General features: G+C 39.4%; 1 protein-coding gene and 2 long non-coding RNA genes across 3 annotated transcripts; 2 read left to right on the top strand and 1 right to left on the bottom strand.

Annotated features, from left to right (window-relative positions):
* Window positions 1–62,164: 62,164 nt before the first annotated feature.
* LOC306808452 lies at window positions 62,165–85,334 on the bottom strand. The gene is made up of 3 exons (XR_013776044.1): window positions 85,210–85,334; window positions 62,577–62,673; window positions 62,165–62,296 (listed from the first exon to the last, which is right to left on the bottom strand). It is a non-coding gene; the product is annotated as an uncharacterized lncRNA (long non-coding RNA).
* A 45,034-nt stretch (window positions 85,335–130,368) lies between these two features.
* On the top strand, window positions 130,369–288,049 carry DIAPH2 (diaphanous related formin 2). Its single transcript, XM_079319084.1, has 27 exons — window positions 130,369–130,721; window positions 144,934–144,966; window positions 147,177–147,353; window positions 148,164–148,268; window positions 155,571–155,710; window positions 156,071–156,145; window positions 156,228–156,297; window positions 157,141–157,277; window positions 157,995–158,106; window positions 160,344–160,454; window positions 161,204–161,337; window positions 162,261–162,368; window positions 162,861–162,979; window positions 163,219–163,283; window positions 164,052–164,156; window positions 165,735–166,358; window positions 168,700–168,814; window positions 185,739–185,840; window positions 186,236–186,330; window positions 189,268–189,369; window positions 194,227–194,466; window positions 198,799–198,928; window positions 208,471–208,596; window positions 224,864–225,027; window positions 231,667–231,802; window positions 240,400–240,495; window positions 285,759–288,049. The coding sequence occupies exons 1-27, from the start codon at window positions 130,605–130,607 to the stop codon at window positions 285,821–285,823; spliced, it is 3,603 nt and encodes a 1,200-aa protein (XP_079175210.1). The 5' UTR covers window positions 130,369–130,604; the 3' UTR covers window positions 285,824–288,049.
* LOC306808465 lies at window positions 209,432–210,736 on the top strand. The gene is made up of 2 exons (XR_013776046.1): window positions 209,432–209,532; window positions 210,023–210,736. It is a non-coding gene; the product is annotated as an uncharacterized lncRNA (long non-coding RNA).
* Window positions 288,050–288,358: the final 309 nt, after the last annotated feature.

The raw sequence follows: 288,358 nt of genomic DNA, 5'->3' as shown, positions 1-288,358 counted from the left end.
AACTGGATGTACCTCAAACTCAACTTAATGGCAAGCCTTGGTGGGATCTAATAACTTTCATTCCTAGAGAGTTTTCCTACAACTCTGGATGTATTTTATATTATTAGGGAAAATAAAAACAAGAAGTTCAACACTAAAATAATTTTATTTTCATTTATAACTAAATGTAAGATCACTCTTAGATACCTCCCTGTAGTTAAACGCGGGGGGATTCCCGCTGCAAGGATCACTGAGGATTGGAAAGGGCTGGAGGATGGAAGGGGAAGGTTTCTGTCCAGGAGATGGTGCTGCAGCTCCAGGGCTGGGACAGCGGGAGATGCGCCGGGATGGAGAGCGGGAGATGTGTCGGGATAGAAACCGGGATACACAGCCCGGGAGAGAAACCGGGATACACAGCCCGGGAGAGAAACCGGGATACACAGCCCGGGAGAGAAACCGGGATACACAGCCCGGGAGAGAAACCGGGATACACAGCCCGGGAGAGAAACCGGGATACACAGCCCGGGAGAGAAACCGGGATGGAGAGTGGGATAGAAACCGGGATACACAGCCCGGGATAGAGATTGGGATAGAAACCGGGATACACAGCAAGGGATGGAGATGGGGATAGAAACCGGGATACACACCAGGATAGAGCCCAGGATATCCCCTGGGATACATATCCCGGGATAGAGCCTCACACCCAGATATACATCGGGATAGAGCCCGGGATAAACACCAAGACAGAGCCTCACACAGGGATGTACATCGGGATAGAGCCTGGGAAACCCAGCCCCACACTGGGATATACACCAGAACTCACTCTGGGATACCCAGCCCCACACTGGGATATACACCAGAACTCACTCTGGGATACCCAGCCCCACACTGGGATATACACCAGAACTCACTCTGGGATACCCAGCCCCACACTGGGATATACACCAGAACTCACACTGGGATACCCAGCCCCACACTGGGATATACACCAGAACTCACACTGGGATACCCAGCCCCACACTGGGATATACACCAGAACTCACTCTGGGATACCCAGCCCTACACTGGGATATACACCAGAACTCACTCTGGGATACCCAGCCCCACACTGGGAGATACATTGGGATAGAGCCCAGGATACACAGCCCAGGATAGAGTGGAATAAACACCAGGATAGAGCCTCACCCTGGGATATACTGAGATAGATCCTGGGATACACAGCCAAGGATACCCAGCCTCACACTGGGATTCACACTGGGATACACAGGCCAGGAAAGAGTCCCACACTGGGATATACATCAGGATAGAGCCAGGATACACAGTCTCAAACTGGGATATACACTAGAACTCACATTGGGATACAGCCCAGAATACCCAGCCTCACACCAGGATACACATTGGGATTCATTTTGGGATATACATCAGGATAGATCCTGGGATACACAGCCCAGAATACCCAGCCTTACACTAGGATACACAGCCCAGGATAGAGCTCCATACTGGGATATACATCAGGATAGAGCCAGGATACACAGTCTCAAACTGGGATATACACCAGAACTCACACTGGGATACAGCTCAGGATTCCCAGCCTCACACTGGGATTCACACCAGGATTCACACTGGGATCCAGCCTCACACAGGCCAATGCCTCCTGAAACTCTGAAGCAACAGCCCAGGGAAAGGCAGATTTCCCAGTAAAAACCTTTCCTTTGTGTCTTTTCCAATTACCAAAGCATTTAAGAAAATCCAGAAAATCTCACATGTGTCAGGTGAGAGTTAAATCACATGGTGTGGTGCAAGTGATGCTCCTTCCCCACACACCTGCACTCACACATGAACACCTGCTGTAACAGCCCACAAATGGAAAAAATATATATAATAAGAAATTTTAAAAAAAAAATCTAAGTGTTTAATCCAGAGATGTGACATCTCTCATTCAAAAGTCCCTACACTCAATAAAAAAACCCCACAGAAACAAACAAACAAAAAAAACCAACAGAAAACAAACAAAAAAACCTACTAAGCAGATTCTACCATACAAATCAAGACTCCACCTCCATAATTCCACAGCAAACACAAAAGGAGAGCCAGGCAGAGCTTTCCAAACATCCTGTGCAGGTTTAAAGCAGAGCCATGCCCTCACCTATAAGGAATATTTTAATAAAGGCATTGACACATCAACCTGTCAGATGCATTTTTTTCCATCTTTCTTTTAAACAGGATAATTTCCAGGTAGAATGACAAACCTAACCATCAATTTCCTCCCTCCAAACTAAATCTTCTGTTGTTTCTAGACTTTGCCCACCAGAAGCAATTTCATTTGAAAATAGCTGACTCAATTAACTACATCTTCCAGAACATTTACCAGACATAAATAGCAAGAAGCCTCCATGCAAATCTACTGTGAACAGCCATTTTCCTTCCTCAAAACTCACCTTTTGGGTAAGTAAATAGAGACATTTTCCTCTGAAAAGATAAAGTATTTATCTGCCAACCTAGCTCCATGTGAGTGCCAGCCTGCAGAAATGTCCATATTGTAGAGTTGGAGAAATTAAATTACTGCTAACTTTGATTGCAGTAACTACAAAAATTGCTGTACAGATCCAACTATATAAAATAACAGATTTTTAAGAGATAGTTTTCAACGGGGTAATTTTGAGCTGGTTTTTCTCATCTCAGAAACATCAAAGTCACATGTTTTCACAGCCAAATCTTAATTGTTGTGTTTTGCAGACCTGTTGATAAAGCCTACAGGAATTCTAATTAGCTGTGCTGCTGCATTTCAGCTTCTGCTGGATCTGCTGCTGTTCTCAGCATGGGCTCCCCTCTTGCAGCTTGCTCAGCCAAGGATGAATAGAACCACTGGAATCTTGGCTTTGATCCAAGCTACAAAACCTGTGGAATTTATTTATTGTTTTAATTGTCTATTTACTCATTCTCTCTAATTTTCCCGTCTCCAGTTTGCTCTGCTCAGAGAGTAAAAGAAAAATTCTCAGTTCCTAAAAATCAGAGAACTCCTTTGTAAATGTAATTTTGAATAATAAAGTGTAGTAAAGATGAATAATAGTAATAAAGTGACAGCAATAAAGTAACAATAAAATAAAAGGGAATAAAAAGAAAGAGGCATTTAAAGTAATTACTCTGGATAGTCAGACTTAGCATGAATAGGGAGAATTCTAATGAGATGTTAAAGAACTACTTTCATCTGCTTTTTGTAATGAACTATCTCCCAAGGAAAGAAGTTTTATGAGACTGAAATTTGTAATTTTAATATCTCTATTTTTACACTAAAGCACTCAATAGTTCAAGTTTGCTGGGAGTAATTCATGAAATGAACTTTCTTATCCATTTTGTGATCTACAGTAGGAGTTAGTAATGGATGCTGGTCCAGCAGAGGTGAAAGTTCCCCTCCCATTTTTCTCCCAGGAGTTACAAAATTCACTCCCACAATGCTTTTACAGCAAGGACAGGACACCAGCTCTTCCTTTAAACAATAATAACACAATCAGAATGAAAGGAAAATGCTGCTGAACCCCACAGCTTTGCTCAGAATCACACTCACCACAGAGGTGCTGGTCCTCACTTGCTGCCATGAAGAACAGCAGGGCTGCTCCAAATTATTAATATACTCAGATCCTTAATTAAAAAATAAAAAAAATAGAAAAATTGCGGCCTCCAAGTACATTAAAAAGTTCTTTCCACCAGAAAATAAATAAATAAAAATCCAAGATAGTCACTGTAGTAAGCTGTCCCTGTCCCCTGTTGCACACACAGCAGTGAGTTACAGCCCAGCTGAGTGACAGACAGCTCAGGCTCTCCAGGACTCCTTTTTCATAAAAGTGAGGAGTGATTTAGCTGCATGAGTGCCATTAACATTAACGGGTGCCACATGGCCAAATCCCCATGCCCCACTCTAAAATGTTCCATCTCTGTGTAATTAGAAATCATCTTCTCTGAAGTGCCTTCCATTCTGCCTGGGTGCAGCAAGGACAGCTCTGACAGGACACCCAAAAGTGACTTCCCATTATTCCAACCATTTCTCTCTTGCTTTCATCAGTCTTGTTTTCCCCCTCCAAGGTATTTTGATTGCTGAAAATAAATTGCATTTTCCTTTTCTTTTACAAAAGACACAAAATTATTATAATAATAGAAATAGCAATAGAAATAATACTAATAAAATTAATATTAATTTAAAGATTAGCCTTTTTTCTCATAACAACTCAGTCATAAATCAGGTATTTACACTCTTCCATTTCTTTGGAGCTGCTGCATCTCTTTAGCCATATCCTGTGCAATGAGCTAAAAACTCATAAATAAACCTTTTTCCTAGGCCAGAGAACCTGAATTTAACCTTTCACAGCAATTGCTGCAGTCAGCTTTTCTTCACCAGGCCAGAAAAACCCTCTGTGTCTGTTTCCTTGAGTCATGTTCAATAATTCAGTTCCCTGCTATTTCTGCCATGACACAACCCAGTGAAAGGTGATGTGCTGCTTGCTCTCACACCAGTGTGTGCAACGAAGAATGGCCAAAAAAAACTTATTTATCCACACCACACAGAAGAGTTTGTATAGGCCAAAAACACCTTTGGAGACAAAGTTCCAAATAATCTGCTAGAAAGAGATGAGACACCAATTTATCTGTGCACTCCTGTCTCCAGAAAACAGAGCCTCAGGAAAGTCAGGGTGCTGACTAAAATGTTCTCTAGTTAGATATGGAGAAGAAAATAAGTTTAAAAAATTTTAGGAATGAAAGTAAAAATTAAGCAATTGCAAAGTTTGGGGCATTTCAACCTCACGTTTCCAGTTAGTAGTTTGCACTTGTAGACAGTCTAATCTCTGGCAGATAGTTTAAAAAATAAAACAAAACAAAAAAACCAACCAAAAATAGAGGTAAATTTTGCATCCAGGACTATTAATACACTTGATGCTCAAATAACAAAACTTTGTCTCCCTCCATCCTTAGTAGAAACACCTGTTGTGACACTTCCATCACATTTATTTTTAAACTGTGAAAATTCGTGGAGATGCATCTCAGGATATGTTCAATAAGTTGGGGTGGGGGTTTTTTGTTTTGTTTTTTTGCTAATCAGAAGAAAAAAAGTTCAAAAGTGTTTCATTTGGATTTAATGATTAAAGAAGCAGTGGATCACATCTGCTCTGGCTCACCTACACAGTTTCTGCACGTGACACAAGAGAACATTTGGGAAAACAGCACAAACACATTTAGTTCAAAGTAAGTTTGTGCAGGGAGTTGTGAACACATTTTAAGGTCACCCATCTCTCAATCTCCACCAGCTGTTGCCAGCCCTGCTCATCTGCTGCAGGATCCCTGCTCAGGGAGGGCTCAAACTGCTTCCCAAATTCCTGCTAAATTTAACAGCCCCAGGATTTACTTGGAGGCACACTGTGCAAGGAGCTCCTGCAGAGCAAAAGACATTTTTTCTATTAAATAAAAGTTGCCCCTTACCATATTTGTCCTGCAGTTGCACAGTAAATTAGGAGTTCTACAGGTCTGCATCACCAGCTCTAAAAATATTACCTAAGTTATCATCCTCTCCATTCATCAGGGTTAAATAACTGGGGTTTGACAAGCAGGGAAAATGGCACTCATTTTTCATTACCATTAGGTGAAATATCAACAAATAGACTGTCTGGGCAGGTAAATTTCATTATTATTGCACAACACTGTTTGCAATGAAGTCAAGTTAAAAAATACTCCAATTCTGGCACTGCAAGGGTAGACAGAATGTACAAATTTAAGGAAATCTTTACTGTGCACTGCTGCTGCCTGGAAAACTCAGAAGTATTCTGTTTTAAATCTGTAGCTTCAGGATGATGTGGTTTGATGATAATAAATAAATACCTGGAGGTTGTGTGTTATTCCTCTCAGGGGAGTGGCATCACTTGTTATTCTCTGTACATTTAGGGTTTGATGCCTCCCTAAATTGTTTTTAAAAAGCAGAACCTGGTTCTTCCTGCAGCAGGTTTTGCTATTATAAATTATATTTTGATTGGTGTAGTTAAGCATTTTACCCTCTTCCCCTGTCTTCTGTCCCTTATCCCAGCAGCACACAGCTCTGAGCTCTTCTGGGAATGCCAAACTTGCTGGTTTTAAAGCTGCTTTTACTTTGGCTGTTAGAATCAAACTGAACTGCAGCATGTGAAAATCTTCCCTTGATTTACTGAGACTCCTACCAGGACCCGAGGTGTTTACATGATGTGAGTTTACTCAATAATGCAGGAATTTTAACCAAACATGAGGCTGATTTGCAGTGACAATCCAAAAGACAAAACAATCCCTCTGCCCCTGAATCCTGAAATAAACCAACCAGGGAAAAACTCCCTGTTCTATTCCACTCTGCAAAGTTAATTGCACAATTTCTCTGCTGAGACTCCAGAATTTAAGATATCCATGTCAAAGTTGTTGCATCCTGTCCCTGCTCTCTTTGCCACTCCAGTGGTTTCTGACCTACCAGCCCACAAATTACCCCTGTCCCAGGGAATGAGGTGTCTAAGGAATGTAGATATTGATGAATTCAACTGCAGCAAAGGCTGCCATAGCCTGCAGACACAATTATTCTCAGATCAGGATTTTTCATAACAATATCCCAAGTGCTCCATTTTTCAACAAAGAAAAAAAGTGCATTTCCTCAGAAAATTTGATGGCCAATATCAGCAAATCTATCAGCCTGGATAAAGGTAGAAAAATCACAATATTTGGCCATCAAAATATGCAGAAACAGTATTTTAGGAAAATAATCGACTCATATTTTCATTTAAATGGAAGCCCTTCTAGTCATGATTGTGGTGATCTCAATATAAATGTTTGTGTCAATGTGAACTCCCTCCTCTTCACAAACCTGCTCTGTCCTGACTCCTCCTGAGCCAGCCCACAATGCCCAGGAATTTATTGCCATTAGAACTTCACAGGGCAGGAAGGGAGAGTCTCAGGAAGGAAAAAGTCACTTGGGAGAAACCCCCATCAAGATAAATTAAAGAAAAAGCTGATCAGTGAGTGACCTGCAAAGAGGAAAAAAATATGAAGGGTAACTCTGAAATTTGATTTTTATGCTGTTTTTAACAGCTCAAGAAAGTTGCAGCTCTTTCTCCTTGACTTGCACAAAACATTGCCTGCCCAGTGCTCACATAGTTTCCAACATAAGTACTTTTGAGACTGAAAATGGAAGGATGCTCCTCTTGTTTCTTGAAAACACAAAATATTATAGAAGAATTCAAGAGCCTGAGCTGAGTCTAATTGAAACTACTAAACTGGCATTGCTTTATGTTCTGATTTTTTCTGTTAATTATTAATGAATGCCTTGAACTGTGGAAATTTAAGAAATGTTAGTCAGTTAAAGAGATGATCCCAGAAAATTTAACTGCTGTCACACCTTTTTAGAAAGGGGTGATGCACTTCAAGGCAGTTTGTTATTCTTAGCAACAAATTAGAAAGTGTGTAAGAAAGAGTCAAAAGCAGAGTTAAAAGTCAAAAAAAGGATCCTTCTTTGCTAGAGAAGAGGAGAATATCTGAGTGAAAGAGTGTGCTGACAGAAATGTCACAGAAAGTGCACTAATGACAGCAGCACCACTGGCTCACCAGGCAGCAGGCAGGAAAAAATGACAGCAATGAACACCAGGTTCTAACACTACACACACACAAAAAAACCCTAAAAAATCCCTCCAACCTGATGTAAATCAACTATATTTTTAACAGAGATGCTCACAAAAATTGCACTTCAATCCAGCACCTAGAAACTTCTCTTTTTCATGATTTCTGAGGCATTTATGATAACATCTCCCCATGCAGGAAGTGGAAATCAACTCACAAACCTCACCTAGGAACAAAACACTCTGCCACGCTTTAATCTGCATTTTATCAGTGTTGAAACAAATGGAATTAGAAGGGAGTAACCATTAGAAGTGCAAATGAACCACTCAAACTCACAACCAAAACCTTTCTCACCTTAACCTTCAAGCCCAAACTATTTCTGAATCATTTGTTTTGTTTTTCCCCTTGGGTTGAGGTGTTTGGGGTTTTTCAGGGGGAGAGGGGTTTGTTAGTTTTTTAGGTGTTGGTTGTTTGGTTTGGGTTTTTCCTTATTAAAGGGATCTTCACTGGCTTATATTTACCTTGAATATATTGCTTCAATTTAATGCACTTTGTTGTCTCAGAAAAGACAAAAAGCACTGGACATGGAATTATCCTGCAGGAGAGGTTCTGCCCCTCTGGGACCCTGACACCACTTCTGCCAGCAGAGAATCTGTGCTGTGCTTCTACAATTCAATTATTAATTACATCACTGAGTGATCAGCTTACAATTAGTGAATTAACGTTTCATTAATTATGTCCTGGATTACCAGCTTTTAGTCGTGAAAATTAAGGGTGCAATTATTCAGCAGAAAGACATGATCAAGCCAAATCCAGTAAGAGACCAATTTCATTTCCACCTCACTTCAAAGAGCACGTTTGTGAAAGAGAACATGATAAACCAGGAGCATATTTAACAATATCCCATTTCAACTCCAGCTGGTCCAATTATTTTTTTCTTTAGCATCTGGTAATACTGCCAATTTTAGTATTTCAAAATTAACATTATACCCTGACTAGGTACCCCTATTAATTTCTAATTGAACAAATTGATTCCAGTGTATTCAGAGATCTGCTAATTAAAATGACTGATGGTCAATACCTAAGTCATTTATAGTCCTTGTCAACATATTTGTCTTGTTCCTGAATGCATTAGGCACATGATGAGATGTTAAAATGCATCAATGACAAACTTTGAGGAGATCATTGATTAAATCTCACTTTTATTCACTGGTTTTGGAAAGAAAGCAAAGATCCTGCACATGATTGAAGGGAACAGGGTCATCCAAGCACTTCACATGGAATCAACATCATAAACTACCCTGGAATCCCAAAAATCCAAAGCACAAAATCAGCAGCTGAGCCACATGTCCAGAACAGCAAAGCTGGTGGCACAGTTGTACCAAGAAAATTTAGGGATTTATGCTTTCCCATTATAGCACAGAAAACTAAGCTGTGACAACAACACTGCTCTGTGTGAAGTAAATAAAAGGAAAGTGTGCTGCTCTGGGCCTCAAAATCATTCTGAGTGAAGCAGACTTTAATAACTCAGTTTGAGAAATTGCAATTTCATTTTCACAAACAAGAATGACTTGATAGAGACAAGACTGAATTAACTTTATACTTCTGGGAAAATCAGCAAGCCATCTTTTCTGCAGCAGACTGAAACAGGAGCAGCTCTGTGCAGACATTGCCACACCATGCCCATGGTGGGTTCCAGCACCCAGGGTGTCTCCTAGGAATGCTGCAATTTATGTCTCCAGCCCTTATTTGCATTTTTTTTTACCTATTTCTCCCTCAGCTTGCTCTGTGTTATTGAAAATGTGCATTCTAGGACCTTTTCTTTGCCTAAATTGGATAAATGGGCTGATAGATATTAAATGATACTCTCAATGGCAGTACAAAACTTGATTTAAATCAGGAAAAAAAAAGTCAGGAGGGGAGATCACCAATCAGCATTAGTTCAAGTCTTCTCTTTTAATAGAATAAGCAGGCTCTAAATTGAGAAAAATTGCAGTGGAAGTAAAATGTGGTAATTGAGTTCATGTTGTAATCTCCTCCAATGCACTAATATTTCAATGCATTCAAAGGCAGAACACACTAAGGCATGTTTAACTTCTCTTCATATTCATTTTCTTTCACAGCAGGCAATTGAAAATCCCCACAAAAGGGCAAATTCCCCATGTTTGATTTGCTGGATGGTCACTTAGCAGAAAGAAGAAAATAATTAAATCTATTCACTTGCAATTTGTATGTATAATGTATTAATGTGCAAAGCTCAGCCCTGGGTTTGTATTTATCTTTTCCCCATAGCAGAGTACAACCTGATTTTATCACTCTTTCTATAGAAATACAGAAATATCCCATACTCAGAATGGGCACAGACCAAAAATCAAACACATTCAGAGAAACTTCTCACTGTATGATGCCACAAAATACTCAAAATCACTGTGCAGATAAAGACCCCATTCCTGGAGTGTTTTCCTTGAGTGCTGTAATTTCCCTTGTGCAAGACCTGGAAGGGGTTGAGGGCCCAGTCCCCTCTCCTGCCACCTTTCAGAAGAGACTCCTCATTCAGAGAAATTCTGATGGGACAATTATTTATCAATGAGAAATAGCTATTTATAAAATACAGAGTGTACAGGATGAGCACACCTGTGGATGTGACCAAGATTTGTAATTTGGGACAGGGCTGCAGTCAAAACCTGGATCTGGGCACTCTGAAGAGCAGCAAACAGGTTTGGGCAGGGCTGGAGAAGAGAGGGGAATTTGTTTGGTTTTTTTTCCATGGGGGAGTTTGGGATTTTTGGGGTTTTTTTCCATGGGGGTCTGTGCTGGAGTCACCTGTTCTCCAAAGCTGCTCAGGGAGGGAGGGCAGAATTCACCTGCAGTGCTCTGAGCTCCTGAAACACAAATTCATCCCCCATGGACACAGATTAATACCTGTGAGGGAGTCACTGCATTCAGGTGAATTTATCTGCCTTGAAATGTATTCCTTCCACTCCATCAGCATTGGACAATGGGCATTTCATCTCCCTGATCAGAAAAAAAATTACACTTTAAAACCTGAGCTCTAAGGAAAGCTCTGCATGTTCCCACACTTCAAAAGATGTGACCCACATTGATAGGCAAATATTATAAAAAATAATAAAATGAAAATATTTGGTGCTTAAGGATGCTCTTCATTTTAGAACAGTTTGTATTTGTCAGTTGTTCAGGGCATTGAGATTTATTTTCACTAGGGTATGTTTGGGAAAAAAACAAAAACAAAAAGCAACCAACAAATCAAAAGAAATATGGTTTCTGATCTAATGAGTTTTCACATTGTGAGGCAGTAATAGAATTGGGGGAGAAAATTTTAGAGCATAAACTCAAAAATCTCCATTTAGTGATTTATCTTGAAAACTGCTCTTACTTTTATTCACAACATGACAATGTTAAATCATAGTTTCTGAAATAATAAATTACAGTAAATTATTCAAATCCCCAGATAAACATTTCAGATAACGTTTCTGTCCCATTTAAAACAGTAAGTGGAAAAGAAATCTATGGAACAGAGTCACACTTGTGTAAGACCATTCACAAGAACAAAAATAACTGTACAAGAAAAACACACTTTACTCCCAGCCCCCAATTCAGTTGGCTGGAAAATAATTAAATACACAGGAAATCTTATTTCCTAGACAAATTTTCACTGTGTTCCCTGATTAGACATCTTCCTGCATCCCTGTTGATTCCCAACAACTTCCTGAGCAAGGAACTGATATTTTGCCAGGAGAAATTTCACACAGTTTGCCATCAGATGCTTCTCACACTCATTAAACCAACTCTACTGCACTTGCTTATTTCAGGAAAAAAAAAATAAAATCTTTTTGGGTTTTCTGGGCTAAAAAACCCACTGCTTATTTTCCATGTCCAGTTAAAGGGCTCAGAAAGAGCTGCCAAAGCACAGCTGGATTTTGGGAAACATTTAACATTTCATTTTCCCTTTTCTTCTCAACTTTGACAAAGGGCTCTGAGAAGTTCAATATTACAGGAAGAGATACATTAGAACTTGTTGAGCCTACCAGCCATTCTGCATTTTTGCATTTGATCCCACACAATTAAAACATCAAGGTGACATTAAATTTTTATGGAGATTGATTCCCACAGATACTTCAAAGACTTTTTCCCATTTATAAAGATATAATTACACAAAAAAAACTGTTATTTTCTAAGAAAGTCAAGCATTCTACATAGAAGCTGCTGCTTGACTGGATAAAAATATAATTATAAGAGTTTATCCTCAAAAAAAAAAGCTCATTTTTATAAAACAAAGAATATTATGTCATTTTAATGATAATATTAGAAAGACTTCTTATAGAATAACCTATAGAATCCCTGTAGCCAAACTTGTAGATTTGGACAAGGTAAATGAACCATGAGCTCCTATAAATGGGCTGAAAATTGTCCAAATGAAAAAGTTTTAATTAATATCCTAAATCCAGCTGCCCATCAGTACCAGTGGCATGGGTGGGAGTATTTTCATACAGACAAAGCATATACATCATTTACTTCCTATTTATCATTAACAAGTGCCAGGCAGCAGGAAAAATTGTACTCAGCTAAAGCATGGCTTAAATATTAGCTATTAAAAGAAAAATAATTAAAATAAATACTTTAACTGCCTGTGTAAAGCCCAATTACAGCTGTAGAACCACAAAAAGTGAGTGCTAAAGCTATTAAGTACTAATACACCATTGTACTTACTACAAACAACAGAGCAGCTCAATTAATTCAGTTTAATTACTGCAAACCAGTAGAAAATGTATCAATTTATTATCTATTAAGTCAACAGTTTAAAGCACAGCCAAACATTGATGCACAAAAACCCACAAGAGATGAACAAGTGATAAAATTCCACTCTGAACAAATGAGCAAACAGTAAATGCAGCAACATTTCCAAATTCACAAAGCTCAGTCGGGTAAAGGCAATGAGATGAAATGGATTAAGCTGAATTTTTGTTAAAGAAAGGGGGACTTTGGTTTGGTTTTTATAAATGTTTCTGTAAAATACAAATACAGAAGACTGATCTGGGTATAATCTTCAAGCCAAAAATCACTAATTCTTAAAACTTTTAGCTGTCACTTGATTCATTAAGATTGATGAACAGTTGTTATTGATTTTGTGCAGTAAAATCTTCTCAAACAACAGTACAGAAAAAAAAAAAAAAATCAATATATTTTGGACTGCTTTTCCCACAGCACCTCTGTCCACCAACACCTCCTGTTCCTCCTCCTTCTTTAGGACAGTTCCATTTTCAGTCTGGCACATGAAAAGTTTGAATTTTATTTCCTCCACCTTTGTCATGGAAAGTAAAGTGTTGAATTTAAGTTAGTTCAAGATTTTCTCGAGGCAAATATCTTTTCTTTTTAAGAGAACTATTTAAAAAGAGAAAATATTGATGTAAAATTTGCATGCCAGCTGTAATTGGCAAAAAACAAAGAAAAAACTACTTCAGCAAACTCAGTTGTTCAGTGAAATAAAGAGCTCAGACTAAAAATCACAAATCAAAATAAAAAGAACAAGAGGGGAAAAAAGATAATACTTTTTAGGATGGATGATGTCACACATGGCAAGAATATCCCATTTGCAGATTTTCTAACATTCTGCTCACTAATAGCTAAGATTATAACTCCGATAATAATCATCAAAATAACCAAATAATCAATAATCATTCAAAAGATGCTGTACCTCTGAAGGTGGAAATGAAAATAAAGAGTTTGCACACAAAATAAAAGGAGAGGAAAAAGGATTTACTTGCAGGTAGAGACTTGTCCAGGCTACAGCTGTACAAGGGAGAGAGAAAATGTTTCACTATTCCTTCACCAACAGGATGAATTTTATGTGTTCATTAATAAGATTTGATTCTGGCTGATCTATTCTCCTCATCTGTTATCCCCCTCCAGAACACTTAAAATTCTACATAAAATTCTGCTGCCTCAGCTGGAATATTGATGGAAATGTGTGCTTTCTTTTTTCTGTACTGTCACTAACCTATTTTTCACTGCTTGCTAAAGCAGGCAACCCAGAAGTTTTGTTATGCAAATTCCACAAGCAATGTCACACCACTGGTATGTCAAAATGGAATTGTCAGAAATAAATACCTCCAAATCAGCAATGATCCCAAAGTCATTCTTCAAGATTATTCCACTAATCATTTACAATACATTAGAGGTAAGTCTAACGTGCCATTAAACATTTGCAAGGAAAAAAATTGCTTTCACTGAACACATTGAAATATTAATTCAGAATGATCCAGAAAATTCCAACACTTTTTTTCCTACCACATTTCCAAAGCTGATTATGGCCAGTGGGAACCAAGGTAAATAATATTTCCAGAATCCCTAAAGGACATCCACTCTTTTTCTGTTTCTCCTCCCAGTAATCACTGCTACTGTCAGAATTTGGTTTATTGGCTCACTTGAGCCTGTTTTCATCTCCTAACTGCCATGCTAAGATTTATTTTGATTCTTTCAAACCTTATCTTAGAGGTCAAAAGAAGACCCAAAGATCTGACACACAGCATTTTGTTAGCAAATTACCTTGCTGAAGGCAAACTGTGCACTCCTGTCAACCTTGCAACTCCCTTGAAGCATATCCACCAAAATTTTTTTTTTAATTACTTGCCTAGTGGCAGAACCATGGAGGGCTACAATAATTGTACACCTTCACAGCTTTTTTATTTTCTTTTTTTTTTTCAAGTGTTAAAGCTTGAATTCACACTAGCTCACATTTATTATTAAAAGTTCCACAGATATATTGCCTTGGAATTATTACAACCTCAGGGATTTAGAAAATGTCACCAAAACATTCAAGTGCTTCTGTGTTTAATTTCTCCAATAACCACAAGAAGAATATATTAAAAGAAAATTAGCAAGGAGACTTAATCAAGAATATACATATCATAAACCATCACCTGCCTCTGTAAGTCTTCCTTAAAAATCAACAACATTCTACTCATGTTTTTTAAATATCATTCATTTTCTCAGCACAAAGATTTATTCCATGCTCTGCTAGCAATGAATTTGCACTCTGTGATTCTCATTTTTAACTTCTCCTTGCTACTACACAGACAGAACTTCCAAAAAATTTCTAGTAAAATGTCATTTTGTGTCTCTTTTGATAGTGTTGAGCACTAACAGCTTCAGAAAACCCTTGGGGATATCAGCAAGTGTTTCATAAGTTTAGCAGCTGAGTCTTCACACCAGGCTGCAATTTTTTGTCATGTAATCTGAAAATTCTACACCTGCACAAGATGATCAGTTTCTGCTTTCCACTGAGCTACCAGATGAAAATCCTCATTCCCCAGCAAGCAGTGGTGACACTCTGGCCTTGCTGCAGCCTCCCCTGGAGGAGCAGAATGACAACTGGGATGTCTCAAACTTGTGCAAACCCTTTCAGAAATTGTTGCCAGTGCAGGAAGGACAAAAGAACAAAATCTCTGCCACAAGCAATCTTCAAGTTTGAAGGTTGAAATAAGATTTTTTTTTTCCCCCATGTCTTTTTAAATGGATGAGTATCAGTTGGAAAAGCTGGTAGCAGCTGCTTTTCATACTGAAGCAAATAAAAAGCTGATTGGCAAAGGCAACTCCAGAATTGCTTCAGGACACATTCAGGAATGGAATTTCCATTTTGTGAATGGAATTTACTCTCCATGTTCCCACTGCACAATTGAATTCCATCCTTTTACCATGATGTATTTACAAAATCAGCTCTGGCCCAGGTGTAGGAATTTGGCCCAAATCTTATTTTTCACCTATGGTTTTTAGACAGCAAAGAAGTTAATGAAGTATTATAATACTTCATTAATATTTTACTTGTCAATATCTTTCAGAAGTTGTGCATTTTTTAATATCCAGTGATTGGAAATTACTGTGAAATATCCATCAGGGAAGAGAAAACAAGAATTTGCTCCCAAAACAGAGCTCACGATATTGACACAGGTTCTGCTAGAGAGGAATTTTCACTGGGATTTAAAAATTCCAAACAGCAAATGTTTGAGTTTAACCTCTACTTTAACTTTGAGACTAATGAAGGATATTCAAGATCTTAAATCAGACAAAGTGTGGCCATAAATAAACGTAGGTGAGAAATCAGAAAGAGGTTTTTAACCATTGGAAACAAAGCTTTGCAACTGGAAGACAACAATGAAGCTACTTTTAATCAGCACATCTGATTTATTTTCATCCAGACAGAGCTCTTGTGCACACAGCTGACTAATAGCTAGGGAGAGGCAAGCTAGAAATGGAAAGAAATTTTTCAGCCAATGTTTCCAAATTTTTCTACCCATTCATTTTGGAACAAAGGGATATGTGTGTATGTGCTCCATAAACAATTCATCAATTCCCAACAAATAAATGCAGTGTGTATATTTCAAGCATGGGGTAATTTTGAAGTAATTTATATCATTTTAATTTAAAAATATCTTCTTAGAGATATTTATGATTAAGTATCAGCTGCAGTTACTTTGTGCAGAAGTGAAAAAAAAACATCTGTTACTGAAAAACAGACCTTGAGCATGCTGACACAGTTGGAATCACAGGGGACACAGGAGAGAAACCACAAATCCTGCCTGGGACAGTACAATGAAGTTCCTTGAGCAGTCTCCAAAACAGAAATTATTCCTCAAAATACCAATTTAATACTTCTGTCCTTTATTACATTCAAAACTTCCTCATGTAAACTGCAAAAGCTTTACAGGAGATTCACACATGTGTTTCTTTTTGTTCTTAAACCTGGCCAGATGTTGATTTGGCAAAACCTGGTGAGTCCTTAAATCATCATATATTTACTATTTCTGGGTGGCCTTGCAGGCTGTGCCTCCCTCTGGCTGCAAAGTTTGTGGGAGAGGAGGCAGAAAATTCACCCAGGACTGAGAGGATGGAGAAATTTATCCAGGGTATAGAAGAGATTTTTGTCCCAGGTGAGGAAGTTCCTCACCTTCAAAGCCTAACTGAAATCAGATATCATTACAGCATCTTTAAATTCAACTACCAGATTGCATGTTCTATATTTTTAATTATTTTTCTCTAATAATTGTAAAAAAATCCACCATGGCATCTTGAGATATGTACATGTGGCTGCTTAAAAATCACTCCTGAATAAATGAGAAAAATTGTTCCTGAATTCTAAGTGTTTCACAAGTGATTCCTCACCATCACCCAACAAAGTTTACCATGTTCAACTTCCAAAATGCAAAAACATTCATAAAAAAAATCAAAACAAACAAAAACTAAACAGAAAACACAACAAAAAACACAGTTTTGAAACAGCGTTAAAGCAAATGGCAGTTTCTCAGTGAAAATGAATTTATCAGATATTCCATTCTTAAAAATTTCAGATTTGTAGGGTTTTTTAAAGCAGATTAACAAAATCCCTCAATGCAAATCAAGGTCATTTGAGAATGAAATTATTTTATTATATGACCCTTTAAGGCAAGAGTTGAGGAATATCTCAAAAGCACAAAAACTTCAGGATGTGAATAAATACCATATCTTAGAAGTTGTAAAATAATTCAGTAGGACTAGAGCCTCTTTTTTTTCATGAAAGATGCTTATTTAATAAAATGCACACTGAACACAAAATTCTTCTTTCCCTTCACTCACAATTTCTATTCCAATGTATCTCACAGGATTTGATCATAAAAGTCCTGGGGATCCCCTCTGGAGGAACTGATGGCACAAGGTCTGGCTTTGCAATAAATCTGCACATGAATTGAACAATGGCAAACTCATTTTACAGCCACTGTTCCCATTACTATCCAATGTGAGGTGTAATTGAATATGCAAAGTGGGGGAGGTTTTAAAGCAGGGGCTGATCTGTCCTGCTGTTCAAGCACAGGAGATTGCAGCCCTGAATTTAAACAGTGCCTGGGACCAGCAGAAGCTGTTTGTCATTCCTGACTCTAACAGGTATTCCTGGACTTGAGTCAACAATTATTTTATTCAGGTTATATATTTACTTCAGGTAACTTTTGTTTTTGAAAATTTCCTAATGTTCACTGGCCCTTTTTCAGTGTAATAACACACACTGTTGATCTAATTTAAAAGAATAATCCAGTTTTTTTTTTTCTAATTTGCTTCCACTTTCCTGGTTCTCGAGGTCACCCATGGCACAGAGAGCTCTGAAATTACTGCAAAAATCAGAATTTCAGAGCACAGCCAGCTCTCTGCCCTCCTGGCAGCTTTAGGAGCACATCACAGCTACAAACCCACTCCCCTCCCTCTCACCTGGCAAGTATAAATTAGCTATTCACATCAACTATATTTAATTAATTCTCCAAGCTACCTGAGAGAGAAAAGGACAAAATCAGTGCCTCGGTCATGGCAGAGGTTTGTGATTCCAATCCCACTGAGCTGATGCACTAGAGGGCATGATTTAGCCAAAAATGTGCTTTAGTAGGCAGGGAGAGGGGTGGGGGGATGGAGGAACACAAAACACAAAAAGCTCTTCTCTTATAATGCACTGAAAATGGCCAGTAAAATGCTCAAGCTCGTTTCATCAGAATTATCCTTTTCATCATGCCTAAAACAAGATTAGAGCCAGGCTTTTTAGAGAGATGTCCCTCCCTGTCTGCAAGAGGATGCATGAGGAAAGGTACTTGGTAAAGTGATGTTTAATGAAGGTGTGGCTCAGGAAAACCTCCCCTGGTGCACACAAGTGTTCAGGGAAAAGAACAGACTGGACAGAAAGAATTCCTTGAAAAAGCCAGGAGAAATTATTTGGGGTTTGCATTTGCAAGCTGCAGTGTGTAATTTCCATCCTGACACTTTAGAGCCAGCAGCCTAAAAGGTGCCACTCACTTTTCAAACAGAAGGAGCCTCAAAGGTGCCTAAAATCAGAAGGATATTTGAACACAGCCTTTGTCCTGCACAGAGCTGGAAATGAGACCATTACAACCTGGGGGAACACATCACCTCCCTCCCTGGAGCACAGGAAAAAATCCTGCAGCATCCCTGCAATTCCACTCCAGCCCATATCAAGCAAACATCCCAGAGATTTGATGGCTCATCCCATCACAACTGCCCCAGCACCAGCAATATTCCCTCTGCTGCAAACTCTGTGCTGGGCACAGACTGAGCTGCTCACAGGGCTCAGTTTATCTCAAAGGGATGTTGGTATTTTTTAAAGCATTTCTGGTTTTCACATATTAACAACAGCCAGGGAAATAATTCAGTTTGTGCAAATGGTGTTCAGCAGTGCTCAGTGGTGGGGATGTTACCAGGAGAGCAGATCATATTTTCTCTATAAAGCAGTTTAACCTCTGACTCCCCAGCTTTAAGGCAATTGTGTTGCCTAATCAGGCACTGCATCTCTGGGTCATCTTCCTGCAGCTGCTGAAATCATTAGGCAGGGAATTGGTGAGGAAGCCGTGGAAACTCTCACTAACAGCAGGGAATAAAAGTCTTTAATGGTGATAGCTCACATTGAAAATGACAATTTATGGCTTTTTACAGCATGTACCATAATTTATGGCGTGTTGCACGCTGATGTAGATGTCTAATGAGTGTTGTAGGAAGCCATAAATCATCAGTGTTCCCAACTTCCCATTAAAACCTCATTTATTACTCTGCTCCAGAAGTAAATCCTGACAATAACCCCACCCTTGCCTTGCTTTATTAAAAGATGGATAAAAGATAGAAAAGGCAAGTCTGTGACCTCGTGCAGGATTAAAAACAAAACCACTCTCCAACAATAGAACAGAATAAAAAACCAGATGAGCTTTGCTAAGAAATGCATTGACTTGCCTGATCTTATTTATTTTATTAACAACTGGGGGAATGCACAAAGAAAGATTTTCCCACATTTATCCTGTGGAATGTAACATCTCATTTAAAAAGAGGCAATATAAAAGGGAAAACAAGACAGGAAGTTTGTCTCCAGAGCAGCACAATTCTCCCCACTGGTGACTATCTCCAAACTTAATCTACTATTATGGGGTAGTGAAGTTTAGGATTCATAAAAGTACAACTCAGAGCTGAAGGCCCAATACTGAAAAAGTACACATTACCCTAAAAAAAGGTCTTAACATTGAGGGGAAAAAACAGAAGGAAAAAAAAAAAAAGAGAGCATTATGATGAAGTAAAATATGGAGTATTGAAAATAAAAATTAAAGAAAATAAAACTAGGACAAGTATGCTATGTCTAAATATTGTTTTGGGGTTTGCTTGAGCTTTTTGCTTTGGGGCATTATTTTCTAAGTCTCTGGTAATTATCTTTCTATTTCAGACCAAAATCAAGTGAATTTTCCTGTTTCAGATGAGGTGTTATAAGTTTCACATGGTATTTTACCAAGGAATGTTCTTTCAATAGAAATCCTCAAGGACAGGACAACTTCTGGTCAAACTCTCAGAGCTGATAACAACCTGTAGATTAGTCTGACTTGACAGCAAAACAGAGATATTTATAATTTCTTTTTAAACACAGTTCTGATGGCTCATACACACAAAAAAGCATTTATCCATAAACTCAAGTGCAATTAAAACCGTTGAGATTATGTCAACCATAAAACAAATACATCTGCTTTATGTTTTAGCCTTAAATATGTAATTTAGCAGCACAAGAGCTCCATAAAAGCAGGGCTGTCTTTCAAAAGTATTCATTTTATTTGTGGCAGTCTTGAGGAACATTCCCAGAACTCCCTGCTGAAGTCACCCATCTGCCCACGTGCACAAGGGATAAATGTCTGCAACACCAAAAGGCAAAATCTTTTTGGAAACAGAAGAACTGTAGAATTGGAAACAAGGCCCATGGATTTTCTGTTAAGAGGGAAAACTAAACTTGCAGGTTCCTGTTGCTGTAATTACATCACACCCACATCCCAGACAGACAAATATAACAAAAATCATGAAGCAATTTGGGTTGGAAAGACCCTTTTGGGTTCAGCTGGTCCCATCCCAACCTCAGAGTAGAAACAGTCTCCAAAAGGGTCACTCAAATTCTCACTAAATTTCCCAGAATTTCTTCTAAAGTAGAGACAGGACAACAAAAAACATTATCCATGAAATAACCCCTGTGCTGGAGCACTTTATATGACAAAAGACTGCATTATTCTCTCAGAGCTCTAGCAGAAATATGTAATTCTTGGAGACAGAATGAAAAGCACCCTGCTAGAGCCAGGCAGATTTTAATTTATCCAGATCAGAGTCCCCAGATTTGCATCATGCCAAAAACCTTCAGGTTATCCCCTGACTGAAGAACAAGCAATGCAGCAGTTTCCAGATGATTTTTTTTTTGTTGGGAATTTTTTAGTGCATCTCCTGAGGCAAATTAAACACGTTTGTGTTGGGAACACAGAGAAAAGGAAAAGCAAATAAATAAAAGAGCAATGCTTTGGGTGACCAAAAATTCTACAAGGAGGCATCACAAGAAGGTTCCTTCACAGCCTCACCCCAAAATCACTCCTGTGAGCAGCACTTGGATCCATTCTGCTGCCCAAAAGCAGCCCCTGAGCCCTGGAAATCCATAAAAAGCACAAGGCAGTGATGGGATTGTTCCAAACTCACCAGCCCAGGCAGCTCCAAGCTGTTCCACTGCCATTCCTGCTCCCAGGCAGGTGAATCCCCTCTGCATCCATCCCTTAAAAACAATCAGAGCTGCTGAGCAGCTGCAAACCAAATTTCCCCTTCAATCCACCCCAGGAGCAATGAAACCCCAGCACAGTGAAAATTGGCAGCAGCCACAGCCCAGTTTTCACCCAGGTGAAAGGAATTGTCCTGAAATTCAGCTCACAATGATTTCTTTTACACGTGCAGCAATTATCTCACATTTTCTTATGCCAGCAAGGTCTGGAAATGTGAATTTCCAGCTTGCAGGGGGAAAGGGCAGACATGGTTGGAGCAGAACAAGTTCTCCATCCCAGCACAGGCTCAGCAGAGAGACCCTCAGCAATCTGCAATCTCCACAGCACACTGCTCAAGCTCTTGAGCAATAAATAATAAAGATTTGAGCTTCTGCTGACACCTTAAAAACAATTATCACAAAATTCCCATCCTGTGACAAGGCACAGGTGGGACTGATCCCACACTCTGCAAATTCCTTCTTGCACAAGGGTCACTTCAATGCTGCCACATCTGCTGAGCTGCAATCCTCCCCACCACTTCTGATGCTTTAATGATTTTATTTGGGTTTTTGTCTATCAAAAGTTCAGCCTCTGCCACTTGCAAGTACAAAAGAGCAGTAGCTGCTCTCAGTGAGAGCTGTTTAAATACCAGCAGCTCTTGGATGGGAGGAGAAAGCAAAAGCAGGAACAGCCAGCCCTCCAGCAAGGAAATTTAAAATTAATATATTTTTATTGTATAAGGCAACCCCTGCCTGAAGCAACACTTGAAAATTATGGAGAAACTTGTGGAAATTACCAATAAAGCATCTATTTAAGATCAGCTCTCTAGGTCTGAAACAGAACAAGAACTCCCAGGAAGAAGTTCAGAGTCCAATTTATTAGACTGAAGTAGATTAATAATAAAATCTTGGGAGAGCAAAGGAATCTGGAAGTGTCACTTACTTGCTCTTTATTCTTCTTTTACTAATAGAGGTGAAATTTCCACTTGCACAGAGTTTCTTCCATATCCTAGATTTTGGCCATTAAAAGTAGAGATTGCATTGATAAATGTTCACTTTTAAAGGTATTAACCACATTAGGGATAGGTGCAATTTACTGCAAATTGCAGCAAATTTAATTTGTGGCCAAAGCCCTTTTTTTCTAATAAGGTTGGGAGATTTACACCAAGTAAGAGCAAACTAATGAACAATTCAGAAAATGCTTTAACTCATCCAGCTTTACCTCAGTCAGTGACTCCATGTGCAAGTCCTCAAAAGACAAAGGGAAAAATTTACATTTGGACTTCTCAGCTCCAAGTATTTATAGTGTTAGATCTGAATGAAAAAAGCTGGAGGAATATTTATGATTTGTACTTAAAACCTGCATTTTAGGCACTGGGAATGAGTCAGCACTCAGTGGGAAGATTTTAGGGTGCCAGACCAATCTCAAGATCTCTGTGTATTTATTTTCCCATTTATAATCAAAGGACTGAGAGAATGGATGCTCTTGGTGATGTTTGAGCTGTGTGAGATTGAATGAATGGAAATCCAAGAAGCAACAAGTAATGCACTGCCTGCAACACCCAAATCTATCTGCAGAAAAAAAAAAAAAAAAAAAAAGTGGTGGTGAAAATTAGCAGAATTCTTAAAATTACAATTACATTTTCCCAAAGGGAATAAAAAAAATTATTTTTATTTATTTTAAATCTCACTCTCTTTAAAATTACTAGTTCTGAAGGAAAAAAATAAGTTTTGACTTATGCAAAAGTCATTAAAATTAATGAGAATATTTGATATTTATTTCCAAGAAAAAAGAAAAAGTGTAATTTTTTTCTGCATGAGAAAAATCTCCAGCCTCTCAGGAACAGGGTTAAGAAATAAACTATCAGGTATTGGAAGTCTCTGAATCAAATTCCAGCTTCAAATCCTCACTGAATTTTCCCCAGCTCTTTTTATGAGTTACCTATTTACATTGTATAATAAAAGTTGTTTTTCAGCACAATAAACTTTATTTACCCTGTTCTTTCTTTCTAAGAAAATAAACTTCAGCCCCACACTGCAGCACTCAGTTTCAATATAAAGGATGGAGGACTGGTAAAGCTAGAAATTGATTTTTACTTCTCTGGGAGCAGTGGACATTTCAAGGGGCACCCTGCAATATTCAGAATTCTGTCTGAAGGAGCTTTGGAGGTTAAGCTGTGCACTAAACTTTGGAACTGAAGCTTTTGCCTTTTTAGACTGGACCAGGTTGGACTGGGAATGTCTGTGTTGGTCTAACTGGGTTTAATGAAACTGGAGCTGGTTCTTCACATCCACTGCTGGTGGGGGACACAGACATTCTGTGTGATCACAATTTGTCACTCAGCATTTCTTCCAAGGGTCCTGTGTTCAAACAAAATAAACAAAATAATCAAAATAAAAAAAAAATAAACAAAATAAACAAAACCCCACCACCACTGCACACTGCTCTTTATTCTCCAAACTCCCTGAGAAACTCAGTCTGCAGTGCAGGGAGATTTTGGCTTTACTGAGCCTTAGAAAAGGCAAAGCCAGGCAGAGGAAGAGCTGGTGACAATCAGCATTTCCCTGTACTGGGCAATTCCTGGAACCTGCCCCATCTACACACCCCAAACACCAGCACCAAATCAATTCCTCTCTGGGCTGTCACTGCTCCAGGCTCAGTGCTATCTGTACTTTTTACAGTCTCAGCAAAAAGCACTGCTGGTGTTCCAGTTCTCTTTCTCTACAGCAAAGTTTGGAGCCACTGCAGAGCATCTGCCCCTAATTCAGGTGTAAATCTTCCCAAAACTGTGCACAGCACTGATTTGTGCTGATCAATCCCTCAGTTCAGGGCAGAGATCCAGGGGGATGCTGGGGGGGGGCAGGATCCTGCATCAGGAGCATTCCCTGTGTCAGAGAGGATCCAAATTCTCTGTACAGGCAGCAAGACAGGAGCTGCATTATTAATTGATAGGAGCAATTACACACCCTGCTTATCAACTGATACTGGCTCTGATAAAATAAAAGGGAGTGAACTGATGAAAGGGAATGAGCTGCAGTGTTTGAGTGGGGATCTGCAGGTTGCATCCCTTGGGTTCTGATCCTGGTCCTGACCTTAGCACAGCTCCAGGTGACTCCAGCTCCCCTCCCTGCACTCTTACAAAGTGATAATTCCACTGGATCAGCCTGCTAAATGTAAAACAAGAGGACAAAGGGAGCAGCTGGTCTTTGGGGAAAGCCTCAACACACCCATGGTCTGTACTTCACAACAGGGTAGTGCTGTGCAGGAAAAGAATTAACAGAAATGAAATTTAAATATACAATTAGACTGGTGAGCTGGTGTGTTGGTTGAAGTTTCTGGGTTTTTTATTTTTTTGTCCTAACAAGTTCTCAAAGCCAGAATTAGGTGTGATGTTCTACCCAGTTCTTTTCAAGCACCTTTCACTATCTTGACTAATAATTATCAAATGTAAAAACTGCAAGGGACAGAAAATCCTGCTCTGAAACCTTGCCATTTCTTTCCCAGCTAGCCAGCAGAGATCAAATACCCTCACAACATCTAATGCAAAGGTACTTTTCAACTCTTCTTGAAAGTTAACTGACAGTTGCCTGTCCTATGTTCAATTCCTAAAAATCTGGGCCATGATTAAAGCTGCTCCACATGCAGCTGAATGCACAGTGAAACACACCTTGAACTAAAACTGCTGCTAAAATCCTGTTACCTGATCAGGTAAATGAGCCAAGAGGAAAAGAATTATAACATGATTTGGCTGTAACCCAACAAGAGGCCAGATATTCTCCTGGTTCTCAACAGACTGCATGGAGAGCAGCTCTCACCTCTCAGCTTGTCCAAAAATATGTTGACCCTGCCAAAAAAAATGTGTGTTGGTCTCTCTGAGCACAGCAGCTACTTGGATTTGGGCTTTGTTAAAAACAAAAGCAGCAAATTGCTCTGAAAGAATTAATTTTGTTACAAAAAAAAAAAAAAAAGAGGAATGTTTCTTATGGTGTTCAGAGCTCCTCCTGCTTTCACACCTGCAGGGTGACAGAACCACCTCAAAATATCAGAGTGAAATAACATCACAAAAACAGCAGCCAGGTTCTCAGAGCTCAGCAGAAATAAAGGGAGTAGCAAAGGTCAGTGAGGTTTGTAAAACAGGACAGCATCCAAGCAGACTGCATGTCTTAGGTGTTATTTTCGTGACCAAACATTCCCAGCCTCTCACAGGAAAGAAATGCTATTTATGATCCCAATCAGAAAAGAGGCTGCCAGCCAAACTCAGCAATTAAAGTTGTTTTGTTTTTTTTTTTCCCTTGGTGAATATTTACATCCCATCACTTTACCTCATCCCCTTTATTCCTGCACTGCTCCTCTCAAAGTCAGTGGTTTATTTCTGGCTGTTTGGGATGCTGCATTTCCAAGGGGTGTGTGAATTAAAGCCCAGTCCCTCTCCAGAGTGGAGGCAGATCTGTAGTTAAGAGCACCCTCTAACAGATGGAGTTTGGCTGCATCTTCCCAAGGCTGCCCACAGGAATCATCACTGTGAGATCCTCGTGGAGAGAGAGAGGATCCTGCTGAGAAACACAGAGCAGAAATAATTACCAACACTCTGAGCAGCAACAGGGACTTGGCTTAATGGTGCTTGGAGAGGCAGATGAGTGTGCTGTGGATGCTTTGGGCACCAGGAAAAGAATAATCAGCATTTAACTCAGCTCATAAAATTCTGAGCTAGGACTTTTCTGTTCCAGGATGGAACACAGACAGATTTAATAATATTAATTAATGTTTGTCTTTCCATCCTTCATACACTATGTAATATATATATTTATCTTTGTGCTCTCTGACACAGATTTTAATAACTGGGGAATCTGCCTTCAGATCTTGCAGTAAGGAGGATATAACAGAACTAAGTCTAAAGAGGTTTTCAGAGTTAATGAGTATGTTTGAGAGGGCCACAAGTATAATTCACCTTGATAAAACCAAGACTTCTCTGCTGTTAAAAATATAACTCTAAAACCAAAGAATATGCAGTGATAATGACAAAAACTTTGTATTTTTGGGATTCTTGCTGCAAAGTCACTTTGAAGAAAGAAGAAGAATTTCTTAAAACCAAAGGCAAGAATATTATCATCATAATTAATGGGTCCTACAACAGGAATCTTCATCCCATAGTCACATTTATTTGGCAGCAAAGCCCCACAACCTCAATGAACCTCAATGATTGTGCAATTAAAACCTCATACTTTTAATTGTGTTAATTAAATGCAATCCTGAATAACCAATGGCAGAAAAAGAGGTGCAAGGGAGGTGCAGGGTGTTTGCTATTTTCCTATTAAAAGTCTCAGTAAATTAACAAACTGGTTTTGTGTGCTGTGTACTCCAGACACTATTTAGTTTGTTTACAAGAAAATAAATTTATGCAGGACAGGACAGGTTTTACTGCACATGTGGAATGTTCTCCTGGCAGCATCACCCTTAGACAGGACACTCCTGTGTCATTCCATCCTTTAGAAATGAAACACATTTTCTCTAAAACCCAGCAAATAATTTACATGGAATCATTGAACTTCAAAATCCCAGCATGAACAAAAAATTACACATAAAATGGGAGTCTGTAATAGCATTTACCTGCTGAATGCCTTCAACACACACAGTTGGAGAACTGGTGACCAGAAAAGCTCCTTGGGAAGCTCAATTTTTATTCTCTTTAAGCTGAAGGAGCTCTTTTTGTTTAAAAAAAAAATAAAATAAAAGTGTTTAAAACACTCAGAACATGCCAATGAGCACAGAGTGAAGTGTAAAGTTCATGTTAGGGGTAGAGTATGTGTGATCTTGGCTCTTGGAAGAGACAAAATCCAATCCAGATCTACATTTCAGCAGAGATATAGCACACTAATAACTTCTACAAATTGCAGGGACATTCTTTAACCAGGAGTATTTACTGAAGGTTTTCTTGCAAATTTGCCTGTCAATAAAATGTTGGTTAGAAGATTCTTATTGAACACTGCATCAACAGAAGATAAATACTGAGTCAGAGGAGAGCTTGTTTATGATTTTATGATGAGTTTTGAGAGGGAAAGTAGTAGACAGAAGACTTAGGCATTTAAAACAAACTAAGATAGGAAATGTGTCAGTTTAATTACTCTGGAAAAAGAGAATTTTAATTTAAAAGCATTGCTCAGTGGAGAGTCTAACTCTTCTCCCATTTATTATAAGATGCACAGAAGTGGTTTTTATAGCATTGACTGGTGTATTGATTAATTTCCAAAATTCATGTTCCAGACCTGACAAATTGCCTCAGCCTGTGGCATCCCAAAAACACAAGTTTTCTCCAGCAGTTCATCACATACATTCTATCAAGAGAATTCCAGGTTCCTTTTATTTGTACTCAGGTTTTTCACTGGGGTGCCCAGAATAACAATGATGTTGATTAGGCAAAACCACTCCAAGGCAAACCTGGAGAGCTGCAACTTAACTGAATGTTAATTGAGCATCTGGAATGTAAAACAAGAGGTAGATTAAAAAAACCAAGCAAAATATTTTTATCTTGCATAGGAATAGCTGGAAACTCACTGGGGGCAGAGAGCTGCCTTCCCTTCTGGATCTGGAGTGAAGGTGACACCATTTCCATTTGCACAGTATTTCCATCACAGGGTGTGACAAGGCACAGAGGAATCTCTGTGGCAAAATGCTCACATCCATTTTCTCTGCTGGGAGAAGGAACTGAAATGCAGAGGTGTCAGGTCATGTAAAAACAACCTCTGAGTGCTGTTTAACAGTGCTCAGATGGAGTACACTGCATTCAAATGAGTCAGCTGGAGCTGTGTTCTCACAAAGGTGCATTTTCAAACACAAACCCACTGCAGAGCAAAGTGCCCCCTCACTCCAAGTTATTCCAAATCCACACAAGTTCCAGGTGGAAAAGCAGCAGCAGGAGCTGGGGTTAATGCCAGCCAGCAGAGAGGAGATGAAGCACACCCAGAATAACTTTTGAGCAGATTTTGGCATGTCTGGTTTTGAGAAACACAACAGGAATATCAATAGGCCAACAGAAATTTTGTCTCGGTTATTGATAACAGTTTAAAATCCCATGACAAACCCGGTGCTTGCAGCACGAGCTTGATGAAGTTTTGATTTCAAATTAAAGTCAAAACGTGATAATTTTCAAGCAAGTCTGGCCTGTAATGATGCTTTTCCCTCAGGGAAATGACCCAGACAATTACTGGCAAGAGCAAAGGGAATTGGAGATGTGCAGGCGAGTGGAATGTAAAACTGAAGGGATTTTCTTGTCCTACAAAACCTCACCAGTCATGCACAGAGTTCACTGGAGTGAATTGCTTGTCAGGAGCCAGGCAGGGATCAAAGTGTCAGAAATCAGATGACAAGCACAGGTGATTGAAAGGTGTGAAGGAGATGGAACAAAATCACAGGGAGAAATGTGTGGAAAAGTCATGTGCTCCTACATTTTGTTAGGAAGCTTATTGAGAATATGCACTTTCTCCCTTCTCCCTGTTCTCTTTCTACATCAGAGCAGCTGAAAAATCCAACAGTCATTAAAAACTCTCCATTCCATTCTATACAAAAAAAAGGAAATTCATGTCAGGATAAGATGTGCCTTGTACAATTTAAAGCTTAAAAAAGCCAAGGGTGAGCAGAGCAGACTGCCTTTAGAAAGTCATAGGAAAGCAATTTCTTATAGTTCAGACTCTGGTTTAGGCATTTAATGAGGTGGGGAGGCTGAGCACTCACTCTGAGGATGCTTTAGGCGTGATACTGCAAGGGCACTAAAATGTTTATGCTACACATGTATAAAATTGTTACATAACTCCCTGGATCATAACTAATAATATCCACTAACACCATTAAGGCAGGTGGACTTATTGCTGCTCTGCTTTGGCAATAAATCCTATTTTAGTTCTCTTGAATAAAGACAGACAAACCCAACTGCAGCTTTCACCAAGTTGGGGTGATTCTTTATTTTTCTGTCCAATTCACTGTCAGTCAGGACTTGCAGGGTCCTTTCTCTTGCCAGCTGCAGTCCTTGGCAGGAATGATGCTTTAGTCTTAATTTCAAATGCCACAGGAATTTTGGGAAGGGGAACTCAGGTAGTTCTTTAATACCAGCAATGAAAGTTAATATAAATATACATAAACAGAACTAATTTTACTTGGGCTGAAATGAACTGGGGGGAAGGAAAGTGATTTCTCAGCTGCTCTTCAGTCTGCTGCTGAATTCCTTTTCTCTGAGTTGGTCAATTCAAGGCTGGTTTTCCTGAATGTTCAGTAATTACTGTGAGCATGGATTTGGAAGTTTGGGGTGTTAAAAGAAGGAGGATTTGGATTAGTCCCACCTGTGATTGATGGAAGACTTACAGAAATAGGAATTTAATCGAGATTTGTCATCTCAGTGCACATGACTGAATGCAATTTTACTGCTGTCATCTGAAAAGTTATGTAATGTTTCAACCTCAGTAGAAAATGACAGTATTTATAAAATACAATGGTATTTTATACTAGCCACAACTTTCTGAGAATATAATGCTAAAAATAAAGATTCACCAAGCATTTTCTTACAAAAATCTGGTATTTGCATATTTAGAATAAAGTTACTTCATTAGAAGTAAGAATCAAAACAATTCTGTACACATTTATTTATTTTTAAAACCTTAAAAAGTCTCTTTAAAAGAAACTTTTCCCTAAAGAAGGGGAGGTAACTGATAAGGAAATGGACAGCATTTGCTTTCTGTTATTATTATGCACAAGCTCTTTAAGATCAATAATTTCAGATATTGTGAAATACAAAGGGCTCTTCTCAAGCACTTTATTCTGTGCAGATTATGGCTCCAGTACAATGGAGTTAAAGAACCTGTGTAAAACATCAGCTAATTGAAAATCACTCCATTTTATCTTTGTTAAAGCGTGGGGAGAAAAAACTAGATTATTCCAAATATTTTTTTAAAGCTGAACACGTTCCGAAAAGCTGAAAAATATTCAGGATGGGTCTCACACCAAGTATTGCACCTTTTGAAATAATGATTCTGTTGAACAGTCACAAGGCAGAGGAAATGGGAACATGGGTGCAGATTTAAACTCAGTGGCTGCAGTAAAAATGATCCCCTAAGTAAAGTTGTCTGATAAAGCTGTCAAGAAAAGCCTGTGAGCAACAGTTCTGCTGATACCACTGAAGAATAATGAAAATAAAAATAAATTGGAAATAAATATTTTCCTTCTCATTCTACCAAAATGATGCAGAAGTGAAAAGGCTTTAAAAAAGAATCTTTAATGCAAACACTCCAAGAAATGATATTCTGAGGGCCTGACTCCATGTGTTTGTTAGATACAGGTATAGAAACTTCAATAGATTGGAATTATTTAAAAATAAAGTTCATACTATTCATAGGATCTCCTTTCCATGCTGTGCTTTATCTCTGGCTCCTTTTGTTGCTTTCAGTGACTAAAGGAAATGCTGCTGGTGCTGAACCACAATTACATTTTTCATACAGGCACTGCAGACACACTTTGAAAGGTAAAATGTGTAACTAAAGAATTGGTGTTTGGCACTTCTTGTTTGTTCTTCTCCCCCATTATATCATGTCTGACTCCACCTGAATGTGATCATTGTGGGGAACTTCAAAGCCAGACTAAAAGGCCAGCAATAATTACTTATTTTAATTATTATTTTTTTCAAGCTGAACGAGGTGTTGGCTCTGCCATCCAAATAAGTGCTCTGCTGTCAAAGAAAATCCAGCCTGTGCATTCCCTGCTGGGGGAGTTGGTCTGGCACAAGCCCCATTAACTCATCCCATGCCTTGCTGCCTTTGTCAAAAGAGCTCAGGATCAGATGAGTGAAAATGTCCAAACTCAGCAGCTGCAAACTTCTCCTAATCCCTGCAGACATTTTTAGCTGTGAAGAATGACTCCCATCTTTTCCCAATCTATTTCTGTGATCCTTTCCAAGAACCACTTGATCATGTAATGTTGGGGATGTCTGACCTGTTTTACTGGAGTATTTCTGTGACTTTTTTTGTGGCCCTGATTGTATTTTTGTACTGTTTGCTTGTCTTGTAATATACTTAGAATTAAAGTGGCTTTTTAAAAAAGCAACAACCTTAATTCCTGTGAGTGGCCTGAACAGGCACCATTTAGTTTCTCAATTCATATTTAGGCTTTTTACTAACAAAACCAAACTGGCCAAAACTCTGATATGAAATATCAGGAAGAGGATCTGATCTGCTGATAAACCATCACAGATCCCACTTCTCTTTGGATTTTTTTTTTTTCATAATATTGTCAAAAATCCCCTAAGTTTATTGAAATGAGATTTCCTTGCCTTATCCACATTTCAAATGCCCAGAAGTTATTTTGGTGTGTTAGGAGGTCACTCATGGAACTCCTCAGGATGGAAATCTCTGCAATCTCTTCCCCAGGGAAGGCTCAGCTCAGGCAGGGTGACCAGAGAGGAACCAGGGCTGGTTCCAGCCTGGCTTCAAGCACCTGCAGATCCATAAACACTTCAATTAGAGACTGCTCTTCTTTTCAATTACTCCTTCATGGCCAGGAAATATTTTCTTTGTTGCCATTTCTGTCTTCTTCTTGACTCTTGACCTGTTATTATCTCCTTTCTCCTCAGAGAGAAGTTGGTCTCTGGCATTTCTGTGACTGCCATTCCCATTTTTCTGTGACTCCAGAGATGAAAAGGTTGAAATCAGCTCCTTTTCCCAGCTTTTCTCTCCATGCTGAGCACATCCAATCCCTTCCTCCTCTCTTCACACCTCATGTGCTCAGAAGAAAATGAGCAGTATTTATAACATACTATGGTAATAGCCACAACTTCCTGAGAATATAATTCTAAAAATAAAGTTTCATCAAGCATTTTCTTGCAAAAATGGGTTATTAGCAGATTTAGAGTAAAATTATTTTGTTGGAAGTAAGAATCAAAACAATGCTATACACATTTATTTCTTTTAAAGACTTCTAAAAGTCTCTTTAAAATATTTTTTTCCCTAAAGGAGGGGAGGTAACTGATAAGGAAATGGATGGTATCATGTTTTTTGTGGCTTTCTGCTGAACTCACTCTCTCTTGTCATGAGGGGATCTAAACCTGTCCTGCCCACTCTGAATGAATAAGGAGGAAAGAAACTCAGTTCTTGTACAAAGAGTTTGAAATCTTTTAACACAATTTTGACCTTATTTTCTTTCATTTCTGTGTCAGCAGTGCTTTTGTTCACATACCAAAGGATCTAGAACTTTCATTTGTCATTGCAAGGTGTTAAGGGGTAGAAATTTTGCTATTTAGCTATGCAGATTTCTGAGATGCAGTCCAAGTTTTGGTGAGCACTGAATAAAAGCAAATAGTAAGTGATAGGATTAACTTTTTTTGGCAGGGAACTTTTTGAAAGAGGGAAAAGAAGATCCTAGATGAAGTGTGAATATAAAAAATTGATGTCCTTTGTACTCTGCATTAAGAATTCACAGAGAAAGTTCAGAACTCCAGAATAAAGATTTTTGCCATTTAACTTGTCAAGTGTCACCATAAACAGAGTGATTTGGCTTTGATGATGCAATTACCACTTGCATGCAATAAGAGCTGCTTTGGTCATCTCTGGAAAGCTTGGCAAGGCTGAGAGCCATAAATCTTTCAGTGTCTGTGTCCAGCCCTGCCCTGATGACAGTGGCTGGAGGCTCTGAGGGGAGATGAAGAGCAGCAGAGATTTTTTGGAATTACTCTGCTCTCTGTGCCACGGGACCCAGGCCTGGCAGGAGGATGCATAAATCAGGAACTAACCTGGATGTGTCCTGATTTGGGATGCTGGAATCCAGCTGTCTCTGTGGTAATATGTTCTTTAATGCTTCATTGAGCCTCTATTCCCAGAAATGAAAATGCATGTGTTTGACACGCTGCTGGGCTCGGCTGGTTGATCAAAATAGATTTTTCTCAGCCTTTTTTTTCTCACTCATCTTTTCATGGGCATCATTATCCATTACTTAAAGTTATTCTGAAGCTTCGTTCCCAAACTTATTTGAATATGCCTGTATAATCCACACAAAGCAGTGTCCTTTTGGACATGTGATAAAAAATTAATAGGGGCTTCAAATTTTTTAACAGTTGGCTCCAGCTGCTGGATTTCTTCCTGTATTAAAATCACTTAAAATCTCTTTTCAGTTCTGTTCAGAAGGCAAATTATCTAGGAAGGGTAGATAAAGCAAAACTGGCAGATGGAGTATTTCCTGGTGAGATGTGTGCATTTTAAAATATGCAGTTCTGGGAGGCAACATATAAAACATGCATAATCTATTCTAATGAGATTCCATAAAATATCATTCCCAGGGCTGAAATGTTCAGAAGTGATAGGAGGGATGTGCAGCTTCAGGTGGGAGCCTGACTCCTGAGAAATTAGAGGGGAGTGAACAAAATGAAGCTTTTAGTATCCATACTACCTGTACTGCAGCATAAGGAAAATGTCCTTTTTAAAATTAAAGCTAAAAAACCAAGAAGTTGAGCCATGTTTTACTAAATATCCTGTTCTGCACTGTAAAATCACCAGGGTGGAGAGTTCCTCTTCCTCTGCTTTCCTTTCCAACTCAATGTGATGGGAGGTAGGAGAGGGAAGAGTAATTCTCTCCAAAAACCAGTGTTTTGGAGGCTGAAAGATGTTAATGGATTTTTTCTGGCATTAGACAAATAGCCTGACAGGACAATTAATCATTTTTAAAAACTCTGCTCCCATAGCATAAGACACATTTTAAAATTTTCAGTAAGATAAATGATGTTCTAAGAGGGATGATTATTTGGCTCAGAATTGCACTCGTTTTCAGTAATAATTTATTCTTAAAATATTTGAATATTTCACACAATAATACGTAGTTTTGCCTCATATTTACTAATGTATTTCTGGTATTCTATTAATTAATCCATCTTTTCTAGTTGTCTGAATCTAAGAAAAACTTTTGAATATTACTTAGAATGACTTTGGAAATTACTTAGAATGAATATTACTCATTACATGCTGTGAGCACAGAATTTCACAGGCAAATTAAAGAGGAACCAGATTTATTTATGTCAGACAGTCCAGCAGAAAGAACTGAATAAACCTGAATTTGGAGAATGCAAATGTCAGATTTCCTAAATGAGACACCTGGGGCAGCTGATGATGGGTATTGAAATGTGAGCTGTATCTTGAGTTTTTGGGCTATTTTATTTTTGTTTTGTTTTGTTTTGTTTAGGTTTTCTTTTTTTTTTTTTTTTGGGGGGGGGGGGGTTGCATGAGGTCATTTCTAGCATTGTTAAAGGAAATGTGAGAAAACAACCAAGATTCTGCCAAAAAAAAAAGAGCAAAACATATTACATCTTGTCAAACTTTTATCTGTGCTTTGGCAAAAAGTGGGTTCATGGGATGTCAGACACATAAGTGAATTTGATTTTCTGAATTCCTGTGCCAGTAAAGCAGGAGCAGCCATCCCTGTCCCTGTCCCTGAGTGTTTAAGTGATGAGCGTTCAGTGGATACCCTGTGAAGGATCCAAACTCACATCAATTCTTGTCCCACTTGAGGAAAACATTGCTGGCAATTTCCAGGAAGACTCTTGAAGTCACCTTGTGATTTGAAATGCTGGATAACTTTTAAATCACAGCATATAATTAATATTAAACCAAAAATATCTGAAGCAATATCAGCATTACAGCCAGCAGGAAAATCCCTCCTTTCCTAGCTTGCCCATCATCCTCTCTTTCCTCTTTTTTTTTTTGTTCCTGCTTGTGAGGTGCTGCTGGGGCAAAAATTAGCCCTCATTTATTTATCTTAAAAGATAACTGCAAGCTGTAAAGGAATAAGAGCAGCAATTACTGTGGAAGCTGAGTAAGAAGCAGCACTTAAAGCAAATATATCAAAACAAAAAAACACCTTTTTTTTGTTGCAGGAAGCTCGAGGTGTCTGTGGGCACAGTTTGCAGGGACTGAAGTGCCTTTTGTGATGCTCCAACATCATCCTACTGTAAGCAATCAATACCTGGGCTGGGGGAAGGTTGTCAGGTTGTCCCTTTGACCAAACCTGTAAGACTGATCCCCTGCATCACTGCTATTTTTAGGAATGATTCATCAAGGCTGCACAGACACCTTGGTGCCTACAATAACACAAACACCTTTGAAGCCTCCCCTCTCCACCCCATCCCAGTCAATCTTGCTTCAGCCTTTTACAGCTTGGGAAGAATTCATCTCTGGAGGCAAACAAGGCAAGGACAGGGTGTGTTGACAAGCCTCAAACTCTCAAAAGCCATTTAGCATCTCCTAATAACGAGCAGAAAGTGGGTGAGGCAGGTTTCTGCAGGGGCAGCTGGAAAGATTTATTTATTTTTTATTTGCTGGAGCTCCATGAGGAAGCACCTGGCTGCAGAGCAGCTGCTGTCCCCAGGAAAAAGCAGAAGCAGAGTGATTATTGTCCAGAATCCCTCCTGACCCTCAGGGTAGAACTTCCCCATCCTATTCTTTCACTTAGTTGCCAGAAGCTGGAGAAAGGAAAACTGGGGTTTATGGGCTGGAGGGCAGCAGGAAAGGGGGATGTGGATCCCAGAAAAATGATGGAAACAACACGGGGGAGATCCTGCAAGGTCCAGGAGGGGGGTAAAAGAATTCCTTTCATTGAAATGTGGGAAAGGAGAGAGATCTTAGAAAATTCCTAAGATAGGCTGGGGAAGAGAGAAATGCAGAGCTGTAAACCACCCAAAATCCTGTGAAGTTTCTGAGTCCCTTGAGCCTGACTGACCCTTATTTAACAGAAGCTCATTGTAATTCCTTTGTGCTCTGTCTCCTCTTTCATCCACGAGACTGCCTGAAATTCCATGGCTGCCTGATTCTCCCCATGCAGGGAATGTCATTGTTCCACTCCCTCCTGGAGGAGCTGCTGGTGTCCTCAGCTGCCTTTGAATTTTGCATAATTGCAGCCCTTACTGCACACCTGGGAGCTCCCTCATTGTGACAGGAGCATCCTGCCATTCATTCCCAACCTCTGCTTCCTCTGCACCCTAGAAGGAATAAATAAATCAACTACTAGTCAAAACTAACCAAGTCATGTGGGCTTTCCTGTTTTCCTAAAAGCATTTTTCATGGGCTCACAAAACTCATTGAGAAATGGGAGCAAAAAATGTTTGTTAGCTGCAAACCAGGGCAGAAGCCCCCTGCTCTACCACAGTGCAGCTGACTGTGCTGCACCTTTTTCAGAAAGAAAAAATATAATCCATATTCTTGTTTACCAGATTTCTTTCTGAGCCATGGAAATTACTGTGAATGAGCATGAAAATGTCAACAGAGAAATTGGATGTTCTGAGATGGGAGTTCAGAGGTAATTCCAGCTGCTCTCTTAACAAGAAAAGAATGCCAGATTTCTCACTGTGTGATTATACAGGCATTCTAGACAATTCTTATTTGTTCTTGGTTTAGAATTGTGTTTCTAAAGTTGATTTATGTCTGAAACTGGCTGCTGATGTTAACATGACCAACTCAAAAGAATAAATTCTTGTAGCTTGGGAAGCATCAGTGCAGAATGTTTAACAGATGATTATTGTGGAGCATTAAACTCCATTCTGGAATCGTGTTAAATTGGTATATGGGGGGGTGTTATTGGTCTAAATTAATTTAATGTGTACTGGAACCAGAGGGGATGATTTCATAAGGGATGTATTGATTACTTCTATCTTTCTGTGATACTTTAAAAATTTTGGTTTTAAAAGTGTTCACAAGCAAAGCTTTTTGTACTGATCCTGTTCTACAGATAGGAAAGGCATTAAAATTACTCCTTTAACCACAGCAGAATATTTCTTTGTCTTTATGGACATTTTGTATTATTGGCAGTTCTCTGTTGACTTCCCTTTCAACTCTGAAACTTTGGTTTTACTGTGGAACTTAAAGAGATTATGGTTTAATTATAACCTGTGAGACAACATGGATTCTTTTGGAACTGCATGACAATGCAACAATGATAATTACAGAGTGATTTTTGTTACAAACCTGCTGTGCCCACAGGGTGTCAGGTCTTGCCATGTGCATCTGAACATCACTGCTGCTCAATATAACCCAGGCTGGTGAGTGAGAGAAAATGGGAAAACATGGAAATAACACATTGAAAATAAAGCATTAAATAACATCCATGGGAATACATGGAAATAACAGAGGGGAATGCGTTGAACATAATATATAAACAGGGGAATACATGGAAAATAAAGCATGGAATAACATACATGGGAATGCATTGAAATAGCACAGGGGAATACATTGAAAATAATACATTAAATAACAGACATGGGAATACACTGAAAATAATACATGAAATAGCATACATGGGAACACATTGAAAATAATACATAAAATAACACAGGGGAATGCATGGAAAATAGAAGATGAAATAGCATGCATGGAAATGCACTGAAAATAAAACATGGAAATAACACAGGGGAATACACTGAAATAACACAGGGAAGAGCTGTGTTCATGTAACAGCCAGACAATTCATGCCTTGAGGCTTTGCAGTTGCTCTGAGAAATTAATTATCAGTAATTAATTGTAATTTAGTGAGGGCTATGAAGGAAGAGGGAATGCAGGGTTCTCTTCAGGCAGGGCTGCAGACCCAGGGCTTGGGTTGGTGTTGAGCTGCTGCTAACAGAGCAGGTTCATACTGGAGGGAAGAAGCTAAATTCTATTTGGATGAGGGGATTAGTAATTGAGAATATTCCCCTACCCATTTTACTCTTTCTTACACTCCAACCTGAAAATCTTAGGAGGGCAAACCATTGCTAACACTGTGTTTTTATTTTTGATTTCTGCAGCAAGCAGCAAAGAAAATTATGTCAGCTTAATCAGCCAGTATTATGTAAATGTGGGGGAAATTACAGTAGTTGGTGTTTGAAGAGGGTTGTCAGCAGTGAAAGTGTTTATAATGTTTGATAAAGTTATGCTTTTTTTGTTTGTTTTTTTTTTTTTTTGCAAGCAAGTAAAAATAAAGAATGCATCACCACAATCATCCATCCATTTAAGTTTTAGATTCCCAGTGAAACAAAAATTCAAGTGTGTCAAGTTTTGTCTGATCAGTGCAAGGACCTGACCAATGTTTAATGCTAGTGTAATAATTTTTTGTATTGATTTTATTCACTCTTTGCAACTGTTGAAAAAATAATGAACAAAATTAAGGATAAAAATAAATCTGGAACTGCTTTAGCTGTGATGGGATCATTTTGTGCCCAAGGAATGGTGTGTTCACATAGAAGAAGACAGAAAATATGGGGCTCCCTATCTGCCTCCAGAGAGGAATATTTGGTGGTGATGGGTTTTTGAGACATGTCCCTACATGTGAGATGTATCAGAGATTTAGGAATAAATAGGAATAAAAACCCTGCTGGCTTTAACTATTACAAATGAAATGCATGAGAGTAAGCTGGAGTTACCTAAGGCTTGCAGAATTCAAGGCAAAACCTGGAAATTAAGAACCAGGCAGTGGGAAAAGCTGCAGTGTTTCCATCACTGGATGCAAAAATGAAGAATCACAGAAGAGTTTTGCTTGGAAGGGACCTTAAAGCTCCTCCAGTGTCACCCTGCCATGGCAGGGACACCTTCCCCTGTCCCAGGGGCTCCCAGTTCCCAAGCTGGTCTGGAACATTCCAGGGATGCAGGGGCAGCCAGAGCTGCTCTGGGCTGCCCACAGGCAGGATCTCTCTGTGCTGATGGGTACAGCAGAATTTCTGCTGATTCCACAGTGAGAAATTGAATAATATGAAGTTATTTCCACTGAAGGACATTTGCACTGCTCTCTGGAATACACAGAAATCCCAGTTTAACTAGGATCCTGTCCTGGAATTCAGAACTGGTGACTTTCCCTATTTCCCTATTTCCCACACCCTGCTGATTACACTTCTGTTTAAGCAGCTCTGAAAAAAAAAAAAAAAAATTACCTCGTGGATCATTCAATTGAATTTCAACCTAGAAGTCTTTTTAGTATAATTCAGTGAACTTTGATTTTTCATTACTCTAAAATTGGAAGCTGAGAAGTATGTATAATTGCATGTCACAGTGCCTACAAAACACCTCACCTGCAGGTGTTATTTCCTTGGTTTGCTTTTTTTTGTTCTACCTGCATTGTTTTGAAATAGAAAATAGAAAATAAAACTTCTGAGGCAGCGTGCATAAAAAGAATTATTTCATGGACTGTGCTGCTCTGGATATAATTCTTTTGGTGCTGTGCAATTGCTTTAGCTAACTTACATCTCTGTTGGTTGACATATATCAACAAAAATGGATGCAGACAGTCAATTATTTGCATTATTTTCAAAGGTATTCTCATCTGTTTTATAAGAAAAGAAACTTGAGTGCAGTAGAGCTTTGCCTGGCCAATGGCTGCTGTGGAAGGGGCCATTCAAGTCAAGGTTTGGGGGTTTTGGGGTTTGGTTGGTTGTGGTTTTTTGGTTTTTTACATTGCAGATGTGTGAGAACATCGGATTATTTTAGGGGTGAAAAGTGCACTGACTTCAGCTCTTTCATTTGAACAGAATCCTGCAGAAAACAGAGTATAAAATACACTAAGTGGGGAAGCCACTTCTAAGAGAGGGAAGAAAAATTCTGGGTAGAGATCTTAAAGGGTTTTTTTGTGGTTCCTATTAAAAATTTCAATTAAAAATTTTCCTTAAATCCAGTACATTGGACAGCAACCACTGCAGAGTGCAAGTTTTATTTGCTGGGGTAAGCAGTGTGTGCTCACCCCCATGGCTCAGCATCTTCTGCTGTCCCCAGATAAACAGATTTGGGATTGAGATTGCCTGTCCTGTTTGGGAATGGGGGAATTGTTGTCCTGTAAGGATTTTGCTTTGACAGAGAACTTACAGACATCCATGATGTGATTTCCATGTTGAGAACACATCCCCCTCTCTTATATAATTGATAATTGTAATAATCCATAAAACAATTTTGCACTTAAAAGTTTTCTTCCCTTACAAGCTTCTTTTAATGTATCCACAAGCTTGATTTACTGTAAGGTGATGGGACTTCTTCTTCTAAATCACCAAGATATTTCTGTCTGTTCATAATTAAAGCAGTTGGATTTTTTCAATCTTTTGTGGTTGGTGGCTGGAAATTAACCTGACTATCTGTGTTTGGGAGAAAAAGGAAAAATCTCTGCACACAGTGGTATCAAATGTAATTGCAATAATTCATTGTTAAGATAAAGAAATGAGGGGAGAATAAAGAATCCTTAATAAAATTAAGGGTTTATCAAACCTTGTTCTTGGGCTGAAAATTATGTTTCTTATATGTAGTTTGCATGATATGAAGTGCTATCAATTATTGAAAATAAATCCTGGCTCTACAGTTACCTACTTCTGCTCAAATTGACTTGTCAAATATTTGACATTCAGATTATTCTCTCTGTTTGAGTGCAACTGCAGAGACTGTTATGGAATAATACAAGCATTCAGAAATTCAGGCTTTTCACTGGAATTTCATATTAACATTTTAATATGGATTTCTTAATGTCTTCAAAGCACAGAGTAAAGAAAAATAAAGGTAAACTACCATAGCTTCTGCTGGTGACCAACTGGTTTAGATGCTGCAAATTGGTTTTCCAGATTATCAAAGGACAAAGTTGCAAAGCACCAGGTGTTCTTTAGTTTATTGCAAAATGGAGTTGATTGCTGCTCTGGCTGCTTTCCTGATTTTCATAGTCTTCATTAGAATCAACTAATAAATATCAAGCTGAATCAGCATTTTGATTAAGGAGATTGTTCTAATAATAAATTAATAGACTTTTCACTTTGGAGCAAAATAGCAGCCAGAGAATTCCTGAAGTTGTTGTTTCTTTGAGCATCATTTTCCCAGGCAAGTTCTGGAGCTCCCAAATTTCCTTCATTTGACTGCAGCATGTATAAACTGCATTCCATGGCAGCTCTGCAATTTAATATTGCCCTTAGGAACAGAGAGATCCAGCTGGAAGCTTCTAGAAAAACTTCTGTAATGAGCAGAACAGTGTAGGTTGATAAAAAAAGACCATTTATTTAAACCACAAAATCAAAACCAGCAGCTAAGTCCCAATTAAGTCTCTGATTGAAATGAGCAGAGGTGCTCACTAGGACAGGGTGAGAGTTTTGATGTTACTCCTTTGTTATTTCTATTCCTCACCTCCTGGGATTTAAATAACATCTTAATAAAGCAGACTTTAAGCATGAATATGAAGGATTTGGGGGAGTGCTGTTAATGATCATTTCCACTCATTCTGGCATCATCAAGAACCTTTAAGACATTTCCCACAGTCCAGAGCTAAGATGTTTTTCTGGTTTACAGTTTCTTGTGCAGTAGTGCTCCCAAATCTTTCCTTCTAATTCTCTTTCCCCTGGGAAATAATGAAGGCTGTTTTGTTATCCTAACTTAAAAACAATCAATGAAATTAAAATGAACTGTCACCTAACAGAAATGCAAATGTAATCTGCCTTAGTCATTTCCTTGCCCTTGCTCATCAACAGACACCCTTAAAGAGCTCTCTGCATACAAGATTGCTTCTATTTATCTCTGTTTATCTCTCTATTTCATCTCCCCAGAGCAGTGATGCCTCCTGATTCTTTCCAGACCCTACCAGATTTACCTCAGTAATTTAAGATGATGCTCGATGACTTTCCACCCAAAAAAATGCATTAAATATTTTTGACAGTCAGAGCAACGAGATGTTGGGGGAAAAAAAAGAACCCAACAAATTAGTCCTTGGAAAAATAGACTCTAAAGATAGAATATAGAGATAATCTTATTTCAGCTTATTAATTATGCCCTGTAAGCAATGAATCAAATCACTTTGCTGTATAATACAATTACTGCTGTAATTTGTAGTCATTACAGTTTGCACTGAGGTATAATTGTGTAATTCATTTTCTGCAGGTTATTGACAGAGAAGGTCTTAACAACTCCAGCATGGAGGCTCTGGGTTTGCTACAGTTTAATTTGCAGATCATTAGCACAATAGGCCTAATAGCTTGCTGTGTCTACCCATCAAGGAGTTATTTATGTTGGATCAGGCACAAAAGGGAAAGATTAAGGAGAGATTTGAGGTACAGACATTATTTCCTGGTGCTTTGCTCCCTTTGCAGGATTTGGGTTCTGCTGCATCAGTCCTTCATTCTCTGCTCAGCTGGGTTGAAGATGAGGTGGTTTTCTTACCTGCAGTGAATTATTCCAATTAGCAAGTTAATATTTTGGCAGAGTCATCTGCATCTGATTAGTGTTCATTAAATCAATCGAGATTTGATTGAAATAGATTTTTAAGTGTCAACTTTCCCATTTCAGTGGGGCACAAAGTGCTGGTCCTGCTGACATCTGCCATGGAATAAAATGTAACAAATAAGTCATGATCCAATTGTGGTTTTTCTTCTGGTTCTGCTAAATATATATATCCTGATCCTTATTCATGGTGGGTTTGGGTTTTTTGGTTTTTGCTCTTTTTTATTTTTTTTTCCTTTGATGTGTCTCTATAGTATTTCAAGAGTGATTACTTTCACACCTATTCCAGCTCCTTCTCAAATAACTGGCTGTGCTTCTAAATTATTGTGAGTATAATTATTCATAATAAATGTAAAACGAGATTAAATGTGCCCACTGAGGTGAAGGGGACAGAAAGAAAGAATCTTGTATTTGACCCAAGCAACAGCACCCAGGAAATTTGTATTCTTGATTATGAAAAATATCATGTTCTGTATGGAAAACATAATTATTGTTCCACACTTCCTGCCACCATTGAAAATTTCTTTTAATTGACCATTCTCAATTAGCATGTTTTCACACAGTCATAATTTCCATGCCCTTTCTCCTGAGAGTTACATACATCTTACACTGTATTTAAGAAAATTATAAGCAATTATGTTCCTTACTGTTTGCATGTGACTTCTTTTTTAAATTCCTCTTTAGGAAAAAAAAAAATCTTTTAAAAATTTACCATTTGGACCTGCAATAAAATAAAGTTTTTCCATTCTTTTCCTTGATACAAACTTTATCCCCAGAATGCAGAATTCAAATTGTAGAGCCTCAGAAATTCTTTGAAAAAAATAATAATGGCAAATGTTGCTATGGTTACAGAGCCATTCCCATTTGCTTTGCTTTTCTGCCTCAGTAATGAAAGTGGAATGAGGGATTTTTATTCCAACTGTCTGTATGATGCTTTGTGGGGGAAATGCATATCCCACTTCATATTCTCCATTAATTTTTGAAACCAGAATGTTTTGGGGCTTGGTGTTTCTGAAGCTGTTTTCCCCTGTTTTCTTATTAAAGTTGATTAAAGACAAATATAATCTCAAAAGCTGCAGTAAAAGGGTGTGAGTTTCACTCACAATTCCACTTGGATAAAGGACAGACTCAATTTCTCTCCTTCCTCAGTCTAACCCCCCTTGGGTATAAAATACTGAGCCAGAGTTGCTTTAATTTATTGAGTTACCTTATTCTCAGGAGTGACTGGCACTGAGATTTTTTTATTCTAAGACTGAAGCACAGGATATCCTTAAGATTTCTCCAGCTCATGTGGAACAGATAAAGCAGTGCTTTGGGATGTCCAATTTTATCCCTCTGGGTTGCTGGGTTTTTTTTTTTTTTAGTTGTACTTTAGTGATCAACTTGCATTTCCTTGTCCTTCCAACAGCACAAACCTCTGCAACCCCAGGAAAAAAAAAAACTCCTGATGTTTCACCTCCCAAAGAACCCTCCCCACTGACAAATCACTTTACTATGGCAGAACTTGAATGCTGGGGGGAAATATTTTGATTTTCTTATCAATAAAAGCATCATCATCAGCTTTTCCTGAGGATGAAAATGCACCTGGAAGCAGCCAGGGCAGGGGGATGCAGCTGAGGACAAGGAGCAGCCTCTGGTGGGGTGGCAGTGATGGGGCATCAAAGGGACCCAAACCACCAGAGCCTCTCCCTGGGGTGTCACAGACAGATTCTGGGCCAAGACAATGCAAATAAAGGCTGCTGGGCACAGAGACACACAGAGATTGTGCAGGGGGTTGGGGGTTTTTCCCAAAAAATCCCATTTGGGATGAAGCAGGGTTTCATTTTCCAGAGGCTGCACAGAGCCCCAGCAGGATGAGGCTCTTTGCTGGTGCCTCAGCAGCACAAATATTCAGAGTGGGGATGGCAGCAGGGCCATCATTAGGGTTTTTCTGGTACTTTTTTTTAGTAACAAGCAGCTCTGACAAGCTCCCAGTTTTGCCAAGCAGCTATGTGAGTTTTTCCATTCTGGATGGAATGGAAATTCTAGATTCTCAGACACACACCCACACACACAGAGCCATATTCCCTGTGATGCTTTGTTCCAGCTCTTTTTATTATTTCAGCCAAAGCAGCTGAGGAATATCTAAGGAATCAGTATATTGTTTTTATATTGTTATATATATTGCTTTTTTTTTTTATTTTGGGGGAAAATTTTAGGTTGGATTTTAGTTATTCTCTCAACCCTTTGATTTTTGGAAAAATTAGACTTTGCTGCAGATGCTGCACTTGATGGAATTTAGCACTTACCTGCCTTTGCTGCCCCATGAAAACCTCTCCACATTTTCTAAACCACAAGACTAAGAACTCCAGCCAATTCTTGGGCAGGCACTGTTAATGAAGCCGAGCCCTTCACGAGTTATTTTTTGGGTTTTTTTTGCCTGAGCAGGCTGGATATTGTCTGTTCTCACACAGCAGCTGCATGTGCAGACTCTTAATGAAGCTGCTCAGACTGAGCAGGAAAAGGGAAATGTTGGGAATTTGCCATCCTGGGGTGCAACAGCTGCTCCAGGCTGGAAGGAAGGTGCAGAAAAAAGGAGTTGGAGTTCCTCTGAATCCTGCTGATGTGTGGGGAAAATCAGGCAGGGTCTGAACTTGGGCACTCTGTGTAATATCACAACCTGAGAGTGTTTGAAAGCTTCCAAGTGACTTGGTGCCTAAAGGTTCTTTGACAGAAAAAGCAGCTTGTTGAAGGGACAGAAGGCTGAAAGTGCAAGAGCTGCTGTGCCCTTGGGCTGGGAACTTCAGCTGGAGAGCCAAAGAGCAGCAAAGCACAGGAGCAGCTTGTGATGGAGATCTGAAGCTTGCTCAGATGGCTCAGATGTCCTGGTTGGTGCTGACAGCACAGAACTGGGGAGATGAGAGGAGCTTTGTGATGTGCAGGCAGAGCTGAGACTTTTCAGAGCTGTAAAGAAAGAAATAAGTGGTTTTTTTTATTTCCTTTTTGCGCTGGAGGTTGACTGGGCTCTTGAGAAATGGGGTGGAATGGAGGAGAGGAATTGCAGAAATTTGAGAAATGGAAGTTAAAGGCTGAGAATTCAAGAGGACTGCAGATAGGAAGGTGAGTGAAAAGGGGCTGAGAGGAGTCTGAAATTTCAGCAGGGAGAGGTGGGGGACACATGAGATTCTCTGCAGTTGACAGAATAAACATTAGGGAGGGCAGAATAAAGCTCAGGAAAGAACTCAGAATGAATTTTTTAAAACTTCAGAAAGAGAGTTTATCCACCTAATCTTTCAGAGTAGGATTTAGAGTTGGACAAGAGCAGACAAATTACCCACTAAATTAGTGTTATTAATGTCACACCCAAAGTCATCCGAGCCAGGGAAGGGGATTCATTTGCTGCTCCTCCTACAGAATGAGATTATTATTACTATTATTATTATTGTTGTCATTATTATTAGCATCCAATATTTAGTTGTGTTACATCAGTGAAATTAAATTATAAATTCCTTGAATTTTTCAAATTATGAAGTAACCAGAAGTGGATTTATGTGCAGTAGAGATGATGTTCACTGCTCAGAGTTTATTCTGACTGATGCCTCAAAAGCACAGAAATAGACACTGGAGCCTTGAGAGACAACTGCAGACATAAAAACTTAACTGAAAAACCCTTGTAATATGATTGGGGAAAAAAAATAAATCAATTTTTGTCCAAACTTATTATGGAGGCTGCCTTAAACAATGAATGTTTCTGATTCTTACTTGCTAGCACTGTCAAAGAAATTGGACACTCTGCAACATCGTAATCTAAGAATATTTTAAAGTTTCTAAGTAACTTGGTGCCTAAAGCTTCTTTGACAGAAAAAAATAACTTATTCAAGTTTTAGTTTTGTATTTCTGTGAAATTTATCTTCAAATATTTGACTGAAGTTTTGAGACGTCTCTCTTGATTTCGTGAGATGTGAAACATTTAATTAAAATTGACTTAAAATCTAAAGAAATACATGGAGAACTGGTTGAGATAACTTAAACATGGGGTAGGGAAAGACTTTATATATTTGCATATTTTATTACTGGATATAAAAAGCAATTTTTCAAATAAATGCCAGTTCTTCTGAGCCTTCTACATTTATCTGTAGAAAGATCAAACAGAGTAGGAAATTTCAGAATGCTCTGACTTCCTAAGCTGCACTAAAAATATTTTAGTTCTGGCTATCCAATGTAAGTTACTGGAGGATGTTCTGTGATTTAATTGGTCTCTACTGGTTTTAAGCTCAAAGGACAGTTTCTTTGAGATAGCTGGCAAAACTCTTGCAAAAAAAAGCAGCAATCAATATCTGAGATGGGGTTGTTAAAGGAAAATCTTCTCTTCTTTGTCTAACTCCCTTTAAATTTTTATACATTTTTTTCAATTTTACTCACTGAAATATTTTTTAAATTATTAATGCTGCTCTGTCTGTAATTTTATGCCCTTTGTTGTTTGCTATAACTGCCTTCAATATCAGATGAGAGCTGCTGAAGTGTAGATTGAAATCCTTTGGCAATTCCCAGGCAGAATTCCCACCTACCCCAGTGTCTGAACCTCTGAGCACTGGGTGCATCTGCAGAGAGCTAAAAAAGAAGATTTTAATGCCTTAAATGATCTCCCATTTAAACCTTCACAGCTGCTAAGAGATGTGTCCTACTAAAACCTCTCTACACTGTCCAAATATGCCGTTTTATTAAGTATAAATCATTTTCCAAGTGATTCTTTATCAGGTTTTTATTGTTTACACCTGCAGATATCTAAACTTTGCCATGAGTTTGTGCATTTTGGGCTGGAGTTGTCTTTGTGTCACACCCCACACATTCCCTGCTCTGCCAGATTCACAGACACAAATTGTTTTAGATGTCCACACCCTAGAAATAAAGAGTGATTACAGATATTGATTCTTGCTGAATACAAGAATTCTTTCAGAGGATGAGAAGATCATTAAGGTTGGAAAATATCTCCAAGAACACCAAATCTCTGGGAGAGTTGAGTGGCACAATGATTTTGGGACAAAGTACCAAAGCTCCTCGTTTATTGAATATTATTAACTCATTTATTGAATATTATTATCCAGGGTTTGGGACCCCTCCCCTTCCCTGGCAGCTCATTCCAATGCCAGACCACTCTTGCAATTAAGGATTTTTTCCTTATATCCAACCTGATTATTGATTTTTACTTTAAAAAAAAAAAAAACTAAAGAGAGAAGGTGATTATTGAGTGATTCTTTATCTAGTGAATTCAGCCCACTACTTACAGTGAATGCTTGAATAATCAGTTTTTAACAAGTGGAAATAAAGGTGTAGCAGGAGGGCAAAGGAATCTGCAGAACTCCAGATTTTTCTGGCAGGTGGAAACTCATTAAAACTGCACATGCTTGAGGAGGTGGCAGAAATATTCTGTACTGCTCTTGAGACAATGCTCACAGAAATATTCCTGTTTCATCTGCCTGATAAATGGTGATCTTGGAAGAGAAAGTGGTTCTTCTGCAGGCAGCTGTGCAATTCAGAGCCTCACTCTTCCTTTCTCTGAGCACCATAAAGATGAAGTCTATTGCCTTAGACATTTACAAATCAAATCTTTTCATGCCACTAACTGCTTTTAGAGAAAAGCACAGATGTAAAATCCCTGCCTGGCTCTGAAGGGAGACCAGCAAATCAGCTCCTCCAGGGCTCAGCACTGCTCAGCACAGCCTCCACCCCAGAACAACCTTCCAGGGAAAGGCTGAGAAGTTCTTTGCATCCTGGAACAGCACTTAAAAGAATGGAAAAGGGACAAAACTCTAATTTAAAGTCCAACACTTCAAAACAAAAAAAAAATCTGTCCATCCCCTGGTACAGCTTTCTGCAGGTGGGCTGTGGGGTTTGAGCCGTGCTGCAGAAATGGATGAATTTTCTAAATTTTTTTTTTTTTTTTTTAATTTATGGAAGCACAGACATTTATTCTTTCTGTGTGCAGACACAGCTGCCAGCCACAGATTTGGGGAATGGGTGAAGGTTGGAGGCTCTGGAAGGGGAAAGGCAAAGTCCTTGCCTGGACTGGAGCTGTGTTTCACCAGGGGCACTGGACATGCACTTGCATAAAGCTTCCACACAATTTAATAATTTGGAGGGTTTTCATTAAAAGGAAATTTTAGTCATTCTGTCGCTCTGCCTCTCTTTGTGGAAGTAGAATATCTGATTGAACACTGTTTTCATTTCTGGTCTTAAATTGTAATGCTTCATAATATCAAACCACCAACAAAGCACTCAAAACTAAAACAACAATGTCAATTTGACTTTAGTTTAATCTAATTTGGGATAGACTTAAATCTTGCATAACACATATGGCAAACTTTATTTTTATCTTCTGGGAAACTTCTACCAAGAGTTTGAAGCAATTTAAACCTTTAAACTGAGAATGATGTCAACCCAAAGATTGGTCAATATTGGGACAAAAGCTGATTTTTGAGCCTCCAGCAGATCTGGAATTGCTTTCATGAGCTGACCTCTAGTTTTTTATTTTTGAGATAGAAAGATGTGAGTGGTACTGAAATGTCAGTGTATAAAGTTCTTTCCTCCACAAAAGCACAGCATGTTAAAATTGCAAGTGATAGAGGAGGCTTTTTTGTCATGTAGCAGGAAACATTCTGAGTGACTCCAGCATGGTTTTCCTCTTGTCAACAAGTTAATTTGAAGAAAAATAGCTGTGCTTCCAAAATAATAGTGTTTCCTGTCATAGAATTGCTGAACACTTGGTTCTGCTACAAGGATTTTTATTAGAGAGAAGCAAGACTAATTTACAAACATCAAGAAGCAGAATGTGATAAACCTGGCTGTGCTTGGATGTTTAGAGAATCTGCACTGTCAGTTTAGCTACAAATGTGCTGTGGCAGTCAGGAACACTTGCCAAACTCCACTGCAGCCAAAGCCCACTTTATATTCTAAAAGGATTTCTTGGTTTGTTGAGACAGACAAAGGTTATAAAGTCTGGTTTGATGTAGTGTGTGTGTCTCCATCATCTGGGTATTCAAAAAATGGAAGTTGAGGTTCTTAAAGTCCTTTGCAGCTGTTTAGTTAAATGGATTAGAAATATACACTTGAATTTCTTTCATGGGGTATTTTCATTTGAGGCAAGCAAGAGAGGTGGAGGGAAAGAATGAAGCAGAGTAAGGGATTTAAAAAGCCTTTAAGCTCATCCTAAAAAGAAATATATTGCATCTATCCATCAGTCACATTGCCCATGAGCATTTTGAAAATTCTGGAAGTCCAACACCTTTTTGACAGGGATTGCCTATAAATGTGCATTGCAATTCTCTGCTTCTTTCACTATTTTGCACTGATGCAAAATATTCTGAATTCATAATTGTCCACAGCATGGCTGGAGACTTACCTGAGTTTTGATAATGCCAATTCCATAAACTTTTGTAACTCTGCCAGCATTGCCTTCAGTAATTTGCCTGGTTTAATATTCTGGTGATGTGTGGAAATACAAAAACTGATGCTGTGTGCTCCTGGGTCTGGTTTTGTATGGCCTTAATTTCTCCTTTCTCCTAAAAAGAAACACATCATTATGGCCTCCCTGCCACCTTTGTGAACACAAGCTGTTACATCTCTCTTTCTTTCTCAGTCCTGGATATTTTTCTGAATCTCCACATGGATTTCTTCCTCATTGTTCAACCCTAATATCCTAAGACACCTGCTAAGGTATTCCCTGTGAACTCCCTGTGATGCAAACACTAAATGGCATTTACAGTGCAAAGCTGGTTTAATTTGTTTCTTCAGCAGCAAATCAGAGGATGGATTTTGAAATCTAAGGACACCTTCTTGTCTCTAGAAAGAGATGGAGCTCTGGTACCTGTGCTGCATGCAAATGAGAGCCAGCTCTGCAATTGGGAGGCTGAGCACAGGGTAATTATGACCTCTGAATTGGATGCTATGTTTATTTGAACACATGTGTATCCCAGCTACAAATCAGCACTAAATTATACAAGCCGAGGCCCCTTTGACTTGAAACAGCTGCTAAAGGCAGAAATCAAACACACAGAGACACCTGACAGAAGCTCAGTCCTGGCAAGCTGTACTGGGAGCTTTCAAACACCACAGAGTGCTTTTACCAATATTTTTGCTTTGACTTTTATCAGTGTAAAGGCATTACTTGATTCCCTCTGAAAATAAAGATATCCAAGGAAGATGAAATAAGAGAAAAATCTATATGTGAATGTATTATTTGCCTGTTGCCTGAGAGAACAGTTGATTGCTGCAGTGCTCTAACGAGGCACTCTGTGCTGGCACTGCATCCCTAATGAAACAGCTCTGCTCTCTCCAGCCTCAAACAGCATTTCTGCAGCACACACAGGCACAGCATTTCACTTTGGACTCCACAGGAAAAGTTGGAGAGTGTTCAGAACTCCCAACTTCAGCATGTCCAGAGCAAATCTGCTTGGACAGGATGGGAAAGGGAAAGGGAAAGGATTTTCCAGTGGGCACAGAAGGAGCTCCCAGGAGACTGGCACATGGGGCTGTTTCAGGGTCAGGGATCTTTGTCCTTGCTGGTATTTCCCATTCAGTGGGAAAGAGGTAACATTGCAAAAAAACCCAAACTGTGCATGGCTGAGGTGGTGAGAGAACCAGGCTGAGGTGAAACCTTCAATGAGACAATCACAGAATGGTTTGGGCTGGGAGGGACCCTAAAGCTCATCCCATTCCACACCTTCCATGAGCCCAGGCTGCTCCAGCCTGGCCTTGGACACTTCCCAGCTCTTAGGGCAACCTGTGCCAGGGCATCCCCACCCTCACAGGGGAGAGTTTTTCCCCAATATTTGCTTCAAACTTCCTCCCTGTCAGTTTGGAGCCATTCCCCTTCTCCTGGCCTTTGTAAAAAGTTTCTTGATGAAAGGTATCTATGCAAAAATAATTTATTTTTTCTCCCTGCTTTCTGAGTTTCTGCTAACCTGAGGTTTTCTGAGGAGAAGACTGGAATAGAGATTAAATCAGACCCAAGGTCTTCCTTCTCTCAGCCCTTAATGAATGCCATAAAGCCCAGCCTGCTGGGGCTCTCATTATCAGGTAATCATGCTGGACCTAAAATAACTTTGCTTCTGAGGCTTTATCAGAACCTGACCTTTTCTTACAACCTGTTAATAAATTGTCACTTTCTTATGAAACTGATCTTGGGAAAGGATCTGGTCAAGGGTTTGCCTATGGACTTTTACTTTAGACATCAGCATGATTGTGCATCTGTGGTTGTCCTTACAGCACTATTGACCAACCAGCATTTTTGTCAACCCTTAGTTTTATTTCCAGCCACAGGCTTTTTTCTGATCTTTTTGTGCAATTTACAAGCTTTGGGAGCTATTGATGCAGGCATAATTAATTAAAACCCCATATATTTATGGCAACATTTTAAAATTCTCAGAGGACCACTTGGATTTTGAAAGCAAATGTGTAATAATCTCCATCTTTTTTCATGTCAGTCTAATAACAGAGGAGCAGTTTCAGAGCTCTGTCATCCTTTCACATTCTGTTTACAATTCTGTTTACTTTTTTACAGTTATCTGACAAACCTGGGGACTGGTTTGTGCTTTTCTCACATGGCAGGAAAAAGAACCAAGCCATGATTGTAATACAAATAAATACCTGAGAGACTCAACCTCTGGCCAAGTGCAGTCTCAGGATAGATGTCATTGCCTGTGCCTATAAGCATCACCAAAATAAACCAAGTCTGAATATTGTAAATTCACAGCTGAGGAGGAATTTCTGCATAATCCTCACCAGGAATCACTGACAGGATTCCCTGCACCACCCAACACTGCCCTTCACTGCTGGACACCACTGTCCATATAAACTCCATTCAGTGATGCATCTTATTCTGAATTAAGGAATTTTGTCTGGCTCCTTTTCCTCAGAGCTAACACTGCTTCCTCACTGTCAGGCAGCTGCAGAAAGCAGTTTGCAGTGTAAATTCCTTCCAGAACATGTAATTTATACCTGTCCTTTGCTAAAAACCAAACAACTAACCAATGAAACAAACAAACAAAAAAATAAATCCATTTTTTCTAGAAGGGAAGGTCTCATTTTCGGGCATTTATCTCTTCATTCCCTTCAGAGATGAGTTTGGTCTGCAGGTTTGGCACAGAATTGTCTGTAACTGTGCTGGGTCAGCCTTGGCTGGTGACCAAAGTCCCACCAGCTCCTGCCTCTCCTTCCCCAGCTGGACCAGGGGTGGATGAATGGGAAAGACACAAAAAAGAAAGTTCAGGGGGTCAAGACAAAGATCAGGGAGTTGCACCCAGTGCACCAGCTCAGCCTTGGTGTGCACAGTTTATAGAGAATTGTTGTTTTAACTGGCAAACCCACCTAATAAACACATTCCATCATCTCTGGGGGGGTTTAGTCATTCAGATGGTAATTCCTGCTCCATAGGTGTGTTCTACACCAGCTGCCAAATCCAATCATCTATAACATTACTGCTGATGTGTTTTAACACTTCTCATGTCCCTGCACTTGTGTGTGGTTTCATTATGTAGGAAATATCTGAATTTAAATTTGTGTCTCATCTATGCAGGATGAAAACTTGAAAACATTGCTGTACCTCTGAAATGTGACAGCAAGAAAAAAATAACAAAAAATTATCTCAAATCAAATGTAAAAGTTTTTGAGCAGTCTAAGCTACCATTGAGTAGTTTTTCATTAAAAATAAATGGTGTTAGCAGAATCTGCCACAGTTACCAAAATTTTCAACTGCCAAATCCACAATACTTCAGGTCTGAAGTTTTCTGAAGGACAAAGCACAGCCCTTAATAATTTCCATCTTAAAAGTTCCATCTCCAGAGTGTCTTATTCTTTGATGTGTAAAAACTGAAGTGCATCCAGAATGAGGACTTACCTGTGAAAACATGGCAATTAGTTCTGCATGAAAGCAATCAAGTCAAATCCAAGAAGAGGAAAAAGCTCTTCTGGCTCAGACACTGTCCCAGAAGACCCTTCTTCCAAAAGGATGATCAAGAATATTGGGAAATATTTAACAGCAAAGAAATATTTTATTTGAAAAATGAAAGAGTGTTCCTCAAAACCCTCAATTTTTGGTCTAAAGGGTTAAAAACAAAACAGTACAACAAAAACTTTAAAGTGTTTGGTCTGGGAAAAATGGAAATGAGCTCGAATTTGTATTCTGAAGAAGAGCTAAAGTAGAGCAAGAGAAGAAAGCAGCTGCTTCAGGGATACAAACACTAAATTTATGAATGTGAGAGGAGAGTGTGACTGAGCTGTTCATGTCTGTGTAAAGCACCAGAGCTGGTGTCTTAGGATATTTAACCAGAAAAGCCAAAAAAACCACACAGGTCCAGGCTGGACTAAGTCCATCAGTGGGTTACCTCCTCTTCCTTTTTGATCATTTTTGAATTATTTCTTTTCCTGCTCCTGCTTTTCCTCAGTTTCTCATGGAAATACTGCATTGCAATAGAGAAGGGCTCAGAATTAGCACTGGCAGTCCCAGGTGACACTGAGGTGACACCTGGCCCAAGCCAAACCTACAACAGCTACCACAGCATTTAATTATTTTATTTTATTCTTACACAGTTCATATCTTCGCTGGCTCCTTCAGAAAGCAACGAAGAGCAGAAGCACTAAAACTTCATTCAGATGAGAAAACACAGATTTAATTCCCAGAGTCAATCCTTCCATCCTCAGCAGAGATTCTCCAATACAAACCATCTTCTTTCTATAGACAAAAATCTAAAATTAAAACCATTTTTTTGTGACTGTTTGCTGAAATAATCAGTTTTATTCTTGTTTACAATTACTCCAGAACATAAAAGAAACTGCTGGATACATTATCAGTCACATTCTGCTTGCCAGTCTCAGCTATTTATGATGCTAAATTACACAGCCCAAGTACAAAACCAAAAGTTGCCAAAAATCAGGGAATTTTTAAATTGGGAAAGCAGAAGAGATAGGAGGGATAAGCTCCTGCCATTAGAAGCAATGGTCAGCCTCCTTCAAGAGGATAATTCCATGTGCTTTTCAACAGGTCAATAATCAATATATTTCACCCATTTTAATATAACTTAGCAGGCACTATCTTGTGACAGCAACTGTCAAGCACAATTATTTTTTTGGTCCTCTTGCAATGATTTTTGATTGTAGGATGAGTCCTAATTTTTAAGAGCACCATACATTGCAAAAAAAACCATTTTGCATGTTTTCATTTGGATTGCAAATGAAGCAAGGTGCTTTTATACCATGTCCTACTTCTCCCTCTATAACTACTTATCTAAAGATTGTAATTTAAAAGCTAATCTTCTAAAATTAATATTAATTAATGTGGCATTTTTTCTATTTCCCTGCCACCTTCCCTGCTCTCAGTTCCAGGTTTTCAGCTGGCATGGCCCCAGCCCCACAATAACAAATTTGTGCCAGCTTGCAGAGTAACCCCAGTGCTGCTCATCCACTCAGAACTCCTCCATCTGTGTGTCCATCCATCCAGAGAGCCAGATGCTCTCAGAGTGCCTCACCCCCCTCTCCTGACACACCCAGACCCCAAAAATGTTCCTACAAAAGGGCCCTGCAGGCAGAGGCAGCCCAGCCCTGCTGCAGAGTTTGTGTTTCACCTGCTCAGGTGCACTGCAGAGAGAAAGGGGGGTGGGGATGAGAAAAGGAAATCACTCACTGGGAGAATCTGACAGAAATTAATGGAAAGCAAACATTTCAGGCAGGAGGGAGAGTGGTTCAGAGATCAGGCAGATTCCATCAGGCTGATGAGCTGAGGCTTCTGTTCACATCCACAGAGCTGCCACCTCCACTGGTTTGCCACTGATAGGCACTTAGGCAACTCAATTATTTTATTATTGGAATTAGATAATGAGATAATTATATAAACTTCCTTTCTAAGCTCCTACATGCTCCACTGACACAGGTTGCAGAAATATTCCTGCCAAGAATTTGATTATTAAATGTGAACTTGGTTCAGCAGAGATGCAGAGATGCCCTTGGTTCTTTGTCACACATCTGTGCAGTTCATTTTTTCAGCACAAAGTTCAACACATGGGATGTGAATCAGCAGCTAATCATTTTCCAAAATATTTGGCTTATAAATATTTCCTTAGAAGAAATATTCTCTTTTAACAAGGGGTTTTGTTGAAAAAGCTTTACTTTTATTTCCATTGTCATGCTTTACTATGCAAAACAAATCAGTTTTTAATGAAAATCTAGCAATAATATACTTACAAGTCGCATAAAACAGTGGACTATGTTTAATGAATAACACTTGGACAAAGTACCAATGTTTAAATTTCCAGTGAGATAAACATTCCAGCACTTAAATATCAAAGTGGGTGCCTTGAGGAGCTATTCACTATTTGTGGGAACTGAAGTTGCTGCCTCCCAAGTGTTTGTTGCCATTTTTCTTTTGCCAGAAACTGCCAGTCCCACAGAAGAGGAGGCAGCCCAGCAGAATGCACAGCACCAGGATTTCCCCTCCTGTCTCAGTGGAACATCAGCCAAGGAAACTCCAGTCTTGCTGGTCCTGCAGTGGGTGAATCAAAAGAAACAGATGCATTTCTTCTAAAGATGAAATGTCCAGTGTCACATTTTGTAACACGGTAAAAGCAAATTTAATTATCAAAAGCTCTGCTGCAACCCTGAGCCCTTTCCATGGGCTGCAGCTGCTCACAAGCTGCTCCCTGTCCATGGGCTCAGTCCTTCAGGGGCAGGTTGCTGCACTGGGGGTACCAAGGACCCCAGACCCTTCCAGCACCCCTGCTCCAGGGGGGATTCCCTTGGGGACACAGATTTTGTCAGGAACCCCCAGAGGAACCTCAGCTCTGGAGCCTGGAGCAGCTCCTGCCCCTCCTTCTGCACCACCCTGGCTCTGCAGGGCTGTTCCTCCCAAATTCTCACCCCTCTCTTTTCCAGCTGCAGCTGCTCCTGTGCAGAAACTTTGTCCCACATCAGCCCAGATGTGCTGCCACTGTCCCTGCCAGGCTGAGCCATGCCCAGAGCAGCAGGGGGAACCTTCCAGCAGCTTCTCACAGATCCCAAACCTGGCCCTGCACACAGGACAGAGGAGCCTGAACAGCCACATCAGCAGCACTCCAGGAGCCAGGCAGAGCTGCCAGGACCAGGAGTCAGAGCTGTGCCACACTCAGTCCTCACCATCTGGAAGCCTCTGGCCAGAGGCACAACATTTGTCCCTAAGCAGCAGCAGCCTGCAGAAGGTTTAGATGCCTTTGCATCATGCAAATGCACTCTCTTTCTGACACAGCAATAATCCCCAGTTACAGTCCTGACTGCAGGAATGTGCTGTTAAAATCATGAGAAAGGAAAAAAGCCCCTATTGAGAGAATATCCTTGATAAAGCAGCAGTGTCCTGAGTTCCAGCAGGCCTAGGGACATACAAGTTTTTTTATGTAAGACAGAACTGCTGCTTTTAGTCATACAGGTGGATTCATTTCTAAATGCTGACCCTGACATATAATTTTCAATAAAAGCTGTGCTTTTCTATCTAATTTCCATCTTTCAGCTGAGACATTAGCATTTCTTATTCAATGTTCTTCCCTCTCAAGCATTACCTCAGATTAATTGGCACTGTATAAAATAAGTTCCTGGGTGCACAATGGTAACCATGGTAGCCTCCATCCTATCTTCACAATGCACATGCAGTTCAGTTCTCAGGAAAACATAATTAGTAGGTGGCAGAATATATTCTCTCTAAAGGCATCACCGTGCTATGAGATCCACTAAATCAAAGCAAATGGTGCCCACAGCCTCCACCCAGCTGGGCTCCCACTGCTGAGCACTTACCTCACAAATGGATTTACTCTCACACAGTTTTGCTGCAGCATCCCCAACTTGCATAATGTGCTTTTCTGCCTGTGTGCCTTTGCTGTCTGGCCAAAGGGTGGCAATGTTCTCCTGGCTATCAGTGGCCAGGCATGGAGCTGTGTTCCTGCAGGAATGGGAGCATCTCTCTGCAGCCAAGCCAGAGCTCTGCATCATTAACTGCAGTGCTAACTGGTCCCAGCACATCAGCCATGACCCCTCCAGCTACAGGGGCAGAAACATTAACTCACAGTTTGGGCTGTGTGAAAGGGCATCCACGTGGCTCTGCTTATGGGGGGAAATCAAAAAGCACAAGCAGCTAAAAATCCAAGTGTGTTCTGCTCCTTATCACACATCAGAGGCCCTGCTGGGGCTCCTGTGTGTTTGTGCAGGACAATCAGGGAGAGGTTCCACAAGCCTGGCTGCCCAGAAAGTGCCACCCAAACTCTGGAGGGTTCTAGAGAATCTGATTGAACTCATCTGAGAAGTTTTACACAATTCCTCTGGGGATCTGCCAGCTGTGAAACCTGTGAAACCATAATGTGAAACCACCACCTGCATGATTACCAAACACAGTGTGTCCCACTCCCAGACATCCAGACAGATTCCACAGGACACTAAAACAGAAATTATGTTTTTCCTGGTGTTTCACAGGGGGAAAGTTACAGTAAGAGACCTAGAGGAAAAAAATCAATTTTCAAATGCCACCTACTATTATCTGTTAAATTACTATTAGCTACAAAAAGCAAAATAAGAAACAGTTGTGCACAAAAAGGAGCAACAAGAGTAAGGAGCTGTCCAAACCTGTCCAGGATAGTTGGTACTTAGTAAACATGAAAATAATTTAATTCTTTATCTGAATACGTCTTGGTTTGTTTACTGAAGTGTTAAAAAGGCTGTTTCATTCAGTCTGGGATATCACACACTACATCTGTGGTAAAACTTTAGACAACTGGTTTTGGACCCCAAATCAACCCAGCAAATATGGTATGGAGTAGTTACCTAGCAGTTAACTCATCCCAGAATTCTTAGCAATTTTCATATTTACAATACATATCTTCACTTTATCTCCTGTCCATGTGAGGAAATACTTTCCAATTCATACTAAAACATTCTGAAAGGGCTCTACTGTTTTTAAATGCTTTTGATAATCCTATTTAACCTTTCTTTTATACCAAAGATTTGCCCTGGACACTTTTCTCCTGGCAAATTCCAGCCACCCACATGCTAATTATGCATGTGCATCTGATTCCACACATTTTGACTTTTAGATAGATCAGGGAATGGAAATAAACATTTCTGTCAAGTAACAGTGCTGCAAAACTATTTTTCAGGTAACAATGTCATTGATTTCAATTATACAGAACCACAGAACTGCCCTCTGTTAACACCAACATGTAAGTAGACATAGCACACTTTGCTTTTATGGCCATTATAAAATTTATTTCCAAAAAAAAAAATGGAGACAACTGGTAAAATGGCAGCACTTTATGTGCAAAAACATGCTAGTGCAGGAAAAGCTATTTATCTTCATACAGGTGATGGCATTTATCAGTGCAATTACACTGGCTTATCTATCATCAGAGAAGTGTTACATGACACCAACTTCACATTTTTCTGGAGATACTGCACCTCCTTACATGTTTTCTCTCATCATGGCAGATTCTAAGAGATGCTTTCATTTTTTTCTAATGATTGCTGGAGTCACTGCAACAATCCCAGCTGTCCTGGGACAGGGGAGAAATGTTTATTCTGAGCACAAAAAGGAGCCAAACTAAACGAAGCAAGTCCCAGGATCAGAGTTTGGGAGCAGGATGATCACAATTACCATTTGCCACACGTTTCATGTTCTCTTTCTGTTACATAAACTTGGCTTTGCTTTCTGTAAAACGCCCAGGCAAGACTGTGACTGCAGAACATTTTGAACCCAGCCTGCTAAAACATGGATTACTGAGCCCTCAGAATAAGAGTTTTTATCACCCATCACATGAAAGGTAAATATAGCATGGGGGTGGGGGAAAAATGAGTTCCTGGATCTTGAGAATGATAATTAGCTGCACTCATGCCAAATGGCTGAGGGGAAATCTTATAAACATGTAAGTAACAGAAATACAAGTTAAATGTCCTATTATTATCCTAAGTAATATAATTTAAGCATTAACACTGTAAAATACTGAAATATTTTAAATGCTTTTAAACTGCTGAAAACAAATTTTCTTGGTCATTAACTGCTGAACATTAAATTTTTTCCCATTCACTAAGATTATTTAATGTTTGCGAAATTATTTGAACACCATTTAATTACTTGAAATTCAAAATCATGGCTGGTTTCAGTCATCCTTTCCAGAGAAAACTTCAACTGCCAACACACCAAATATTTACCAACCATGAATGTCAATGTATAGTGAATAAAATGTATAGATGCATGCACTAGTGCTCCTTTCAGAGCCTCTGGGTTTTGGCACCCAAAAGTTATGGCATGATTCATTAGAGAAAAATCTCTGAAGGAAAGCTGAAAGTGAAGAGTCTAAAAAAGACAAAACCAGCAGCATTTTTTAAACAAAGGAGAAGCTGCTGAAGTTACCACGAGCAGAATTTCACACCACAGAGGCTGCACAGAAGCTGCTCTTTTTCCCCAAGCTGAAATCCCAAGTTTCTGGATCAATATTGCACATCCACAACTTGTAGATGCAATTCCAAGGGATAATAGAATGCAAGATGCCTCCAGACACTAACTCAGAACCAGGCAATGCAGTTAACATTTCAGAGTGATTTGCAAACCAGCATGGTTTTATGAACCTCTTCAGATCACCTCCAATATTTTTCAAGTACTGTGTGTATATTTATACAACAAAGGGAAAATGAAATCAGCATGACACCAGCATTAGTCTTTTTGATGTCTGCAGCAGGCTTGTGTCAAGATTTCTGCCATAACACACCTTAAAACTTTCTGACAAGTTGCAGACTTTCTGAACATTTTGGAAGTGTTCAGGAACACTTAAGGTCTCATTTGGGAGGAGGGGTGACATTATTCCTAGAATTAGAGATCTATTTTGCAGTAATTCTCTGGTCTGCAGTACAAATCCAAACATTACTGAGTTGATCCCTGATCCCAAGATCTGAAAGGAAATACAGTCCATGTATTGCACAGATACAAACTGGGGTTCCAAAATTGGTGTTTGAAATACTTACCAAACCTTACAGTGATTTACCTTCAGATTTCTGGCTACATTCATGAGCATGAAAATCATGTGAGAGCTTCCCTTTCAGTCCAAGACTCCTTTCCTATGCTCTCAAATGTAAAATACTCATTTCTCCTTTTCTTTAAGCCAGACACCATTAAGGGCAAATGGCATAACAATTATATATAATTATTATATATAACTATATATAATAGTGCTGCATGAAAATGCATGTTCAGGGAGACAAGGGGTGGCTTCTGCTACATAAAAAATTGAGGTTTCCATTAGGAAGAGGCTGGTGACAGCAACTGCCCAAGTGACAACAAAAAGCATGAGAGGAATTTGCCACCAAGGTGAGCATTACAAACTCTGACACTCATCACTACTGATTTTTTTACTAGATCACATTTCACAGTGTGTCTGAGAATCCTCTAATTGCCATCAACAACATTCTGTTAGTAGGAGATGAAATAGAATATTCTGCTATGGACCACTGAAGTCCCTTTCAGCAGACCAGTCAGATCAGTTTTGGAATAGGTGTGTTCAAGGTTTATTGTAAAATGCAGCAATGATTAACTGTGAAACAGTCACTCCAGAACTGAGCCTTTTCTTTAAACATCCCTGGTTTACAAATCCTGTCATTTCTCACTGCAGAGAGGAGCTGTCACTGTAGTGACACATTGCAACGTGAGCTCCGGGGCACTTGTGCTGATTAGGAAACAAAATATTCATGTCCCATTTGAATGAATGGGGAAATTGTAAGGCAAATTTGTGCTTGGTTAAGTTAATAACATACCTTGTCTTCTGAGGTGTTCCTGTGGGAAGTGGGAACCCAAAAGTGTGCATCACATGAAATTACTTCAATGCCTTTTCCATGGAACTCACTCCTCTCTCCAGCAGAATCACTTCAAGGTTATTTCAAGTTCATGCATCCAGTTTCTGGAAACGAGAGAGGGCAATGGATCAAGAGCAACAGGGCAGTAGCTAAATATTTGAAACATAGAGCTGTTGATTAAAAAGCAGTAAAAATTACAAACCAACCTGGGGGCCCTTTTCCCTCCAGTTTTCTGGAGGTTCCAAAGCACTGGGCAAAACCAACATTTCCATCAAGAGCAAATACTAAACAAATCTGCCATAAGTACTAGTTTATTTGCCATAAACACAGTGCACAGAATCTTGAGTAAAAACAAACTTAACAAAAAGCTGCCACCTGACTTTTCCTGCCAAGCTAGCAATCTCTGTGTAAGAGTTTCTGGAGGAGCAGCAAGGAGGAGGAAAGCAGCTTACCCTGCTATGCTAAAAGCCACCAGCAAGAGATAATTCCCTCTCTCCTCTCTCATTCCCAATGCTGCTCTTGGAAGCAGATTTATTTTGCACTTCCAGTGTCTAATAACAGCTGTTATGCATTTATTGTCCCACTATCCTGACACAGTAATGTTATCCCACTTAACTCCCTGACTCTTTCTGACATGAAAGCTCACCCACCATGGCATTGTCTGATGCTGTGACAAACTGGCAGTGACCTGGGGCTCTTCCAGAGCTCACTGCACTCCATTTAACCCCAGTGCTAATGGGGACGAGTCATTACAGGCTAATTGCTGGCAATCACAGAAAATGCCCCGTTTGAACGCCTGGATTGGCAGAGGCTTTGCTTTCAGACAAGTGTTTAAAGCAGCATTGCTCTGCTGGTTTATTCCTCACCTTAGGGGTGGTTTTTGGACACTCCCAGAGTCCATTTCACAACATTCTCAGTCTCATTCTCACAGATCTGTGCTCACCTTCTGCTCATCTCTCCTGTGGCTTTGTTAGAATTTCTGATTCACCCATCACATGGCTCTTCATGCAGACCCCAAATGGTGGGCACAGACAAATCTTCAGCATTATCAAGCTCCACCAATTTCACCATTTTTCCAAATTAATTTGACTGGGAAGCGTGGAAATGAGGAGGGATACTGAAAGCATAATGGGCTTGTCCACAATTCCTATTTCTTTCCAAAATCAAAGACTCATTTTATAAAACTTTTTCAGTGTCTGGTCTTTTTCAAAGACAAATGATACACACAGCTAAAAATCTTCATTTGTTTGTAGCAAATGATTTTTAAGAATAAAAAATTAGATATTTCTAGCAGTCATTTCTTCATGTCCCCAAATACCCCTCACAACAGAGTTTAAAAAGTCAAACTCATACTAGATACATGACTTACCTTGCAAAATTCCCTAAGGTTCTCATGAATTTCCCTTTTTATGTCCTGGTCACCAGGTGTTTGTACTCTGGTACAGTGAACTGGTTTAGAGTTTAATCTAAAAGTGGAAAAAAAATTGGGGACAGAAACAGAGGGTGATGAAGGTAAAAAAGGATATTTAGAAAAAAGAGTAAATATTAATCACAAACAGTTAGTTCATCTTTTCTTATGGGTGAGCAATAAATTTAAAAAAATAAAGTGGAAAAGCTTTTTGAGCCATATTTTTCTAAGATCTGCAGTTGTTATGTCACACAAAGTGGTATTTGAAAGGAATTCTGCTTGGATGAGGAATGACAAGCTGAGGTCTCTCTTATTTAGGCAAACACCCCCACGGTCCAGCAGGCATAAAAGTATTTGTTTATTCCATCTTGTTACCTATTCTGTATTACCTATTCTCCTAAAACATGAAGTAGCACACTGTGTAATAGCTTCTGCAGCTTTCTCTGAAAATCCTCCCCAAACAGCAGCTTAATCTCTTTAAACACTTGTCCAACATTCTCTGCATGCATTGACACCATGGAATGTCTTCCAATAATAAAGAAAAATAGCAGCATGGCATTTATTTTATTTTTCATTTCCCCTGAGCTCTAAGTCATATTTGCAAGATAATGATGACTTCATGAGTGATTAACCCATCATGTGCCTAAGACAGATAGAAGTTGTTTATTCTGCATTTTAACAGCCAAACCAGAGAGGGTGGGCTTGTTTTGGCCATTTCATGCTGATTATTTTTGGTATTAATATGAAAATCTCAAATCAGTGGGGCTGCCTTGAATACTCCTAAAGACATCAGCCACAGAGAAATATATCAGCCTTTCCTTTCAATAACAAAATGAGATAAAACAAGGAAACAAGCTGGAATGAGCATGCCATAAATATTTTTCAGAGCAGACACTCTTCACACATTACTCCTGACACAAAGTGACAGATAGGCACAGTGTGGGTGAGCAGTGGGTGCCTGCTCTGATTCCTCCTTCATTCTCTGGGATTATTTTGCTCTTGCAGGAGCAGCTGAGATGAACACAGAGGATTTTCTGTTTGCTTCTCAAATGAGAGTTTGTCTTTCCCTGAGCTCTGAGCAGTCAGGCTCTGGCACAGCAGCACAGCCCCTGCTCCATCCCAGCTCCATCAGTTTGGGACAGATATAAACCAGCCTTAAAAGGCCATCTTTAAAAATAAATCAATTGGAGGAGTTCCTCATCCACCTGTAAAACAGCAGATAGAAGCCCAAGAGACCATTTAAAATAAGACAGGGGTATCCAAATTGGGAATGTCTCAATATTGGGAAGAGCCACAATTCATTTTTCAAGCAAAAATACCAAACTAAAGGCACCAGTTATTTCTGAAAAATAGCTGTGTCTCAGGGTCACATAAAACTTTGGAATTTGGGGTTTTTACAGCTAATCATAGCTCCAAGTCAAATTAAAGAGCACGAGCTAATTGAGCTCAGAAGGAAATATATTCAGCTCAATCCCTGCTGAAGCACTGCCACCTTCTTCATGCTGGCTTCTATTTAAACATGGAGAAATGACTCTTTAAAAAAATAAAAAATGTGAATTTGAAACCACTTGGGAATCAGCAGGATCAGAAAACAGCCACTACTTCTTAAAAGGAATTGGTCAGAGGAGTACTGAATCAGCAGGGGTAAGACCTGGGTGAAAAATAAGAATACTGATCAAATTTGTAGCATTGCTTTAGTCACTGCTCAGACACTTGAGGCAAGAGAGAGATTTGGGAGGTAGATTGTCAGCCAATATCACCTCAAACAGCTCCAGTGCAGCTGACTTAGCCAGGTTTACAGAAGCTTTTGATCTCAGGGAATGGAGGATTTTCAGAAATCCTTTAAATTGCAGAAGTCAGAGGGAAGTGATGCAGCTCAGGCTGAGATGGAGCAGAAACATCCCCAGCTCAGGGAGAAACACAAGCACAGATCAGAGCACCCCAAAAACTCCAACAACTGCAAAAACAAACCATTAACCACCAAATTCAAGCCAGAAGAGTTTCCTCCAGCCTCCCAACTCTCTGGTACCAGTTTTGGTCCAGTCCCTCTCCAGGCTGCACCTTCCCCTGCAGGATTTATAAACCTGCAAAACTGGAACCACAGAGTTCATCTTAGTGCTGCTGAACACCTCCTCAAATCTCTCTGGCAGACCATTTCAAACAAAAAAATCATCATTCTTTCACAAGGAAATCAAACTAACATGCAACCCTTGTTCTCACACAGCCTTTCTTGTCTCCACTCTCTCAGAAAACTTTCCAATCTGAAAAGCAAGTTGTAAGGATAGTTCTAAAAAGAGACCAACATAAACTCAGAAATGAAAATAAAAAGCTCATTTCCACTGTCCTTGAAAAGAACAGAGAATACAGAACTATTTTTGCCCACAGTCTAAAAAAAGGAAAAAGTTTTTAAAAAAAGGATCAAATCATTTAAAATCAAATAGATATTTCTATATAGAAAAAGATACCAAAATAATCCCAAACAGGAACAAAGAAGATGCTCATCTGTTCTTGACTCCTGTAGTTTTCAAATCCTTGTTTTACTCTGACAATCCACATTGACTTCTGGCACAAAGGACTCCAACCAACTGATAAAAAATCTTGGTAAAAAAACCAAAACAACTTAATATTTCAAATTAAAATTAACAAACAGATCACAATTAAGCTTTCTTCAAAGACTATGCAATGGCAGATTATTTAATAAAGGTGTCACTTTTTTCCTTTCCTGAATTCCTCATTCCAAATCTTCTATTTGGTCACTTGGATGTATTATCTATATTCACAATAAGAAGTCTGAAGAGAACACAAGTGGTGAAGGATGCTCCCACTATATTAATTTAAAACCAAAATTCCTGACATGGAAGTTCTTTTTTGTAAAGTTGCAAATCCCAAGGAAAGTTTGGATAAACTCTGCTCCCTAGACAAGTTTACTACCATAAACTATTAATGCATTTATCTGTTGGTTTGTCACACATCTTTTTTTTCCTCGCATTTTTCTACAAAATTAGGGTAAAAAATAAATACTCAGCTGGAGGATCTGAGTCCTTCAACAACATTCTGCATTACAGCTCCGTTTTAAGGTTGGTTTTATGCACTGTAAATATAATTTCTGCTAGTACTTAAAACATTAATCCAAATCAACAAGACTTAAGGGCACCTGCCAGTTCAGATTTCAGAGCAGCATTTTAGCTGACAGCAACTTAAAAGTCAGTTTAATGTGTACAGAGTGGGGAATAATTCTTAAGAAACCCACTGAAATCCTGTTCTATTGGAGCCCCAGCCAAGGCATTAATTAGAGGAACTGGAGGTAACAATTTAATCAGATGCTGGTCCAGCTTCTAGTGAGGGGTTTGTGAATGTCAGGTTTGCTCTGCCCAGCAATTCCAGCAATCCCAGCAATTCCAGCAATTCCAGCAATTCCAGCAATCCCAGCAACTCCAGCAATCCCAGCAATCCCAGCAACTCCAGCAATTCCAGCAATCCCAGCAATCCCAGCAACTCCAGCAATTCCAGCAATTCCAGCAATCCCAGCAATCCCAGCAATCCCAGCAATTCCAGCAATTCCAGCAATCCCAGCAATCCCAGCAATCCCAGCAATTCCAGCAATCCCAGCAATCCCAGCAATCCCAGCAATTCCAGCAATCCCAGCAATTCCAGCAATCCCAGCAATCCCAGCAATTCCAGCAATTCCAGCAATTCCAGCAATCCCAGCAACTCCAGCAATCCCAGCAATCCCAGCAATCCCAGCAATTCCAGCAATCCCAGCAATCCCAGCAATTCCAGCAATCCCAGCAATCCCAGCAATTCCAGCAATCCCAGCAATTCCAGCAATTCCAGCAATTCCAGCAATTCCAGCAATTCCAGCAACTCCAGCAATCCCAGCAATCCCAGCAATTCCAGCAATTCCAGCAATCCCAGCAATTCCAGCAATCCCAGCAACTCCAGCAATTCCAGCAATTCCAGCAATCCCAGCAATTCCAGCAATCCCAGCAATCCCAGCAATTCCAGCAATTCCAGCAATTCCAGCAATTCCAGCCCCCTCACTCCTGCAGAGAGGGCTCAGCACAAAACCTGCACCTGCCACACCTGGGAGTGCACAGGGAGAGGGGAGAGAAAGGAAAAGGGAATTTGGTGCTGCTGCTGCAGCTGCAGGTCAAGGGGAGCAGCACAGCCTGGTGTCCCCACCCCAAGGAATTGTCACCCCTGAAATGTGTCTCCATTCCAAGGAATTGTCACCCCTGGTGTCCCCATCCCAAGGAATTGTCACCCTGCTGTGTCCCCACCCCAAGGAATTATCACCCTGCTGTGTCCCCATCCCAAGGAATGTCAGCCCTGAAATGTGTCTCCATCCCAAGGAAATGTCACCCCTGAAATGTGTCTCCATTCCAAGGAATTGTCACCCCTGGTGTCCCCATCCCAAGGAATTGTCACCCTGCCAATGTGTCCCCACCCCAAAGAATTGTCACCCTGCTGTGTCCCCACCCCAAGGAATGTCAGCCCTGAAATGTGACCCAATCCCCAGGAATTGTCATTCCTGGTGTCCCCATCCCAAGGAATTGTCACCCCTGCAAGAATTCCACAGCCACTGCCACGTGGGGATTTGGCACCACCTTGGCACAGATCTCACCAGGCAATAAATAATAATAATAATAATAATAATAATAATAATAATAATAATAATAATAATAATAATAATAATAATAATAATAATAATAATAATAATAATAATATTTTTGCTCAGAGAACTCCCCCAGCCTCTGATATCCATTTCTGCCTGACAGATTCAGCAGCACGTGGGAAGTTCAAGGAATCATTTCTCAGGATGGTTTTGCTCTGCTGCTCAGGATCCCTCCCCATCAGCTCTGCCAGCACAAACAAACCAGGCTGAGCTAAAGCAAGACCAGATCTGCAGTGACAGTTAAAAGTCTGCAAGGCAAGAGTTCCATACAATATGTAGCTAAAGGACTGCTGAAGAATGTTAATTAAAACATTTTACCCCATTTATTACTCATGCACTATCCATAATTCATAGATCTTTGAGAAGTCAGACTAATTTTACCATAATGATCTTAAAGATGGCTGATAATTGGCAAATATAATTCTTGCCAGAACTTTGGGGGCTGAAGCTACACGATGAAAAAAAAAAAAAAAAAAAAAAAAAGCAAAGAATTCAGATTTTTAGATACTGAACTAATTTCACAGAAAAGAAAGCTTGCATATTTAGCAGGAAGCCATCAAAATTCAAAATAGGAGCCAGCTTGAAATAAATGATGTCTTATTTTAGTAAGCAAATTTTGTTTAATTGCTCTTCAGAAAGGAATCCAGCTTGTAATGGAAGATAAAGTTTTCAGTGATCAGTGCATAACAACAAGCATAGCACAAACATAGCACAATAAAACCCATTCCCACCATGCAGAAACTCAATCCAGAGCACTGTGGTTCAGAGATATCAGCCATCCTCACCAAACCAGGGCCAGCTCTGCCATGAAATCTGAACTGAGTGTTTCTCTGAAAATCCTCCTGAAATACTTAAACCCAATTCACCACAATGCTGTTCCCACTCCACCCAAATCGAGCAGCTCTTTTAATTATTGCAGCACAAACAAGTGTTCAGGGAGCTGAGCCCTTTGGGGGGATTGTGCCCAGTTAAAGGCAGCCAGAGCAGCTCAATCCTCTCAACTCTCTAGATTGCCACAAAGAGATTTTCACACCTTCTTATGGGAAAACTCTGCCATCCTCCCTGCTAAAAACAATTATCTGTCAGAGCTGCAAGTTGGGCAGGTTGAACAGTGCCAGGATTACATCCCAGCATCTCCAGCCCCCTCCTTCCCATCCCCACTGCCACACAAAATATTTAACATTTTCTCTGCTCTTGTTTGTTTGTTCTGAAGTTTGTCTTTCCTCATTAGGGATATTTGCATTCCTAGGGAAGCGTGCACCTGATTTGCATGTTTGTTAAATCAAATAATATAAATGGTTTTGAGCATTGGTGCACTGACAGAATGTCATGATGTAAATAATGCAAGAGTCTCTCAATGATTTCAGCACGTCTCTCTCTCAGGATAATTTGTACAACTGCTGTATTGTGGCATTATTAAGAAAGTTATTTTCATGCAAGCCAAAAAGAAACAGTTACCAAAAAAAGAAAAAAAAAGTCTTAGCTTAGAATTTTGCCCAACTTCCATAGAAGAAGAGAATTAAACGAGTGAGGGGGAAACATATTAACAAGTCAAGGGAAAAATTTAAAGAAATAGAGTTAGAATTGTGCCATCAGCAGACCTCATGACTTTCCTCCTTTAATTCTGGTTCTGAAATGTTGTTTTGTGGAAGTCAAACCACACCTTGATTTCCATGGGCCCACAAATACCATGCACCTTCAAGGATTTTTTTCTTAATGGAAATAAATTATTTTTTTGTCTTTCCTGCTGCTCCCCTTCGAACACAGGGAGAGCTCTACCAAAGCCCAACACCACCAAATATTTATTTTTAGGTAAATAAGCTAGTAAGAAACACCCATCCAGATCAGGGCAAGATATTCTTACAGGATAAAGGGCAAAAAAATTCATCTACCTTTTCCCCAAAACTGAAGATTTCAGCCTTAGAATGCTCATGGGAGAGATGGGAACCAAACATGTGGCTGTAATTCTGCAAAAACAACATTATTTGACCTTCAGAGGTTAAAATGACACAAGTCACAGCACCAGAGTCCCTGTTTTGAAAACTCCCTCCCATCTTAGCTTTCCTCACCCCTCAAGAAAGGGGCATTAAATAAAGTTGGCTCTGTATCCTCTTACCAAATAAAAAACATACTTGCTTTTCCATAAAGCAATAATAATAACTTTATATAGTATCTATGAATATAAATAAGCACATAATCATTATTCCTAAATATAGAAGAACAAAAAAAAAAAAAAAAGTTCTTTATTTTATATACTTTTTTTCCCCTGCAAAAATAGGGGTAATTTAAAAATCAGATACTGGTATGAACACATTGAAAATATCTTTATGTCATAAACACAGTAATACAAGTCTGGCTTTGAATATTAACATCTCAGATTCAGGACTTTAAATCATGTGTACAGTGTGCACACAGTGAAAAACAGAATATTGTTGCTCAGAAGATTAATCAAAAGCAGGAGCCAACTTGGAAAAACAACCAAAAAAACCAGATATGCCTTAGAAGATATTTTTCCTCCAAAATCTTTAAATCAAGCTAAACATGAAGAATGAAGTGAAATACAAATACATCAAGTTAAATCTGAAATATGACAGATGAAACAACTGAAAAATACCCAGATGTGGTATTTCTTCTGCTCCTAGACTAGGAAACTGTGGAACCTTTGCTGCAGGGGAAAGGGGGACTGGGGCACCAGCAAAGGAAATAGAAATAGAGTTAAAATTATGGAAATCTAAGGTTACAGTGATAGGTTTAGGGCTGTAGGAAATTTTCTTGGATTAACAGAGCTGCAGGCTGCTAAAGGAAACAGCAGAAGCCCAGGACAAACAAAGGAAAACCTTTGCCTTAGAAAAGTCTTGGGAAATGGTTCTGTGGAATTCAAAGTACTGAGAGCAGCAAGGTTCTCTCATCAGGGGATCACACAGTATCCAGGCAAACTGCATTTGTGAGGAAAAGTGAGGGGAGGTGTTATTGTTATCCCAACAGCCATCTCCTCTCAGCTACTACAGAGCAAGGCCATTAACTTCTCCAGATTTTCATTGTTTTACCTCCAAAACCATGGAGTGTGTCAAAGCTCCCATGCCAAGGATAATTGATTTCTTATGTCAGATCCAATTGTAACTAAGGATGTTTGGAATGGGGTTAATGATAGAAATCATTCTCTTCTGCTTCCAAACTCGTGATTTATCCAGACAAAATCTAAATTTCAAATTATTAAACATAACCTGGATATTTACAAGGTTGAAAGAAAGAGCCAATTTCTGGTGGCCAAACTCCATCATTTTGCTTATCTGAGAAAAACAAAAACTCTAAAAAAGACCATCACTTAAATATTATTTATACTGCTTGACAAGCATTGGAAGAACAGCCCACAGCTGGAAGTCAGGCCCTTGATGCACTTGCTTGGTAAAACTGGTTTGCCATTTTGTGCAGATAATGAACAATTTCCATATTGAGAATTTGCCATCTCTAAGAGCACACTTGCCTTTGTGTTCCTATTTCATTTACCAAGTCTCAAAGTAAACAAATGCATCCCATGTTTTCTCCCCAAGCCTTCCTCCCCTCTGCTTCAGCCTTTCCTGCCTTGCAGAAGAATTTGCCCATTTTTCAGTTTGGCTCAGTGTTTTGTAAAGGCAAGAGGCATTTATAAGGCAGATTTACAGAGCCTGCAGCCAGGTGAATTTCTGCTGGTGTGGCAGCTGAACATATTTTCTTCCCCTAATGTCTGAGGAGCTGATAGCTGCAGTCAGATAACAACAGAGCAGCAGCAGCTCTGGGAGGCACAGCAGCAGCCCAGGGAAGCTGTGTCTGTTCAATGGGCACAGGGTGAACACTGTGCCATTCTTGAAGCATAATTCACCAAACAATGAGTCACTGGGTGAGCAGGTTCTGTTCTGCTCTGTTTCAGAAAAGCTGCAATCCCCTCAGTGGAAGAGAAACTGAACATTGACTCAGCAAACCAGTGCAGCAGCACACGGAGGAACACACTGGGAGCTCAGCTATGAAAGGCAGAATTCAGGATTATTTCATCACCTTGCAGGTTACAGAAAGCCAAGGGTAAATTGTTGCTATAAGTAAGTTATAGTGGCTGCAGAGCTGGACTGTACAATGTCCATTTTCATTAATAATCATCCTGCAAGTAATTTGAATGTTAATGAGAAAGCAAAGAAATGAGTTCTCAGAGTGGGCTCAGTGCTGTCCACTTGAAAACATCCATGCTGCAAAAGCCAGTGAGAGTATTCTCTAAGATTTCAAACAATATCAATATTAATATGCTTTATATTACTCACTAAATCACACGTGATTAGGGAAGTCAGCATTCTGTCTGGTAAATATTTGCATTACATACAGAGCTAACAATGTTTTATAGAATTTTCTTTTTAAATGTACAGCTAGATGCTGCTAATATGCCTGTCACAATAAAAAAATACATTCAAATTCATGTTTTACATGAAAATCCTAAATCTTTATATACATTATTATACTGCATGCAGGAGCAAGCATGTTTGATAGAAATATTTTTAAAAATGCAGCCTTATTTCTCCTAAATTCCTGTTTCTTTGTTCTGAATTCCTTCCTTAGGAAGAACTCAAGAAGAAGGAGAAAATGAATTGATTAGGAAAGAGACCAACACAAGCGTGGTGAAAACAGCAAAAGCACTGCAACAGTTCTTTATCATTGCTCACTCTTCCAAAATGACAACTTTATATAACACTAAGAAGAGCTGACTGCTTCCTATCCCATTCTACTGACAGCTTTTGGCATCAGCAATTATGACTCAATTTCAAACACCCCAGAGAGCATCTGAGAGGGGCCAGCTCCTTTCTAATCAGCTATGAAACAAAACAAAATGGCATTTGAGTTCTGCCTGGTCATTCTTCACCTCCTGGATTATCTGAGGGGAAAAAAAACCCAAACAAATAAAAAAAAAAACAAACAAAAGAAGTTGGTAAGCAAATGAGAAAGGCTAAAAATGCAATTAAAGCAGAGAAGAAGCAGAGCAGAAGCACTGGAGAATGGTGACTGCTGTAAATCCTGAAATGACAGGATGTTTATTCCAGATGAAGCAGCACTTACTTCCACTAAAACCAGCCATTTATTTCTCATGTATCTTTCCAAACAGGATAAACTGGAGGAGGGAAGTTGGTAAATTTTATCTGCATAATAATTCAGGCATGGTGTGACAGCATATTTCTCACCAGCTTCCCAAACTATTCCACACCCCACAGAAACCATCCATGTTAATAAAACCAGAAATACCAAGGCTGATCAGCACCAAATCAGATGACTTGTGAGCAAACAAAACAGATTTGTGGCAGTTATTTTTCCCTGTGTGGATAAATTTTCTTTTTTTTTGTCTCCTAAAGCACAATAAGCATCTTCCAGGAGCAATACTGGGCATTCCCTGAGTTTGGTATTGATATGATTGAATTGTTCAGCCCTGGGGTGTGCAGGTAATCTAAGGGACAGCATGTGCTAATTGTCTCCTGACACTTGCACTTTCTGACTTCCTACCAGGCAGTTCTCAGGGCTGCTGATGTCATTTACACTCCTAAAAAATGCTTATTAATAGCAATATTTCAATTATAACTGTGAAAAGCTATTATTTTGCAAACCAGGTTCTGTTAAATGAAACTGCCCTTTTAATTCTGGGCTCTGTGCACCTGTATTCCAGTGGATGTTGGTAACACCATTGTGTGTGATCACTTAAATCAGACTTTTCCCACAGGATAATGGGGTGTAGTGTGTGTGCCCACAGATGATTACACAAATCCAAAATCATTTATCTGGGGGCAGTGAGAGTAAGAAAGGTGCAGCTCATCCACAAGGGGAAATATTGCATCTTTTTATAAGCCTCTGACTAATAATTCTCTTTAAAGTGCTGATCAACTTGAGCCATTGGGACTTCACACAGTGACATCCCCACTGAGCAAAGATTAACAGAATTTTCAAGGAGCAGCTTCTGGCATAGCTCCATGGTGGCCAGGAAATAATGGCACAATTCCTGCTCCAGTTTAAACTGTTTATCTTGCTTACACAAAATAATTCCACGAGGTGCATGGGGCCGTCTTTTCTGATTTAGGGATCCAGCCTGCAGGAGAAGAAAGCTCAGAGAGAAGTGTTTGGAGTCAGACAGCCATTCTCACAACAAATGTTCATGTTATTGTCCTCCAAGGGGTTTCATAAGCTGCTGCCCTACATCCCTGCTTTGAAAGCTCCTTGTCTTGCAGTGGGATTCTCCCATGGCTCCACCAAAGGGGCAGGAAAAATTAAAATATACTGATAGAAAATTGAGCCACACTGAAATATCATGCCAAGGAGGTTTAAGCAAGGGTTCATTGTCTCCTCTTTCTCCCCTAACACATTCAGTGGTTAGAGACTCATTAACAGATGACATCAGAGCCAAAATTCTGCCCTCAGCCATTATCTCAGAGAGAAAATATGTCAAGAAGATTCATCTGGACAGCTTCTCTGCAGGAGCACACAGGGCAGGATAAAGCACAGCCCACAGGAGACATCTTACAGAGCTCCTACAAGTTTTCAGCCTGGCTGAGGGATTCCTGCAAGTGAATGCAGCTCCCACCCCCCTGAAGGTACAGCTTTGCAAACCTCTAACTACAAGGCTGGGAACATAATGAGCTCCCTGCAGACTTCTGCAGAGCACATGCAGAGGGATGTGCAAAATAGAAAGTAATATTGCTAATTAGGCAGGAAAAAAGCCCTGTAATTCTCCTCCCCAAGCAGCTGGGCACTCCCCTTCCATGGAGGGCAGCGGGGTGACCTTGTCCCCAAAAAGCTCAGCCCTGCTGGGGAAGAGCTGCAGCCACAAAAGCTTAAATGGCTTTCTGAAACTCTGCTTTCAGTGCTCCTGGGACACCAATGGCTTCTTTCAGGAACATTCTCTAATGTCTCCACTACAGAACAAGTGGCCAGCTCCTTTATTGACAATTCTATTGATGGCTTAATAGCAGCAAAAGAAAATAAAGATAAACTACAGTCACACACAGAGCTGTTTCCTGCAGCACATTGATTAGGGAGTGGGGAAACCATCAATGGAAGTCAATCCACAAAATCAAGTTACTACCTCAACCCCCAGTGATCATCTCTTTCCTGGAACTCTGCATTTTATAATTTAAAATACCTTGTGCTGTTATCTGTAATAAATGAGGTTCAGTTCAAGCCATCTTAAGTGTCATGCTGAGATTTAAATTCAGAAAGAATTATTAAAACAGAGTGACCATCCATAATTGAATAACCTCTATGATGAAAGACTGGGCAGGAAATAATAACCCCTCACAAATACAATTTAATTGTGGTAAAACATTGGGAGCTTCCTGGAAGTTTTTAGGGAAAAAAAGTTTCTCTGGAAATATCAATGCAGTAAAGCCCAACTTCCCAACAGAAATCTCATAGGATGCATCACACATTAAAATCTTGTCACAACAGCCCCACTAAGTGTTTGAAAAGGCAGAGTTGCAGCACCCTACACCTACTGTGGACCAGGAATCTGCACATCTGTCCTGGCTCAGTCATCTTCACTCATTAACATGGGCTGCAAGCTGGGCATCACATAAAATCTTGGATTTAGCACGACTTGGAATAAGACATTTTTTAAAAGCCAGTTTCTGCAGGCTTGAAGTTAATTTGGAAATCAACACATCTGCCATGGTGGTGCATTTCTCTGAGTGTAGACATTAATACATTTCTGCTAATGAATACTTAACCAGAAAATAAAACATTTATAACTGAAGGGTAATAAAGTTGCATAGCTGAATAATAAGATTAAACTTGATCAGAAATTTGAAAGCTTGTTACTTATTTCTTTGTGTTTCCTTGAGCAGTTAACTCAGAGGTAGGCTGCAAGAGGAAAGAAACACAAAACCAAATCTGACTAACAGAAAAGGGGAAAAAATGAAAAAAAAAAAAAAGAAAAAGAGGGAGAGAAACACTGGGAAAGAAGCAGCAGAAATTCCTTCCCAATGCAAATTCTGGTATCAAAAGTCAGGCAGAGTCTCCCAGCTCCTGAAGCAAAACCAAGAGAACCACAAGACAAACAGCCCTGCTGCAGAAGTTCTAAGCTGGAATGCATCTCCCTGGTAATTCTCCCTGAGAAATTTCTCTGCATGTAACAACTTCTTTCACACATAATTAAGAGCTGTCAGGATTCAGGTAAAGAGTTGCTGGAAGTGGGATACTAATTGCAATCTTCCACTGGGAATAGATGTAATAAATAGTAAAGATCTTTCACCAAACCTGCCTTGAGAACAGAACTGCTGTCGCTGTCACCTTCCAAATCTGCTCTGGTAATTTAACTCAGGAACAAGGAAAAACTTTGCTGGATGCTGTTGTGCATATAAATGTGAGCAAAAAGCTAGAGACTACAGAAGAAATTCAGATTAACTGAGCTTTTGTAGGGCTGGGTGTAGGTGCTGTTAAAAAGGGTGGTATTTCCCAGCAAAAGTTCTCATTTTTCACCAACTTTTTCAAGGAAGAAAACTGGTGAATTCTTTTTAAATAAGCAAGACTGCATTTCCTTAAAGCGAATAAATCTACATGCAGCATTTTTGCTTACTCCCTTTCCTTTGACACCTGGAACACCTGTGTGAATCTGCCTGCCCATGGCTTGGCACCACAAACATGCAGGGTGTCCTCCCTCCCCAAAACCACTCCCAGTGATGGGTAAGAGCACAGAATCCCTCCAAGGGCAGCTGCAGTGTTATTCTGAAGAGATGTGTTTGCAGCCAGGTGTTTCTCCTCTAAGAGCTGCATCTCCAGAGGGATTTCTCTAGAATGGCAATGCAGGTGCTTCACACCCTCCCTGTTCAGAGTGAAATTCCTCACTACTCTCTCCTGAGCACTGCTGGAAGCCTCAGCCATTAAACTGTTGTACAGAACCAGACAAAAGTTAATACAGTTAAGATGTAATGCTTTGAAAGATGACCCATGAACCAAGACTTTAAAGTTGATTTTTGCCTGCTACAGCTAAATGGACGTTTATCAAATGCTATAGAACAGAAAAAGCAAAGTGATGAACACCTCATGCAGAACAATTGCATTTTCTCCTCTCTAACAAAGTAACATTCATCATCTCCTTCCTTCCCTGCCACATCCTCCTATTTTCTTCAAGTGATGCATTTGAAGATGAACATTTTGCTTTGCCATTTTATCTGTCAAGGCACTCAAGAGAAATCAATAATCTAATTCACTAATGTTTCGAGTCAGTGATTTCAACACCTACATTCTCTAAGTGCTGCCTCTTTCCACTTGCACCAGTCCTGAGGTTAATTCTTTCAGCCCTGCCCCACATAACACTCAGAAATTGCTCCAGGTGCCTTTGACTGGCAAAATGCAGGAACCTGGGACAGCCAGGAGATAAAGGTTCACAGAGGTCTCATTCTTCAGGGTGAAATTCCCATGGCTGATGTTCTTACAGTGATCTAGGATAGCCTCCAGTTACAGCCACTTGGTTTTGCTGAGAAGTGGAAATTCTGCTGATCTTCCCCCAAAGATCCAATTAATAGTTGTGTAAAACTTCTTTGAACGTGTCAGATGATGCCAAGAACAGCAGTAAAGAGGTCAGGATGGAGTTTTAGAACAGATTTTTCTTGTATCTTAAAGAACTGTTACTGGAACCAGCCTGAAATGAATCCCAGTCCCAACCAGCTGAAGTTGCTCCTGTTATAAGAACTTTTCCTACCATCTCTGCACTGCTCAAAGTTTTCTGTTCTGCTGAATAAGAATGCACTTTTTTGATGAGTTATCCAATTTTTACCTTCCCCTTATGGTTGTAGGGCACATTCCTCAAATTATCAATAATTATGTTCACATGGAAAGTCTCCATTGACCTCTGGGGATCTTTTCAAAGTTTCTAAGATATAACATCAGGCATATTTTTAAATTTTTGTTTCATAAGTTGAGAATTTAAAAAAGAAAACAAAATTCAATTAAGAGTTAACTCAGTTAAATTCAACTTGAAAGCAAGTCCTATTGGGATCTCTGTAGGGTCTCAATATTTCAATAGCTTTGTCTATAGAGCTTGGTGCATGAATTAAAATAGTTCAAAATATTTAATAGCATTTTTTAAAAGTTCAGCTCTATGTAAAACAGTCTTAGCTGCTCTTTTATGTTGGTGTAGAATTTTTCAATTTACTTAGACTGCAGAATTCCTTTTTCCCCACCCTATAGATCAAAATTACACTTTGTCCAAAGGAAGTTTGATTGGCGATAAGTTCCTGGGAGAAGCCAAAAAATAAGAATATCAAGAGTAGAGAAAGAGTTTAATCCTAAACTACATTTATTGGCAAAGGGAAGAGAAAAGAGGAGGCATCATGTGAGTGACTGGCTGCTTCCCACACACCATGAACAGGTTCTGGATCCTCATTAAAACATCTGGGAGTTGTCTTCAGTTTGTGTCTGCAGCCTGCAGGGATTGTGTTCACCAGCACCTGCCAAAAATCCTGGTGGAGCAGAAGCCACTATTTATTAACAAATAAAAAGGGAAGCAGTGATGTGCAGAGCAGCCCTGCCACAGAAAACACTGGTTAAATGATGCAGGAAATTAAAGGAGGATTAAAGGAGGAAATTAAAGGATCCTGCAATGGATGCTGGCAGATCTCTGAGATGCCAACGTGCTCCACATCCTCTCACCCAGAAATGTGTAAAAACTCTTGGTATCTGTCAGAGTTTGGATGGGTCCTCTCATTCTGGTCACTTAAATCACAGTAGTGGACAGCCAAAATAATCCCTGGGCAAACACACAGGCTGAAAATAAACCCTGGAGTTTACTACTACTCACTTCCAACAGGGAACATATGGAAAGAGATCTGCTTTTCTTTTTCCAGCACTGAAACATTTCTCTGGCTGTGCACTTCAAGTTATGAGCAAAAGGTAACTTGTATAGATTTTCCTCTCCTACAAATCTTAACAGGTTTCTGTGGTTTTGAAAGGGGTGTTGACAGAATTCTCAAATGGGTTACAGTGCCAGAGAACAAAAAGAGAACTGTGATCTTTTATTGAAGAAGTGAAAGCCTAAATTCAAAGACAATTCCAGCCTTAAAGAACCATAATGCAGGAGATGTAATTTTCACTTGTCAAGGTGTATTTCCTTGTTTGAAGCCTTGGTTTATTCTGGCTGGCTGCAGAGCAGAATACAAAGCCTGATGTTCCAATATGTTCCAATGAACCAAAGAATTTGCTAGATCTAGTCAATAAATGTATTTTTGTAGTGTTTGAAATCCTGCCCCACACTTTGGGCTTTTATGATCAAATACCTGACTTGTCCAACTCCACAAGAGCTGTTCAAATTCTCTAAAAGAATTGAGAGAAACAGGAACTTTTAGGATGAAGTCCTGGTTTCAATAACACCAACACCCTTCTCTGGCCTGCCTAACAATGGCAACCATGTTATATTTACAGGACATTTATCAGGTAGGTGCAGCACCACAAATTCACCCCAAACCACCTCCCAAAAGACCCACTTCTGTAACAGCCATTAAGGAAACCCTTCTGTGAAATACCTGTGTGTGCAGGTTGTACACACAGAGCTCTGATGAAGCTTAAAAATGGAGACAATTTGTTTCTAATGGAACACTGGCAGGACTTTCATTACCTTATTTTAAATAAAAAGCTAGACAAGTAAGAAGAAATTAAATATCTGAAGCAATAACAGGAGTGTACAGAGGGGGAAAAGTGACATATTACCACATTACCATTTGGAGAGACATCTGTACTTTGCTGCCAGAACTCCTGAGGATTCTTAATTGATAAATTTCCATTCCACAGTTCACATGTCTAAATCACCAGTTGCAGACTTTAGGACTAAAAGTCATAAATGCTGGCTTGGACATATGTCTCTGTGAGTTATCTTCTTTGGGATTTTGATATTCGGATTTGAATGTTACCACCACCATCCCAAATGCCTCTGATCAGCATAAAGCTAATTATATGCTGCTATTAAAGGAGATTATATTAGACACTGACAGTTGGAAAGGCCTAATGACCAGATGGATAGAAAAATAAGAAATCAAGCCATGTTGTTCTGTAATAAATTTGCCAGAATTTTTATAGGCATTTTTATCATCAGCTTCATTATTTCATCCTGCCATAAAAAAAAAGAACCAAAAAAAAAACCAAACAAACCCACAACAACAACAACAAAAAACCCCAAATCTAAACCTAAAAAAGAGTCAAGATAGAAAATGCAATTAAATTTATCCTGTCAGCATAATCTATCATTAATCAGGCAGGTCAGTGCTGTTCAAAAGGTGAAGGTTCTTCTGAATATCCAGAATGAGCTTGCAAACCACAGACCTGAAATAATGGAACAAAAATGTGCATTTGTGTGCAAATCCTCAGAGAGAGAGTACTGAGAACGGAGAATCATTTATTTCCTCTGGGTTCTGCATGGCTGGGATGACCAGGGTGAATAAGAGAAGCTGAAATGGAGCTCTGGAAGTCATTTAGTCCAACTCTGGACTCAAAGGAGAGACAAATTAAAGGTTACTGCTCAGGGCCTTGAGAGATTTTGCATTTTGTGGAGTGTGAGTCATAAATTTCAGTCAAACAGGTATATTTGAACCTCTTAACAGAAGTCAAAAAAAGAAAAAGAAAGGCAAGCCCAGATTCCCCCTTTCAGACAGCAAAGAGCCATTTAGACAAGTTAAATGTTGATTCTTTGCACTGCCCTTTAACACATCACCAAACCCACCAGCAAAATCAACAAACCACTTGAGCAATAATGTGATCCAGGCATGGGGTGCAGGAGAAATAGGAAGGAGAGTTCTTTTTTTCATATTTTTAAAAGCTCAAAAGCTGAGAGCTTAGGCTAGCCCACAACTCAAAAGAGATTTAGTGTAAGAAAGAAATTAAATAAATGATTAGTGCAAAGAATACAGCAGACAACAGCAGGTAGCTGGTCAGGTTTTTTTCTAGCCAAGCTTAGTTCTCATGTTTTACATTCTGCCTCTGTCTGGCACTTGCTCCATTTGTGAATCAGAGATCAAAATCCCTAAATAAACTTATATAAACTCGACCTTTAGACCCCTTTTAGAATTCTGCAAACCTCTCACATGTATATTAGCAAAAACCCATCCACACAAAGCCTCCACCTCCCCTCAGTTCCATTTTTTTCCCCATCCTCCTGCTCTGATCCCCATCCACAATCTCCAGTACTTTGTATTGGACTCACCCTGGGCTGCTTTGGAGATTGATTAATAATCAAAGCAGAGTTGAGGCATTTAATCAATCTGAACAACAGATTATTGCTCTGTGCACCACAAAGAAAGACAGATTATCCTTTTATTATTGATTCCAGCAGCCATGCTCCTGCCAGCTCCATTGCTTTCATTTATAAATATTTTTGCTCAGCAAGTTTTTGACTTGCACCAGTCTTAAAGACAAAAAAAAAACATTTGTTGGGGTTTTATGCTATTGAGCAGTTTTCTATCATAACCCCCCTGCTTTTCCTGGATGATGGAGTAGCTGCAGCTCACATTAACCTATTTACAGCAGCGAACACCCTGAGCACACTCACACCTCCCACACTCCCTTCCATCTTCCCTTTGTTCAGCTAAAATTGTTTCCATCTTTACTCCTAACAGATCTACAGAGGAGTAGTTATAATTTCCAGGTAAGCACCCCAGTTGTGTCATTTTCCAGAAGGGGAACTTGGCACTGGAATGCCCAAATGGGACAAAAATAATCAAAATAATTAATTCAAAATGAAAACCAGCTTGAGTTGAGCATAGACACAAAATCACCAACACAAATCACTCCAAATGGTCAAATAACAGCAGATATAAAAGTCTTTACAGCCTTTAGATTGAAATTACTGTTAAAAAACTTCAAAATGTAACAAAGACTTTCAGCAAAGTCAAAGAAGAAAAAGGAGAACCTCACTTCTATGCCCACAGAGCAGGAGAAAATTGGTGACTTTTCCCTGCTGCTAGGGAAATGAATTTGAAGTAGGCAACTCCTCACTGTAAGTTAGTGAAGGACTGCATCACACCACTCAAATGAAATAGTTTCTGGTACTGCATTGAGATTTTTAAGCAAAGATAAAGAATTAAGAGAGAGAGTTCAATGAATTAGATGACCTCCTCCTTCTACCCCATTTTTTTTTCTGATTGTATAAATGCTTTCAAATAAATTATTTACAGACATTGTGCTAGAGATAGGATTTGTTTATTCTCAGATTTACCAGAGTAAAATCAATTTCATATGAAACATTTGTGTTAAGAATTTGCTCTTTAACCTTACCTTGAAGGAGAAATCCATTATTCTCTGCTGCAAATCTGTGAATGATGAGCCAAGATGCCAATGCAAAACTGAGACAACAGTGCCAGTGGGATTTTCATTGTTGTGCCTGGAGACCTTGTGCTGTGTTGACACCAGCACACAAACACTCCAGTCTCTAAATCTGCAACACCTCCTTTCCAGCTGAGCCCCCACCTTTTGGAATAAAAACATCATTCTTCATAATTCATGGGGGAGAAAAAGAAATATATTGGTTTAATCCTGCCTGTTTGTGGGGTGTCCATTTGTTTTCAGAGACCTTTTCTCTTTGGGAGTGACCATCACAGAGGTGCAGCTTCAGCCCAAATAACACAGAATCCTCCTCATGGGGTTGACTCTGCCCTGGAATTGCAGCCCCAAGGTGAAATTCAGATAAAAGATCACAATGCAGTACTAAAAACCTGATATTTCTGTAAATAATAAACCCACAGCTAGTATTAATGGAGTATTTTGTCGCTTAGTGCACTGCTACACACAATTATAGATTCATTATGCATCATTCTTACATATCACAAATCATGGAATCAACAAGAGAATTAAAGATCATCTGGTCCAGCCATAACCCAGCACCACAAGTCACCCCTGAACTGCAGCCCCAAGTGCCACATCCAAACTAAAGTGCCACTCCAAACTGAAATAAATCAGTTTTGAACAGAGCAGCATCTTCTAACTCGACAGAAGCTGAAGCACATTCTTTGCCAAGGACAGTGCAGTTAAAGGATTATGTATTGAGTTGGCCAAAAACCCTAAGATTGTTTCAAACCATTTGCAACAGAGAAAAGTATTCCCACCCAGTACATATTTATATTTATTTCATAATTCTGCCAAAGCACACCCTGAGGAGTTCCTCTCTTCTCTCCACTCTGGTTCAAACCCATCCTGCCAGGCTCTCCCTGTGGACAGTGTCTTTTCCCTTAGAAGACAAAATGATTCATCTTAAATTGCTGTTTGTGCAATGCCTGGCTTCTTCCAGATTCCTTTTGTTTCAAATTCACCTCCAATACCTGGATATTTATCCACCCCTTGTTTTTGGGCAGCAGGTGGATCCCTGTCAGAATGGGCTGAGCCAGGAGAGTTTGTCACATTCCAGGAGAATCCTGGAATTGTCACAATCCAGGAGAAGGACACTGGGGCAGCCTCAGGGTTACAGCTGCTCCAGGGGAACAAAGGAAGAACAAAATGCCAGAAACTTTGATTTCTGCTTCCTCCTGCTGGGGAAGAAAGTCACAATGTGGTGCTGAGAATCTGCAGCTCAGGAAGGGATTTTGTGCCTTTGCCTTCCTGGAAAGGTGGGATCACACAGACAGGAACATTCCCTGGGGCTGCACCAGGCTCTGCAGTCTGCTGCTGCTCCTAAAATGAAAAAAGTTGATGAAACCAGGCCTGGAGCAAGCAGCTGTCCTGAAAGGCTGCAGGGGAAGCAGCAGAGGACAGAGAGGAAGATTTGTTGTGCTCCATCTCGTACATTTTGATCTTTCTAGCAGGAAAGAGCTGAACAGACACATCCCAAAGTTCTGGTCACATCAGATTCTGGCTGTGTGGGCATTACCAGGATTAAATGGTGACAGCAGCACTATCTTTGTGCTTCTAATCCAAGGTTACAAATATAGATTGGTTTTTTTCAGCATTATTTCTAAATACAGAGAAATTGATAAAGTGTTCACAGTAAAGGACAGTGTTTTGAACAGTGTCCCCCTGGATTTATTGCAGTGACTCCTACTCAAATGTCATTTGTCACTAATCCAAATGAACAGCCCAATTTATCAATTACTTCTGTAATATCTATTTATTCCCTGTTTTTCAAGGCAGATAGGCTTGACTTGCACGTTTTTCATTGTAAAAGCCACAGTTGTGATCTGTAAAAATCTAGTTTAATCACATGGCTCAAAGCAATCAAAACAGTGGAATAGAAAGTTTTTATATGTGTATTAAGAAACAAGGCCACAAAGACATTTTCAATAAAATAAACAAAATTTTTCCTGTCAGATCTTTATACAAACGATGCTGTTAATTCTGGATATTTTCTGAAATATTATATGAAACTGTGGGTCAGAAGTAGTAAATATTTTCTAGTAATCTCATCCTGTAAAGGAGTTGTCTGGGTCACTAATAACTGCTGGATGGAGCAGGTAAAAGGTTACAGAGGTGGCATCACCAACAAACACCAGAGATTCCTGCTGCAGAAAGGTTTGTGTATGGCCCTGCTTTGGGCACAGCAAATTTGGATTTATTGTCATTTTAATCTGCATTACTGCAGGGACCTCTGCCTAGAGATGGTGGCAGTATCAAAATACTGCTTGTAAAGATTTATTTCATAATTAATGCATGAAGATAATTTTCAGCCTTGTGTAAGGTCAAGAACACTCAATATACAGTTAGTTGGATAACAAACTAATCCTATAAACAATAGACTTTTCTGCCCCAGAACTTTGATTGGCCAAGTCCTCTCAGTGAGTATCTGTAAGGTTATTGGCATCCTTCTGGAAATGGGAATTGGTTATTTTCTCCCAGTGTTGGTCTGAATCTGCTTTTAAACTGTTTTGGTTTTTTGTTCAATCTTTTCTCTGGGGCTGCAACCTCTAAAAATCACTTTTCACCCACTTTTTTCCAGCAGCAGCCCCACTTTTCACCTGTGCTTCTGTTTGTTGGCAGCTTCAGGAGCCTGTTTGGGAAGTATTTTGCAGATAAAAGCTCTCCTGACTCCAGATCAGCTGGAAGTGCAGGATCAGCTCAGCACAGCAGTGAAATGGAGTCAATGAGAGGAATTCCAGCATTAAATGCAGTTCTGTGCCCTGCTGCCCACAGTGCCTGGCTCCCATCCCTTCTCCCTGGGAATCACACTGAGCTGCTCCTCAGGACCTGCAGCACCCACAGAAGCTGCTGGCACCACACTTGCAAGGACAAAAATTCTAAAGCCAGAAAAAGCAAAATTTTTTAAAAGAGTTACTTAAAATACACATTCCTTCATATCAGGGCTGTGCTGTCATGACCATTTCCATTTGTAGGAGCAGTTTTTGGAAGAATTCTCTGCCACAGGCTGCTCTGCTCTGACTCTGTTTGTTAATTCAGGTTGACATTTGTTCTCAGGAGGCTTCAAACTCACCTCCCAGAGCCCCCAGGCAGAAACATCTGCTTTATGGTGTGTTCCATGCTTTGGAAATTTGTTTCCATTATGTATTTGGACAAAGAGCAGCTGTATTGGATGATGTGGGAAGGGGAAAAAAAAATGCTGTTTAAAAAAAAAGGTGGTGCTTCCAGTTGCTACAATCCTTTCAAATGCCTGAATAGTTTGGGGTTTTTCTGTACCTGGGAATATTTTTTTACAAGCTTAATTGAAGAGCTTGAGAGAAAGAAAATGAGCTAATAGTGAAAAATTGCCCACAGCTCATCTGTGGGTTCAAGTCATTGAAATCTAAGGTGAATTTCCAGCCCACCCCAAAACATATTATATATTATTATCATTTCCTTACATTCTGCCAGGGAAACAGGTTCTCAGGTTAAACTATGAGAGCTGCTTAAAAAATTTAAAATATCTTTTAAATTTGGGAGATACAAAGAAAGGTCTTTATAAAAACAGGAGAAACTCTAGAGAAATGTTACTGCAAGCAAGAACAGGTGCTTATTTACCTGAAAGCTTTTGTTATCTTGACCCTTTTTCCCTCTCCATATCAAACCAAGCTTCAGAAAAGTCTCTTGAAGGAACTGCTGGGGGGAAAAAAAAAATCATCATTCTTTATGTGGTCAATAAAGTCACTGCAGAGAGCAGACACACTAATGGAAGTGAAATTCCCACAGAATTTCCCTTTCCACTGAAAGCAAGCTCAGAAAAACAACTCTGTGTGGGCAGGAAAACTGACTTTTGAAGGTCCTTACAGAAAGGGAAGTGTAAAACAAATAATTTGTGATGCCCATGATGTTTAGTGTATTATTTTCAACATTTCTCATTAACCTCCAAGGGGTGTTAGCATCAGGACTTGCATGCCAGGGCTGGTGGCAGAAAAAAGCAGCACAAAACAGAACTGGAGAGCAGATTTTGGCCAAAAAACACCTGCAGGAACATCAGCAAAAACCAGAGGCTGAGTGAGCACTGTGAGTGTTTTATCCTGAAATCCCAGCCCCTTTCCCAGCCCTTTCAGCAGTACAGGGAAGGGCAGTTCTAGAGAAATGTTACTGCAAGCAAGAATTTCTCCTGATTTGCTAAAGACCTAGAGTATTTTTTTTTAATTTGGTTTTTCTCCTGGAATTAATAGATATTTTTAATGAATTTATTAAGCAGCTTTTATAGCTTAAATTGAGAACCTGTTTCCCTGGCAAAGTGTAAGGAAATGAGACACTCAATAATGTTTTGGGGTGAGTTGGAAATTCCCCTTAAAGTTCAGTGACTTGAACCCACAGATGAGCTGTGGGCATTTTTTTTTTTTTTCACTATTAGTTCTCACTCTTCTTTCTCAAGCTCTCTAATTAAGCTTGCAAAAATATATTCCCAGGTACAGAAACAAAAAAAACAAACCACCTCACCTTCTGCTGCATGAGATATTGTGTGTTCACCCAGCTCAGAATGGCACAGCCTGGAGCTGGACACAAAGCCACACACTGATCCTGAACTCCCAGAAAAACTCAGATTTTTTTCATGTTCTCCTTGATAAACCTGCTGTGCACACCTGCACGTTTATGGGAGTTTTATTCCATCTGCTGAACACCTGTACAGTCAGTTCTATTTCTGCCTGTAGTAGCAGGGCCAAGGATATCTTTGAAAAAATTAAATATCACTAAACTAATTTATATTCATGTGAACACTCACTAAGTAGAATTAAATTGATTCCAAGATACACTATTAATAGCTGACAAATCAAATCAAGTATTTGCAACAGGAAAGTTTTCTACATCTGAATTTTAGTTTAGGAAGTACCGTGTCCAAAATAAAAAACCTATCACAATAACCATATTCAAAGGTGTCCAAGAAAAACAAAACCAGAAAAATCTTGGAATTCTGTTTATCATTCTGCTCTTTTGAATATATCTCTTTTACAATTTTATACAACTTGGAAAATATTAGGAGCAATATAAGCTTTAGATTCCAGGTAGCTTTTAAGGGTGTGAAAGCAGCACATTTTCCCATTAATATATATTCTGTTTCCATAAACAAGTATTTCATGATACCCAACAACATCTGGTATAAAACATGTTTCATCATCTGGAGCAAAGTGGGTGTTTTCTTTATTAAACCCCCTAAAACCCTGCTGCCAAATAGGCTTCAGCTTGAGCACAGATGCTGAGCTCATCTTTGTTTGGAGCCAACAGAAAGTTGCACCTTTGACCTCCAACTTCCAGGCACTCCAGACCTCTAAAGTTAATTTCCCACTCCAACAATGCCTGATGCTCATATTCCCAACAGAAAATAACACACAAGGCTTTTTAAGGATACTGCTGGTGTAGTACCACACAGCTCCCAGGTCAGAGGTAACTGCAATTTGAACTGCACTGAGTTAAGCTGCTAAAGGAGACATCAGTAACAGATGGTGATTCCTGAAGGTGAAGGTTTAAATTCCTAAATCATTCATCACCAGCAAGCTGTAAAAAAAATTAAAAAATTAAAAATCATGATCTAGAGCATGTTTTAGCTAAATGTTCCCAGCAGCTGAGAGGCAGAAGTGTGGAAGATTGCTGCTCAGTGATGCACACACACTCACAGCAGGTGGGCAGGGGCTGTAAAATCAATTTTTTTTTTTTTGTTTGTTGCACAGGAATGTGATGAGTCGCTCAATACCTGAACGTGGATCAGATCTCATTGCTTGATCTTGTAAAGATATTTCTTCTCTCCTTTATGTCAGATGGCACTATTGATCCAGTTCACCCTGTTCTTACAGAGCCACTGAAGAAGTGCTCCATCCACCTGTGCCACAGATCTCTAAAAATCCAAATCAATGCTTCTATCTCTGAGATGACTGAAGAGTAAATAACCTGCTCCTCTGCTCTAACCAGATTTAATGGCACAAACTTAACTCCCATGGCTGATTATGGGGAGCTTGAGGGAATAACTGCTTCTCCTTTTTGCCTCTCATGTCTAATCCCTTGGAAAGCTCAGACCCTGAAGGGTTTGCTCACCTGTGTAAGAGATGCTGATGCTGGGTTGAGCCAGGTGTGTCCCACCCTGCAGGGACAGGGCAGGGTGGGACACCCTGCCCAGCACAATCCCCCTCCCACCCTGGCTCTTGATTTCCCAAGCAGATGGCTGCTGCTGGTAGGTGAATAAATTACAGCCAGCAGAGAGCAGGAAGCTTGGCACCACTGCCATGCTGAAAAACTGGATCCTCAGGAAACAACATTATATATAATTTCACACTGCATCTAAAAAAAAATAACCCTAAATTTTGGAGGTTTGCTTTACAAAGCAAGCTAACAGTTTCCTTTCTTGTGCCTGAAGCTTTGCAATCACTCTGTTTCTGAACTGTATTTTTTCATTAGTCTTATGCTTCCAAATATAATCTATTATTTGGCAGCAAAGGCAGCAAAACATTTGTTCCCTCTCAGTACAGCTGCAACCAATTGGATTTTAAAAAATGGCATTGGCTATCCAGCAGTCCTCTATCATGTTGATTTTTCCATGGAAACAGTGTTATATTTTTTCCTTTGGGGGGGTTGGTGGTGCTGGGAACAGGATGCAGAAATGCATTTCCAGTGTTCTCTGCTCTTCCAGTTCTCATCCCTCCACACACCAGTCACAGGGATTAGATCAGACTCACAACTACTGGGAACTTGAAACTTTTTAAAGTATATTTTTGTAAAAAAAAATTGTCTTTTTATTCTCAGGCATAAAAAGAAGCCCAAAAAGATGATACACCTGAAGAGGACACTTGGCACATCTCAGAACTACCCAACCATCAGTTCTGCAGCCTTCAAATTAACTCCAGAACACACTGGAACACCTGCAATGCCAAATGCATGTCTTATTTCAGATTGAGATCTTATTATCAGGTGTTACTGAGTAAAAATGAAAAACTAAAAATGCAGAAGCAGTAGGTAGTATATGAGGGGTCAAATCTGACCCTCCAGTTAAGGTGTCTGCAGGGCAGGGGAGGGAACTCCTCCCTCTCAGAATTGCAGTTTTACCTCTGCAAAACACAAGGAAAATAACACAAAACACAACTGTGGAGAGAATCAAACACAAAGTGTTTCAGAGCATTTAACAAATACAAAAGTTGACTTCTGTTTTAAAGCTACATTAGGAAGGAAAAAAGAAAACCCACACAAACCACAGGAACTGCAGTCACTGCTTGGTAGGAAGTTTGTGTGGGACAAACCAGGAATGCTGCTGTTCTCATGGAATTTTGACTTGATAAACTCACCAGCTTGCTGAGAGTTTTGTGAGGTTTCCCAGACACAAACCAAATATATTGGAATGAGCTCCATGATTCATGCAGGGTGTGGGACAGACTGTGATGCTGAATGAAGTTGAGTTCTGCTCTCCAGAATCCAGCTCAGTAACTGCCATTGATTCTTCTCTTGGACTTCATCAATATTTAAGCTACTCAACTTTGACAAATATTTAATAATGTAATTTCTGGTAATCGTTCTCCTTATTTATAATAATTTTTCCTATTTATTAAGTTTAATGAGCTATCCAAAGTACTCCCAACTGCTCAAAAACACTAACACAAGCAGGATTGGACAACATGATTATTTATCAGTCTGTGGGATAAAGAATTTAGAACGCATGTGGATGAAATATGTGTTATCATTTTGAGGATTTAAAGACAAAAGGAAGATAAAATAAATAATTAGAGTAATACAAAAGAACAGACACAGATCAGAGAAAATACTCTCAGGGCATCAATGAGTAATTTATCAAAATGGCACATAATAAATGAAACTGAAGTCATAAGAGTGCCTCAGCAGTCTCCCTCCTAAATTCATAACCAACACAGCTCTGCAAGGTATCTATGAAAACAAATAAAACAAACCAAAAAAAGCTTTGGGATAAAGAGACAAATTCCCCTGGGCCCTCCCCCTCATCTGCTGTCTCACAAAGTCAAATTAAGTTTTTGCTGCTGTTGTCTCCTGTTAGCACTGCAAGTCATCAAATTTGTTTTCTCATGAAAATAGACAGATTTCCTAAATTTCAACCAGCTGGGTGAGGGCAAGCAGGCTGAAGCCATCAGTTTGGCATTAAGGCAACTAAAATTTATCTTTGCTTGACAAGATTGTGTCTCAGTCATTCTTCAGTGACTTTTCAATCAAGGCAACTGAGGGAGTATTTAAAAAAAAAAAATCACCCAAATTGATGCATCACCCCTGATACAGTTATTTTAGTTATTTTAGTGGCTGACCCTGTGAAAAGCAGCCCATAACATCCTTAAAGTCACTTGGAGGAGCAGGAGCTGATGTCAGATTTCATCTTTGCTGGAGCAAGGGTGACTCACAGCAGGTGCCTCAGGACTTGGCACAGCTCTGCTGGGTCCATGTGTATCCCATGGCTGGATTAAGGGTTGTAAAGTGTGAAAAACCACAAAAGAATTCATCATCACCATCCTAGTTTGGAATGAAATGTCAAGGCTTGAAGGGCTTTCTTTGCCTTGCACTCTCCAGCAGTGTGACAGAACCACAGGACAGGGTTTCATTAAAATTAAGTTACTCTGTTTGACAACTTCATACAGTTAAGAATATACAGTTACAACCTCTTCCCTGGGCTCTTTTATTCAATTGTCATTTTTGATAGCTCTGTGTCATGAGGTATTTCTCAAAAAACCACTCTGCTTTCTGACCTTACTTCACTCTCCACAGTGGAAACACACTTTAATTCCCATAATCATGCTGTGTTTATATTCTGAAGTGACAAAACTCAAATGGCAAACAGACCCTCAGAGTTTTTGGGAAAAATACCTCTATTTTTTAATAGAGTACTTTAATGACTTTCCCTGCTCTGCTTGCAGTCCCCATCCCCAGCACAGGTACCCAGCAAGGTGACAGTGCCCAGGCACTTCTCAAAATAATGTAAATGTTACTGAACAGTCAGCAAACACTTCTTCATTATTCCAAGCCCTCCAAAATAAATCAAATCCATCCCACACTGGATTTCCACAGAAAACCAGCACAGCCCCAGCACTGGAGATGCCTCCAGCTGGATTTGCCCAGCACAGAAATTCCTCCTGGCTCTTGGTTTGCAATCTCAGCTGTGGCTTTTATTGAGGAACAAGCTCCTGTTGTTCACTTGTTTTATTTCACAGCCTCAGGGTTGACTTCATAGAAGCAAATCCAAAGTACCTGTGTTTACCAACTTTACAAATTTGGCATGACAGAATCACAGAAGGGACTTTAAAGATCATCTTGTTACCTACAAAAATCCACATTAAGCAAGGTCCTAAACTCCATGTTTACACAGCCAGCAGTCCTGTGCTCTTTATTAATACAGATTGCCTTGCCACCAAGTTTTCTCCTGCACAAATACTTGTAATGGGGATTAGAATCTGAAATTCAGAAGAAAGAATATCCTAACTCTGACCCCCCTGCAAAGCCCTGGGTCTTCTAGAGAGCTCCACACTGTGCCCAGAAGGATAATTAATTCTCAGACCATTTATACCAAACAAGAGCTGTTTGAAAATAAACAAAGGTAGAAGTGGGTTCTAAGGAAAAGCCTCTCTACTGGTATCTTATTATTGGCACTTCTGCAGAAATGTTCTTTTAGAAACATTGGTTGGCTATAGAAGGATCCATTCAAGTTACAATTAAAATCCTGTCAGAACAGTTCAAGGACCACTGTTTATTCATGTTTCTCTAGATTGTTGCATGAAAGTTCACCTAAGTGTTATTGAACTCGAGTAAAAATAGCAGTAGTTTAATAATTTACCTTATTTCAGTAGGGAAAAAAAATCATTTTTGATAAAGCAGCAACTTACAGAAATTTAAGCTACTCCTAGCTGCAAGCAATCACATGAATATATTCAAGCACATGATCAGTCTTAGTTGTATAACAAGCTCCACAGAGATTGTTATTAGTCACAGATAATAATTCCCACTGTTACAGAAAATCTGTGCTCAAAATAGTACCTTCCCAAGGAAAAAAATTCATTGCAAAGGCAGCAAAGCTTGGTATGACAACCCTCAAGTTGGGGAATTGGGAAGGAAAATTGAGAGCTTGCACAAAATCATCTGTCATTTCAGGAAAAGCAGCAAAGCAATCAGATCTTCTAAATTATGTTGCAGATAACAGACTACAGCAGGGGGAAAATACCTCTTGTGAACACCAGAAAAATGAGTATATTTACCTTTTTAAGTTAGTTCAATTATAAAACTATGGGTTTAAGCTCACTCAGAGTATTAATGGGCTCTAGCAAGTGATAATTTGATTTTGCAGCTTAAATGAAGGAAAATTCTAACGGGATACAGTGGATAGATACAGGAGGAAACTCAACACGTTGGAGAGCAGATTCTTCACCTCCTGGCAACAGGAACAATGTGAAGTGTCTCATCTCAGCTCCTCTTTAATTGTGAAGTCTCATTAGCAGCACAGGAACTTCCCAGGAAGGAGGAGACACCTTTGGTATTTGCTACAGAGGATTAAAAAAATACAAATAACATTGCACTGCTGGTAATTTTAACTAACTGGAGCAAACAGATAGAAAAATGTTTGATGGAGCTGTCATCAGTGGACAGATGTTACTCTGCTTAGAGAAAAGAGTGGAATCTTAACTCAGTTTCCAAGGCAGGTCAAGACCAAATTCCTCAGATTCCCCACACTGAGCAGATCCAGGAAAACAAATACAAGCATTAAAAAAATAGAGGAATTCACTTAGGAAATGGCTGCAAGCCCCAAGTGGTTTGCTTGGTCAAACTGAAGTACAAATGCTGATAATTCACAGTTATCAGCTGACCTGTCACCAAAATACATCAATAATTAAGCAACTCTGACATTGCACAAGAATAAATGCAGAGTCTAAAAGGCTCCTCAATGTATCTTCAATTTGGAAGCATTTTTATCAGTTCAGGTGAACTTCAGATACAGAGATTTTGATTATTTTTAGATCTTTACTTTTTACTGTAACTTCTTTAGCAAAACCTGACTTCTTGGCACTTGGAAAAAAAAATTTAAGTTAGCTAGGTTTTATCAGTAAGGCAGAATTATTCATGCCTTTGGATCCAGTGTATTTGTTATGAGTTTCATCAAATGAACTTTTCTGAGATTGATCATGAGGATTTTTATTATGTTTACAGTTACTGAAATAGTTCAGTTTATTACCAGTGCTTGCTGTTGAAAGGCTGATATTTCAGTTTAACAGGTCTATCAGTTCTCAAGTTTGTAACACAAATATCAGAATATAATTTTAAGATTCATATTTTTGTACTTATTGGCTTTGCGTAGGATTTTACAGCTTAAAACCTGCCTGGTGCTTGAATCATGGGTTGCATATTTAGAATGCACTTATAAAACATGAACATAAAATAAAATAAATGGGACCCTAACACTTGTTTTTTATTAGGAATCTGATAGTCTCTTACCCAAACCTCATTAATTATCTTGGGTAATATTACTTGAATCATGGGTAAAAAGATTTTCCAGTTGACTCTGATCACACAGGAACATTTACTGTCAGTCCTGGTGAGGATTCTTTTAAAGAAGGATTTAATCCCATTTGCTTGGCATCAAAATTAGTGGGGAAATAGAGTATAACTGGAATTGGGAGTGCAGTAATCTAAGAGCATGATTATCATTTATACAACTTCAACTCCTGTGTCCCCTTTTCCCCACTATTCCTTGGCCAGGGCTCTTCTCCACTGGAGTCTCCTTCCCTCCAGGCTCAGCAGCCCCAGCTCCCTCATTTGGCTGATAAACCCAAAGAACAGTGCACAATATTTTTTTTCTATTTTTCTTTTTCTTTCCCATATCTCCACTGCCATTTATTTATTTTTGATCTGATGGTGGCAAAGCCACACCTGTGGCATCCTTATAGAATTATCTAAACACCAACTCTCCTAAGCCCCACTGGGCAGGATTAGACAGAATTAGAAGAAGAAATCCTGCTTCAAAAAAAGCATTTCATCCTGAGGTGCCACCAGCTGTGGAGCTCTGCTGTCCCTGCAGTGACTCTGTGTCCTCCAGCATCTTGTGTCTTAAAAGCCCCAAGATGTTGGAAGAAGCAAATGCTTGAAGTTTCATTCATTTTCTCAGAAGAAAACTTCTACAGGGTAAGGAGAAGAAAAAAAAAAAAAGGCTTGTCACCCAAGTATTAATGACTGCTTATGTATAATTTTGACTCCCCTTGATTTTTTAAGTAAATAATAGCAAGCCCTGAGAAATTCCTACAAACAAATAACAGAAACCATGAGTTTCTAGGAAGAAGCGGAAATATTTCAGTGGAATTCAGTGTTTTCAAGCCCCTGAAGGTAAATTTCAGGAGAAAAAAAAAAAAGTTCTTCCTGGGGCAATCTCTGTACTCTGACAAGAATCCCTTTATATCTCAACAGTCCAATACTTTACTGCCCTTGCCATGAATACTTTTTTACAACATCTCCTCAAACATTGTATTCAAACTGAACCATCTTCCTCTAACGTGCAACATTACCTGCCTGATTATAATTTACAATTTTATATCATTCTGGTTTTACAACTCCACTGCTTAAATGCAAATAGAAGCTAATGGCTTCCATTTTATGCAGCTTTTGAAAGCAACAGCCAATCTCAGGCAATACAGAATTTCTGTATTGCAGTTTTATTTCACTTTCCACTATATGGAGCATCACTTAGTATTTTTCAAGCTACTTTAATATCTTGGCTCTGTAGGCTCCTATTTTGTGGTTGTGGGAGAATTGCAGCAAAAGTTGAGAAATGAGTAGGCTTTGGAAATTATTTAAGCTTTGTGTTTCTGCATTACTGTCTCTTTGCACCAATCTTAAATCCTTTCAGTGCTCTTAATGGGGAGAAACAGAGAACTCATTTCCTCTATTCTGCTCCTTTTCTCTCCATAAAATAAGTATTTTTATTCATGTGCTTAAGATCTCTCTTACACCTCCATTAAATTCAATGAAGTCAATAATATTCATTATTCACACATTATTTTTTATAGTACTTGTAGTATCAGTTCTTTTCCAGTTTCTATTTGTTGAGCTTTTTGAGATATCAGACTGATTCCAAGTGTGATTTTTCCTCTCACACTGGGAAACCCTTTTCAGTTCCAAGGATAATCCACACCCACAGCACCCACAAACATTAAAATTTTCATCAGGGGTTTTCTTAGCCCCTAAAAGGAAAGGTTGACATTTTGGAGATTGTTTATTGAAATTCACTTCTGAATATGTTTAAAGGGGCTTTAGGAATAGCAGCACAAAATTTACCCCCAAATCTACCATAATCAGTAATGGATGTGTCTTGTTAGAGGAATGTGAGACACTGTGAAAAAAAAAAAAAAGAAAAAAAAAAAGAAATCATAATGCTTGAATGCCTCATATCTGTTTAATGATAAAAACAAGTTCACAAATCAACTTTCAGTCCAAGCAGCACTGGCTGTCCACAAGTTCACAAATCAACTTTCAGTCCAAGCAGCACTGGCTGTCCAGTGAGGAGTCCTTTATCATCCAGAAAAACACAGTTTACTGAGCAAACAGCTCCCACACTTTGCAAGGAATGGTTTAATTCTGATATCTTGTCATATCTAGTCTGAAATCACATTAATTATAGCAAACACCACTGGTGACAGTTCTCACTTTACTGAGCTTGCTTCCCAACTCCAGTGCATTTTTCCACCTAAACCACAAAGTGCCACTGAGCAGGAGCAAAGGCACCAATGGAATTTACAGTAAGAACACTCAGGTAAAAATGCCCTTAAAATGGAGTGAAAGCAATTTCCCAAGCTTACTGCAGCAGTCATTAAAAGCCAGAGCTGTATGGATGAGAAATTATTTGAAAAGATTCTTTTTGGTAAATGCATTTTTGAAGAGTATATGCTTTATCATTTGTTGAAAAATCTGGAAAGGGAAGTAATTCTATGGAGCTTATTTATGGGCTACATTCACTGATTTTTAGTTTTTTCTTTAACTGCATGAGTAATTCTTTGGCAATACGCCTTCAAAGTTAAAAGGATGAACATTAAATTATGCACAGAACATTTTAGCAAAGACTGCTCATGCTGCACACAGGAATAGGAATCCACATTTTGAATTTTATTTGGTCTCAGGATTTTAAATTGTGGCAGATAACAATCTATTAGCTCCCAAATTTGTAGGTACTCTGCTGGTAAGTGTTCCATTTAATACTTCTTCCACAGACTCTCCCCATGTTCTGATTTCCATTTAACAGTTTAAAGGAAATTAAGCTCTACAGGTTCTTGTCAGGTGATTTTAAATTCTAGACAGAAGCAGCTTCCCTATCAAACATGTGGTCGTTTATTTTAAGTCCATAGAGGAAAAAAAACAAGTCTCTGTAGCTTTCTACTGCTGCCCTCATTCTATCACTGAAACACAAATCCACTTCAGGGCTTGGACTGAGCAGGAGTGGGGATAATTAAACAGGAAGGAGCAGAACCATTCCAGCCTCAGCAAAAAGAGAGCACTGGGAGGGGGCAAAAACAGTCCTGGGTGCACAGAGCTTTTCTGCTTTTCTGCCTGATGCACCTCAAAAACACTGAGCCAAAGCCACCCCAGCACCAAACACCAACCCAAAGACACCCAGAAACACCAGACACCAACCCAAAGACACCCCAGAAATAAACATGAACCCAGAAGCCCCAAACCACGACCCAAAACCACCCCAGAGACACCAAACACCAACCCAAAGACACCCCAAAATAAATATGAAAACATGAACCCAAAGTCACTCCAGAAACGCCAAACCCCAACCCAAAACCACCCCAGAAAAGCCAAACTCTGACCCAAAGGCCCCCCAGAAATAAACACAAAAACATGAACCCAAAGTCACTCCAGAATTGTCCAACACTGACCCAAAGCCACCCCAGCATCAAACAAGCATGACCCCAAAAATTAACATGAACCCAAAGCCACCCCAGAAACACCCAAACCCGACCCAAAACCACCCCAGAAACACCCAAAACCACCCCCAAAACACCCAAACCAGACCCAAAGCCACCCCAGAAACACCCAAACCCGACCCAAAGCCACCCCAGAAACACCCAAAACCACCCAGAAACACCCAGAAACACCCAAACCAGACCCCAAATCACCCCAGAAACACCCAAACCTGACCCAAAGCCACCCCAGAAACACCCAAACCCGACCCAAAGCCACCCCAGAAACACCCAAACCTGACCCAAAGCCACCCCAGAAACACCCAAAGCCACCCCAGAAACACCCAAAGCCACCCCCACCGTGTGCCCCAGCAAAATCTGAGTCCCAGACATGATCAAGGTCTGGGAAGGGTTTATTGCAGCTGCTGTCAGAAAACCCAGAGCTCTGCTGTGGCTGCAGAGACAGCTCCAGGATGGGTGCACAGAACAGATTTAAACATGGTCTTGCTAAGCCTGGCCTAACTCTGCATCCCTGCAGAGGTGCAGGGGACTCTGGCAGGGATGGCCTCTCAAAGTCATTAAAATGGAGTGAAAAATAACACCAAGCATGGAATCAGGAAAAGATTTTCCATTTGAAATCTTTGCACTTAAGGCTGAAGGAAAATGTGAAATCAAAATGTGAAATTATTTGAAGACTTGTTGAAAGAAAGTGGGAAATTACAGTCCTGCATAGCTAATGGCACATCACTGAACAGCAAACACTGTGACCAGATAGAAATCATCTTAAAGTAAAACTCTTATTCACACTCTGTCAGGGACCATTGTAATAATGTGCTAATGAGAAATCTGAAAACTCTCTCCAATTTTTCCCTTTTAACCCCAAAGAACACAAAGGGGAATTTTCAGGAAGGTACCAGAATCACTGGGCTCCCCTTTTTTATAAAACTCTGAGGAGTCACCATCACCCCAAGTGCCAGGAGGACATTTAAACTCAGGATATTCCACTGATGCACAGGGGTGGCTCTGGCTGGATGCTTGCAGCACTGTTCTGGCAGATCCAAACAAAAAGGATGGAGACTGAACAGCATCTCAGTCATTCTGGACAGAGAACATTTAAGACTTTACAATCAGTTCTGAAAGTTTTTTGCAGCCACCAATTTGAGGAATAAATCCAACAAATGTAAGGTTGATGAATCATCTTGTTAGTTTTTGCCTAAACTGAGAGTCACAGAGAACAAGTTGTACTTTAGGGGGGATTTTTCCTTTAGTTTTATGAGAGAAATGATTTGGAATTCTCCAAGCTGTGCTTGTGCTTGCAGAGCAAGGATGGGGCTGGGTGGTATAAGAGCCAGGAGAGGGTTGGGTTTATTTTAAAAAAATTTATTTGCCACAAAATCCAGTTTTCTACAGAAAATAAAAATCAACTAAAAAAACCACCAAAGACAGACTAAACTTTCTGTCATATTTAGCAGGATAAGAACCATTCTTCCTTAAATTCCTTTTTCTGGTGAACACCTTGCCTGGTAGCTCCAGGACATGATCTGTGACAGAATTACAGAGTCTTCCCATTTAACACAAGTCACTTGCAGAGGCTGAATCCAAAAAAATCCACATGGCTCCCTCCATTCAGGTCAACTGTGAGGAAATATTTGTTTCACCTTAGCCAAAGTGTGCTTTGGAAGCAAAGAGGAGGAAAACAAGAAAGAAATAAAGAAAAGAAATCTGCAGGAGGTACAAGAGGCAAGATTACATTTCCACCTGCACGGGGGTTTGTAGCTAACCCAGCCAGCCCTAAACTCTCCACTCTGTCTGCATTTCCAAGAGGTTCCCACTGTGCAGAATAACAGCTCCCACCTTCTCTAACACCCACTGAAGTCTGAAAATGAAAGAGAAGGAATTTTTCAGAAGGTGCAATTTTGATGGGTCACACTGTGCATCTACCTACTGTAAGAAGCAGGTTGCTTGATCATTGTTGTGGTTCCCTGGGCAGGGAGCTGAAAAACACCCAGCCACTCCCTCACCAGTGAGATGGGGGAGAGAGGAGGGGAAAAACCACAAAATTTGTGCCTTGAGATAAAGGTAATTGAACAGGACAAAACCAAATAATGCCAAAATAATTAGAATATAGAAAAAACTGAAATTGTTCAGCACACACTGAGTGATGCCCAGGCAGTTGTCCCTGTTTATGCACAGGGCAGGATGGAATGGCCCTTGGGCCAGGGCTCTGTCTCTCCTCCCTAAATAAACTGATTTCCACCTGCAGCATTTCTTATGGGGTGCAGGGGCAGCTGCTGGCCCAGGCTTTGGTGCAGCTGCAGGGCAGGGACCAGGGATGGAGCAGCCACTGTCCCTGCTGTGGTTTTGGCACATCCAGGGACATCTCTGCCCTTTGAACAAAAAAGAAAAAAAAATTAAAAAAAAAAAAGAAGGGGAAGGAGAGAGGGGCACTGCAGTGACCCAGCGCGGCCGATAGATGGCAGCCGAGGCACGGCAGCGAGCCTGAGCCGGGCCCGGCACTGGTTAGACCCGGGTTAAACCGAGTTTAACAATAGCCTCGGCCACAGCTCCAGCAATGCCCAAACCCGGGTTAAACCGAGTTTAACAATAGCCTCGGCCACAGCTCCAGCACCGCCCAAACCCGGGTTAAACCGAGTTTAACAATAGCCTCGGCCACAGCTGCAGCACTGCCCAAACCCGGGTTAAACCGAGTTTAACAATAGCCTCGGCCACAGCTCCAGCACCGCCCAAACCCGGGTTAAACCGAGTTTAACAATAGCCTCGGCCACAGCTCCAGCACTGCCCAAACCCGGGTTAAACCGAGTTTAACAATAGCCTCGGCCACAGCTCCAGCACCGCCCAAACCCGGGTTAAACCGAGTTTAACAATAGCCTCGGCCACAGCTCCAGCACTGCCCAAACCCGGGTTAAACCGAGTTTAACAATAGCCTCGGCCACAGCTCCAGCACCGCCCAAACCCGGGTTAAACCGAGTTTAACAATAGCCTCGGCCACAGCTCCAGCACTGCCCAAACCCGGGTTAAACCGAGTTTAACAATAGCCTCGGCCACAGCTCCAGCACTGCCCAAACCCGGGTTAAACCGAGTTTAACAATAGCCTCGGCCACAGCTCCAGCACTGCCCAAACCCGGGTTAAACCGAGTTTAACAATAGCCTCGGCCACAGCTCCAGCACCGCCTAAACCCGGGTTAAACCGAGTTTAACAATAGCCTCAGCCACAGCTCCAGCACTGCCCAAACCCGGGTTAAACCCGAGATTAAAAAATACCTGCTGCAGCTCCATCACTGCCTAAACCTGAGAAGGAACCAAAGTGGAAGCAGAACCACTCACTGCAGCTCCAGCTTTGGAAAGACGAGCTCACATTTCCAAATACAAGGTTTAACACAACTCAGCAATGTATTAATAAGCACAAATACCCTCCCACATGAGAACAACGTGAAAGATTTTAAAAATAGTAAAATGTACAATAATATTAATTTAAAACAATTTCCACATTTGTTGCCCATTAGGAACTCAATTATTTCAGCATACATTCTTAGCCCATCATACAGTGTTCCATCATTGTGAAACCCATTTTAAAATTCTTAATTATTGGGATATTTTTGCAGCCAGTTTGTCTGATGCTGCAGTAATAAGCAAAACACTTCATTGCTGGGCCTTCCTAATTTTTAGAGGAAACCAAGAGGCTGCAAACCCCATCAGATACATTCAAGTGACCAAAGAAAAGCTTACAAAAGAATTATTCTGAGCAAGGAAGAATAGAGAAGAATATGTGAGAATAAGGATTCAATGTAAATTGATGTTACATCATTCATAACCATAATATTGAACAGTTTTACAAAGATTAAGAGCCAACTTTCAAGGAACTTGCTGGAATTGAGAGGCAGAATTAAAAGACAGCCAGGGCTGATAAATCCCAATACAGGATTGAGAGAAAGGAATTGCTGGATTACAGTCTGGCTTTACAAAAAGCAGATTTTTTACATTCCATGCATCAGCCTCTTTAGGCAAAGCTGCTGAAAAGAAGGAATAAGTGAAATTTGCAGTTTTAACTGTTCTGATTATGACAATGCTTATCCCAGAGTAATGCAGTTATTCTCAGTTTTAAACCCATGGGTTTCTTGGGCTCAGCTTTGAAGCTCCATAACATCACCTCTTGTATCAGCTCCACCACTCATTAGCCTACAACAATTAATTTGGAGTTTAAAAAAATCTAAATTGTTATTACCTGGGTAACATCTTGTTTACTGTATAATTTTTTTTTATTAGTTTATTTAGTTCAATTTATGTGAAGCCTTTAACTGATCATTTTAGAGGCATCCCTAACAATATTATTTTCTATTTCACACAGAGGCTGGCTTCCTGTCTTGTTTTGCTTCCCTTATTTCTTTGGATATGATTAAGTACCCACAAATATGGTTAACCCCAGGGTTGAAGTATTTAGTTCTGGGAAACTTTAATTCAATCAATTATGTTTTGAACATAGGGAAGCAGGCAAAGGGGGAAGTTTTAATTACCATTAGTTAGCAAAACAGTCCTGATGCACTGTTTGATTACATTTTGTCTAAAATTCCCTCGATATTTCAAGTTCATTATAAAGATATTTGAGTTGGGTTTTTCTGCATATTAACTATTTCAGTATAGCACTTCAATACAAGCTTTTAAAGCTAATTTTGTTGGGTTTTCCATGGGAAAAATGAGGCACAGAGAGACAGAAGCATCTGCTTTAAAATCAATAGATGCAAAACAATGATATATCCCTAAAAGAAAGCTAAAATTAAAAAGTCTGTATTTGATGGACAAGGCAGTTGTGTTTTTTCTGCAGGAGGAAACACAGTCCTGAAATAAAAGGGATATCAGAAAATCTGTTCTGTTCTGGATTGAACAGAATAAAGAAAACTGTTGCTGTTCATTAGTGTTTAAAACAAAGACTAAAGAAAATCCCCCAAAACCAGAATTTAACAGTAGATCTAAAAATCCTAAAATTCAACACCCACCCAAATAAACTGCCATGGCTAAAGCATTCCTGTGAATTAAAATTGGGTTTCTCACAGCTCAAGAATCGTTCTCAGCACTCAGAAGTTCTCCTGCTCACAAGTTGCCATTGTGATGGAGAAGAAATCCCATCCCACATATAAATATTCAAAACATTTATTTGCAGCAGAGACCAAAGGCTCCCATGACAACAGGGATGCCAAAGAGAGCTGAGCAGGTCAGATCTGCAGTTCCAGACTATTTCAACTTCCATCAGTGACAAATCTGCAACCCAGGGAAAGAGAGACCCTGGCACAGGGATGAGCTGCCCTTTGCTGCACACCAGACCCAGTTATTGGCACACTCTCCATGGCACTGGGTTAATGCTGCCTCCAAATCTCCTGGATTTACAAACCTTATCTTCATTAGCTTGATTCCCAACAGCCCTAAATGCATAACAGTCAAACTCACAGCTTAGGCTTACAGGCAAGATTTGCTTTTACAGATCAAATTTCATCCACATTTATCTTAATTTCTGATCTAATTTGAAGCCAAACCCTCTCCAGTTCTAGCAACTAAACAAAACCCCAACACACTAAAGGGATTAATCCCTTCAACTTTCTCTTTTAAGCTTTTCTTACACCAAATGTTAGATTTAAATACACTTTGCAAAGTAAATCATGAATTTTAACAAGCACAAGTAAACAGCCAGTACCTGCTATTTCAAAACATTAGAAGAATGGGTGGGAAAAAAAAAAATAGTAATTAGGGAAGTTGGAATACCATTCTTTGCCATGACCTGGGGATAGATTTGAGTTAAGAAAAGCAGAACTTGGGGTTCCCAAGCCACCCCCTGGCTGCAGATCAGGCACAGTCCCTCCCCACTGGGAGGTCACTTCCATTATAGAAAATGCAGCTGCACTGGGAAAGTGAGCAAAGCATAAAATAAAGGATTAATAAATATAAAACTGACTCCTAAGTTGTCACCTTGTCCTTTGTGTGTTCCCCACGTTCAGAGCTGCTGGTTTAGGACATCCCTCCTGTGCTCCCTCCTCTCCTCCTGCTCTGGGTTTGATCTCTCAGCTGAAAGCACAGCTGCACACCTGCCATTGACCCTTACAAAACACATTTTTGCACCTCCTTGCCACACTGATCTCCACTAGGTGAGAAAAGCTGGACCCAGGACATTGTGCACTGCACTAAATTTTTATTTTGCTGCTATTGATAAAACAGGGCAACCAATCATCTCCATCCCATTCAGAAGCAGCCACAGATAAGAGCTGAGCTGAGAGTGACTGATGGAGCACCAGGGATGCAGCAGAAGAGTTAAAACCAGAACCCAGCACCCCTGAACTCCACTCCATATGGCTACTCCCACCACAGCAGATGGTGCAACGATTTGTTTTCTGTTTACTCTTGCTGCACTGTTTTCTGTCTTCTGATAGAAATCACTGTGGCTAAACAGCAGAACTGACAGCTGCCCATTGCTGCTGTCCTTTCCTCACAGCTTGCTGTCTGCAAGCTCAAGAGCACTGCTGAAGGAGGAGATTGCTCATATGCTGCAGCCCTTCCAGTTGCTGCTTCCCACTCCTGCACAGAGCAAACTCTGAATATTCTGAATCCCACTGCTTGGGAAAGCAGAGCAGGAGTCCTGCTTACAGCACTGGATTAAAGTTAATTCTTGTGCAACAGCTTCTTACAACCCCCAGTTCAAATTCCCAATGTCCCGATTATTTAGCATGTTTTATCTTAGGTATATTTATAAGAAACAACAGCAAAACTCTTCTAAGATGCTTAAGTTGACCCAGTTCAATTTTATAACTCCAGACAAAGTTATGGCTTTCCAAATAATGTAGTTTCAGCTCAACTGTGCCTCAGGAAAGGCTTTGGATGATTCCAGTTTCCTCCTGACTCCTCCTCCATAAAGATGAGGCTCATATTTAATTCAAGTGTCTCAGTCACTTCCTTCTCCACCTTAGAAATGACATTTTGGCTGCCAAATATCCCAGGAACGTGGCAGTGAGCAAGAGCTGTGCTCAGCTCCCAGACTGTACCCAGATAATGGATACAGGCATTTTTCATGCAGGTCACAGAACAGAGAGGTCTTCACTAAATTTTCCTTATGATTTATTGTATAAAACAGAGATGAGCCTAGAAAGTGCAGCAAAACCCCACCATCATTTATATAAGATAATGACAACAACGTGCATCAATTTGCAATGTAAAAATACATTTCTGGGGATTATTTCAGCCACTATTGAATGAAGTCATTAAGTTTCATTTCTCAGCACGACCAACTGAAAAATGATCCAAATGCCAACGTCAAACTGAAACAAGAATCATGTACTGCTAAATTATAAAACAATCTCCTTAATGTGGAAAAATCAATTCTGTAGGCAAGGTGGAAATTTATGGAAATGCCTATTTGGCAAGAAATAAGTATTATTCAGTATTTTTGATATTTCCCAGGAGTGTTTAAACTGGGATATTTATCTGAATTCATATAATTCAGCCTCCAGACAAGTGACCTCTACAGCAGTGGCTCCACACAGGTTGCTGGTTCTTGCTCAGCTGTGGTTTTTCTCCTAGAAGTAAAACTGAGGTAATTTCTGGGACTCACCCCACAAACCCTGAGACCCTGGGCTGGTTCTCACTCAAGCACTTCAAGCAGAGACTTAGAATCAGAGGGAGATTTCCTATCCTTGGCTGCTTTTAGAGTTTCAGCAGTTTCCTTGGGAAATGCAAGTTCTCCAAGAGAATTGTCCCCAGGTGTAACCTGTGCTCCAGGCTGCTCATTCCCAACATGAGGCTCCTCAAGGATGATTTGAGTGTGCAGCAAAAACACAAAACCTGTGTCAGCTGGAGTCTAAAACAGTCACTTGGCTCACAAATATATTTGCAGATTAGGTCCACTTGAACCATTTCCAGCACTGAGGAAGATGTGCTGTTGGAAATTCAATATTCTCTTATTTTTTAGACCTCACAGAGCCACCTCAAGGACCCAGGTGCTTTATTGTGGTAAAGGTGCTTGGACAACTCTTACAACTCCCCTTGCCCTTGTTATCTCATGCTACAGTTAATAATGTGTGAATTCTTCCTATTCCAAACAGATTGGGGTCAGTCCCCAGGTTGCCACTGTACTTGTGCTATGTCTGAACAGCAAATTCCTTTTTCTCAGCACTTACATTTCACCTAAGAAAGAATAAATGAAGTGGAGCTTTTGCTGCAGGACCTCAGAGAGTTCTGCATGCTGATGGACACTGAGCACTGCAAAACCTGCTGCTGCTCTTTGGGGCAGTTTCTGTATCACACCAATATGGACCATAAGCATAACCCAGTTTTTGGGTCTGTGGTAACATTTCCATCCCTTCCAGACTGGCCAGCAGCACACACTCCCACACCCAGGCAAACCTGACCTCCTGCCCTGGTTCTGTTTGCCACAATGTGGAGTGTTAATGGTCCAGCTGTGTGCAGAATTCTGAATTTCCTGCAGAGGCAGGAGGAGATTTGCTGGAGTGCAGCCACTGCCAGAATACTCCAGTCCCTTATTCTGAGCAATGCACACTCACAGGGAAGGTTGTGTTTCCCTGGCAACTATCAAACACATTGCTAATGTCCCTGGAGGATTTCTAGTCAATAATGATTTCAGTCCTTTCAAGCTCATATTTTACACTAACTTTTTGGTTAGCTTTATCCTCCCTCCTGTTTGTGTGTATTTAATTTATTGCTGTCAGCTGGCTAAACATTTTTGGGAAGCAAAGTTTTTAACCTTGGCTCTCTGTAGACATTCAGAGCAGCCCCTCTGAAGAAATCAGATATCACTGAGACATAAAAATGTGCAAGGGACCTACTCCATCTTCCACAAATCTAAAAACAACTGAATTAAGGTGAATACTGAAATTACATCACAAACACCAACTCCCATTTATGTGGTTTTTCCCGTCAGGTAAGTCCCACATGGAGAACAGCAGCAGCAAATCTGGTTTTATTACTGAGATAAGGACAGCAATTGCAAATACTAAAGTGAGATGATAAAAACCAGCTGCAAATTGAGCTGGCCCCAAGATGATGTTTTGGGGGTTTTGTTGAGTTTTTTGTTTGTTTTGGTTGGTGGTTATTTTTATTTTGCTTTTCTTATCATACTGTCCACAACAAATGTATGTGACTAGAACAATCTGCCTTGTGGTTCTCAAAATGAAACTATCATAAACATGCACATATAATTATTGAATATTAATAAATATTGGGGGGGACACATTAAATTTGGAACAGTATCATTCCCTCCAATGGAATTTCTCTAAGAAGAGGAATTTATGATATATAAATCCACTAGAAGGCAGCCCAGTTATTTTCTCTGCAGCTGGAATTTTCCCTGACAACTAAAGCTTTGCTGTAGAAGAATCTCAGCCAGAAAATAGTTTATGGGAAAAGGAAGTCAATTGGTTTTGTAAGCTAGAAAGGTCAAAATACTTCTGAGAAATATTCCCTTTGGAAAGCTTGGGAGAAACCTTTTCCTCCAAAATTTTATGACAGCTGGCAAAGCAGGAAGACATATGTTTTTTTTTGTATAGCCTAAATAAAGGTGATTGATCTGACTTATTAACACCAATTCCCTCAAGATGCAGGAAAGAGTTCCCAGCAATTTTATGCTGTTCTTAATATTCATTAGCAATATCTGCTTTTAGATGAGCAATATTTATCCTAAACATCTGTTTGCAAGATCAATTTGAGGATTTAGAAGATATGCTTTCAAATTTATTAGCTTTCATGGAAAGTATTTTTCAGTCTATTGAGAATGATTAACTGAAGCTTTTAAGGCTACAAAAATAAAAACAAGCACTAAGGTCTGATAAAAGTCATGCACGTAATTATCTGATTCATAAACAAGAAAAGTTCAGCTACTTATATTTTGAAAAAGCATTTCAGAGTTTTCTTTTCCACACACTTTTGAAGCCAGGGAAGAGACTATCCTATAGTCTGAAAGCAGAATAGTAAATTCATTGTATTAGATAAAGCAGTAAAAACCCTAAATAAATAACACAGACATAAAAACAAGAGCCCAGTAAAAATTCTTCCTAAAAACCCATACAGCTTCCAGAATAGGCAAGCCACCATAATTCTTCAAGCAAAACCAGGCTGAGAGTGGGGAGAAGAAAATGTCAGGGAAACCTTGGAGCCTCTTCCAGTGCCTGAAGAGAGGGACTTGCCACACAGGCACAGTGACAAGGGACAGTGTCTTTAAGCTGAAAAAGGAGAGGTTAAATCAGATTAGAAGGAAATTCACCCTGAGGACAGTGAGACCCTGGCACAGGTAGCCCAGAGAAGTTATGGGTGCCCCATCCCTGGAAGTGTCACAAAGTTATTTTCTCCTGTTATGTCTTCCCTCTCCTCTGAAGGCCTTTATTTAAAAGGACAAAACCAGGTCTTGATATTTAGTACCAAGTGCACTTTGAGAAGTTTTATAACCAAATCTGCCAGGTTGGACAGGGCTTGGAGCAGCCTGGGACAGTGGGAGGTGTCCCTGCCCCTGGCAGAGGAGTGGGACAAGGTAATTTTTAAGGTGCCTTTTAACACAAACCATTCTGTGATTTTATGACAAAAGGAACAAAAAGGAACGCAGCTCCATCACACACCTGTGCTGCAATCACCTCCACTCCTTGCTGAGCACAGCCCAGGCTTGCAGAGCCCCAGGAAAACACTGGGCAGCCAATTTCAGCCAACACTCACAGGCTGCCTGTCAACATGCCCAGAAAACACTGAAATCTTATGCACATGAAGGCTGCCTGGCTTAGAGCACACAGTAAACAGGAGCTGGAGTGTCATTAATGGCTCAAAAATAGAAGCTGTTAGACAGCCATGGTATTTGTGCTCTTCACAGACTGCCCCACTTTCTCCCTGCTCTATATCATCACTAATACACTATTCTCACTTACAGGGTTAAGTACATTTTTTCCCCTCCCAGGGATTTTTTTTCCTACTCCTTTAATACAATCCAGCTGTCTAACACTGCCTAATTCTCCTAATAACACAACAACAAAGACTTCCAAACTTGCACAGCAAACTAACCCTGCCATGCCACACAGGTTTGGTCCAGCTCATCTTAACCAAGGTGCAATCCTCCTTTCCTTGTCAGTCCTGAGCACACACACACTGCAAAGGAAAGGAGAAGATTTCAGTTTTGTTACACTCCAATCCTTAGAAAGACTACAGGCAACCACAAACAAGTCCAGCAGAATTACCACACAAGTTCCATAATAGGAAATAAAAATTCCCCTCCACAATGGAATTCCTGGCTCACCAACAGCCACAGAGGGACACAACAAATAATTCTCTTCTCCTCTTTATCAAACCAGGTTTTCATCAGCATTACAGTGCTCCTAGATAAAACCAAATTGCAGGAGTTGCTAGGTTTTACTTTAACTAATACATCTAAACAATAAATTAACAGATCATGCTATGTTTTTTCACAAATACAAAAATATTGCAGCCCACTGTCCATCACACCAGACACTCCATCCTCCTTTGCTGAGCTCCCAAGATTTGTACAATGAGCTTGGAACTCCCAGGGCAGTGCTGGTCAGCCCAGCATCACACCCTTAGCCCAGGGGCTTCATCTGAGCTCTGGAATCTCCTGCTGTGCTCTCTCTTCTGTACAGATCCTCCAACCAACCAGTTCTGGGCTCTGCCTCTCAAATTACTCCAACAATCACATATGGGAGAATTAAGAGCCAAGCCAAGAGATAGAGAAGGGATAATGAGAGAACAAAAGGATAAAAGGAAAGCATTGAGGAACATCAAGACAAAATGCAGTGATTTAACCCATATTATAATGTGATAGCTGAAGTATAAAATTCTTTAAGAAAAATTCCTCAGGACAGGAAGGCAGTTGAGGCTGCTGGTCTTTGAATTGTAATGTGCCAAGACAGCTCTTTAATCTCTCAGCCTATCTATAGTAACATTCTGCAGTTCTACAGAGCTAAGCTATTTTTTACTTTCCTCTCTCTGTTCTTCCCATGCTATCTGATGCTAATGTGTAAAGTGAGTAATAGACTTTCAGCAAAAATCCACTTTTTCAGTTATTCTGATTCCCTACCTGCCCTTTCTGGGGATCTCAGTCAGGTTTTTTTTTTGTCAGTGCAGGGTCAAACACTCTGCACCATCCTCCCAAAGCAGAGGAAAGCACAAGAAGGGTTTCAGCTCTATCTTCACCAGGCCAACTGCAGCCAATATTTTGTGTCTGAACAGATGCTTCCCCAGCCCCAACAAAAACTGTCCTAGAAAATACAGAGTTATGGAAATGGATGCATTCACTCATTAATCAAATTCTGCATTAAAAGCTATTTAATGCAGGTGACCAGGTAAGAGTTACAGTAAGCTGGAAAAACCTCAGTATATTCACAGGGAAAGGAAACTACTGTACTAATAATTTGCCCAAATAGAAGGAAAAAAAAAATATTGAAATTACCTGACACTACTAAGTTCATACAGCAACTCATTCACTTACCAGCACTGATCTGGACAACACAATTCCTATTTTCTGGCCCTTCCCTGTGAACAGAATGAGGACACAATTCCAGCTCATGTCCCCATGGTCTTGAGTTCTTTTATATAGTTTCACTGTTCTTTGGTATTAAATTCTGAGCATTTCTGTGAAAGCCCAGGAGATGCCCAATCCTGCAGAATTTCAGCAGACTGCTTTTTACACTGGAGATGGGTTTGTTGGTACCAAATACAAGAGTTATAGTCCCTAGAAGGGATGACCCTGCAGGAATCTTCCTTACAGGCACAGCTTATGTTTATTTGGAGCTACAAAGTCTTACTCCAAACCAAATATAAGTAAATAAATAAATAAAAAATTATTTTGTCTTCCCTCTCCTCTGAAGCCTTTATTTTAAAATCAAAGCAAAACCAGCTCTAGACATTTAGTACCAAGTACACTTTGAGAAATTTTAGCAACCAGATCTGTCAGAGAGATGTATCATTATACACAAAATTACACAGCTCATCACTCATTTGTAGACTCTAAATGGAAGGGAGGTGCAGGAATTTCCATCACCTAAGTCACTTCAAAGCAGTCCCCAGCATCATTTTCAAACCCAAACTATTCCATACCTCCAATAATGTTATAACATGACTTATTCTTTTCCTCAGCACTGACACAAACATCAGTTAAAACACATTCCCAGCAGCCAGGGTTTTTTTGTTTTTCAGGTTGGAAGGCATTTAGAATCCACATGTCTGCATTACCCTTTCCTTCTATTCATTGTTGTCCTATTTCCAAGATCTTATTTCCACAAATACCCTCGTGCACCTTGCTGACTTTCCCTCCTTTTCCATCTTCTCTGCTGATGGCACATGGAGAAATTCATGCATAGAGCTTGTCATCCACATGATGACACAATCATTTCTTCCAAAATAAGCATAAGAACTCTGCCTCCTAATGTTATTACTTTTATTGGTTCTTATTTCAAAGAAAATAGGGAGGAAAGGGGAAGGCAAAGAAAATTCACCATTGTGCTGGTGAGAACTGTAGCAGTAAAATGCACTGAGTAAAAAGCAAATGGAAACAGGAAGACATTTAAAAAGAGGTACCTATATAACAAATATTTATTAAAACATTAACCTTTTTTGAGAGGGTCATTGGAGAAGGGAGTATGTTTCCTACATTCCTCTATATGGCCTTAAAGATCAAGCTTAGGAAAAAGAATTTTTATCATGAAAAAAATGCAGGGAGTTTAAAATATATTCACATAGAAGAATTTATAATCAGGTAATTCCTCCATATAAACAGTTCTGATAGAGCAAGTTATCTTCAGTTCATCAGCTGATAATCCTTGTGTCTCATGGGCTGGCTTTCTTAAAATGAAAATTGGATAGAACTCCCTGCTGAGAAATGAATCCATATCCAATGAGCACCATCCTTTTGTAGGAATTTAAATCATCAAGCATACAAATTTCTGAATTTCACGTCCTAACTACAGAAATTATTTGTTTCCTTAGAGAGAACACTTCTATATATTCAGTGTGATGCATTTAATGTTTCTCACACAACACTTATTTACACCCCAGAAGCTGTTTAAATGACTATACTTTTTTCTTCTTTTCCATCTCTGTATCAGCAATGAATACTGAACTGTAAAATCACCTTTTGGGACCTTAATCTGTTGCCAAGGATACTGGGGATATAATTATGATTTTATTGTAGACTAACTGAAAGACTTCTCTTTGTTGCAAGTGCAATTCAGCCTCATCCAGTGTTAATTGCAGCTCCACACCCCCTTTCATCCTGCTATTGTGGAGTGCTAGGAAAATTATACACCAACACTCCTGAGACTCCAGCTCTGGGTCTATTCCCTGGGCTGGGAAGCTGCAGTTGGAGCTCAGAAAGCCTTGAAGGGCAAAATTCCTGCTAGAAATCAAATCAAGGGCTGATAAAATCCACCCACACCTGGCCAAAGGTGCTGCCACTGCTCAGGTTTGGGTGTGCCCAGGAATGCAGTGCAGGATTTGGTTTATCACCAACCCCACCCCAGGCAGGGGCTGCCCCTGCCCATGGGCAGCTCCCAGGACAAGAATCCATGGAGCACCAAGGTCACACTCCAGGGAGCTTGGAGGAAAGCTGAGCCAATCCATTGTTGGAATTGTAATGATTAAAAAAGAAATAAATGGTATGGAGACTCAGTAATGGAGGGAGGGGAGTGTTTCCCCTTTGTTTATTGGGTGGGTTGTCCTTTCTTTATTTACTAATTTCACAATATTTTTATGGAGTAATAGACTGTTCCCCTCCTTACAGCTCTGAAGCTTGGTGCAAGTCCTGTGGGCTCATTCTTCTCCCCACTCTTATCTTTAAAACAAAAGGACTAAAATGAGAATGGGGAGAATTTAAAATAATAATAATAAAAAAACCCCCATACATTTAGCAAAGGATCAATTCAACCCAAACACATCCATCAAAAAGATGAAAATCATCATAAAAGGGGAGGGAAAATATACTAAAGGGCTGAAATATCTTGTGGAATTTCAAATTTCAGACCCTGCATTGACTGCTGCAGGAATTTCCTCACAGGTTCCAGCAGTTCACTGGCACCAGGACATTTCTCTGTCACATTTCAAGCCCTGAGCAATCCCTGCTCCCTGCAGCTGGACATTCCTGCTGCCCCCAATGGTTTGGATCCAAAAACTCTCCTCAGTCAACTCAGCCATGTTTTCCATGTTAAATAAGAGTAATGCAAACCTCAAAAAAAAAAAAAAAATAATCAGTTCTGTCATAACATCTACACAACATCAACCAAGCCTTTACAAACATTTTTAAGCATTTCACTGCTAGAACTGAGCCATTTTCTCTTTCATGACATGAGAAGTTTAAGGTGTCAATGCAGCACCCTCACCTAAGAACAGAAAAATACCAACTAGCCTGCTAAAAAACCAAAATACCCATGATGCACTCTCATTTTGATTTCTGTTTTCAAATACTTAATTGTTTGCTCTTTGTACTGAGAATATTTGGTGTTAGCATCACTAGTAGCCATGAATCAGCTTAAAATATTAGTACATTTCCTTTTACCCCAAAATAAACAGAGGCCAGTCACTTTAACATAAAGCTGTTTTGTGATGCAGGTGAGTGATTTAATTTGCCACTGCAATAACAAACCCCTTTCCTCTCTCCTAAGCACAAGGTACTCTTTTTAAAAAATAAATAAAGAAAAATTCATTGCTTATTTCACAATAAAATTTCCTCCCTGTGTGGCCAGTAGAGGGAAGCATCAGATTCCCAAATGTGCCACAGGATGATGCCAGAGTGCAGCAGCAGAGCCTGAGCTCACTCCAATAAAGAACATTCCCCAAAGCCTCACCCAGGACAGCAGAGATGCCACAAACATCAAATGATGATGGAGATGATGGAAACAGCACAGCAAGTGTGGTTTCCTCACCAGGGGATGCCTGAATTAGAGCAGGTGAGAGAGAATCCACTAATTTTGCCTTTTCCTAGTCAGACCCTGAGTCTGGTTGGTGTTTTCTGTTTTTCCTTCAGATGATATCAAAGATCACAGCAGTAATTATAAGCATTTGATGAAGCAAATCCCTAATTCTTCCATGCTTTCCTGTTTTCATCTTCATTTTATTCCAAGTTGAAGGTATATAAATTCTTTTAAAATTAGTTAAAGCAGGGAATTCTGCTTAGAAACCACACAAAAATAAGAACTGTTAGAATGTGCCCTTAACAAAACACTTCTTTTCTAAAAGAACACCTGGTATTTAACACTGAGAGAAGCCCCATTGTAGTGGTTTACTCAGATTTATGGAAATCCTTTCTGTTGCTAGCACATTGATTTTTGGCTCCTTCACAAGGCCAAACCTTGAACCCTCACACAAAGAATAAAAAAAAACCCAAAAGATTTCAGCAGGAAAACCCTCTTGTAATCCATCATGAGCTGAAATTTTTGGTTTGTATTCACTCCTCTAACATTGAGCACTCTGCAGCATCTTGTTTGGGAGCACTGAAAGGAGCTGTAATAATTCCAGCAAAACTCTTTCTTCCCATCAGCCTGCTCCCATTTCAGTTCTTTTCCTTTCAAATAAAGCAGTGCCAACTCTACCACTTGGAGCAGAAAAAACACTGCAATGCCCTCCTCCAGCAGGGCTGAGAACCAGCAAGGGGACACTGAGTTATCTGCAATTTTCTCTAACCTTATTTCTGCCCATCCTCACCCATCAGACAGGTGACTCTCTCTTTATAACTCCTTTATTACTCTGCTAACAGCCACTCTCCAAACAGCCCCTTTGGGGTCACAGCTTGCTGCAAACCTCCAATAACAGGACCTGAATCACATTTCAGTGACATTACAGGCTCAAATGTAATTCTGTTTGGGGCTGGGACAGGCATTCTCTGCTGAGACAGCCTCTCAAAGCTCAGACTGCTTCTGGCATATCTGGAAGCTTAATTGGTTATTAATTGCTCCCCATATTATTTGGGATTTTGAAGTGCTTTGTCCCAATGACCTCTCCTCCCAGTTATTGCTGCCAGTCCACAGTCACTTGTTAACTCAGAAAGAAAAACTGGGTTTAAGTTAATAAAGCCTGAACCTTCAAGATGAAGAATTTATTACTAGTTTTTAAAATTGTATCTGAGGTAATTTAAGTATTCTTCAGAAAACTTTCATCTGCAGAACTTACAAAAGGCAGTAAGGCAGTGAGAGCCCTGATTAAGGGGGGATTTAATCCTTCCAGTCATTCTCTGACTGCTCAAACAATACTGGACTCTTCCCTCCATAAAAATCAGTCACTGGCTTGCAATATTTCCAACAATTACCATTTCCAGCTGTGCACATAAATATATTTTTATATATTAAATCATAACTATATTTTTATACAGAATATACAGCTTCTAATAGGTTTCATAAATTATTTTTGCAGCTTTTTCCTCTAGTTATATACTCATGGATGTTTTCATACAATGCCTGGTTTCCTGTCCCATCATCACTTCCTATCTGACAAAGCTCCAGAGGGCATAAATCACAATGCAACCCATGAATCAGTGGTAACCCCCCTGCCCTCTGTGCAGAATCAGGAAACACTGGGGTGGTTTGATGTTCCTCATATCCACAACAGAATAGTGAGACTTGCAGAAATACAGGAATTATACACATAAGAATAAACACAATCAAACCATCTCATTTGTTATAGAATTTTAAATTACTGGGAATTTTAGGCATTTCCATCATCTGGATTTTGAAACTGTGGAACACTCAGGGTCAGACATGAAATGATGCTAAAATAATCTATTTTATGCCAAGTTCCCAACTGATGCTGCTCTCCCCCTTCAGAGATCCACAGCCTCTCCAAAATTCAATGTCCTGTCTACAGGTTAATGGTAGATTTTAATTGCTGTGCCTTGGAGCTCCCCAAGTGTCAGAGATCATTTCTAGGAAGATTTTATTGCAGTCTCAGCTCCATCTTCAGGCACCTTGTTGACTTTTCAAATACCTAAAGATGCAATGCTGTCCTGTACCATTAATTTGTGTCTTGTTTCTATTATGGTTTCAGGAAAAAAAACAACAACTTTATCACTTAATTACATTATGCCAGTATTACTGAAAGCATTTGGTGCTTTTCAGCATCATTATGAAAAGGCAACTTAATTTCAAATTGTGTTTCACAGAATTACCAGTGTACAGTGGTGCTGACCCATTTCCCTTTAATGATTATTTCCAGAGCAACAACCAACAACATTAAATACAGCTAAAAAGTCTGGCATGCAACAAAGCTGAGTGGAAATAATTAGCAAAGACTCAGCTATGAATTGGTTTTCTTCTGGATAAAATTAAAATAATAGTGCTGTAGTCTCTAACTCTTGTGAAAAATCTCCAGGTAACTTTAGAGACAGCAGAGCAAGCTGAGCTGGTGGAAAGCTTTGGTTTGCTTTTCAGGAGCCTATTTAAAAATGTTCATGAGAGATAACCAGAGAAAACAGAGCTCCTGGTTTGCTGAGAGGAAAATAATTCTACATAGGAAATGTGCTTCAGCAGCAGGGAGAATGATGAAGATGCAATCACCTTCATCACTCAGAGTGACAGGCTCCCACTGCTTATTTACTGTTCCACAAGTCACTTGGCAGGGAAAACAAAGTTACTTTAATTATTTAGAGAACACCAATATAAGCAGATGACAGAGGACAGTTCAAGCTTTCCCAGCTCATGTTACAAATGTTGTGCTGATTCTGACAAAGAACATTCTGATAGAAGCTTGGGGCTTTTCTTCTCCAAGTTTCTGAACTGTCCATGTCAGACACACTTCATCTCTTCTTTTTCCATCCCCATTTTAACCCAATTTCCCCCAGAGTTGTCAGACAGTTTTTAAAACCTCTTTGAAGATAGGTGGCAATGCAGGGGAGAAATCCATGGTAGATTCTGTATTAAAACAGCAGAAATTTATCCCTTTTACACCAGAGAACCTGTGTGGGAAAGAGACAAGCACCTCATCTTGGAATGATTTCAGAGTTTACACCTCAGATATGAGAGCTTGAGAAAAACACTTAGAAAATTCAAGCTTCATAAACTCCTCAGTTCATCATATTAATTGTCCTTTTACAGCCTCAGTTTTGTTTTTATTTTTATGATCCTTCATAACTCCCAAAGCATGAACTATTTGAATCTCCACTTACTTGTATTTGAATATGTGCAATCCCAGTTTGGAGAAATCAAGGCAAGTTTTGCAATATTTTCTAAGCATCCTAACAACCACCTGCAATGCCACAAATCCAAATAAAATCAGAGTGTGTGCAGACTGGATTGCTACAACCCAACTTGATTTTCACAGACACGTTTGCTTGGAAGCTTTCTGCCCACTCATCTTCCATTCAGGTTTATATTCTTTAAAACAGGGCCCTGATTTTCAGAAAAGGCTAAAATCTGCTCAGATATATGGAATGGAAGATACATGAGTCAAAATAGGAAACAAAACCCCTTATCTAGTGACCCAGATCTACTCTCTTAACAGGTGAGATATCCCATTGCTATCCTGAACCTCAGTTATTTACCTGATGCACTTATTTGTAATATAAATAATCCCATGCAGTTAAGTACTCAGCTTCACAGTATCTCATAATCTTGTTGTACTCACACAGAGTAAGTATCCATTACCACTTGGAACACTCATTTGGCTGCTCAACTGGCTGCTTAATGAGGTCTGGAAAGTGAAAGCCTTATCTGCAAAAAGCCAGTGCAGAAAGGAGCATGTGTGCAGTCCTTCCTCCAAAGCAAAGATCTGTTGAGATTTCATGTGGAAAGGATGAGTCTTCAGAAAAATACAAGTTAAATACATATATGTACTATTTTCTAGTAAAGTAATAAACATTTTTACCTATTAAGGACTCTATTGGTAGAATTTTCTTTATAAATGCCATCAGATTTTCAAAATTTCTCCCAGGAGCTAGGCCTGCTGCCTCACCCCCACCAAATAAATCGTTTAAGAATTCCATGCAGCAACAGGTCTGGTACAACTCCCCTTAACAGCTTTTTTTTGGAGTGCTTAATAATGACAGCCTGGTCTTGTTGCAGCTCCAGAAATACAGTGGGACATCATCAGCTGCACTCACTCAGGTTTTAATGAACATACTATTCACCATTCAATGTTTAAAGGATTCTGCCAGTGGAGTAAATTAGTAAATCCTGTAAGTGCTGAGCACTTTCCTTTCACTCACACTCATTGGAGCTCCATGCAGGAGTCCCAGAGGAAAACCAGAGCTGTGACAGTGACTCCTGGCCCTGCCACTGCTGCCAGCACAGCTCAAAGCAGAACCATCAGCTCAAAAGGGACCAAGCACAACTCAAATTACCACTGAGGTTACACAGATTTTCTCACCACGGATCTGCAGCATGAGTCAAAGCTCCTCAGCCACAGGTATTTGCTGCCACAGAAACTTAAGCTGAAAAAGTGTTCCATGAGCTTTTATTTGTCTGTCAACTGGAAAACAGTTTTAATCAGACTTGGAGTCATTTCAGTGCTTTAAGTTTGTGCTTCTTTGGCTGCTTAAGAGCTCACATTTTTAAAAAGCTGTAATTTGTCTGTATTTACTTTTTCATTAAAACAAAAACATCTTCACTGCTCGTGCAGCAACCAGAGCACTTAATCCTTCCTCATGAGACACATTACTCAAGGATCTGGTATGCAGCAATCCTCACATCTGCAGAAAGATCACTGGCACTACTGAAACCTCCTTTTAGCCCTGGAGATGCACAAGGAGAAGCTGAATAATTCCTGAAATCCCGTTATTTGCCATCCCAGCAGCCCAAACTGAGCAGCTCCCCCTCTGCTCAGGGTGTGTCCCTGGGCTGGCACAGGGGCTCTGCTGCCTGGTGATGCAGCAGCCCCAGAGGAAATGTGACAAAAAGCTGTTTCCTGCTCTCTGGACCACATTACTCATCAGTAACTAACAACAGCTTCAGTTTGTCTGCACTTGGTTACACATGCTGATACATCCCATCAGAAACACCAAACCCAAGTGAAAAAAAAACCCACAACAGGAAAACTAATGTAAAATCCATATGCTTTCTCTTCCTGTAAATATTTATTCACATAGGTCTATCCTGTGCTTGCATCACTTGCCATTCAAGCTATTTTTTCCCCCACATAACTCATTTCTCTGCCATTATTGTGATGTTATCACCATCAAATGAATTGCTGTGACAGTTGTATGAATCTCCAAATTGCTGCTGCCATTTCTCCAGAATTGGTCTCATGGAAGACAGAATACAGTGAATTTCCTGACTAAATGGGGAAAGGTAGGAACAACTAAAAGCTGGAAAATCTGAGGTAGCAGGAGACAACTGCAGCCAGTTTGTAAAAAGGAAAGCCCACATGTTCCCAGGATCCCTGACTCTCCAAAAATGAGTTTTTCCCATTCCCCTGTTATCCCTTCCCTCCTCTTTCACCACAGCTCCCAAAGCTCTGCAGCTGCAGGAGGTGGAACAGATCTCAAGGGCAAACCCCACCAGGACTCAACACAGCCCTGTGCTGCAGGGCAGCAGCTTTTACCCCACTCTGGAGAAAAAAAACAGAAATATAAATAGAAAGAACCAGGTCAGTCATGTCAGACAGGTGCAAACCCAGAGATAAACCCACCTCTGAACAGGGTAACAATGGGAGGTGCAAGATTTTGTGATTTAGTTGTGAATCAGGGTAATTTCAGCTCATTCACTGCTGCTGGCAGGAAAAATGAGCACCAGAACATTCCTGAGGCAGTGCTGCTGCAGGAAGGCAAAATCCAGAACCACAGTTGTTCCTTAAAATTGCTCTGCTCTATAACCTGCTCCCAGCTCCCTAGCTGAGCACATTCCTGCAGTGCCCACTAAAGAACCAGCCCTTCACCAGTACAATGAATAATTCCAACCTTTTTTCAGTGTTTCAGGTTGTTCTCATTTGTACAAAGCATCTATTGACTTGCTGAATAGAAAGTTCAGTGAAGTTTAAGGTACAGACAAGCAGAAATAACACTGTACAGCTGAACACCACCTGTGGTCATCAGTGCAGGACTAATTAATACAAGAACTACTTTGGAATCATGCTTGAACTTCCAACATACAAACTGTTTATGAGGACATTTCTACAGGAAAAAAAAAAAATTAAAAATCCAAAGATATTATGCATGTAACTACCCAGACCACTTATTTCTTCACAATGATTCGACAACCAAAAAGATTTGACATTTTTAATAATTCAAGTCTGTGTTTTAGAAGCAGGTATTTCATTTCAAGCAACAGAAGTTTTTGCATGCATCTTTTTTATGTAAAAAAGGGAGCTGCCATCATAGGAATGTGTTACAAGCAGCTGTTAATGCTCTTGATGCATTTCATTTCAGAGAATCAAACTCCTCTATTCCTTTGTTCAGTTTTCAGAACAGGACACTTGATTTTGAAAAAGCAGCTCTAAAATTCTCATGCTTGTGTCACTAAACCCAGATTAACATAATCCTGGCTGCTGTGCATCACTTTAACACCTCATTACCTTCAGTTCTAACTGTATTAGGACCTAATGTTAAATAACCGAGTTATTTAATAGTTCTGGCAGTTATTTCCTTGTGTTTCCTACACTTAATTAGTAATTAAACACGCAGAAACCAAGAGGCTCTGACTGTCCAGTCTCAGAAGGAGCTGCCCTGAGGTGGCTGGGGCAGCTCTGAGCTGGCAATTTCCCATCCCAGCACTGCAAAATTCAGAAATTTGCTGTCACTAAATGTGCCCCTGCCAGTTCCCCTGTGTTTCTGCAGGGGCCAAACCCCCTCCCAGGGCAGCCAGACAGGGACAGTTCCAGGCAGTTGGACAAGAACAAGCAAAAAGTGTTTCCTCCATCTCAGCCAAGCCCCCAGTGCTGACACAGAGCACTCCTGATCCACTAAGCTGAGATGATAACAAGCTTATTATGCCAGCTGAATATAAAAATATTGATACAGAAATGAGTGTAAGCACTGGACATAATTTAGCAACCACATTTAAGCAAATCTAACAAGCTGCTGCTCCTTTTGTATTTTATAGATCATACAAAAAAAAATTTACTGGGCAGGTGATAGACAACTGGAAGTTTTTCCCCAACTAATTGTTGTTGGGAAGAAATTATGAATATTAATTAATATTATCTATGCCTTTATTTACTAATATGAATTTAAAATACACTTTTCCCACCTAAAAACCTGCAACAACATCCAAACACTTTCAAAACTGCTGCAGAACATACTTCTGGTTTTGAGTGTTACTGTGTTTATCCATAAATTACCCTTTACTGCTGTTGTGTAGGGAAATGATATTTTTGAATACTTGCAAGCCTAATTACTAATCAACAACTTGAGTTTGCTCCAGAATAATGACATGAAGTAGTTGTGGGGTTTTTCAAGTCCCTTGCAAGCATAACCTCACTGCAGTGAGCACTGCAAAATGTTTCCTGGAGTGGGAAGAACATTTGTTCACATAAGGAGCACAACAGAGAGCCAATAAAGTTTGCACTGATATGCAGAATTATCTGCTGGAGTTGTGACTCAGAAGCAGCTTGCTGCTATATTTAGCAGCAGAAGAATGTTTACTTGATTACCTCTCCTGTAACATTAAAGAAGATTTTACCAAAACCTGTGGAATGTACTGTTAAGGATTTCAACATCACAAATGCAAAGCCCAAGACTCCAAATTAACCAAACAACCCATTATGAAACTTAAAATAATATTTCAGTCGTTAGAAACTGGGAGTTGCTCACAATTACATCATCTCCCTTATCTAAATGTTCACAAGGACAAAACATTTTCACCTCGAGTCTGTTCCCCATGAACAAGTGCCCAAGGAATTAAATTAAGGGATTTGGTGACCTCACTTAGGTGAGGCTCCCAAACACCCCTCAAACCCAGGAGCTGAGCTCTGCATTTACAGCATTTTCTATCACAAAGCAAAACTAGATAAGTGTTTATTTTGTTTTTTTTTTTTTTAATGTTCACCAGTCCCAAGCCTGAGCCCTGCAGTGTCACCCTTTGTCCCTTCAGCTCAGACAAAGTGAATTTTGGGCACTGCCTTTCATCACCTCTTATTCTGCCTTCTCCTGTTGGAGCACATTACAGCCAGGGCTGACTTAACCAGCTGCCAATTAAAAATAAATATAATTGTATTGCCAGAAAAAAAAAAAAAACCCTCAAGGAACACAGTGGTTTGCAAAGAAAAATCCATGATGTTCTAGAAGCCACCTACAGAATAAGCTTTAAGGAGATTCTTAGTTTTAGATACTGGCTTAGAACAAGAACCAGGCTATTAAAGAGAGAATAATAAATTGGTTTGTTAAAGCACAGATTGACTCTGGAAAAATAGTTTCAAGAGTTAATTTAAAAGGTTAATCATGGCTACTCAAATTACACTAAGATTAAATTAGTAGAGCATAAAGGATTAAAAAGGAAATTTGAGTCATGCCAACACCAAAGGATGTTATGAACTACTTAGAAACTTCAAAAAATAAACATTTTACAACTACACTAAATTAATTTTAAAAAGGGAAAGGCAATAACTAACATAACCACAAATGCCCTTTGAACTCCTAGGATGACCAAAAGGCATCAGTTGATTTAAAATATTCCATTAAGATGCAAAAAAAACCCCCAGGAATAAACAAAAACATTCCTCTTTATTTCAACTGATTGGTCTAAGAGTAATTAAACCCAGGAAAACTTTTCTGCTGCCACAGAAGTACTGGATGTTGATATTTCCCATATAAGTGAGGCAAAAGCCATCCCTTTGTATAATTACAAATACAGTGCAGCTAAAACAGCCTCCCTCACTGCCTGGGGCACCTTCAGCTCCAAACACACAAATGTGAAATTCCAGCAGCTTCAAAAAATGAGCAGTAACTTGAAAATATGACTTGGGTTTAGCAATTTATTTCATTTCACCAGGCTAATAAAACATCTACAAAATCCTTGCTGGCCACACAAGCAAACTCCCAGGAGACAAAAAAGACAAAAAGGAGTTTTTCTGGTGGGAGCATTGTGATTGCTATGGGGATATCTTTCATTAAACTCCTATTTTCACTCAGGATTTCTTAGGAACATTTTTCCTTTTTGACCCTCAAGCCAGCAGAAAGCCAAGCCCAGGCTGCAATTCTGCCTTTCCCCTCCCCTGGCTGTGGTTTCCAGCCCTGGCTCAGCTGTTCCCCAAAATGGGGCCATTTCCTCCAGCCAAGCTGGGCCAGCTCAGGGCAGCAGCCCCTGGGGTGGGAAGGGACTTTTCACTTCCCTTTCTCACCAGTTTTCCCCTCTTGTACCACTGCAGGTGTTTCTGAGAGTACATGACAGGCAAGCTCAAGGAACTGAGCTAAAATCAGCCATTTTTTCAAATAAGATAAATTTTAACCCAGATCACTTTTGCAATCCACTTAACACCAGTCACATGAGCATTTGGTGTACACAAAAAAGAAAAAGCACCAGAAAACAGGAAAGGGCCAACAGGCAGAAAGAAAAGAACAAACTCCCTTTACAGCAGCCTTAGTTCATTAAAGAGCCACAAAAGTCCAAATGAAATTTGAAGTACCTTGCAGCTAATAACATTATACTGATAGAATTACAAGAACAATACATGGAAAAGGAAAAAATGAATTTTACAGCACAAAATTTAGAACCAAGTGAGCTGTTACCTGCACAGCAGCAGTCCCCAGGGGGAGAATGCTGAGTGCCCTCAGGCTGTTAAAATAGTGTCCTTAATTAGGGGGTGGGAGGTTCAAATCACCTTTGGAAGAATATAAACAGACAAATCCCCAGCTGTCTGTGAAGATTTCAGTGCTCTCTCCTTTGGACTTTAACACTCTCTTCTTGCTGTGTTCCCCTTGGACAATTTTGTGCATGTATTTGCATACCAGTTCTATTCTGAAATTTTAAGACTGTCTGAAACATCAGGTTTTTCCAAAACATGGTCAATAACATTCCTGCAAATGGAACCTACACATGAAACTTTCATTTTTTTTTGTCCCATCCTTATCACTGGGGTGTTGTGCCAGCATTAAGCAATGGAACAAGCACCTGCCACTTGCAGGAGAGAATTTGCACTGAAATCTTTGGATTCAAGCTGAAGATTCAGTAAAGAAGGTGATGACAAAGACCCAGAAATAAACAATAACATGCACTGATTGGGCTGAGGAGCTGAACTTGCCATCAGCCCACAGACTTTGCCCTCTTTGCACAATTTCTATTGATCCTCAAACACAAGGCTGAGGGCTGTGGCAGCCTGGAGCACAGTGCTGCTCCCCAAAAAAATGTGGCAGCAGGAAAGGATAAAAACCTTGCCAATTCTCACGATAGAAACTGTCACATCTCGTGAACTTTAGTGGAGAGTTGAAGGTGAGAGATTACTGCAGCCTGGCAATGTCTCACTACCACATTTGTGTCTTTCCCTATGGCAGAAAGGTGACATGACAGGGGAGGATGAGCTCAGCAGACTAACCTGGTGGATAAATGCTCTTTTTATTCTCTCCCTTATTAATCTTGTATCACAAAAAACTGCTAATCAAATCCACTTGGCATGAGGATAAAGAGAGGGAAACATAAACCACTGCCACCCTGAGTGTCACCTCTTCTTACATTAAATGAAGTTTAATGTGTGTTCTCTTGGGCTGAGCCTCAAACTCATCTTCAGCCACTTGTCTGATTAAAAATAGACAATTGTGCCTGTGCAGGAGAAGATCAGAGTTAATCTTGCTTCTCACTCTCATTATTTTAGCACATGCCATCTCCATTCATTCATTAAAAGGACTAAGTGGACAAGAAGGAATTTTCATTTCAGGTTGCAGAATGTTGCTTTTCACCAGTAAGTTCACTGTGAGCAATATTTAAGGAACAAACAGACACAAAAGGAAGAATAATTCACAACAAACCAAAAATGTAGAAGAAGAGCAGATCCTTGTTTTCTGCAGTATTTTACACAGTCCCATCCTGCTGGATGGCAAAGATACATTATTGACTTCAGAGCCAGGTCTTCCCCTCAGAAAAGATAAACATGCAGTTGATTTCAGTGGAAGTTACCAAAGACTCTTAAGTTAAACCCAAATATTGAGTGAAGCAAAATCAACATAGGGAGTATACCAAACCCATTCCTGCTGAGCATAATTCTCATTCCTCAAAGCTGCAGTACCTGCTTTTCAAGATATTTAACTCAGTTTTTAAATAACATGATGAGATATTATATAATAAAATTAGTTTGCATGCTAAATAACTGCATCACATCCCTGGTTTATCCCCCTTGAAAGAAGCTGCTTAAATAATCCCACTGTTAGCTCCTGTAAAAGGACACCCTTGTAAAATGTGTCACTTTATTCTCCCCAGAAATGGATTTCACTGGAGTTAGCACAGAAAAGGAAAAGGAAAAGGAAAAGGAAAAGGAAAAGGAAAAGGAAAAGGAAAAGGAAAAGGAAAAACCTTTAGCACAGATGTGGTGATGGAAGCCCCACCAATAAATATGTGCTACCCAAAAGGGCAGAACAGTTAAATACAAAATAAAAATCCATCTCTGTCTAGTAACTGAAACTGTTATTAATATGCTGAACAGGCAATGACCATGGGTGAACATTCCACAAGTTTTTATCTTATTCTTCCATTGAACAATTTGAACAAAGATTTCTTAACATGATCTTTAGCTTTAATCAGGCCTATTTTTGTCCCTCTGCCTCAAGCTCTTCATTAGCATGACTAATGCCTTCACCATGTGCATTATTTCCATCCAAATGAACTTTATTTCCACCCAGAAATCTGCTTGTTGAAGTATGGGCTATGGAGAGAGACATTTCAAGCTACTCCACTGATAATTATTCATTCCCTGCACTGTAGAATTCTTATTTGTTAGAGGTTTGTATCATGTACAGAAATTATAAACACTGTGATAGAGTTTTCTTTGTAATCAAAATAAACAAAGTAGGAAAGTTCCCAGCCTGACCATTAAATTCCCAGTTTGGTTCTGCTGTGCTCTGAGCAGCCCTGGGCAGCTGTAGAAATGTGGTTTATCAAGAGAATGGCTGTGGAATTTATTTTTTTGTGAAAAGCTGTGAAAATGTACAAAAGCAGGATAAATAGAAAGGTCTCTGGTGCTGAATGTGATCAAGGGAAGCCTTGTAGGAAATAAAAGGAGTTTCTTTTCAGCTGTTCAGTTATGTTTGAGAAGCAAATTGTGCTGTGAGATACGATATTTTGATACTGTCTCCTGAAATAATTCTGTGCTATTTTTATACATCCCTTGTTTCTAAAAAGCATGAATGGAGAAGGAACTGTGTTTTCTTACTATTCTGTTAAAACCTGAAACAGAAAGTATTTTGGAGAAGATAAACCTCATTGGGCTCTAGAATTATAGACTGAGTGGTCAAAACAGAGAAAAGAGTGACACAAAATTCACCTAAACCAGTTCATTGCTCAAGGAGGGGAAATGCTTGTAACAGAGAAATAACATTTTTAAAACTATAAACCTAAAAACTGTATTGATGTTTTGTTTCCTAAGTATTAGGGGAGCCTGGGCTGGAGTAAATTAAAATCTCTGATGATTTCTTTTTTTGCAAATTAAAACAATTATTCAGTTTAATGAAAAAAGTGCCTTGTCACAAGTAAATCTCATATTTTTATTGTATCATTAATAAAGGTCTAGCTCATCCAGCTTTAGATTTTAAATCAGAGCTGGATTTAGTCAGCCAGGTTGAACTGGAGGTTTGCTGTATGCACAATAACCTCCCCAACATATTCAACATGAAATCTTTCCTAAACAATAGGTGGGAAACTCAACTTCCTCTTCCTACAAGGCAAAATGTGTAAGTTGGCTTGGAAGTGAAAAGTTCCAAGGCCAATAAAAGAACTGTGGTGCAGCCACCTCCCAGCTGGCTAAAAACAAACTTATTAAATTAACCTTGCTCAAGTGTCATCCTGAGCCATTGACAGGAATGCTCAGGATCAGCCGTGGTTTTAATTAATATTTAATTAATATTTGTGATACTGTGCATGTGAAAGGTCAATATAAATGTTTTAATGTACCTTTGAATCACTAATAAATTTTATACTTGTGGTAGGAACTTCTTGTGGCTTCATTTATAGAAACACTATAGAATGTTCAATGATTGCCTCTAGAAACCAGGAAATTCTGGTTTAGATTAAATAAAGCTTTAGCAAACAAATAACTCTTTGAATTATCAGTGAGTGGATTTTCTGTGGGTTTAAGCTTGCAAATAAATAATATTTATTGAGTAGTCTGAGAGAGTACGTTTTAGAAAGTGAGGTCATTTTGTCAATAGAGACTATCTATTCATATGCAATTAATGCTCTTCATTTATTTTAATTGCTTAGCAGTTAATACTTCTAATCCTATTTTCCCACCTGTTAAGATAAGCTATTCAACCTGTGCTTTTCTTGTTGTCATTCTCACACTCTGTAAACAAGCTGAGACAGATTTCCTTCTGAAGACACATCCAGGAATTTTAAAAATTCCTAAATGTAAATCGATTCTAACAAAAACTGCAAAAAGGAGGAAGAGATAGGAAAGTTAAAACTGCCTGCAGGGCTGACACTGATGGAGAAAAGAGAGAAGCTTCCAGCTCAACAGGAGCAGGGAAGGATTGTGGTGTGTTTTGTGTGGTACAGTGGTTGTGCTAATGACACAGAATTTCTGGATGAAAAGCTGGGAATGTACTGCTGGGTGACTTAGCAACATATTTCCTGTTTGTGGTTAAGATAAATACTATGTGTTTTCTCTTCTGGTAGCATACTGAGTAATTACTTTTTTTCCTTCTTTTTTTCTATTTTTTTTTAATTTTTTTTCCCTTCTAGTGCAATTAGGACAAAGACTGTTAACTTTCTTCTTCAGTTCTAGAAACGTGAAGAACAGAAATTTTCCCAGGGACTGAAAATTGACTCCCTGTTCTGGTGATCTGTCAGCTGCACTTTTCAAGCTGCCTGTGCTTTCTCTGGCAAATGGAAATTCTACCAATGAATTATGAATTCTCATAAATCCAGAATAATTTTCCTTTTTGGATATGCTTGGAGTGAGTGCCTTCTGCAGCCTTGCATGGTGGAACTTTTTGGTCTGTTTGGAGGGAGAATGTTAAGAGCTGTAAGGTCCCATATTGCTGGGTCAGCCAGTCACCCTCAAATTCCTATTTCATCAGTTCAGATATAAAATAAAGCACTTTTTGGGGATGTTCAGATAACCTCACATTTATCAGTGTCTGTCACTTTGCTGTAAGGTAATTGTGTGGTCTCTGTCAGCTGCTGTGCTGTGGGACTCAGTGGCACTGAGAATACACGTGAAACCATAAGGAGAAATGTCAGCACCTACAGAGCAGCAGCTTTTTGGAGTTACATGTTTGTAGTGTTGTGAAATAAATAGTTCTGAAATCCATTTGCTTCAGAGATGAAGCCAAGTTAAGAACAGTTTGTACAACTACTCGTTTCCACCCTCAGGCCACACTGTTGCTCTCGGAGTTGAGCCAAAATGCTGCATTGCAGTGTCTGCCAAAATGAGGTTTGTCTGCTTGCCTTCAGCAGTTGTGGCTTTCTGGGGGAGTTTTTTGTTTGTTTCCTTTTGGTGTTGAGGCTTTTCCATGGATTTTTTTTTTTTCTTACTGGGATAGCTACGTTATTTCTCTTCTCTCTTTTTGTTTGGAATTACATGCAGAGTTTATGTGGTCATAAAGGTCCTTAGTTCATACATGGAATATTTGCTTCTCAACCCTGGAAACTGGAGTGGGGTGGGGGAAGAACACTAAACTGCAGCTGTGTGATTAAAAACGTTTTCAAAAAGAAAACATCAGGCTTTAACTTCTGCTGAGGAGGCTGTGAAGTGGATCTGATGACACTTGATCTATAGCAAGCTTTTCAAAAGCAGGTCTCCAGCAAACCCTGCAGCAACGTTTTCTACAACACAAACAATTTTAAACCAAAGCTGAAAACTCCAACTGGAGACTTGCAGAGCATTTGCAAACCAGAGTTAAAAAATGGCATAACTCTGCTAAGCAAGCAGCCATCTGTCCCAGGAGAGCAGGCAAGCCCAGGAAGGGGAACTGAGAGCAGCTGTGGGATGACTTTGTGTCATATGATGCAGCTGCAGCCGGGTGGTTGCACATCTCCTCTCCATCACCCAGACAAGGATGCAGTAATTTCAATGTACCAGCACTAAACCAGCAAATCTCCTGTGTTTTCAGTGATGTCTGCTGTCCCCACACCTGACTTTGGGCTTTTTTTCATGTTTTGCTAAAATCAGGAATGTGTTCTGAGTTTTACTCCATCAAAACTAAATTAACTCAAGGCCTGAATGTACGTTTGCTCCATTTTCTCAGTTTCTCACATGTGCACTTGCTTTCACTCACACCACGAGTTATTTTGGGCACCTTGTGCCAGCTGCTCCTGAATCTTAGAGGTCACTTCAATGTCAAGGTTTTACTGAAGAACACTTGACTAATGCAGCATGAGCAGATTGTGGCAAATTTAGCAAATCTGAGGACAAAAAGTTCTTGAGCACTTAGGAGTTATGCTGGACAAATAGTGCAATAGAATTTGGTTTAAAAACTCTTAAATTTGTGCATAGAGAGGCCAGGCTGTTGGGAATGATTCTCTGTTTTCCCTCAATGTGGAATTGAATTTGTGCTCCAGTTATGGGTGCTGCTTAATACAGAGAAATAGAGACAGCAGAGAAAACCCAAAAAGGTCATTAGAGCTAATTGAAAAGGAAAAAACCAAATAGATTTGAACATTTATTTATAAATAACCACTGTTAAACTGCTGCTGTAGAATGATAATTGTAAACTATAAATGGATGTATTTGGAAATAACATTACATTGCTTGACATTGCAAACAAGTGATTAAATTAATGATTACTTGGTTAACTTCATCATTCCAACTTAGGTATGGTTAAGATGGTATCATAAGCTATGTCCAAATAATTATTGTTAAAATCAGAATGATTTTTCATAACAGAATGAAAAAAAGGAAGATTTATACAGGAAGGGATGAATCTCAAATGAAATTGTAGAACAGCTAGACAGAGCTGGCCTATTTTATAACCTCCCAACTTCTGCTGCTGCCAAAATTCTACTTGGATTTTAGGACGCCTGCCAATGTTAGAGCTGTCATTTAATTTGAAAGCTGGTATTGTCAGATTTCATCAATAGGTTTTCACTGCTGGATTTACAAGATAAATATTTCCCTGGTACTCAGGTAAGCCTCAGAGAATCACAAGAGATGCAGAGAGCCCCTGAATCTCAGGCTTTGCATCACTGTGTGTGTCAGAGATCAGGAATTCCCAATTCTGCCTAGCTTGCCTTTCAGAAATACAATTCCCCTGTGGAAGCAGTGCTGACTTGGGATACTGTCCTGAAGGGCAACAAATCCATATATTTATATATATTGTGAACTCCAAAGTCCCAGCAAAACAACAGATCGTGGGGGTGGTCACGGCTGCTTTCCCAACATCATTTAGCAAACACAGACTAAGCTGTACCAACACAAAATGTGCATTTTTCTTCTAAAAACAGCCATGATATTGACATGAAGACATCTGTCAACACAACACCTTGAATAACCAGAATTTTTCCACTGTCCACAGAGACAGAGAAGATCCTGAGACCTTCAGCTCAAAGGGATTCTGAACCCACAGAAATGCTGCTGTAACCCATTTTTGGTTGCTGTAAGGATGGACTCAGGTGTTGTTCAGCCTGCAGAAAAAAAAGTCAGCTTTGGGGTGGTCCAAGTGGCTTTTCAGAACCTGCCAGGAAATTTCAGCACAGATGAGGCAAGATTTATGAGAGCACAAAGAGACAGGACATGGGGGAATGGGTTCAAAGGGGAAAGGCAAAGCTTTGGATCAGAGAGCAGGAAAAAAATCCTTCCCTGAGAGGATGGGAGCCCCAGCACAGCCTGTCCGTGTCAAAAACAAAGTTCACACTTCAGGATCTTTGAGAGTTTAATGAGGGATAAAAAGGGACAAATATTCAGTGCTGGAGTGTTGGTGGTGATGGGTAGAAAACACACCTGAGTTAAAGCACTGCTCTCTGCTCTGCTACACACATTTCCAGCAGTTTATTCACGATTCAAACACTCCTGGCAGTTTGGATGCTTCAGGGATTTTCCTGCTTGGTTTTAACCTTGGACTTGTCAGATGCCACCCCATTGATTCCATCAATGTATTTTACTTCTTCTCGTGGTTCTGTGCTGTTGTTTTTACACTCCTTCATAACGAGGAGTCAATAAATTCTTCTTCTGTTCTGGTTTTTGTTATCTTGTCCTTCAGATAAGATGGTCCACAAATAATAGGAATCATCGGATTATCTTACACTATTCTGTGAGTTAGTTACATGAAAAAATCATATTACAAAAACATCCCACAGTCTCTATTTTAATATGCTACAGTCTGAGATGCATTTATCACACTACTATTTATATAAGCTGTAGAGTGCATACATAAACGGACAGATTTTATTATACTAAAAGCAGTTAAAAATAATTATTTTAATAATAATTTTATTAATCCTTTATATAATTAATTGCGATTAATAACAACATGCAAAAGCTGATCCATAAATGCGAAAGGCACGCTGCCATTGTCAATCAGCACAGCCCCAGCAGCTGTGGCTCCATCCCCGGCCAGGTGAGGCGGGACTGGCGACACCTGAGCTGAGGGCGGCTCCGGCCCAGGGCCGGGCTGCGAGCACACGGGGCCGGAGCTCGGCCCAGCCGATCCCGTTCCCGTTCCCGATCCCGATCCCGATCCCGATCCCGATCCCGATCCCGATCCCGATCCCGATCCCGATCCCGATCCCGATCCCGATCCCGATCCCCGCTCCTCGCTCCCCGCTCCCCTCACGCTCCGCCATTTCCTGCCGCGGCCGCAGTGCGCAGGCGCGCGCGCTCTGCGCAGGCGCGCTGGCTCGGGCGGGCCGTGCGCGTGCGCGCGGGGCCGGCAGCAGCGGCGGCGGCGGCGGCGGCAGCGGAGCCGCCCCGGGCGGAGCGGGCGCGGCCGCGGGGGGCCCATGGGGCCGGTGCGGCCCTGAGCGCTCGGCTCGGTTCGGCCCGACTCGGCTCGGTTCGGCTCGGCCCGGCCCGGCCATGGACGGACACGCGGGTCCGGGCGCGGGCGGCGAGGAGCCGCTGGGCTCCGGCAGGATGAACGCGAAGCGCGGCGGGCGCGCCGCGGAAGAGGAGAGCCGGAACAAGCCCAAGCTGGTGAGCGGGCGCGGGGAGCGGCAGCAGGCGGGGGAAGGGGCGCGGATGCGGGCGGCGAGGGGCGTGGGAGCCCTTCCGGGGATTAAAGGCTCCGCGGTAAAGCCGCCGGGGCTGGCGGGGATTTTGGGGGCTCCGCGGAGGGACAGCGCCCCGAGGGGCCGGGCCGGGGCAATTCCCAGGCTCGGGCAGGGACACGGACAGAAACACGGACACGGACAGAAACACGGACACGGACAGAAACACGGACAGAAACACGGGCAGGGCCAGCTCTGCCCCGCTGGCCCCGCACGGGGCGCGGCTGCAGCGCCTGAACAATCCAGAACGCCGCTGATCCTGATGCCAGCCACGTGCTTGCCACTGGAACCTCTTCCTTAATGGGGACATGAGTTTAAAATCCGGGTGGTTTCTTCGTTATTTATTTTTTTAATCCTCTTTAGGCCTTCGATTTGTTTCTTGTGGCTGCACTCTTTGGGTTTTTTTTTGCTGACACACCTGATGGGTGGAAATTCAGGTGGAGTTCAGGTTGTATCACCGTTTATCAATGCTGCGGTGGCTGAGGCAGCTGATGGGGCAGCGTTCACCTCTCGCTGTTTACATCTGTTAGTTACACGTGCTGTGTTCGCCGCTGTTCTTGGTTGGATTTCCAAGAGCAACAGTGTAACAGACATTAAATTTCCCGAGTTCTTTCCTTGAGAGAGTAATAGTTACAAACTTTATTCCACCTGTTGCTTCCCCATGCTGGTGAAACAAATTCAGTGTTGAAGTTCTCCCACCTTGTGTTCCATTCATTGAGTCTAGAGCTTTTAGGTAATCAGCCTGACCAGCAGTTTGTTGTTTTTTTTTTCTTGTTTTGTTTGAGTTTTTTTGTCATTGAAAATGAAGTTAGTGTATGGAAAGCTGGTAAATATATAACATTGAGGCATAGAAAGTTAGTGAAGTTATCATGGTTTCAGAGGATGACAGAAACTGGAATGACTTGAGCTGCACGTGTATTAAAAATAACAATGTGTATCTTGGCAAAAGATAACCAAATGTAGTGTCTTGTTTTGTTTCATGGTGTTATTGGAAACAAAGTGTTGTTTCCTTGCTTAGGATAAGCTTTGTATAAACAACTGGTTTGGGTGTATTTATACTGCCTTTACTGTTTCCTGCTAATGAAGCTAAGAAGGCTGCCTGAAGATTCCTGCAGGGAACTGATTAAAAATCACCCAGGGAAGTGCTTCTCTTGGAAACTGTGAACATAAATTTGAGTTTTGCTGTAGCAGAAGAGAACTCTGTTCTGATAGAAATGCATAATTTGAAAAAAAATCAAAGTGAAATGAGCTCAAAATTGGATTGAACAGGATGACTGATCTATTCAGCTATTCTAGAATCACTATAATAAACTTTCATTGTTCCATTGAGTCCATTATGTTAATATTTGACTTTATTCACAGCAATATGCTTTTGTTTCTTGAGGGGGTGGATGATTGCAGTCCAGCAACACCACGGATCAGAGCAGGGATATGTTGCTCAATTTGGAGCCATCCAAAAGATAGCTTTGCCCTGGGATAAGTGACTGGCCTTTGATCATATAATTGAGTGAGTGGGTTGAATAGAAAAGCAGGTTATTTTTCTTTTTACTCTGGACATGATGGTGTATAAACCTGACATGAACAGAGATTTACTTTTGAGGGAGAAAAAGAAGTGGGATTCAGGTGTGCTTTGAATTGAGCTGGGGTGAATGGACAGGCAGATTCATCAGTGATTACCTGGGGTTGTAAGGGAAGAACAAGCCTGTAATCAGGGAAAGGCTTTATTCATTATACAGGAAAGAAAGCCTATAAAATTCTGCTGGCTTTAATTCGGAATGAGGAGTTGGTTCTCTGTCTGGCAATGTGTTCAGACACTGGGAGAACATTCTTACTGCACCTCATCCCTGTTCCCTTGCTGTGCAAGGAAGATAAAGCTGTGTTTGGAACTGTTTGTGCCAGTGCTGAGTTGTCACTGAGCTCATATACAAAGTTCTTCACTGGGTGTGGAGATTTTCTTGCTTCATCTTTGTGACTTACAGTTCATCGAGTTTCAGAGATGAATCAACCTGTGCTGTGTCATGTGCTGGGTGTCATTCAGGAGTTTGCCTCTTCCAGGACTTTTCACACATCCAGGGGGGTGCTGAGCTTGGTGGGAGAGTGTGTGCAGCTACACAGAGAGGAGAAAGTATTCTTGGTTCCTGGCACAGGAGCTGAAATTAGGCAAATCCTTGGGAAGAAGTCCAGGAGAATGATTTTGATATGATAAAAATGGCTCTAGGTGACAGAGGGCTAGGAACTGAAGTCATTATCCTGAGGGAAGGGAAGCTAGAATAGAAAGGTGGAAGGTTTTTATTTCCTTGTTCTCCATTTGAAAGTAGAAGGTGTGCAGTGGTGCTTGGCCTGCAGAAGTTTTGTTTGGGGGGATTAAGGGCTGCAGCCTGAGCAATGAAACTGCTCCTGATTGACAGCAAGCAGGACTGGGCTGGGAAAGAAAATAATGCTTGAAAGTGTTTCTGTGTGAGACAATTGATGACTGTGTACACACACAAGTAATTGAGCTGTATCAGAACTACTGATTCATTTCTTTTCTGCTTTAGGTAGCTGGGAGAGGTGTTCAGGTCCATACAGTGTTAAAGGTGACAACTGCACAATGAGAATTTAGTTTCAGTTTTTATGGTAGTAGTGTAGAAACTGGAGTATTTTACTGAAGTTTATTGTCAGTGTTGTGAGCACCTGGACTCATAATTGCTGCTGAGAGAGCTCTGGGTTGGTGCTTGGGGTTTTTTTTTCCCTAATTTTTTGCTGGCTTAAGGACTAGAGGTTGGAACAAGTGCCCAGTATTTTTGTCGTCATTTTTTGTTTGCAGTGAAATAGGCAGAAAAAAATCTGAATTGTTTTGGCAAACAATCATCTGATCTCACGTCAGCCCTGAGAATAGGCTGGCAGGAGGTGGCAGGGAGCAGTTCCATGGCTTTGGCAATGTGCTTGTTTTGCTTGTTTTAAAGCATGCCTGTTCTGCTAGGGCAAACAGACTAAATTAAGGTTGTCAGGGAGATTGCTGGGATTCCTCTGCTGGTTAAAGCTTAACTCAGATGTTCTTTGCTCTCCTCCACACTTCAGTCACATGGGAAATGGATAATTCTGTCAGGGACCTGGGAAGTGGGAAGTGCTTGTGATGTCAGCTCTGGTTTGGCAGGGCTGGTGTAGCTTAGCAAGGGCTTGGCAAGTTGAGCATCTCCTTGGTTGAGAAGTTGACTTTTGATAGAAGTTGGTGGCAGAAGAAGGGGAGACAGAGGTTGTAAAAATAAGCTGGAGAGGAGACTATAAGGGGAAAATAATTTGAAGGGTGATTGAGTTTGTTGGTCAAAGACACTGAAATCTCTGCTCATGGAGGTTTCCCAAGTTCTGAAGCTGGATGGAATCTTTAGCATGCTGAGAATTTGGTGGGTAACCCTGCTTTTTGGGCAGGAGTTTGGACTGCACTGAGTCAAGAATGATTCTTTCCAACACCTGTGGTTCTGAGCCAGCATGTGAAGAGAGGTGCTGGCACAGGGGTGCTCTGAGTGTTAGAGCTCTGTCTAACTAGAAATTAACCTTGAGATAAAGGTGTTTTAATTCAAGTTCATGTCTCATGCCAGTTGAGGATTAGCAGAAACACGTGGTGCCAGTGCCATGCTGACACTGCTTTACCCCCAGGTTCCCTCCAGGTCTGTGTGAGAGCTGCTCCATGCAGGATTCTGCACTTACAAACCACATTTCTGAAAGGGGCTGCCTTCTAATGTGGCCTTTAAATTAATCAGATTAGGAGAAGGATGTTGTGTAACTTGCAAAACAAATTGCTAGGGGGAAGAGAGAGCTCCTTTAATTGGAGAGCAAGTGGATTCGGTGATTCACCCAAGGAGCATCTCATATTTTGTTTTAAAAGCAGAAATTGTTTGTGCTTAACACTGAAATCTTTTACACCTTATGAGCTTTGAGATGAATCAAAAACTAGGAACTCAACATTGTGACTAATGTGCCATAACCTGGCATCAAACAGTGGGATAAAAGTTTTATGAAGGAGCTTTAAAGCAGAATAAGCTGAGTGTGCTTGGGAGAGGTTTCCCAGCTGTGCTGCACCACCCATATCAGTGCAGTGATTTAAATTGTGCCTATCAATCCCTGTCAGACTGTGTACAGGACCCACCAAAAAATAAAAAAAACTGTATGCTTCTTGCATGACTCCTTTAGATATCTGTGTACTGCATAGGTGAACTATGAGTCAGGTTGAGCAGAGATTTTTGCTATCAAGTCAGATGTCTTCCATTTGAAATCAGTGTCTGAGTGAAATCTGTGCATGCCTGCAGAGAGCTCTTGTTTCAAGTGTGTGCTTGAGGACAAAGTGCATCAAAATGTTTGTGTTCTAAAAGAGTCTTGGTCTTACTAGATCAAAGTCAGGAAATTCAGGGTGAAGTTATCTAGGGTGCAACCATGACTGGAGAGGAAAGTGAATGTCTTATGAAACTTCTATCCTGAGGATTATTCTGGTCAGGCACTGCTGCTGCCATGGGAGGGGAGCACATGCTTGGTGTTGATGTTTAGGTAAATGCTGCAGCTCTTAATGGGAATTGCTATTGACACTGTTTAAGTGATGTGATAGAGACAGTGATAAGCCTGTCTGTGGTAATTAAACTTCCTGAACTACTCCTTGTAAGACAAAACCATGGAACACTTCTGTACACTGCAGGAAACTTTGCAAACAAAGACCATTCCACCAGGCCCAAAAGGCAGTGCTGAGAGCTGAGTGTCACAGAAATGTGAGTGATTTCTGAAACTGCAGAGCTGCAGTGTCACAGAAATGTGAGTGATTTCTGAAACTGCAGGGCTGCAGTGTCACAGAAATGTGAGTGATTTCTGAAACTGCAGGGCTGCAGTGTCACAGAAATGTGAGTGATTTCTGAAACTGCAGGGCTGCAGTGTCACAGAAATGTGAGTGATTTCTGAAACTGCAGGGCTGCAGTGTCACAGAAATGTGAGTGATTTCTGAAACTGCAGGGCTGCAGTGTCACAGAAATGTGAGTGATTTCTGAAACTGCAGGGCTGCAGTGTCACAGAAATGTGAGTGATTTCTGAAACTGCAGGGCTGCAGTGTCACAGAAATGTGAGTGATTTCTGAAACTGCAGGCAGTGTTGGTTGGTGTTGAATGTCCAAGTGCTCATGGCTAAACTTGGTTCTGGTGTCACAAGTAGCCTGTACAGTAACACTTTAGTATTTGTGTAGCAATTGATAAAGTTCCAGAAAGCCAAAGATACTTTGTCTTGAGCTTGTGCATTTGTTTTATACCAAAATGATCTTCAGATCTTATGAATGAAGTGGCTCTTTGCTATGGTAGTGGTGGAGTGAGAACCTCAAGGGTTCCCATTTGCAAGTGTAGCTTCCCAACAAGTAGACAGGTGTGATATTGTGTGCAAGACTGATATATTATACCTGGTACAATTAACTGTATGGGGGAAAGGGGTGCCAGTTAAAGAATTGGCTTTTTTGGGGAGCAGTGGGGTCTTCAGCACTCTCCTTGCTCTCTGCTGACATCAATTTTGTGTGGCAGTGGGACAAACAAAATCCTGAAAATGAACCTGTCAGAACTCCCTTACTATTTGCTCTTCTTTGATTATTTGCTGGAACTAAGAAGACTGGAGTTATGGCACATTATAACTCCCATTGTCAGAATTTGTCTGAAGTTCCTCCACCAGTGCCATGGAACTGTGTCTGCTTCTCAGCCCTCTCCTGCTGGCTGGACATGGTGTGATGGCAGCACAGATCTGCTGTGACATTGAAATGATTTTGTCATGTACATCATGCTCTACACCATGGCCTCTTGTGATTTACAGAATGGAGAAACATCTTGCAAGTTCAATTCTGGAGCAATCCTCACATGAGAATTTTATGGTTTGATACAGCTGCTGAAGGTTTTTGGGTGTGGTAACATTTGGCCTGAAGGTGTAGTGCAGAGTGTAATGTCACCACACCTGGTGTGTTGTGTAAGGCAGAGTGTTCTGAGGAGTTTCTGATGGATACAGGCTCCTCCTGTGTAAACAGCACATCAGCAGGGTGAGGGAAGGGGAATGGCAAGTGCTCCCTTCCTCTGAGTGATCCTCAGAGAGAATCATTGGAGAAAGTAATGAATATAGGGAATGTCTGTGTCTGCCTGCAAGTGTGCTTTGCATGGTGTTACTGAAAAATTCAATTTGTAACAGTTTAAACTTGTTTCAAAGGTGGAAAATGTTACTGTGAAAGTGACTGATTGAAAACAATGTCATTGGAAAAAGTCCTGCCTTGTATTCCTTAGTGATTTTTGTGTGTGTAAATATATATATTAACACACTTACTGCTGCCCTAGTGGAATGATGAACTTTTCTTTTTATAATGAGACCCCATTAACATATTTAATTTGTCCCTTTAAGTGAGAATAAATACAGAAGAACTTGCTTAAGGATTATGGAACTTTGAGCACTGCTGCCTCACAGTTAGGAACAAGTTTCTAAGTAAAAAAAAATTAAAATATTTAGGGAATAGTGCTGTAGAATCCCAACCCCTGTTGTTGCAGGATTGTTGCTCTAGAGCAGCTGGAATTTTACATTCCAAATGCTGAGAGAATTGCAGGATTGGTGGGTGCAGCTTGGTTTGAGGGACACAAGCTGGTTCTTTGTGGTCAAACATTAATAACTTTGTCCTGGCTGGAGTCACATAAACAAACTGCATGGAGATGAGAGCAAATAACCTGAGACCTTAAATGTCCCCATGGCCACCTTTTTGTCACAATTAGTTGGTTATGTGTTCACATGTGGATCTGTATAAATTCACTTTGGGCTCTCAGGGATGGTGGAACAAGACAAAATAAGTACTTTGGTCAGGAAAAATGTTAGTTCTGCACTTGATTACTCCTTAATATGGTAAGAGCTAATGATGGTTGTTATAATGACCTGTAAGGGTGCCTGTGGTTAAGTGTTTTTTAATGAGGGTAGCTTTGTCAGGAACAACATGAGATTCATTAGATTCTAGCCCCTAATAACAGAATACAGGCTGATAATTCTTATGCAGTAGAAAGTTTTCTGCTTTTCTGTATTCTGTATCTGCATTTTGGTTCTTCATGTTCTTTCTCTTGCTGTGAATTATTTTTGTCTATGAAATTTGAGTAACTTCTGAAATACTTTGGTTTCATAATGGATCTGTGCTGGGAGTTTGCATTTGTAATTGTGTGAGTACAGTTATTAAGAGTTGAGGTTGTTTTATGTCCCAGTTGCATTAGAACAAGAATTTCTCTAAAGAAGCAAGAAGGCTGAGAGCAGACACTGGTGCCATGTGTGTTTAACTCTGCTGCCAGCCACATTGAGTGGGGAAATGAAAAACCAAAGGTTTGAGCAGCAAGTTAGTGGCTGAGTTCCAGAGCTGACACAATCCTCCTGCTCCTCTCTGAGCTACACTGTAGCTTTGCTATCTGCTTTGGACACACTGCAGCACTCACAGTAACAAATTCACAGCCCTGGCTCTGCTTTTCATCCTGCAGTTGGTTGTAGCTTGGTGGAAATACTCCCAAACTAGGAAGGTGAAGTGCAGCAGAAGGCTTTGGCAAAATGTAAATCAGAAAGGGCAATTTGTATTTTTAATATGAGTTCATATTTGAACTTTAGACAAAGCTTGGGTGGATAGGACTGGCTTCCTAAATCCATTAAAGTTAGTTTATAGTGTTCTGTGACTCAGACTAATTCCTGAGCAACTTCTAAGATTAGCAGTTATCCCATCAGTTAATGTTTGATATTTCAAAATAATTGCTTTGTGAAAAACTTTTCTAAAATTCATGTGAGTGTTCTGGGGTAGCCAGAGCACATTTAACACTTTATATTAAAGATAAACCATCATTCTTTTTATCACCTTTAGGAGAAAATATCAGATTCTCCATAATCTATGATAAGTTTCTCTAATTGTCCTGATTTCCAGTTTCTTTTTTATAGGGTCTCTCACCTGTACTGAAGTCAAATGATACTCTGGGATTCCTCATTTCCTACTGCCCCAAAGGACAAATCCTCTTCTAAGGATGCTGCTATAAACAGGAAAGAATAGGGAAGAGAACAGAAAGACTTCATGCATGCCACAGCAGCTGTAATTGTTTAACCTGATATTCTTTGCCTGTTGAGTTACTGTGGTCCATGCCTATGGAAATTATTCAACCTTGAATTTCAGTTCTTTGAGGAAAACCCAGAGCTCCCTGCTGTGACAGCAGCACTACTCATTTTTCCAAGTTTTAATATCACATAATTTATTATTAAAGGTGAAAAATGTGACTTTACCATCAACTTATTGTAATGTAGGGAACAAATACTGCTCTGAATAAGGATTTGTTCTTTACTAGTAGGCCTGTCTTGGAAGACAGACAACATTATTGTAAGAACTTGTTGACATGATCCCTGTGACCATGTTCCAAGTCTGCTGAGTACAGACAAAATGAATGTCTTCACAAGGAATTCCAGCTCCTTTGGCTCACTGCATTCCTTCTGCTGCCAGTTTGTTTGTGGGCTGTGTTTTGGTTGGTTGGGTTTTCTTACTACTTACAAAACAACCCAAACAAAGCAGATACACATGTTCTCACTTTCTCCAAGTCCATCAAAGGCAATGTATTCCATTTTCCAGGAACTGCCCAGTGTCCAGTGCAGCTCCTGCAGCTTACAGTGTTCTGCTTTATTTTGAACTTTAACTTCTCAAATGGTTTTGTAGGAAAATCCAAATGGAGTCTGACATTTATTTCAGTGTTTACTGTACCCACAGGAGCAAGAAATGTTCTACACAACCACCAGCATGCAGTAAAAAATCTTTCCAAATCTATCTCTGCATAGAACAGCAGCAGAAGTTCACAGAACCTGAGCCTGTCCCTGGGCAGGGGTATTGGGTTATCCTTGCATACACTGTCATAGAGGAAGCAAGTAAGCAGAAATGAAAAAAAAAAAGAAGTGTTAGAGGTGAAGAAATTTCTCTTCTGCTTTATTTTTAAAGATAATTTCAAACCAACTCAGTCAAGTCAAGTTGCTCCTCTCAAGAGAAAATACTTAGGTTACAACAAAAGATTAATTCCAGGTTCAAAGCATGTGATTGTGGTTAAAAGGGTGAAAAACTAAGATTGCAGTTCAGTCAGAGCAAAGATGAATCTTGTCATGGTGAAAAAGGTGTCACTTGAGGAAGTGAGGCAAGAAAGGCAGCCTGTTCTCACTCCCCTTCACTGACCCAACTGTCAGCTCTCTCTCAGTGCAGAGTGAACAGCTCAGAACCTGCACTCAGGAGTGCCAGGAGCAGGGCAGAGGATGAGCAGCAGCTCAGTGCACATCCAGAATTGTTATCCAGCAGAACTTGTGCTGCCTGTGATGGAAGCAAAGAGCTCAATCCCACTGCTTGTAGCTAAACATAACATTGAGATCAAGTCTGCACTTACTGTGTCAGGAATTGTTTTGACATAGTTTTTCCAGTTTAACTGTTCCAGAATATTTCAGAAGCGCTTCCCAATAATATTATACCAAAAAAGCAAAAGCTGAGTTCCCTAAAAACTCAAAGCTCAAGTCAGCCACATTTTTGAAAAGCAAGCAGCAGAGATGCAGTGCTGAGAATGATTCTGCTGGGCACACTTTACAGGAAAGCAACTTGACTCTTTCCAAAGTCTAATTTTTAGATTAGACTTTTAGATGCAAAAGTTTCAACAGCAAACTGTTGACAATTTCAACTGAGGAATGCAAATCTCAGAGCATTCTGAGGAGAGGCTGTGTTCTTCTGTAATGACAGTGATGCTGTCTCTAATGAAAAACATGCTGCCCTGTCCCAAGGCACTTTTCTGAGATGCTCCAAGCAAAACCTGCCTTACAGGATGCCCAGGTACCAGCAGAGGAGCTGCAGCAGGGGCTGCATGCAGAGCTCTGAGCCCTGGTGTGCTTGGTGTGGAGGTGTTTGGATTTTGGCAAGTGCCAGAGCTTCCTTCATTTGCCTCTGCAGTTGTGTCACCTGAGCTGGCTGTCCTGCTGCCCCCTTGCCCTGTGTCTCAGCCAGGGCACAGCATCTCTGTTGGCTTGGACTGACATGGAGCTGCAGCTTTTGGAAAAGGCTTTGCATGTTCTTCTGTCTTTTGAAGTTAATTATAGTGAGCACCAGGAAACCATTGTCTGAAACTAACTTTCCAAAGCAGTGATAGCACTTTGAGCTTAAATTACATATATATTTATATTTTTAAAGTTAGTTCAGATGTCTTCCTCAACTCCTTTTGCATCTTGAGTTGCAAAGCTGATGAAATGGACTGTTTATTTACGCTGAGTTTTTGGTTATATATATATTTTTTTTTCCAGTTTCTGAATTAATTTGCTCTTTTGCAAAACCCTGGCCCTGTTATTTGTGAAGGGGTGTCTGATATGATTCCTATGCCTGTGGCATGTGCTCCCTCCCCTTCTGTTTGGGAGCAGTGCTGAGGCATCTCCCAGCAGGTGATTAAAGAATTGGTGCCCTCTGCTGTTAATGATTTACCAGCCTGGGTGACCTTGGGGCTTTACTTAGCATGAGGAGCTGTCATATTTATTTCTGGAGCATTGCTCATTTGTGGATGGTCATTCTTCTTGGGGGAAAAGTGGAGAAATTGGGCAAAACTGGTAGTTCCCTCTGCTGCCATCCTGCACTGGGACAGCCCTGCCCCAGGGGTGCCAACAGTTCTCCATCTGCATTTTAGCAGCCCATGTCTTCATGTTCAGGCTCTAATTTAATTTAAAGCATTGAATAATTCATATTCAAGGAGTTTGTGAGGCAAGCAGCTGCAAAGCAAACAAGATTTTTTCCATATGGTGTCATATAGACCAAATGGAAATGTACAACAATTGTAACAAAACTATTGGTATTGCTCAATTCAAGTGTTTTTGAGAAAGCAGATGGATTGCAACAGTCATTTCAAGGTTTTTCTGAAAGCATGGTGAATGCTCCTTGAAGTGTGAAAAATATTATGCTAAAGCAAACATTAGTAATAAAATTAATAAAAATAAAATTCCCAAAATGTCAAGTATACTTCATCGTGGGTAAAGATCTTGAAAGGCCTAAATGAGTGTGTGGTCCTGGTTTCTTCACATCAGCTTTTGTGACTTGGGTTTCTTTTCACAATTTCCTGGGTTCCTTTTCAGATTTAATTGCAAAACTGAATATGTTAACAGATGGTTAAATTGTCTAATGGGAACATTATTCATTCTCCAAGCTGAAGAACAGAGGTTGTAGGAGTGAATTCTATTTTGTGACTAAGACCTAGATTCAAGATGCAGATGACTTTTTGTACTTCAGATTTTAACTTTGGGGGTTTGTCCCTTTAAACTCCCTTGGTTCAGGTGCTCATCTGGGAAGTTTTTCCTTTCCTGCTTGTATGCAAATTAAAAATACTAATTTACAATGCTCTGGTCATTGAGTGGAGCTTCACCATGGCTTCTGCAAGTGTGGAAGTCCAAGTAAATTTTAGGAAACAGCAATATCAGCTCAGTTAACAAACAAGACATGAAAGTGAAGGTTTATAATCAGTCTATGTAAACACACCTCAGTTTGCTTCTCATGACCAGCTTAAGTGATTTGGGAGGTTTTATTACAACACAAGTTAGAAAAAGGTATTAAAAAGAAGACTTGCTGTGAGTTTTGTATTAAAAGTTGATGCAATCACCTGGAGTAATTTAATTCTGTGAATGTGACATTGTTGGTGTTGTGGCCTGCATTGTTTGCATGAGGAAACAGTGATTTCTCCATCAAGAAATATATCTGTGAATATCTTTCTACTGTTTTCATGTGCAAGGTTTCAATTACTCTGAATATTAACTTGGCTGAGACTTTGTGAGATAAAAGAATTGTCTGGTGCAGTTGCATTAGTATATGCAATTATTTTTGTGTGTTTTACTGTCATGATCTCTCTGTACTTATGAAGGTAGCCAGATACACAGAGTAAAATAAAACTGGGAAGAGTAATAGAAAATATTGACTACTGATAGACTGGGAAGCTGTGTTTGGAAGGGAGAAGCTCTATCACTTAAATCTTCTGATTAAAGAACTAAGTCAGTAGGAAATAGTTCTTTGGTATAGATGCTGAAGAAATTCTGTGCTTTGTGTTGATATTAGAACTAGGAGAGAGAGAGAATCTACAGCTGTCTCAAATTGTGTATGTATATATACATATAAATGTTCATTTGATATCCCCTATCTGCAAATGTTTCCTCAGAGATTTTTGTGAAGCCTTTTCCCTTGGGCTGCTCCTGCAAACAGGGACTCAGTGTTTTTAACAAGCTGGGAAATGGTATAGATTTTTCTGTCTTGTGTTGCTCTGGCTGTCTCCTAGATGGTGGAAGAATAATGCTAGAGGACTACAGAATCTGCAATATCTTACATTTCCTTCTAGGGAGGTAAACTACTTTTGGCTTATGTTGTGAAATCAGCCTGGAAGTGCAGTTTCTTTGTTAGTACAAGATATTGTCAGAATTGTGTGAGGATCTGCAGGTACAGAACTGCCTCCAGCTACTTGCAGTGTTTCTCCTACCTGTTCAACGTGCTGCTTATCTCCAGTGGCTGCTGGCAGGATGGAGCTTGTGCAGCAGAAGGATGGCTGGGAAAAGTGCTTGCAGGGCTGAAAAAATGCTCTCTGCTATCTTGTTTTAGTGTTCTGTGTTCTGCCCAGACGAGTTGGAGTGACAAATGCAATATAAGTGTAGAGATGGGGGAGATGATCCTGTTCCAGCTTCTGGCAGAGATTGACAGTCCTTAAATGAGAAGGAGAAAAAAAAGTTCTTGTGCAAGTAGCTCCAAAAATGCATGTGGAGTTTCAGAACTTACTGCTTGCCTGGCTGTCTCTGGGTTAAAAACAGGGTTAGGCTTGGCTTTATTTTTCTCTGAAATCTCAATTAAAATGTTTATTTACTGGAGTGCTAAGTGGACATGTTAGTTTTGATTTCAAGATGATAAATTCCATAGTAAGTCCAGGTGAGAATACAGAAGAGGTGTGAGGAAGGGCCTTGAGATGTGATGGTTTGGAAGATGAAAGGTTGGTGTCAACATCTGGATGTGCAGATGTTTGTACTGGTGGATTTATTCAGAACAGCCCATCTGGTGCTGTGTGCTGGGTTTGTGACCAGAGCAGCATTGACAGGGAGACCCCCTGTGCCTCAGCTTTGCCAGTGTCCAGGGATTCTGCTGCTTGTGACCTGAGTGGGGTGGGGGTCTGGAGGTGGGACACAGCCCAAAATGGATCAGCTGGTGCTGGGCAATGAAGGCAGCCCTGCAGGGTGGGGAGGGGTATTCTCCAAATCAGGTGCTCAGAGCCTGAGGAGGCATTGGCCTGCTGGTGCCAAGGGATGGCTTTTTTATTTGTTTGTTTATTTGCTTTTTTCCCCAGCAGTTATTGCACTGTCTTTATACCTCAACCATCAAGTTTTTTTTTACTTTTGTATTTCTGGTTGGCTCCATGATGCTGCTGGGAGGGAATGAGCAGGTGGCTGTGTGGGGACTGACTGTGAGCTGGGGTCAGTGCTCTCCACTGTCCCATGTACTTCTGAATTCTTCTCAAATTCTGTCCCCCACGAGTTCTAGACCTTAACTCCCGTTCCTGACTGCTCTGTGTCAACTGAGCCAAGTTCATCAACCAAATGTTTCCTTGATATAATGTTTGATACTGCAATATGGGTGGTTATTTTGGCCAGGAATAAAAATGTGAGGTTGGTGCTTGCTGTCAGCAGGACTTTGCTGCTTAGGAAGGAGTGAGGAGGCACAGGGGAGGGGGTGGTTTGTGCATCATGAGCTCAGATTTGAGCCCATGGCCAGTGTCCAGCTGGCAGGGTGCCCAGGCAGAGCTGGCAGTGCCCCCTCTGAGCTCAGAGCCCTGCTGAGGCACTGGCAGTTCCAGGAGCCCCTGTTTGTGTTGGAAACCCTTCTGCCAGACCTGGCTGCTCCTGTGCCTGCAGCACTGCAGCATTCAGGGACACACTGGGATGCAAACTTGCTTTTTCACTGGAAAGCCAGGAGACCCCATGTCCATTTCCTGCAGTTTTTTTTAGAACACTTAGTGAACTTGCAAATGCTTTTTAATGTTCAAATACATGAAAAGGAATTCTTTATTCTGAAGCAGTAGGTAACACTATCTTTTTTTCTTTGATTTGTGTGTGTTGTTTTTTGTTCTTTTTAATAGAATATTCAAATAAAAACTTTGGCAGATGATGTGGTAAGGTCTTTGTAGCATCTTAATTTGCAATGGTAACTCCACGCTGCATGCTCCTTTACTCAGTGTTGTGGACAAAATAACATTCTTATAAGGATACTGAGCATCAGATCCCAGAAAATTGAGTGACTATTCCTTAATTTGTACCTCTAGTTGAAGAAGATTAATCATGATTTCTATTTGGAGAAACTTCCTTAAGCACAGTTTAAATACTTCAGTGATGCTGTGGCTGTGTTGAAACTGTTACTCAACAGTTGAAATGTTATTTCTCTTGACCTTCTCTTTAGCAATAAATGATCTGCAGTGGTTCTTCAAAGCTGGTGCCACGTGATTCAAGTGGAATCCTTTTGGGTAATAAATGTGTACTAAATGCCAAAGAACAAGCTTGTATTCAGCACACTAACTTGATAAAGCTGAATACTTTGAAATTGGTTCCAAAAAACTTCTATCAAAATTGATTTTGTTAAATTTACTGCCTTGTATTATTTGTGTATGAAATAAAGCCAGTCTGGTTCTTCAGTTAATGATTATCTGCACATCTGAAATGAGGAAATGATGCCTGGTAATCACATAGAGGATCCTTTGTGTCTTTCAAGTGATCTCACCAGTGCAATCTCATTTGAACAAATTAGTTGTTAATAAGTTATACTTGAACCAGATGACAGTGTGGTGAAATTGGGTCTAAATGACTTTTGGTGACTGTTGAATGGTCAACATAAAACTGCATTTGTCTAAATTTGGATATTTCCTTTCAGGCATTGTCTTATCCTTGGCCTTTTCACCAGGCTATGCCCTAATTTTAGTTTCTAAAAATGTAGTTTAAACTATTCTAATAAGGTAGAAAATAAAGTAATATTCTTGTTTTGTCAACGACATTAACAGTATCCTTGTAGGTATTGTGCTTCTGTCCACATAAGTAAAAAAAATACCTAAGGAAGAAGAAAATCCCTCTACCACCCCTCCCTTACAAACAAAAAAAAAAAAAGCTCAAAAGAAAGTCAAAGGGAATGCAGCTTATCTGGGGACACCTTCCTTCAGAAATTTAAGATAATCTTGGAGGATCTCAAAAATAATGACAAAAACAATGAACAACAAAGAAGAATAAAAAGAAACAAAACAACAGAAAAATAATCTTTCTTTTCCATATTCCACAGCTCTTGCTCTAGTGTCTCCACTCTGGACTCACTAATCTAAAATGCATCAAAAATTTTGCAAAGTACTCCATCAGCCATTTAATTGTAGGCAATATAAATTTCAGATGACATGTTTTGGTGGAGTGATCCTGGTGACCCTACATAAGCTGCTGTCAGATGAAAGCACATCTTCATAAGGCTGTTGAGTGCCTGAAACAAATACAGGAGTATTTGTGGATGCCAAGAGTTCTTGGAGAAAAATTGCTGTATTCATGTTATTCTCAAAATGAGCATATCTATGTGCCTATAAAAAAATCAAGAATTTAGACTCTATCCAGAATAGAGTTCTGTGGTATAAACACAATAAAATGGCCTTATTAGGAAGGTGCTGGTTCTTTCCAGTATTAAGCCAGTCCCTGAGCATGCTTGCAGCCCAGGTGGGGGTGGTGCAGCCCTAACCAGAGAGTGTCTGATGCTTCCACTTGTGTGGCTGTTTAACCCTGGGGGCTGCTGCTGTGTGAGCCATCCATCACCTGCCTTTCTAAAGCACTAATTCCAGGGCTTCCTACTCAGAAACTCTGCAGGCAGTTATGAGCTATGCTTGGGGCATTGATTCCTTTACCAACTTTATTTTACTTTAGCAGGATTGTTTTATAAGCCTGATGAACTTGTGAGTACCTCCTTCCCCACACTGCCTTTTTCAGTTGTCCTCCAAAGACTTGGAGCTCCTCAAGGAAGGAACATTGGCCATGACCTTTGTGGTACCATATTTATTCACTCTCAGGATAATTAGTGTCATGAGAGAAGATGAGCTGAAGATTTTGGAGTGCTAAGAGTTTAACCTAGCTGGTGCAATTTTGGATCAGTGAGAAATATTTAAATCCCTTTTGCATGTGACCCGAGTTTACCTTATGTGTTATTGTCTTTCTGTGCAAAGTAATCTCTGAATATTAGAGTTTTTTTTTTTTTACTTACAGTTCAGTTTAACTCTGCTGCTTGAATTAACTAAAGCCATGTGCACTGCTGCCATGTAATTGGCTGCTTTTCTCTATTTCTGCTTATTTTTGAATGTCTTTGCAGCGTGACAGAATCACAAGCTTCAGAAAGTCAGCAGTGAAAAAAGAGAAGCCTCTCATTCAGCATCCTATTGACTCTCAGCCTTCCATCAGTGAGATCCCACATGCCCAGGCCCTTGTTGATGAGCGTTGCATGAACTTATCAGAAAAAGAAGTTATGGATCTCTTTGAAAAAATGATGGTAAGATGTGGGTATGGGGAGAGCTGTTCCACTGGGCAGCTCTGCTCTGTTCACTGCAGCTGTTAATGTCTTTTGAGGGATTGGATAAGTGTTAATTAACTCTTGCTTGATTTGCTTGTTAAGGGATTAGTTTGAAACTTTTCAAGTAATGTTAATTGAAGCAGACAATAGGTCTGTCACAGAGCCCAAGAGCTCTGTGGCAAGGCTGTTCTCCAGGAGTTACTGCAGGAACATTGGCTGCTCTTAGGTGCCAGTCTGAAATGACTTTGACTTTTAATGGCAAGCCTAGTCATGACCAGTAATGACTGCATTGTATTTAATCAGTTAAGTTAAAAGAAGTGTCTTAATAGATTTAATCTGGCAGAGCATTTAGACTTTTAGGATTGTTTTAAGTACATCAGTTGGAACAGTTTCACAAGCTGCTGCTCCATGTAATAACAACCTTCTATTAGATACTGTAGGAATGGTGTCCACTCTGATAAGAGTTCACTAAAAACAAGGAACATCAACAAGAGTTGACACTGAAGTATCAACTTGAAATGTAGAATTGTTGTGCTTGTCCTCTAGTTTTACTTCTTGAGCCAAATTTCACAAATCTTAACTACCCTTGATGCAATTTAAATTTTTGGCTAAGTCTCAAAAACAGTTAACACTTGAGATGACAGAATCAAATGAGAATCACATAGGGCAAAATCAAACACACAGGATCACCTGGAAAAAGTCACTTTGAAAATTAACTGTTTAACAAAAATAACTCAAAAAGAACTAATAGAAATGCTGAGATGTGTCCTGGTGTTTGTTTGTGTGCAGGAAGACATGAACCTGAACGAGGAAAGGAAAGCTCCTCTGCGAGACAAGGACCTGAGCACCAAGAGGGAGATGGTTGTGCAGTACATCTCTGCCACTGCCAAATCTGTGAGTGCTGGGCAAGGACAGGGCAGTCTTACACTGCTCAGGCTTGAAACTTGCAATTTTTTGGTCTGGATTTATCTAAGAGTGATAGGAAAAAAAAATGAATGTGTGCGTAGTAACACACTTGTAAATGCTTGCAGCTGTAGTTTGCATTCCTCTTGCTGGGCAGTGTAAAAATTGGTTATTTCTTGGAAACTATAAGAAATTGCAAATCCCATGATGTAGCATATTTGAGCATATTTATGCAATTCCTCTTAAGAATTTTTGGTATCCAAAGTTTCTGACTTAGTGGTTTCAGTATTAGACTCCTTTAGTGAAAAGATGGTGTTAAAACCAGTTTCAAATTACATTTTGCATAGAAAAAATGTTTTGACTTTTCAATTGCAATTTAATCGATTGATTAACCCTTCATGCAGAATTTTTGAAGTATGTCTTCTTTGGGGTGCAAGAAGTGTAAGGAAATGACTGGATACCCCAACATTTTTGGGGTGGAGAAATACAATTTCAATTAATCAAAAGCTGCAGTTTATTTTCTGCAGTTAAGCTGTTTGTACTAATTAGCTATAAAATACACCAGCAATGCTTTGTGTGTTTTAAAAGTTGGCAAATACAGAAATAAGGAAAGATTATGTTGGTGTCTGCCTAAGGAATCTTTAAGCATGGACTGCAAGCAGTACAGTTGACCTGTCCCTTGTTAACCTTGAAAATCATCTCTGCAGAGTTAAATTTCAAAAATTAAGATGACAATGACATGCAATTATTATGCAAATGCCTTGCATGGAACATTATGAAGTTCAGTGAGGAAAAGCTTGTGTTATAATGATGATGAAATGGTAATGAAAATGGTGATTTAAGTTCTGAGAGAAGTGATGTTCCTGCATGAGTTCATCTTAAACAAAATCCACAGTCCTTGAGTGTGTGCTGGAAGGAGTCCAGTGCTTTAGGCATGGTCTAACTAAATGTACAAATTACTGGAGAATTATTCAAGCTTATGCAGTGAATGTTATGAACTATGAAGTCTTTGGGAACTGTTAATTATGATTTGTAAAGTTTTTACCTTCACTTGATGATCAATATGAAATCTGGGTTTTTTCTTAGTATGCAAAACTACTTTATTGAAGCAGTAGAAAGTGGAAGTATTTGCATTTTTCCCCAAAAGTAGTTGAACAATGGTGATGTCTCTAGACTGTGATTGCAATGCAGCTGCCTCAAGCCCCAGAGTTGTGCAGCTGAGTGAGGAAAGCATGGCTCCCACTGCATGGCTGGAATGTGCACACACTGCATTGCTCCCTGTGTGCTGCAGCATCTCAGAACTGGAAACACAACTGTCCACACTTACTAACAACTTCAAACCAAGTCATCCTAAAAGGTCCTGGTACATAAATGGGCACTTTGGGCTCCAGTCAGCACCAGTGTGGATGTTTTACACATTGCAAAGTGTTTTTCCTAGAGGAAAAACAGCTCATATTGAAGTTTGTGTGCTTTAGTGTGTCCTCCTTGCAATTGAATCACAGCATTTGAATGGAATCTTTCAGAAATGTGCATTACCTTTCTGTAGTGTGTAATCCTAATTGAACTTTTAAATAGCTAGTATCTTGATTTGAAAAAAATCAAAAATACAGAGCTTAATTTAAAAAAGTTGATTGGGATCTTACAGTGGTGCCAGATCTCATTTTCACTTGCAATTTCATCTTCTGTTTAGTGCAACTACTATTCTGCTCAATGAATTCAAACCCTAATCAATCTTTACTGCATCATGAATTGTCAAACTTTCTTTTCTTCAGGACAGTCTTCCATGAAAATGCTGGTTGCATTCAAAATGATCTGTCTTTAAATTTTCTACCTTTTTCTTTTGTCACAGATAATTATCTGTCTTCTTTTTTTACACTGAAAATACTTGGACTTTCTGCTTAGAGCTCACAAAACACATTTAACAGTGGATGTACTTTTCTTGCAGTTCATTTCATGTTTGTTTGAATTAGGCTTTTGAGCTCCCTCCCTTCATGTGAAAATATCACTTTCATTTGCTTTTGTCTTAACCAAATTATTTTAAATTTGGTGCTTCATTTTCTCTGCCTGTGTGCTGTCTGCAGCATGTTGGCCATGCTTTTCTGAAAAAACTCATCTTCAGAGATCTGAGAAAGGAACTTTGGGTTTCACTGAGTGAAGGAAGTTTTCCTTGGGGCTGGAGGACATGCAGAAGCTGATGATGCTGGATGCTTTCATGGGAAGTGATTTTCTGTGCTTCTCATTCCTTCTCTCACTTGGAGAGAAAGATTGACCATGGAAATTGTAGCTGAGAACTGGTGAAGGATTTCAGAACTGAACTTGGTAACATTTTGTGCTGTACTGAATAGCTGAACATTGATGAGAGGAGAAGATAAATTGGGAAAAGAGATTGTCTGGTGATGGCAATCTCTTCCAAAGAAAACTTCTTCAGGAAGTCTTGATTGTGAAGGACTGGCAGGGACTTCTATTTCCAAAAGAATTCCTAAAGGAATAAGAAGAGATCAGAGCAGAAAGGAAGCAGGGAGAGGCTGAACAGCTGCAGATTGGGAAGGCAGAAGCACAGCACAGGTAGCAGAGGGTGTTCAGTGAGCTCTGCCAGTGCAGCAGGTGAGCATTGCCTGCTGTCCCAGGAGCAGGGCAGTACTGCAGGGTGCCAGATGTGCTGCCTGCCTGCAGTTTCCTCTGGGGAAAGTCAACTTTTTGCTCATGAATATAGAGGGATGCTGTTCCATGGTAAAGAGGAGATGGCATTCTGAAAATCACTGTTTAATTATCCATGTAATTAAAAGCATCCATACCGAGCAGTTGTATAAAAATGTCACGTGAGATATTCTGAAATGCAAGTTGGAGTTATAACTGTAGGCTATGTTTTTGATTACAAAAACTTAATTAAATTCAGTGGTGACATCATCTAAAAAGATCAAAAGCTCCATAATAAAAGCAGTTGTTACACATACAAGGAAGTCAGTGTGCCATTAGTGTGTTCTCAGTGTCACATATAGAGTATCTGACCTGATAATTTTAACAAATGGCATATTTAATCTTTCAAGATGTAGCTGTCAAGACAGGTATTTAGTTATTTGTTGGTGAATGTGTCAAATACTGGTGATTCAGCAGCAGAACACAAGAATTGAAAACTGTTGCTTCTGCTGTAGAGCTGCTGTTTTCCTTTGAGAAGCTCTAACCCCTGAACAAGTGATAAAGTAATCAAAGAATGTAACTACTACTAATGATTAAACACTGAAAAATGTGTGTGCAACTGCATCCTACTAAGTACTGTGCTGTTGATTTATGTATTATTATTATCTCTTTCACACAATAACCTCTCTTGGCTGGCCACTGCATGCAGATAGTCGGAAGTAAAGTTCCGGTGAGTACGAACACCAGAGTTTTGTTTTCTCTTTTCTTAGAGATTAGGCTGCAATATTTTGGACTTTTATCTGGGTTTTAAAAGGTCAGTGGGCACAACTGAGTCTTTGTTTTATCAAAATAATTGTTAACCACCTCTATCATGTTTATCTTACCAGGATGAGATCATTGCTTACATTTTTGAGGGATCTGTTCAAGTTTTCAGGAGTCTATTTCCAAATACTCAGCTCATCTCTTCATTGTGTATAGTTTAAACCTGTCTTGCTTTTTATTGAAGGCAGGCACTTGAAATTTGAAGTTGACAGTGCTTGGCTTACTTCATTCTGTTTAGATGTGGATTTTTTTAATGTCCTAACTGTTATTATTCATAGTTTGTCATGGAAATGCCAACGTGCACAAATCAATGTGAGAATAAGATTAATTTAGAGGATTCAGGAGGTCAATAAGTTTGAGATCATTGACAGCATATTCTCTCTCATTAAGGACTTATATCTGCATTTTATATTGTCTTGATTGAATTCAAATATTTGGGATTTAATTTTGTGAAGCGAGTTCAGCAAGTTTTTGTTTCCTGGAAACAAGGATTTTTTTGGGGAATTATTACATATAGATTTAAAATAATGGTTGAAAGCAAAGATGTTCTTTTAAATTATGGATGGACTTTATTTTTGATTGCAGCAAAAACTGACTTTTCAGGTACAGCAGGGCTTTCTGCATAGGTCATATTCAGCAATTAAATCCTGTAGTAAAAATAATAGAGAACAATCTATGACTTCAGTGTCTGACCATCACCTCAGATATAGTTAGCTTTATATCCTACACACTATATTCTTTTTCTCTTGGCTTTGTTTTATTCAGAGTGGCCATTAGAGAGACTTTTATGTTCACACTGTTGGTTCTTCCCCTGACAGAGGAAACTACCTTCATTGTGCTTATGCATTTAAAGGGGACAAATTATTAATTTTCCAGTTCAGTGTGTTAAAACCAGTTTCAAATAATCCCTGCTGCTGGCTAATTTCCTTATGGTGTGAATTAGCCTGAGCAGCTGCTTTGTGAAGAGGTTATTTTAGAAAGGAAGCTGATATTTCCACAGTGGGTAGGGAGAAATTCTAGGATGTTTTCTTCCCCATGCCTTGGAGTTCAGAGTGTCATAGAGAGCAAGAACTGCTCTGCATTAAAAGCTTGTTTTTGTGCAAATAACTTACTAAATACTAAAAGAAGAGATGCTGTGCCTGGAGCATGGCTTCTGCATATTATTGTTTAATGAGTTCTTGCACCTCTGTGTGCTTGTGCAGGATCCATCCTTTAGAGCTGTTTCCTTGGAGAGTCACTGGGATCAGGGGCAGAGGAATTTTTCCTGGTTGTGCTGTTGGGCTGTAGAGATTGCAGAGAAGAGTTTTCCCTGTTCATGGGAACTTGGGGGCTTGAGCTGATGTGAATTTGGACTGTAAGGTGCAGCCTCATTGGGGTTGGCATCAGTGAATCATCCTCTGCCTTGATTGTAACAGGTGCCCAGCCATGAAGTAATCTCTAAGATTTTCATTCTTAATCATTGGTTTAATCTCTAAATGTTTTGATGTGGGACCCCACCCTCTTCAGTTTCTTTCTACTTTACTTTTGCTTTCATCTTCATAAGATATTCTCTTGTAAAGCATTTTTCATTGAGACTTTACACCTCAAAGTAAATGAGAATTTTTTTGTAGTAAAATCTGATTCATATAAAGGCATAGCAATACTTAAAAATAGTGTTCCAATCACACTCTCTTTGAGGGAAATGAAAGAAGTAGCAGCTGGTTCAGCACTCCAGTTAGCATGGCTAGAGGTAAGAGTGGATTGAGACTGAGACATTGATTGCAAGGAATAACAGAAAGTAATCCTGGTAAGATGAAAATTGTCTGAAATATTTCAAGAATGGATTTTTCTGAGCTGTCTTAAGTGACCATCCATTGTGAAGAGGGAGGAAAATAAGGAAGAGGAGTTGTTTCCTTATTGCTGTTCAGTTCTTTCTGTGCTTTTTCCAAGGTTCAGTGAGGAGATGTGCCTGTCCATGGGAAGGAGCCTTAGCAGAGCACACTGCCAGCTCTTTGAGCTATTGATCTGGTTTTGAGGGACTCATGGGTCTTATGGATAGAAGGGACCAGGCAGAGCAGAGGTGCTGCACTAATGGTCTGGGTGGGACAGAAAGAGGAGACAGCAAGATCCCACCTTGGTTTAAATATGAAACTAAGAGGAGCAAAAACTTCAGGTTTTTGAAGCTGAATTCTGAGCTGGAGTCTCCTGTGGAGCTTGCAGCAGACTGCAGTGGGAGCACAAACTCATCTCTTGGGGAAATCCACTGTCTTGCAGTCTAGAGTGTATTTCAGGTCTAGGTGAACAGGCAGTGGCATTGACTGAAGTTACCTTTGTCTCATCTCTGTACATTTTGTGGCTCTCAGCAGCATTTCTGTTCTCTTAACATTTGGGGAATGGCTGAAATGACAAAATTGTGCCCAGTTAGGTCCACATTGTATAGATGATGTGCATTAGTTACACACAAAATCTTCTCTGATTCTCATCCATCCAATGGGTGGGATAAAGCTGTTCCTTTTTCCTAGTTCTTTACCTTATGGTCCTTCAGAGTGATGAATTTGCTGAATTTTGATGATTTTTGATATATTAACCTGATTTACAATGAGCTCCTACTTTTAAGCAGATAATCCCCAGTCATTTATTCATTTTTCTTCCAGTGGAAGAGCAACTCTTTGCTTAGGATGTTGGTGACTGATTCCAGTCCCTTTATGTCCTTCTTCCTCATCTTTCCCTTGGTTCCTTGGATGTGTAGAGACATGTGATGCCCAGCTGAAGGTGCTTTGCACAAGGAACATCCTCAAAGCTGACACAGTGCACAGGAGACCCTGCTGTCTCACTGCAGGCACAGTCTGGTTTTGTTCTCAATCTCCCAGTATATTGTGAACTCACTTCTGTTTTGTGCCTAGGTCAAAGTCATTCACTTCAATTTAGCCAAGTCATTTTGTCATCAGCCATACTTAGTGTATTTTTGGAAAATGAATGGTAAGAATTTGAAGACAGCAAACCAGAAACTTTGTAAGAAGTGGAGCTTTGTGAAAGAGAGACAGTTGGAATATTTGTGGTGATGGAATTAAAAGCAAATGCATAAAAATCCTCTTCTAGGACAGGCACTTGATATTGCCTTAACACCCATGACATCTTTATCAGGTTCTCTTCAACAGACCCTTCAGAGCTAAGGAGCTTTAAGAGCTGCAAATGAATCAAACCCACTCTTCTGAGATAAGCCTACTGCAACTTGTCAGAGCTGTACAAAAGATTAGTTGCACCTTTTGGAGAAATGTTTTGTCTTGTTCATGGGGTTGAATACTATAGCTGTAAAACTGATATTCAGGTATTTTAATAGTGAAATACTGTGTGAGTAGTTATTCTTCTGTAGTGGCACTTGATCAGGAGAGGGCTCTTTGTCAAATCTCCTGTGTGATTTTTTTTTTCCCAGCAAACAAGATCCTCTAGAGGTCTCTCTTAGGGACCAAACATGGACTATGGTACAGCAAAAAATAGCTCATGAACTGGGTTTTTTTGTGGTTTTGATTGTTTCCAACAGTGTTGTGAAGTGGATGTTTAACACACTCTTATTAAATATGTTAATACAGCTGAATGATAGAATTAAGATTTTATATTCCATTTGCACTACATGCACTTTCACTCAAAGAAATGGAAAAGATTCCAGCAAGAGTAGTTATCCTTGCCATGTAAAACCAAAAGTATTAAACACTGATGACAAATCCCAGTCAAGTCAGATGTCTTGAATACTGGTACTATGGTTTGAAAATTCATGTGGAAACATGAGTTTTATTTTATCATCTAAACACTGTTTGATCATTAGAACACTCAGCAGCATTCTGCCTTCTGTGATAGGGGGGACTAAAAAACAGCAAGCACGAGTGTACCCTGTCCTCACAAGAATATATCCATGAGCTGAGATCTGGAATTTCAGATGAAAAACTTCTTAATTGCCTGGAGTCTTTGAGAGTGTCTCTAACCAGCAACCCAGTCAGGTAAGCAGAGCAATTTCTGCAGTAGTTTTCATCATGCTGTTTTTGCTAAGCAGGAGAGTTGTGGGCTTTGGGTTTGTTTTATTTTTTTTTGAAAGCAGAGTAATTATGCTGTTGACAGGAGAGCAGTGTTCTCAGCAGCCTGGGTAAGGACAAGTGAAATGTTTGCAGCTCTGTGTTTTTCAGCAATTTGGATTTGTTGGAACTGTTTGCCTTCATGGCTGATCAGATCTTTTGGGAAGTGAGACTAAAAGTGGAACCTGTGAAGGGATGCACAAGCACTAACAGAGAAATAGCTTTGCAGGTTTTGTATTTGATTAAAAAAATAATTTAAAAAAATTTTTATGGCTTTTTATTTTCCAGCTGGGTTAACAATTTTGGACATGAAGGTCTTGGACTTCTGTTGGATGCATTGGAAAAGCTTCTGGACAAGAAACAGTAAGGAGCTGGATCATTTGAAAGGAGGGATGGGGAGGTTGGGAAGATTTTTCCATATGTGATTTTCCTCATTCCTTTCAAGGCAAGAAAGTATTGATAAGAAGAATCAACATAAACTTATCCAGTGCCTCAAAGCATTTATGAACAATAAAGTAAGTGTTGTTTTTTAAATTCATATACTTCTAGTATGATTGGATTTTGTTGAGTTTAAGCTGCACATAACATGTTAAGTATTGGAGAGAGAAGGAGAGTTTGGATATTCAGTGTTTAACTGTTTGGAAATGCAGGTTTTAAACTTAGTGTAACTTCTCTTGAGAGTTTCCTTCATGAACCTTTCTGCATTTTTTGTCTTAATTTTGCTAAACACAATTGATCTCTGAAAGTAAAATATTGGATAAAGAGAGGATGATAGTGTAAATTTAGAAATTAATTACTTGTAAACTGAAGATAAATAGCTTTCCAAATTCAGATTTCAGTACATGATTGATTGTTAATAGAATATACTTTTCAACTGATTCAAATTGAGTAGGATTTCATATCTTTTAACTGCAGTTAGACTTGTGATTTTGCTTCATTCATGGCAAAATCTAAAGTTTTGTATTTATATATCTTACCCAGCAAATAAAACTGCATAAAAGTTATTTATAATTACTTTAACTCAGTTTAGAAAAATCTCACAGAAGAGTTTCTAATGAAATGGGAGAAAAGCACATTTTTCATACTGCTGAGGTGTTTCAGATATAGATAGAAAATAAAATCTGATTTGTCTCTTGGTGGCTACTGATTTTCCTGAGGATCTGAATCTCTCTGTCAGGAGAAAAAAGCCTCAAATGCAAGACTGGGGACACTGACCTGTGTCCCAAAATGCTGAGCAGGGGGTTTGGTGGAGTTTTGTTGCCAAAGCCCCTCTGGGAGGGAGGGTTGGGAGAATCCCTCAGGATCTGGAGCACCCAAGGCAAGCACAACCTTTTCACCATGAGCTTTTCCTCTCCCAGTATGGTTTGCAAAGGATTTTAGGAGATGAAAGGAGTCTCCTGCTGCTGTCAAGAGCAATTGATCCAAGGCAACCACACATGATGACTGAGACAGTGAAAATACTTTCTGCCATCTGCATTGTTGGAGAGGAAAACATGTGAGTGAGATATTGAAGCTTATTTTTTTTTTTTTTTTGTGCTCATCAGTTGTTAATTTGGATCCAAGTGGGAAAAGTTGTCAGTGAAACAAATGTAACCTGTTAAGTCTTTAATAATGTGGTTTAAAATTAGAGACTTCACCTGTTGTGTTGCCTTAATTCAGTTTTAATTTGAGAAAAGCAAACGAGCAGAGACTGTGGCTGAAGTGGGAGGTCTGAAATCACCTCTCTGCCACAGGAACAAGAAGTTTACATTTACAACTGGGCTTTGGAACATTCAACTTAGTTATTTAGCACTTGCCCATGAGATTTTTAAAACAAAGATAATCACTTGGCATAAGTTTGCTGTAAATTCACCACTGTGTTTATTTATTGAAGATTAAAATGGGCAAACTTGGTGTCTTCTATGCAATAAATAGATTAAACTATTTTGATTTCTGAAAGGACAATTTATTGGCATTTCCAAATGTTAAACATGTCTATCAAGTCCACAGTTTTGCAAAGATAGGGATTTTCCCCTCTCATCAATTGTTTCTTAGCTGAAATAATACAGAGATTTTCTCTTATTTTCTAAGTCTTTTCTTATTTCAACATTATCCTTGTAGACATTTTTAACACTTGGTTCTTGGATCGTTTTCAACTTTCTGTAGATAAATTCATTTAAACTCTGTCAGTTTGGCTGTGCTGTGCTCCTGTGACAGTTTGTCTTTCTGTCAGTCTGGACAAGCTTTTAGGTGCTATCACAACTGCTGCTGAGAGGCACAGCAGGGAGGAACGATTCTCTCAGATTGTGGAAGGCCTGGAGAACCACGAGTTCATCCAGCTGCAGGTGAGTTTCCCTCTCTGGGTCTGCCAGCTGAAACACCCTATTGCTTGGTGATCTTTAATCAGCACAAAACATCTTTCTGTGCTGTTCATCCAGTGGTCAGAGAGGAGAATAAATACCAGTACTAATACTGGTACTGGATTTTCTACTTGTTAAGCTGGGAGGCCAAGGAACTCACTTTGTGTGCCAAAAATAGGATTTAGAAATCTTGACCTTAGTGATATTTCTTTCCTTGCATTCCAGGTGTAATGTGCAGGTAATAAATCTATTCTGAGGCACCAGTACCTGTTGGCTCTTAAATATTCAGGTATATGCTAATTATGGCAGGTGGAGCATGGGATGAGCCCATTTTTGGCAGGGTTCCTTTTGGGATGAGTGAAGTGCAGCAGGATATTATTGGTACTTTTGTCAACAAGGACTCTGCTCTCCTTGCTGTGTGTTCAACATGTGCTTTTCTCTGGGCTTCTCTGAGGGTAATCCAGTGAGCTTTCAAAATTATCTTTATAAAATAATAAAATAATCTGTGCTGGTGGTTTTTACTAAGTTATACTTAGATAATGTTCATTGCTGCTTGTGTCCATGGCTCTGTGGGCACCAGAGTTTTAAGATACAAGCTGTTTTTAATTGAGATTAGTTGGGTTTTTTTTGGTACTGCCATTTTTGCATAGAGGCCAATAATATCCTAATAAAGGATGACTTTGAGTTATTACCTTCTCATAATACAGTAGTCATGCACATTTTGTACTCAAATTTATTTTTCAGCCACCTTGGCTGAAAGATATGGTAAAATACAGGCAGGGCAGGGATCCTTGGGATGGTTTTTTTCCAGTCTTGGCTCAAATACACATCAGCTGTAGCTGCCTAAATGCTGTGTTTACCATCAGCACCTCTTGTTTCAGAGCTGATGAGTTAATAATGTCCAATAAGTTCCTATAAATGACATTCTAATCCTAATAGTGCTATCACTGAAGAATTCATCCTGGAGTTGTCTCCTACTCCATGACCTTGTTGATTTAAGGCAAACAACAAGCAGCACCCACCACTGCTGCCAGCCTCCCCCCAGAGCTCACTGAAACTCAGTGAAGGCACAATTGCAGGACTCATTACCTTGTTTCTGCCAAAGTCATTCTTTGCTGGTAATGTATTAGCACAAGCCATTAAGGCAGAGTCTCTGGCAGAAGCAATCAGAGCAGATGGCACCTCTTCTCTCTATTAATTTCAGATTGGACATGTGCTTTGGCTTGTTAAGTCATGTCATAGTAGTAAAATAACAAGAATCATTCAAGCAAGCATGATGATACTGCATTATCTGAAGATGCAGCTCTATCAAGAGAGTGCCTTTGAAAGGGTGTTTTAATAGAAATTTGAGACTCCATAAGGTGTTCTATTAAAGCTAAATAGTGAATGTAATTAAAACAGGAAGGTGCTTTTTATCTGATTTTTTTTCCTCTGCAGCTATTGATTTTTTTTTTTTTTTGTCCTACTCTAAAGCTGCCTCTATTTGCAGTTAACATCTTTTTACCAAACTTGGTATTTCCCTTGAGTCCCATTTTAGTCTTGTAATGTGGATCAGCACTTTTGGCATTGTGCTGTTGTCTACCTGTTTTTAAATAAATCAATTAAAGAGCACAGCTGTTCAATTAAAGCATTAGCCACCATCCTGAGACTTTAGGCATTTTGCAGCATTGCTCTGCAGGAATGGAAAAAACACCTGGTGATGTGACTAATTGGGGTATGGATGTTTATTGGGTGGTTCTGTGTTTTAGTTGTTGTAGGAACAGTTTGTTTTCAAACTGGTGAGCACTGAGGAGAAAGAAGAGGAGGTACAATGATCAACTTCAGTTTGGGAATAATTAGTGCATGATTTAAGGTGGGCAGACCCTGGCACAGGTGCCCAGAGCAGCTGGGGCTGCTCCTGCATCCCTGGCAGTGCCCAGGGCCAGGCTGGACATGGGGGCTGGAGCAGCTGGGACAGTGGAGCTGTCCCTGCCATGGCACTGGATGAGCTCTAAGGTTCCAGCCCAAACCATTCCAGGAGATTATTCTGTGATCATTAATTCATATGGCACTATTCTGACACAGCAGAAGCACCCTGGTATGGAAACAGAGCAGTATGTGATGTTGCTAAAATAAACCCAAGTGTTGCATGTGTGCTGCATAATAACTAATATCATCTCTAGTTTTAGGATTGACCTGCAGCAGGGACTGAAAGATTGATTTTCATGTATTTCTGGTTACAGGTAGCATGTATGCAGCTCATCAATGCCCTGGTTACATCCCCTGAAGACCTGGATTTCAGGATACACTTGAGAAATGAGTTTTTACGTTGTGGCCTGAAGAAAATATTGCCTGTAAGTAGTTTGTACCCAGGAGTTGTTCTCTCCACTGTGAATATTGAGGATAACCAAACTCTTTAATCAGAACTGTAAATGGGAAGGATTGGTGGTACAGAAGATCAGATTATCAATCCAAATCTGCTCTCAGTCTTCAGAGTTCCAAACCCAGGTTCTCATGAGTTGTGTAAACCAGAATAGCAGTTGAAACAAGTCATTATATTAGAAATGGAATGAGGGTAGCCAAATTCTGCACATGCAGTGAATGTGAATCTGGCTGTGGAACCAATCTTAGATTAACTTTCTTTGTAACTGCTGTTCCTGTTTTCTATGAAGTCTGTTTTTCTTTAATGTGCCTGCTGAGAATGCATTGGGACATTCTGAGGAAAAACCAAATCAGAAATGGATTCTGAGGCTGCATGTCTGAATTCATGCAGCTGCAGAGACAGGAATATTTCTGACTTGAGGAGAGATTTGGAACTCTGACATTAACAAGCAGGAACTGCTATGTCCCATTAAGAGAAATGAATTCAACTGTAAATCTTTTTGTTTGTTCTGTAGGCCATACCTGCTCTGTGAGCTAGTATTTTACCTTTAGTTTTTCTCAGTTGAATCATTATAATAAAAAAAATCCCAGGCACTGAGTTAAAACTTGCTTCTGTTCTAAAGGTTAATGTCTTCTATTTCATCATGATACAGTCCTTCAAGGGGGGGAATTCTTGCTTTAAAAAAGGAAAAATTAAGATATACTCTACCTTGAAATACAGGCCTTGAAAGATAAGGAGAATGAAGAGCTTGACATTCAGCTGAGGGTGTTTGATGAGAACAAAGATGAAGATCACTTTGAACTGTCACATCGTCTCAACGATATCAAAGCTGAAATGGAATATCCTTTAAGGAAGTGCTGTTAGAACTTGTGTCATTTCAGAACTTTGTTAAATGGAAATTACAGTGCTCTATGTGCAGGTTATTTGTCTCAGTTGTGTGTCTTACCAGGGGCTTTGTCAAGCAGATTTCTCTCCAGTTGCATTTTTTTGTTAGAAAATATTTAGATAATTAGTGCTTAAATTTGCATGTCAAATGTAAGGCATTGGGAACTGAATTAATTTCTCATAAATAACATTTATTAAGCTAAACTCTGTCTCATAATACATGAAGAGATAAAATTATACCCATGGAAGATCATAAGTTTGAAGAAAAATGAGTTGTGATAATAAAAGGAAGAAAATTTCTCGTAGGTTCTGAAGCATTTCAGATTTGTGCCTTTCCAGCTGTGAAGGAGCAGGAAATTCAGAGTTCCCCAAGTTCAGAATGGCTGCTTGCAGGTTTTGGGAGGAAGCAGAGGGAGGTAGAGGCAATAAGTGGGAGGATTATAAAATCCCCTGAAATGTTGTTGTTTTGCAGCAGGTAATTACAAGTAAAGGTCATCTTTAGGAAATCAAATGAAAAATGCTTGGCCAGTGTGTGTTTGCCAATAGCCTGGCTGAGCTCAGAGTGGAAACAAAGCTTTGTGTCAGATATTTTTACAGGATTCTAAACATCAAGTCTATAGTATGAGTGTTCTGATTGATAATGAAGCATGGTCCTAATTATTAAACAGAAATTCTGTGCACAATCTTAGTAGAAAAGATAATATTTCCTGCTAAGGTCAGGAGCTCCAAGTGTGGAGGGGTTTGATTTCCCAGTGGGAACAATGTCTGGAGCTGTGTTTGGCTGGGGGGGCTGTTCTGTGCTCCAGTGGGGCTTTTTGGTCTTTTGGTTGTTTTTTTTAAGTTGTTGTTTTAAGTACTTGTATTTTCTTAACAATGTTTGCACTGATGTGAGTGAAGTGTTTCACCTGCTGTACAATATGGTGAAAGACACTTCTTCTGAGAATTACTTCTTGTCCATTCTGCAGCATTTCCTCCTGATCAGGAATGATTACTATGTCCGGTGAGTGCCAGCTGCAGCTTTTGGGGGGCTGGGGGCAAGAATTGACACTGAGACCCTGGTGAACTGAGCAGCTCATGCCTGAAAAGTCACTCTGAGCTTGCGTGTTATTTATCTTCTGGCTGCATTTGTAAATATAATAGTGTTTATTTCCAGGACTGAAGCTTGGTCTAACACCCTCATCCCGAAATCCTCAACTCCTTGGGCTCTTTATTTAAATTTGGTGCCTTCATTGCTTCAAAGAACATGACAGTTGTAGAACTGATAATAGAAATACTCCCACCTGCCTTGGATCTGATCTTTTCATTATCAGCTTCCCTAATGTGTCCTAGCAAGGCCAAGGCACCATATCCAAAATATTTACAAATAAGAGTTTGAACTTGCTACTCCTTCTGGCAGTTGTGGAATTCAGATATTAGCAGTTAGTTGTCCCCCCTCCCCAATTGCATAAAGGCTTCATGTTCTAATTGTCTTGTAAATGTTTTCCTGTTTTAGACCTCAGTATTACAAGATCATAGAAGAATGTGTGTCCCAGATAGTGCTGCACTGCAGTGGCACGGACCCAGATTTTAAATACAGAGGAAGGATGGACATTAACTTTACACATCTTGTTGGTTTGTACTCTTTAAGCAGTTTTCCCTTGTTTTTCTTCATGTTCTTGTCTCTAGACTTACACTGAATGTGAATTTTTTCATTGTTCTGGGATAGCCTTTAATGAAATGAGTCAGGGACACAAAATTCAAAGTGCCTGTTGCCTTTGTGTTGTGGGCTCACAGGGTAATTCTGGCTGGAATCACCTCAGAGCTATGATGTGTTTGATTGACTTGTGTGTAATATTTTATTTCAATTCTAGATGCATGTGTGGACAAAGCTAAAGTAGAAGAGAGTGAAAAGAAAGCAGCAGAATTTTCCAGAAAGGTAAGTCCTACTCATGCTTCTTTGAAGGTGTGGAACAGAATCCTGACAGGAGCACAGCTTGTTTCCCAGCTGAAACTGGGAAATAGTGCCTCTCACAGGGAGGATGGGATTTCATATTTCCAGCTCTGTGCTTCTGTGTGTGGGAAAGGCTCAGATGCAGCTGAGTCTGAAATCTGAAGCAGCTGAGTGTGCATCTCTTCTGTTGTGTTCCTCTGCTGTACATGGGAAAATGCAACTTGTTGCTCTTCTGTCTGAAATAGTCTCAAGTAAATAACTTAAAGTGCAGGTACATGCTTAAAAAATGAATTAATATGCTATATTAACTGCAGTAGTAGTGAAGTTTGTGTGTTATGAAGGTGTGTATTGAAATAATTCAAAATTTTCATTTTTTGCTAGTCTGCTCTAAGTTCTGCCATTTCCAGGCCAAATGGCAGAACATGTTCTTGAACATGATGATTGCAGATTTTATTTGTAATGACTTCAAGCTTGATGCAATAGATGTGTGCTTGAGTTTGGTTTGAGAAGTCTGCAGTGTTCTCTTGGAGAGAAAAACCTGTACTGAGTAGCTGGATCTGGATGATTCTGTCATTGACTTATTGATGGAAGAAATTGTGCTACTGAAAATGCACATGTTAGAAAAATGCAGCTGAAAGAGTTAAAAGTGCATCAACTGCTCCAGCTCTGGTGCTGTTCAGAGAATTGCTGCAGTGTGGGCTCTGCTGTGGCCACACCTGAGCAAACTCACCTGTACTGGTTCAATCCCTGCAGTTTGATGAGGAGTTCACAGCTCGACAAGAGGCACAAGCAGAGCTGCAGAAACGAGAGGAGAAAATCAAAGAACTTGAATCTGAAGTCAAGCAGCTGAGGACTCAGGTAATCAAACTGTGTCACATCAAGTTCTATAGCTAGTTGAATTTTTTTTTTGTTTTGTTTTTTTGGGAGGAGGAGGAGTTGAACAGAATTTGCTCCTGGAGTAACTGTGTTTCTCTGCAGTTTGCACAGCCTGCTCTGGGTGTATTGATTTGTTTTGCAGCCAGCATAAGTTACTAAGGGTAGTTAATGGAGGTAACATTTTTCAAATAGTAGTATATTCAACCTGTCACAGGTACCTGCTTTATTGAGAAAAAGTGTTCCTTAGGCTATAAAAATCTTGTATCCAGCCTGATTTTTTTTTATCCCCTGCAGGTGTTTGTTTATGTTTTCACATTTCTGCTCCTGTATGTTTTGCAGAAAGTTTTTGTTTTAGGAGTGTTTATTTTTGAAGGCTTTTGATTTTATATGTAGTTTTTACTCTTACACTTCATGGAAGCCTTTTTTATTTTTTACACCAACTTTGGGTTTTAGACAGGTCATTTATACCTTTTAGGAACTAACAGATATTATGATTTAGTTGGGCTTCTTTTCTACTCCTTCAATGTTTTTTGTCTTTATTTTTGCTGTTTTAATGCTTGGGATCTCACTTCCTATTTGGACTCTAAGGCACAGACACTCCTGTTCTTCCTTCTTGGTGATTTTCATGTTGCACATTCCTACAAGCCAGTGTTACACTGAGATTTGACAGCCTGTTTTAATGAGTTCTCCAGCAATTGTTGCTTTATAACTTGTGGGCCAAGGAAACATGCTTTGTGCAAAGGAAAAAAAAATGTATTTTTAGTCTAATTAATTGTTAATCCTGTTTTATTGGTTCTACCAGTGTTCAGATTATCCAGACAGGATGGGGCATTCACAGTAATGCTGACCATTGGTTAATTAACCATGTAATTCTAGTGTCTGTTCCCTTTTCTAGTGTTATGCTCCCCACAGAATATGATGACACTTATTTTTAGCTGCACTCACCCTTCTGATGGTTTGACCTACTGTTGTTTCTCATCCTTAATAATTAGTAAGAACTTATGGGAATGGATATTGTGATTGCTCTTTCTTCTTCTTACCAAAGAAGATTTAAAAGACAGGTTGTTGCACACCCTTCACCCTTCCAGATGTCAGACTAGTTATGAGCAGCTGTGCTCCTGTGACCTCTTGCACTGCAATAGCAGCTCCTCTGATTGCTGGGGAAAATTTTCCAGCAGCAGATGAGAGTTGTTAAAATTCAGCATGGTTATTCTCATCCCTGCTGCCCCAGCTTGCTGGGGTATCCTAAGTGGAATAAATGGTTTGTGCATTGGTAAGAAATAAAATGCTGTTCTGTTCACTTAAATGTTACTGCTACTATTAAATTTTCTTTTAAATTGAAACAATTTGTTTTTATAAAAATGCTAGGTTATTCAGTTTACTTGGCAGCTTTATGGAACGTGGTATAATCTATTGTTATTGTTTCTCATTTAAATAGGAGAACAATTGCATTTCTCACTTTCTTGAGGTGCAGTTGGCTAAAACCCATCCTGGTTGGTTCAGTTTCATATCAAACTGCCTCCTGTCACTGTTGAAAAGAATTCCTCTTTTCTGTTTCAGGGTCCAAGCCTGACAGAAGTCCCAGCAGTACCTCCAGCCCTCCCGAGTGAGAACGACCCTCCATCTCCAGCACCTTCATTTTCTGGTGGAACCATTCCTCCCCCTCCCCCTCCTCCTCCTCCTCCCCCCCTCCCTGGTGTAACAATTCCTTCTTTTTCTCTTCCTCCATCTGGTGGATTAATTCCTCCACCACCTCCCCTGCCTGGTGAAAGAATTATTCCTCCAGCACCTCCCTTGCCTGGTGCAAATCCTGAAGGTGTAGGAATAATTCCTCCCCCCCCTCCACTCCCTGGTTCATCAATTACTCCTCTGCCTGGTGATGCCATCCCACCTTCCTCTCCTCTGCTCGTGCCCCCACCACCTCCTCTGCCTGGGCAAATAGAATCTCTTCCTCCTCCTCCTCCTCCTCCTCCTCTTCCTGGGCAAATAGGGGTTCTCCCTCCTCCCCCTCTGCCTGGGGGACCCATCCCTCCACCACCACCTTTGGAGGGGCCCCCAATGCCTCCCCCTCTGGGGGGGGTTCCCTTTGCTCCCTTCCCAGTGATCCCAGCATTGCCTCATGGCATGAAGGAAAAGAAGAAGTATAAGCTGGAGGTCTCAATGAAGAGAATCAACTGGTCAAAGGTATGACAGGGGATGATGCTCCTTCCCCTCCTTCACTTCACAGATACTCTTGGTACCATGCAGTGATGGATTTTTAACTAGGATTCATCTTGGCAGAATTTGTTGTACCAATATCCCAGGAAGCCAACTTAATTCCAATGCATTCTATCAGGTGCAGTGAACATGAAGTGCAGCTTTGCATCAAGTTGTATATAAATAAATATTTATCTCCAAACTGTTTTAAAGCAGCTTTCATGTGGACCTAGCAAAACAAACCAACTTAAGCTTCTTAATTTCATATGTTTAACATAGCTGTGAGTGCAGGGATTGGTGATCAGGCCTTAATGTGACTTGCTGATTATTTATCCCAGATATTTATTGGTTGTTCTCAATTAGTGATGTGTGCTGGAGCAGGGCTGTGGCCACTGGGAGGAGCCATGGGACTGCTCAAGGGAAAGCTTTGGGCACCATGAGCTTCCAGAGTCTTAACAAGGTTGTATTTAATCACATTTCATTTTTAAAATCATCTTAAGATATAAACATTAAAGTGCAAGCACAATCTGATTTGCAAGTGAAGCCTTAAAGCAGTTCCCAGTTGTTACTTGCCTCTCAGTAGATGCAGTCCCTCTCTAACAGGAGGAATTATGCAAACATCCAGCTGTGTGCTGGGCTGTGTTTGTTTTAATACCCTTTCTGAGCAGTGTAGCCACTGCTCCTCCTGTATAAAGAGAATAAATGGGGGGTATTAGATAATTGCATCTGTTAGCAAGACTAAATAATTGCATTTGGAAGTTGTGGTTGGCAGCTTTTTAGTGGTATAAAATAAGATATGTGGATGGTTGGTGTAGGAAAAAGTTCCAAAAGTACCAAATCATCAAGGCAAATAAAAGGAGAACTTGTGCATATTCCAGTTGAGGTTCCTCTAAATTCAGAGTGGTCATAAGTCTCTTTCTTTGAGGCAACAGAACAGCAGAATAATCTCACCAGTCTTGGAAGAGGAATGCAGAAGGTTGAGAAGAGAGCCTGTGTGGAAATGCATGGAATGCCTATTTATGGTTTCTTTTGGCAGGAGAATTAATGCTTCAATGATTTCAAATGATTTCAAAATATTTGGAGATGCCCTGAAACAGTCTGAAAGCATATCTGCATGGTAGTTTAAAAACAGGCTTTTAGTATACTTAACTAGAATGATATAAAACAGCCAGCCATGTTTTTAGAGTATTAATTTAAATAAATTTTAAAATCAGGTTGAAAATCTTGACTTTTCTGTAGTATTTATAAAATAATCTGCATCAAAGGATAAATTATAACTTTCCTTCATTGTGGGAGGAGGAGCTAAATATCTAGGGAGAAAGGAGTGAATCAGGATATATTGCTGAAGTTTTCTAACTGTGGGACATAGACTGCTGTCCTGTAAGCACAGAGAAAAACAAGTTTTATTTTATAATACATATTGGTAATTGCAGCCAATTTCATTGTGCTCAGTTCCATTGGGGAGTTTATGGGAACCATTTCTGGAGTCTCTGTGAGCACTGGCTGTGACAATGGGGAGGAACTGCAGATGGACACTTTGCTTAAGTGCTCTGGGAACAGTGCCAGGGATCTCCTGCCTACTGAGAAACTGCAAAGTCTGTTTGATCATCACTTTTAAGGAGCCATCATTTGAGAAATAAAATTCTTACTGTTTAATTTAGTCCCTTTTGCTGTAACTGTCTTCCCCATTAGTGTTGGATTAAGGTAGTTTTTTAAAATGTCTTCCCTGGAGCTGCTGGGAAAGCAAGGCTGAAAGGTGGAGGCTCAGGGTGTAGCAGATAAATTGGAGTGAGGCTGACAAATAGTGTTGCCAAATTTTCTGCTTATCATCTTGAAGTGAAATAGCCCTTGGAAATTACTTGGCATTTAAACAAACTTACAAACAATAATTAATAATGTGTTCAAAGCTGTTAGAGGAATATATTTTGAAAAGAGAATAGCAGTTGTGAGTCATACATGAAGAGTCAAGTTGTTTCAGCTTCTATATTGCAGATTATTTTCTTCCTTTAATCTCATCCTGAGTCTCTGCCAGGGACAGTTCATTTCCTGGGAAGTTGTTCCATCCAGTTCTCAGGGAAGAAGTGCTGAAGAGTTGGGGAACTCTGAGGAAAGTGGTCAAGAGAGATCTAGAGCACTTGAAAAGGCAGCTGCTGTTGGTGGCAGTGCTGGGGGAGTGCAGAGCTCAGCTCCAGGGAGCAGCAGGAGAGAACAGCCCAGAACTGCTCAGCTTCACTCAGCCCAGCTCTCACACACTTCTGTAGCATTTGTTTGAACTTGGCCCTTGAAAACACTCCTTTTTCACTCTGGAGTTGCTGTTTTTTTCTTTCAGATTGAGCCTCAAGAAATAGGAGAAAACAGCTTTTGGGTAAAAGCTGAAGAAGATAAATTCGAAGACCCGGAGCTGTTTGCAAAATTGGCACTTACCTTTGGAACCCAAATGAAAGGTACATTCTTACTTTACTCTTTATTGTGCTTTTATTAAGTTTAAAACTGTGCAATGGCAGTTTCTTTTATGCTTTGTGCAATACCATGGAATTCATGTGATGGTTTTATAGCAGGAAGATGATTTAAAACATATATTAAGCATAACAGTCTATTACAAGAATTGCTTCCCCTTCACTTTACAGCATGAGGGGAGGAACTTTTTTGCAATAATAGCTTTTAAAAGAGCACTGTATGTTGCAGACAGATGTGAGTTTTCTTCTAATGAAATTATAATTAAATTTCAATTCTGATCCTAAAATCATGTTTATTTGCATTATTATTCCTAGCTGAGAATTTCTGGCGTAGGAGCAGCAGTTTTTATTAATACAGTGTTAAAAAAGATTAACTCAGGAAGGGTTCTCAGAGGACTGTAATGAACTATTTCTTGAATAGTTTCCTTGAATTATTTCTGAATGTGTTTTTTTCTGTGTTCTTTTGAAATCTCTTCAAAGAGTTGGTCATGGCTGTGTTTTTCATAAGACAGATTCATGTTCCTTTCAGCAGCCAGTGAATTTAAACCATTAGAGTTCTCTTTTTGCAGCACACCTTGGAACCACTTTCTGGTCTAAATGTTCAGCTGTTCCATGCAGTAATTCAAATGCACCCTTTGCAGTAATTTAACATTTTTCCATGCCCAAGCTGGATTCACTCTTGATTCCTGGCACTTCAGGGAGGGTAAAATGATGTGGAGCTGGTCTCTTCTTTTGGTGTGACAGGAAGACCTTTAAGGGAAAGAAAGCCCAGCAGCAGATGACAGAATGGCATGAGCCCCTCCTTAATGGAAAGGACAAGCTTCTGCCTTGAGCTGAATTCTTTCATCAGAAATCTGAAGAAATGTTTTGGAATTCCTGAAAAGCTGCTTCATTAAAAATGCTGAGAAAACTCTCTTGAAATGTTGACAGAGTTGACAGTTTCCAATGAGAAGAAATTCTTGTTGACATAGTTGCACAGTTGTAAAACTGAGAATAACAGAACCTCCTCAAATAGCTTAATGTACTGATAGCCTTGCAGATATTTTTTGTTATGTAGTTCTCAGTTAATGGTTGTAGAAAATAAGATGCCATAACAAAGAATGCACACTAAAAATGCTGCTGCACAGTACTCAGGATATGAACATCTTACTTGGCTCTGCAGAAAGACAGACTTACCTGAGTTCAAGGGGTTTTTTTTTAAACTTGAAAATCTACTGAAAGTCAAAAAGATTCTTGGAGCATTTAGTTGCAGCACAGACCCCAAGAACTGCATGCTAGGAGCAGCTTTTTTCCTGCAGCTGCCACCTGCAAAGGCAAACATGGAATGATGTTTCACTGTTTTTCCTCCCCTTTTACCTTAAGCAGCTCCATAATGTCCCAAATACTTATTTCAGGCATCATCTGGGATCAGATTTCCCTCTTGCTTTAGTCCCATTTCATGAGGTGGTCTCTAGGTACATTATTGGAGAGGGATAAAAAGCCAAATAGAAATGCTTGTGCTATTCTCTCCAGAGCACAGTCAGCATGTAAAACAAACAAAGGGATGAGTGGAAGCAAACTGACAATTGCCAAAAGCAGTTTGGATGACTTAGTGTTTACTGTCTTGTATTCTGTGGAATTTCAGAATGCCAGTGGGAATGGTAACTGAAGCAAAAGAACTGATAGTGTAGACATTTATTAAAAATCTGTGATTCTCTGTAAGTTGCAGCACTGAAATTTGATTAAACCTCTGAATTCTTTTTGTGGTTCTTTGGTACAATGAGTAAAACACTTGGTGAAGTTTTTTAATTTCCTCATGTTTTAGGATACTGCAAAAATGAGTTAATGTGGTGTCACTAAGCTGTGAGCTGCCTTGCTGTTTGAGTGCTGTTTGTTTTAGAGGAATGCAGCCAGAGCTGAAGGGAGGTGATGCTTTTGGGGGAGAAATATTTTTATGAAGTTGAACAGTAAATTTTTGATTACTGTATTAATCCAGTATGATTATACATCTTAGGAAACCTGGGCTACTGCTTTTTGATGGAGTTGGGGGTATGTATGATTTAATTCTGTAGAATGACCTAAAAACCCCCAACAACTGAAATTAACAGTTGAAAATCTGAGTGTTCTTGTCAAGAACCTACTTGAATCTTAGCAATCATTGAAGCAGGTCACGTTATGTCAGCACTCTTTTACCAAACTTTGCTTTTGTCCCTTAACTGAAATTTTCCCTCTGGCCACCAGTGGAAGGGAGAGCAGCAGCAGCACTGCCATGTCTTCAGTGCTTGGTGGAGTTTGATGTCAGAAAACTCCTGTTTAATTGATGGAATGTTAAATCCATGCAGAGTTGAATACTCCAGTGGCTCCTGCAGGTAAAGGCTGCAGAGCTGTGACTCTGCTCACAGGTTGTGACACATCCCATACCCAGGACTGTGACAATACTCAGTGCTGGACCTGCTATCAAAATCATTTCTCACTGTTTGATTGATGGTCTAATTGCAAAACACTGCAAAGCAAGTTAATGCCTTCTCCCTAAAGGATCATGTTAATTTCTGGCTCTTGTAATTTAGGTTGTGTATTTTGCCAGTCAAGAATGATAGTGCTCTGAAGAAATTAATTATGTGTACAGTAGGTCTGTAAAGGTAGTAATTAGTACATAATAGTCTGTAACTACTGGGATTGTTCCAATACAGAATTCATTATCCATCCAAGTTGCCTCAAGGGAAAACTTCTCCATCAGGGTTCTGTTGCTTTACAATTAGACTTTTAAAGTACAATTCCAACCATCATTTTCATATGTTTTCAAAACTGAAGGTCTTAAGAGCTGAGTTGTATTTTTCACATGGTGGGAATGTGAGTGGGAAGGGACAAGAGAAAAGACAAACTTTCATGTAAACTGTAATTGAACAAAATGTTCAGCTTTTGATTTTTATATGAGTAATGTATATAATGTGTAGAACGTTTATATGAATAATAATGCATATGATGTATATATAATGTATATGAATAATATATAATAGGTCAGTGCACCATTAAACTTGAAGGAAAACTCTTTGCATTCATTTGCAACTTGTAAATACAAACAGCAGCAATTAGCACTTTTTAAAAATGGCTTTGAATTTGCTATGCTGAGAAGCCCAGATCTAATTCATCAGAGAACTTCAACATTTGCAAGCTTTCAGTGGATTGAGCTGTGGCCAGATTTCCTTTAAGGCAGCTGTATTTGGAGGTGTGAGGCAGCAAGACTCAGTTGCAAGCAGAAATCTCTGGTGTTAAGCACAGCTGTGTTGCTCTAGCTCAGCTACCTACACTGCTTTGTCAACAGAAAAGGCAAGAAAATCCTCTGAGCTCATGATGAATTTGCTTCAGGATTGCAAACTGCAGGTGGCTCCCTTGGCCTGTGTTTGTTTGGTTCCTTCCTCCCCTTTGCAGGAGGGACTCCAGAGCAGAGCAGGATCAGCTTTGCAGTGCAGGGTCACCCAGTGCTGTGTGGCACAGCAATTTCATTGCCTTGAATTGCACATGCAGGTCATCAGTCATCATATCTGTTCCACACAGAAGTGCAGCAGATTGGTTTGTTTGCAGCCTTGGATGTATTTGAAATTGTTGTTTTTCAGCAACAGAATAAATTCAAGTACCATAAAGGAGGAGTGAGTTATTAGTTTGCTGTTTTTCACTTCCCTTTTTTTCTCCAGTGGATTTATCCAGTAGGTAAATTCTCAAACTCAAGGGTGAAAAAAAGCTTTGCATGGTTTAAATAAACTGCTGCCTGAAATTATTACCATCTAGCATAGATTTACATGTGTGTATCTCTGTGTTCTGATATATTTTATGTATTTTTAAATTCTGAAATGATCTTGGAGTTATCTTAGAGTCCAAGTCTTATTTTAAGGGCATCAGGACCCATTTCATTCATCATTGGACAAAAGGACTGATATGAGTATAGTGATCAGAAGGGTCTGAAAGAAAGCAAAAGCTCCAATTAGGAGATAAAGATTGTAAATATTAGTTCTTAATATTTTATTTCAAATAGCATTTTAATGCACTCCCCTTTCAATAACTTAATTTCTATGTCCAAGGTAGTTTGTGTATGAGTCACTAAGCAAATATACAAACTATGTAAAATACACTAAAATCTATGTAAAATATTATGTTGGTGTGACCTGCTGACTGGAGTTGTTTTCATCATGTGACACTGAATGAAGAATATCCCAGATGAAAAAATGAAGTCTATTAAGACTTTTTCAGAAGTTAGGCTCAGTGTCAGTTGTGCTATTTTTGTTTATTGTCTTCTTTTCCTGTGGAATCTTATAGAAATAACATTCAGAGTGTTCATGCTTTAGGGTTGGACAGAGGCAGGAATTTCTCTGCAGGTCTCAGGCTGTGGCACATTCTGTGTCTCTTAGGGCTCTGCTTTTCAAAGCTTTGTGCAAGATTCATAAGGGAGAAAAATCAAGAGGGATGGGTCAGATAAATGCAATTTTCTTATCTCCAGTTAGGTATTCCTGGAGCTTGCTTGCTTTACATCTCCAGCAGAGTTTGTTTCAGAGCATTGTTGTTCCATGAGAGGCTCTGGTAGAGAAGTTTGGCCATTATCCTCATCAGCATTAGATGAAGAATTGCAACAACTGCACCTTCAGAAATTCAAACACAAACAGCCTGTGTGCAAATGAAATTGCATTCAGATTGAGACAGGTGGGAACTAGTTGGAGGTCTGGGCTGTTTGAAGGCTGCTGTCATTATTCATGGATTGCTTGGAGGTACAGCATCATGAATTCCACACAATTCCTGTGCAAATGGAGCCCAATTTCAGAATCAGCATTGTCTGCTCTGAATCCAGGTCAGATGCTCCAATGTGGAGGCCACTCCTTCAGTTTTAGTTTAATTGGCTTAACCCTTTTAATTTGCTTAACCCTTTTGGAACATCCCTGGGACAGGTGAGAGTTCCCTGCTGGAGCCTCGAGGAGCAGGGAGCAGAAACAAGGAACCCTGCTGGTTCCTGGGTGACTGGGGGAGCTCTACACTAATTATCTAGTAGATATATTATATAGCTGTAGTATCTATAATATAGATATTATGTGGTATTTCTAAAGTGATTATCCGTTTGCCTTTTCAATGCCACATGGCAAACTGAGATTGGAGATTGGTGTGTGCTCCTTCAAGGCAATCTTTTGATCAAGAAATACTGAAAAAGTGAAAAATACTAATAACAAATTCCCTGCTGCTCAGATTTTCTGCAAGTTTCAATTAGTAATTTTGTCAGAAAGCTTCACCAGAAGAATTTCAGGAGAATTTAAATAGAATTGAGTGGGGACAGACATGTATTGTCTAAAAAAACCTCTTCTATGTATTTATAACAATGTTGTGACTGAGGTGTCTTAGTTATAGTGTGCTCTATTTTAGGTGGTTTACAGAATTCATGTATTAATTTGTTATACCTGAATTCTCAGAATATGGAAATTAAACTCTTAAAGAAGAAGATGGAAAAGCAGTTGTGACTATAAATAAAAGCCAAGGGAAGGGGAGCTCTCAAAGGCATTGGGTTTTTCCTACAGAGGAAATTGGTTCAGTGTTTTTTTTTTGGTTTTTTTTTTCCCAACATCTAAGGTGTTAGAGGTTTCCATTCAGTGGTTTTTTTGGTTTTTTTCCCAACATCTAAGGTGTTAGAGGTTCCCATTCAGTGGTTTTTTTGGTTTTTTTCCCAACATCTAAGGTGTTAGAGGTTCCCATTCAGTGTTTTTTTTTTCCCAACATCTAAGGTGTTGGAGATTCCCATTAGGCAAGTGTAAGAATCTTATTTTTGATGTTTGTTACCCAAATATTCCAGAAGTCTGGAATTCCAGCCTGCTGTGTGCTAACTCTGGTGACAGTCAGTGCCTCCTTTACCTCTTTTCTGAGGAGCTGCAGCTTTGGAGTCTGTGAGCTGCTGAAATCCAGCAGGGGAAAAATGCAGCTCTGCATTCCCAGCTGTCTGACTGGGGCTCAGTGATGCTCAAATCAAGCACATTTAACGAGGAGCTGAGGACAGAGACACATGTACTGGCACTGCAGACACAGGGATTGTGTACAAAGACTAATTAGCATGAAATATGAATACATTCATGAAGCAGTCTTGATCTATAATGCTCTTACAGGGAGGATTTTTTTTCCCTATGAATTCGATGGAAAAGAAATTCAGAAGTTGAATTGAAAAAAGAATCCGTGTTGAACTGCAAAAAGAAATGGGGTTTGTTTGTTTTTAAACAAATGGAAATCTATATTCCTGGAATAAAACCCCTTCTGTATGAATAAATAAAGAGATTAGACTGAGAAGAATGCTTTCTCTAATGTCAAAACAGAAAGAATAACCTGCAAGAGATGTTCCTCTTCAAGTATGCAACTGCATATTTCATGGGAATTGAGGTTAGATATCCTAAAAATCTATTTAATATGAACCTAGTTCCTCTCTAGATGAAGTGTTCAAGGTCAGGGTGGATGAGCAGCCCTAGTGGAAGCTTCTCGTGCCATGGTTGGAACAAGATCAACTCTAAGATCCATTCCAAGCCAAACTATTGTGATCATATGATTAAATCACTGTGGATTTGACAGGAATCCTTGGTTCAGTGAACTGTTCAGATTTTCCACTGTGGCAGTTTTCCTCAGGTGCAAGAATTGATATCTGTAAATGTAAATAAAATACACTGATGAGGAGTTGGAGGGCAGTTCTGTCAGAATGGTTTTTAAACAATCCCTGTTGCCTTCTGATGTGTTTGTAGCTGTAGATACATTTTCTGGAAATTTCCTCAGTGTTGGTGAAGGAAACTCCAGCTGAGTGTTCCAGTGCAGGTTCTTCAGCTGAACATTGGCTGGGAATTTGTGACCCAAGTGAAGTAGGGGAAGAATAAAAAAGTCTAGAGGAAAGGATGGAGAACAGCCCAGCTACTTGCCAGGACAGTTGGTGCTGACTATTAAATAGATTATACACTGATATTTTACTCTCCTGAAGACTTCCAGCAGAGTTCTAGGAATAACAATGTGTTTGCTTAAATAAATAAAACCCATCATAAACAAAGCCATGGTTATGTGCACAATTTATGGTCTTACTTGTAAAATAGCTCTTTCAAGGCTGTATTAAAGAGATGTCCCTGCATGTTTCAGCAGAACCACACTTAGCACATCCTACACCTCCTCCTAAATCTACTTTCCATCAAAAGAAGTAGAATATGGGGTTTTTTTATCTTTTTTTTTCTCCTGCAAAAGCATAACCTGACAAAATGTGTCTGATTCATGGCCTGGCTCCAGTTGCTCACTGTGCTGACCTGCAGTGTTTTTGTGTTTGTAGAAAAATGATGCCTTCTCCATGGATTTTATGTTTTATGTGCAAATCTGTTTTTCCTTTCTTATTGCTGACCAAAAAACCCGCAAAAATGTGTCATCTGCTCTTGATCTTGACTTGGAACATTTCTCTGAGTGATAGTTGCTTCACCTGTAATGCTATTCCAGGATGCTTTGGACAGAATATCTGCTACTGCAAGAATTTCTGCCATTTATAGTAGAGCAAGGATAGTTCTGTTACCCATGTGAATAAAGGTTCTTTGGAGAAAAAGATATTCAAAAGCTATCTAAAGGATTAAAAGTGAACAATCATGCTATTAAGTCTCTGAATTCATTGAGAAATTGAAAATGCTAGGTACATAGGCATTAGTACAGATAATAACAAAAGTATCAGCTTTTTGAGTTCCTTATTAATCATCTCAAATGGATGTAAAGCTATAATTACAACTCTCTATATTGTGTGACTCTTGTGTGTCTTGTGCAACGTGAGAAACTGAAATGTGTCTGAAACTTCTTCCTTTCAGGTGCTTTATTCTGCTCTGTTAAGTGGGAATGTAATTATGGTAGAATATTACTACAGAATAATTTCCCACTGTGAAAAGGCTGTGCCTTAAAGGCTTCCTAAAAGCAAAAAGTCCACATGGTCAAAGTCAGTGTGGAATTATCATTAAGTTGCATATTTTGAATGGGAGTACCTGTGGAGTAAATGTCAAAGTTTTAACTTTTTTTTTTGTTGTTGTTGTTATTTCAATGGAATCTTGGACCATTAGCACAGAGACACTGCCTTTTTAATGAATCACTTTAGCCAAATTTTGCTTGTGCTGCTAGTAGAAAGGTAAGCAGAGCACAGGTTCCAGCTGCTAAATTCAGAATATCCAGTGGGTCCTGCCTGTGCAGGATGTGCTGGGCCCTGGCATTGCTGTGGAGCTCACACTGGCAGCTCTGCACTATTTTTAGTCTGCTCCAATGCAAGCAGCTTAATTTGGTACCCTGTAGGTCCCCTAAAACCAATGCTGGGATGTGGCAGTAATTTATCTTGTGTGTCTTGAAGGCAGATAATCATTGCCTGGGTGTTCTCTGAGCACCTGGGTGTGTTCAGAGCACTGGGGGACACTTGGACCCCAAAAAAGCTTTCCCAGGGTACATGCAAGGTGGTGGTAACACAGCAGCCATCCAAGGCTGAGTGCAGGCTGCCTGTGCCCTGCAGTTCATCTTCAGCAGGTGGCTGAGAGCAGAGTAAATTCATGCTAATATATATTAAATGCCTGCTGCTTGGTGTACCCAGGATCGATGAGACAGAAATGCCTCTCAGCTGCCAGCAGTTGATGTTTTTTCAAAGCCAGAGGTCACATCTTTACATGTAGTGAAGTCTTCATTGTGTTTTTTCTTCACTGAACTCAGGATCTTTCAGCATTTATAACCTGTGCCACTGCACTTCTCTCTATTTCAAACAGATGTTGTGCAGAGTTTTAACCCTGCTGCTTCTGGTCATCCTGGTTTGCTGCCTTCTTTTTCTCTCATTGAAAGTCACTTTTTATATTTATTTCTCTGTGCTTTCAAGAGGGGCAAACCCAGATGGTGCATGACCCACAGGAGACACAGTAAAGAATCCATCTGGCCACAAATATCAGTGGGTCCACCCCATTTACTGAGGGGCACCCACAGATGTGGGTCACATATTGTCACCAAATATTTGCCTTGCTGTTTTCAGAGTGACATTAGAGCACCAGAAAAGTTGCAGTGTCCCAGGATATTGAAACCTTTGAGAGTGGGCAATGCCTCCTCCAGACAGGCACTGCCCCTGCTGTGGCTGCTTGCAGGAATTCTGCAGGAATTCTCCAAGGGAATTGCAATCCCAACACTGCTGCCATGTGGGAGGGTGAAAGGGCTGCTTTGAACAGCTCATTAGTTTATTTGCCACCATCCCCCACAAAGCCAGTTTAAACATTTGTTTATGGAAGACTTAATTTCCCAACATTTATCTTTTTATCCTTTTTTCTATTGATCAGCTATCAAAGCTGTGCTTACCAGTCAACCTCATGGGGTACAGACTTTTACTGCTGAAATTAATGGAATCTATTAAGACAGATCATTTCCCAATTATTTTTAATGTGATCCTTTTACCCTGTGAAGTTCTTGTTTGGCCCTGATGCCTTTGAAGGCTTCTTTTTTTTTGTTTGGGTTTTTTTGTTTGGTTGGTTGGTTTTTTTTGCTCTAAATAAGAGTCAAGTATTTTTTTTTTAAGCATGAAATCAAATTTCTTGTGTACTAAGTCAATGGAAATGTAACATTGTGTATTTAATTGTAAGGCAGAATGTGTAACCAGGATGGGATACATTGCACTGAAAAGTCAAACAATTTGGAATTCCATCTAAGTATTTTGCATGCATGTTTATTTAACATTTTGATGATAGAGAAATACTTCAAAAAGGAAGAGAATATTAAAATATCTGTTTGGACATGTGTATTTTACTTAGTGCTTCAATATTTAGTCAGGATTGTTAAATGTCAGATATCACAGTGATAGAAGAAATCAATTTATCACTTCCTTTTTACTAACTTTTTAGTGCATTCCATTAAGCACCAATATCTAATTAACTTGACTATATAAAAGGATTTTTGGATCTTGGGATCTTAGCTTCATAATTTGGAAAGTTCCTTTGGAAAAATGTGAGTCCCATCAGTTGCTTGTGAAGCCTTTTATGGGCTTCATCAAGGGTAACAGTAGGTGAACTAATAATTTAAAAGATATCTATTTATTAGACTTCTCTTAGTAATAAAAGAAAATGAGCTTGTTAGAGTCTTGCTAAAATATGACAGCAGTTGAATGCCTTTTTTTTTTCTGAGTCTTGAAAGTTTTTTTTGTTTAGTTTTGTTTTTACTTTTCAAAATTGTATGGATAAGAACCCCATCAGAATCTGGGATATAATTCCAGCTGTCCTGTCTCATTTTGATGGTGATGGTGGAAAAAAATACAACTGGGCCATGTGGCTGTTTAAATTAGAAATGTTGTTGTGGGCAGCACTTTATTTACCCAGGCAAACATCTTCTCTCCCCAGAGCAGAAGTTGCTGTGTGAGTTCTGAATTCCAGGGGGGATGTTGGGCTGTGCAGGGCTCAGTGCCCATCACAGCCCAGGATCTGCAAATCCCCAGGGAGAGGCTGGAGCTGTGGCACAGGGGCAGGTGGGGACACAGTCCTGGGGCTTTATCCCATCCCAGAATTCATGGAGACAACACAGCTCATGGAAAAAGCTGCTGGATTTTATTGCAGCTCCTTCCAGCACATCTCCAACCCTCCGAGGATATTTCCAGCTTAATCCTTGTTTGCTTGCTCTTGTTTGGTTTCTAATGTTCATCTGTATTTCTGTGACCATTTGTGTGTCATGAATTGTTAATATTTGCTTGCTGTCTAACAGCAGAAGCAGCATCTTTCACAGCAAAGAGGAGGGGGCAAAGCCAGTTGTGAAATTGGGTGTGTTGGGGTTGTTGGGTTGCTGTCTTTTTCTTTTTTTAATTTCTTTGTCATCTCCTTGATGCTGTGGATAGAAAGCTGAAAGCCCTCCCAATGCAGAGTGGGTAATTAAGGCCACTTTAGCTGCACAACTTTGCTGCACAAGTTCTTGCTGGAGATTGACAATTAGATTATTTACAACCATTTTAGGGCAATTTTTATAGAGCAAGGAATATTTCATGTGAAATAAATAGTAGTAATTAAATGTGGTGGTCAAACAAAGTAGCAATCAATTATAAGAACAATTAATAGGAATACAGATCCCTTGTTACTTTTTTTTTTTGCAAAACTAATTTGTAAAACTAAGTTATGATCTTTTTTATTCTTCCACAGAGCATAATTTGTTGGGCTGATGCCACTTCCTTCAGCTTGATTACATTAATTAGGCAAAAAGCACACAAGATTGCAAGAGGTTCCATGTTTTTTCCTCCCTGTTAGTTTTATTTTTTTTTTTTATCTTGAGAGCTCAGTGGAAGATTCTCTTTCAGATCAATTGCTTGCTTTGTAATAATTCTTTTTTTATTGCTGTCCCAGGTATTGAGCTCTTCAGATTGCAGAAAGGACAGAGTGACAGCAGGAGTGCTTAATTAATTTTGCTTCAGGAATTGGTAACTGAGTGATTTTAGGTGAACTGAAAAAAGCCAGGTGGCACTGGGAATAAACATGAGCTCCCCCAGCTGCTGCCTGAAGTGACAGGAGGCGTGGCTGGCATCTGCTGATGCTCCTGCATCTCTCTGGGTGTTTGGGGAAGCTGTTTGCTGGTTGTCAGAGTTGGAGCCCAAATGACAGAGTGAGGGCTGTGGGTGCCAAAGCAGCCTAATCTCAGCGTGTGCAGGTCATTAATTGCATGGCACATGTTCTGCAGGGGGGCTGCTGCTCCAGGAGAGTCTGTGGCTTCACTCTCTGAGTCTCCTCTGGGATGTCTGAAGATTCTGTGTCCCTCCTTGGCCACTGCTCTGCTGAGCTTGCACTGCTGCTCTCTCCTTGTGTCAGAGCTCTGCTTCTCCAGGAATGAGGGGCAGCAGCAGAGGAAACAGCTTTGGGCTGCAGCAGGGCAGGTTTGGGTTCCATAGCAGGAAAAACATCCTCACAGAAAGGGCTGGCAGGCATTAATCAGCACTGGGGCACCTGGGGGTGTTCAGGAGCTCCTGGTGTGGCACCTGAGCACATGATGGTGCTGAGCTGCTCCTTGGCCTCCAGCAGCTCTGAGAGATTTTCCAGCCTGAGCAGTTCATGGATCCATGGGCACCTTTGCTCTTGGTGGTGATCAGCAGGTTGGTTTTGCATTTGTTTGAGAACACAAACTGTGTCAGAGCTCATGGTTCATCTGTTCTGCCTGCACGTGGCTGGGGGAGGTCAGGTGTGCTCCAGCTGTGCCCCAGCTGTGCTCCTGTCCCATTCCCTGTCCCATTCCCTGTCCCATTCCCTGTCCCATTCCCTGTCCCATTCCAGCCTGGGAATGCTGGGGGAGCACCAAGGGACACTCAGGGGGAATTGCTGAGGGAAAACAACAAGTGCAAGTTTGAGAGTAATTTATGTTTGACTTTCCTCCCTCTCCCCTTTCATTTGACTCATTTCCATTTTTGGGTGCCCCTGGGAATACACAGAAAGGGAACATTATCAGCAGCATTCCAAGATGATCAATTTAGTCAGACTTGGAGAAGTTTTACTGTGTTCAACAGAATTTACTGAACTTTGGTGCTACAAATTACTTTCTAATCTTTCCATGGCATTCCTGGCTCCTTATTTCATTTTTCTACCAAGTCATATCACATCAGGATTGTTTGTTTTTTTTTTTTTTTAAAGGGGGTAAATTCAAAGTAATTATTAGTTTCAGCTGCCCAAATCTGTTCTTGTGAGTGTAGTTTACATCCCTCACAACTGTCTGTACACTTAATTTTTTCCTCCTATGCTCCTGTACTAGCCATAGCTCTTCCCTCAGGTAGAAGGAATAACAAAGCAGTTAAATTTCTTTTGTATATTTACTTTTGCTGCCAAATGCTGGTAAATGCAATTGGGAAGTCACTTGCCAGATGGAAATAAGATGAAATTACTCATTCATTTCCCATGACAATATGAGGATGTTGTTGTTCACTGTGTGTACAGACTTGACAGAAATTGGAGACTTAGGCTCAGGTTAAGGTGGGCTAAAGTTCACCTAAATATCTTCTTTCTCCAAGCTTTAATTCAATGTACTCCTTTTTAATCTGCCTTTCATTTTTATCCTCATCATATTTGTGACTGACAGTTTTTGCTATTAATTCTTTATTAAAATGATTCATTCATAATTTAAAGAAAGAAGGGAATTTCATATGAACTGGACATTTCAGCTCATAATGAAATGCTTTAACAGCTTCAATATCATTAAATAAAATCTTATATTTCAAAAAATTAGTCATGGCCACTTCTAAGGCTATTCAGTAGCTAAATTAATGAAAATGATAATTTTCCAGAATAATGTATACTTTTTTTTTTTTATTACAGAAATACAAAAGTACTGATGGTAGAATTTTTTCCTAATTAAGTCTCTGAAGTGTTTCAACCTGCTTGTGTATGTTCTTTGCCACGATTATCATTAATGTGTTTTAAACTTACAGAACATTTTGCTGAGGGTTTTCTATACCCTGGGTGTGTTTGAAGGGTTCCAAGCAGGGCACTTTCAGTGGGATTAGATGAGTTCCCAGCTGAAGGAACAGCTGAGCTGCACATGCACTGGGAAATGCCAGATCAACAGCAAACAATGCCTTGCAGCATCTTGCATCAGCTTTTTCCCTCCACCACTGATAAACAAATGTATTATTGCTCACTTAATAGAGCTGTAAATGAGGAAGAAGTAAGAAATGTAGTGTTGGTGTTTCCATCAGTGTTTTCTGCCCTGCACAATGGGTGTGTGCTGAAGCTGGCACGTTCTCTCTTTGCTTTGTCACTGTGCCTCTCCCCTTTCCCTCCTGTGCCTGTCTTCAGTTCTAAGGAAAATCCCACCCAAAACCTTCTGCAGGTGGAACTGGTGGAGGTGATGGTGCAGCAGTGGCTCAGCAGTTCCACTCCCAGGGCACTCCCTGCTCCAGACTGAGCTGACCTGTGCCTGTTCTGCTGCTTCTGCAGAAGATTCCCCTCTGCTACACCTTTTGTTTTAAACTCTGCCCATTCCTGCATGGAAACTGGGTGTGGTAGTCACCAGCTCTCAGTGCTGTGTGGCAGACTTGTTGGTTTGGAAAAAAAGCTGATTTTGAATGAAGATGTAAAGCAGTACCATTATCAAAGTGCTGTAATGAATAATCACAGCACTGAACTCCGAGGTCTGTATGAAGTAATACAGCTGCTTTCACTTCCAGATTGATTTTTCATCTTGCTTTTCTGAGCTGCCCTGTGCTGTCTGCTATAAAATCCTTCTTTCATCTCTCCCTTTGGTTCTGTGGCATCAAACCAAAAAGTGTTTTATCTTTAAACAGGCACTTGTGAAAGGAGAACCTGACAAGGGGAGGGAGGTTGGTCAGCAATGGTGTATTGAATTCTGGAAAGTATCAAGTATCTTTTTAATTGAGTTAATTATTTTTCAAACTCCATAATCCATGGTTGTGTTCCAGTTGAATCACTGCTGAAATGGATTTTGTGATGAGAGCCTCTGGCAGAAGAGGGACCAGCATGGCTTTGGAGAGCTCTGGTGCTCCATGGCATCTCAAGCACGGCTGAGACGGTGCTGGAGGGATTCTAGGAGCTGCCTAATCTAGAAATGTTGTAGTGTCTCTTTCTGCCTGTGAATTTGGGCTTGGTAAGACTGGTGTTGATGCTGTATTGTGGCTTTGGTGCAGTCACATAAGCATCTGGTTCTAGTGTTTCTCTGTTTTTTTGTGAATTGGCATGAAGTGAACTTTGAGGTCTCGTGCGTGGAAGGATAGAACTTTTTGGAAAGAACATATTCTCTGACCTTTTTAAGTAGAAAAGAAAAATCTAGTGTTTATTAAATGGATGGTCTAAGTAGTGGTGTTGCAGCCCTTCAGGCTGAGTAGGTCAGAGGTGGTTTGTTATGAAACTTTGGGATGTGTGACCTGCTGTGGTCTGAGTGTGGTTCCTGATTTTCCAACCCCAGAGGAGTGCACAGGTGAGGGGGTGATAGGGGAGGCTGCTCTGTGCCCTGCACAGGCAGAGATCCTGTTGTGAGTTCTGCCTCACTCACCCTCTGCATGTCTGTTTAGAGAGTATTATGTGCTTAAATCCCAAACCATTTTTCCTTTTTTTGGTACTGCTGAATAACTTAATACCTATTTTGCATTGGGCTGAAGTGGCACCTTTGCCCCGAACTCTTGCTCACAGTGATGTTTGCTACTTGGTCTTTCTGATTTACAGGAATGATCCCAAAAGTTTACTTTCTGTGAGGTGATAACAAAAATACTTATTGCTCCTGTTTTCTTTTAAACTTGTTTTTGCAGTTTGCAAGCCAAGGAACTGGGTGTGTGGTTTATGCCAGTTTGTTGCTCCCTAATAATGTGTCAGGTCTGGTCCCCTGGGTGTGTTTGGTGCTCAGTGCTCTCCATCCTGGGGGTCTGGGGGATTAATTCTGAGCAGATCCAGTTTTCAGTAGGTCCCTCCTCTTCTGGAGTCCTTCTCTGCTCTCTCAGCCTTGCAGTGTCTGCTGTGGTAGAACAGAACTCCTCATGTTGGTTCCTCCCCTTGGGACAGCTGATTTTTAACTCTTGGTGTTTTTTTCCTTTGTGTTGTTGAGCACCTGGTGTTATTTCCTCATTTAAGTGAGAACAATTAGTGATGAGGGTCTGGTTGCTGGAGGAAGTGTCACTTCAGGATTTTGGATTGCTCATTAGAGCTGAGGGGTCAGTGCTGGGAACTCTGAGCTTTTCTGGTGCTGCTCAGGGCTTGTACAAACACTGAGGGAGGCTGGCAGGCAAGGGGAGAGCAGGGCTTGCTTTGTTCTTGAATCATCTTTTTTGATCAGTTTTCTCTGATTTGGGCTCTTCAGAGGTAACTGGGGCTGAGGGCACTGCCTGGGGCTGGCTCACTTATTTCTGCCCAAGAGAAACTGATTATTCAGGGCTCTAAACCCAGCAGAATTCCTGTATGCCAGACATTTTCCTGCTGGTAATGGGTGTAAGGAGAGAAATTCCTGTGTTCTATGTACTTTTATTTTCTTAATAAAGAGATTGAAACTGAGATTTTCCGTTATTCTTCACACTAAAAATTAACATTTTTTTCCTTAGGAAATACCTGTAATGAAACCCATGATAGCTCATTATAGTGCAGCAAAAAATAGTGCTCAGAGAACAAAACTCTATTCAGTCTGCTTGAAACTTCATCTTAATTTAACTTTCCAGTTTTTCAGTTACTTTTGAATGACTTAAAATATTCATTAAGTTCAATTAATGTTAAGCATATTAAGATTCTATTCCTTCAGTGCCAAATATGTTATGTGATATTTAAAAGGAAATAAATCCTTGTTAATGGGTTTATTTAATGCTTAAGAAAATTCTGTGAAAATTGACTGTTTTAAATTATGCAAAAAATCAGCTTATATTTTTAGGTACTCCAATGCCACATTTCTTTCTATATATTTTAAAGTGCTGATTATAAGGCTGGTGAATCTTGTTAATTTAAAATAAATCACTTAAAAATATACACTGATATCTTAGTTTTGCTCTTTACCACTGACAAGGTAAATAATTAATAAAAACATACCTTTGCTCAGTGTGATAAATATCAAATGATTTATGCTGTTGGGTTTGGATGAAGAATTTATAAATATTATTAATGTTTCAATAGAGGGCACTCATGTGCTTCGAGGTAACACCAAATCCCTGTAGTTTTGAAAATGTTTGCCATGAATTGGAGCTGAGGTGAAATCACCTGGGTTAAAATGCATAAATATTATTTGATACTGCTTGGGAAAATTATTCATTGTCATATTTTTCTTTCTTGTTCCTTTCAATTTTGGACATTTGCTTTGTTTGGATATTTTACAGTAGGTTGGGGCAGTGCAGTCACTTTGCCTTGAACTGATTGTAAAAGATGTATTATTATGGTTTGCTAATGGACTTGCTGTTAGCTAAGATTGACCAGTTGCAATTATGAATAGAATTTAATAAATACCTACTTTCCAGCCAAAAAGCCTGTAGAAGAATCAGAAGAAAAGAAAGCAGCTCAGTCAAAGAAGAAGATCAAAGAATTAAGAGTTTTGGATGGAAAATCTGCACAAAATTTATGTAAGTGATGTGAAGGGCATTAGGTCACTGTCTAAATAGCATCTGCACCTCAGTGTTCATAAATTGTCATTGTTGTTTGCCTGTGCAATTGCTTTTGCTAAAAACTGCTAATCTGAACATGAGTCTTCAATTCAGAGGTGTTTAAATACCATTCTGAATTCACTATATAATTCACTATATATTTCAAAGTTAAAATTGTTATAGTTTCATTTCTTAGAAAAGAAATGCATTCGAAGTCAAACTGTGCTTATCTCTCATTTGTTTATGTGGGGGACTTAACTGTGAAACACAATTGAGGTGGAGATCTGAGTTTTGAGTTGCTAGAGATGGTTTGCCTTTGTATATTGATCTTTTTTAAATCTTTTTGATTCTAATGATGTGTTAATGAATTGCAGCAATATTTTTGGGTTCCTTCCGTTTGCCTTATGAAGAAATAAAAAATATCATTTTAGAGGTGGACGAGGAGAAGCTGAGTGAATCCTTGATTCAGGTAGGTGAAAATACCTCTAATTTTGGTTATAGCTCATTTTCTACATAAAACTGGCAGGAAGGAGTAAGAATTCAAGAATAAGACAGGACATCAGTTGTGTTTCATAATTTCACTTCTGCTTTTGAATGTGGTCACATGGAGCACTAAAATGCCTTCCAAAGACTCTGTTAACAAAAGAATTCCTTGGAATTCTCCCTTCCAAAAGGAAATCTTTGAGAATTGTGATGTTTCAGCTTTGAACACAAGCTGAAGATGATCCAGGCTGGTGCATGATGAAGTTCCAGGAGGTTTTTTGTGGAAACATTTCTGTTCCAGCTCTGCCTCTCTCATGAGAGATGGAGCTCCCAGAATGTTCCAGGATGGTGCTGCAGCTCCAGACCTGTGTGTAAACTACACCTGTGTGTAAACTACACCTGTGTGTAAATCACACCTGTGTGTAAACCACACCTGTGTGTAAACTACACCTGTGTGTAAACCACACCTGTGTGTAAACCACACCTGTGTGTAAATCACACTGTGTGTGAATCACACCTGTCTGGAAATCACACTGTGTGTAAACCACACCTGTGTGTAAACCACACCTGTGTGTAAACCACACCTGTGTGTAAATCACACCTGTCTGTAAATCACACTGTGTGTAAATCACACCTGTGTGTGAATCACACCTGTGTGTAAATCACACTGTCTGTAAATCACACTGTGTGTGAATCACACCTGTCTGTAAATCACACTGTGTGTAAATCACACCTGTGTGTAAATCACACTGTGTGTAAATCACACCTGTGTGTAAATCACACTGTGTGTAAATCACACCTGTGTGTAAACTACACCTGCGTGTAAATCACACCTGTGTGTAAATCACACCTGTGTGTAAATCACTCCTGTGTGTAAATCACACCTGTGTGTAAACCACACCTGTGTGTAAACCACACCTGTCTGTAAATCACACTGTGTGTAAATCACACCTGTGTGTAAACCACACCTGTGTGTAAATCACACCTGTGTGTAAATCACACTGTGTGTGAATCACACCTGTGTGTAAATCACACTGTGTGTAAGTCACACCTGTGTGTAAATCACACTGTGTGTAAATCACACCTGTGTGTAAATCACACTGTGTGTAAATCACACCTGTGTGTAAATCACACTGTGTGTAAATCACACCTGTGTATAAATCACACTGTGTGTGAATCACACCTGTGTGTAAATCACACCTGTGTGTAAACCACACCTGTGTGTAAACCACACCTGTGTGTAAATCACACCTGTGTGTAAACCACACCTGTGTGTAAATCACACCTGTGTGTAAACTACACCTGTGTGTAAATCACACTGTGTGTAAATCACACCAGTGTGTAAACCACACCTGTGTGTAAATCACACCTGTGTGTAAATCACACCTGTCTGTAAACCACACCTGTGTGTAAATCACACCTGTGTGTAAATCACACTGTGTGTAAATCACACCTGTGTGTAAATCACACTGTGTGTAAATCACACCTGTGTGTAAATCACTCCTGTGTGTAAATCACACTGTGTGTAAACCACACCTGTGTGTAAACCACACCTGTGTGTAAATCACACTGTGTGTAAATCACACCTGTGTGTAAATCACACCTGCTTTGGTCTCCTTTGGAGCCCCAGGTCTCTCAGCTGCAGAGCAGAAAGGATCAATAAAGCTTTTTCCACCCCTCTCTGATTTCCTCCCCCTAGGAGGAGAGAAGAGTGTTCCTGGCCCCAGGTGGTGTCTGAGGGGTGGCACTTCAACAGGAGCATGGAAACCCTAAAATTCACACAGATTTAATTAATTATTTTATTATTAAATATCATGCACAGATTCAGGTTCCTGCCCCCACACTGGGCAGGATTTATCCTTTCATCCTTCCCTGTCTCCTCTTTGCACCTTTGTCCCCTTCCCCCAAGGGCTTCTAAATTAATTTATTCTTCCATTTTGGACCTGCAGAATGGTTATTCTGGGGACTCTGGTCTATGAGCTGCCTCAGTGTGCAGAGCCCTAATTTTATGGAGGGCTTGGTTTATTGATCAGAGGTGTCAGATCAGAGGATTAAAAACCTTCAGGTTTAGTAAAATCAAAAACTGAAGGGGAGGATCAACCCCACCTTGGATAGCTGGAGTGCAGAGTAGCTTCATATTGATCTCCTCTTCTACAAATCCATTATTGTTTGCATTTCAACTTGTGCCTGTGAAAATATTATATCTTAAATGCAATCTACACTTTAAAAAATGCAATATTTAAAAAAATATTATGAAATGAAAACCTACACTTTTACTGAGCATTTCTTAAACTATTACTCAGTCTTAATATAAATATTTTAAATACTTATCATATTTATATTTTGCTACCTCAAGATCATACAATAACTCACAGTTTTATTTGGAGACATGGATAAACAAGACTGCAAGGAAATTGAACTTTTTTCTGAGTTTCTTTATATTTGCCATTTTGAGATCTCAATTTTTTTTTTTTTTTTTTTTTTTTTTTTGCTAAGGTATTTTTAAGTGCACTTTGTGCACAGATATTTGAATGCTTAATGGTTGTAATTTTTTTTTTTTTTTTTGCTCCTTTTGTCACGTTTTACACAGACCAGTTATTTCTTGATTGATATTTAATGAGCAAGATGCAGCCATTAGGGCAAAAGGAGATTGTAGAGAGACAAAACTCTTTGGTTCTGTCAGACCCTGAAAAATGATACTCTAACCTTTTAATACATTCTTCAAATCAGAGACTGTAGCAGAGCAGTTGATGTCTGTATTAAATAATTACTGCTTTGATTTGATGTTTATATCATGTTAAATAAAATAAGCGTCCTGTAATTTCCTCCTGCATTTCCATGTTGTGGTATTTTAAGTGTGTTATTTTTAATATCTTAGGTAGTTGAATGTAACAAATTTGATATAATGCCTTGTTTGTTTTAGAACCTGGTGAAGAATCTTCCTGAGCAGAAAGAACTCAATGCCTTAGCTGAATTAAAGGATGAATATAATGATCTTGCTGAGCCAGAGCAATTTGGAGTTGTGGTATGTATTAGTGCAAGGATTAACTGCAGAGTTCCATTTTGGCACATTAAAAAAAAAAAGAACAAATTTAGGGATAAAAATCCTTTTGGTATTTTTTTTTGCAAATCCTGCAGTAGAAGAAAGTTGCTATTTCCTGATAATAATAAAAAATCTCTTTAGTATGTTTTACTAAGGTTCCACCCAGGACTGGAACCAGGTGATGCTCAGGGTCCTTTCCAATGTCAGCCCCTCTGATTTGGTGTTTTTCTGGAAGGAATTCCACTGGAGCATTAAAAGCAACAGGCACTCCTGTCCCAGACCAAACTTTTTTGTCTGCCTCTCTTGCCTTGCATATTTATTATACAATTCTGAACCAGGGTTTATCCTCAGCTCCCCAGGAGCTAGGTCTGCTCTGGCTGGATTGCTGAGGCATTATGTACATTAAAATGCATTAAAACAGAACTAGAGGCCTCTTAAAAGACTTTTTTTACTAAAAAGCTCTGATTTGAGCATAATTTGGCTTCAGAAGTGCCTTTTGAGTGCTTTTTTTTTTTTTTTTTTTTGACATTATTTTTGGGTTGGGGAAGTAACAGAATATGATTTGTCCTAATGAGATTTTTGGAGAGGATTTAGAAAATGAAAGATACAAATGGCTTCTTTGGAAAAACTTTAGCCGATTGATTTCCCTTTTTGTAATTTAAATGGCATAAAGTTCCAAAAATCCTTTATTTCCTAACAAAGATGAGGAATTTTGGTAGAAGTGGGATACATTAGTTAGCCTTACTGAAAGAAGTTGCCATTTATTGATCAGTAACAATCTAAAAATCTCTATAAATACATATTTGTTGCTTTCTTGGAAGCAATAATAGCATGCATGTGATATAAAACTTATCTATGGGTATGTTATGTGTGCACATAGAGCTATTGTGATATATATATAGTTATATATTTTATAATAAAATAACGATAAAAATATAATTATTATTAATAATTTGTGTTTAATAATATTTATAATAATGTTAACATATATTTTATTATAGTGTTCTATATTATTTTATATATTTTCTGGATATATTAATCCCTACCTAGATATTGTCAAATGGGTTTAGTGCAGGGAGAATGTCTGGAGTGTGCTGGAGGGAAATGCACAGGGGGAGCAGCCCAGGTGGAGGGATTAGGACAAAGGAATCTCTGATGGTTGGGAATTCTGTGGGAATGGCTGAAAATCAGCCAAGGAGTTGGGAAATGCTTCACAATTCCTTGGTTTGGGGGGCTCTGGGGGCATTTCTCCATTTTGCTGCTGTAAATTCCATGGTGCTCCACCCTGATATATCTGACTTGGATCATTTCCTGCACTGCTCCCTCCTCCTGCCACAAATTCCCTTTGATGATCATCACCCTGCCTTGCCCAGCTGATGTTCCTGGTTTTGGGATGTTGCCACAAATTCCCTTTGATGATCATCACCCTGCCTTGCCCAGCTGATGTTCCTGGTTTTTGGGATGTTGCCACAAATTCCCTTTGATGAGCATCCCCCTGCCTTGCCCAGCTGATGTTCCTGGTTTTTGGGATGTTGCTTTCCCTCCCTGGGGCTGAGCTTTGCCTTTTCCTTTGGTTTCTGAAAATCCAGAAAAGTTCCCTCCTTTCCAGCAGTCCCAGCCTGGCCATGGTCACTGTCCCTGGGATTTGTGTTTCTGAGGAAACACTGACTAGAGGAAGCTGAGAGAGTTTCCAAGTGTTTAATGCAACATTAATTAGCAAAAAGTGCTTAATCAAACATCTCCAAATGCCTCATGAAGGAACCACATTTCCTGAAGCTTGTTTGCTTATTCAGCTTTACCATCTGCTTTAATAAAAACCAGAAACTTTTATTTCTAGAGGCCTCTGCCTGCATTTCTGGAGCTAAAATGCTGAGTTTGTTTCTCATGGTGATATCACTGAACCATCCATTAAAGTGGAAGAAATGCAGCTGAACTTAAAGTCTTGGCTGAAGATCTTTTTCTCCAATGTGTCAAATTAATTCTGGAGTTTCTCAATAATAATCTTAACCTTGACTTTAGGAATAGCAGACAGATTAAATATTATTTAAAGTGTGTCCCTTATTTTTATGTAAATTTAGGTGTTTTAATTATTAAGATATGCTAATTGGCTAATCACTTGGCCCATCAAATTTAATAAAGGTTGGAGTAAGTTGCTTAAAATTTGTGTAGAAAAAACATTCTTAGTAAATGATTAACTTACTTGAAGGGACAGATTAACTTAATATTCAGCTGATATGTAAATGAAAATTAGAACTGCATTTTCATTTAGATGAAATGTTAAAATCAATTATATATTCTAATTAGTTATTGGAACTTTTTGAAGTTATATCCTGGGATCAAAAAAAGGCAACACAACTTCCTATAAAGGAAATTTTGCCCTGATGGCGAAGTAGAGGAAGAAGAAGAGATGAGCTGGCTCAGCTGTGTGACATAACCCAGCCAGGCAGGATTAGCTGGATTCTGTTTGTGAACTTTGTGTTCAAGAGTTATTTTTTAATGCTTTGGGGACAGCTACAACTTCAGTAAAGAATTGCATTTCCACTTCAGTGCCAGTTGAAGATTTTTAGTGTTACAAATTTGACTGAGGAGTTGCATGGACTTGCATATTCTGTCCCTTTTCTCCCTGTCTCCCCAGGTCATGGCAGACAGAGTGGGCAGAACTGTGCAAGTTATTGCACCTCCATTGCTTTAGAGTCATTCAGTCTTTTAAATTCAATTTATTAGCTGCTTGTTTGGCCTCATTGTAATTTCGTGAGCTGCTGCAGAATTAATCTTCCTAGAAGGTTTCCAGGGAAAAAAAGGCAACTTTAATATAACATAGGTAAGAGGCTAAGTTGTCCTAGTAAGTTGACAAATTTTTATTAGAGCAATGTCAGCTTTTTCTCAGGAAGTGAGGCAAATTTAATTGTGCTTTTTGCCTTTCTCCACTAGCCTTTGATCCTCATTTTAATATAGGGCTTGAGAATTGAATAATGATAATAAAGCATAAAGAACTGAATAAAGAACTTGATTAGGTGGGGAGTTCAGACAAGACCTTTATGAGAGCCCAGAAGGGGAAATAATGACAGGGAACCCAGCACTGACAGTCAGCTGGAAAAGAAATTTCCATTTTCTTGCCTCTTTCACTGTTTGCAGTGGCAGCCAATGCTTGCTGCTCCCTGCACCTGTTTGAATGTTTTATTTCTTATACCTTTGACACTAATTTTGTTTAGAGCCATAAAGAATTTGAGGTTTCTAAGTGAATGTAGGCTTTGCTCCTTGCCTAATTCTATGAGATTCCTTAAAATTCAATATTTCTCTGCCACTGGACACGTGGATTTAGAAACAAAAGGGGAAACCAGGGCAGGAGGAGCTAAAATTGCATTTGTAGCCATCTTCTACTGATACCTAAAGGGCATTATGTGTGTAAAAATGTTCTGGGTTTTAAGGAAACAACCCACATGAAAAAGCTCTTAGGAAATTATCAGAACAGTTTTAAAATATTATGTAGGTCAGGGAATGCAATTAAAACTTACTGCTGGGTTGGTGGTCAGAAGCTAATAAATGATCAGTGTCTGTGGCACTCACAGTATTGGAGGAAAAAAGGATTCTTCTCTGAAGTTCAAGGATTATCCTTCAGAAATGTTTATGTCACAGTCTCCTGTGGGCTTGTGCATGTTTTGTTGCACTCTGGTTTTGGCATCTAAAGCTTTCAACAACTTTTTTTTCTGTGCCATTTTGAGTAAAAACAGCAATTGGAGATTGTTCTACAAAAGTTAAAGCAAATTATGTGATTAATTTTAATTTCCATCTACTGCAGATTAGTGTAAGTAGATCCTTTCAAGGCAGATGTTTTCAGTATGATATTTCTGAAATACAGAATGATTAGAAGAATAATGTTTCAAGACTTTCAATGATTTTGGCTTATAGAGGCTCAGAGAGAAATTTGTGACAATGAAGATTTATAAAAAAAGATCACTAGTTCTGCTGAAATGCTTCTTTTCTGATCCTTTCCTCTTCCTTGTTCCAGCCTGATCATAGGAATTGTTTGAGACCATCTGGAGTGCCTTCATGTTTATGTTCATTTTAGAATAAATTCATTATTATTCAGGCCACTCAAGTCCTTCCTGTGAAAGTTATTGCTGCTGTTTCTGGTAGCTGTTGGGAGATAACACCAGCAGAAAAATTGTGGTTCCTCCAAGGACCATGGTCAAATTTTGGCCAACAGAGACAGGAGCACATCAAAATCTTCCTGTTTTGATAATCCAGATCTGTGATTTGTCACATAGCAAAGCTTTTCTGGCTAAGTGCTTCAGGAACACCACTGATGGTGAATACACTGGGGAAGTAATCTTTTTTTATTCTGCTAAGTAAAATGAGATAGATGTAGAACATAATCATTCTTGCAATTAAATTAAAAATTTCAAGTGGTTTAAAAATGCTCAGTACATCTTCTTTTCTTTCTTAATTTAAATTTCTCTTGTGAATTACGGTGTGCTAAGTGGGAGGAAATAACTCTGATCACTCGTGCAAGATACAAAGGACATGGCCATATTTTGTTACCTAGCCTAGTGAATTTGGACTTGGGGATTGAAATTAATGAATCAGCATTGCAGATTATTTTCAGTGCTCTGTCATTTGCTGTGTCACAACGTCGGGATTTATAACCTCCCACCTTTTTATCAGAGCAGGGATTTTAATGCCGTGTTTTCTTTTGCCGAGTGTCTGTAGCACAAAGGTGGAAGGATCCTGAGATTCCTGGGAGTGCAGGAGAGGCAATGGCAGCACCAGGAGCTGTCAGGCCAAGGTTTTGTGATTAATCCCCATTTGTTGTGTGCCCTCTCTGTGGTGCTGGTGCAGATGAGCTCGGTGAAGATGCTGCGGGCGCGGCTCAACGGGATCCTGTTCCGCCTGATGTTCGAGGAGCACGTCAACAACATCAGGCCTGACATCATGGCAGTGACCCTGGCCTGTGAGGAGCTCAAAAAGAGTGACAGCTTCAGCAAACTCCTGGAGCTGGTGCTCTTCCTGGGCAACTACATGAACTCAGGCTCCAGGAATGCTCAGTCCCTGGGCTTCAACATCAGCTTTCTGTGCAAGGTGAGAGCTGGAGGGATGAGCTGCTGCACCCCTGGGAGGGAAATGAGCCAGCATTCCCTCCTTGCCCTGGGGAATAGCAAAGTGTTTTATTTTTTGCTCCTTGCCCCAGGTAATAGCAAGGTGTTTTATTTTTTGCTCCTTGCCCCAGGTAATAGCAAGGTGTTTTATTTTTTGCTCCTTGCCCCGGGTAATAGCAAGGTGTTTTATTTTTTGCTCCTTGCCCTGGGGTAATAACAAAGTGTTTTATTTTTTGCTCCTAAGGAAGGTGTTTTGGCCTTCAAGGTCGTCTAGGAGCCTTTGTTTTGCATTTTGTTATTATAACTCCTTATTTGCACCAGTGTCTATCATTTACTGGACTTGCTGCCCGTGATAAGAGTTTTGTTATTTTTTTGGAGTCACCTGTCAGTGAGGTGGAAGATGTCTCTGTGCACATTTCCATGTGCAGAGCACTTGCACCTCATGATGAGGAATCCTAACATGATGAATTCACTTTTCAATAACATCAGAGTTTTGTATTGACTTTTTTTTTTTTTCTTGTTTCTTGAACAATCTTAAAATTAATTGTCTGTTTACTGCATGCAGTACTTACATTATACAGTCTAAAAAAATGAGAAGAAAAAAGGCAAGTATTGATCTGGGATAAATGTTTGGTTTTGGAAAATAAATGTTTTTACAACCGAGCTGGTCATTTTGTACACAGAGATCTGGTTTTGTTACAACTTTTATTAAAACATGATAAAGAAAATAAAAGAAAGCACAGCTCCAGTCTGCACTGAGCTAGAAGGCTAATGACTGAATAGTAATTGCAAATCCTTAAAAACAGATTATCTCTCTGGATGTTATATTGCAGAGTATGATGTTATTGAAGATAGAAATGATTTGTAAACAACCTTTGGCAGAAGGCAGAGAACTTAATTTTGTTCAAATGAGAGACATCAGCATCAGAATTCCTGGGATGGATCAAGACTGGCAAGTGAGAGCAGCTCTTGCTGTGCCTGCAGCAGAACATCTCCATTGCCTGAGCATGGAATGCTCTGCAAAAATAGAAATATGGCAGGAAAGGTGCTCAGGCTGAGGGAAGCTGCTCTAGTAATTCACTACAGGGGAAATTTGCTGTGCTTGTTGAATGTGCCCAAAGCCCTCCAGCTGCTTCTGGAACCCCCAGAGCAGCAGGACCCCCTCAGGAGCTCCATAATTCTGTTAATGGGAATGGAACTGAAGGGAAGGAGGTTTGTTTTAGGGATGGGCAGGTCCAGCTGCTGGTCCTGTGGTGCTGAATTAAAGTGAGGAGCAGCAGCTCAGTTTCAATAAAGCTTTTGCAGCATTTCTGGCTGGATCAATGTGTGTTTATCTGTTAAGTGCTGCTATGTTACTTTTTGTTCATAGTGCAAATAGAACAAGACAAGCTGTTTATCCAGTCTGAGTATTACTGATGAGGGGACATTTATTGTCCAGCAGCTCTTGTTCTGGGAAGGGGGGACACATTTCTAGGGTAGGAGAAGGTCTATAATCTCATAAAAATCAATAGGGAGCCTTTTTATAGCTATAATAAAGTGTCACTCCAGTGATGGCTCACACATGAATTTTTCCATGCATTGGCTGTCACATTTAACTCTCCCACCAGAAAGCTGCATCCAGAATTACCTGGGAGAAGCCAGTCCCATCCTGGCACTGGGCTCTGGTGTGATTGGCATGGGTTAAATGCTTTGCTCTCATAAAGTGAGTTTTGTTTTGGTGGTGTTTTTCTGGCTCACAGAATATAACATCTTACTCTGTCTCCCTTGATTTGGGTCCTGCTGTGCTGTGCTCTGTGTACCTTGGCCTTTAATCCTTTCCCAAGCAATGGATCTCCTGGTATTGACCCTCAAATTGATGCTTCAGCATTCAGCTGAGCTGCTTTCTGCAGCCCATGCTGACCTACCAATTTATTTCATTTATTTTTAAACTGAACGTGTTATTCCCAAATTCTGTCTCTTGGGCAAAGAGAGGCCATAGACTCAAAACCTGTATTTTAAAATTTGAACACCACAGTGTTAAAAATTTATCCTGAATCATAGAATGATAGACTATCCTGAGTTGGAGGGGACCCAGGAGGTTCATCAAAGTCCAGCTCCTGCTCTTGTAAGCACAACTTAATAGGCTCTTTTAGCTTTTCATCCACTTGGCTGGAGTGTGTAGAGCAGCAGAAATCAGCCTGAGCCATTAGGTCTTTTACAAGCCAAGGAATGTTATATCTGTTGGGCAAAATTACTGCAAGTAAAAAGCTGAATATAAAAAGTATTGCATTTATATGCAAAAAAATAAGATAATGGGTGGGTTATTTAATGAGTGTATATTGAATATGAGTACAGGGTGTGAATACAGACACAACCATGCTGTCACCTGGCCAGTTCTACCTTTCATTTCTGTTTTTATAGTTAAATAACATGGGCTAAACTGCTCTCAAACAGCACCCATCTTATTTTTCATTATGAGACTAAGCTTAGGACTTGATTTTTAAAGTACAGATATTGATTCTAAATATTAAGCAGATTTATCTGTAACCATTGTGTTAAAAATAAAGATGAATATAGCAGAGACTTGTTTTTGATTGGGCCAGAGAAATAAATTTGAAACATTTGTTCGAGATCTAAATAAATGTTTACTACCAGGTGCTAATACTGACTCTTGTTATGATGTTGCTCTTGGTGGCAAAACATGTTCCTGTTGGAATTTAAAAGCAAAATAATTTTGTCCATTTAGGAAAAAAAAAAGCTTTATCCACTTGATGATGTCAGAGAGATCAAAGACTGCAAATCCCACTACTGTTGTTCACAGACAAATTGAAATGCAATTTCTTTTTTCCATGCAGATGTTTAGCCAGTAAATCTACAATTTTTTTTTTTAAGTCAGAAGAACTTGTGTGTGTGTAACACATTAAAGCCCTTTAACTGTGTGCCATTACTGAGCATTGTTTAGGCTTTAATCACTGAATTGCTATGAATTAAATTGCTTTCTTAATTGCCTAAATACCTTATATTTTTAAAAGCTTGTTTTTCCACTGCACTCATTTATTCCTAACAGGGTAATCCTTAAAGCTGAAAGGCCTCTATTAAATTGAACATCGATGGCAAGCCTGTCATGAGGATTATGGAATTAGAACTTCAAGTGATTTAGAGAATGAGAAAACAAATAGGAGATTTTGCACACACATTTATGTATTCTTCTTAAATAAATCCTTGATTTCATTTGTTGTGTATGTTGTAGCTTACTTCTGTGTAAGAGCTGTGCTGGATGAGTCCAATACTATTAAAACAATTCTTTCCAGATGTATTACTAATTCCCTGTCAAGTGGAGTGTGCTCCTCTCAAACTCTTACATGCACCTACTCTGTCTGTTGCCTTTGTGAGCAGGAGGAAATCTCTGCCTCTGCTAAATCTCCCATCAGCTCACACATTCCTTCTTCCATCTGCACAAACGGGCAAACTCAGAAATTTGGTCTTAAATTTGTTCTCTCATTCTCTTAAATTTATGATGTTCCTTTGCCTAGACACGTGCCATCGGATTTAGTCATAAGGTTTTTGGGAACTGCCACTGGTCCTCTATTCTAATAGTTAGTTCAGATTTTTATTTTTATTTTTTAACTGAAAAAACTCATTTCAGCAGTTCATGAACAGCACAAATGTACATTTATCTGTTACTGCCCATTGTGCACAGTTTTCCTGCAGCTTTTCATAAATACAACTGCATGTATTAAATTTCCTTTAGCTCCAGTCAGGATTACCTTTGTTTTTTTTTGTCATTCCAGTAAGGCAGGGGGCATTTATTTTGTGACTGTAGAACTGGTCTTTAGCCTAAAGCATCATGGTTTAGATTTTGTTCCAAGAAAAAATTGTGGATTTACAGCAAGGAGTTAGTTTAATTTGAGTGGTCAAAATGAAATTCTGGCTGTTAGTACGATGTCCAGCTATGCAGCATTTCAGGGATTTTTTAGTGATTTGGCATTCATGACATTGAAGGAATATTCTAAATTTGGTTCTGTTTAATCCCTGTTCACAGTTATTTTTTATCTGGGGGATTCTGAACTGGCAATGCTGAAATGTCCAGAACCTTGGGCTGTCTTCAGGTCTTGTTCCCATTAAAACTAATCATGCTTTCTTAAAATACATCATAGGGTAGATTCCTTTTGTAGTCTTAACTTATGAAGAATTCCAGAAATTTCATTTTTAAATCATCTGTTTATTTGCAGGCAACCCATGTAGTTGAATGATGAGTTGAAGTCTGCAATATTCACTTTATTGAGATGTTTTAAGAATTTTACTTTTTTTATTTTCTCCTGTGTTCACTTTTTAGATTCGAGATACGAAATCATCAGATCAGAAAACCACCCTGTTGCATTTTCTGGCAGAAATCTGTGAGGAGAATTACAGAGACATCTTAAAATTCCCAGATGAGTTGCAGCATGTTGAGAGTGCAAGCAAAGGTAAGTAAACAGCCTAAGCACCTAAAGGTAACAGTTGTTTGCTGTGACATTAAATGCTTCCAGCATTTCATTTGGGATTGCAGGATTATGTAACCTGTAAGCATTGGTAATCCATGAGCATTGTGCCTTTCTGGTATTTATTGAGCTGAGAAATCAGGAGGGAAAAACAGTAATAGAGCAACTCCTCTTCTTCTGTGCTGTGAGAAGACCATGGGATGGATTTGAGTGAGGTGTCAGGAGTTGTCAGCAGTGCAGGGATGGTGCTGAGTGTCCTCCTGTCCACACCTGAGAGAGCAGCAAACACTCTCTGGAAAAATCCCAGGCTGCAGTGAGTAGATCCAGTTTAATTGTGCTGCCCAGGCAATCATTAATATTCATTTTTAATCACTCAGCAGTCCAGGCTGGGGCTGTGCTGGGTTAGTTCATCTGCTGGACATGTTTTCATGTGACACAGGCTGGCACACACACTCTTGGCACACTCATTGCTGAGTCTTCTGCTGAGGCAGAAGTAGGTGGTGGATGAAGATAACACAGACTTTTAATTTTCCCATTTCATCAGAAGATAAATACCTGAGTGAGCACAAGAATTTGAAGGAAAATAGGAGTGAGAAGTAGTTGGATACACATTTCCACCAGCTTGTCCAGGTTTTCTCCTGGAATTTTTGGTCTCTTTTTTGCAGTGTTATCAGTCAGTGTCTCTCTTGAGTGCAGTGATTAGCTGTTAGACAGATTCTTCATTAATTAGGCCATCATTTGCTTTCAGCTTGTGTTCTTGTGTCTTACACTGTCTGCTGAGAGCAGAGTTCTTCTTTCCCTGAGGACCTGGGGAATAGTTCATCCATCAACCCAACTTTGCCATGGTTTCACCTCAGATTTCACACTTTGTGTCTGTCTCCATCACACTTTTTGGGTTTTTTTTGGCTGTTTCTCCAACTTTGCATGCACCTTGCCATGGTTTTTCCCTGCAGATGACCTGTGTTTTATTTGTGTTGCTGAAATGTGTCCCTGCCTCACTTTGGCAGGATGGCTCATTGCCCTGAGTGCCTGTGGACTGAAGGGGATTTTTGGGGTGTCTGTGCAGGGCCAGGAGCTGGCTGGGATTTTTGGGGTGTCTGTGCAGGGCCAGGAGCTGGTTGGGATTTTTGGGGTGTCTGTGCAGGGCCAGGAGCTGGCTGGGATTTTTGGGGTGTCTGTGCAGGGCCAGGAGCTGGCTGGGATTTTTGGGGTGTCTGTGCAGGGCCAGGAGCTGGCTGGGATTTTTGGGGTGTCTATGCAGGGCCAGGAGCTGGCTGGGATTTTTGGGGTGTCTATGCAGGGCCAGGAGCTGGCTGGGATTTTTGGGGTGTCTGTGCAGGGCCAGGAGCTGGGCTCAGTGATCCTTCCCAGCTCAGGATACTCTGATTCTCTGGGCTAGCTTATTAATTAACTTATTTATGCAAGTAGCAATTTGGCATCTTATCTAAATTCCAGAAGTGTTTTCTGCTACTTGATAATTCTTTTCTCAAGGTGACTTTTAATCTTTTTTTCCCTTTCTTTGTAAAGTCTTCTGGTTTACCAGGCAGTTTTGATGATCTTTTATGAATTTTCTTCTGTGGCTGACACTTGACCTTGCAGCTTTGAGATTTTTATAGTTTGATTCAAAGCCTCTGATGTTCTGTAACTTGACTTCAGGAATTAAACTGAGAGTAAAGTTTAGTTAAGCTGTAGCATCTTAAACAGAGAAAGCATATTAATGGGAGCAAAACCTCTAATAAATCTGATGCTTAGAATACATATGAAAAAGATTTTATTGCAGTTAAATTTGTTTCATGCAGTTAAATTTGTTTCATTCTGTGAGATAAAAGCTGCATTTCCTATAAACAGCACTGACTTCTAGCAGAGCATAAATTACTGTTCATTTTTAATGACCAAAACTTCCCTTTCAGGCCTTCTTTGCTTTCTGGAGCAAAGCAGATTTTTGGCAGAATAAATGGGATTTGTGCAAGTTGCTGCAAGTGTTCCCCATGGTTCTTGGGGTGGTTTGTTAATTGTGATGTTCATCTGCTTCTGTTGAAGTGCTTTGCATGGAGGAGATTTGCACTTCCTATTTCTTGATTGGTGCTTTATAAACCAGTGGTTTTGGGGATGGATAGTTTGGTTTGTTTTTCCTGTGGGAACCCACTTTTGGATATGAAGATGCTGGCATCAGTTATTCCTAAAATAAGAATAAATCTACCAGCAAATATTATCTCTGGATGGATTTTAAACCAGGAAATATGAGCTGGGCAGGTGAGTGTCAGTACCTGGACTCTGAATAACCTCCCAAATGCTACACTTGACATCTGCAATTTCTTGTCAATCTTGGCTGCTTATTCTCAGTCCATGTAAAGAAAAAAAAAATCCTGTTCAGCTTAATTTTCACATAAGAATAAAGAACCAGCATCTGAAAAACCACTGTGTATTTTTTTTAACAAAGAACAGATAAAGCATAAAACTGGATTTTAATATGAAAAGGTCAATGGGATTAGATGAACTGCCCATGCATGTACTAAAATCTTCAATAATCTGATATTAGGTATAATAAAATAGTTGATCTTTTTAAAGATGGAAGATCAACCTGCAGGTTTATGAAAAGTAAAAATAAATTAGGAAACAGTTTTATTCTGGAAAATACAAGCAAAGGTCAAAGGGATTAACCATCAGGGGATCACTGGGAGAACATTTCTTCTTCCTGGAAGCAGACTGTGAGTGGAAAACCAATCACAACTCCCAGGGTGTGACAAAGTGCTTGGTTTGATGTCAGTGATTCCCCCCCTTCTTCTTTTCCCCCATTTTTCCTCTTGTCCCTTGGAACCAGGCCCAGCCCTGTCCCTTCCCTTGTTGCCCCACTTTGCTGTTTTTCATGGTTTTTGCTCTTTACCACTTTATAACCTCAGCTGTTTATTAAAAACCTGGAGAATTCCCATCCCATTCAGTCAAATTTACAAACAAAAACAAGAGGTACCTTACAATCAGATATATCTAGACAGCCACGTGGTTAAAAGTATAGTTTGAAATCACTCAAAAAATAAATGTATTTGTAAAGTTGAGGCTCTCCTGTGTGTCAAGCCTCTCAGAAATCATAAAACTGAAATGGGTGACACACAAAATTAAGATGATTAAAATAAATTGGCCATGTATTTTATAACAGCAACTTGATTTTAGATATTAAGAGCAACAGTTTTACATCCAAGTTCATGATTTGAACATTGTGCCTGTAAATAATAAAACATAAAATAATGTGGTTTTTAGTCTCAGTAATAATCAGAGCTTTTTTGAGCACTTAACACACTGAATTCTTTGCCTGATACAAAGCTGTGCCACTTCACAGTTCTTTTGAAGTGTTGTTTAAAGTAAAATCAAGTGAAAGGTGCCTTGTGGGGCTGAGTTAGGTCTGTGCATGGACTGAGAAATGCCAATAATGCCAGCACAGCTTTGTCACTCATGTGGACATGGGAATTTATTTCATTAATTTGCAAGCATATGGTTCTGATGGCTGAGGCATCTCTGCAGAAAGGCCATTAGCAATCAGAAACACTGGGGAATGCAAATATGTGTGTACTTTTTATTACAAATACTGTAATAAAATCTTAATTTTGAGATTTTTATACAGGTACTTCACTGTGATTTAATGGCATCATTTTAGAATGGGGGAAATATTTTAAAACATCCTGTGCCACTGTCACTTTGAAGTGGAGCAATTTAAAGCATGCTCATAAGCTGCAGCCATTTTTCTGTCAAACAAAAGTTTTATAGTTCATTGCAGCAGAAAAAAAAAAACCTGTGTTTTAGCAAAGAGACCTGCAACATTCCCACCTTGCACAGTTGAAATTGCTGAAACAGATTTCCCCAATCTGGCCCAGGAGTGGTGGAAGGAGGGAGGCAAAAACCTCCCAGGCACTTCTTGTGTTCTAGTTCCAAACTGCAATTTCTCTCAGGTGTCCTTTTGGAGCCTCTCTGAGGTTCTGGTGAATTCCCCCAGTCTGTGATGGCTTTGAGGATTTTTTTATTTGCTGTCTGTGTGTAACAAATGCTGTACAGGACTGTGGTTGTTCTGCATTCTGGAGCTACATTCTGAAGTTATAATTTGGAATTTCCATTAAGCAGATTTCTGTATGGCTTGCATTTTAAGGCTCTGCCCCTCTCCCTGAAGTGTAAGTATCAAGGGCAAAATGAAAGAACAGTCCAAATGACTCTCATGGGCTGTTGCTTATTAAAGAAATTAAAGCATTTAAGAATTTCTGGCTGTAGTTAAACCAATTCAGAAGTGAGGATTGCTTTAACTGTCTTAAGTTGTGTAATCCATTTAGAATTCCTTAATACAAGCCCCTAGAGAGAGGCAAAAAGCTGCAAAATGGCACTTTGTTCTTTCTGTTCTATCTGTGGTGGAATTTGCAGTAGGATGGCTGGGAGGGAGGTGGTGGCACCCCTGCTGCAGCTGGGTGAGGTCACCCAGCATCTCTGGGAGTTTTTACACCAGCAGCAGCTTCTGTGAAAGCAGCTTTGCTCCTTCTCTGTGCATTCCTTACTTTGTGTTTGTCTCCTCTGCCTCCTTGGCAATTTGTCTTACACCCCTGCCAGCAGTTCTGCTGCAGCCTGCTCATTTAATACAGGCTGATTTTGTAATTATCAGCTCTCTTTTAAAAATAAACTCAACTTCTGAGATCTTGAAAGGCATTTGTAATTAAATCAGCATCAAATAGGGTGAGTTTCTGGAGTGCTGTGGAGGTGAAAGCCCCCATTGCCAGGAGAGCTCTGCTGATTGCAGCTCCAATGCTTCTGGTTGTTTTTTTCTAAAACTGGCACATCTGTTTTCTAAAATATTTGTAGTTGTAATGTGAAAAGCCAGTTCAATTAAAAGCTGATGTTCTCTGCTGTTTGTTTGGTCAGTGATGTAAGAGAGGCTGCTCCTGGCAAGGCTCACACAGAGTGCCTGAGGCTGAATCTCATTGAATCCAAACCAGGAGTTACCTGGGCTTGTCCCTGAGCCCTTTTCCATGGGTCACCTGTCTATGTGTTCACCTGGAAAGGTGGAGCACAGCTCTGTCCCTGCCTTCTTCCCCTTCCACTGTGAGCAGGCAGCTGAGGCAGAGGCTCTGCTGGACAAGGAAATCTCAGTGTGCAAGCCAAAAGTGCAAATGCACATCCATGAGTGAAATCTGTTAAAAATTCTGCTTTGAAGCTTCCTCAGATCAAATTCCAGTATATTGTAATAGGATGTAAACAGAATGTTGCCATTTGGGCAGACCTGCTCTTACTCCTAAACTTGAAAAAGTGCAGGGATTCTGTCAGGGGAGAATTCTGTTCTGCATGGAGGATTGGTTGTTGAGCACCAGGACTTTGTGTCAGAAAGCTTTCCCAGGTTTTGGAAAAGCAGATTGGTGACTCCTCTAGCTGGGTAAGATGGGAGCTGTTCTCCTTTGACCCTGAGGTGTTTAAACCTTTATTGTTTTAACAAACAGAAACTTGCTTGGTATGAATTGAGTAATCAATGCTTGTAATTCCTGCAGATTATGTCCTTGCTCACCCATTTCCCTCCAAACTGCCTTTCATTCCTTTGTGAAAAACTCTTTCCATCTGCCTTCAGGCTATAAGAAATAAATAGTCATTAGTATGCTTACAATGTAGTTATGGTGCAAATACTGTCTAGACTTAAAAATCCATGAGTTCATTTGCTTCCTACAGACTTGCTTTTGCTTACTGAAGTAATTTATGTTGTTGGCTTTCACTTCAGAGCCTTTTCCAGCTGTGGACATGGCCATCCCAGTTCTGCATCATGATCAGAGACCATTTAAATTTCTCATGCAAGAGGCACTGCACCTAATCAAAATGTATCATTTCACCTCTTGTTGTGGGGAGGACTCTCAGTCTGCTGCAATCTTATTTTAGAAGGGATTAGTCTGACCTTTGGTACTATTGCTGTATTAATGTAAATACAAAATGCTTAGCTTGACTACAGGGACCAGCTAGTGCTTGCCATCAACATGAGATTAACTGCTTGGAGCATTTTTCTGGGACTAAACTGCTCCACCAGACACTCCCTAAGCCTTCCTTAGCGTGCAGACTGTGCAACTGCTGCCTCCAAAATAAGTGGATAGGATTGGTTTCAGGCTTGTTTTCAGAGGAGCAATTAGTATAAGGGAAATAATAAGTGAAGGAAATTATTACCTTCCACGTCAGAATAATATTGTGCCATCTCTTCAGTGGCTGTGATTGTCTGCTCTAATTAAATAATAATATACAGAATAATCCTAAATCAGTCCAAGATTTAATGATGCATGATTAAGTGAGCTGCATTCAGTGTTTGTGCAGAGACAATATGGATGGGTCTAAGTGCTTGTATTGGTCTGCCACTGACAGGAAAAATCTGGAGAGTGAATTATTACACTTCACTTTACCTTGTTCATGTATGGTCTGTATGTTTCAGTGATTCTGTAGTGAGGTGAAACACAAGTTTATCTTCTGCTGTGGCTTCTTTCTTTGTCTCATAAATCCTTTTATCAGCAGGGTTTGAGGTGCACACATTCAGGGGGCTGCAGGTGCTCTCTGCCAGCCTTTAGGCTGAGCTCAGGGCCAGATTGACACAACTTGGCATAAACTGAGAAATTCTGCTCCCTAAGTCCCTCTCTTTGGCTTTGAGGGTTGCTCCATCTGTAGGTTTGGGGTTTTCTGTGGGTTTTTTTAGACAGGGTGTTTGGGGAGAGCACTGCAGTTCCTCCAGGTTGTTTCTCCCACCACCAGCACGTGTTTGCAGACTTTAAAAAATGAAAAATCCATCCCAGCCTCTTACTTTTGACATCCTCCTGAACCTGTTATCCAAGAATCCACATCACTCCTTTCTGAACTCATTTATACTCTGTCTTCATTATTCTCTCTGTCAGAAAATTTGACTGACTCTTGAATTCTCAAACTTTCCCCATTTCTTGAATCCTTTCCACTGTGGATGGGAGTGATCACTGTTCTGTAAAGCTCTGGGGATGGGTGAGGTGGGTTCTTCACTGCTGCTGATTTGTTTTAATTTGGAAATGTGGCAAACCTTTTATCTTTGCTAATGCAAGGCAATAAATGAGCAGCCATCCTTCAGGTTGCTTTCCTTTCTTTTGGGGTCTGCTCATCCTCAAGTGTCTGGGGCTTTTTTTCTGGTGGCTTTTTCCTTCATAATTTCCCCATTTTCTGTACTTGCCTCATGCTCCTGCCTTGACATCAGTTATTTCTAGATTGGATTTAGTTGGTTGTTCTCTCTTGCTACAACATTAAGTGGAATAATATTGGAATGGCTGCTCCAGAGAGGCTTTGTCACTAAGAGCCCTTGGCACTGAAGGCCAAATGCTGCTTTCCATTCCATTTTTGAGAGCTGTTCTATGAAATGCCTGATTTTCCTGTGGAGTGATGGGCAAATGGAAGGTGAACAAGGCTGTGCCTGTGAGGAGTGCAGGGGACAGGCTGTTCAGGGTGTGCAGTTGGAAATGGTTTCAAGGAAATGGCTTCGTGCTGCAAGCAGAATTTATGCTTTCATAAATTAAAACCTTGCAGGAGTCTGAAGAAATTTGCATGAATTTCCCTGAAAGTAGAAGGTATTCATGTTGATTCCTTTGCACATTACTGAAGTAGTAAATCTCTAATAAAAGGGTTTATGGGAGGAAATGCAGATATTTTATTATAGTCTATATATATATATGTTCCCTGTTCTGTCATCTTTTGAAATTTGTCTTACAGAACAACAACTTCATAAATTATCTGAACAGAAACTTGTACATTTGCCTGGGCTAGGAGGAAGTAAAAGTGAACAGAATTGCCTATTCTACAGCATATTTTTTGTTAATTGAGTGTGAATATAGAAGTTAATTATGGGGAGCACATCTTTAGGGTGCAGCCTTCTTGCTTGGACAGAGTTCCTCCCTGCTCAGAACATGTTCCTGTCTGGGACTTTCTGAGCTCAGTTACTGAAAACATTTCCCATCCATCTTCATCACAAAGCTGAACACTTATGTGTCATTGCTTGCTAAATTTCTTTGCAGTTTGAATTCCAGGCAAAAATAAACTTTTGCTACATGGTCATGCATTTAAATATTTTCAAGTTGCTGCAAACAGTGAAACTTTGTTATGTTGCCTATTTAAGTACATCTGCTATTCTTTTTAGGAACAGAAGAACCATTTGTATCCTCATTTATTTTTCAGTTCCAGCATTTCCCTTCAGTGCTGTTTGTCCCCCTCTCCAACTCCAGAACAGCCCATAAAAATATCACAGTAATTCAAGTTCTTCAGTTCAAGCAAAAATGTGTGCTTTGATCATAATATCAAATGATTAAAGTAATGCAGCCATAACCTAAAAGCTTTGATAATTTGTGATATCCAGAGTGTTTTAGTGCTGGATTTCAAGGTAAACTCTCAAATGTGAATTTAAAAGCTACAAGGATTCTGTGGTCAGTATAGATTCCCACCCCAGTTAAACTAGGCTTAAAAAACTTCCACTATAATTCCAGGATTCCATGATTAGTAGTTCCTTTGGTACCCAGTATAAACTGGATAAAATTGAAAATAAAATCAAGATAATGGCTGCTATAAAGGCAGCTCTATTGGTGCCTTATGTATTTGAACATGCTGGAGAAATCAGTGTTATGGCTGATGTGAGTTGTTACTTAGAAAGAATAGAAAATTGACTTTTTTCTGGGAACAGCTTCCTTATTTACCAGATTTTTATTTCCTGTGTGTTTGTCAGACCATCGCGACTCAATTTCCTTCTGCTCTTTAATTTCATGTAGTCACAACATCTCTCTTTTTTTTTAATAGCAAGAAAATAGAAAAAAATAAATGGTTATTTAGAAAGTTCTTAGTGGAACTTCTGGGCAAACTGCTTTCCAACAAGAGAGAATAAAAGCTCCTTTAAAAAAAAAAAAAGGAGTCTTTTTTTTTTTGTTTTAAATTAGTGAGGTGTACTCTGAGTCTTTTACTTCCTTTTGATTATCAGCAGCTTTTATTCCTCAGACCAACCTTTGCTATTAACACAGCTCTGGGCCCCAGAAATCAGTGTCATTTCAATAAAGAAAAATATTTAATTTTTTTCTCCCATGTCTATTCTTTAAATCATTGCTGGAACAGAAATGTGCATTAATAAGATCATTCATTTAACCAAGTACATGCATTAAGAAGATGAAATCTCTTTGAACTCTAGTTAGTTTTTAATCTTTGAATTAGATTTAAAAGAATATTAGAAATAATAATATTAGAAATATTGGAAATTTTACCATAAATTTAAATAGAAATGGAATAATTTGAACTAATGGTAGAATTAAGTGGTGACATTTCAATGTTAAATATGATGATCTGGTATATTACAGTAGATATTTTCACTTTATTTTTATGAAGGGAAAGATTTTTATGAGCAGTAATTCAGAAAAATATGACTCCACTTAATGGAATCATTCTCTTTCAGGCTATTTATACTGACATTGTTTTTTCCCCTTGTGATATCCTTTCTGGAAGCTTTATAAACTCTTTGTTTTTTGGTTTTTTTCCCCTCTTAGTTTCAGCCCAGACTCTGAAGAGCAACCTTGACTCCATGAACCAGCAGATCCAGCGCCTGGAGAGGGACATTGAGAATTTCCCCAAATCCCAGGATGAGCACGATAAGTTTGTGGAGAAGATGAGCATATCCTTTTTAAACTCAGCACCCTCATCCTCTGCTGCAGCATTTGCAGCACTTGAAAATAGGTTTGGAGTCTCTTTTCATGTGTTTCTTTTAAAGCAGAGAAAAAGCATCCATGGTTGTGGTGAATGTAAACAGAGAACTGAAAGCAGCAATAATCAGATTTTCTAGGGAACACCCAGACAGATTTCCTGAAGTAGTTACAGTCAGCAGCCATAAAGTCAGAATTGGGATTTCTTTTTTTCTGTCTGAAACAATTATTGAATCAGTTTTAGAAAAATACCAGCAGTGAAGTTGATATATTTATTATTTTAGCTGCAGATGTGCTGGTAGAGGTGTTCATTTTGTTAATAGCTTTAAGTTAATTTTATTTAATTTTGGAGGAATATTTACATTTGTTAGCACTTGAAACTGTTGTGTGCTTTAATTTCTGTAGAGAACAGAGACTCTGGATTCTTTAAGCACCACCATCTCTGGGGGACTGTAATATGATTTCTGTCTAGCTTGGTTTTGTATATCCACCTTTCATTTTGTCCAGAAGTTTAAAGTAACAAGCCTACTGAAGATACAAGAAGCTCACAAAAATGCAGCAAAGACTGAGAAAAAAACCCCTTTATAAAAAATCAAATAATAATAAATTCTCAGGTTTTTATTGGGCTCAAATGTGTGGAAATGTAGGAGTATTTGGGGTGTGCCAGGTCCAAGGCATCCTGTGCATTTCCAGAAGTCAGAGAGTTCCTGGGGTCTCTCCTTTCCTGCTGTGACAGAAATCTTGGGGTTTGGGGTTTTTCAGAGGGAGGAAAAAGGAGGGGTTGATGTTGAGATGCATTCACAGCTGAATTGGTGTAAGGAGGATTTCTCCCCACTGCTGTCTGTGCTAAGTCAGTTCTTTGCAGGATTTTCCATCTGAATGGAGTCAGTGACAGGATCTCACAAGCAGGTATTTAACATCTCTGGATTTATTTTAAATTTCTGACAAGAGTGCTGGAAAGAAGCTTAAGAGAGACAACTCCTGACTAAATGGAAAATTGTTTCTTATTCCTTACATCTTCCCTTTCACCTTGTCTTAGGTGTGAGGTTAAGAGACTTGCTGCTGGTAATCACTGTTATCATTCTGCTGTTAAACAAAGCTCATTAATATTTCCCTGAGCTTCATCCACATCAGGAAAACTTTTAATATTTCCTTGTCATTGTCCTGTGCCTTGGCACCCATGCAGAGGCTTTTTTTTTGTGTTTATTCATGTGATTAGCATCACTCAGATGATTTGATGAGGAAAAAGAGCCAAGTAGATAATATTTAACATTTTTCTCTCTGCAGCTTATCACCTGAATTTTTTAGAGGAAAAAAAAAAGTTTGTTTGACAACGGAAAAGAGTAAAAAAAAAAAAAAGGAAAAAAGTACAATTTTTTTTTTTTTTTTGTATTGGCAGAAATAGGAGGAGCCTATGGAATGTTTGGAAATGAATTATCCCCAGTGTTGGCTCCTGGTAATTTCCAACCCTGGAATTGAAGCAGCCCCCAGAACTGTGCCTGCTTTTATCAGCCCTGGCACTTTGGGTCTTGACAAAAGAGATAAACCTGTAATAAGAGATGCCTGTGATTCCACCTGGGATTAGTGTTTGCATCATGAATAGATGACCTGATAAGTGGTGTGCTTGTTTCAGAAAGTCTTCTCCCTTAGATCAAGTGATCAAGTTTGTTTCTGCTTATCACTGAATATTTAAAGGTTTTCTGCACTCCCAGATTTTTTTATTAGATTGAAGGATAATTTTGGAGGGTGTAAAAATGACACCCTTGTCTGCAGTATGTATTTCTTTGATTTCCTCAGCTGCCTGAAGATTTGTTGGTGATGGCACATCCTGAGATTAGAAAGTTACAGAATTTCAGGCTGAACATTCTCTGAGTGTTTCAGAAAATTTGAGATGTCTCAGTGGAGTTTTAGGATGCAGCAATTATCATATTCAAGGCACAGTTTCTCATTCCTGTCATAAACAAAGCTATTTACCAGTAGTTGTGGATCAGGCTTTCTTCAGAGGATGTGAGAGTGATCCTGCTTGGAGTATCAGATTGGTGTAGGAGGCCAGTGACAAGAAAAATACCATTCATAATATGAATTTATAATAATGAAATGATTATTCTAAATACTGAAGAAAATTCTGACAAACAGTTTAAGTCATTTTACTTTTTCCAACTTTTTTTTTTTAACAAATAAGATTTTGGTACTGTGAGTGACAAAAAGATGAATAGAAAGTCTGCCTCCATTTTCATTTTGGATTTTTTTTCTTCATCACTTTCTAAGCATGATAATTTTTCACTTCACTTAATCAGTTTTTTATTTAGCACAAACAGTTATTCATCTCAGTGCAATGTGGCTGAAGAAAAGAAAGGGAGTAAAATATTCCTTCTGTGAATTTCTTGCTGTATTAAATAACTTATGTGTGATTCCTGAAGCAACTTTTTCATGATCTGATCTGTGGCTGCCATTGTGTTTTACCTGAAGATCAATCTGTAAATAATTCAGCTTTAAATGGGAGAGCTTTCTTTTCTAATTAGCCCTGCTGCATGCAGCACTGAGGAGTCTGATTCAACAATTTAGAAAAGCAGTTACTATGCCAAAGCTGGCTTTCACTTTCTGCTTTATTTCAGTGTTTGTGCCTCTAATTGAAGATCTTTTCTAAAGTGCAGAACTCTGAATTTTATATTTGCCTGCTGGAGATGTATACACTGATTTCAGTGATGTTAAAACATGAGTGTCTGCTTGGGGATTGAGAAAGGTATTCAGATTAATGGACTTCAAATGTAAATGTTATTAACAATGATTAAAAACAACTGAATTGAAAAGCAATTTCAGAGGGAACAAATGGCAAGTTGTACAGAGTTAACATTAATATTGATTTAGAACTGTAAATACATGAATAATAAATACCACTTTTCTCCTTTCCAACATACACACACACACTAAAGTTTATTCCTTTTGAAAATAATTTATTCCTCTAGAAATAAAGGGGAGCTTTGAACCTTGTTCTGAGGGGCTGCAGGGCACTTATGTGGTCACTGGGTTCTTGCTTTTCTTACCCTGCTCCCTGAACAAAATACCTTTAGCTGTGTATCATTTATAAAATACCTGACATGGAATTATTTCTCCACTGTGTCCTACACGAGCTGTGGATCCTTCAATCCTTGTTTGGCTTTTCTGCTTTTCAGCTGGATCATTTACCCTCCATTAGACATTAGCATGTCTAAACTTATTGAAATCTTTTGCCAGCCAGAGCAATCAATGCTGCCACGTGGGTTTTCTAACTGATTGCATACATGTGAAGAATTAAAAGCTTATTTTTAAAGAATTGCAAAATTAAGGGAATGATGAATGAAAGAGCAAAAATTACAGCAGATAAAAAAAAATTCAAAGCGCTGTGCATTCATCTTATCATTAAATGGAACAGCAGCAATTTGTGAACTAATTTTAATTTCCAGTAAGGAACACCATTCATTAGAAGAGAATCCTTTTCATGGAATAAAAAAGCTGCTTTCCTGACAGGCATGGATCCTCACTTGATGTGCATTTATACTCCCTGTTCTGTCTAATAACCATTGCAGCCTCCCAGCCCCATGTGAGGGGCTCATTTCCCACTTGATGCACTCCAGTTGTGCAGAAATGGGCTGGGGACAAGGCTGGGGACTGTTGTGCATGGGAATGTTGAGATTTCATCTGCATTAATGAAACAGCAGCTGATAAATCTCTTGTGGGAGCTGCTCTGCAGAGCAGCCCCTGGGGAAGGAGCCAGGGCTCCCAAATCACTGATCCTTTATTCCCAAATCACTGATCCTTTATTCCCAAAGCATTGATCCTTTATTCCCAAATCACTGATCCTTTATTCCCAAATCACTGATCCTTTATTCCCAAAGCATTGATCCTTTATTCCCAAAGCATTGATCCTTTATTCCCAAATCACTGATCCTTTATTCCCAAATCACTGATCCTTTATTCCCAAAGCATTGATCCTTTATTCCCAAATCACTGATCCTTTATTCCCAAATCACTGATCCTTGATTCCCAAATCACTGATCCTTTAGTCCCAAAGCCTTGATCCTTTATTCCCAAATCACTGATCCTTTATTCTCAAATCACTGATCCTTTATTCCCAAATCACTGATCCTTTATTCCCAAATCACTGATTCTTGATTCTCAAATCACTGATCCTTTATTCCCAAAGCATTGATCCTTTATTCCCAAAGCATTGATCATTTATTCCCAAATCACTGATCCTTTATTCCCAAATCACTGATCCTTGATTCCCAAATCACTGATCCTTTAGTCCCAAAGCATTGATCCTTTATTCCCAAAGCATTGATCATTTATTCCCAAATCACTGATCCTTTATTCCCAAATCACTGATCCTTGATTCCCAAATCACTGATCCTTTAGTCCCAAAGCATTGATCCTTTATTCCCAAATCACTGATCCTTTATTCCCAAAGCATTGATCATTTATTCCCAAATCACTGATCCTTTATTCCCAAATCACTGATCCTTTATTCCCAAATCACTGATCCTTTATTCCCAAATCACTGATCCTTTCTTCCCAAATCACTGATCCTTTATTCCCATTTCATTGATCCTTTATTCCCAAAGCCTTGATCCTTTATTCCCAAATCACTGATCCTTTATTCCCAAATCACTGATCCTTTATTCCCAAAGCATTGATCATTTATTCCCAAATCACTGATCCTTTATTCCCAAATGACTGATCCTTTAGTCCCAAAGCATTGATCATTTATTCCCAAATCACTGATCCTTTATTCCCAAATCAAGTCTAGATTTCTGCTTTTTGTCATATTTTAAGTTGCTGTTACATCACAGAAGTGTCCATCATCATCAGACTGTTTTCTTAAAATGTGTTGAGCCTTTGTTTGAATTTATTCCTCCTGCTTACAGTTCAAAACAAGTTTTAAGGGGCAGGAAGCAGAAAGCTGCAGCTGTTTAAAATGGAACAATGATCAACTTGCTAAAACTTCAGGATTTGCTAATATCAGTAAATTACAATGAGCATCCAGCAGGAGGAGGAAAATTCTATTTGGTATTGATTATTTAAGATTTAGTAATTTTTTTGTAGCTGTTTGCATTTAAATAAGAAAAATTATTTCTTAAAAAATAAACTTGTGATTAATTTAACTTTCTATTAGCTTCATACAAGAAAACCCCTATTTTTTTCTAAATTAAAATACTAAGTGGAAGAAAATGATTTTGCAGTGCCTACTGAAGGCATAGGTGAGGATTTATTTCCTGATGAACCATTAGTTTTGTGTTTAAATGAAAAATGTTTTAAGCAATAACTATAAGCCTTATAATGCTGTACATCTGCTTTGCAATTAATTTTAGTACATAAATTGTTCATGTTTCAAGGAACTTTGAAGCAGAGCCTGTATTTTTTTTTTTTTTTTTTTTGGCGTGCTATAGACTTGTGTCAATTTGAATTCATTGATAATAAAATAATAAAATATTCTTCAGAATATCCACCTTGTACCACCCACTCTGTAGGATTCTGTGGAAATTGGTTAACAGGAGCAAAGGAAAATTATCACATGGGTGGTGTAGGTTAGATTTTCCATCTAGGGTGCTCTGCTCTAAGTTTTTGTAGCTCTAAGACAACAAAATTTGTGATTTGAGTATTAGATTAGAGATTGCAGTGATTTGCTTGGCTGTTTGACAGCTCCTGAGTCTGCATGCCCCAGATTTGCATTATTCTGTATTGCCCCAAATGCAGGAGAAGAATCCCTAAAATGCACTTTTGCCAAGGAAAGTGACAGTGTATCATGTTCTGAGAGTTACATTTAAAAACCTTTTATCTCTGAGCACTCGCCTGATATTTAAATGATTTAACTGCTTGATTTAACTGCTGGTGCTTGGAATTCTGAGGAATTCTGAGGGGCTGCTGGATTTCATCAGCACTGGCAGAAAATCCCCCTGCTGAAAGCACAGTGATAGGAGATAGCAAGAATTAGTTTGTACAAATAATCTGCTTTTCTTTTCTTGAAAATTTAGGGCATCAGTGAATAAACAGAGTTTTCCTTCCCCATTTTTGCATTGCTAATTAAGCTCGTGGCATCTCAGCAGTTTGAATCCTATTGAAGAACTGACCCTGCCAAGTTAAAAATCAGATTACAAGCAATTTGGGCTGTATTTAGTTGCTTATATTCAATTGACATTATTAAGCTATAGGGGAAAAAACCTGTTTTTAAGCTCAAATGTGTTTCAGTTGGAGAGTGTGACTCCCCAGCACATGAAATGGTCTGTGTGTGCAGAGCTGCCTTTTTATGGGTACAAGTTAAAAAATAAGGTGATTAATGAGTCAGAAATATGGTCAGGACCTCTTGCAGTTAGAGGGAACAACATCAGCAACACATTCTGAAATCTGAGCAGCCCAGCAACACTCACACAAACAGTCCCAGAAGCTGAAATTTGTTTATTTGTTTATTTATTTGGAGAGCCTGTTGTTCACTGACAGTCCTGATAGAACTGTTGCCATTCAATTTGATTTCCTCTGAGAAATGTCCCCTGTGGCATTTACTAATCCTTTCACTTACCTGATTTTTCAACCTGGAATTAAAAAAAAATAAAAAATAATCCCCCCAATAAAAGAGCTTTGGAATATTTGCATGAGTGGTGTCACATTTGGTGTGACTGGATGTTTGTCATGGAGGTCAATAGATATAATTGAATTAAGGGGAGGTTAAATGTTCTGGTTCTGCTGCAGATAAATATTCCAGACATTTGCTGGGATGTGCAGCAGGTGAATGCTGTGAACCTTTGGACTAAGTTAACTTATAAAAATACAATGCTGAAAAAAAGCAAATTATTTTGCTGTTCTAATAGAGTGACTGTCCTTTTCTGCTCATGACTGAAACAAGTTGTGTTTGGTTTGTTATTTAATACAGTAAATGGCAATGTTGCTAATTCTTGTCCCAAATAATCATCTTTCTAAATTAGTGGGGGGAAAAAAATCAATCAATTTGTCATGATCTCATTACAAACCTAATTTCAGAATTGCTGTGCAGGATTTTACACTGGCCATTTAAAGGGAAATGCTTTTCCTTCATTTACTCTTGTGCCTTGAGCATGCATGGTTACTAAGCTGTAACCCTTGTAGAATTAGATATTTCCCAATTAAAGATGAGTTTAACCTTGTGGAAAAACAACTTTAATCTCCTTCTGCTTGGTCAAGTCCAGTTTCCCTACTGAGAGCCAGGATAACATGAACATTTCTTTGGTGGGATGTGGCTGAGGAATTAAGGCTTCAGCAGTTCTAGCCTTCATTTTTCTGCCCTCTGCTCTGTTTATTGAGAATAAATTCTAAAAGAGATGTGAGAAAGGACTGTCAGCCTGTGGTGAATCTTCCTGGGATGAATGGGGCTGATCCTGTGGGTGGGTTTTTAATCACTCCAAGTATGAAATTTTCCTTGAGGTATTCTGAAATTCTGTATTTTCCTCTGTGGTGCACTAAGCATCCAAAGAGTTGTTAGTCTGGTTTTATTGCAATCCATCAAGGAACAGAAGTGCTGTTTAGATATTTCATGTGAATTGTTTAATTTGATGGAGTCTGCATGTTGCTCTGTGGAAATGGAATTTGAAAAACTTTTAATTGGTCAAGTCTCATCTGGCAGGTTTCCAGATGTTTATTTTTATCCTAATATGAGGTTTTTACAGTACTTTGCTTGGTACTTGGCTTTATTCCCTTTATTATATCTATGTATTTTAATATCTTTATGTTCATTGGTGAGGAAAGAATTCTACCCAGGCTTGCAGAATTGATCATGAGATATTCCATTCTTTTATGAACAAAACATGATATAAGCCAAGAGGGAGCTGTTAGTAAATCAGTGTTTCAGTGCTTGACCAGTAATGTGCAAATTGTTGATTTGCTTTGAGACAAGCTCAGCCTCAGGCTCCAGGCTCCCTTCAGAGTGTGAGCACAGCAGGATGAGAGGCACCCAAAATTCAGTAGGAAAAGGGATCCCTCAGGGGCTGGTGGGAAATCCATTTTTATCTACCTGCCTCAGAGAGAGCCTGAAATAAAATTTAGTCCATCAGCTAAATTACCAGATAAAAAAATCAGTGAATAATTCACATACAAAGAAGAAAAATATAGAAGGGTTGTGGATCAGGAATCAGGAACCTGAAATTGTGAGGAAAAACTTTGGAGAGGTTTTTTTCCACTGTAATGGAGAAAAACAGTGATGGATTTGTGCATCCAGAGGTTGTTCTGGCAGGATAAACTGGGCACTGCCTGCTCTTTTTATGAGGTAAAAATCCACAAAGTCAACCCAGTAGGAATTGCACTATTAACAATATGTTCCTCATCAAGTCAAATTAATCAATTAGAATATTTGCTAGGGGTGTGTTATTTCAATTATTGTTTATTGATTTATTATTTTAAATTATTATTATTATTATTTAATTATAATAATAATTGTTTAAATTGTTTTGTGGGGCAGAGATGGCATTGTGAGAATGTTGGTTTCAGGTTTTTAGGTTTGTATGGGTGCCAGACACTGAACAGGTCAAGGCACTGTTCAGGTTGTTGGGCAGAGTTTTAATTAATTTAATTAAGGCTGGGAGGGGGATGGGATCTCACAGAAACACCTGTGAGCAGGCCTGGGAGAGGAAAAGGAAATGCAGTTCACAGAGGCAAAAAATATTAAAAAGAAGAGTAAGTAATTCATCTTCATGAAAAATCTTTATAGGAATATTGAATCTGTGAACTAACTTAAAACTTGGTGTTTATATGCCCTCAGCCATATCTAATAAAAGCTTTTGTAAACTTTCCAACTGCTGAATTTCCCCAGTTCAGCTGGATTTTCAGGGTCAGTTGGGATTCATTTTTTGTTACTTTACTGTTGCTCTTTAAAGGGGTTTTCTCTCCTTGTTCAGACTTGTGCAGGAAGAATTAAATCTCTTGTCATGCCAGACTCAACAGTGCTTTTTAAAGAGCTTTCCACTCCCTTTCTTATCACAGAATGTTTCTTTTCTTTATTTTTTTCCTCTTTGATCCATCTTAAAGCAAAGTGAGAATGCTTGCTGTGTTCCAGGTGATAACTATAGGATTATTTAGGTATAATCTTTGCTTGGATTGAATTTGAAAAGCACCTAATAATGTGTCATGTTTTACTGCACAAGGTTCATTTCTCTTACAACTATTTGATGTCAGGTAAAAAAAAAAAGACAAATCCCTTTGGGAAATGATCCTTTGTGTTTTTACTGGTCTGGACTAAGGCAGAGTTTTCATAAAGTTGATAGTTTAAAATACAAGAACTTTGGAACATTATAAATGAAAATTGTGTTATGCAAAGCACAATATCAATTTTCTTTGACAGTTTATTCCTACCTTCAGATTTTCATTCCTTTTTACAAAGGAAAGCCCTGATACAAGGAGACATAAGATTATTCCTGTTGGGTTGTAGTAAGGGTTCTGTGAGCAGATAATCTGTACATCCCATTGTAGTGTGGATAAAGGAAGAAATTGATAAATGTCACAAATGGGGAGGCACCATGGTATGCAAGGGCTGTGTGACTGCCAAGAATGTTTATTTTTCTAATTTTTATATCTTGAAAAAGATATATTCTGTAAACTGTACAGTGTGCACTTGTGTACATTGAATTGCAGATTTTGGATCAGAGTTCTCTGCTGGATTTTTGGTGGAATCCCTAAGAGGATGGAGCTCAGTTCTGTTCTGCACCTTGAGACATCCCCTGAAATTGTGCAGAGAGGGTGGGGACAGGGAAGGAGGAGAGAATAAAAAGAGCCAGTGTTGGCTGGCTGGGGACAGAAACCTTCCTGAGAGCAGCCTGCACAGCACATGGAAACTTACACAGGAAAAAAAAATCATTTAAAGATTCCAAAGAATAAAATTCCATTAACAGAACTTCTGTGCATGTAACAGAGATTTAATGGCTCCTTGATTGTGAATCGTTGCCTGAGGGAAACTGGGCTCTCATCCTTAAATTTATATTAAACCAAGTTGTCCAGATCACTGAAAGATATTTTTGTGAAGGATTGTGCTTTATTAGAGTGATAATCCATTAGAAATCCATTCTCTAATTATTGTATGCTTATTTTTAAATCAGAAATTGGAGGGGAAGTGCACTGTATAAATCTCTGGAGCTGCAGCTTTTCAATATCAAATTCAAACTGTCCTGAGCTTGTGCTTCAGCAGAGCTGCTGCTGTTGATGGAGATGCTTTTTGCCCCCCACACTCCAGATAAAACATATTTTTTTAAAGGCTCAAGTGTTTTGGAGAGGAAGGATGTCACTGAGAACAAGAGGTGTCTGTGAGTAAAGGAAACTTTGATTTCAGGTCCTGATTGCCCTGAGTCTGCTCTTGCCTTCTCCCCTGCCAGAGCAGCTGTTTAAAGGATGTTTTCAAGTGTTTGTTGTCTGAGATGGAATTTTGAGGGATAACTTCACTTTCCTGACTTTTCCTTGGTTTCATCCCAGTCACTGGGGTCAAGGCTGTTTGTGTGCAGGCACTGGTGAGCTTCTGGCAAATAATTGCCCAAAGAGTTATAAATCCCAAAAATGTGGAACCATTTCTGGAGGGGAAGGAGGGACATACACCACTTTACTCAAATCATGTTTGATGTGTGGTTTTACATAGGCACCTGCTGTTCAAATTACCATTTAGGAGCAAAATAAATTCATTTAATCTACTCTTCACTTTCATTCTCTCCTCTGCTTGAGTTTGTGAGCATTTCATTGCAGCATTTTTTGTGCTAAACAAATCCCAATTTGAATAAAGGTATTCTATATATTTTTTTCTGGTCAGGTGACATAGAATTCCTTTTACCCCCTGAATTGGAACATCTGGACTATTGAAACATTGAACAATCAGCAGTTTTTCACATTTCTCAAAACAAGAAATTGAGGAGGTCTGCCATAGCAGCCCTAAAGGAAACCTAAAAATCCAGGAGGGGCATTTCTCTTTTCCTTCCCCAACCTTTACCAAAACCTTTCTCTCCATGAAGTAACCAGCAGGTCTGATTGAAGCTTGTGAAAAGCAGGTGCAGGTGACAGCTCAAACATCCCTCCCTTAATTAAAGGAGCTGAAGTGAGCAAAAGCTGCCTGATCAAAGGGAGGGAAGGTGGCTGCAGCTCCCCTGAAAGATTCAGGGCACACAGCTGCAATTCCTGCTTGAGGGATCTGACTCTGTGATCCATCATGGAATATCTCTAGGAGTGGCCACCAGGCTTTTGCTGAGACACTTAAAAACTAATGTTTTATTGTTGTTTGAAACAGTCACAATTAATTTGAATATAATATGCAAAACAAATTTTACAGCAACATTTCATTTGTACGAGCTGCATTTCTGTTGTTTTCTTTCTTGTTTTTATTCATCTGAAGAGATTTTTATCTAATTGTTCTCCAGGGAAAGGATGCTCCAAATCCAGTACTCTGGCAACATTTTCTAATATATGTTTGACTATCATGTTGTCTGTGTTGCCTTCTAATGAATGCAGGAATAGTGATTAATTGTTTGCCACCACAAAACAAAAATGATATTTGAGTTTGAAAAAAAAGCTATAAATACCACTCTTCATACTGTTTCAAATGATTTAAACATCAAAATATCACAGATGAGAATGAAGAACTGGATGATTTTTGTTGTTAGGCAGTATGAAGGCAGTTTCCAAATTCTGGTGATGTCAGTGGAGATGCAATGTTGCTTTTGCCAGGCTGAAAGGTTTGGTTTGCTTTGCTTTCAGCAGTTGTAGAACATTAAAAAACTCTCTCTTTAAAATGGCAGTATAGAATTCAGGGATCATTTCTTTGTTACAGTAATGGGAAAAAAATTCTGAGTTCAGCAGCTTTCTTTTTCTTTAAAACCCACAAGTGGTTCAGGTTAATTTAGGTTAATGCTTAGCTCTAATTTTGGAGTGATTTTTGTTTTTTTGAAGATACAATCTTGCTTTCTTTCTAGCCTGTGGCTTTAAAAATTTTGCCTTTTGAGTTCTCTTTGGAGAGCCAAGTGCTCTTATTTATTTTTAAAGTTTTTCTTTTTGCTACCACAGGAAATTCCTAATTTGCCACCTAAATCTTGGAGCCAAATTTCCCAGTATAAAACAGTTCAAGCCACAGCCTGTGGAGCTTTGCTCCTTGGACTGAATATTTTATAAAGTAGGGCCTTGCTTATCAGTTTTTGCCCAGAGACTTCTTCTGGGACTTTTAGAGAATTGAGCAGTGATCTTTGCATCCTTGTTAACAGAAGTATAAATAAAAAGGTAATATTGAAATGATGTTGACAAAAGCTTTCTGCTGTGCATAGCAATGTGATGGAAACCATGGAAATTGTCTTTTCATTATTGAGAAGTTTGAATGCAGCAAAGTTAGGAACTGAATTGATTGCTTAGAGCTGGGAGGAAATAAACACTGACAGATTTTTTTAGTGTTTGCCAAGATGAAAGTTTTATGGCTGTTTAGGCAAAGGTCTCATCTTAATTAATGTGAATTAGGTGTTATTCTGAGATTTTGGGAGAAGGAGCAGGTCATAGCCAGGGCTGTTCTTGGGTGGTTGTGATCTTCCTGTGCTTCATTTCCACAAAAAAACCCAACACTGAAATCCTCTCTTTTTACAATGAATGCAATTGTGTTCCATAATTCTGGTTGTTAATGATGATTTCAGGTGAAAATGGAACAAAGGAGGAGGAAGAGCCCTCCTTGCTCCAAGACAGCTGAGAATCCTTTTGTGCTTTGGTTTGTTTGGGTTTTTCCTGAGCTGTTCTGTCAAATGCTGAATGATGAGGTAATTTGCTTTGTAATGAGAAAGAAATTCTCACACTGAGCTTTTTATGGGTATTTTATTAGGGAATCTTTGAGCTTTGTGTACACAGACCAAGTTGGGCTCCTGCTATGGCTCTTGGCTTCTTTGGCTTCTAATTTGGGTAGAGTGAAATGGATTGCAATGGAGATTTCTGAATTTTTTTGCTTGTATTGTTTTTGCAAAGGCTCCCAACAAGAGGAAAAGACTAGTGATATAATTATGATTCATAATTATCTGTGTGTGCTCCAGAAGTCTTGGCTGCTGTGCAGGCACAGGGATGCATTATGGATGGAGTGTGAGTGATAAAATTGTTAGCATGTGTTTACATCCTGATGAGGGCAGGTGAAAATAGAGCTATCAGTGGAAATGACTTACTGCTATTAAAGCTGAATTTCTGCCTTCAGTTAATAAGTTCTGTTTGCATTGCCACAGTTCAATTCAAAGAATGCTCTATTATGAATGAGCTGGGAGATTAGAAATTGAGAGCTCCTGTGCATCCTTCATTAAAGATGACACCTTTAACTCAAACTTTCTCTTCTAACAAATTAAAACAGATATTTAGCCTGGTACCTCCTCAAACCAGAATGGTATGCAAGAAAATGTGGAACAGCCAAGCTTCTGAATAAAATACATTTTCTTATGTGAACAAGCACCTTTAAGCTTCTAGTGAAAAAAAAAAATTGTGATGTTTGGTTTGGTTTGGAATGGCAGGAATGAAACCAAGTTTAGTTTTGAAATGAGCACTCAGTAAATCTTCAGCCTCTTTTCAGGAAAGCATTGGGATTAAGTGTTGCTGTAGCACAAAGCTGGCCCAGCTCAGATTCCTCACTAATTTATTTCATTTATAAGTCAACGTTGGCACTGCTGGCTGGATCAGCACATTGTGTTTTCCACTGCTGATATTTCACAGGTATGGGGTTGATGAGGCACATGGAGTGTGACAGTAACTTTGTTAATATTGCACCTTCTATGACTGGGGACTTTTGTCTTTACAGCTCTGCCTTGTCTTCTCCAAAATTAAGCAGAGCTGAAATCCTCCATTCTCTGCTCACCCCATTCATGTCTTGCTGCCATCTCTTTGTCTTGCAGGCCATCTGTTAAAGATATTTCTTACTTGCAGTTTGTACTTAATAGATAAAAAATAATAATGTGGGAATCACAGTGTCTGTTTCTAGTGGTGCTTTGAAATATCTGTTTTCAGCAGCAGCATTGGATTTTTTTAGTGCTTCCTGTTATTTCTTCTGTGAGTGTGAAACATCAGTGGAGGGCTGGGAGCTCTGCCTCTAAGAATCTGCAATTGTCAAAGTATTTTTTCTTTTTTTTCCAGTCATTTTTGGGTTTGCATTCTATTATGTAAGATTATTTTTAAAGGATTCACTAAATTAATTTGTACATTTATATGTATTTCTTTTTGGTGAGCTGCTCGTGACAGCAATCTGCTGACTCTAAGGCAATTCATGTTTTTCTAAAATTTTTAGACTCTGCTCAATAATTCAGTAATGTGCCATTATTACCTATTTAATGTATTCTTGCCATTAAACTTTCATTTCCTTTTGTGCAGTTAAATGTCACTGAAGACTGAACTGTACCAGGTTTATCTTGAGATGATTGAAATTCTAATCAGACAGGTTAAACTTGTTTTCAATAAACTGAGAATTAGGTATTGCCACTGCTGTGGCACTATATAGGCAGATACTGTTTCAAAATGTTGATTTTATCAATTAATATCCATCACTGTGTTGGTTTCTGTTTCTCAGTGAACTTTACAAAACTATCACCTTTGCTCTTAGGCCACCAAGGCTTTAGTTGAGAGGATTGCTTGGAAAAATGATATTGATAAAGTTTTCAATCACACTTTCAAGAACCAAATTTTAAATGATGTTTATTTATGTACTCTCCCATTAGTTAAAATGGGCAGATCCAGGTGGAATGTTTGACCTCTTTCCAGTGGGAGATATTTTCAGCATCCAACTATTTCAACATCCAAGTGCTGCAGAAATATTGAGAGTAGAACATCCCTCTGAATTCCCCTGCTGTACTCTGCAATTTGCTGGCTATTTTTGGGAGCATCACTTTCAGGTTTAGTCCCATCTCAAAAAAGAATTTTATATATATTTTTATTTTTTTTTTAGGATTTCTCTGTGTGTGTCTGTCCCCTTGGTTTGCAGGCTGGAGGTTGTTTTGCAGAGAGGGCTCAAAGTGGTTTGGGATTAGCAGGCTCAGAGATGAGAGGGGCTGGGGCAGAGCTGTGCCCTGGTAACAACCAGAAAATTCACATGGCAGGAGCAGCTACAAGGAAAAGCCACAGGGAGCCAGGCTGCAGGGTTTCTGGAGCTCAGGGAATCTCTGGTGTCTTTTATTCTTGGGGTTTGATATGTGCAGCAAACACTTTCATCAGCCCCAATTCTCCATCAGCAGGGCTGCTTTAATCCTGCAGCAGATGTGTTTTTTTTCCCAGTGATTTGTGGCTTCTCAGCTCCAAACAACCCCACAGGAGAAAAGAGCAGACTGAAATGCACTTGCTTTGAGGCAAACCAATATTTCCTTTAGTAGCTTGCACCCTCCTTCTATTTGTAAAATAATTGTTAATTTTTTTTTTTTTTTTCCATGCAGGGTTTAAAAAAAATCACCTTATTTATCTATTTAAAAGCAGTATGTCAAACTTCTAATGATGGCTGCTGGGATGAAAGTCAATCTCAGTCTCATTTCTGGGCTTTCACCCTTCCTAAGGAAAAAAACAAGATTCTGTGGATCCATGGTGCTTTTCTCACTAATAATTTCTCAGAGCTGTTTGCCAGTTTGTTTGTGGATATTTCATTTTTGTAAGTTAGGTGGAATATAAAGTTGAGATTGTGCCCCCCAAAAAAGTGAACCAGTACAGGCAGCCTGAGGCTGAAAGAATCCACAGAGAAGAATTTTGTAATAAGAAAGAAAATTCAATGTCATACTGTATGATTTTGTCATTGATAGTTATGCACATTTTACATATAAAATATATTTGTGTGAGATGGGGAACATGACTTCATTTGATCAGTGATATCATTGATTCTCACAAAAACTAAATTTCACTCTGTGTTTTTATATAGAATTAGTTTTATAAAATTGTTAATCTCTTCAAATAAAAATGCCCACAGCATTTAAAAATTTTATGGAGCAAGTTGTAATCTCTGTCAGTGGCAAATATTCACCATTGGAAAGGGAACATTTAAGGGAAGTGTTGGTATGAACTTGCAGACATTAATAGTATTCATAAAATGGTAATATTAATAATATTGCTGTTAATATTAACTGATTAAAATGCCACATTTGGAAGCAGAACAGCTCCTGCACATTTTGCAGTTGTCACCTTTGTTCTGAGAGCTCTTCCCTCATGTTCTCTGTCTTTTATTTACTGTGGTTTTATTTTTATTCCTTTTTTTGTGCTGCATTTGAGTCATTTTCCTTAACAAGAGCTCACAGCTTTGCTGAGAGTGCCCGAGAGCAATATGAAAAACTGTCCAACATGCACAGCAACATGACCAAACTCTATGAAAATTTGGGAGAGTACTTCACCTTTGATCCCAAAGCAATAAGCATAGAAGAATTCTTTGGTGATCTGAGCAACTTCAGAACTCTGTTTTTGGTGAGTAAACCTCAAAGTGTTATACTTTATTTTTTTTTTTTTTCTCTCACAGTTTTACTTCTTTCCTTATCTCTCTGTTTTTTCTCTTATGTCTAATTTTTGTGTTTTATTCTGTGGCAGGAAATTGGGTGAACATTTCCAGAGTCATTTAGGTTTTGGTCATTTTATTGTCCTCCAGTGTGTAACTTCACAACTCAACTGGGGATATGGTTGAGCCAAATTTAATTCAACTTTGATATTTTAGTAATGTAATGAATCAGTTTTAATGTTCCCCCTGGTCCATTCAAAATTCACAGTGAAGTTTGTTTTTTTTCTCCTATGAGGGGCAAAAAAAAAATTTACAAAAAACTATTAAGATTTTCTGCAACATTTTGATGCTTGCAAGAAATTTCCCCAGAGGAAAAATACGCTGAGATTCCTTTAATCTGTGGGGTTTACTTTGGAAAAGTAATAAGTACTGATAAGAATTCAGGAGCAATCAGATAAGATTGAGGGTAGAGAACATTTCCAAATATTCCCTAGAGCATGCACAGTGTGAAATTTGTCCAGGTCAGTTGCTGGAATTCCTTCCTGCTTTCTCTAAGTGAAACTTCTTGTAGTATTTTGGTGATTGGCTGAAGTGAAATTCCAAACATTTTATAAATATTGGTGGCTCATTTTTTCCTGTTCATCATTCTTCTTTGCTCTTGCTAGTGGCTGTCTGTTGGATAAATCTCCTTTTTGTGCCATGAGCCACTTCAGAGGTTCAAAAGTTCCTCAGGTTGCTGGAGTATCACAGGAATTAAGTAAAACATTTCCACAGGATTTTCCTTTGCCAGTGGAACATGAGTCAAATTCAAGCCTGGAGAATAAAGAAAAAGTTGTATTCTCGTGGAGCTGACAACTGCAGGGAAATTGAATAAAAAGTAGCAAAAAGGGTGGTTTGTTGTGGGTTTTCTTTTTTCCTCTTTGCAGTTAAAGATCCACTGGATAATAATATCTCTTTAACATTTAGGACTCTGAAGAAGAAGAAATTTTTTTTTTCGATTTTTAGTCCTTTATTCCATTGAAAGTAAACACGAATTTCAATTGTCCTTGAGGACAACTGGAACTTGATAGAACATCAAGCCCAGAAGGATCAGGCTCTTATCAAATAATGATTAATCAGCTGCCTGGAGCAAGATGCCAGTTTGTTCTTTTCCATTTGTGTTCCTGAACTTGCTGCCTCACACTCTCTATCAAGTGACCTGTAATGTTTCCTGGCTGTCACTTTCTGAATGTTTGTTTGTGTTGGTGGCAGAGGGTTTAGAAATGTTCACCAAATCTGTCATGCCTGTGTTTGTAAACAAACACAAACTTCCTTTCAATCTGATAGTGCTGTGCAAGTTGTATGAAAGATGTACCTCAGCACTAGATTGGAAAATTTCCTTTTTTCTTGCCCAGTTTTTAAAAATGTTTTAGATTTTGTTTGGTCTTTGGGCTTCCTTTTAAGGCAGATGGTCTTAAAGGTGAATTTGAGTCTAAAAAAACCAAGTTGTTTTTGAAGCAGGAAAAGGGAATTTTGGGTATAGTTGTGTGAAATGCAGAGAGTATTTTGTTGAGTGAAGTGATTTTTTTTTTTTTTAGTCTGGTAGACAGTTTTTATCAGTGGTGACTCCTTCCCTCCCATTTGTGTAAATGCAGCTCTTTGGATAAGGAATTAAATCTTACAGTCCATTATAAATGTACTTAGAGGAAAAGGGTTGTGCTCCATTTCCAGTCAGTGTTTAAGCAGATGTGGGTAACTCACCAGAATGAGAGATGGGTTTGGTAAATCACCAGTGAAATAAATTGTCCTTTTACATCAACACTGGTATTGATTGATGGCCTGCTCTGCAACATCCACAAAGTGAACATCTCCCCAAAATGAGGAGAACATGAAATGATCAGCAGCTGAATGGTTTTTATTGGTGACCAACACTCTGGGCTGGAAGATTTTGTGAGATTGATGCCCTGAACCAGACAGGACACAGAGCATCTCTTATGTTGCCTTCATAAAATCCAGTTTATACCACAGTGCATTCAGCATCCTGGTATAAATGTACCTGTAAGACCTTTCCTTCTTCCTAATATCTGTTTGTTTATAACTTGTTTCAAAGTAAGTTTCAACCTCTGTGATTCAGGAGTGTTTTTTTTCTGGTGGCTTTTTTGAAATGTCCCTAGAATGCAGCAGGTCGTTTGCTACAGTAATGTAACTCAATGAATATACAATACATAAATAAATACATAATAAACATCTGATTTACCATGAAATACAGTGCATAGTCAGGCTAAATTCCCAGCTTTCAAACTCATAAATTGAGTTTGTAATTCAGGAGTGGTTTAAAAGAAAGGCTCTATTTATTCATTGTTCTCTCTGGTTATTTGTCTGGGAATACACTTCATCCCTTCTGCCTAAAAAGTAACAGTTCTTTAATGCAGCCTGAAAGATAACAGTTTCCAGCTAGCAGGAAACTGGGAAAAAATAAAGAATAATGAGCAAGAAGTATTTTCTTCAGCAAAATTTCCCAGGAGGTGGTTGCAAAAGTGAAGCACTGTCCTTATTACCAGGCAATATACAGCAAACCCTTCCTCCCCCCTGCCCCAAACCCCAAACACAAACCTTTGTAAGCTCTCTCAATTCTCATCTGAGTGGGTACATGCAGCTAGTGCTGAGCAGAGCAGGATTTAATCATTACCCTGAACAAATCAGGAATTAGGTGTAGGCTGGGGAAGGGCATGGGGGGTGGGATTCTCACAGGAGCAGGAGCTCAGCTTTATTTCCAAGGGGTTGGTGCAAGGATGGCATTTGTCTTGGAAACTCCCCAAAAGGTGTAAAAATAAATAATAAAGGAAATTAAACTGAGGTCAAGTACACTGTGTAGACAAAGCTGCCTAGGTGGAGTTGGGATTTTGTTCTGACCTAAGTTCTTTCTCTGTTGAGGTGGTTGCCTTTGTGGATGGGGTGAAATGTGGATGTCATATTTCAGGAAAGAAATTCTATTGATTAAGGAATATTTCCAAAAGTTACAGGGGAGAATGTGGTCCAGAAGAAACCATGAAGTTAAATTTCCTAATCTTGAAAGGAACAGGATTAAAAAGCTTTTGTTAGATTTTTTTGTTTTATATTCAGTGCTGGTAGCAGTGAGTCCAACTGAGAAATGTCATTATTTCCAGGCATTATCTTTGGAAGTTTGTAATATTTAAATGAGGATTTTGAATCCTTATTCCACTCTGAAAGCAAAGCATAGTGTGGGATTTGGGCTGAGGCAGAACTTAAGCTGTTGAAAAGCTCTTGTGAAGCAGAGACTTCATTACCTGCTCTGAGTGGGTCCCTTGGGCTGATAAAGTCCAGAAGGGAACTTTCCACAGATGTGTGCAGGATACAGATGCCAACATCTGCACTTGACTGTTTCTGAGCAGCTCTTGTATCAGAATGAACCTGACTTCTCCAAAATCCCCCCAATTTTGTTCCACATATATAATCTTAGTCTCATCATTCTGTTTGTTCCTAAATCCTATTAAGAGAATTTGATAATTGGAATCCACATTTGTCTTAATTGTGATTTCAGATTGATCACTGCATTATTGCAGCTTCATTTAGCATGCTGATGTTGGAGTAAATTACAGCTCATTCACTTCCTTCAGTTCAGATTTGCTTGCTTAGCACATTGAGGGAAATCCAGGCAGGTTAATGGAACTGGATAATCCTGTCAGAACACAGAGTGGAGCATGAAGTGGAAGGTGTAAGAAACCTCAAGGAAGAAATTGCAGCAGTGTGAGCGTGGCCTTCAGTGTTGTTTTTTTCACATTTATTTTTTTCTTTGCACAGTAATCCCACACACCCTTTGCAGTGCTTCTTCCACCAGCCATGGCTTTCAGGAAGTCTGCAAAATCTTTCAATCTTGGTGTTTTTATTATGTACTACACTGTGTGTAATCCTCAGAGTCTCTTTTTAAATCTGTTGAGAATTTCTACCCAGAAACTTTGAAAGCTTTTAACATGTCATGTTCAAGGTCCCCTATTAAAAAGAGTAATTCACTTTTTCTGCTGGATTCAGGCTCTTGTATGAACAGTTCTTACAGACCTACCTTAGAATGAATTTTTGTTGAAAAGTCTGAAAGATTCTGTTCATATGATCTGTCAGAACCTGGATTTGTCTTTTCCTTGATTGTTTTTGGAACTAAACAAGAATTTCTCTGCCCTGGGCCTTGGTTTATCTTTTAGGATTTGACCCAAACAGACAACATTTGTTTTCCTGGGGTTTCCAAGTTGTTTTTTTGTAAAGACAGTGATCCAGCTTTGTTTTTGTGTGTGCACTTAGCTCAGTGTCCCCATCAGGAATAACCTGAATGAGATGTGTGTGTTTATTCTGCTATCCAAATATTGGTTGAAGGGAGCTGGAAAAACAGTCCCAAACCTGTCCACTCAAGGGCTGTTTAATAATGATCCAAACTTACACAGCTGAGTGATGAAGTGAAACCACACAGCTTTTCCTTGGTACTGTTAAATTTGGTTTATTAAACTCTCCTGCCTGGGCTGTTTGAAGAATTTTTGGGGTTTTTTTTTGCATAGCAGCAGCTCTGTTGCCAAGCCCTTCATCTGCCCTGGCAAGCCCAGGACTTTTGTGTCCCTGGGGTGGCCACTGTCCCAAAGCTCATCCTCTCTTCACAGCCATGCAGCAGGAAATTCAATTTGTCTGCTCTTGTTTCATCCAGCTCCTTACATCTCTGTGCCATCATTTTCATAAGGATAACAATGAATTTAAATGTGTTATCCTCCAAGGAGCACCCAGGAAAAATCTTCCTTTTCCATCTGAACTGATTGCTCAATCTGCTTTTATAGTTTGCATTTTAACTCTCTGAATTTCTATAGATTAACTTCCAGTTAATCTGAGTTTGTCACTCCTGACAATTTATGACTGCAGAAGATTATTTTGCTGGAGCTCCATATTTTGCAGTTGCAAGGCAAATTTGGGGAAGGCCTGAGGGATCACAGGCAGCCTCATTATTGCTGCACGACCACTTTGTAGCCAACTGCATCTTTAATATCCAGGGAGATTTGTGCATTACAGTTTGTTTTCTTTCTTCTTGTTTTTAATAATTTACCTTCGAGGGTCTATTTACAACCGTGTGGATGTGTGAATATGTTTGTCTGTCAAAACTTAAGATATGTACAGAATGCAAGAGATGCATTAATTTTTTATTTGCTTCTTAAGGAAGGCAAGCTGTAAACTGGCAGAGCTGAGTACCAGAGCTGCACTTCAGTGAATCCTAATAAACACAAGGGGGAACATCAAACTATGTGCTTCTGCAACTAACTCACTTTAAAAGAGATAATATTCCTTGCTGAATCTAGTTCTCTGCTAGGAGAGACAATAATTTGGTTTTGGTTTTATTATAACAAAGCAAAGCTGCACTCAAACTTTCTCTAACTTTTAATTTGCTGTTGAATTAGCAAAACTGCCTGCCCTTTTGCACTAAGCAAAATAACAGAGGGTCATGAAAAGCACATCAATAAAAGGGATTTATGCATTTAAATATTTCTGTCTGCTGAGATTCACTTGAAAATTATTTCCCTTTTTGCATGCACTTACTTGTTTTCAGGAGACAGCATTGAGATGAGTGCTTCTCAAAATGTGTTTCTGAGGAGGCTTTTATCCTTACCAGAGGATGGCTTGTCTGATTTAAAACTGTTAGATTAATTTAGTTTTAATTGGAGAATAAATTTAGTTGTGTAGTAGATCCCCATGAGCAGTAGTAAGTTCTTTGTCACTGTGGAATTATATTGCAGTAACAAAACTGCTGATTTTTATTTCCTCTTTTAAAAGCAATGCCAATTACAGAGTTATTTTTTTCAGACTTCAAACTGATCTTTACCTTTTGAGGTAATGCAGAAAGGGGATCACTGGCATTTGATAGTTGAAAAAAACCAGTTCATCTGGAATATCACTGTTCTGGATTAGAAAAAATCCTCTGCAGTTCAAGTGCTTGGAAGAGAGAAGGTCTGAGGGAGTATAAACCATGCCATGAGAGAGAAAAATAACCCTTTGCAGTAGAAAATGAAAGGATTGATGTAATTCAGGCAGAGCAAATGCTTAAGAATCCACTGTACACCTGAGTCAAAATTCTCTTTACTTGCATTAATCATCAGTCAGTTTTGAGAAACTGTGATCAAATTTGTTAGCAATATGAATTCAAATATAAAGTATGTTTATCAATAGTTAAAAAAAAAAAAAAAAAAAAAAAAGTATTTAAAGTCTAGGATCTGAGTTTCAGCCACTTGTAATTGAATTTCTATCATAGTGGAAACTTGGCTTCCTCCCCACTCCTGTGAGCATGGCACAGGTTTGAGGTAGACTTGCAACCTTAATAGGGAAAAATACAAACATGTTGCTGCTGAAAACAATTCTGTTTTTTCCTTCATCATAAATGCAAAGCTCTTTCAGTTTTTCCATTGCCCTGATCAATACTTCTCACATCTACAAATAATGTACATTATGTTCCCTCCAAGATTTCTGAGGATGCTCCAAGTGTTGGGTCAAGTCCCTGCTCTCATCTCATGGAAACAGTGTCTGGACAAACCAGGTTATTTTGTTTGTTCTCAGTGTGCAGACACTCACATTCATTTCCTCTGGTGCAGGAGGCATTGAAAGAAAACAACAAAAGAAGAGAATTGGAGGAGAAAACCAAGAGAGCCAAGCTGGCCAAGGAGAAGGCTGAGAGGGAGAGGCTGGAGAGACAGAAGAAGAAGCAGCAGTTGATTGACATGAACAAAGGTAAGGCAGCATTTTTAGCTGAGAGATTATCATTGAAAAAGGCAAAACCAAGTCAGGAGTAAGAAACTGAAGGCTATTTCTGATCAATATGAGAAATAATTACTGGGTGTTCTGTAAGGTCAAAAAAGTTCATTTTTTAAAAATGGAAAATTCTGTTTTTTGCAGCCTCCAGGTCGTGTCACTCCATTTCTGCCACTTAATGTGTGCAGTGTTCCTTTCAAGGTGTTTTGTTGTGAATTATTGGCTTTTTTGCATTTGTGGCACTTAATTGATTTTTTTTTTTCTTCTTCTTATGGATTGACTTGCAAGAAGAAGTGTCTTCCTTGCTTTGTTGTTAATTTAATTCTGTAAACATCTCCATAATCGAGGTGTTGTGACAATTAATGTCTTTCTTTTTGGGCTTGGGGGTCTGTGTTAGAATGGATGTTCTCCCAGAAGTCCTATTAGGAGCTGGAAAATGTAGTTGAGCTTGGAGCCTGAGTACAGAGTGACATTTCAGCACAATAAAAAGCAAAGTGTTGAGCTTGTCAGCTGGGGAATGTTGAATTTCACATGAGACCTCTCTGCCAGAGAGGAAGGGAAGAAGGGGATGGGGTGGGCTCGATATTGATGCTGTGCAGATTTCCACAAGCTTGTAAAATAAAAGGTTTTATTCCTTACCTGACTCCAGAGGTAAAACTGGATTTAGGCAAGAGATTAACTTGCAGCTTTTTGTTCAGTTTCTATGAGTTTGTGTTAATCTGCTAATCTGAGCCAGCTGTAGAAACACCTGTCCCTGTTATCCATTTAGCAGGCCCTGCTCAGGGGAAATGCTGCAGTGGCACCACAAATCCTGTTATCTTTGGCCTTGCTTGAACTGCCACTGACACTGCATGGAATACTCTCTGCAGAATTCTTTCCTATAGATGGCAAACTTTATTATCAGATCATTTAAAGATTAGTCTAATTTCAGTATAGCTATAAACAAAATGTAAAATTTAAACAGAGGAGCTGCATAAAGACATTTTCTTTGTTAAATTAAGCTAGTGAAGGTTTCTAATGAGACTTTTATAATCTGTTCTTTCAGCATTTGATTAATATTTCTTTAATATCTGCAAAAAAAAAAAAAAAAAAGAAAGTCCATGGTAATATGGACAGGCACTTTTCTGTGAATGGGAGAACCATTAATTCATTAATTTAAATATCCTTCCATCCCCCTCCCTGTGGCAGAGGGAGTTTATTTGAGCTGCCCTGGAGACAGTGCAAGGCAGGATGTTTTGTGAGCTGTTGGGAAGTGTTCTGGTGCTGTTCTCAGTGCCCTGGGCTCAGTTTGAAGTTACAATTCTCAGAATTGCCTCAGCTCAGTCCCAAGAGCTCCCCTGCATCTTTTGCATCCCTTCCCTCTCCCAGCAGCTGAGGGGACAGCACTGAGTGGCACAGGTGCCTCCCTGCACTGACATTTTGCTTGCTGTCATCTAAGTCTTTTCCTAGCTCAAGTTGAATTTTGCATTGTAGTCCTCTCTTAATGAAAATGCAAATATATGAATATCTTTACATGGCCCAATGCACCAAAACTGCCATTTAAATAACTAATGCTTGTAAATCTGTGACACAAAGTTACTTTAATACTTCTAAAATATTTTTTTTTTCCAATCTGTAAATATTTTAAAATATCCATTTCACATATTTCAGCTCTGCTGCTGTGGTAGGAGGAGGGCTAAACCCCCATCCCCACTGGATTCCATGACATTGATATTCAATTGACTCTTTTTGCCAAATAACTATTTTTATTTCCTTGATGCAGCTACTTCTGTGTGCTCATTGCTGCTTATAGAAAAAACAGTTTGTGAATTTGTCTGAGTGAATGTGACACAGCAGACTTAGAGGGAGGAGCAGATGTCCTCTCAAGCTGTCACTTGGACAAGGTGATTTTCACTCAAGGCTCTTTTCCACCTCACCCTCTCTCAGCTCTGGGTCTCCAGAGTCAAATTTGATCTCAGTGCTGCAGCCTTTGGGGTCAGAGCAATTTAATCCCAGCATTTTTCTATAATAAGTGTTTGTTTTCTTTTCTGACCATTCAGTGACAATTTTTGTGTGGTCACTGGAGAATCCAGATTAGGTTAGTTATAATTAATTAATTTAAAATGAATATCTGTTTCTTGGTGTAAGTGTAGAAAAACCACAGTGTGGCCAGAATCAAGAATTGTTCTGAATATTTATGAGTAACTCAGACTTTGCCAGGATTTTGAAGACTTCTTGACCCAGTGTGGTGATTTTGTGCTTTGTGTAACTGAGCTGCCACATAAGCACTACTTGAAAACTGATAAAAAAACCTGCTGAACTTTCCAAAATATTTAAAGATGAATGCAAAAATATTGTAAAAAACATCTATAAAAATGAACTTTCCAAAAAAGTCATCAAGATTGTTAGCATTAGGTGAAAAGTCCAGGTTTCCTGGTGAAGTTTGGAGGCACAGAAAAGTTTGTGCTTTATGCTCACACCTACAAATCTGAAGTTTCACAGTTCAAATCATGATCAATTCTTTCTCCTTTCATGACTTTAATCTGATTCAGCATCTGCAGAATTCCTGCAGCCTTGCTTTGTGTGCATGTCTGAAGCAGGGAGGGAAAAAAATTGGAGGATTCAACTTCCTGGGAGCTGCAAAATGTGAAACAGCAATTCTGATGCAAATGTTATTTAATCAGAAACAGTTTTGCTCTTCATTATATCTGATTACCATGGCAATTAAAATCACCTTTTACCTAGCAGTACTTGGATAAAAGATGGAATGAGCCTTCCCAGTCCCAATTAGGATTGAATTAATTGTTTTGAAGATATATTAACATTCTCCCCTAGTGCAGATGAAGATAATGCAAGTGAAGTTCTGTGCTGGGGGTTGATGGATATTCCTGCTTTCCATTTCCAGTTCCCCCACAGAAAATTTTATTTCTTTTTATTCAGACTGGTGTATTCAGACTGTGTTATTCAGGTTCTGCTGGGTTTCCATTTCACTGGTGCAGGGTATAATTCCAGAGGTTGCTTTTGCTGCAGTTTCCTGATGATTCTGTGCTTTTCTGGTTGGTTTGTCTTCCTTCCACGTCCTTTGGCATAAACAGAAATCCATACTAAGCTTATTACCAGTTCCATGTTATTTTGTAAATGCCTTTTGGAATTTCTGATTGCATGGGAGTACCTGGAGTGGTAGAACTTGGGTCTTATTTACATTTTAAAGATTATTAGTTTGTGGTGCTGGATGTCAATGAGGCAACTGTTGCAGTTCCTTTGGGAAGTCATTATTTTTCATATTGATGTCTGTTTGAATATGCTCCTGAAATCTGATATTCACAGCAGAAAAACTAGATTGAGCTTTGCATTATGCCTAAAGGTGAGCACCTACAGCACCAGGGTGAGGCTTGAGTTTTCCTCTTCAAAGCAATTCTGCAGAAATTGCTAAAAAAACTTTGTAAAATCTGTTTGTGCAGGAGTTTAAAGCTGTTTTGAGAATGGGGTGAGTGTCAGAATTAGTGAGCTGCTGCTAAATGGGTCACAAACAGCTCAGGAGAAATATAATAGATGTGAGTATGGACAGCAAATTAGAAATTACAGCTTGAAATTTCATCTCACCTTTAAATGTTTTGCTCTGGAAAAAATTGGTTTTGATAATGAAGATGGCCCAGATGGTACCTTCCAATTGATTTTATCAGGGGGGAAAAGTTATTAGACTGACAAATCTGTGATTGGGATAATTGCAGGGAAAAAAGAAAAATTGGATTCTTTTCTCTTAAAAGGAGGTTTCCTGGGGACTATTTACTGAACAGTAACAAGTAGTAACTTCAGGGAGTTTTCTATGCAAATTCAGCTTTTCCTTAGAGAAGTTACTTGTGTTTCAAAAAGTTGGTACTTTTATTAATTTTGAAAGTAGCCATAATTTTGTTTATCTCAATGGAACTGCTGTATAACAGTTGATATTTTGTAGAACTTACAATGTTAAAAAGCATTTCAGAAATAATTGTTGATCAGCTTCAGTATAAGGTTTGTTCAGGAGTCAGGGAGGAATGGGGAGTGAGGAGCAGAAAAACCCCTTGGCTCTGTGTAAGGGCTGCTCAGTCATAATAAAAAACCCTGAATTATCATAATAAAAAAAACCCTAAATTATCAATATTTTTTCCAGTTCCAAAACACAGCTCCACACCAGCTGCTGTGAGAAAAATTAATTCTATCTCTCTCAAAACCATCACCAATATTAAAAAAAAAGAAAATAGAAAGTCATCAAGAATGTATAAGAATTCTCCTTTCCTCCCTTTTTCCCTAAAATGTTAGAGCAATTGTTCAATTATAAGGAACTTGAAAGAGGAAATTATTAACCATGATAAAGCATTCATGATTTTTCTCTGCCTTATGTAGCAGAAATCAAAAGTAGCTCAGTCCTGCAGCTTAAATGTAGCCTTGAAACTGCAGCAGAACTTTATTTACAGGTGTAATTAGTGAGGGATCACATGGGATTTTTTTGGGTTGTTTTTTGGGGTTTTTTTGTGAGCTGCACAATCTTTTCCTTCCCACACAGAGGCAATCTCTTCCCATTTGTCCCAGGAAATTCACTTTACAGCCTATTTCAGGTGTGGTCCTGCAGGAAGAGGCTCCAGGGGCATCTCAGTGAAGCCACAGCTTTGACCATTGGGACACTTTCTCCCAATAAATAAAAAATGTGCATTTCTAACATTGTTTTCAATAGCCTGCCTATACAACAAAGCACATTTCCCCCCCTTCTATTAATTTATTTAAGCCTGAGGTCAGATTTATCATCAACAATATTCTTAATTGGTATGGAAACAAGGCTTTGCCTTGTTTTGTAGGCTGACATTAGATAGGGTTTCACTTCTCAGTCACACTGGCCTAACTTGTTCTCCTTTAATTAAAAAGTAAATAAGAGTCACGAGACAGCACTCTGCTGCAAGCTGCAGAGCAGGGCTGCTTCCTGGAGATATTTATTATGCATGCAAAATGAATTTAGCAAATGAATAAAATGCAAATATATGAGGAGAACACAAAAACACGCTTTCCCAAAGACATTGAGAGCTGACCTTTTTAAGTGAATATATTGCAATTAAAAATCCTGGTAGTGGTTATGAATAAAAAGTCTTGTTTAAAAGTTTCTACAGGACACACATTACAGTTTGAAAAGTTCTTAAAAGTTTAAAGCAAAACAGGGTAGTGCAAGATGTGAGTAGAAGCATAATTTTAAAATCCTTTGGAGCAGCAGGAGGCAGCATGTGTTACCTAATGTGGTATTTGAGATTCAGTAAGGGCCCAAATTTATCAAAAAATTCCTGTTAAATTCCTATAAACCTTTGCCCAAATGGCTGTGCAATATCTACACTTGTTATTAACTGAGATCAGTTTGCCATCAGAATATTTGTAGTAGTGAGTACAAGATGTTTTGCAAGTGCAGTTGGAAAATACAAGGAAATAAAAATGTGCCTGTAAAATTTGTGAGTAATCCATGCAGACAGCAAAGAGAGGGCAGCAAAACTGTCCAGCAACAGGAGCTGTGGCTGTGAGCAGGTCTCTGGGGGCTTCACATGAACAGCAATTTCTGCACTCCCACATTATCCCAGCACCTTCTGAAACGTGACCCCAAGTTCAGGCTGGAATCCTTTTTGGCAATATTGCTGCCTCCAGATCTCCTCTAAACCTCAGGGGATTCCAGAGCACAGGAGAGCTGCTCCTACACCCTGCACTGGCTGCTCTGTGCATTCTGAAGAAACTGTGCAGCCAGTTTATTGTTGGAGTGCACCCTGGTTGTCTAAAAGGCTTTTCCAGGTGTGGTTTCTCTCCTGTGATCAAGCTGGTGCAGCCCTGCTCCTGCACAAACAGGGTCCTGTTTTTTATCCTGCTGCCTCATTGGGTTTCTTTGGTCACCTCCAGATTGGAGTTTTTGGGTATTCCCACTTAGGAGCTCCTGGTTGTGAAGTTAAACACTTACCCAGTTATTTCAGTTGATTTTATTATTCCAAATTCTGCACATTGGGTCCCTTCAGCAGTGCAAGGAGCAATAACATTGTTCTATAGAAGAATGAAATTATTTTTATCTTTTATTATGATCATTAAAAGTGGCCCAATTCTGTTGAGTAGCACTGGTCCAAAGCCTGGGACCTGCAGGAGCACAAATGTTTCCTAAAAACCCACCCAGCCTGGACCTCAAAACCAAAAGTGCAACAGAATTACTGCCAAATGCAAATTTAAACAAATGGGGCTCATAGTTAACACATCAATTAATGACTGAGGGTCCTTCTGCCTTGCTCTTTAATACCTGGAGTGAATCTGGCTCTTTGCTGAGGCCAATCAAAGTAAATTGCCAATTTGTTGGGTTTCTTTGTTGTTTTTTTTTTCTCCACTTTTACTCTCTTAAATGCTTGGGGTCAGCTTGGAGAGGAAACAATGAGGAAGGAAATGACTTGTTCCAGATGAAACTCCTGTCCTTGTGTACAGTGAAAGACACCTAAAAGGAAAATCATGATTATGTATTTTATTTCTACTGACAGAAATGTTGCAAATAAGTTTTTAGTTTTCAAACTTCTGGCAATTTCTGTCTTTGTTTCATATTTGTGTCTATAAATTGGGTGGAATAAAAAAGACAAATGGAGAAGGTAGCTGGTGCTGTGTGTAAAACTGCAGCCAGAACTATAGGGAAAGACTGAAATTTTTGTTGGATTTTATTTATTTATCAATTTTAATCAAGGCTCCCTGAAAATGCAATTCTTGGTCCAGTTCCCACTTAAGCACCTGAAGATTTTAAGATGCACAGCTGAGAGCAGATCTTGCATAAATTTTACTTTGAGGAGTTAAAATCTCATCACTGTCCTGCAGCTTCCTTAATTATGTGTTTTATGTTGTATATTCTGGCATCCCAAAACCAGGCTGGGTTTTGGCACTTGCAGTAATTAGCAGGTAGAGCAGCTCACTCAGCAAAAAAAGTGGAAGGCTGCATAAACACTACAGAAATATTGAAGGATTTTTGTCTTTTTTAATAAACTCTGCCAACTCTTACTTTTAATGAAGATCGAAGAATATTGTAATTTCTCTACACATTAAATATTCTAAGAGATTAACTAGTCCTGGGTCTGCAGTCATTGTCATTAAAGGTTTCAGACCAACTTGATGTGTATTAATTTGGACAATGTGTATTCACAAACTTTTGATTTGGATGGTAAATTTAATACAGAGCCAGCAACAAATCAATGAATAAGCATGGGTAGGATAAGAAACACAAAGAAAAACAATTATATTGTACAGTTTAGAGAAAATTCTGGCCTTGTGTGTGAGTGGGAATTGAGAAAAGCTAATTTGCTTATTTGTTTTGCAGGAGCTCAGTGTTCAGGCTTTTAGATGGAATGTAATTAAAACTGGTATTTCAGAGTCTTGTGCTGGTTCCTGCTCTGCTCCCTTTCCCCACCCTGGAGAGAACTTTGGGGATGTGCTGTGATTTGTGTGTACAGTGGTTTGAGTCAGGCTGATGTACAATTTAAAAGTAGCAAGTAGTTATTCTAATGATCAGCTTGTAGAAATTTGAAGCAGGTGGTTTTTAGGTGTGCTCTTACATCAGGTCTGGACTGAGTCTAATAAATCTGAATGCAACAGAGAACCAGGACAGAACAGCTTTTTCATTAACAGGCTGCTTTTAGACTTGAGCATCTGAGAGCTTAAATGTGCTTTTAACCTCCTACACTTTGTGTGAGTCAGAAGTTTTTTGCCATAGTGTGATTTTTTTTTTTTTTTTTGCATAAAGTAATGATCTTTCCATTCCCAGATGGGGGAATTTATATTAGTTTGGAGTCTGAGAGATGTGGATGAAATTGTCCACCTACCTGCTGAGTCTAACCTATATTTTAGTTTTGGGTTATAACACAGATATGGGAACAGAAAGAGGCATTAATCAATAGTTTTGTAACCTTTTAGTTCTTTGACCTCTATTTCTCATGCTGCTGAATGCTGCTGTCAACTGTTATTAACAGACTGAAATGCAAAGGAATGTAAAGACTCAAATATGTAAAAAGAAGTAATTTTTCTGCCCAAATTTCCATAATGCACCATAAAGTCCAGCAATTTAAAGCCTGTGAGTTAGCTTGGATATGAAAAAGGCAAAATAAAAAATTTAGCACAAGTAAAATTCAGATGTTAAGAATTGTTATACCATTGTCTTCTACTGCATGATTATCCACTCTTCATTCTTTCCTTGTGTCACCTGAAGACCATCCATGCTGTTGATTGTATAGATAATTTTTTCCCAAAGATTTAGTGAATGATGAAGTCAGGAGGCAGCGTGTGAAATATTTTCTCTGCACTGCAACACTGAACTTTCTGCTATTCAGTGTCATCAGGTGCATTGATTAAATGGACCTGTTTGCACTTCAGATAACTCAGCAGCAGCTGCCCATCTGCATCAATAATGCACAGAAAACATCTCTGAGCTGAAGGAACAGCAGGATTGGCACCAATTTTACCTCAATTATGGAGCCTCACCCATTGACACCTTATGGAAATGTGACAACACTTGGGCTTTTATTTCTTTGTAAAGGCTTCTTTGGGGTGTGCTGATTGAGTTTTCTTTGTGCTCCCAGAGGGTGATGAGACAGGAGTGATGGACAGTCTGCTGGAGGCTCTGCAGTCGGGAGCAGCGTTCAGGGACCGCAGGAAACGGACGCCGCGACCGCAGGGTAAGAAAATCTGAATTTCTGGCAGCCCAGGCTGCAAACTGGGCAGGTGCAGGTGTCTGGCAAAAGATTTACCAGCACTTCTCACTGGGCTGCTCTTGAGCTGCTGTGAAAGGCCAGCAGTGTGATCATGGATTTTGAACTCCATGTTTGAAATGGTATTTAAGCATCCCTGCACCAAGGGTGCTTCATTCTTAGCACTGGGAGTATAATTAATTTATTCTAGGTGGTGCCATGAGGAGTGTTGGCTTCTTAACAAATAAGACTTTGAATGTTCAGCTGCTCACCAGTTCCAAGAACTGCTCTTGGGTGTGCTGTGCTTTGGTAGGAACTTGCAGTATTTGGAGTCTTAAAAGTAAATTTCACTAAGATAGCTTCATTTTCCTAAGGAAAACAATAGTATTGGACTAAATGTCCAGTTTACTGAGCAATTGCTGCTTCCTGCAAAGCTGATTTTGTGAAAATTTTTTGAGAAGTTAATCAGTGGCAGTTTCCTTCCTTCACTTCTCTGCTTGTGAAATGCATTTACTCTGCTTTTACTTTTCATCAAAGCTGATGGTAACTGTGTTTTGCAGTTTTTCATTTGAAACATTTCTTACAGTAAAAAATGCAGTCTTAAAAATCTACAGTTGAAGTTATTTGGCATAAAATCCAAAGTTTGGTTTGGATATGTTTGGCAAAAGAAAGTCTTAAATAAGCCATGTTTATCCAGCTGTCCTCAGTGAGCTGGGGTTGGGTTCATGTTGGGTGATGATTTTTTTAGAGGAACAGAAGAGTGAAGGCAAATTCTATTGCCCTCTGTAATAGCAAAGGTAGTGCATAATTACTTTTAATTTGCCATATGCATGATCTTATGAAAAAAAATATTTAAATGACTTGATTTATTCATAGTATGAAGTCAGTTCTGCTACAGTTCCAGTATCATTCTTAATTCAGGGCTTGTTTCTGCTCTCAGATCAGACGTGAAAGAACTCCTCGATCAAAATTTGGTTTTTTTCCCTATCTTGAGAAGTATCATTTTGAGAGATGGTTTATATGTACTGTGACTCAAGGAGACATTTGTCACCAAGTGGTGACAAAGCAAAGCTTCCCAGGGACCAGAGGAGATGCACAAAATCTGCTGCAGCTGAGAAAACAGAGAAGATGATTGAACCTGGTCAAAGCCAGAGACTCCTCAGCAAAACTGGGGACAGAGCTAATTAAAAATCCCTTTGACTGATCTGGTTTATGTAGTTACTGTGACTTCTGTGTTTGGAATTTCATTGAGTCAGGTGATATTCTAGAGGGGTCTGGATTTTAAATGGAAGGAGCTGATTGACTTTGGAGATCTCACTGTGAGAAAAGGACTGAGTCTTCCAATCCCCAGCTCTGGGCAGCTGTAAGTGTTCTATAAGAGAAGGTCACAAAGTAAAGTTTTCAGGAGTAGCTAAAAATTGAGAAAAGGAGGCAATAAATGTTAGTCCCAGCCAAATATCTCATTTAAACTTCCATGTAAATTTTTTCATGTGGTTTAGAAACATACATGACATCTCATGAGTCACTTCTCTACACACCAAAAGGTGCCAAAAAATGTGGCTGTGACATTTGTGAGCAGTGAACTACAGCATAAAAAACCTGAGACCACATTTACAATCTTCCACATCCCTCCTGCAAAAAAGGAGCAATGACAATTCCCTCTTTGGTGCCACTCTGTCCTGCAGAGTTCCAGCCAGTGAGATTGGAATAAACAATTAACTCCTTTGGTTCAGTGAAGGGGAAAAAAGAGAAATAAAAGGGCTGGGAAGAAGAGACTGGGGGATTTGTGGGTTTGCTGGCAATTGGATAGCAAATGGAATAATTCTGGCTGTGGGCAGTGCAGGGATTCCTGTGAATTATTGGAGCTGAACAACTTGGGCTTGGGACACTTGGGAAAAAGAAGGGGAAAAAAAAAGGAGCTGCTATTTCCAAAGTTAGACTTGTCCAGCACAGTTTTGAGTTTGAACTAGTCTTGGTTACACATCATGATGTGAGAGGAAAATCTATTGTTTTCTGTCTGTTTTGAAAAAAACCTCATTTTTCTGCCAGTTGTGGTTGTCATTTAGCAAAGGGAAAGAACAACTTGCTTGGTTGCTTTTTGTAGTTTTGCTAATTCCTTGGTAACAGGTGGCCCCTCCAGAAAGGCAAAAACCCCTGTCCAAGCCCCTAAAAAAACCCCCAAAGAAAATGCCCCCAAAGCCACTCAGCAATGCAGTTAAGTTCACTTTTGTACATTTTTAATGGACTCTAGAACTGTATTTTTCCAAACTTGCTTATTCTGTTTGCATCTCATGGTGAAAATTAAAACTGGAGAGGTTTCACACCCTCACAGTGGCTGCAACCAGAAGATCATGGAAATTTAGCTTTTGGTGTGTTTTCTTCCAGTGGTTTCACAAGGGAAATTTGACTCAAATGGAACAAACTTTTATATCACTTTTAGTGGCATTTTGATCAGTTTGGCAAAAAACCTGGGAGGGATGAATTAATTTGGATAACAGAGCTCCAATTACTACAGGCTTACAACCAGCCCTAAAGAGTTTAATTCCATCTCTTCAATTTGCCTTTTTTACAGAGGGTGCTGCTGTGCCTTGTAGAATATTTTTGGTCATGTTTTTAAAATATTTCCAGTCAGGTTCAGCCTGGGTAAGAGGTGGAGAAGGGAAGGAGTGGTGCTCTGTTCCTCCAGGACACAGGGGGCTGCTCAACATTGCTGTTCTCCTGCTGGGGAAAATCAAATGGTGAAATGTGCAGACAGGTTCAGAAAAATAAACCCCATTTCTAATATGTTTAACTGCATTATGTTTGTTTGCAAAGCCTGGAAATGAAAAGCTCCACTTTAATGGGTTGTATTACAGTTTTCCAGTAAAAATGGTTTTGTTATCAGGTCATGGAAGTAATAATAATAAATTCTTGCCCCCCTGCTCTAGTTTTACATTTCATTCTACTCTTAGGTGTTCTTTCTTCTGTAGAACTGCTCCATGTGCAAAAACATGGTGTGGTTTCTCTCTCCTGAGAGATTTATTGTTTCCAGCCACTGGATTTTAGGGAGAGAGATTGTCCTTTCAGTGGATTGCTTTGCTTATTGAGCCCATAAAATAATAATTAGAAATCAGTTTCTAGTAATGCTGGTTCCTCTTCCAAAAACACATTTTGCAAGTTTGCCAGTACTGGTGTAATAAAGAGCAGGGTTGGGTGGCATTTATCCCAGGGTGCCATTAAAATCTGCAGCCAGCACAATCATCCCTGCCCTTTGGCCTGGCCCTGGGGTAGGAAATTATTAAAAGAAAACCAATTCAGGAATATTTTTTTTTCTCCAAATTAGCTAAAGCAAATTTCTGCACAGTGCTAACTATTCTGCTGAGGTTCTTTCTATGAAGTTTCTAAGTTTTTTGCCAGGAATTCAATTTCTTTAAGTGTTATTAACCAGAGCTCTCTCCCATATACAAACTCTGGCATCCCCCTGGTGCTCTGGGCATTATAATTTCTGTGGCTCTCAGTGCTGCAAGGACATGGATCTCTGTGGAGTTACTGAGGATTTCCTGTGCTCTCTTAGCACACATTTTGGATTATTTTTAATGCCTGCATCAAAAATCCAATCAGTTGCTGCTCTCTCATTATTCCCATAGTAAGAGGACACCTTGAAAGGGAGACCATAAACCTCCCTGCTCCAGTCTCTGATTTGTATCTTTGGTGGGAACCATCTGAGGAGTTTCCACTCCTTCTTTAACTTCTGCAAGAAAAAAAAGGAGTTGTGGCAATGGAATGTTCCTGTTTATAAATGATTTTTTTGATAATTTTCATATGGCATTCAGACATTTTAATTTAAAATATGGGTTTGTTTAAGTAGGTGGATATTTTGCATTGCATCAGAATTCTGATGAGAGGTTATTGTTTTAGGAATATTATGTCTTCTGCTTAAAGATTCACCCTTGCTAAACTAAATTTACCTTTGCATGATTCTGTTAAATAAAATCTGGAGGTTTTCTTGGTGCACAATCCTCATTTACCTGAACCACATTGAAATAAAAGCCTTCAGTCAAAGCAAATTTGCTTTCCTGAAAGCATTGTCAGTCATTCTGTATGTGACAGTTGTCTAAATAAGCTGAGTTTTGATATGCTTGCACCTGTGAATTGGTGAGAATATTATAAATGTTAAAATGCCAGGGGGTGGGAGGTGCACTGAATTTGTGCTCAATAAAATGTCTGTCAGAGGAACAGATCCTTACCATTAAATACCTGTTATGAAGTTGGAAATATCCATTATGGACTATAAAATTTTAATCTCAAGTCTAAAACTCAGCTTGTATTTATTCTTCTTCATCTTTTCAAACATTTTTACTCTTAGGAGCTGAGCATTTAAAAGCATTTTTGCTATTCAGTTGTGTAATGGAGGATTTTTGCTTACAGTCAGGTGCTGTGGGCTAATGAGACTCACACATGATCCAAGGGCTTCAAAATTACCACATCTGTAATAGCAAGAGCTAACCAATAATAAATTTACTCATTTTGCTCTCGTGGCATTATTGTAGATTTAAGTTCTCTTTTATTTCTAAATATAAATACAGGCACCATTCAAATCGAATCTCAGCAAATTACCTGAGTCCTGAGAGCTCCATAAACAGTCCCAAAGCTGTTTAAAAATAGGTATTTGTAGTATAATCTATTTTTACTGTGTCTGCATTTTGTCTTATGGCTTTTGTAATTAAAGGAGTAGTTAGTTAATACATTTTTCTGGTGGCCTGGCATGAAAGAAACAGCTTTAATACATGGAGATTTTACTGACAAGGGCTAGGAAATAGATGATTTTTAAATCATTTGCAGCCCAAATCTGAATTCTGTGAGTTTTCAGAGGAATTCTCCTTACAAGCAGGATGGAGGAGAAGTGGAGAGAAAGGAACTAAAGAGGTTTCAGCCCCAGCCTGCTCAGAGTGGGTTCTGCAGGTTTTTGAATGGACACCACATTGCTTTGAGCAGGCAATGAAACACCTCAGGAGCACTGGCTGGGCAGACAGACAGACAGAAATTCAGGATTTCTGTGCATTTACATAATTGCTTTCACCTTTGTTAATGTGTTAGCCTTCTCTGAAGGCAGTGCTGGAGATTGATTTGTTGTCTGTAACATTGATTTTCTGATCTTGGTGTGCAGGAATTGTCCATGTGATGACCTAGAGCATGTCAGGTGTTTATAAATGTTTGCTGAGCTCGACAGACATAGAGAAATGGGATTGTGAGCTCTGGGCTTGCTGCCTGTTGCTGCTGCTTTCCCTAAACCTAAGTTATTATTTTAATGTATTCTTATTTGCCAATACAAGGATTTTTCCTGAAAGAATGAAAATGTGCCATCAAATGGCAAAGCCACGTGCACCTTCTGCTAAATGTCCTTCAGAAAGTTACTGTGCTGTGTAATTGTGACTAATTACCTCTGAGTTTGTTGTTCATCTAAAGCATTTAATTACTTACCCAGGCTGAGGAGAGTTCTGTACCCCTTGCTTTTATTACTGTGCTTCAGAGTGTATTCCAAAGCAGTGGGAAAAGTTTTCCCTGTAAAGTTTCAGAATATTTTTCAAATTCCAGCGTTTTTAAAGTTCAGCACTGGCGTTACTTTACTCAGCAAAATGCTCTAAGATATTAAAAGTAAGAAATGCTGTATTTTTAAAGTAGAAACCCACTGTTCATAAATGATGATGGGAGTTCTGGAAGCACTGGGGGTTTTTCTGCAGCCTCGTGGCATTTGCAGGTTGGACCACAGAACATCTGAGTTTGTGCCAGTCAGGTGCAAAACTGTTCCAGTTCCTGAAATTGAGTGTTGTATTTAATTGTATATTTTCCTGCATATTAGTATTTATTTATATTTATTTATTTCCAGTTGTTTTTGATCACAGGCATCCAGAACAGCTCTGGAGTCACACACAATGTTTATTATGGAGCTTCTTTCTCTTTGAATTGCTTGGGCACAGTTGCATCAGAAATCCAAAAGCCTTTTTAAATCTCCTGTGAAATAGATTTTTAGAAATAAAACAAAGCTTTTCTGAGAAGCAGGGAATTGTTCACAGTAACCAGCCTAGCAAAAAGGGCTCTCCAGGAGTGGCTGCCAAGGTCATGTAGGAGGATTTTGTGTGAGCTGGAAGTCACTCACCATTCTGACTTTATTTATTTTTTAATTCACACTGAATCTGAAAACTGTTCTATTTTAATGAGTTATGTCCTGCTAGATGGGAAGGCCTCCATTTCCAGAGATTGATAGCTGAGTTTTGGCTACATCTTTATGCAGTAGCTGAAGTTAGAGGAACTTCTTTTACATGCAGAAAAAGGATATTCATGCATTCATTTACCAACTACACGAGGAGTAATGAAGGATATGCAAGGCTAACTTAATTTGCATTTGGCCATTTGAATTTCCTTTGTCAGTGCTGACACTGTTATCATGCAATTATTGTGAAACACTTCCATTTGAAAAATTTTCTCCCACAGTACTGTTTACTGAGGTAAAGCACATGGGCTTTAATATTTTAATATATATACATAATGAATGGAAAGAAAAGAGATGAAAATCACTGTTGCAGTGTATGACTTGGGAGGGGATTAATTGAAGTGACATTAGGTGCAAATGGTTATTTTGTAGATAGGGAGGATTTCTGTTCCATCCTGTTCTGGGCACATGGTGTGGAATTGAATCCCCAACCTCAGCACAGAGACACTGGCCCAGAGTTTTTAATTGTGGCTGTCAGCTGTAAGAACTTAATTAGTTTCCTTCCTGCAAAGGCAATATTTATTCTGTGGGTTGTGATGTAACAGCAAACCATGAAACTTCTCATTTTTGTGTTCATTAGCAAGAGAAAATAAGATTCTGTGTTTGACACACCCATGCAATGCTCAGGTACAGAGCACTGATTCCATCTCAGTTATATCTTCCTGGGAGAGGTCAGAATTTCAGCTGCCTGAAGGAATTCTATTTTCCTGATGTTTCTAGTTGGATAATCTGTGAGAGGGTGAGTGAAAGATCTGCCACAGGGGGACAGTCAGGGCCAGCAGGGAGGACAGGACACCACATGGGGAATGGACATTCTGTGCTTAAACTTCTGCTTTATGGTGCTCATTAGAGCTGTGCTACCCAACAGCAGAGTTGGGGCTTTATTGCTTATTACAAGTGGAAAATGTTACCAATTTTGTGGTATGGATTTTGTAATATCACCTTGTCCTCAATTGGATTGCTTTTATGCTTCTAGGAATTTGGAAGAAGATAATTTCAGGGAGGTGTTTTGTCTATTGGCAGGTTGTTGGCTGGTTTTATACTGTGATTTTTTTTGCATCTTTCTACAAAGCATCTCTGGCCATTTATTCACAATATGTTGGGTTTAGAGGATTGCAGACCTGGCTTTGCATGACAATGCACTTTGTCAGGGTGCACTCCCTGTGTGCTGCAGGCAAGCTGGAATTCCAGGAGCTGTGTTGAGATCTGGTCAATCATCATTTCAAACCCAATTTCCTGTCAGTGTCTCCATTGCATTTCCAAAGCTGCAGCACAGGTGGTTCATCTAATTATTGCACATTATTGCCTCAACATCATGTAGCTGAGCTGGTACATTTGTAATGTGTGCAGTTCCAAAATTGCTCTCACATCCTGAGCATGATCCATGCTGGATAATTGTAGGACATTTGCACTGCTGGGTTCTTTCAGTTGCAGTGCTGTGATACTTTAAAGGGTGCTGCAATTAGGCTGAAGTTATTTTTAATGATGACTAAAACCGGATGTGAGATATTGATGATGTGCATTAATAATAATTCCGATAGTCCTGTATTTTGAGTTTCAAATCCTAGAATTGCTTTTATTCAGACAGCAGCCCTAAAAGAGCTGGTTTTATTTAGCCATCCTCCAAAGCCTCTGCAGAGGTGACCCTCTGGAGGGGTTTGTTGTGTCTCAGTAGGAGATCTCTGCATCTTGCACACCTCATTTCTCTTTTGGAGGAAAAGTGATATAATAGGCTTTGATATAAGATTTTGTAAGAACATTATCACTAATACATCTATTAGTGTGTGCATTAGCTCATCTCCTTTACCCTCTCGTGGAAGTATATAATGTCATAATATTGTTATTTAAAAACTATATACACACTGTACAGTGCCTTCCAGATGGAGGTCTAAAAATAACAAAGATACTAGAGTTCTTCCTTAGATCTGCATTATATTCACTTCTCATTTTCTCTGGGATTTCTGTATTTTTTTTCTTCCATTTTTTTGTTGCATTGAGTATTTCTCCTGCTGGTGAAGAAGATTCTATTTAAATAATTATAAGGAGAGTATATAAAATTTTACAAGGCTGTCTATGTGTCTGTAATTCCATGAATATATTACTGGAGTGGAATGTCAGCCTTCCTGCATTTTTCTCTACAAATTTAAATTACAAATTAAAATAGACATACCGCATTGAAATAGGGAAAATGTTCAGTCATTGTGAGGATGATTTTTTTTTTTTTTTTCATTTTAAAGGGAACCCATTTCTAAAATAACATAATAGGGGGGGAAAAAGCCATTATTGGCAGTATTCCCTCAGGAAGGGGAGAAATAATTCAGCTTGGAGGGCTGCAGTGTTTTCTGTTCTGTGATCAGGTTTCATTGTCAGCTCATCTGGCTTGAAGCTCTGGAAGAATTAAATCCAAAACAGAACAGAGTGGACCAAAAGGTCCTTGTGACTTCATAGAGCAGAATTTGAGTCTGAGAAGAACAGCAAATTCCCTCATTGCTGGGGGCTGATTAAAATCCAGCAAGATGTTGAATCAACAATTTGGAAATTAATTAGTTATTTCCTTATAAATAAAACCAAATCAAGACAAAACACCCCCCCAAAAAAACCCCAAACCAGAACAAGAAAATCCACCTAGATCTGATGATTCACTCCTGAAAAATAATTTATCATCCCTGACAGACATTCCAAAGATGACTCACAAATTCTTCACTTGTAAAATCTGTTCATTACAAGATGGTTTTGACAAAAGCTTATTTTATTTTTAAATGTACTTTACCAGAGTGTAAACCTTAAAGGGAGATTTATTAGAAGTTTCATTTATTTCTCCTAATAGATAACCACTCAGAAGGAAGCTGGAATTATGTTCATGGAGTTTTCTGAATATTTACTTTCTGTTGAAATAATGGAGACACTATCACTGAGGAATATGCATTTCAAAAACAGATTTCACTGGAGTCAATCATGATTTTGTTTTAAAGGAGCAGCAGCTCATCAGCAGAGTGAACAGATATGAATCAATTGCTGAGTTGTCCTTAAACTTTTTGTGAAAATCTCTTAAAATGTGTTGTTAAAGAATCAGAAGGTTCTGTAGCACCAAGAGGGGGAATTTTGGGACATGCATGAACCTTTATGAAGCAGGTTCAGCAGTTTGCTGGAATCTCATTTTTGTGCTAAAACCTTTTTGGTGGTGGAGGAGGTGAAAGGATGGGACATCCCAAGAGCAAGGAAGGCAGTGGGACACAAAAGCTGCTGCAGAGGAATTCTTCAGGACTCTGGGATTCCATGGGATGGAATTGTCATGGCAGAGAGAAGAAGAAAAACCTCATGTCCCTGTGGCCAGCCTGGGGCAGGGAGTGGTGGCCTTGTCCCCTGGGTGACCACATTGTGCAAACACCTCAGCATTTACATACTTGGATAATAATAATAATAATAATAATAATAGTAGTAATAAATTCTCTCTTGCCATGTGTGTGAGAGCTCTGCCCACCTGCTCAGATCTGAGGGAAACCATCCTGAAAGGCTCTCAGGGTTTCTGTTTGCCATGCAGAAGAGCAGAAGAATTTTGTAGGATTTTTTTGTGGGATTTTGCTTTGCTGGCATTTCCCAGGAACATTTAATGTTCAGAGCTCTCTCTGCAATGGTCTCACCACCCTGTGGCACTGAAGCTTCACATGCTCTTGAGATTGTTCCTGAATTATCACTGATGGTTTTTCAGACACAGCTCATTGCTTTCCATCCTTGGCAGGTTTTGTTCCCCTGCACAGCTCCAGCTCTGCAATTTCCTCAGGTGGTTTCAGACTTTGCCTTCTCTCACCTGCCCTGTTATTTCCTTTCAGGATAAATACAATGAGCTGTCATAAATAAAAGTAAGATTTAACATTAAACAAATTATTACAGGGCAGAGGAGATGAGTAATAAAATATAAAGCACCTTGTGTTTTTTGGAACCCCTAGAGCAGCACAGTTGCTGTGCTGAGGCAGTTCCTCTCTTGCTTGCTGTCCACTGCCTGATTTTGGAGCACATTTTGCCCTCCAGATGTCAGTAGAAACATCTTCCAGAGAATTTTCAATTCTTGTGTATGGCTAGAATCCCTGACTTAGAAAAACCTGTTGACATTTGCAGGGAAGCAAAGGTTTAAACTGTTTAAAGTCTCTAAAACTGGAGGTAAAATTTAATTTAAAAAAGAAATAATTTTAAAACCAACAACAAGCCCACCCATAATCTTTGTTTAGGGCCTTCAGCTGCTGGAAGTGTCCTTGTAGTCATGAATAGAGTTGGTAGCAAACTCAAGAGGAGGTAGAACAGGACAAAAATAATTCAAATCTTGATGTGTCTGTTAATTTTTCCAAAGCACATCTCCCATGCCCTGCAGTTTCTTCACAGTTCATGTGTATTGAAGAACAAAGAGACCAAGTTCAAGCTTGCATATTCATGTCTTTGTTTCAAAGAGACTCATGGATGGTGGAAAAATGGACAAATTATCCCAAAGCTGCCACAAGATCAAAATATCTCAGAAATTATGCAAGAGGATTCTGTAAGGATCACTGAAATATCAATCTGAGAGCAAAGTTCCTGCAAAATATTGATGATAATGCAGTGATACTCTGAGAATTACATGGAGAGAAGTGTGAGAGAATCTGTGGATTTTAATTTCATGTTGTCATCTTTAAACACAATGGCTGCAACTTTAGATTGCTGAGGACTTTTTAAAAATTGACTTCTAAATGAACCTATTAAGGATAGAAGGTAGAGTACATTTGAAAAATAATGTTTGCACAGTTTGTGTTTTCTAGAATAAAATAATTTTTGTAGGGTTTAGAACAACAATTTGAATATGGCACAGCTTGTGAATGAAAACAGGAGCTCCTAATTTTATTTTATTTTTTTCTTTTTACTTTCAAGGATTGAGGAATACAGCAGAATGAATTTCAAAAATGAATTGAGAACTTCTAATTAGACTTCATCAGGCAATAACTGTACAATACTTTTAGTCAGACCTGTTAAATTTACACCCATGACCAGGTTCTTGTTTGACTTCACTGATGCTCTGAGCAGTGCCTTGGACCCAGATGGAAGCTGGGATCTGCTCCAGTGAAATACTCAATGCTCCATTATTCCATTTATAAAATATGAAGATGTATTCCTTCCTAAAACACTTGTAAGTGAACAAAAGGCAGTTTAATCTCAACAGAAGCCTCTGAACACAAGAAAGAAAACAAATTGCAGCTCCAGCTATTAACAGGTTGTATTTAATATGGAAACAAGGCTCATTGTAGGAATGTTTAGAAGCAAACTCAATTATTTGATTGCAAAAGCAGTGGCAAATAGGGACCACATGTGAACAGAAGTTCTGTTTAAAAAAAACCCCAACAATCTTTTATCTAGAAATGAAATTAACAGCTGGTGTTCTGTAGAGATTGTACCAGGGTTGAAATGCAGAGAGGGCTCTGGTTTCTCTAAGAAATCTCTGGTTCTCTGGAACCAGATTTCTCTGGGAATCTCTTTCCAGATTTCTCTGGGAATCTCTGGAGTTCTGAGTGTTTCACTGATGTGGGGTGCAGTGATGTGAGCTGGAGTGACTCCAAGTGCTGCAGGTGGGAGCAGCATCACTGGGCAGGATGAGCAGCTGTGAATCTCCACCTGCAGCTGGGCTGTGTGAGCAGCAGCTTGTCCATGGCTTGGGCAGGTTTGGGGCTTTTTGCAGTGCAGGGAGGGCAGGAGGCTGCAATTCTCCCTCCTCCTTTCTATACAAACATCAATCAGTGAGGAGCAGGCTCAGAACTCGTCCACTGGACTAATTAGACAAAGACTCTCCCATCAGTTTTTTTGTTTCAAGTGCAGTGTGGAAGCTCTCTCTGGCCAGAAGCAGCTCCACCTCTCTCTCCTGTGTTACTTTTGCTGTTCTTTTCAGAGCCTGACTCACAAATCAGTGCAAAGGCAGAGTTCCAGCCCAGGTTTCTGCCTCTCCCTCTGCAGCCCTTGCACTCATTCTGCATCACCCATTCCAATGGCAGCACGTCCACACTGCTGCAAACTGAAACATAAACATGGTTTTCTTACTTGAAAATTATATTTTTTGTTGTTCCTTAAAGTCTTTCTGCAGTTATGATTTTAGATGAATTTTGTGCCAGGTTTTTCTTACAGATTGGAATATCTTTATAATGGTCTTGCCTTCCATTCCTGTTCCCCAATACTTTTTTCCTTTATTTAAAACATGATATAAAATACAGAAGCAATGGAAAATATCATGTTTGTGGGACTCTATAGCCTTTTGATTTCTACTTTGAAATCCTTTTTACTGTACATAGACAACTCCCAGAAATCACAGAGTATTCTGAGTTGGAAGGGACCTGCAGGGATCAGCAAATCCAAGTGTTGAGTGAATGGCCCATGCAGGGACTGACCCCTTAACTTTGGTGGTTTTAGCACCTGCCTTTGACCAGCTGAGCTCATCTCCATTTAGACATATGTCAATTTTTAGTTATTTTTTTAAATGTCTGTTTTCAAATAGGCTTCACCTCAAACAATTAGCATGAAAAGGTTGCATTTGTTTTGTTTTCTTTTTTCTTTCCAGGAAGAAATCTCTCCCAATAGCTCTGTTACCCTCAGTTCTTCAGGTTGAGTGTAAATCCTCTGGGCTTTACCCTTTTGAGGATTACTCAATATGAATTTACTGTAATGATGGGCTAATTAGTTAAAGTTCACTGAGTTTAGCTAAACACACAGCCTTTGATTTAGAGAGATAAATCTGTGCTCTGTCAACCTTTCCAGGCATAATCCTCCTCCCAACATTATGTGACAAGTAGTCAGGCCTGGGGATGTGCTGCAGAGCAGCTCAGCTCTTCACTCTTCACTAGAAGATATATTATATTATATTATATATATAAGATATATTATATATATATTCTGAAATATCTTTATTTTGAACTGCTCAGTTATAAATAAGACTCTGCAAGCATTTTTAACATTTTGGATTTTCAGGATATTATGCAATTCCAATAGATAATTTCAGAAATGTCTTCCCAGGTGAGGTATTCACACTTTACCTCATTTAGCTGATCTGTGGCATCTCTGGGTGTTATTTTATTGGGAGGAAAACGAGGAGTTGTTTCTGTTGTAGTTCCATACAGAAAGATGTGTTTAAATCAATCATTTACTGGAGACTGTCCCTGTCAGGAGATAAAAGTCAGTGGAGCAGGGTGATGGTCCTCAGGTTCCTGAGCTGATGGGTGAGCAGGGGCACAGGATCAAAGCTGATTTCTTGAGAGAGCATCAAAGCCTCAGCAGCAAAACCCTTTTTTCTCTCAGTGCTGGAGCAGTCTGACCCAGAAGAACCAGAAGAATTTGCTGCTTGGACAGAGATGAGAGCAGTTGTTTAAAAAAAACCAAACAATGAAAGGACCCACAGATGTCATCTTGTACACAGAATTTTCTGACAATTCATTGTAGAAATCCTGTCGTTTTAGCAGGTGAACAAGTTGGAAGGGACTCCTGGGAAGAGCCCTTCTGGTTTAAGGAGAAAATGGCACTGTCTGGATTCTGGTTTGCAATGAAAATTAACATTCAGCAGGTGAACAACTGAGCTGAGCAACTTGTACAAACTGAAAGCTTAGCCCTTAAATATTTGATGGGCCCTAAAAGCACGTGAAGACTGGAGAGATGTCACCAGGAGTCCTGGGAAGCTTTCCCAGGTCATGTCCCAGTGCTGCCCACTGGGGCTGTGGGTGCCACTAGGTGGAACCATCCCCCTCCCCTCCTGCCAGGAAAAGCTCACTCAGCCCAAAGAGTCTCTAACAGGATGGAAGTCAAGAGTTTTGCTATTTATTTTTTTTTTCATCTGTCTATAAGGGAAGAAATAAATTGCTGCCTGCTTGGCTGAAATTGTTTTTTACTAAAATAGGCAATGCAATCTTTCCAATGTGAGCACTGGGATTATGTGTGCTGGCAGTAATGCAGCCCCTGCAGTCTTCTCACCCCAAAGTTTTTGGGTATGTGTCCCAATTCCTGTCTAAAATCCCCTTTCCTAGTATATAATCAGTTCTCCAAAAATTAAGCTGGGCTTTACTAAAAATTTCATTCTTTGTAGGTTTTTGAATGAGTAGTGTCAGTGAAGGAGAGCCCTGGAAATACATTTTTTAGAATCACATTTAGTATTTATATACTTTAATTCTCTTCTTAGCAAAAGAATGAATGGTTTTTTATTAGTGAAAACATGAATTCCAAGTGATGACTGTGAGTAAGGGATAAGATTTTTTACTCTTTTCTAATTTACTATGTTTGCTTGCCTTGTCCTGCATTGTACATGAGTCCCTCCATACAGAAATTAATTTTTCAGGGCTGCCACAAGGCCCTGCTCACTCCAAATCCAAAACCCTGACACCTTGCTGGAAGGGGGTATCTGTTGTGAAATGATGCAACAGCACTAAAAATAATTGCACCTGGAAATTGGGAACATCTAGGAATGGAAACAGTTTGTCATGGTGCTTTTTTTTTTCATTGACAGCAATGATTGTAGTAAAAGATAAGAAGAAAAAAGAACTTTTAATGGTGAGAATAGTTCCCTATATCTTATTTTCTCTCTTTTTTTTTTCTTTTCTCTTTTCATTTGGGGACCCACAGAATGCAGCTGCAGACAGCAGGGGGAAGAGTTTGGTCAAATTGCCACTCTACCAAACATCTATAGAACAAAACAAAAAAATTTACATTCCCAATGACAAATCCAAGCTGAAAGTTGGCCTTGCCTGTTGTCATTCATTGCCATTCATATTTAGGAAGCAGACTGCTGTGATAATTGATTTGATGGTCCAGCTTGAGTGGAAGCACTTCTGGGCATAGCAGGCCTCAGAGATGCCAAAAAAGAAGAAAAGGTGGGAATGAAATAATGCACTACTTTCTCCTCAGAGGCATGTGGCCCAGTTTTTGAGAACAGAAAAACATGCTTTAGAAGAAGGAAGAAAAAAAACTTAGTAACTCAGTAATAAGTACAAAAATGACCATATAGCCTCAGTCAGATAAAAATAGGCATTCAGAGAGAGACAATGAGTGTACATATTTTACTGGCAGGTGAATAATAGGAGAATGCTGTGGAAATAATCTGATTTTTAACGGACTCTGTCCAAGGGAGTACCTTCCTTGCTTCTTTTTTTGTGGAACAACAAAAGAGGCTCTCTTTCCTCAAAACACAGACACACATTAAAAAAAAAAAAAAAAACACCATCCAAAAAACAATGTTTAAATTTTTTTTAAGCTTTCCAAAGAGGAATTGATATTTTGGAAGAAGAGAACAGAATGCAGTTATTGAATTGGAAAGGCCATGTATGTGCTTGGATTATGGGCACTCCCCGTGGGTTTATTTCTTTCAAACAGGTGATAATGAGGCTTTTGCCTGTGTTTCTGGCCATGGGGCAGTGTTCACCCACAGCCTCCTGCTGCCATGAATAACTCAGGACACCCAGTGCTAGCTGAGGGAAAAAGTAGATTAAAAAACTTTTGTATTCAGTGCTTGACCTCTTAATCACAAGTGCCAGCACCCTTTCATCGATTTAAAGAGCCAAACAAAACCAGATAAGAGTGAGCCATTGAAACACAAAACTGTAATCAGAACTGGTTTGTCTTTTCAGTGATGCTTATTTACTTGCAAAACCAAAGTGGTCCCTCAACTTCCTTTGTATTCATAGTCCTGAATCTTTTATTCAGGGCAAAGCAGGACAGGGATGTACCAGTAAAGATGGAAAAGCAGGTTCCATGAAGGAGCAGGAGGTTGGGATTGTGCTGCTCCAGGTCATACATGAATATTGCTCTCTGATTTTCAGGGTTTGGAAGGACCTATCCTGCCTTCAGGAGATGCTAGTTGGTGTAAGCATAGAATATATTCTACACTTACAAAAGAGTCTGTAAAAACATATTCATTAGGACAATATATCTTTTATATTAGCACTTTTTAAATTCATTTTTTATATATTGGAAGCAGAAGCTCAGTGTTTCATAAGCCATTAAACATCTGAAAGTGATATATATATAACCCATGTGCCATTCTTCCTTTGAATTCTTTTTGCTATCTACTTATCTATAAAATTTCCTTTTAAAGTATCAAAACACTCCATTCAATGGATGGATAGGAAGCATCACAGGTGGCAGATGTTTAAAGAAGGAAACTTCTCTGGGAAGCCTTGGTGTGAAGTGATGCTGGGGTTCAGCTGGGATGCTCTCAGGTCTCAGGTGGGGCAGCAAGAGGCACTTGAGGGGTTCTGGTTTAGTGGGAATTCATGCAGAGCACTAAAAGGTGGCAGCAGGAGGAATCAGCTGGTGAGGGGAATGCCTGGGTGATCCTGGCTCTGCATCACTTGTACATCACTGCAGAGTTATCTGGATCTGCACCACAGATCAATTTTCTGTCACTCTGAAATGTGTGAATTCTGCTCTGTGTTTGTTGGAAGTGTGCACAAAACACTTTCAGAGTGTTTTGGGGACATTTGTGACAAATGAGTGCATTTCCTAAGCACACAGATCCTGGTCAGTTTATCTGAGCTGGAGCAGGAAAGTGCTTCCAGCTGAGCACACTGCAGTAAATATTATTAGACCTTGATTAAAAGATAATTGGAGTAATTTAGATTTTGTCTGCAAATTCTGTGTGAGCCATTGTGCCATGATGGCAATGATTAGTAATTATTTTTATTCTATTTCCAAGCTGGGCAGCATCCCCATGCTTCACCAAGTGCCTGTGCAGAAGGTGAGGCCAGAGGAGCTCCAGGGCACAGCCCCTGCTGGGTGAGCAGCTGGAGAGCTCTGCCTGATCTTGGAATGTTGCAGCAGCTCCCTGGGGCTGGAATGGGGAGCCTGGCACAGGGAACTGGGGAAATCCTCCCAGCTGAGGGGATTTTCCACTCTGGTGTGGCATTGATTCAGGTAGCACAGGTAGAAGCCTGTCCATCCTTTGCAATGTCCTTCCTGTGGCCATCCTCCTCTCGTGGTGGTGCTTTGGATGTTCTCAGCATCCTGGGAAGGTTCTGGAAGGTTCTCAAGGTCACATCTCCAACCTCCTGCTGAAAGGAGACCAGGAGCTGCCTCCCTGCCAAGCTGTCCTGAGTATTTCCAGTGAGGAATTTCCAGCCCTGTGATGTTTAATTGTTGTCACACTGGATTTGGAGTTCACCCTGAAGGAACTCTGGCCTTTTGTCCCTCCTGCTGCCACCACACACCCTGGTGATGGCAGGACCTGGTTTCTCTTTTTCCAAGCCCCACTGGGGAGTTCAGGTAATTCTGTGTTAGGCTGAGCCCAAACTGATTGCCAGGTGTCAGAACACATCAGGAGCTCTCTCCATGGTCTGGAACTGGTTAAATGCACCTTCTGTGCTGTCACATCATTTTTAATAGTCATGTGCAACTGCTGCATCATAAAAGCAACCTGTCCAAAGCTCTGCTCAAAGCAAAGGAGAGATCAGCACAAAAGCACCTGATTTAAAAAGGAAGAAAGCTATTGGAAGGTGACAGCTGCAATTCCAGTGCTTAATCTGTGTAATTAAAACTTTTCTAAGGAGCAGGAAAAGCAGGTTGGACTTGAGGTAGTTTTAGGAGTTAATTAGCAAGGTCTTTTTGAATATTAAGAATGCCTTTGAAGGATAAAGTTTTAAAAAACTAGTTCAGGGCTTTCAAACAGCATAAATTAAGGCAGAAACTTTCTTTTTACACATCCTCAAGATGCAGACAGAGTCATCCTCCCTAACAGTGCCATTTCCTTCCATCAGAAATATAATCATAGATCCTCCTCAATGTCTGATCTTCATAAGGATTTATTAGCTTGGTAACAGCCCAGTGGTAATTTAACTGGAAATAATATTTTACAGGAGTTTTTGCACATTCACCATTGCAAATACTGAAGTCAGTAGCTCTAAAGTGATAAACTGAGTTTCTTCCTGGGCTGGGTACTGTCATGTATCACCAATATTGAGAACAGCAGCCTGCATATTTCAAGGTGCAGCCACAGAATTACAGAGTGCTTTGGGCTATAAGGGAGCTTAGAAACCACCTAAACTATTCCAACCCCCCTGGGCCACCTTCCTGCAGCCCAGTTTGCTCAAAGCCCTTTTTGACCTGGCCCTGAGCAGCCCAGGGAGGGAGGGGAGCATTTCTGTCTCTTAGGGCAGCTACAGGCAGTGTCTCACCACCCTCAGGATGAAGAATTTTCTCCTAAACCCCATCCATCCTTCCCCTCTGGCAGTGTCAGACCATTCCCTGTGTCCTTCACTCCAGCTCTTGTCACAAGTTCCCCTCCAGCTCCACTGGAGCCCCTTCAGGCACTGGAAGGGGTTCTGAGGTCTCACCAGAACCTTCTCTTGTAAAAGTTCTGCCTTTTCACAAGAGAATGCAGCTCAAAATGTGCTTTGCTTGTTCTCCCACAGCTCTGGTGGCTTTTGGAAGCATTTGCCAAGAAATAAAACTTAAGTACACTGAAAATTCAGGGCTGTATCTCTTAAAACATGTGGAGAGTATGAGCTTGTCCTGTTCATATTTTATCTGGGTTTATGCTCTGTTCTGTGAATGCACTGATTTGCACAGGGAAAAGCAGCTCTGTGTTTCTCTTACATAGCTGTGAGGGCAAAATTTAGAAGATGTGCTTTACTTTTACTCATTTTTTATTAGATTTGAGAGAATTTCTCACCTGTGAGCTGTTTTAAACAGTTGTTACAACAGCAGAGTGCATCTTGATATGAGACTAAATTAATTCACATGGTTTATTACCTGTGGGTTTAGAAAGCAAATCAACCTCAGAATTATCTATGAACAATAAATATATCAAAGCAGGACACACTCAGTGAGTGGCAGTAAAGTTTTTGTGGTACCTTTGGACATGGCTTAAAGAGTAGTGCACTGTTCATTAGGTATGAGCTCCAGTGAAACTGCAGAATTTTATAGGATTCTATCATTCTCAAGGCATTATTTAAGTATATTTCAGTAGAACATTCCAATCTATTGAACATTTAAGCTTCCCAAATGTCAAGGTTAAAAAAAAAAAAAAATAATCGAAGGGCTTCAAAACCATTTGATGAAGAGTCAAAAATCCAGCTCTGAAAAGGAAGATGAAGGTATAAATTAGTATTTGAAGTTTTACCTCTGCCCAGTGGTGAATTATTTAGAAGTTTTGCACTGATTGCTTCATGAATCAGTACTTACCTTACTCCTTAAAAATGCATTGTTCTGGAGATTTATAAACAGAACTGTCCAAAGGTAAAATGCTCTGCTTCTAAGATGAGAGAGCTATTTGGGTTCCTAGTTAGAGGAAACAAATGACAAAAAAACCCCAAAAAACAAGAATAGCAACAAAACCCAAGCCTGAAGTTCATTATAAAACAATGTAAAAATCCCAGAATTTAATGCAGAGTAATTCTCCCAGCTCTGTGCTGGATGCTGTGGTGAAAAGGCAATTCCAGTTGTGGTCTCAGCTGTGCTCAGACACCAGGGAGGAGAATTTGTTAACCCTGAGAGCTGCAGCTCCAGCCCAGTTTGACCCTCCAGCTGTGCAGATTATTTATCAATTAAAAGGATGTTTGGCATGCAGAGAGAGCCCTTCATGGTTTGTAACTGAAGTTTATTGAGGAAATAGTGTCAAGCATGCAATGATTTATTCATTTGTTCAGGGTTATGAGGGTTATGGTAACACAAAAAAAACCCCACGACCTCGTGGTGGAGAATATGTCACATCTCTGTTCTACTTCAGCTTCATTATTTAGGATTTTTGGAAGCCTTTTCTTTGGTAATGTCTACTCAGAATCACAGAGAGTGACTCTGATGCTTGTGGTGTTTGTCAGAGTGCCCTTGCCCCCATTCCAGCAGTTTTCAGCAGGAGTGATGAAGAAATTCTTCGTGGCATGTTCCACACAGGAGTGCCTCAGCCAGCATCTGAGTGGAGCAGACAAATCTCTGAGCAAAATGCTCCCTGAGCAGGGCTGATGTATTTAAGAACATATTTTAGACAACCTGTCTGTGGTGCAAATTAAAGATGGGAGAGGTAAAACACTTTTAACATCAACGTCAGAACATTTTATCATTCAAAAACCACCATGTCTTTCTTATCAGTCACTTCTTGATGCTCTAAGGGGGAATGTTCAGACCTTAAATGTCATTTTTGCTGTGCAGAATATGAGACCAGAATCTCTGTGTATAAATATTGTACATGTGGGTATCTGTGCTGGAATTCTGTATAGACAAATGCACAGATGTGTAAAAAATTCTGTGCTGGCATCAATATTTCCTGAAGGTATAAAATTTTATACTGACTCAAAGCAGACAGTTCAAAACTGGCTCTGCATGAAATAACCCACAATGTCCAATAATTTCTGTGAGAAAGCTAAGATGTAGTTTTAATGCATAAACTTATTTTAGCTGACTTGTAAATTTTCCTTTTAAGATAATCCATGCTGCTTGTAGTTCTAGTGTCACCTCACCGTTTATCTCTGACTCTCATCATGCTTTGAAGAAACTGTCTAGATTACAAAATATCTTTAAATATTAGGTCAGTTTCTTTTTATTCCTCATTTTCCCCAAAAGGAACTTGCTGCTATTTCTCTTTTTTTTTTTTTTTTGCCATAAAATTTACAAAGCAGAAATATTCAATTTGTGATATTTTCTATTCAAGTTATTTCTCATAGTTGGTAATCTGGCTCCCTCTCAGGTTATTAGGCAGATGAGCACAGAAGTGACTTAAAAAAAACCAAAAACAACTAAACCCCAAGAAAATCTTTCCAAATTTCATTATTCTGGGTTTATTTCTAATTTGGCTACACAGTGGGCAAGGTAATGGCAACATCTTCTAGTTGTAATATTTATCTTGTTAACTATGTTTTAATTTCTTTTATGAAAGCAGAGGTTTATATCCTGGGAACAGGTACAAGATTAAATCCTGTTATTTGCATTAAACGTGGGCTGAGCTTGCCAGTCTCATTTCTAAGAAATTCTGGAAATTTTGTCAGACATGTCACTGTTAAATAGTCAGTGTTCATGGAGAGGAAATATTTATATCAGCAACTATGATTGTCTGGTCAAAGAGCTGTGAATTGGTGTTAATTTAAAATATCTGCTGTCATATATATATATATATATATATATATATATATATATATATATATTTATAGTTAATCCAAGTTGCTTTTCTTCACCTACTTCTGCCTTTAAAAGTGGTAAGAATCATCATTATCCTATAACTAACCCCTTCCAAAATTGAATATAAAAGTAATAAGATATTTATTTTTATAGCACAGGGAAAAACAGATACTCCTGGAGTAAGGAAATGCTTTTATCATCATGAAAACTGTTTTGTTCTATTTCACACAGCTCTAATTAGTGGCCTTGCTTGAATAATTTGTTGCTCATAGTTTTTAAGAATGGCAGAGTATTCCAAATTTCAATTTATCTTCAACTCTTTTATTGACAAGGTAAAGGGTATGAGAGTTCATGAAATTTGTCTATGGAATGGAATTTCACCTTCTTAGATGCAAATGTCTAAAATATTTTCACTTTTTAATATCCTCTCATACTTTGTTGTCAATTTTTTTGCTGAATAGTATGCATACTAAAAACTAAGAAACAGCAAATTCATTAAAAACAATCAAATTAGACAACTCAAAACTAATGATTATTTCTAGTGCAGATGAATTCAAAATTATTTTTGTTCTGTGTGTTTGTTTCTGGTGCTAACATGGCTCAAAGAAACTTTCCTTGTCATAACCCAGTTTCTGCCAAGAATAACTTTTTCTCAGGTGCAAATAAAGATTTTTGCATCTCCAGACACCTTTTCATATCCAGGGCAGCTCTGCTACTTCTGATTTTGCTACTTCTGATTCTGTTACTTTTAATTCTGCTACTTTTAATTCTGTTACTTTTAATTCTGCTACTTTTACTCCTGTTACTTTTAATTCTGCTACTTTTAATTCTGTTACTTTTAATTCTGCTACTTTTACTCCTGTTACTTTTAATTCTGCTACTTTTAATTCTGTTACTTTTAATTCTGCTACTTTTACTCCTGTTACTTTTAATTCTGCTACTTTTAATTCTGCTACTTTTGCTTCTGTTCTTTTAATTCTGTTACTTTTATTTCTGTTACTTTTAATTCTGCTGCCTGAATTTCTGTTTAGCCCCAGGCTGGCAGAGGAGCACTGTTGGCCATTTGAGTTGTTGGTCTTCAGAGATATTTTTATTTACTGTTAATTATCTGTTGTTTACAGTCACATATTTGTATCTGAAAAGTGTATTTTTATCCACTAAAACCCGAAGCTGCTTTGTTGAGGATAATTAATAAGAGTTGCTCACATCTCTGACCAGAAATTCTCAATATCTCCCACAAGCAACATTGAAACAGAGATTTTCCTAAATAACAAAGGATAATTTTAAATTACTTCCCTCTTCTGATGGCCTTCATTTATCACTCTACATCTTTCTCCAAAGTTTAGAAACAGCCAAAATAACATTTTAGTGCTTTCCTTTGCTCTGACATCGTGGGTGCAGAGTGTTGGATAATGAGTTTTAGAGCTGTAGTTCCATTGGACTGTAAATCTATAAAGAAAAAATGCCTCACATAATATTTGCAGTAACAAAACAAAGTTTATGATAACAACTAGAGAACACTACTTGTGTCTCAGATTTTTTTGTGTTTCCAAAGTGAAACTGCATTTTTCTTGGCTCTGCAGGGTGTGATGATGAAGTGGTGTCCAGTTTCCCAGCTGGTTGAATAATTCATAGTCCAAATATAGAGGAAATTAGTGCAGATTTTTGACACTGTTGGAGGAAGTTCAGTTTGGAAGTGATTTCCATGCAGATAAAGCTGTAGTGATCTCGTGATATGTGTCATTTTATTCTAAATAAGGCAGTGAGTTGTCTTTAAGGCAGCACTGATTTTTTGAACATAACCTCAAAACCAGTTAATTGAAATACAGTTGTGGTTTTGTCATACAACTTCAAATGCAGTGTGATTCTTGAAAGAACTGGTTTAAAGGATTGTGACAACAAAATAAAAATTGCAGTTCTGACATAAAGTGTTTGAGGCTTTGGGGGATGGAGAGAGGTGAAAAGGAGCATTTTGGCACTGCTTCTCCAGTCAAGGTGACTCAGAGAAAACCCAGGGGCAGCCTGACTTTGCCATCCCCTCTCTGGGTTATGCACAAATGAGAATAGACAGGGCTGTGGGATTTATGTTTTATAAAGCTGAGCACTTAAAGGCATCCCAACAAACTTCTGAGAGCTGTGCTGGTGCTGCTGTGCTTCAGTGCCTCTGCAGAGGGGCTGATCCTCTGCCCTGGGGCTGTGCTGGCTCTGCAGCCTTTGCTCTGCCCCTTGGCCACTGTGGGACTGGGTTTGGCCAGTATTTGGGATTGTGGGTTTGGCCAGTATTTGGGATTTCTTTGTTTGACCATTATTTGGGATTGTGTGTTTGGTCAGTATTTGGGATTTCTGTGTTTGGCCATTATTTGGGATTTCTGTGTTTGGGCAGTATTTGGGATTTCTTTGTTTGACCATTATTTGGGATTGTGTGTTTGGTCAGTATTTGGGATTTCTGTGTTTGGTCAGTATTTGGGATTTCTGTGTTTGGCCATTATTTGGGATTGTGTGTTTGGCCTTTATTTGGGATTATGCATTTGGCCAGTATTTGGGATTATGTGTTTGGCCATTATTTGGGATTGTGTGTTTGGCCAGTATTTGGGATTATGTGTTTGGCCATTATTTGGGATTGTATGTTTGGCCTTTATTTGGGATTGTATGTTTGGCCATTATTTGGGATTTCTGTGTTTGGTCAGTATTTGGGATTTCTGTGTTTGGCCAGTATTTGGGTCTGTGATGTTCTCACTGAGCCCTGTCAGGGACAATCCATCAGGAAACCCTTTAGAGCTCACACACCCCTCACTCTTCCCACAGGGACAGACAGCTTTGGGAGGGTGATACAGATTAAAATTATCTGTGCCTTAGAGAATTAAAGTTATTAGGAAAATCTGTATTTTAGTCCAGAGTAAGACATCCCACAGTACAAAATAGACAATTTAACTGCAGATTCAATGGTAGCAGTTTCAAATCAGCCATGTGCCTCAGCACAGGAAATTTCTGATGTGACTCGTGCGTGACAGTTCCTTTTTCACTCAGTTACACTCAAACCACTTAAATTATTCTAAAGATCTCCAGACAAAAATGTTCAGAAAGCTGTAATTGCATCAACCGTGTCCCCTCTGCTGACCTTCCAATCTGCTGGAGCTGCACAGGGAAAAGAAACCAACTTTGGGGACTGCTGCAGAAATCCTGAGGTCAAATCAAGACTTTTGTTTTCCAGGAACATGGGCAAGGAGTTCATTTAGCTTAAGTGCCCTTTATGAAAAAGGAATGAGGTCCCAGATTGTGCTGCTGCTCCGTGGATTGCAGGCAGTCCCTGCAAAAGAACTTTATTCTCTTTTGGATGAGGTATTTTGGTTAAACACGTGTCCTCTGGTTTCCTTTTGAAGAAAAGTGCAGAATTCATGTGGAATGGAGATAAAGCCTTGGCTTTGCTGTAGAGGTTGGGAAATCCATCCTGGGCTTCAGAAGAGCTGGGGACTAATGGCACAGTCATGAAAAAAAAAAAAAACAAAAAACAAAAAACCCAACATTTTGTCCTTATGGTGAATTAAGAATAAAGAACTTTTAGTTCTGTCAGAATTTCGTGTCAGAAGTTTTGGAGACTCAATTCTCTGAATTCCAGGGAGATGATTGCAGGTGCAATGCCTCAGCATCAGAGCTGGGTTGCACATTGGTATGCATTTAATGTTTTCAACATGATCTAAATAGTCATATTAATTTGCATTTTATTATTTTATTTACTATGATATCATGTTTCAGAAAAAATTATTACTTTATTGGATCATCATCATCATCTTTTGAAACTCTTCTGCTGTAATTAACCACGCAAAGTAATGAATTCTAAATTACATTTTCAATTACTCGTGACTAAAATTATCTTGATTTTTTTTAAAAATGGGTTTTTCCTCTGGAAAGATTCATTGCTTTCTCTGTGTTGTTTTGGTAGAGCTCTAGATTAAGGTAACTTGATTTTTAAATGTCAAATATAATTTACTGTTAGGAACATAAAGAGTATGCCTGTATTCTGAAGGAGACAAAAGTCACTCCAGCATCATTTAATAATGATGTGTATTTAAAATCAGCTTTTTATCAAGTGGATCAAGTCTGGCAGAACAAAGCAAGTTTTTGTTGCATGTATGGATTTAGAATTTGTCTGTAGAGGAATTTGCAGTTTGGTCACAGATCTGGAAAGAAAAGATTCCATAATTTAGTTCTTTCCTTGACCAAGGAGTTATTTTGGTTTCTGGTTTGGGGTTTATCATTGCTGTGGCTGCTTTTAAAGTTCCTCCTTCCACTCTCTGTAATTGTCAGATGGTTCCTCCAAAGACTTTTCCAGACTGACAAAGCAGAATGGGAACATTGGGATGGGGAGGGCTTTGAAGGCAAAAGAGAGTTAATTACATCCTGCAAATCCCAAGTTCCTCCTTTGCCACTGAAGATATTCAGCACTTTTCACAGCATCTTTCAAGTTTTATGTTGAAAATAGCAAAGAAATGGATTTTACAGATAAAATGGCATCTTTGGGGAGCCCAGAAGTCGTATAAAGTGAGCATGAAGGACAATTCCTTCACCTTTAGCTCAGTGTGAATTCTGCAAACCCATAATACCAGCCCTGTGTGCAAATGAAGGGCTGGTTTGCTACAGATCACAAAATCACACGGATTAAATGCATCTGTAGAAGTGGAGAATGTAGGAACAGGTGGAAACCCTTGGCCAGGAAAGCAGAACTGCATTGGGGTGAAATGCACCATGGCAGGGCAGAAGTGCAGAGGGAAGAAGGGAAATGCTGTTCTTACCTTTCATCTTCACCCATCATTCCTGCAGATGGATAGAAGATCTCCAAAAATCTCCTGTCAATTGCTCTGCAGGCGAGTTGAGACAAACAACACAAAATCAAGCTGTGATTTGTAAAGTTTCTCAGTGTTCCACAGTGAGAGGTTTAAGGTTTTTATGGAAGGCAATAATTTGAGATTGTGGTGTGGTTTTTGTTCAGGCTCTTTGGGTCTCCTGCCCTGAGACATGAGCTGGTGTGGGCACATTCCCACCCCTCTTGCTCCCACTGGAATGCTCAGACTCAAACAAACAGATCTGGCATCAGTAAGTTGTTTTTTTTCAGGGCTCAGATTAGCAGCAGCCTCTAAATCCTGTTTTAAGTTTACACAATTCAACTTTTGGGCAGGATTTTTATTGCAGTCAGAATTCACTGGAGCTGTCTTTGGAGCTCCCTTTGGCTCTCAGGTGCTCTGGGGTGATTTTTTCTGCCCTGGTTCATGTCTTTAGTTAACAGGTGTTCCATCCATTGGAGAGGTACAGTTTTAATTGATTTGAAGTATAAACATCAGAATTCAGTTGCATTTAGAACTTAATTTAAAATCTTAAAAACACTCCAAGACCAGCTCTAGGAAGACAAAACATCATTTTCTAATTCATTTTAATAGAAACACTTTCAAATTTTATTTTACTGAAGAGGAAGGGAATTTGGAATTTTTTTTACAGAATTTTAGAATGAAAAAATCACTTTAGCAAATACAGTTAATCTGAACAAGTTTTCTACATCATCATTTTTTATACTGTCCTCTCTCATAATTCCCTGCCAGTTCAGGGAGTCACACTTGGTGATTCTTGCTGGTCCCTCCCAACTTGCAATACTGAATGATCCTCTGTATAAATAGTTTGTCATTGGCTTGTTCTTGGTTTTACAGTGTTCCTGCTGCCAGAGAGAGCTCTGGGGCAAATAAAAAAAAAATAAAAAAATTAATAAATAAATAAAATAAAATCAATGCACAGGCTGGACAGCTTCTGCATCCCCATTTTTCACACCACTCTTACTTCTAATGTTACTTCCCTGCATACATGACCCAAAAGCTAAAAAAAGACATAGTTTTTTGCTCTATGTTTTTTTTAAAAATTAGTTACTGCCCCATTGGAAATGCCTAAATGGATATTCTGCATGATGCTTTCCTTATATATGTAAAATCATTCTATTTTGTCTGAATTATTATCTCAGTTTACTTTGTAATTCCTAAGGGTTATCAGATGATCATTAAATCTTGATTTTCTGTCAGGAAGAATTAATAATCTTGACTTCTGAATGAATTTAGAAGCAATAGGGGATTGGAGTCAAATATTTGAATACCATTTCAGTGTTAAATCAGTTATTCATATTTCAACTTAGGCTTACTGGTAGATAAAAAATAAATTCAATTCATAATTCCTCCTTGGCATTTGAATATTTTATTTTTTTTACCCTCACAGCTGAGTGAGGATTGCTGCTTGAGTGTCCTGTGTTTAGAACATACTTTATTCACATTCCAGCACAGAATTTATTTAGCTGTGTGCATGCATCATATATAATACTATATTAAAAATCAGAGGTGTAGAAGAAAATGAGAGTTTGTTTCTGGGTGAATTGGTCAACTTTATGATAAGGAAAGTTCAAATTAGAGGAAAGAATTGGATATTGTAGCCCTGCCTCATAGGAGCTGCCCCTTGAGAGTTTGTGCTGCTGGTTATTCTTTCTCTTTTGTGATTACTTTCAATGGCTGTGCTTTTATTAATTAGTTAATCATTAGTTTCACTCCTCAGTCACAGGGACCTCTGAAAGGAAAACCAGAGAAGCTGCAAACATTTCAGAGGGGTTTGTGCATTTCTGGGTTGAGGCATCAGTGCCTACAGATCCCCCTTGTCCCACATCTTTAATTCTGCACTGGCTGCTCTGCTGGGCACAGAATCTTCACCCACCTCGTGGCCTGGCTTTGTATTTACCACATCCAGGAGGTCCCTGCATCCTCTCCTTTCTTGGGTCTGGTTTTTTATTCCACCCCCATGTGCTGCTGCACAGCATTTCATGGCTCCTCTGATGCTCTGTGAAAACCTTTTCCTTTTCCTTTTGCTTTTCCCTTTCCTTTTTCCTTTCCTTTCCTTTCCTTTCCTTTCCTTTCCTTTCCTTTCCTTTCCTTTCCTTTCCTTTCCTTTCCTTTCCTTTCCTTTCCTTTCCTTTCCTTTCCTTTCCTTTCCTTTCCTTTCCTTTCCTTTCCTTTCCTTTCCTTTCCTTTCCTTTCCTTTCCTTTCCTTTCCTTTCCTTTCCTTTCCTTTCCTTTCCTTTCCTTTCCTTTCCTTTCCTTTCCTTTCCTTTCCTTTCCTTTCCTTTCCATTCCATTCCATTCCTCAGCTCTGTTATTCCCAATGAATTAATTTCTCTGCCTGGTTTTTCCTGCTGGCAGATTTCTGATCATCTCCTCTAAATGTCTCCCATGTATATTTGTGTACATCTCTGCTCACAGCAGCACTGTATGTATATTCACATATTATGGACGTGTTTATAGCTTCAGGCTTGGAGTCTTTACAGTATTTTGAACCCATATGTCATCCCGTCTGTCCTTTGGAAATAAATCAGATTTCTTGCCTGGATTTCCTTCTTCCTTCTGTGTTTAGCCTGAGCTTGAGGACACAATATTCAGCTCTCAGTGATTTTCTGAATCTAAATCATGTTTTAGTTTCTGCAGTCCAGCTTCAAAAAGCCATGAACTAAAAGCAAAGATATGTTGTGAATTCAGTCTGAATAAGTGCTTTAAAATCTAATGACATTATTTATTAATTGATGGAGTGGCAATGAATCCTTTTGTGGATAACAAGCAGGTTTCCTTAAAAGAAGAAGAAAATACTTAGAAGGTCAAAATCAGTCTGGTTTGCTATCATGGAAGTTAGTTTATTTTATTCTGTTTTCCTGTTGATTAAACAAAATCTTTCTATAAAAATTAATGTTTATACTTGCTAGAATAAGAACTGTTTTTAGTAATTTTAATTGTTTTAATAATTTTAATAATTTGCTACATTTTAGGGTTTTTTTCCCATTTTATCTCTGAGGCAAAGATCCTACTTCACCAAAGGCAATGCAGTTTTCAATGGTGGCTGAGAGTTATTCCACTACTCAAGTAAAAAGATGATTAGGGCAATTTATACCAACGAGTTTATTCCTTCCTAAAGTTGCCCTGTAATTTGTTTCCTCCCCAATTTTAGCACATGTCATAGAAAGCAAAGCTGAAGTTGCTTGTGCTTCATGTTTTCAGAGCAGGCACATTGACAGACATCTGTCACTCACTGCAGCAGATCTGAGATCCCAGCTGGGCTATAATAAGGCCACAAAAAGGAACAAAACAACACAAAAAACCAGCACATCACCAAGAGTCTGATGGGATTTTTTTTTTTTTTTTCCACTTTGGTTTCTTTTAACTTCTGAATTTCCTTCTGTTTTCCACGCTGACTTTTCTCAGTTACATGTCGTTTTCCTCTCATACACACATTCACAAATCTCAAGAATTTGTCAAAACTTGCTGCTTTTCTTGGAATGTCCTCACTTGCTGTTACAGAGCAGGTTCTGTCAGCCTTGTGTTCCTTTGGTGAAGTCCATCAGCAATCTAATTAATCAAATTAAACAAGGATAATGAAGTTTTCCCAGTCTTCCACTTTCCTTCCCCACCCTTGCCCAGCTCCCTCTCTGGCTGTCCTGCTTGGCAGGAGATGATCTTGAGAGCTGATTTAGGGTTCTATAAACCTGATTGTGCTGCTGGAGCTGTGAAAATAATTAATTGATAATATTTCACATCTATTAAATTCTGGCCCATTACTGGTCATTTTGGGAATCCTAGTTCTACCATATCTTCTGAGTCCCCTGACTAAAACTTTGGCTTATTTTTTCAATATATGCCAAAGCCTGTGGGCATATGTTAAGTATTTTAAGAATGAAGCTAAATAATAGATGTTAATTTATTTTAATTTTGTACAGTTATTTATGAAGAAGTCTCACTGAAGAGTTCTGGCTTGAGCTTTGAACAGATTAGAAATGATAAATTGGAAAAAAAAAAAAAAAAGCCCTTTCCTTTTTGAAAAATCTCACTGAAACAGGAGCCTTGGCATTTGGAACTGCTGAGAGTGTGGCTGTAAATACTAATGACAAGCCCAAAATAACTCCCGTTAATAGTTATTATTTCTGAACTCCTGCCATGTGTTTGCCAAGAACCAGTGAGTTGATGGGCTGTGAGAAATCTTTTGGGATTCATCTCCTGCAAAGCTGCCCAGCCCTGTTTTCCTTGGGTAGAACATTTCATTTTTCCTGAATTGAAGCTGCAGGTTTGGGCTGCTGGCTCTTCTTTTAAATCCTGTCCATAACCAAGAATGTTTGACTCAAGTTTTGTGATTTTTTTTTTTTTTTGTGATTTTTGTTGTTAAATCTTTCCCAGCCCTTCTCTTCACAAGAGCCAAATATTTCAACCCCTTTGTACTCCACAGGAAGAGTTTTCTGTCTCCAGATCACCTGAAAGTAAAAACAGGACAAAACATATTTCTCCCTTTCTTACAGACAGAGCCTGAATTAATTTGGGAGTTTTGTATCAAACGCAGATTTTGCAGAGGTGGGGGATTGGAGACATAAGAATCAATGATTTTAGTGAATTATCTGAATATGGGCAATATTAGTGTTATAGATTAAATATAAATTCTGTAGGATAAGAGTTAATGTCTGGTTCCATCAGTTGTCAATTACAGGCAGAGAGATTTTAAATTGCATAAAGCCAGGCTGGTGATAAAGCCATTTTCAGGGAGAAAGAAGGAAAGACAGCTTAACTTGTGGCTAAACTACAAGGATTAGACCCAGCACATCCAGGGCTAAGTGGTTTGCTTAAATGCTGACTCTGTGTTTGACCTGGGATTTTTTAAAGATACTTAGTGAGATTTTCAGCACCACTGAGATGTACAGGAAATAATTCTGCCAGACATCTCTCACTGGGAGAGAGGGAGGGGTGAAAAACCTGGATGCTCTTACCCATTCTCCTGTGCTACAGTGGAAATAGGGGTGGAAATAACATTGCTGCTTCTAGTCAGGGGCTGGCTTTGGGAATTTTGGGGTGATGCACAGACCACGCTGCTGTGCTGGAATAATTCAGACCAGATTTGAGTTTTGGGAAGGATTGTGCTTGTTCAGAGCAGCCTCCTCTGCCCCACTCAGCACTGGTACCTCCCTTCCATCCTTCTCCATTTCTCTCTTCCATAAATTCCCCTTCAATTCCTGCAGTGCCTGGATTGTTGTTAAACAGTTTGGGGAAAATCAGGTTGTACCTGTGGATTGAGCTGCTCTGTAAGTTAGCTGTTAACTTAGCTGATGTTTTATTCACAAATATAAGAGTGCTCTGCATTTCTTACAGGCTTCCAAATATATTATTGGGACTTGGTGGGGTGTAAATGATTTTTCTCAGTGCCAAATTGGTGTGAAGACCCTCCCTTTCTTATTTTTTTTCTTTTTTAGAAACCTGATGGGTTGTTGGTGACACAATTTAATATGCAAAGCAGTCTTCTCTCTGTCATGGATCTCACCAGACAGCTCTTGGCAAACTGCAATTAGGATAAACCTGTTAAATATCCTCACTCACACGCAAAAATCACCAACCCCTCATGGTTACTGTTGCCTTGCTTTGTTTTTTTGCAAGGATTCTGAAACTTTATATCACATTTCCTAATTACTCCCTAAAGATGTGGGCACCCAGCAGCAGATTGAACCTTTTGTACTTCATCTTGTGAAGCAGAAATAAATCACTGGAAGTAAAATTATTTGAAAGGAATCATTTGATTACAAGCAAACTCAGAAGAAGCTGAGAAAAAAAAAATAACTCAGAGGTTAAAGTCAAAATAATCTGTAAATGCTCATAGATATTTCAATATAAAATATTGCAGTGTGCTGTTAATGCCTTATTAAAGTTTGAGAACATTTTTAGACCTTTATCTTTCTACTCAGATTTCAGACAAAGGTTTTTAAAATGCTCTGAGAGTGAGTTTAAAATGCCAAAATTTATGGATCCAGTAGTGTTTTAAGTGTTGTCTTTAAACTGCAGAACCACAATTGTTCTCCAAGCCCCACATGTGACAGTAACAGAGTGAGAACCTTTTGACTGAGTTACTGCAAAGCTTCTGAATTTCCAGACATTTTACAAGTATCCATTGCCTTTGTCAAAGAAAACTCAGAAATCCTGGATATCAACTGTTTATCATTTTTCCAGTGAAGCTTTACCTGTCAAGAGACATAAGTTGGTGTTCCTCTAAAATACCCATTTATGTGCACATATATAAACTCATTTTAAATCATCCAGAGCATTTTTATTTCACTTTTGGAAGGTCCCTCCTGCACCCAGGTTTGTTCCTGTGGGTGAGAAGCAGTAAGAGGGGAGGTTCAGAAACCTGATGCAGATTTTTTAAAGGTCCCCTGCTGTATTTTTCCTGTTCAAACTCTTGAATCATCCCCTATTTTTAAGGATCTGCTGTGCCCTGAAGGTGTTGTGACATTTTCTAATCCTTCCTGCTGGACTTTGCAGATATTGAGGCTCTCTCATGCTGGGCTGGACTTGAAATGCATAAGGCTTGAGTTTGAATTAGAACTCAAAACAAACCAAATAAATCAAATTGCATTTAGCACTTTGGCGCTGTTTTTACTGGCATTACAAGGATATTTAACTGTGTTCTTGTAAAAAAATATATAAATTAAAAAGCATGTGAAAATACTTTGTATAGATTATTTATCTTCCTTGGATTTTTCCCTTCTGGAGTGAGATATCATTTCCAGCCCTCTGCAAGCATGCTGCTTTATGAAATAGTTATTTGCCTTAAACTGAATCAGTAGAACTCTTGGAATATAAGTAGCCAGATTTGCATAGTTTATGAAAAAAAAAAAAAAAAAACCAGACTTTGTAGTAAACCTTCTGAAAATATTTAATCTGCAGTTTGCTTTGCTACTGCTGCTGCTGAGTAGGAAATTCCAAAATCACAGGTGTGAATTTCATAGAATTAAAGCAACCCCATATTTTTAAAAGTCCCCATCCTCACAAATAAAAGTCTCTAGAGATGCCTTTTGCATCCAAAGCCTAGAAAACTTGCAAGTCAAATTGTTAAGCTGAAATACAAGCTTTCTTTTATATTTCCTATTTCAGCTTGTTGCTATTTTCCATTGAAATGTTATGTTAGAAAATGAGGGAGAGTTTGCTGATCTATTTTTGGGATTTTTTTTTTTCCATTAATGATAAACAGGTGATGAAGCACTTACAAGACCATCAAAAATGTCTTTTTTTTCTTCTATAAGTTTATATAATTGTTTCCTTGAGTATCCAGTGCAAAAGAAATACTTGAACAGTAGCAGGAATTATCATCAAAGTGCAGCAAAGCCTCAGTCCTGTTTTACAGCAAACTCAGTCTAGAACATTTGTTTAAAGAGGACACAAGCAAGAAAAGGTGAAAGTCCTTTGATCAAACGTTTAATTCAACAAAATGGTTTTTTTCTGGTGCTCAGTGGCCAAGCTGCTCTCCATTGATTTGGCTTTGGAAGGTGCCAGAATCCCTTGGCTTTGGGAGTCCTGGCAGAGCCCAGGGAGGGGGGCTGGTGGTTAATCACAAAGAGGTGCAAACTGCTCACACTCTGTGATTTCTGAACATGAAACTAGTTCAAGCATGAAAACTATTCCCTGGGATGAAATAGAAGGAGCTTGTAGTTAAAAGTGTTTCTGTACAGGAAAACATCATTCTAAAGGACATTACCAGCTTTAGGCAAAGAAAACAGCTGATGGATTAATGTGATTTTAGTGGCACTAAGGTTGTATTTTCCTAATCATTTTATCCAGCAGCAAAATTTGTGTGAGTTCCTACTGTCTCCCAGCCCAGAGAGGAACTCCTGACTGTTTGCTGTCACCCAAATTCACAATTTCCTTGTCTGTATGGTAAGACCAGTCTTGGAGTGGTGCTGTAAACGAGATCTCTAAATGAGAACAAAACTGGAATGGAAAATAATGTTTGTTTTGTGGCACAAAACATTTTCAAGTCTGAAGAGGTGATGGGGGAGCCTGAAGTCTCTTCCATGTGAGAGTGAAAACATCACCCAGCAATCCTCACCCTGATTATCCTCTGTGTACAGGAGATGCTGAAGGTCAGGATTTGTCCCCAGATTTCTCATTTTTCTGATCTCTGAGCTTGTTGTGCTCCCCCAGACACAGCCAAGCTCCCCTTGCCTTATCCTTCAGTCTGGAAAAGGGTGAAGAATAATTTCAATCCCAAACTCTTCCTGGTTTTTGGGAGGTTCCCCTGCAGCCCAAGGGAATGTGAATATTTCTTCAATCTTTCCATGCCCAGGAGCTGAGGGAGGAGCCTGGTTTATCCCCACTAAACCTGGGTGAAAGTGAGTGAATGGGTTTGCAGCAGCACATAAAATATCCCTGCTCAGATACAAGTGTTGGTAAATAGAAACTATTCTGAGCTGTTTAAGGACACCTTGTTGCCCAGCATTAACTGCTTCTATACTTTTATTCTTTATTTGAATATAAAGAGTCAAATTCTGCTTTATGTGAGCACAGGGTTCTCACACTGAATCATAATGGAGGTGTCTGTGCTCAGCCAAGAAAGAAATTAGACTCCCAAGTTCTTCAAAGTTATTACATTTTACCTCAGAGCCTGCCATGTGTAGTCTAAATTACTTTCTTGTATGAATTATTTTAATAAGCAACAGTTTCACGTTGACATAACCTGCACATGCAAATAATATGGATTAAAAGTCACTTTCAGGATGGAGTTTTTCTCATTTGGGGGTGCAGAGATGATCCTGCCAGGCTGGAACAGGAGCTTTTCTTTCATGTTCTGTGGGAAAATGCAGATGGGCACAGAAATCCATGGCCTGTGCCAGCCACTCATACAGGAGTGATGTAGTTTTAAGTTTTCTCATAGCATATTCAATTCCACTTAAATATTGCAAAATGCTGAATTGTAAATGTTAACCTAGCCATGAATAAAAAATGCTGATATTTTATTTAATCAAGAAAAATAATTATGGATATTCTGCCTTTATTGTATTATTTAAAATATTTCATTTTACATGTAGGCTACAAGTTATTGCAGAGTGGGTTTTATATGTATATATATTTATATAGGGAGAGAGAATATTTTTCTGATGCATAAAAAATGCAGAATACTGACTTTTGCAGGCTATGAGGAATATTGCCATTGTCTGGGTATGGAGGAAAATCAGTTTACATGAACCAGCAGGAAATACCTGCTTTCCAGGAGAGTTACCCAACTCCTGTTTTGAAGGAATTTCCTTTGGAGCAAAGAGAACTTTTCCTTTTCTCACTGCCTTGGAGTTGATTGCTTTCATTGTGTGCAGAGCAGTTGTGCAGGGATGTGTGGCTACAGGGGAGCTGGGCTGGGCAGAGTTAAAGGAATAAAAAAGGGATTTATTAAAGAGCTTCCAAGGATTCACCTTGGGCAGAGCAAGAGCCTGGCTGTGGCTACACTCAGGATGGACTCAGAGTCACAAGTTTCACTTTTATCAGTTTTGGTCCATTCCCATCTTGTGTTAATTGTCCAATCCCAGCTCCAGGCTCTGCAGTCCCAGATTCTCTCCATTCTCTCTGTTTGCACTTTTTGGGGCTGGAGCTGCAGCGTGTCCTTGGCTCTGGGCTGGACAAGGATTGTTTGTGTGACTGAGCTGGCCAAACTTTATATAAAAGTTCAGGGTCACACAGCAATGCAGTGCAGAGTCTGGAAAATATGAAAACTCAAAGTTAAGGCATCAATCCCAGCCAGACAAAGCTGTCCTTGATGCCCTGGGGTGGCTCCCTAGAGCAGAGGCTGGGCAAGGTCAAGAGAATAAAGTGGGGATTTATTCAAGGCTTTCAATAGATCCACCTTGGGCAGCCAAAGCCCCCAGAGGCTGCACCCAACACGGGCAGTGGTCACGAGTTTCCCAGACAATTATAAATTTGGTCCATTTGCATATCAGGGGTTAATGCTCTAATTACAGCTTCAGATAATGAAGTCATTCAGTGCCCCCCCCCCCCAATTCACTTCTATTTATACTTTTGGGGCCTGAGGCTGTAGGGTGTCCTTGGATCTCAGGCCCAGAGGGATTGTTTTATCTGACCAGAATGTGAAGACAGTAACTAACAGTGTATGGAGTTCACAGTTACACCCTGTATATATACAGAACTTGAAAATATAAAAGCTACAATCCTAAGGCATCATCCTTACCCCTCTCTTTAATAAAATATCGTAGGGATTCTCTGGCAAGCTTCCCCTTTGACTTTCATCTGTCAGCTTTTGATTGTGGCTGTGGGGAGGGATTGGTACTGACTTCTGTCAGGCAGTTTGGGGGGGGTGAGGAGCCCTCTCCCCTGGCTTTGCTGTGTCAGATGCAATCCCTGTGTCTGCAGAGGGGAGTGCAGCTGATGCCAGGCACTGCCTTCAGCTCAGCTGGTGCTGCTCTCCCCATCCTGCTCCCCCCTGGGTGGGCTGATGCAATGAGGCTGGACAGGGCTGAGAGCAGGGACAGCCTGGTTCCTTTAGGGACATGCTGTGGGGTGAGGGATGGGAGTTTGGGGCTCCCTGTGCAGTTCAGAACCCATCACTGCCTGTGCCCTTGTCCTGCTCTGGAAGCTCTCACAAAGCCAGTACAAACTGGGAGTGGAGGTGTTAATGGGGAATAGGACATTTGAAATTACATTATTGATGAAGAATGCAGTGTATTAGCAGCAGACAGATGTGTTTCAATGTGAATACATGGTTTTTGCAGTGTCACACACTTCCTTAGCAGAGAAATAGTAGGGACAATTAAAACAGGGAGACAAAGCTTTGACATCAGCACATCTGTCCTCTCTGGCATGAAGTGGTTTTTGAGCAGAGGATCTACTTTTACTTTTGGGCAACTGCTAAAGTGTGTGCGTGTAGTCATGAAAGAAGAATCACAGTCTGTGTTTTGGGATCTGGATTCTTTCAGGACTGAAGCAGACAGTTAATTTACTCTCTGAAACTTATTTCCCCTTTCTGATTCATGAGCTAAATCCTTTTTCTATGCAGGAGAGGTTCAAGGGAAAAAATATCTGAATACATGTATTTTTATTGCTAAGGATCTCTCTCTTTTTTTCTTTGTTGCTGTTACTTGCTGGATTTGACACATCATCTCACGTGTTTTATTCTTTTCTTTGAGCTGTTTTGTGAAGTGCTTTCATTTGTCTCATTTGGCTTAAAACAAATCAAACCTTCATGTCCTAAATGTTTCACTAGTCAGAATAATTAAGCTGATCAGGTCTGGGAGCATTGGAAGGAAAATAACAAGGTCATTGAAGCATTCAGGCTCTAATGGGAACCTGAGTTCATGCAGATATCAAATCTAATAATTGCTTTACACCTGTACACACACTCCCAGTGAGCAAGTTCTCCTGAACAGTTTAGTGCTTTCAGTGCTGTTTCAGGGGAATATTAGTTCTGGTTTGAAAACATGAAGTTATTTGGACTTTTTTCAACTTTGTTCTTGTTTTCATGTATCAGTTGTGGCTTAGCTGATTGCTCATCTTTATGCACAGGGAAATATTTTCACATGGCAATCTCTTATTAGGAGTAGGATATGATTAATGTATTGCAAATCAGATTTAATAGCAATCAGAAAAGTAAGAAGACTAACATCTGAGTTTCACTGCTATCAAACAATTTATTAGCCAATTTCAGTGCACTGTATACAATTTACAGCATTCAAAGGCTGCAACTGAGTCTATGTGTGATTATGTGTGCAGCACAGCAGAAGGATTGCAGGGATATTCATAGCCATGATTGCTCCTTGAAAAAGGCAATTTCAGAAGAATGAGGTAAAAATCAGTATTACTTTGTGAGATTTTATGGAAAATGAAGCAATAATTAGAACTCCTCAGTTTGTCTAAATTCTGTGATAAATCTCCATGAGTGCTGGTGGTACAGGCTGTCACAAAAATTCGAGAAAATTTTATCACAATCAAGGATAAAAAAATACTGCCTAGGAAAATGACAGCTCTTCATAGCAGGTTTCAGTAAATTCCAGCCTCAAATTCTGGTCACAGTGCTGCTTGTTATTGGAGGGGATTTGAACTGATGCAATCGTTCCTCTTCATCTCCTTTTTATTTTCCCACCTTTATAAGTTTACCTCTCAGCTGAGAATTCCAAGTGAAAAAGAAATGGAAAATGGCTGTATATGTGCCTGCATTGTACTGACATGAAGGCCTATTTTTCTCTGTAATTTTAAAGGCCAATTACCCTTGGAGGAAAGGAGAAAAATGGATTGATTTGTCTTGTAACCCCTGAGGCAGGCATGTGTTTCCTCCTGCTCAGGCTTTTCCAGTGCAACTCTTGTGGAAGAGCTTTCACTGCACATCCCAAGTGGGGCTATTAACAAAGAAAGCAAAGGCAAATTAAAATATTAAACAGATCATTTAAAGGTTTAAGGAATCTTATCTTATTGGGCCAATTCTTTCTTTGTTTTGTGGGTTGTTTTTTGTAGTAAAATTTCCTTTAAACTGATTACTCGAAAACAGGGTTTACAAATCCATTTTTCATCCTACAAATACAGCTCTAAATAGGGTAAGTATTTATTTCTTTATTGGAATTATGATACAGATGGGCAATCTCCTCAATTTGGGCTGCAGAAGTGTGTCTTTGATTGTGCTGCCACGCTGGATTGACTGTGGTCACAGCTGGATTGAGCTGAGCTGGTAAATGTCATCACACATGCCATTCAGCATTAAAACTTCCCACATTATTCCCTATTAAAGCACTTTTGTGTCTAACACACAGGACACAAATAAATGGGTTTTCTACTGATGTTCTGCATCTTCCTGGGACTCAAAGGCTACAATTAGCAGTGCCCAGCAAGCTGGGGCTGAGTGGCAGCACAAAGATTAGACGTGGCTTTGTTCCCTTTTAATCTGAGTAAAACTCTTTTGTGCCAGGGTTTAAATTCTTTCACTCTCTGTATTTTAGACCTGCTTCCCTACTACAGTGCTGCTGGGCATTAGCAAATTTATTTAGCAAGTTAAAGGGGATCCAAACAGCCACGTTTCTTCTCCATGAGAAATTGGAATAGTCTGGAAGCCTTAGAATGAGGGTGCAGTGTGTTCCCTGGATGACCTGCCAGCTCTGGAGCAGCATTTCTGAGCAGATCACTCAGGAGATGCTTTTTTTTTCCTGAGGAGGAGCCATTCAACCTTCAGAGACATCCTTTTATGTGCTGCAGTTCTGTTTGGTTCTTTTTCTTCCTCCTTATCTCTTCTTAAACCTTCTCTTCCTCCTCAGCACCTTACAGATCAATATATTTATAAATATCCCAGTAACATTTTTTAACAAATAATTATAATTATAAATCTGTGTAATTAATGTGTTCAGCTGTGCTGTCTTGATTTTGGAGGCTTTAAAAACAAAACAAAACAAAAAAAAGCCAAAACACTAAAAACCTTTTGGGTTTTTTTTTGGCCTAAGGGTAAGCTGCTGTTTCTTGATCATAACATTTATAAACCCAGGTTATCACTCAGCTTCCACAAGAAAGTCTTGACCTAAACCAAAATAAACCAGGATTTATAAAATTTGACCTTACAGCTCCAGGGTTTGCTTGAAATCTCGATGTTTTCTTTGAAACTCATGCTAAAATAACCTTTTAACCTGGCATTTAACTTGGATTGTCAAGAATTTGAGATTTTGTTTAGCAAAAAAAAAAAAAAAAAGGCTGAGAGCAGGAATGTTGGTTCACTTGATCTGTTCTCAGTTTTTGGTTACAAAAATATCAAATCCAAGTGAATGTCAGTGCCCTGGTGTGATGGTTATCAAGGGTGGAGTTCAGATTTTACCAGGTGTGTTTAGGTTGAAATAAGAGTGGTTTGAATACTTAAAGATTAATAGAAAATATATGAAGTGTACAGTTTCCCTTAACCCAGTTAGAAAAGTGTTTTATTTGCTTGTTGCATCTCTTGGCAATAAGGATTTTTTGCAAAGAGCTATTTCAGAGCCTTCTCTGCAGTGCTATTTCAGCTCTATTTCTCCCATAACTGATTTTTTGCCTTATTGCTATTTTTTTCTCTATAGGCCATACATTCTGAAAGATCGATTTGAAATCAAATCTCCCAGAGATGGACTGAATCTTAAGAGAATTGAGGTTAGGAGAGCCATTTGCTCTCAAAAAAGGGTTTTGCTCCAGACAGCAACAGCAGTTTTGATGCTCTTAATTTCCTTTCCTGGCTTTTTTCTCAGTTGGGATCTCCAATAATGTCAGAGCTCAGGCCAGGCAATGTTCAGCTGCTGGGTGTGGATGGACTTCCCTGCTGCTTTACTCTGGATCACTTCTGCTCCTGCCTCAGGTTCTAGCAATTCCATTTTCCAAAAAAAAAAAAAAAAAATTACCTTTCATTGTGAGGAGCTAAAGGGGATGAAGGTACCTGCAGTCCAGAAAGGAAAATAACAATAATATTAAAATAAAACCTAAAATTGTTATTATTATTAGTATTAGTATTATTATTATTATTATTATTATTATTATTATTATTATTATTATTATTATTATTATTATTATTTCTTCAAGCAGTTGGTAATTAATGTGCTGTTGCAGCAAATAATTAAATGATAAATTGGCTTCAGTTTTCCCTGTGCTTGGGTAGCTCAAGGAGAAAACTGGAGGCTACTCAGGCTCAAGTGAGTTGAATTTTACCTAACTTGTCACAGTTTGGATCAGTGACACCAGAAAATATTTCATTATCCTGATCAGAAAAAAAGTGGTGCTTGTAAAATGGAATCCATGTTTTCAGTTTTTCTGTGGAGTAAATGGCAATGTCATCATTATTGCAGATGGGGGGTTTGATCCTTGGAATCTGTTGTTCACTTTATCCATTTAAAACCTGCTGAAATGAGTGATTCTCTCATTCTTCTGCAATCATTCCATACCTGTAGGAAATTGTTTTGCTTTTCCCACTCTTTTCTCTCTTTTACTGGCTGCAGTGCGTGGGACTGCATGAGTATTTTTCCTTTGGTTGCTCATGAAAACAAGATGTGTTTCAGTAGGATTTCCTAGTGAACAAGATTTTACATGAATGAAGAAATAAATGTTTGATGTAAAGGCTTTCATTGATTCCCAAAGGCACAGGCCATACAAATTCCCTTACAGCACACTTTTCTGTCTCTTTTGCATAGTCAAAACTATTTCAAAAAGATGAAATTTTAAATATTTTATTAACTGCTGAGAGTTCTACCTTCTCACTGTGATCATTTTCAAGGCAAGTCAAACCAGTACCTGCTTTCTCTGGGTATTAAGCAGCTTTTATTATTATTATTATTATTGTCTGCTGTGGAAAGGTCAATTCTTTCACCTTGGGGAGGTGATTTAGGAGGGGAAGAAGCAGTCCAATAAGCTGCCAAGCCCAAAGTAGCAGTTTGTAACACATTTATAATTTTAATATCAGGGCTGAGAGATAATGATAGAAGAGAACTTTTTTTTCTTGTTGCAGGATAATGCAAATTCCAATCAGGTACCTTTGAGGGATGGTTTTATAGACTCTGTCTCTTCCATTATCAGATATCTCAGTGTCATGACCAGTCCATTGGACTGCACAACATCTATATTATTATAGCATTGATTGCTCATACAAAATAGGGTTTATAATTAGGAGAGCATAAAGTTACTACCTGGAAGAGTGGATAAGGAGAAAATGAAATGAAGAAGTCACTTAATCTTAGTAGTGCAGTTCTGCAAAGTACCATTTATTTTTCTCCTCATATAACTGAGTTCTGTGTTGATAACAAGCTACTGAGTTAATAAATCTGTGGCAGCTATTGAGACTTCTCTTTTAATAACAGAGCTAATGAAGGAGCATTAAGGAAAGGAAAAATAGATTTTGCAGGGATTATTCCCATCTTGGTACAATGCTGAGTTCAAGAAGACTTGAGCAAGGAATTGTTTTTTATAACAAAGTCCATCTGGTTTTTTGCATGGTCACCATTGCATTCCAGAGTTATCTGCACTAAAAAGGAACTGCTGATTTGATTTGCCAGCATTTAATTTTATATTTACTTCATTTTCATTCGATCCAGCTAGCTAAAAGATGAAGATTATTTTGTGATATAAAAATCTGCTTTGTTTCCCATTTTAATCCTTCACTGTTCTGCCTTTCACTGCTCCAAGAAAATTCCTTTCAGCAGGTTGGGAGGGCACTTTGCAGGTGGTGTGTTCATTTCTGAGATAGATTAGAATGTCTGTAATGGGAGCAGAGTGTGCCCTGCTTTTAAAGAAAATGCACTTCTAAGAAGAAAGTGAGAAATAAAATTCTCTCCCCTGTGGGTGGGGTTCCCCAGAAGGCCTGAGTGGTGCTCACAGAGCCTGTGGCCATGATTTCTACTCATGTTTGCATGTTTTCAAAACTCTGAGCCTTTGGGCAATGATGTTTTATTTCATTTCTACTACTTTTAACTTACTCTGATTTTCCCTCCCCATCCCCCCCCTATAATAAAAGGAAATAGTTTTACCATTTATTGATTTTCTAGTTAATTTTATGCCAGAATAGTCAGTGATGTTTATGAACCAGACTTGCTTTGTGTTGTGTTCAATATGGTCTGTCACATAAAAAAGGTAAATGCAGATGTTGGAGGTAACTGAATGTGCATGCTGAAAGTGATAGAAATGTCATGATTTCTCAAAACTCGAGTGAAATGCCAGCACAATCCAGTTTCACATCTAATATCAAACCCTTCATTTTAACTTAACACATATGTATTAAGAAAACACTTCTGTTATTACCTGAAGAAGGAAATTATATTTCTTTATGATTTTCTTCTGTGATTTTATGTTTTCCTCAAGTCACAGCCCAGCTTTGCAACAGGAGAAGCTGAGTTGTCACTTGCAGAAGATGTTCCAGGATAGGGAAAAAACTGAAAGGAGAAAATCATAACCAAAAAAAACAAAAAAAAAAAAAAAAAAGAAGAAGAAGAAGAAAGGAAAATCTTACCAGTTCTTAGACTCTCCTAATGTGTTTAGAAGCTGGAGAGTTGATGGTTGAAATGAGAGCAGGTCCCACTCCTGTCTGTGCTCTGGAGTTGATGATTTCCCTTCTTTTGTGCTTCAATTGCCAGCACTTAGTGACACTGCAACCAGTGCAGAGATTTATTCCCATGCAAAACAGATTGACTTAGGGTAATTTGAATACTTTATGCATGGCTGGATTCATTAGGAAGAGGAGGCAAGGCAGAACTATAAAAAGGACTAATAATCTTGCTAAAGGAGCCGTTAATTCCCCACAGCATTGGAGGCACTTCCAGGAGCAGGGAAAGGGGCTGATTGTGCCTTCCCCAGGGCAGCCTCTGTTCTCTGGCCACAAACAGATCACAGAGATGAATTTCTTGGTCTTGTTTAATTGCCTGGCCCGGTTCTGGCTGTGCTGGGTTAGAGCAGTGGCTCTAAAGGTTGGAGGGAACCTCTGGAGGTCACCTTGGCCACCAGCCTTGGCTCCCTGGGCTTGTGCAGGGCTGGGAAACCTCTGGGGATTTTCTGGATTCCTGGGGATTTTCTGGATTCCTGGGGATTTTCTGGATTCCTGGGGATTCTGGATTCCTGGGGCAGTGCCCTGTGCCCTGCAGGGTCAGCAGTTTCCTGCTGGTCAATCAGGACTGGAAAATCTCGGGGATTTTCTGGATTTCTGGGGATTCTGGATTCCTGGGGCAGTGCCCTGTGCCCTGCAGGGTCAGGAGTTTCCTGCTGGTCAGTCCTGGGTTTGTTCAGGACTGGAAAATCTCTGGGGATTTTCTGGATTTCTGGGGATTCTGGATTCCTGGGGCAGTGCCCTGTGCCCTGCAGGGTCAGGAGTTTCCTGCTGGTCAGTCCTGGGTTTGTTCAGGACTGGAAAATCTCTGGGGATTTTCTGGATTCCTGGGGCAGTGCCCTGTGCCCTTCAGTGTTGGGAAGGATCAGGATTTGACAGAAGCTCTCACAGATATGTTTGTATAACAGAAAGGTCTTTGAATGTAGAATCTGAAGAAGAAATAGAAATGATAGCAAGTTTTGATGTAGAAGAAAAGAATTGCTGAGTCTTACTGGGTGACTAAGAAGGCAAAGAGCAAATGACTTTGGGCTTTTGGGCTTTGTCTGCCCTAAATGTCTCTGAAGACCCTTCAATAAATAGAACTGCTTTTTATTCCCTTAATTCTGCCTGCCCTCTGTTTTTAGGTAGCCCCAAAAGGCATCAATGTTATGATATTCCATCCCTCTTTTGGGACATTCTGGTGCAGAGCAGCACTGAAAGGGACATGAGGGAAAAGGTCAAAAGAAAGCAGCCACCAAAACAAAACAAAACAAAAAAAAAAAAGAAGAAAAAAAAATTGCATGGCAGGATCATTGTCAAAAAGAAAGATGCAAACCTGCAGAACTCTGAGTGGGGGTTAATCTTCTGCCCCTTTTGTGTGTGTGTGTGTGTATTCATTGCTTTAAAGTTTTATTGTGAAGGCATTTAGGAGTGTGGCTGGTACTCGGTGATTGTTTTCCTGTGATAGAGACACATTTATTATTCATTGCAATAATTACTGTGTAATATTTTATACTAAAAGTTGTTCACGTTGCACAATCAGGAAATGCTTAGGAAGTGGCTGATTTAACTGTTCTATTTTTAACTCTGTACCAAATTACAGTGAGAGGTGTTTGGGCTTTTGGGCTTGGAGCATCCAGCAGGTTTTCACCACTGCACTGGTCAGTGCATTCTCATGAAACTCGAAATGTCTTTTTCCAGAGGTTCTGTGCATAAATTATTTATAAAACTGGAAGGATTTTTACCCAGATTTTCATTTCTCATGTGCTGTTTCCAAGGGGACTGTGTTTCAGGATTCTCCTAATGCTTTTATCACCCAGCTTCTCTGATCAGGAAAGTAATTTATTGCTGATTGCAGAACTCTTGAACTCAGTCTGGCAGCTGCAGTGCGAAACTTCTCTGATCCAGTCTCCTACTTACTTATTTACATATCATTCAGGATGATTTTCAGGGCTGTTTGAAAACCTCTTGACATTGCATTATCCGTGTTTCAAATCTTGTGGTGATTTGGGTTTTTTTTTTCTCTCTCTTTTTGTTGCAGATAACAAACGAGTAACTTTGGAAAGGTCTCGTTCTCGACACAACGGAGCAATTGCAGCTATATGATTCTTCTGATGCCAAAGAATTAATGAATTGTTTTATTTACAATGAAATGGATGTGCTTTGGGAACAGTTTCTCATCCAAATTGGCAATGATCATAAAGGAATACTGGTATTGAGTACATGAGATGGTGTACAAATATGTAATTTTAAAGCTGTTGCTAAAAACATCCACATACTGTATCTTATTTCCCCAACTACCAAGATCTGTAAACAGTGTTAAACAGTAGGGTATATCTCTTATTTTCTTATGTTTTCTTTTTTTTTTTTCCACCCCTTTTGTTTAAGCTGGCAACTCACATGAAAGGAGTTGGGGATTTCTAGGTTATGTTTTATATGGCTAAGAAAATACAGTTTTGTTGCAAGAGTACAGCTGTGGATTCCATTTGCAGTTCTGATTTGAACATGAAAGGAAAAATAATAAAATTGTATGTTAATAAATTCAGAGATGAGCTGGTCTACATTATCAGAATCTTTTTTGTAACCATAAAAAAGCAACACATAGCCCCAGTCAGGTTGCTGAAAACCTTATCTCAGTGTAAAGCCTGGTGGATTCAGCTGTTTCAGCTGCCAGTAGGATATACCACATATCTACATTTTTGGTGATATGATGATGAGTAGTTACTTATCACTGCTAAAAAGAAAAAAATAAATAAATAAAACAGAGCATAGAATTTTTTCCAAAATGATATCAAGGGCAGGATATGTTTTTAACTGTATCTAAGGAGGGATTTTTCTAATTGTGTACTTATATATTCTTTATAAAGGTATTTGGGGGAAAGTATGATTGTCCTATTTTGATGATGCTAAAATACCTGTGTGTAGGTTTTTAGAGACAAGCTACACAATGAAGTTTTTTCAGAACTGCCTCTGAGTTTTTTCCTCTGTTTCTCAGGTAAAATACGTAGCAGGGTCTCCACTGGTGGATTTTAGTGCTGAGATTTTTTGCAGCTACCAACACATTTCCAAGTCTGATTTTTGGGAAGCTCCTCCCATCCCTCTTTGTGTCCAGGCACTGCAGTTGCCCAGGTGAGCAGTCACTGCTTGTCCTGCCACTGTCCCTTTGTCCCCAGGGCAGTGTCCAGCCTGGCTGGGCTCACTGGGGCTCCACTGCTCACCTGGATGGGATGGAGGATTTGAAGTGGAATTCCAGTGGAACCACTGCCTAAGTTGCTGATTTTGATGTTTTTAAGGAATCAGGATGCTCTGTAGTAGCTGGCACTTGTTCTCAGTTTATTGATGCTTATCACTGATTGATGAAATTATTATGGATGCTTTTATTGCCTGGGTTTATGGGGAACTTGGGGTTTTTTAGAGTCTGTAAAGGCTGTTTGGAAGGTGAGGTGTCACTTGGTGTCTGTGCACAAACTGCTTGTCCTGGGGCACTTTGCTCCTGGGGCAGTGGATCTTTGCACTACTGCTTGAGCCAAGCATCTTTGTACAGTAGATTCTTTTTGCTTCTCTGCTGAGATCCTCTTGAAACTGTGGGACTAGTTTGGGATAAATTCTCACAATTGCAAACTACATTACTGTAAAGAAAAGATACAGCTCCTTTTCAATCTAGGATTGAATTTTCTTTTTCTTTTTTTTGTTTTTCAAAACTTCTTCAAAGAATGCAGGGGGTTTGCCCATAGCTCTAAACATAGGAATACCACTGAAGCCTAGTGAAATGCTTGCTGTCAACTAAATACAATCCCTAAATTTTGGGGGTTTTAGTAACACACTGAAGAGTTGTATGGTACTTCAGGAAAAAAAAAAAAAAAAGGAAAAAAAAGGCATGCAACAGGATTTTGTCTCCTTGTTTATCAGTAAGAGCTAAAAAGAATTCTATCCTGTTTCATGTAAGGTCAACATCAGCCTTGTATTGAAGCATTGCTTCTTTAAATGGAACTATTAAATTTCCAGTTGGAAAAATGTGCTTAATGTACAAAGCCAGTTTAAAGGATTAGGTTCATAATGTCTGTATAAATCAATAGTGTCTTAGAATTCAGATTTTGAAACTAGCATTTGCTGGGATTTACAAGTATTGGTATAATCTTTATATGTGAAAACTCAAAAGCTCTCCACAGAATCTTTATATGATAGCAGTAATTATTAGTGCACAAATTTTTCATTTCCATGAGTTATATTCTTTTTTTTTTTTTTTTGGAAAAGCTCTGTGAAAGCTGGCTACAGATTTTCAAGAACCAAATCTTAGGGAAAAAAAAAAAAAAGGCAAATCCGAAATAACAACATCATCTGATGCTTTCTATTTTACTACTATTTTTTTCATATTTGAAACATTTATATAATTTAATGGACATATCTGTTAGAACAAAAGTGTCTTTCAAAGGAAAACTAGTTTAGAAGATAATTTATGTAAATATAGGGTGCTCGTATTTATGAAGTCTAAAATATTTTCTGAAATTGATGCTGGTCACTTTGTCTTTTGATAGTTTTTCAGTCTATATTAAATTGCAGATATTTTTAATGTTTTTATTATTGATCTAATTTTCAGAGGTGTCACATGTTTATCTAGAAGTGTAGAAGAGTAGCACCTTT

The sequence above is a fragment of the Erithacus rubecula genome, assembly GCF_903797595.1.
Source record: "Erithacus rubecula genome assembly, chromosome: 15".
NCBI lineage: Eukaryota > Metazoa > Chordata > Aves > Passeriformes > Muscicapidae > Erithacus > Erithacus rubecula.
Note: the sequence above shows the minus strand (reverse complement) of the source record. Positions and strands in the feature narration are given on the sequence as shown.

Coding starts and splice junctions, on each gene's coding strand:
- DIAPH2 (XM_079319084.1), top strand. CDS start 130,605: ATGGACGGACACGCGGGTCCGGGCGCGGGCGGCGAGGAGCCGCTGGGC. Junction 130,722..144,933: donor GCCGGAACAAGCCCAAGCTG/GTGAGCGGGCGC, acceptor TCTTTTTAATAG/AATATTCAAATAAAAACTTT. Junction 166,359..168,699: donor AGAGAATCAACTGGTCAAAG/GTATGACAGGGG, acceptor TTTTTCTTTCAG/ATTGAGCCTCAAGAAATAGG.